The sequence below is a fragment of the Apiospora phragmitis genome (genome assembly GCF_038363925.1).
Source record: "Apiospora phragmitis strain CBS 135458 chromosome Unknown utg000011l:1.0-3236445.0:1.0-3240683.0, whole genome shotgun sequence".
Lineage (NCBI taxonomy): Eukaryota > Fungi > Ascomycota > Sordariomycetes > Amphisphaeriales > Apiosporaceae > Apiospora > Apiospora phragmitis.
The window spans coordinates 1,120,378-1,392,925 of NW_027117411.1; the positions used below are offsets into that span (position 1 = coordinate 1,120,378).

The 272,548-nt window shown below is 52.8% G+C and overlaps 74 protein-coding genes across 74 annotated transcripts; 34 read left to right on the forward strand and 40 right to left on the reverse strand.

Moving 5' to 3' along the window:
- Positions 1-2,404: 2,404 nt before the first annotated feature.
- PG994_013141 (DNA topoisomerase II) lies at positions 2,405-7,737 on the forward strand (the record flags this gene model as incomplete). Its single annotated transcript, XM_066864550.1, has 5 exons — positions 2,405-2,473; positions 2,606-4,283; positions 4,307-5,943; positions 5,997-6,269; positions 6,322-7,737. 5 exons carry the CDS (start codon positions 2,405-2,407, stop codon positions 7,735-7,737), a joined length of 5,073 nt encoding a protein of 1,690 aa, XP_066709511.1.
- A 1,137-nt stretch (positions 7,738-8,874) lies between these two features.
- On the reverse strand, positions 8,875-10,233 carry PG994_013142 (Reticulon-domain-containing protein; the record flags this gene model as incomplete). The annotated part of the gene is made up of 4 exons (XM_066864551.1): positions 8,875-9,297; positions 9,365-9,666; positions 9,737-9,931; positions 10,179-10,233. 4 exons carry the CDS (start codon positions 10,231-10,233, stop codon positions 8,875-8,877), a joined length of 975 nt encoding a protein of 324 aa, XP_066709512.1.
- A 2,147-nt stretch (positions 10,234-12,380) lies between these two features.
- On the reverse strand, positions 12,381-15,709 carry PG994_013143 (uncharacterized protein; the record flags this gene model as incomplete). Its single annotated transcript, XM_066864552.1, has 4 exons — positions 12,381-13,267; positions 13,308-14,260; positions 14,347-14,954; positions 15,065-15,709. The coding sequence occupies 4 exons, from the start codon at positions 15,707-15,709 to the stop codon at positions 12,381-12,383; spliced, it is 3,093 nt and encodes a 1,030-aa protein (XP_066709513.1).
- A 2,052-nt stretch (positions 15,710-17,761) lies between these two features.
- PG994_013144 (uncharacterized protein) lies at positions 17,762-18,637 on the reverse strand (the record flags this gene model as incomplete). Its single annotated transcript, XM_066864553.1, has 1 exon — positions 17,762-18,637. The coding sequence occupies one exon, from the start codon at positions 18,635-18,637 to the stop codon at positions 17,762-17,764; it is 876 nt and encodes a 291-aa protein (XP_066709514.1).
- A 697-nt stretch (positions 18,638-19,334) lies between these two features.
- PG994_013145 (uncharacterized protein) lies at positions 19,335-21,277 on the reverse strand (the record flags this gene model as incomplete). The annotated part of the gene is made up of 3 exons (XM_066864554.1): positions 19,335-19,743; positions 19,797-20,670; positions 20,977-21,277. 3 exons carry the CDS (start codon positions 21,275-21,277, stop codon positions 19,335-19,337), a joined length of 1,584 nt encoding a protein of 527 aa, XP_066709515.1.
- Positions 21,278-22,591: 1,314 nt separating this feature from the next.
- On the forward strand, positions 22,592-23,908 carry PG994_013146 (cystathionine beta-lyase; the record flags this gene model as incomplete). The annotated part of the gene is made up of 1 exon (XM_066864555.1): positions 22,592-23,908. One exon carries the CDS (start codon positions 22,592-22,594, stop codon positions 23,906-23,908), a length of 1,317 nt encoding a protein of 438 aa, XP_066709516.1.
- Positions 23,909-28,847: 4,939 nt separating this feature from the next.
- On the forward strand, positions 28,848-29,900 carry PG994_013147 (uncharacterized protein; the record flags this gene model as incomplete). The annotated part of the gene is made up of 3 exons (XM_066864556.1): positions 28,848-28,964; positions 29,075-29,475; positions 29,585-29,900. 3 exons carry the CDS (start codon positions 28,848-28,850, stop codon positions 29,898-29,900), a joined length of 834 nt encoding a protein of 277 aa, XP_066709517.1.
- A 266-nt stretch (positions 29,901-30,166) lies between these two features.
- Positions 30,167-32,796, reverse strand: PG994_013148 (putative nucleolar protein; the record flags this gene model as incomplete). The annotated part of the gene is made up of 10 exons (XM_066864557.1): positions 30,167-30,712; positions 30,763-30,789; positions 30,848-30,924; positions 31,060-31,127; positions 31,185-31,378; positions 31,446-31,574; positions 31,623-31,696; positions 31,754-31,865; positions 31,924-32,079; positions 32,143-32,796. The coding sequence occupies 10 exons, from the start codon at positions 32,794-32,796 to the stop codon at positions 30,167-30,169; spliced, it is 2,037 nt and encodes a 678-aa protein (XP_066709518.1).
- A 324-nt stretch (positions 32,797-33,120) lies between these two features.
- Positions 33,121-34,459, reverse strand: PG994_013149 (pyruvate formate lyase activating enzyme; the record flags this gene model as incomplete). The annotated part of the gene is made up of 3 exons (XM_066864558.1): positions 33,121-33,646; positions 33,735-34,044; positions 34,168-34,459. 3 exons carry the CDS (start codon positions 34,457-34,459, stop codon positions 33,121-33,123), a joined length of 1,128 nt encoding a protein of 375 aa, XP_066709519.1.
- A 634-nt stretch (positions 34,460-35,093) lies between these two features.
- On the forward strand, positions 35,094-36,080 carry PG994_013150 (uncharacterized protein; the record flags this gene model as incomplete). Its single annotated transcript, XM_066864559.1, has 3 exons — positions 35,094-35,138; positions 35,195-35,290; positions 35,391-36,080. The coding sequence occupies 3 exons, from the start codon at positions 35,094-35,096 to the stop codon at positions 36,078-36,080; spliced, it is 831 nt and encodes a 276-aa protein (XP_066709520.1).
- A 527-nt stretch (positions 36,081-36,607) lies between these two features.
- Positions 36,608-37,100, forward strand: PG994_013151 (uncharacterized protein; the record flags this gene model as incomplete). Its single annotated transcript, XM_066864560.1, has 3 exons — positions 36,608-36,618; positions 36,701-36,784; positions 36,968-37,100. The coding sequence occupies 3 exons, from the start codon at positions 36,608-36,610 to the stop codon at positions 37,098-37,100; spliced, it is 228 nt and encodes a 75-aa protein (XP_066709521.1).
- Positions 37,101-37,727: 627 nt separating this feature from the next.
- PG994_013152 (Arv1-like family protein) lies at positions 37,728-38,777 on the reverse strand (the record flags this gene model as incomplete). Its single annotated transcript, XM_066864561.1, has 2 exons — positions 37,728-38,179; positions 38,300-38,777. The coding sequence occupies 2 exons, from the start codon at positions 38,775-38,777 to the stop codon at positions 37,728-37,730; spliced, it is 930 nt and encodes a 309-aa protein (XP_066709522.1).
- A 731-nt stretch (positions 38,778-39,508) lies between these two features.
- On the reverse strand, positions 39,509-41,410 carry PG994_013153 (uncharacterized protein; the record flags this gene model as incomplete). Its single annotated transcript, XM_066864562.1, has 1 exon — positions 39,509-41,410. One exon carries the CDS (start codon positions 41,408-41,410, stop codon positions 39,509-39,511), a length of 1,902 nt encoding a protein of 633 aa, XP_066709523.1.
- Positions 41,411-42,816: 1,406 nt separating this feature from the next.
- Positions 42,817-45,234, reverse strand: PG994_013154 (cutinase transcription factor 1 alpha; the record flags this gene model as incomplete). Its single annotated transcript, XM_066864563.1, has 2 exons — positions 42,817-42,895; positions 42,962-45,234. 2 exons carry the CDS (start codon positions 45,232-45,234, stop codon positions 42,817-42,819), a joined length of 2,352 nt encoding a protein of 783 aa, XP_066709524.1.
- A 3,641-nt stretch (positions 45,235-48,875) lies between these two features.
- On the reverse strand, positions 48,876-52,139 carry PG994_013155 (phosphatidylinositolglycan class N; the record flags this gene model as incomplete). Its single annotated transcript, XM_066864564.1, is given in 6 exon segments — positions 48,876-49,847; positions 49,907-50,042; positions 50,094-50,284; positions 50,341-50,895; positions 50,909-51,897; positions 51,962-52,139. The coding sequence occupies 6 exon segments, from the start codon at positions 52,137-52,139 to the stop codon at positions 48,876-48,878; spliced, it is 3,021 nt and encodes a 1,006-aa protein (XP_066709525.1).
- A 1,064-nt stretch (positions 52,140-53,203) lies between these two features.
- On the reverse strand, positions 53,204-54,741 carry PG994_013156 (uncharacterized protein; the record flags this gene model as incomplete). Its single annotated transcript, XM_066864565.1, has 3 exons — positions 53,204-53,391; positions 53,448-53,873; positions 53,922-54,741. The coding sequence occupies 3 exons, from the start codon at positions 54,739-54,741 to the stop codon at positions 53,204-53,206; spliced, it is 1,434 nt and encodes a 477-aa protein (XP_066709526.1).
- A 731-nt stretch (positions 54,742-55,472) lies between these two features.
- On the forward strand, positions 55,473-56,928 carry PG994_013157 (Protein MSP1; the record flags this gene model as incomplete). The annotated part of the gene is made up of 5 exons (XM_066864566.1): positions 55,473-55,535; positions 55,615-55,891; positions 55,945-56,171; positions 56,230-56,318; positions 56,379-56,928. 5 exons carry the CDS (start codon positions 55,473-55,475, stop codon positions 56,926-56,928), a joined length of 1,206 nt encoding a protein of 401 aa, XP_066709527.1.
- A 1,677-nt stretch (positions 56,929-58,605) lies between these two features.
- Positions 58,606-59,858, forward strand: PG994_013158 (uncharacterized protein; the record flags this gene model as incomplete). Its single annotated transcript, XM_066864567.1, has 2 exons — positions 58,606-59,017; positions 59,077-59,858. The coding sequence occupies 2 exons, from the start codon at positions 58,606-58,608 to the stop codon at positions 59,856-59,858; spliced, it is 1,194 nt and encodes a 397-aa protein (XP_066709528.1).
- A 421-nt stretch (positions 59,859-60,279) lies between these two features.
- PG994_013159 (uncharacterized protein) lies at positions 60,280-61,857 on the reverse strand (the record flags this gene model as incomplete). Its single annotated transcript, XM_066864568.1, has 1 exon — positions 60,280-61,857. The coding sequence occupies one exon, from the start codon at positions 61,855-61,857 to the stop codon at positions 60,280-60,282; it is 1,578 nt and encodes a 525-aa protein (XP_066709529.1).
- Positions 61,858-65,268: 3,411 nt separating this feature from the next.
- PG994_013160 (C6 finger domain-containing protein) lies at positions 65,269-68,566 on the forward strand (the record flags this gene model as incomplete). Its single annotated transcript, XM_066864569.1, has 6 exons — positions 65,269-65,413; positions 65,495-66,520; positions 66,570-67,260; positions 67,310-67,372; positions 67,433-68,081; positions 68,192-68,566. The coding sequence occupies 6 exons, from the start codon at positions 65,269-65,271 to the stop codon at positions 68,564-68,566; spliced, it is 2,949 nt and encodes a 982-aa protein (XP_066709530.1).
- Positions 68,567-69,024: 458 nt separating this feature from the next.
- PG994_013161 (putative 20S proteasome subunit (alpha5)) lies at positions 69,025-70,002 on the reverse strand (the record flags this gene model as incomplete). Its single annotated transcript, XM_066864570.1, has 4 exons — positions 69,025-69,198; positions 69,275-69,799; positions 69,881-69,897; positions 69,978-70,002. The coding sequence occupies 4 exons, from the start codon at positions 70,000-70,002 to the stop codon at positions 69,025-69,027; spliced, it is 741 nt and encodes a 246-aa protein (XP_066709531.1).
- A 550-nt stretch (positions 70,003-70,552) lies between these two features.
- On the forward strand, positions 70,553-73,458 carry PG994_013162 (Spindle pole body component alp4; the record flags this gene model as incomplete). The annotated part of the gene is made up of 3 exons (XM_066864571.1): positions 70,553-70,961; positions 71,025-72,979; positions 73,048-73,458. 3 exons carry the CDS (start codon positions 70,553-70,555, stop codon positions 73,456-73,458), a joined length of 2,775 nt encoding a protein of 924 aa, XP_066709532.1.
- A 749-nt stretch (positions 73,459-74,207) lies between these two features.
- Positions 74,208-76,054, reverse strand: PG994_013163 (uncharacterized protein; the record flags this gene model as incomplete). The annotated part of the gene is made up of 4 exons (XM_066864572.1): positions 74,208-74,692; positions 74,747-74,880; positions 74,933-75,912; positions 75,971-76,054. 4 exons carry the CDS (start codon positions 76,052-76,054, stop codon positions 74,208-74,210), a joined length of 1,683 nt encoding a protein of 560 aa, XP_066709533.1.
- Positions 76,055-77,436: 1,382 nt separating this feature from the next.
- On the forward strand, positions 77,437-78,996 carry PG994_013164 (uncharacterized protein; the record flags this gene model as incomplete). Its single annotated transcript, XM_066864573.1, has 3 exons — positions 77,437-77,487; positions 77,546-77,625; positions 77,691-78,996. The coding sequence occupies 3 exons, from the start codon at positions 77,437-77,439 to the stop codon at positions 78,994-78,996; spliced, it is 1,437 nt and encodes a 478-aa protein (XP_066709534.1).
- A 405-nt stretch (positions 78,997-79,401) lies between these two features.
- Positions 79,402-80,046, reverse strand: PG994_013165 (uncharacterized protein; the record flags this gene model as incomplete). The annotated part of the gene is made up of 1 exon (XM_066864574.1): positions 79,402-80,046. The coding sequence occupies one exon, from the start codon at positions 80,044-80,046 to the stop codon at positions 79,402-79,404; it is 645 nt and encodes a 214-aa protein (XP_066709535.1).
- A 1,265-nt stretch (positions 80,047-81,311) lies between these two features.
- PG994_013166 (S-adenosyl-L-methionine-dependent methyltransferase) lies at positions 81,312-82,109 on the reverse strand (the record flags this gene model as incomplete). Its single annotated transcript, XM_066864575.1, has 5 exons — positions 81,312-81,342; positions 81,446-81,539; positions 81,590-81,751; positions 81,810-81,991; positions 82,045-82,109. The coding sequence occupies 5 exons, from the start codon at positions 82,107-82,109 to the stop codon at positions 81,312-81,314; spliced, it is 534 nt and encodes a 177-aa protein (XP_066709536.1).
- Positions 82,110-88,544: 6,435 nt separating this feature from the next.
- Positions 88,545-90,952, reverse strand: PG994_013167 (phosphatidylinositol 3; the record flags this gene model as incomplete). The annotated part of the gene is made up of 2 exons (XM_066864576.1): positions 88,545-89,454; positions 89,508-90,952. The coding sequence occupies 2 exons, from the start codon at positions 90,950-90,952 to the stop codon at positions 88,545-88,547; spliced, it is 2,355 nt and encodes a 784-aa protein (XP_066709537.1).
- A 2,130-nt stretch (positions 90,953-93,082) lies between these two features.
- On the forward strand, positions 93,083-93,565 carry PG994_013168 (uncharacterized protein; the record flags this gene model as incomplete). Its single annotated transcript, XM_066864577.1, has 1 exon — positions 93,083-93,565. One exon carries the CDS (start codon positions 93,083-93,085, stop codon positions 93,563-93,565), a length of 483 nt encoding a protein of 160 aa, XP_066709538.1.
- A 2,133-nt stretch (positions 93,566-95,698) lies between these two features.
- On the forward strand, positions 95,699-99,427 carry PG994_013169 (SNF2 family DNA-dependent ATPase; the record flags this gene model as incomplete). The annotated part of the gene is made up of 4 exons (XM_066864578.1): positions 95,699-96,380; positions 96,436-97,302; positions 97,343-98,864; positions 99,376-99,427. 4 exons carry the CDS (start codon positions 95,699-95,701, stop codon positions 99,425-99,427), a joined length of 3,123 nt encoding a protein of 1,040 aa, XP_066709539.1.
- Positions 99,428-100,539: 1,112 nt separating this feature from the next.
- PG994_013170 (acyl-CoA desaturase) lies at positions 100,540-102,016 on the reverse strand (the record flags this gene model as incomplete). Its single annotated transcript, XM_066864579.1, has 2 exons — positions 100,540-101,675; positions 101,743-102,016. 2 exons carry the CDS (start codon positions 102,014-102,016, stop codon positions 100,540-100,542), a joined length of 1,410 nt encoding a protein of 469 aa, XP_066709540.1.
- Positions 102,017-105,528: 3,512 nt separating this feature from the next.
- Positions 105,529-108,449, reverse strand: PG994_013171 (uncharacterized protein; the record flags this gene model as incomplete). Its single annotated transcript, XM_066864580.1, has 3 exons — positions 105,529-106,878; positions 106,977-107,318; positions 107,499-108,449. 3 exons carry the CDS (start codon positions 108,447-108,449, stop codon positions 105,529-105,531), a joined length of 2,643 nt encoding a protein of 880 aa, XP_066709541.1.
- A 4,793-nt stretch (positions 108,450-113,242) lies between these two features.
- Positions 113,243-116,981, reverse strand: PG994_013172 (Lon protease; the record flags this gene model as incomplete). The annotated part of the gene is made up of 4 exons (XM_066864581.1): positions 113,243-113,404; positions 113,478-116,605; positions 116,741-116,756; positions 116,970-116,981. The coding sequence occupies 4 exons, from the start codon at positions 116,979-116,981 to the stop codon at positions 113,243-113,245; spliced, it is 3,318 nt and encodes a 1,105-aa protein (XP_066709542.1).
- Positions 116,982-117,711: 730 nt separating this feature from the next.
- Positions 117,712-118,567, forward strand: PG994_013173 (uncharacterized protein; the record flags this gene model as incomplete). The annotated part of the gene is made up of 2 exons (XM_066864582.1): positions 117,712-117,768; positions 117,791-118,567. The coding sequence occupies 2 exons, from the start codon at positions 117,712-117,714 to the stop codon at positions 118,565-118,567; spliced, it is 834 nt and encodes a 277-aa protein (XP_066709543.1).
- Positions 118,568-118,721: 154 nt separating this feature from the next.
- Positions 118,722-119,771, reverse strand: PG994_013174 (uncharacterized protein; the record flags this gene model as incomplete). Its single annotated transcript, XM_066864583.1, has 1 exon — positions 118,722-119,771. One exon carries the CDS (start codon positions 119,769-119,771, stop codon positions 118,722-118,724), a length of 1,050 nt encoding a protein of 349 aa, XP_066709544.1.
- Positions 119,772-120,642: 871 nt separating this feature from the next.
- Positions 120,643-122,201, reverse strand: PG994_013175 (mannan endo-1-6-alpha-mannosidase DCW1; the record flags this gene model as incomplete). The annotated part of the gene is made up of 5 exons (XM_066864584.1): positions 120,643-121,290; positions 121,338-121,448; positions 121,539-121,925; positions 121,980-122,059; positions 122,120-122,201. The coding sequence occupies 5 exons, from the start codon at positions 122,199-122,201 to the stop codon at positions 120,643-120,645; spliced, it is 1,308 nt and encodes a 435-aa protein (XP_066709545.1).
- Positions 122,202-123,947: 1,746 nt separating this feature from the next.
- PG994_013176 (tafazzin) lies at positions 123,948-124,541 on the reverse strand (the record flags this gene model as incomplete). The annotated part of the gene is made up of 1 exon (XM_066864585.1): positions 123,948-124,541. One exon carries the CDS (start codon positions 124,539-124,541, stop codon positions 123,948-123,950), a length of 594 nt encoding a protein of 197 aa, XP_066709546.1.
- Positions 124,542-125,867: 1,326 nt separating this feature from the next.
- Positions 125,868-131,173, reverse strand: PG994_013177 (uncharacterized protein; the record flags this gene model as incomplete). Its single annotated transcript, XM_066864586.1, has 18 exons — positions 125,868-126,081; positions 126,162-126,542; positions 126,600-127,142; positions 127,193-127,358; positions 127,411-127,475; positions 127,527-127,577; positions 127,640-127,711; positions 127,759-127,882; positions 127,936-128,001; positions 128,054-128,284; positions 128,334-128,508; positions 128,567-128,740; positions 128,803-129,034; positions 129,085-129,583; positions 129,642-129,858; positions 129,914-130,281; positions 130,337-130,874; positions 130,949-131,173. 18 exons carry the CDS (start codon positions 131,171-131,173, stop codon positions 125,868-125,870), a joined length of 4,341 nt encoding a protein of 1,446 aa, XP_066709547.1.
- A 1,325-nt stretch (positions 131,174-132,498) lies between these two features.
- On the forward strand, positions 132,499-133,602 carry PG994_013178 (uncharacterized protein; the record flags this gene model as incomplete). Its single annotated transcript, XM_066864587.1, has 3 exons — positions 132,499-132,645; positions 132,716-133,502; positions 133,568-133,602. 3 exons carry the CDS (start codon positions 132,499-132,501, stop codon positions 133,600-133,602), a joined length of 969 nt encoding a protein of 322 aa, XP_066709548.1.
- An 829-nt stretch (positions 133,603-134,431) lies between these two features.
- PG994_013179 (large conductance mechanosensitive channel protein) lies at positions 134,432-135,417 on the forward strand (the record flags this gene model as incomplete). The annotated part of the gene is made up of 4 exons (XM_066864588.1): positions 134,432-134,562; positions 134,792-134,992; positions 135,141-135,285; positions 135,358-135,417. The coding sequence occupies 4 exons, from the start codon at positions 134,432-134,434 to the stop codon at positions 135,415-135,417; spliced, it is 537 nt and encodes a 178-aa protein (XP_066709549.1).
- Positions 135,418-135,905: 488 nt separating this feature from the next.
- PG994_013180 (uncharacterized protein) lies at positions 135,906-136,795 on the reverse strand (the record flags this gene model as incomplete). The annotated part of the gene is made up of 2 exons (XM_066864589.1): positions 135,906-136,091; positions 136,145-136,795. 2 exons carry the CDS (start codon positions 136,793-136,795, stop codon positions 135,906-135,908), a joined length of 837 nt encoding a protein of 278 aa, XP_066709550.1.
- A 596-nt stretch (positions 136,796-137,391) lies between these two features.
- PG994_013181 (NPD-domain-containing protein) lies at positions 137,392-138,644 on the reverse strand (the record flags this gene model as incomplete). The annotated part of the gene is made up of 3 exons (XM_066864590.1): positions 137,392-138,244; positions 138,304-138,565; positions 138,632-138,644. 3 exons carry the CDS (start codon positions 138,642-138,644, stop codon positions 137,392-137,394), a joined length of 1,128 nt encoding a protein of 375 aa, XP_066709551.1.
- Positions 138,645-139,604: 960 nt separating this feature from the next.
- Positions 139,605-141,223, forward strand: PG994_013182 (Folic acid synthesis protein; the record flags this gene model as incomplete). The annotated part of the gene is made up of 2 exons (XM_066864591.1): positions 139,605-139,984; positions 140,047-141,223. The coding sequence occupies 2 exons, from the start codon at positions 139,605-139,607 to the stop codon at positions 141,221-141,223; spliced, it is 1,557 nt and encodes a 518-aa protein (XP_066709552.1).
- Positions 141,224-141,766: 543 nt separating this feature from the next.
- On the forward strand, positions 141,767-143,235 carry PG994_013183 (uncharacterized protein; the record flags this gene model as incomplete). The annotated part of the gene is made up of 2 exons (XM_066864592.1): positions 141,767-143,092; positions 143,161-143,235. 2 exons carry the CDS (start codon positions 141,767-141,769, stop codon positions 143,233-143,235), a joined length of 1,401 nt encoding a protein of 466 aa, XP_066709553.1.
- A 12,553-nt stretch (positions 143,236-155,788) lies between these two features.
- Positions 155,789-157,050, forward strand: PG994_013184 (uncharacterized protein; the record flags this gene model as incomplete). The annotated part of the gene is made up of 2 exons (XM_066864593.1): positions 155,789-156,174; positions 156,240-157,050. 2 exons carry the CDS (start codon positions 155,789-155,791, stop codon positions 157,048-157,050), a joined length of 1,197 nt encoding a protein of 398 aa, XP_066709554.1.
- A 7,135-nt stretch (positions 157,051-164,185) lies between these two features.
- Positions 164,186-164,651, reverse strand: PG994_013185 (uncharacterized protein; the record flags this gene model as incomplete). The annotated part of the gene is made up of 2 exons (XM_066864594.1): positions 164,186-164,351; positions 164,461-164,651. The coding sequence occupies 2 exons, from the start codon at positions 164,649-164,651 to the stop codon at positions 164,186-164,188; spliced, it is 357 nt and encodes a 118-aa protein (XP_066709555.1).
- A 12-nt stretch (positions 164,652-164,663) lies between these two features.
- On the forward strand, positions 164,664-165,305 carry PG994_013186 (uncharacterized protein; the record flags this gene model as incomplete). The annotated part of the gene is made up of 1 exon (XM_066864595.1): positions 164,664-165,305. One exon carries the CDS (start codon positions 164,664-164,666, stop codon positions 165,303-165,305), a length of 642 nt encoding a protein of 213 aa, XP_066709556.1.
- An 804-nt stretch (positions 165,306-166,109) lies between these two features.
- PG994_013187 (ArfGap-domain-containing protein) lies at positions 166,110-167,679 on the reverse strand (the record flags this gene model as incomplete). The annotated part of the gene is made up of 4 exons (XM_066864596.1): positions 166,110-166,450; positions 166,502-166,962; positions 167,016-167,412; positions 167,472-167,679. 4 exons carry the CDS (start codon positions 167,677-167,679, stop codon positions 166,110-166,112), a joined length of 1,407 nt encoding a protein of 468 aa, XP_066709557.1.
- Positions 167,680-168,221: 542 nt separating this feature from the next.
- PG994_013188 (mitochondrial import inner membrane translocase subunit tim21) lies at positions 168,222-169,095 on the forward strand (the record flags this gene model as incomplete). Its single annotated transcript, XM_066864597.1, has 4 exons — positions 168,222-168,494; positions 168,559-168,743; positions 168,808-168,850; positions 168,907-169,095. 4 exons carry the CDS (start codon positions 168,222-168,224, stop codon positions 169,093-169,095), a joined length of 690 nt encoding a protein of 229 aa, XP_066709558.1.
- Positions 169,096-169,178: 83 nt separating this feature from the next.
- PG994_013189 (uncharacterized protein) lies at positions 169,179-169,655 on the reverse strand (the record flags this gene model as incomplete). Its single annotated transcript, XM_066864598.1, has 1 exon — positions 169,179-169,655. The coding sequence occupies one exon, from the start codon at positions 169,653-169,655 to the stop codon at positions 169,179-169,181; it is 477 nt and encodes a 158-aa protein (XP_066709559.1).
- Positions 169,656-171,153: 1,498 nt separating this feature from the next.
- On the forward strand, positions 171,154-172,525 carry PG994_013190 (uncharacterized protein; the record flags this gene model as incomplete). The annotated part of the gene is made up of 4 exons (XM_066864599.1): positions 171,154-171,197; positions 171,255-171,583; positions 171,688-172,113; positions 172,212-172,525. The coding sequence occupies 4 exons, from the start codon at positions 171,154-171,156 to the stop codon at positions 172,523-172,525; spliced, it is 1,113 nt and encodes a 370-aa protein (XP_066709560.1).
- Positions 172,526-177,840: 5,315 nt separating this feature from the next.
- Positions 177,841-178,122, forward strand: PG994_013191 (uncharacterized protein; the record flags this gene model as incomplete). The annotated part of the gene is made up of 1 exon (XM_066864600.1): positions 177,841-178,122. The coding sequence occupies one exon, from the start codon at positions 177,841-177,843 to the stop codon at positions 178,120-178,122; it is 282 nt and encodes a 93-aa protein (XP_066709561.1).
- Positions 178,123-183,904: 5,782 nt separating this feature from the next.
- PG994_013192 (carbon catabolite repressor protein) lies at positions 183,905-185,192 on the reverse strand (the record flags this gene model as incomplete). The annotated part of the gene is made up of 2 exons (XM_066864601.1): positions 183,905-184,500; positions 184,550-185,192. 2 exons carry the CDS (start codon positions 185,190-185,192, stop codon positions 183,905-183,907), a joined length of 1,239 nt encoding a protein of 412 aa, XP_066709562.1.
- A 7,622-nt stretch (positions 185,193-192,814) lies between these two features.
- Positions 192,815-194,355, forward strand: PG994_013193 (uncharacterized protein; the record flags this gene model as incomplete). The annotated part of the gene is made up of 6 exons (XM_066864602.1): positions 192,815-192,872; positions 192,952-193,156; positions 193,218-193,339; positions 193,360-193,626; positions 193,687-194,009; positions 194,065-194,355. The coding sequence occupies 6 exons, from the start codon at positions 192,815-192,817 to the stop codon at positions 194,353-194,355; spliced, it is 1,266 nt and encodes a 421-aa protein (XP_066709563.1).
- Positions 194,356-198,315: 3,960 nt separating this feature from the next.
- Positions 198,316-204,193, reverse strand: PG994_013194 (uncharacterized protein; the record flags this gene model as incomplete). Its single annotated transcript, XM_066864603.1, has 5 exons — positions 198,316-199,702; positions 199,753-200,009; positions 200,072-202,142; positions 203,593-204,101; positions 204,161-204,193. The coding sequence occupies 5 exons, from the start codon at positions 204,191-204,193 to the stop codon at positions 198,316-198,318; spliced, it is 4,257 nt and encodes a 1,418-aa protein (XP_066709564.1).
- A 1,514-nt stretch (positions 204,194-205,707) lies between these two features.
- PG994_013195 (uncharacterized protein) lies at positions 205,708-205,998 on the forward strand (the record flags this gene model as incomplete). The annotated part of the gene is made up of 1 exon (XM_066864604.1): positions 205,708-205,998. The coding sequence occupies one exon, from the start codon at positions 205,708-205,710 to the stop codon at positions 205,996-205,998; it is 291 nt and encodes a 96-aa protein (XP_066709565.1).
- A 2,438-nt stretch (positions 205,999-208,436) lies between these two features.
- PG994_013196 (ABC transporter ATP-binding protein YheS) lies at positions 208,437-210,709 on the forward strand (the record flags this gene model as incomplete). The annotated part of the gene is made up of 5 exons (XM_066864605.1): positions 208,437-208,600; positions 208,652-208,662; positions 208,793-209,005; positions 209,065-209,422; positions 209,569-210,709. The coding sequence occupies 5 exons, from the start codon at positions 208,437-208,439 to the stop codon at positions 210,707-210,709; spliced, it is 1,887 nt and encodes a 628-aa protein (XP_066709566.1).
- Positions 210,710-214,312: 3,603 nt separating this feature from the next.
- PG994_013197 (uncharacterized protein) lies at positions 214,313-216,177 on the forward strand (the record flags this gene model as incomplete). Its single annotated transcript, XM_066864606.1, is given in 7 exon segments — positions 214,313-214,439; positions 214,522-214,610; positions 214,650-215,045; positions 215,080-215,577; positions 215,592-215,760; positions 215,829-215,924; positions 216,026-216,177. The coding sequence occupies 7 exon segments, from the start codon at positions 214,313-214,315 to the stop codon at positions 216,175-216,177; spliced, it is 1,527 nt and encodes a 508-aa protein (XP_066709567.1).
- An 808-nt stretch (positions 216,178-216,985) lies between these two features.
- Positions 216,986-217,916, reverse strand: PG994_013198 (uncharacterized protein; the record flags this gene model as incomplete). The annotated part of the gene is made up of 2 exons (XM_066864607.1): positions 216,986-217,345; positions 217,428-217,916. 2 exons carry the CDS (start codon positions 217,914-217,916, stop codon positions 216,986-216,988), a joined length of 849 nt encoding a protein of 282 aa, XP_066709568.1.
- A 2,929-nt stretch (positions 217,917-220,845) lies between these two features.
- Positions 220,846-222,385, forward strand: PG994_013199 (uncharacterized protein; the record flags this gene model as incomplete). Its single annotated transcript, XM_066864608.1, has 3 exons — positions 220,846-221,417; positions 221,472-221,544; positions 221,603-222,385. 3 exons carry the CDS (start codon positions 220,846-220,848, stop codon positions 222,383-222,385), a joined length of 1,428 nt encoding a protein of 475 aa, XP_066709569.1.
- Positions 222,386-223,599: 1,214 nt separating this feature from the next.
- On the reverse strand, positions 223,600-225,327 carry PG994_013200 (uncharacterized protein; the record flags this gene model as incomplete). The annotated part of the gene is made up of 1 exon (XM_066864609.1): positions 223,600-225,327. One exon carries the CDS (start codon positions 225,325-225,327, stop codon positions 223,600-223,602), a length of 1,728 nt encoding a protein of 575 aa, XP_066709570.1.
- A 1,142-nt stretch (positions 225,328-226,469) lies between these two features.
- PG994_013201 (uncharacterized protein) lies at positions 226,470-227,252 on the forward strand (the record flags this gene model as incomplete). The annotated part of the gene is made up of 2 exons (XM_066864610.1): positions 226,470-226,901; positions 226,989-227,252. The coding sequence occupies 2 exons, from the start codon at positions 226,470-226,472 to the stop codon at positions 227,250-227,252; spliced, it is 696 nt and encodes a 231-aa protein (XP_066709571.1).
- A 116-nt stretch (positions 227,253-227,368) lies between these two features.
- On the reverse strand, positions 227,369-228,798 carry PG994_013202 (FAD dependent oxidoreductase; the record flags this gene model as incomplete). The annotated part of the gene is made up of 2 exons (XM_066864611.1): positions 227,369-228,514; positions 228,694-228,798. The coding sequence occupies 2 exons, from the start codon at positions 228,796-228,798 to the stop codon at positions 227,369-227,371; spliced, it is 1,251 nt and encodes a 416-aa protein (XP_066709572.1).
- A 505-nt stretch (positions 228,799-229,303) lies between these two features.
- Positions 229,304-231,879, reverse strand: PG994_013203 (uncharacterized protein; the record flags this gene model as incomplete). Its single annotated transcript, XM_066864612.1, is given in 5 exon segments — positions 229,304-229,388; positions 229,451-229,887; positions 229,907-231,545; positions 231,625-231,693; positions 231,790-231,879. The coding sequence occupies 5 exon segments, from the start codon at positions 231,813-231,815 to the stop codon at positions 229,304-229,306; spliced, it is 2,256 nt and encodes a 751-aa protein (XP_066709573.1). The 5' UTR covers positions 231,816-231,879.
- Positions 231,880-233,509: 1,630 nt separating this feature from the next.
- On the forward strand, positions 233,510-235,676 carry PG994_013204 (uncharacterized protein; the record flags this gene model as incomplete). The annotated part of the gene is given in 4 exon segments (XM_066864613.1): positions 233,510-233,539; positions 233,612-233,738; positions 233,804-234,039; positions 234,051-235,676. 4 exon segments carry the CDS (start codon positions 233,510-233,512, stop codon positions 235,674-235,676), a joined length of 2,019 nt encoding a protein of 672 aa, XP_066709574.1.
- A 1,215-nt stretch (positions 235,677-236,891) lies between these two features.
- Positions 236,892-237,204, reverse strand: PG994_013205 (multicopper oxidase; the record flags this gene model as incomplete). Its single annotated transcript, XM_066864614.1, has 2 exons — positions 236,892-237,100; positions 237,201-237,204. The coding sequence occupies 2 exons, from the start codon at positions 237,202-237,204 to the stop codon at positions 236,892-236,894; spliced, it is 213 nt and encodes a 70-aa protein (XP_066709575.1).
- A 751-nt stretch (positions 237,205-237,955) lies between these two features.
- On the reverse strand, positions 237,956-238,177 carry PG994_013206 (uncharacterized protein; the record flags this gene model as incomplete). The annotated part of the gene is made up of 1 exon (XM_066864615.1): positions 237,956-238,177. One exon carries the CDS (start codon positions 238,175-238,177, stop codon positions 237,956-237,958), a length of 222 nt encoding a protein of 73 aa, XP_066709576.1.
- A 398-nt stretch (positions 238,178-238,575) lies between these two features.
- PG994_013207 (uncharacterized protein) lies at positions 238,576-240,555 on the reverse strand (the record flags this gene model as incomplete). Its single annotated transcript, XM_066864616.1, has 4 exons — positions 238,576-239,098; positions 239,157-239,479; positions 239,505-240,294; positions 240,365-240,555. The coding sequence occupies 4 exons, from the start codon at positions 240,553-240,555 to the stop codon at positions 238,576-238,578; spliced, it is 1,827 nt and encodes a 608-aa protein (XP_066709577.1).
- An 828-nt stretch (positions 240,556-241,383) lies between these two features.
- On the forward strand, positions 241,384-244,848 carry PG994_013208 (coxI translation protein CYA5; the record flags this gene model as incomplete). The annotated part of the gene is made up of 1 exon (XM_066864617.1): positions 241,384-244,848. The coding sequence occupies one exon, from the start codon at positions 241,384-241,386 to the stop codon at positions 244,846-244,848; it is 3,465 nt and encodes a 1,154-aa protein (XP_066709578.1).
- An 875-nt stretch (positions 244,849-245,723) lies between these two features.
- On the reverse strand, positions 245,724-246,962 carry PG994_013209 (uncharacterized protein; the record flags this gene model as incomplete). Its single annotated transcript, XM_066864618.1, has 4 exons — positions 245,724-245,899; positions 245,959-246,167; positions 246,188-246,677; positions 246,755-246,962. The coding sequence occupies 4 exons, from the start codon at positions 246,960-246,962 to the stop codon at positions 245,724-245,726; spliced, it is 1,083 nt and encodes a 360-aa protein (XP_066709579.1).
- Positions 246,963-253,203: 6,241 nt separating this feature from the next.
- Positions 253,204-255,845, forward strand: PG994_013210 (peptidase family M20/M25/M40 protein; the record flags this gene model as incomplete). The annotated part of the gene is made up of 2 exons (XM_066864619.1): positions 253,204-253,849; positions 253,981-255,845. The coding sequence occupies 2 exons, from the start codon at positions 253,204-253,206 to the stop codon at positions 255,843-255,845; spliced, it is 2,511 nt and encodes an 836-aa protein (XP_066709580.1).
- Positions 255,846-256,886: 1,041 nt separating this feature from the next.
- PG994_013211 (RNA recognition motif domain protein) lies at positions 256,887-257,957 on the forward strand (the record flags this gene model as incomplete). Its single annotated transcript, XM_066864620.1, has 3 exons — positions 256,887-256,903; positions 256,977-257,625; positions 257,730-257,957. 3 exons carry the CDS (start codon positions 256,887-256,889, stop codon positions 257,955-257,957), a joined length of 894 nt encoding a protein of 297 aa, XP_066709581.1.
- A 1,156-nt stretch (positions 257,958-259,113) lies between these two features.
- On the reverse strand, positions 259,114-259,578 carry PG994_013212 (uncharacterized protein; the record flags this gene model as incomplete). The annotated part of the gene is made up of 1 exon (XM_066864621.1): positions 259,114-259,578. The coding sequence occupies one exon, from the start codon at positions 259,576-259,578 to the stop codon at positions 259,114-259,116; it is 465 nt and encodes a 154-aa protein (XP_066709582.1).
- Positions 259,579-261,122: 1,544 nt separating this feature from the next.
- Positions 261,123-264,179, forward strand: PG994_013213 (phospholipid methyltransferase-domain-containing protein; the record flags this gene model as incomplete). The annotated part of the gene is made up of 4 exons (XM_066864622.1): positions 261,123-261,309; positions 261,355-262,064; positions 262,094-264,028; positions 264,147-264,179. The coding sequence occupies 4 exons, from the start codon at positions 261,123-261,125 to the stop codon at positions 264,177-264,179; spliced, it is 2,865 nt and encodes a 954-aa protein (XP_066709583.1).
- A 1,016-nt stretch (positions 264,180-265,195) lies between these two features.
- On the forward strand, positions 265,196-266,281 carry PG994_013214 (uncharacterized protein; the record flags this gene model as incomplete). Its single annotated transcript, XM_066864623.1, has 1 exon — positions 265,196-266,281. One exon carries the CDS (start codon positions 265,196-265,198, stop codon positions 266,279-266,281), a length of 1,086 nt encoding a protein of 361 aa, XP_066709584.1.
- Between the last annotated feature and the right edge of the window lie 6,267 nt (positions 266,282-272,548).

A 272,548-nucleotide genomic window follows, 5' to 3' on the forward strand; every position in this document is an offset into this window, starting at 1 on the left:
ACGTCCCTAGCAAATCACATCATGGGCAACTAATGCCTACAAACGGAAAGGGCAGGTGGGGAGAGCTCACCTTGGACAGACTGAAGCACAGAGAAAAGAAGGCTACCATGCCTCATGGGAAGTAAAGCATACCTTCAAGCTTATTGCCCGTGTAATTGCTCGTGCTATCTGAGGCTAAGTGTATATGTCTATGTATATTGCTTGCCACGATGATCGCTGTGTTGTGTGAGACGAAGGCCCCACCAGTTCGCATGGCAGAACCATATTTGGAAATTTGGAGGTGAAGCAGACTGATGAGTACCTGAATCATCCTATATTGGATATGGTAAGGGGTACTAGCTAGATCCATAGATCCGATAGTCGGGAGTGGGCAAATGAGAAAAGAAGAAAACCGCAGAAGAAAAAGAGGCCGATGGCAGTTGATGAACAATCGATCGGCTTCTCCCCGCTGGCTCGCCTAGACAACTCCCTCCTGTCATCCTATGCCGTGTCACAACGAGCGATTGTACCCTCATCTGAAACTTTCTGCAGCCAGAAGTAGTCACGAAGAGTTTTGATACAAGTCTTGCCGGAGACTGCCTGCCATATGCTGCGGTTCTGATGAAAGCCGGTGCGACGGTACGACAAGCGCGGCTGTGCGCAGTGACTTCGGGAAATTTCTTGCTCTTTTCATCTTCGGGAGCATTAGTGGCCGTGTAACGGGGGATGAGGGACGATAAACCGACGCCAGTCATTTCCAGGAGCAACCCCAGCATGCCATGTGTTGTGGGCGGACAGGCAAGCATGTATGCATATGGGGTCGACCGTGATCTGTTGAGCACAGCACAGGGGCACTTCACCAGTCGGGGGATTTAGACGAGGTCGAACCTTTCCTCGATACTGGGAGCTTCATGATGTTTCAATTGGCTGAATGGCCGGACCAAGTACGAAAAGACAAGACAATCAGGCCAAGGATGCCTGTCATGTCTGGTACCTGAGAGCCGATATGCTCAGCAATGAACGGGCCGCGTTCAGGAGCGGATATGTCAAATTAGTCGGCCAGACCGAAGATCTTGCACCTTCTGACCCAAGCCAAACGAGATATTGAGGTTGGGCCTTATGATATATCAAACGCCTGTCATCGCTCTTGGGCCCCTTGATGAGTAGAGAAGTGATATAATAGTGCCACTCAAGTCTGTCTATGCGCATATATATACATATGTCTGCGCTAGACCAAAATGAATGACGAAGAAGGGGGAGCAGACTCGGCCTGGAGGCCTTGCCTCAAGATACGACCTGTCTCGCTGTATGATAGGTGGGAATTGCGTCGGCAACATGCTGCGATTCATCGACTACCTACATCACAGTGGAGATCACGTAACACCAAACAACTCGTGGCTGCAGTGGCTTGGGTGGAATACATAAGGAAAGAAGAGAGCAGCACCTTGGGTATCCTGGAAGCCTTCATCAACGAATGGATCAAACCAATGTGGAAGGGAGACGCCGACATCTACTTTCCTGGGCACACTGGTTCTATGAAAACCATTGATATATCCCACTGGAAATCCCCATCTCATATTTCACCCTCTATTTGGCTCAAGATGTACTGAGCATGTGTGGCGAGGGTGATAAGTGAGTCGAGATTGTGATTCATCTCCATTTACCCTAAAGCCCGTACATACAATCAACATCCGTCCAGATTTGGGTGTACAGTACCTGCAAAAGCTGTGAGCAAGAGCCCACCCAATGCTGCTGCTGTCAAACTACAAACCCGATCATATTGTGTTGCTTGAGCCACAGACCCCAAGAGGGCAAAAAGGACGAGGAAAACACTCTTGAGACCCTTGAGTGGTATGTATGCAGTGAAGTGAAGTTCTATTGTACTTCTTGGCCCATGACCTGCATCCCATCAATTAATCTCAGGTCGAGACTAGTTCCAACAAAGCCTAGTGTAGCTCTTGCTTATTGAGGTTGTAGCGTGTGTGCCGGCGTCAGCAGCGGCCATGACTGGCCTATTTTCTTTTTCAATCCCCTAGAACGCGCTTGTTCAGCGCCTGTTCCGTCCTGCCACGACGCGTTTTGACTCCACCGCCACTAGTTGTTTACTCAACTGCCTGGACCCTGGTCGATCAAACCCCAAATAAACAACAACCCACCATCACCACTACAGCCTTGGCCTGATAGTATAGTCGATATCGTGACTGGCTCTCGCCGTACCAGCAGACGGCTGTTTCTGTTCCGCTCTCTACCTTGACGCGCATCCTGCATGCGTGCATCTGTGCTATTGAAGCACATTCGCTCACTTCCACTCCGACCTCTCTCCCTCCGGCCGTTGAGCACCCGGCATCGCATTTTTCACTTTTGCCTTTTCGCACATTCACACATTCACACACTCAGCAGCAGTGCCCTGCTGCCTACAAACACCATGGATTCCGATATCATGGATGACTCCGTCTTCGACGAGAACGAATCAGACGGATTCTCGCCCGAGCCGGTATGTTTGCTAAACCCCCAGATCATTGCCAACATGCAGCCCTTCATTACTGCTACAATCCCAGCCGGCATTCCGCACGCTCAGACCGCACTGCCCGTTGAAAAAACCATAGCTGATTGTTCTGCTGCATAGAAGCCCAAGGCAAAGGCCAAGCCTGCGGTGAAGAAGGCCGCAGCCAAGCCTGCCGCTCCCAAGAAGATGGTCCAGACCACTCTGAAAACAGCAAAGGCTGCGCCCAAGAAGCGCGCAAAGCCCGCGAGCGACGACGAAGATGACGCGCCCGACAACTCTGACTTCTCCAACACGCCGCCCAATGCCAAGAAGCAGAAGAAGGCACCCGCAGCCAAGAAAGCCTCGAACAAACCGCTCGAGGAGATTGAGAACGATAGCATGATGCTCGATGGCTCACCCGATGCCAAACCCGCGAAGAAAAAGACGGCCACTGAAACGTATCAGAAGCTGACACAGCTTGAACACATCATCAAGCGACCCGATACATACATCGGCTCAGTCGAGCGTACTGAGCAACACATGTGGGTTTTTGACAAAGAGACCAAGCAGATGAAATGGGACAAGGTTGGCTTCGTCCCTGGTCTGTACAAAATCTTTGACGAGATCATCGTCAATGCTGCCGACAACAAACAGCGCGACCCCAAAGGAATGACCTACCTCAAGGTGACTATCAACCGGGCAGAAGGTATCATAACTGTTGAGAACAACGGTAAAGGTATCCCGGTCGAGAAGCACGAGAAGGAAAAGGTCTACATCCCTGAGCTGGTGTTTGGTCATCTTTTGGCTGGTTCCAACTTCGATGATGATGAGAAGAAGACTGTTGGTGGTCGAAACGGTTACGGTGCCAAGCTTTGTAATGTCTTCAGTACCGAGTTCACCCTGGAATGTCAGGACTCCAAGAACGCCAAACGGTACAAGCAGACATGGCGCAACAACATGGGCAAGATGGATCCCGCAAAAATCACCAGCAACAAGACTCAAGACTTCGTCCGTGTAACATTCCATCCTGACTTTGCTCGGTTTGGCATGCCTGATGGTATCGATGAAGATCTCGAGGCTCTGCTGTATCGCAGAGTCTACGACATGGCTGGCACTGTCACCGGTATCAAGGTCTATCTCAATGACGAGCACCTGAAGTTAGACTTCAAGAAGTACTGCGCCATGTACGCGAAGTCAATTGCAAGAGAGAACGGTGAGGACGAAGGAACCGAGGCTGCTGCCACTGTCATCATGGAAGACTCCAAGGGTCACCCGAGATGGGAGGTGGCTTTTGCTGTATCAGATGGTTCGTTCCAACAAGTGTCATTTGTCAACTCTATTGCCACGACATCTGGTGGAACGCACGTCAACTACATCGCAGACAAGATTTGCGACTCTCTTCTCAAGAACCTCAACAAGAAGAAGAAAGGCCATGCTCTGAAGAGCAACCATATCCGAAATCATATTTTCGTCTTCGTCAATTGTCTTGTTACGAACCCGGCTTTCACATCTCAAACAAAAGAGCAGCTTACAACCAAGGCTAGCCAGTTTGGCAGCAAGTGTGAACTGTCTGAGAAGTTTTTGAAGGCTGTGGGCAACACAGAAGCCATCAACAACATCCTCCATTTTGCCGAACAAAAGGCAGACAAGTTGCTCGCCAAGAGTGATGGCAACAAGCGTTCTCGAATCAGTAACGCCAAATTGGTCGATGCCAACTTGGCTGGAACTAAACATGGGCATGAGTGCACGCTTATCTTGACGGAAGGTGACTCGGCCAAGAGTTTAGCTGTGGCTGGTCGTGCTATATTGGATCCAGACCGTATTGAGTATTCCCTCTCCGAGGAAAGATGCTGAATGTTCGGGATGCTTCCATCGACCAGATCACCAAGAACTCGGAGATCCAAAACATCAAACAGTTCCTTGGACTGAAGCACAAGCAGACCTATACAGATACCAAAACCCTTCGATACGGCCACCTCATGATCATGGCTGATCAGGATCACGATGGTAGTCATATCAAGGGTCTTCTCATCAACTTTCTACAGGTCCAGTTTCCATCGCTGCTCCTAATACCGGGCTTCTTCCAAGAGTTCATTACCCCTATTGTGAAGATTTGGCAGGGACCCAACCCCAAGAAACCCCTCAAGCTACGCTCCTTCTTCACCCAGCCTCAATATGAGGAATGGAAGGCTTCACATCAAAGCGAAGTCAAACGGTGGCAGTACAAGTACTACAAGGGTTTGGGAACCAGTTCGAATGAGGATGCTCAAGTATACTTCACAAACCTGGACGACCACATGAAGGGCTTCGATACCATGAAGCCAACTGAGGCTCAGCTCTTCGAGCTCGCCTTTTCCAAGAAGAAGGCTGATGCACGAAAGGAATGGCTCGGGAACTTCATACCCGGAACATACCTAGATCATTCTACGAAGTCTATCTCGTACGATGATTTCGTCAACCGAGAGCTGATCCTTTTCAGTATGGCCGATAACATGCGATCTATTCCTTCCATGTTGGATGGCTTCAAGCCCGGTCAGCGCAAGGTGGTGTACGCCTGCCTGAAACGTAATTTGGTCAAGGACAAGAAAGTCATTGAATTGGCTGGTTACGTCTCAGAACAGACGGCTTACCACCACGGTGAAATGTCACTGCAACAGACCATTATCGGTTTGGCCCAGAACTTCGTTGGTTCCAACAACGTCAACGTCTTGGAGCCCAGTGGTAACTTCGGTTCTCGACTAGCAGGTGGATCAGATGCTGCCAGCGCTCGTTATATCCATACTCGTTTGTCTCCCTTTGCCCGCAAGATCTTCTCGCCACTGGATGAGCCGAACCTAGAGCAATGGGTGGAAGATGGCAAGAAGATTGAGCCCAAGGTCTATGCTCCTGTCATTCCCATGGTGCTTGTCAACGGTGCCGATGGTATCGGAACTGGTTGGAGTACCTCAATTCCCAACTACAACCCTGAAGATATTATTAGAAACATCAGGCGACGAATGGGACGTCTGGATGGCCCCGAGGAGAAGCCGTTCGAGCCTATGAGACCTTGGTTCCGAGGCTGGAAGGGCGTGGTGGGTGACTCCGCGGACGCTAATAGATTTGTGTTCAATGGTCTAGCGCAGGCGAACGACCAGACCCGTGAGGTTACCATCAGTGAACTGCCCATCCGCATGTGGACAGATGATTTCAAGGCCAAGCTGGAAGAAGTGATCAAGGGCGAGAAGGCTCCGTCTTTCATCAAAGATTACAAGGAGTTCAACGATCACAACAATGTCCACTTCGAGATCCAGATGGATGAGAAACACTACGACGCCGCTGTTCGAGAAGGTCTCCTTGAGAAGTTTAAGTTGACGAAGCAAATTGCGACCTCGAATTTGGTGGCTTTCGATTCTCGCGGCATGATTCGCAAGTATGAGAAGGTGGAAGAGATCCTCGAGGAATTCTACCAGTTCCGACTGAAAATGTACAAGGAACGCAAGGTAGGCTCCCCAATCTGCACGTGACTATAAAACTAAATGCTAATAATTCTCAGGCTCACTGGCTCGGGGTTTACCATGCCGACTATCGTAAGCTCAAGAACCAGGCTAGGTTTATCAAGGAGATTATGGACGGCGACCTTGTGGTCAGCCGCAAGAAGAAGCAGATTGTCGTCGAAGAGCTTCGTGAACGCAAATACGAGCCATTCCCCAAGACGACCGGCAGCAAGAAGACCAAGGCAGACGAAGACGAAGTTGAGGGCGAGGGCGAATATGAAGGCGAGGCAGAGTCCGACGATGATGCCCGTGACTTCGATTACCTTCTTTCGGTATGATCCTTGTGCTACTTCTACGAAACCAAGACTGACGTTACATATATAGATGCCTATTTGGTCCTTCACACAAGAACGCCTTGACAGGCTCAAGGAGCAGATCGTGAAGAAAAAGGGCGAGCATGACGAGCTCGAAGCTCTCAGTGAGAGAGATCTATGGTGCAGAGATCTTGACGAGTTTGAGATCGAGTGGAAGAACCAACTGGCTCTTGATGCCGAGATCAAGACGAACATCCGCAGGATGGGCCGTCGTGTCTCCAAGAAGATCGGTGCAGGTCGCGGTCGAAAGCCTAAAGCGACTGAAGATGACGATTTTGCTCCTGTTAAGTCCAAGGCTGCAGCGAAGGCTGCCGCTAAACCGAAGGAGGTTGTCGCAAAAACAAAGACAATCCCCCAAGCATCATCGCAACGGTTTGCGGAGAAGTTTGCACCAGCCAAGAAGACGACTGATGAGCAAGGTGACGAGTCGGACGCCTTCTCTGATGATGACTTCGCCGTTCTCAAGAACAACCCTGGCAAGAAGGCTGCCGTTGCTGCCGCCGCCCCCAAAAAGGAGGAGGAAGACTCGAATATGGAAGAGGTTTCGGCACCATTACCCAGCCGCAGCAAACGGGCCGCAGCCGCCAAGGCAAAGTCTTGGGTCATCGATGACGACGAGTCCGAGAGTGAAGACGACGACAACATGTTGGGCGATGTTGGTGCGCTCGTCAAGGGTATTCCGGGGGCGAGTGCTGAGCCCTCTGGAGAAAAGAAGCCTGGTAGGCTTAGTCTGTTTGCCATGTCACGACCAGAGAGCAGCCACGGCAACACCGCAGCCCCGAGATCCAAGACAAAGGCAAACAAGACTTTCGATTTCGACTCTAATGACGACACCAACTACGAGATGCTGGCTAAGCCAAGTCCTCATAAGGTTACACGCAACGACGCCGACTCTTCTCTGAGTGATGAAGATGACTTGCCTGTCGCGAAGCCCGCTTCTAAGCTGAAATCGTCCACGTCCTCGCTGGAGGAGGGCAAGCCCAAAGCATTAGCTCCCGCAGTCAAGAAGCCCCGAGGCCGTGCCGCCGCAGCCGCCAAGGGCAAGGCCAAGGAGGACGCGCCTGCCCCTGCCGCAGCAAAGAAGAAGGCGGCAGCCGCATCCAAGCCTGTCGAGCTATCTCCCGCCGCCAAGCTCTACGCCAAGAAGAAGGGCGTGGAGAAGGCGAAGCCAAAGAATGGTGCCTCCGACTTGTCCGATGATGACGACGAGGAGGACTACATTGCTATGGCGGACCCTGATTCGTCACCACCTCGTCCCGCGGCTCGTGGCCGACCCGGTCGCGCGGCTGCTGTCAAGAGGAAGCCAGTCTACGTCGTCGACGATGATGATGAGGAGGAGGAAGACGATGTCATGGAAATGGACGATGATGACGCGGGTGCGAAAGACGACGAAAGCGATGACTTTGACATGGATGACTCCGAATAAGGGAGTGCGTGTTCTTGGCCCCTATTTTACACCTTGGACTGGAGAAGGGGAAATATCCGGATCAGTCGACTGCTTCTTGCTCAGGAGGGCAATCTTCACTTTTTCCTTGCTTTTTTTTGTTTTTGTTTTTTTGGCTCAAGTCATCACGAGTATCACGAGCGTATCGGTTCATATTTTCTTTTTTGATCCTGCGTTTCTATTTTTTAGTTTCGTCAGGCTTGGGAGGAGAGACGAGAAAAAGGCTCTTCTTTTGTATTTCTAGTGGACTACCCAGAACATTTAAGTGATGAAGATGTCATGCTTTTTCCTAGAACATCACCGTGTTCCTAAGCAAGGCATATCTACCAGTATACCAATGAAACGCCACATTCGTCAGCTAGAGACACCACCTTGATGAATTGGCATGTACGTGTATTTGTGAAATGTAAGAGGCTAGCTGAGGTGTAAGCTCTGCCTGAGGAGTTGCGAGAAATAATCGATTTTCAGTAGGTTGAGATGCCCCAATAGTTATTGGTGCGATGATGGTGGCATCGATAGCAAGTCGGAAAAGGCCTAGGTGAAGCACTAGGAGAGACGACGGTGTTGGTAGGTCCTTGGATCATACCATTAGTCTGGTATTACGTGAACGGTACCCGCTCTCATCACATTCATGGCAATTGTGTGTTGCAAGTGTAGCGCACGTCGACAGAGCCAGCGGATTAAAGAATAACAGTAATAGTTGATTATCACGCCAAGTCACCTATCTCACAAACACCGCATACCAATATAGCAAGGTACCAATCTTATTCCTCGCTCGGCTGATCGTATCAGCTTACAGTCCTTCGCCCCCGAAGTCGGAAACAAACCATTTGTCGTCATCAGGAGTCATATTGTTTGTCATTGCCCCTCACGTCCTGAAAATCGTCCGGCCTTTCCACCATGGCCAATGACAAGTCAAAGAGAGTCGTCCGCCCGCCTTAACGAAGCCTCCATCAAGGGACTCGTAAGTGGACAGTATCTTCATAGAGTCTATGCCGTGACGTCGTGTCGGATAAGTTGTGCGCCAGACCCACGCAAAAGATTGCGGGATGGTCGCACCGTCATTTTATTTGTGTACAGAAGAAAACGCCCTTTGGGGAAAGTTGAGTTGCCGAGCGTTTAGGAGAGAAGAGGCTCCTCCTCGGCCTTGATATCGGCCAGATCTGTCTTGGGGGCCATGGGGAACTCTGGCACGTCCTTGGGAGCCTTGGGGAAGTCACTTTCGGCCGGGGCAGGCTTCTTGGTGGCAGCGGGAGAAGTAGAGCGGCCGCGGATCATCTCCTGAGCCTTGGCAGTGTAGTCGCCCATGTACTGCTTGGTCATCTCGGCAGCCTGAGCAGTCTGCTTGCTGGCAACCTGTCGGATCTGTTCCGTCTGGGAGTTGACGACATCAGAGGCCTGCTTCAGGTAGTGGTCGATAAGCTCCTGGTTGGTAGCGTAGATCAAAGGCACAAAGAAAACCAGGGTAGTGGCAATCAGGGCAAGTCCCCAGTAGGGAACGATCTTGACCAGGTAGTAGGAGAGGAAAGCACCAACGGCGGCCTGTTGTGGGCTTGGGTTAGCACGACGAATCAAAGGCCACCTCTCAGCTTTATCGGGAGGTACTTACGGCACCGGAGGCAAAGACGTTTTCGGCGAAGAAGATGCGCTGGGCCTCAATGACGAAGAAGTTGATGAGCTCGTGGACGTCTCCAATCATGGAATCGAGCGTTTCACGGGGGATCGTGTAGTATTTGCGGGGTCGCAGTTGGGTGGCCAGACCCTGGTGCAGAATAGCCTTTCCGGCAACCTCGGCGAGAACGGTGACGCCCAGAGCCATCCAGGTGAGCTTGAAGCTGTATCGCAGGAGATCGAGGTATCTAGCCACGAAGATGACAGATACGACACTGGCATAGGCGATGGCTGAGGCACCTGTGGACCGATAAGGACAAATTAGCTACTGGCGGAAGCAACACGGACAAATGCGGATAGGATGACGTACGAGGGTTGTTCCACGACAGCAGCTCGGAGAAGAAGGAGTGGTAGTGCGTCAAGGGCTGGCCGGTAGCAGCGGGCTGCGAGGGCATTTGGCGGGCAGCAGCGAGGTTGGAGAGCTCGGAGGTAGTCTTTGCAGACTGGTCCTTAACGTTCTGAGCGACGGGTCCATTTGAGAGCTGATCATAGGCGGCTTGGGCATCTGTAGCGAGGAAACATCTTGGTCAGCCGTCTGTCTGTACCTCTTATCACGACGCTGCGGCGGACTTCGGGCGAGCGTCTGTGTCTGAGGAGGCGGCACTAGTTTTGAAACACTGAATGAAGTGGTTAGCCGACCTATTAGTTCCCAGCCGTTGCAGAATCGGAAGAGGGAAAGAAGCGGGAAAGCAGCAGCAGCAGCAGCAACAGTAGAGATGCTGGATGCGCGGAGAGAAAAAGACATACCTTACTACCCTTGAGGGAATCCATGGTGTTGCCACCGTTGGTGGTCGCAGTGTCGGCCATTGCGATGAATGCAAGACTGTCGGGTGCTGGTGGGTAAGTGCTGTTGTTCTGACGTGAATGAAGCTGGAGAGGCCCGGGTCTCTCTGAATGAGCAAAACAAGGTCAAGTAATCAGAGTAACGTGTTGTTTCGGTTTGTTGGTCTGTCTTCTTTCAGGTTCTGAGAAGAAGCAGCAGCAGCAGAAAGGATGTAAGGAGGTTACAGCTGGGAGGAGGGAAGGTGAGAATGGGGAGAGGGACAGAGAGGGATTGATTGTGGAAGGGTGAGTCTGTCCGTCAGTCTGTGTGTTCGCAAAAGATCTAAGATGCAATTTTAGCGTGATTCAAAACCCAGGCAGGGGGGATGACCTCACGTTTTCGATGTTTTTTTTAATATTGCCTTTTCCCCGTTGCTGTCCACTTCCTTGACTCCCGGTCATTTCTAGTTGCATCCAAGTACCTACAGGCTTCAATACTTCCATTCAATTCGCCTGGAGCCTACATTGATTACAGTAGGTTAGGTACCTTGCTCCTTACTTAGGTGTTGCCCGCCACTCAGGTTCCCTAGCTGCGTCCTCTTACCTACCCCCAAGCCACCCATTCGGGTGCCTGTGCTTCTTATCTATTCCGGCAAAGCTCCCAAGAGCTAATTCCTTCACCTAACTCCCCAGTCAACTCATACCTAGCTGGGGATTGCCTACATCTGGCGTGGCATACAGAGCACACCAACATCAAACCAAATCATGTAGCAAGACAATCCAAAAGCCGTGCAGCAAAGGAAGACTGCTGCTGCAGCTCTTTGGTCCAGCCCCCCGGAAGTGAACTGATTGGGTTTCAACTGCTGCTGCTTCAGGCCGGATCGCGTCAATAGGCCCCGCCCCTAGCTAGCTCTCCCCGTGTGACGACATGACCAACCCGTCCATTTTGCAACAAGTCATCATTCCATACACAGCCATATGCTCATTCACTCACTTCCCAGCTTTCTGTAGCACCTACTACCCGCCCGCATGTCTTGCCTACCTATTCCGTACCTACGCTGACATCGTTGGTACGTAGTGCACACGACTAGCTGCCCAGTTGAGACCACGGCTCATTTTCGCCAATGTTGGAAGTCTCTACGACTAACATCTATCTGCTTGAGGGCTTTGAGAACACGTTGCGGAAGTGGTGGTAGTAGTAGATATGTACATGCTATGTATGCTATTACATGTACCTAATCAATGATGAGCAAACTCATCAATGGAAAGACTGCAAGCGCTCGAGTCAAAAAAAGATAGGTATCATACCGGCCACGTAGCCAGTTCAGTTCAGTTCCCTTCATTTCAGGGGGAACATAACTCCCCCATCGCACGACTTTTATCGCATCCCTCCATCCTACATGGACTGGCAAATCACCTATCTTCAAAGAGGAAAAACCTCCCAGCTAAGTAATAAGAAACCCATGCGGTATGGAGTGAAGCCCCCCTGGCGGCATGATTAGCTCATCTGATCCACCACGCTTTTACATGTGATTGAATCCTTTTTTCTGCAAAAGGCACACGACACCCCCCGAATGCTAGGTACATCTTTTAATAAGCTTGGCCCAGGAATTGACGATGGAAGCTTCAGCAGTAGGTAGTGCCAAACTCATGTGCGCATATAGACAAATCAATCTATACCATCCAGTCTACGATGCTCTGAAACTCGTGCGTGGATTATATCAATTAATTAATCACTGGCAAATGCTACTATCATTATTATGTGGGCTGTTGTGGTCGCGTCACGGGAACGGTTCGAGGCACGGCCAGCGCATGTATCATGTTGGATCCTCTTGCGGGTTTACCCAAGGGTTCTATTCTCTACCAAAGTAACCATCTAAACGCGACCAACTCTACAAAGCATGCTGTATCATGTAGCCATGCCGAGAATTGGATGGGGGCTATGAAACCGAAAATGGGAATAGCAGTAGAGCTATGTATATAGCTGCACTGGGACGACGTGTGTCGTTCGACCAGTACAGATGCAGAATGTCGTAAATGACCAAACCAGTGAGCCAACTAAAGCAAAAGGTCGCTTGCTTTCTGATGCAACAAAAAACCTGCCGCCCCCAACCCAGATTACCGTGCCTCGCCGAGACAATAGAATAACAGATAGACCGATATGAGATGTGGATTAGAAACATGTCCCCTCATCACCTCCTCCAACCCCAGAACCCGCCAGTGTTAGCAGCAGGCTGTGCAGTCGACGGCACGCTCGCCGGTGGAGTGGAAGCGGCGCTCTTGGTGCCGGGACCACTGCCCTCTGCCGAGGCGCCCGTCAGCCGACCAAACATGCCCATAGCCGCCGTGGCCGCCGCGCTCGCTGTCGTGGCCCCAGGCGTCTCGCCAGGCCCGATGCCATACGCCTTCTTGAAGCTCTCGAGCTTTTGCTTATACTCGTCGGCTTCCTGCCTCGCCACTGCCTCCGCTGTCTTGGCCTGCACCAGCTCCAGGAGCAAAGCGTCATCCTGCGTAATCGGCTCCGTCTGGGTGCGAACCAGGGAGGATGACCTATTAGACAAGCTTCCCTGCGAAGTGGGAGTCGATTTGCTACGTCCCAGTTTCAGCTCCCGTAGGCCACCATTAGCCGGAGCGGTGGTGCCAGTAACACCAGCAGCCAGGTTCGCAGCCGATGCGAGCCAGCCCCCGGCGTCTGAGCCTGCAGCTGGCTGCGCATCGGCCGAGGAACGCGTCACACGCATAGTGTGAACTTGCTTCTCGAGTCGCTGCTTATCCTGGTGCAGGCTGCGCGCACGGCTGTGACTATCACGCAGCTGTTCTTTCAGACTCTGCGCCTCTTGGCCTACTTCGTCGATGCGACGGTTCAGATCCTGCGACTTGGCTACTTCGTTCATTAGAAGCTCTTTGGCCCTGGCCAGTTCATCGCGCAGCTGCGACCGTGTCTCGTTCCCCGATGTTTGGTTATTACTTCCTTCGTTCTCGGCCATTCGTTCTTGAACGCCATCAATCAGTTTGGATAAATCAATCGATACATCATCGTCTTCTTTGGGCTCATCGGCTTCGGCGGCGGGCTCGGCTCCTACGCCGCTTCTCTTCAATCCATCAAGTAACGACTTGACCGCCAGTCTCTCCTCTTTCTCTTTGTTCCCTCTCACGCTGCAGCTCGGTCGCAAGCAATGCATGGCTTCTCTGCAAGTCACTGAGTGCAGTGAGGAGATCCTCGATCTGGGTGTGCAGTGCTCGGCTCTCTGTGGCGCGGCTACTGGCGCCAATGTTTTGTTTGGCGGCGACCGGGGTCGATTCGCGAACGGACGTGTCGTCAGCATTAGACGAGTCGCGGGAGATTGTGGTGGCATCGGTCGAGGCGGTACTCAGAACGCTAGCAGAGCTTGCGTCCATAGAATTGAGAGTTGAAGCTAAACTCTGCTTCGATGTGCTTCTTCGCAACATGCTCATAGGTCGGGAGGATGCAATGAGGCTGGGCGACAATGCTCCCAGGGACAGGGCTGATTTAGGGGTTGAAATGGTGGAGGAGGCCCAGAGGCGGCCCAGGAATCGGGAGGCTGCTGTAGTAACGTCCGACGTGCGCGCTGCATTTGCGGTAGCGATCTGCGCTTCGCGGTAGTCTTGCTCTAATTGCGCTAGCTTCTCGCGCGATACTACGTTGGAAAGCGAAACGAAATCCTCAACAAATTCGTCAGCGTTGTAGTGATAACAATCCCACAAGCCGCGCGATAGCAGCAGCTGCATGACATCTTCCAGTTCGGAACACGCCAGAATGCGGCTATCGTTCTTGCGCATTAGCGACAAGGCCACCCGCATGATTGTTTCCGATGCGCCCTCGGCGAAAATGACATCGTAAATCCGAAACAGCATGGGTAATGGGCAAGTCACGGCAAAGAACGAGAGGAACCACTGTGAAACGTAGGCGGGATCGACCTGCAAATCATCCAAGTGGGCTGATAAAGTGGGCAGGTTCTGTCGCAGCAGCTCGCGAAATTGGTAGATGCGAACGTGCAGCCCTGACAGGTCGGGTAAAAAGCAAGAACGGAGATCATATTGATCCATCAATCTGTCAGATCATCCCATCTCCGTGTTAGCCTCGCTTCTCCTTATCATATAAGAGGGACGATCCCAATGTGAGGTGTCGTCACTTACCGTACCAACACGCAGAATGCCTGGTTGTCCGGCATGTGCATAAGGAGAGGCCCGACAAGGAAAGCAAGTCCCTGGCAGTATCCAATCTTCTGGTCGTATAGACTGAAGCATTTCAGCACTCGCCCCAACATCCTTTGACCGTCACCTTCCGGATCGCGGAACATATCCACGCCAGGAAAGCTTCTGCCCAGGTCTTTGCCGATGAGGCCCTCGTAAGGACTCGACTCGCCACCAAGTCTTTCATAATGCTCCAGAAGGCCGGAATCTCGAGCCCCGGCCATGCTTTGCCAAACAACTCCTCGAAGCGGTGGCGGAATTCCCTGTCGGATCTTCTTAGACAACAGAGTAGGCAGTCGAGCTGCTGTTTGCTGATAATCCTTCACCAAGGCCATGTAGAATTCCAATTCAGTCATCGGGGGAGGTGGAAGGACCGAGTATCGTAGAGCCACCGGCGTTGGGCCGTGGACCATATCACGCAGCTGAGCCATCGACGGCGGTCTGGGTCTTCGGGTTGTCGGTTGTTCCACCACTTTAACTTTGATACCTTTCGGATTGGTCGCCAGCTTGTTATTCTCCTCTTCGAGCCGGGCCAGGAGCATGGCGGTTGACTGTGTGGACATCGTGTTAGTGATTTTTCTCAATTATGACCTCTTTCGGCTTTGAACATCTCATAACGTTCTCGGAGGAAGAACCAGTCTGAGATGGGGCCAAAACTCACGTTATCATCCCGATCCTGAGCCTGTTCGTCTTCCTTCTTCTGTAATTCGTCCCAGTTGACCTCTTCATCTGCATCAGATCCTATGGAGTCACGCCTTTCGACTTGCTTGTTTTTTGTTTCGTATGAATCCCCATCTAGAGTCTCTTGGTCTGCATCCTCATCATCTTGGGCCGAGTCGTTGAGCTCTTGAAGCAAATTCTTCGATCCGTCGGCCGTTATCTTGGGGAGAAGTTCTCCGTCGCCATCTCCGCTTCTTTTTTCTTCTTCTCCCTCTTCTTCATCCTCCTCCTCAATGGTGTCGTCTTCTCTGATTTGTAATGATATGGCGCTCGTTGGCGTGGGCGTGTATTCCGGTCCGAACAGACTCCGTCGTGATGGCGTTGTATTCGGTGCTGAAAAGTCGGTAGTGACCGATAAGCTTGGCGGTTCCGACAGCCGAACAGTGACCATGGATTCATGTCCCGGTAAGACAGGTTTCTCCTTCTCGGTAGGTGATTGTATCATGGTAACAGGCCTCGACTCGGTTTTGGTGGATGGCAATGGCGTATATGCTTTATCATCAGGTGAAAGAGGTGTAGGAGGAGTAGGAGGTGTAGGAGGAGACACAGCCTCCATGGTCTGCCGCTTGACGGGGTCCGCGTCCATCTTGAAGCGCAGACCCTCGGAAATACCAGCTGAAGCCGGGGAACGCTTGACAAGTGGCCGGTGAACGCTGGAATGCGGGTGACGGAGGGCAAGAATGCAAGCGGGCTGTGAGCGATAACCGACGAGGACGACTGCTGTCCTCTTAACACAACCTTGGCCTCTCGAGAAGACCTATTTTGACTTTTCGTACGACCAAAAATATTATGTTACATAGGTAACGAACAGTCTTTGCATTGACGACCGCGGTCCAACCGTCGGCTAGCGTCAAGGTCAAATCGGGTAGTCCCAACGAGCGTTGCCTTGTTGGTCTGCTGGGCCAGCGTGGTAGACACGACGAGGTGGTGTCCGAGGGTGTGGGCTGAACTGTGCTTCTCGGTTCTATTGCTTATGCAGAGGCGGGCACAGGCTGGGAGGGGCTTGTCCTTCTTGAGAGCGTTGAAAGTCGTACGGATTTTTCCTTTGCTCGCAAATACTTATTAGAAATATTAAGTCCTCATTGGAGGGCGGCTCTCGAGGTTGCCGCAAGAAACCGTGGGAACAAAGAGGCCCAGAGCCGGCTTCTGGAAGGAAAACAGGGGTATTCCAGACTACAATAGTCAAGTGGGTTCCCGGGCAGGGAGACGGGTCCAGCAGACGGAGACGACGATGGTGGAGGGGGGGGCTCTCTTTCTTTGTCTCAGTTGGACTGGCAGTGCCGAATGAAACACTTTGTGACTTGACACAATGAAGCTCAAAAGGCAGACAATCAGGCAGGAGGTTTGTAAATGTGGGTGAATTTCACATCTGAAGAGAATGAACAGACGGGGCAAAAGGGGGTCACGCGGAGTTGGCTGTCCTTGGAGCTTTGCTACAACGACGAGCGAACGAACGAACGAACGGGCAAACCCTGTGGCTGCTAACTGGGTAATGAGGAGTGACGGAGCGAGCGCCTGGATCATACAAATGCCACGAAATGAGGGTACGACCACTGTAGAGTGGCGGTAATGAGTGACAGCAAGCAATGCAATATCCTGATGATTAAGTTCACCTTGAAGCAGATATGACTGACTTGACAGGTTGGAAAGAGGCAAGATAGGCAAGGAGAGGAGGGGAGGCGTGTGGTGTTGAAAAGGTACATGCAGTACAGTATGTTTCAAGTGTCACATCCAACAGATCCCCCCACATTCGGTCATCCAATTCCATCCTAGGCAGAATCTAAGTCGCATCTTCGAAACGCACTTAGCAAGAGGCTGGACTAGAGAAGACCGCTGGACCGCACCCAGGAACCACCAACGGCTATCCTCCTCCATGACCTACTCGATACTCGATCTTGCCCTCACCGGATTGAGTTTATCGTCCAGCCAGGCAATCGACCCGCCTACCTGATGGCTTGCAGCACAATACACAGTAGACAGGTACACTACTAGGTAGTAGTAGGCAAAGTTTGGTACATATGGAAATTAGAGCCACTTTTTCCCCTGGCCATCGGCTGCGACATATGATTCGCCGGACCAGTTGGTCTTCGTTGGTCTTGCAGCAGGGGCTCAGGGGTAGCATGGCTGGATCCGGTAAAGTGCCCAGTGGGAAGCTCATGCAACAAGCTCAAGCTAGTGGCGCGACTCGCAACGGAACGCGTTGATTGGCTGAGCCTGGCCAGCATGCTAGAAACATCAACTGCATGAACTTCAATCGACAGGGGAGCCCCCCACATGCTTTGTGCGGTGTGCGGTCAGCTGTGGCACGCGCAGACAGTAGAGGTCACAGTAGGTCACAAGAGGTCACAAGAAATAGGCTGCCGAGATGGAGAATGACATATTCGGGGTATCAGAATTGTTCTTGACGGACTATTAATACAGCACTACTGGCTTGCCTGTTTCCGGAAATTCGGATGGCTTTTTCTTCCGAATTTCCCCTCTTTTGTTTATTTTGGCGACCAGCACCCCAACGATAGAAGCAGGGAGTATGTAGGTTATGTGCTAAGGACCCGAAGCGTCTCTTAGACAGACGACCACTGCGCCAATGTCCGTGTCTCACATCAATGGTGGACATACAGAACCTTAGGACATTAGGCGGTCAGCCGCCCAGCGAATACATGCGAACTCGAGACCACAACCTTAGATACTCCTCATACTCCTCCCTTGCCACAACAAATGCCATCCATAATCCATACCGGATCCGATCCCAGAGCCCCGGCTGGACTAACTTATCACCCGGAAAGTATGCTCCATCGGCCTCACTTCCTGCCATCTCGCTAGACCAGCGACGTATCTCATAGTCCGGCCAGTTCAACAGGCGATCGCGGTTCACAGCGCGGTCCCGAAGGAATTCGTACTTGGCAAGGCCGACGACGTCGTCGGCATACAACATCTCCAGCCGCTCGGCCAAGCGCGGGAACAGGCGGGCTTGCCAGTAGGCGTTGGCGTGGGCCTCGGACATCGACATCGGGGAGGGGCCCGGATCGGCGGAGATGCGGAGGAACCTGCGGACCATGAGGCAGTCGGCCTGCCCCAGCATCTCAGTGATTAGGCGGCGAGGGGAGTGCTCCCATACGTCCTTTGGATGCCAGGGCGCCGGTTTAGTACCCGTGGTGATGATATCACGCCCCAGGTTCAGGTACAGTGTGCCCCGGGACTTGGAATATTCCTCAAGTGGGAAATTCATCTTGATCATTCTCCCAAACTGAGCCTCACACCATTCGATATCGGGGTGGCTCAGAGGCACCTCGTAGACGGCGAGTTTGCAAGTGAAGAATCGCCGTGCAACATGACGGCATTCGTAATTAACCGAAAGGAGAGGCGAAACAAGATCGGCGAAAGGATGTATCCGAAATTTCCCTCTGGAAAAAGCTGATAGGACAATGATCCTGTGTTGAGTTTCGTTTCGCAAGGTCTCCTCGATTATCTTGATTCTCAGCTCACAAGGGAGTCGAGAGAAGCTGTCGAAGGCCATTGTTCCTTGTTTGTCCCAATTATATTTGACTTGAGTGGTACTTAGGATGGTAGGTATCCAGAGACTAATGAAGCACACCGTCGCAAATATATGGTAAGATTTTCGCTCATATCTCCGGTCCTTGGGTGCAGCAGCATCTCCGAGTCCCATGGAGTGAAGGAACTCTATATCACTACGGACCATTATACAACTGAAGTCTTGTGATATTAATAGAGTAGGTAAATATACTAAGTTAGGTACGCATTGGTTATGTGGCCGACTTGCACGTTACCAATTTGAATAACGATACATGCAAGCGCTGGTATATATACGCATCTTCTCAAACAAGAGAAAAGGTCAGGTTGTAAGGCATTCAATGCGCCGACCAAATTGAATATCCATCTTATCATTCCCGTAACACCTGCGCTGTTCAATAGTCTCAAACCCTTTTGTTGCCCAAAATCTCAGGCCCAAACAAGCTCCATCGCACTTCTATACAAGTTGTCGTAAAGCCCAAGATAAATAAGTAAGTCCATATCAAACCGTATCGTCCCAGTCCAACGTGCCACTCAATCAATGATAAGGGTATTAGACTATAGCGCTCTTATGATCGATAAAAAGTTCGACATATAAAGCCTATAATATGCCGCGAACGAGCTGGTCGTGAAGTTCGTGGCGTGACGCATGGGATATTATATCAGTGTCAGTTTGTACCGGGCTAACCCATATGAATCTGCATTTGGGGTGGTGCTGGCGCTGCGGCCATGGTAGGTGTCTTCTTGTTACCGGGTACAGGGCTTGCTTGGCTTGGTGTTTGCGCACCAGGTTTGGTGGTGTTTGATCTGTTCGCTGGAACCTGGTAGGCGGGCTCCTTGTTTGGATCGATATCTGGGTATAATCCTTGGAGTTTCGTGTATAAGTCCGTCATATATTTAGCTGTTTCTTCTCGGTCCGATGCCTCTGGCTTCGCTTCGGCGCCATCTGGGTTCTGCATCGGCCTCAACTTGACTTTTGTGTGCAGCGGCGGGGGCTTTAAATACATCGGGCATGGTGGTGCCTGTAAAGCGCCTTTCTTATCGGCTAACGATGCCAGGTACGAGAGATTCGTCTGCAAGCGGCGCATGCACCTAGGAGGTGGGTAAGCAAACCATCTCATGCGACGGCAGATAGCCATACTTACTGCAAATAATCCTGAGCCAGAAGTTCTTCATCTTCTTTGTTATTCTTGTCAACATCGCTAAGGGTGCCATCCATCGGCGACGTATGTTCCTTCTTCAACAATGACTGTGTATGTTGTAGTTGCATAGCTTCCACAAGCAGCTCATTGTTGATCTCCAATATGACCGACACTCGCTCCTTATCCCTCGAGTCTGCGCCTGGGCTGAGGGGTGTGCTGGCTGTGCCATTGGTTGCCGGGGCATGGACATTAGAAGGGAATGTGGGTGTTTGTGGAGTCTGTATAGTAGCCGACGTCGGTTGTTGAGGCTGTTGATGCTGAGCATTGTTTGGCGTTTGGCTCTGAGGAGTCCCCTGGGGATTCGGTGGAGGCGCAAATTGTGGTTGCTGCGCGGACATGCCGTTGTTTGGTGTCGGCGTCCCTTGTTGTCCTGGCCCTTGGCTATGCCCTTGATTTTGACCTGGGTAGGGTCTTTGAGGCGTGGCATTGGGCATACCGGCGGCACTTGGTTGCGACTGTGGTTGCTGCTGCTGCTGTTGATGTTGCTGTTGATGTTGTTGATGTTGCTGATGTTGCTGCTGATGTTGCTGCTGCTGTTGCTGCTGTTGCTGTTGCTGCTGTTGTTGTTGTTGTTGCTGCTGCTGCTGCTGTTGCTGCTGTTGTTGCTGTTGTTGCTGCTGTTGCTGCTGCTGCTGCATACGCTGCATCATCTGTTGCTGTTGTTGCGGATTCATCTGGCCGGGATGCATGGGAAAGCCAGGCATAGGCATGCCGGCGCCCATCGCGTAGTTCGGAGGGGCATTCATCTGAGACGGAACTGAAGTTGGGATACCGGCGCTGTATGGGGAGTTAGGATACGGTGTTGGGTAACTAGGCACTGTTTCGACAAGCCAGGGTTAGTCAGAATGGCATCCAGGGTATAAATGAACAAACGCGCGAATGTTTGCGTTCGTAGCGAAACGACGAGGCCAGGGCCTGCATGGGCATCGCGGGTAGCCGTCTGTTCATGCCTCCTTGCAGCACCAAAGCCGTCGAAAAGAGGAGGGCAGCAAGCGACTGGGCAGGCCAAGGTATGTCGACAAGCCCGTGGGAGGGCGAGGGAAGAGGGCGCCATCGAAGGACAAGGTCGGAAACACAAGCGGGAGGACGCGAAGGGGGAGTAAACAGTGAGAGGCGAGCTTACTCTGACCATTGGCCATGTGCGGCATGCCGGTGTTCTGCATCATGCCAGCGGCAGGGCCGACTCCCGGCATCATGTTGGGAGCGCCAGGAAAGGGAGGGCCTTGAGCAGGGCCCATGGGATACTGTTGTGGATTGTACATCATGTGCGGCGGTTGCTGTTGTTGTTGCGGGTGGTGCTGCTGGGGCGGCTGATTGGGATTCGCAGCTTGACCAGGCTGCATATGAGGGTTCTGTGATGAGTGTGGGGCGCCATTGAAGGTTTGGCCGGTATTGGGGAAGCCATTGTAGTTGGCGGAGTACATGGTGTGTGTCTTGCTGGGAAGGAGAGGGCAGAGAGAGAAAGACAGGAAGCGATCTTTCACTCGCGCGATACAAACGAGCTACGTAGACTGACTTACGGCCTATAGCGATAGGCTGACACACACATAGACATACACCTCTACGCACGCCTATGCACCACAAGTACAGTCTCTACAGGTGCGCGCGTATACACAAACACACGCACGCGTATGGTACTGTACACCTCTGTTGGGATGAGAAGGCTAGCACAAGCTCGGAGAGGGAGGTAAGGTAAGGTAGGTAGGGCTGGGTGACTGGGTGACGTGACGGTTTTGGACGGGCGCGGACGTGGGCGTGGGCGTGGGCGTGGGTGTGAAGACGACAAGTAAAACGAGAAATCGAATCTTACAAGGAGACCAATCCGCAGATTTGCAACTTTTCTTCCATCGCCCCCGTGCTAATCTATGGGTCCTAGTTCATGCTCCCCACCCCGCCCAGGCCCAATCCGTCATGACATGTACGGTAAGAAACGACACCGAACTCAAACGGAGTATATCATTAATATACTCCGTATCTTTCTTACTACAAGTATATATATACTCTCTTCATGCTTATACAGCAGCTATGGTCGGCAGACCCAATCAGTCCGAGAAGGTGAATGAAGTTAAAATCAGTCTCCTTTCCGCGTCGACGCAGAGTGAGCCATCATCTACTAAGCAATTGAGCAGGCCCGACGGCTATCGGGTTAGTGCGCGGCTGTACTCCGTACGTACATGGTATGTGGATATATATGCGGGAGGATGGCTTCTTTCAGAATTCCTACATTCGAGGGTAGCCTGCTCTTTGTGAGTCTTTCGTCTCTGCTGGGCTGACTTGGCATCGAATCGAAGTTAAAGGGGGCAAATATGTAGATAAAGTGCTCTCACACTCTCGGAGTTAAATTGGTACTGCACAACAGCACGGGCTATGGCATAGTCAATCGAGTTGATTACCTATACCTATGTAAATACCATTCGGTCTCGACTACGGAGTACTACAATCATGTAAAACATTGAATGATTTAAACGACACGACGAGTACTTGAACTGGAGCCAGGTGCCAGGTGCCAGGTGCCATACCCTCCAGAGTCCAGAGCCGACTTCCAGTAGGGGTGGGCTAGTCAGATCACGTCATGCAGGCTATCCCATATTAATTTCCAGCTTTCCTTCCCCAGACCGCCGCACGCCGATGCCGCTGGCCCGTTATCACTGTCTCCCGACCTATTTTCCCACCGAAACAATCATCATTTACAATACCCTCTTCATAGTACCCAAGACAGCCGAATCCAATCCCTAGAAATGGCGTCCCCGAGTAACAGCGCTTCCAGTGCGCCCGTCAACAAGGCCTTGGACCTCGATGGTCACAACCTGCCGCCCTCACCTGCCCCGTCAAGCCCAACCAATGGCCGCCGCCGCTATGCTCTTGCGACCGAGCTTGTCTACACAGATTCGAAGGACCAGTACGGCGCTTCCAGCATCCCGATCTATCAGTCCGCAACTTTCAAGCAGACCTCTGCCAGTGGAGGCAACGAGTATGACTACACCCGCTCAGGAAACCCCACCAGGACGCATCTGGAACGTCATATGGCAAAGATCATGAACGCTACGCGCGCCTTGGCTGTTGGTTCCGGTATGGGCGCTCTGGATGTCATTACCCGCCTGCTGCGTCCAGGCGACGAGGTCATCACGGGAGACGACCTGTATGGAGGCACCAATCGGTTGCTTACCTACCTGTCGTCCAATCAAGGCATCGTGGTCCACCACGTCAATACCACTGAAGTCGACCGGGTTCGCGACGTTGTCACGGATAAGACCGCAATGGTTTTGCTCGAGACTCCCACCAACCCATTGATCAAGATTGTCGATATTCCATCGATAGCCCGGGCTGTACATGAGGCCAATCCCAAGGCCCTCGTCATTGTCGACAACACCATGCTGTCGCCAATGCTTTGCAACCCGCTCGAACTGGGTGCAGATATTGTCTACGAGTCTGGAACCAAGTATCTATCAGGCCATCATGACATCATGGCCGGCATCATTGCCTGCAATGACAGTGCGCTTGGTGACAAGATGTACTTCACAATCAACTCGACCGGCTGCGGACTGTCGCCCAACGATTCATTCCTCCTCATGCGAGGCGTCAAAACGCTAGCCATTCGCATGGAAAAGCAGCAGGCCAATGCTCAGGCCATTGCCGAATTCCTCGAGTCTCACGGCTTCAAAGTCAGATATCCTGGTCTCAAGTCGCATCCCCAGTATGACCTTCACTGGTCACTCGCAAGAGGGGCCGGTGCCGTCTTGTCGTTCGAGACAGGCGATGTCACTCTGTCGGAGCGAATTGTTGAGGCTGCCAAACTATACGGCATCAGTGTCAGCTTTGGGTGTGTCAACAGCCTGATCAGCATGCCTTGCCGCATGAGCCACGCCAGCATCGACGCCAAGACTAGGCAAGAACGCCAGATGCCCGAGGATATTATCAGATTGTGCGTTGGCATCGAGGATGTTCACGATCTTATTGATGATCTATCTCGCTCTTTGGCGCAAGCGGGTGCTGTTACTATAACCCTAGACGGCTTCCATGCCAACGCCGAGTCGTCAACGGATCAAGCTGTCTAATTGGGGGTGTGGGAATGGAAATGCGTATATCGGCATGCAACCGCAGCTTGCTAAAATTCGATGTACACTGGAACAATCCTTTCTGACTAGTCTACAATACTGAACTCGTCGAATCACTAGTATACAGATAGCCTCCTCATTATTCAGGTGGGAGCCATGAGGCTGCCTACGCTGAAAAACGCATCAGATCAGATGATCGCGAAGTCTTCAGTGCCCTGGTTCTGCTAACCACTCATATACATCAATGGGCGTTCAAAAGTTGGGGGTCAATTTTCGCGCCTGTGGGTAGCCAAGAGTTAGCCTGGGCCTTCTGTCTACCAGTCTTGGGTACACATACTTGGTGCTCTGCTGTACGAAGAGCTCGGTGATCGGCAGTCTCTCCAGACGAGTTTCTCGAGCCCACCGATCCAACATGGGCGCTGTTCCTGGAGAGGACCACAAGGGCGACCCCTCGCCAACGCCACTGGCTCCAGCTGTAGACTTGGAACACCTGTAACATCTCAGGAACTAGCTCAAAGGGTATGAATTATCAATACAAACTTCTTGGCCACAGCGCCCGAAGATCGTACGCTATGCGGCATGCTGTTGCTGTTGACTGCTTGACGTGATGGAGATGAGGCCCGGTTCAGAGGCTTCGAGGAATGGCTATGCTAATGATGTGTAGATTGAGGGTAGGAAAGAACACACAATGTTGACCTTGGCAATTATAGCAACACCTATTTCTCCATTAGTGCCGGAGGAGGACGCCTTTATATAGCCCGGGATCGGAACCCCCATGGTGGTATACCGGTAGGGCAAGGTAGGCCTCGAGGCGCACTTGCACGATGTGCTCTCCTCAGGAGGCCGATCGCAGTTCTCGTGGAGATAGTGGCTGCGAGTATCGTCGATACGATTGGTCTTCTTGCGCAGGGGGTTCGCCAAGCATTGCCTGCTGAGGCTCTCCTTGGTGATGCGGTGGATGAAGAGACACGGACACACATACACGCTGCGGTCGTGCAAAGTACGCTCTCGCTCGCTACTTTGAGGATAGGTAATCACGCAAAGGAAGGGCGACCAATCTAGGGGCTACTGACGATCCTCTGCATGGGCTGCAACGATTCTGTGATTCGTTCATTTGTCTAGTGTAACTCCGGTGTGTGTACACCTCTCTGATACGTGAGAGATATGTACCTGCTGCCGTCCCATTGTCCGGTATGTGGTCTGGCTCTTGATCTATAGATAGATGGATGGATAGATGGCGACTGAAGCTAGACGAGCAGGCCTGGATAGCCAGCTATCGCTACACACCCTATGATATAGAACATACACTAAGTACTTAAAGCCAGTTATCCCATTGCCAGCCAGCTATCCCGTCCTCGATTATTCCACCTCCAACCCAGCATTGATCGGAATGGGCTCACGTAAACGTAAACGGGCATCTCTTGGGCTTGTTCTACCAGCACTCACTATAGGTGGCTAAGCTTGGCAGTTGCAACCAAGCAGAACCTAATAAATAAACTTGTGAGACCTGGGCGTCAAGCTGTAACCAAAGGGGAAGCAGGGGCTGCTTGTTTAACTGAACCTCTCTCATCGTCCACCCCCTCCACACCCCCTCAGCCCCCTCGATAGAGACCACACCCAGGCAAGAAAGAGCACGAGTCAACTTTGACTAACATGTTCCTCGCATTTTCTGAAACCCCAAAGGTCTTTTCTCCTCTACCACAACAAGATGGACAGGCTCCTCTTTCGTTTGCGTGCCGCAACTCCCTTTCCACAACGCACTTCCTTGCAGTTTCCTTCTCGCTTCCTTTCATGGGGGGGCAGTCACCGATGTGTGCTTCTGTTGGACTGGCCTGAGGCCTGCATGGACCGGTGGGAGGGAGAAATGGAGGAAATGGGAGTTGAAATAAAGACAGTGTCAGGGACGCGACCAAAGAAGCAGATCATGTGCAGCTCCTGGGTTACGTGATCACTTCTTTTGTCAATCTCAAGGCGTGAGGGCGCCGTGGTCGTACAAGGCAGAAGAAACAAGAGCTCGGCCTCATTCTTCCTTGGCTCGCTTCTCCACGTGCGTGCGACTTCCATGCGCCTACCCGGAACGACAGCCACCCAAGCCGCTTCTTATGACCCTTCTTCATTAAAACCCAATGGCACTTTCTTGACGGGTACCGGGAAATTGGATGGTCGAATGGCTGAATATCTATCGCATCCCGCGCGATTGAAACAACGCCCTCAGAGACGTCATCCAAAAAGTATTCGGCACTATTGACAGAGCCGATGGGCATGATTGGCACATTCCCAGAGCTCAGAAGCCGGAACCCGTTGCTGCTTCCTAAAGTCCACTCCGAGGCCTCCCTCTCGCTCTCCCAGCAGCGAAGTTGTCACTCGCAGACATGGCAGACTGCATAGGCGAAGTTGAGGTTGGAACCAAGTCGCCAAATTTCTGACCAGAGAAGGCAATGTCCTCGGGGAGGGACATCGTCCGCCTCATTCTGCCCATGCGAATGTCGACCCCATCGACTTGCGTCATCCAAGCAAACACTCTGGGGAAATCGCGTGGCAAATACAGCGGACGTTACTGCAAGCTTGCGAGCGTCCTTTGTCGGCCATGACTTAGTTAGAGGTATGCCGCTTCCCTTCACTCCACCCCTCAATAGGGCAGGAAAAATGACTAGTCATATGTAGCAAGTCACAAGCCCCTTTCCCTCCGTCCTCGAAAGCATCTCGAGAGGGTCTGGTATGGTTACATATCTCCGAGTTCTCTCGGGGTCTGCCTGTCCATCCACTTCAATTCCGTGGCGGCCACGACATGATATCGGGCAGTGATAGCAAGACTTGAAGCGAGATCAGCATGCAGGGAACAACATGGAGAGTGGCATTGGAGTTTCAGAGAGGCGAGGTTTGCAATAACCTTATCCTTTTCGACACCCCCTAGACTGCGGGTAGTACAGTGTTGTGTGTCGGTCTTCTTTCCATGGGTAGGCGTTTGCGCGCTTCGACTCATCCTGCCAAGCCATAACAATGGCTTCTGTCACGATACCCCTGGTTTGCACACATGCCCTGCGCAATCTGATTACATGCCATCACAAGCTAACAATGTAGGCCTCCGATGCCACCAAGCCAGACTGCCGCATGTTCCGTGGGCAAGACCAATAATGGACCTTGGGTATGGATGGCCTAGATCGTTGGAGAGGCTGCCCAAGGGTTTTCATCAAGCACGATACGTGGCCGGCCATGCTTTCAATCCAAGAGGTTGATCACATTATACCGGCATATTAATTTGCTGAGTTGTGGTACTTCTCCCACTTGTACCTGAACCGAACCTCCTCTGCGGCCTTGTACACCGCTTTGCAAACGGACATTCACCGGTGAGACGAGACTGCGCAATCTCGAGTAACCATTGACTCCAGGAAGATCGGACGACTCCTTCGAGAGATAATGACTTGACGATGCAATCATTGTCACGTCACGGTGCGGGTAGTTGCTGGGAAAGCGAGGTTAATGGTGACGTCCTGTGTCATATTTCGCCAAGGTGATAATCAACATGCCCGCGGTGCAACGGTCCTTTCGCCCCTGAGCAAGGAAAGCGGCCACGGGACTTTCCCATGCGAATTTGTGCTTCATACCCCGACTCTATAGAGCAAGACAGGCTCAGGGTCAGGGTTTTTCTTTCTGGAGCGACTCTTCGTTCACTTTGCTCCTTGGCGAAGTAACCTTTACCGTGGTATTAATCGGTTCCGTGAATGGTCAACAGAGTGAGTACCTTGCTTTCAATATGATGTGCCGCGGGTTTGACGCCGCGAACGAACTGGCATAATGATCAGTCTAGACGGACCCCTGAGCGATACGTACTTCCCACCAGTAAATATTCAACTATGTCAGGGGAGTACATGCTAGTTACCTTGGCGCAAGGAGGATACTGCAATCATGCTGGAGACCGGGCCTGTTGAGCTGCCACGGGCAATTATTCCAGACTCTACATTCGTCGCTATGTGTACATTCACCACCAACTCGGAACCGAACCGAGCTGCATGTCTCACGATACCACTCAGAAAGCTCAAGACACATGGCAGGCCCCCAGGGGGGTTCGAACAAAAGCAACGCAGCAAAGGTTTGGACCGGGATGTTTGCCTCCATGTACATACACGAGCCAGGCTACTGCACGTCGGTTCAGCCGCTTTAGCAGCAGGCGGGCGGTTATACGTGCTGACCACTCACCAACTCTGCATTTCTCCACGATCTATGTCGGGTTATTTAACGGAAGCCGCCATCAGATATATCTCCACCGCTAGGGATCTAGCTCATATTCGCATGGTGAGGATCACACTAGTCGCTACTATGAGGGCCGGCCTCCCGCCCGGCCTGCCGCTCCCTCGTCCCTAGCTTAGTGAGCGGCACAGACGTCTTTCGCGCGGCCCAATCATGCGACTAGGTATGGAAATCAAGCCGAGTTTGACTGGGCACTCATCATCGCCATCACCTGGAGGAGGCGTCTCGACCCCTAAGCTGGGGTATTCCATCAGTTCCAGACATGCTAGAGACCTTGGTGGATCGAACCACTGCTTCGCGTGGGCCTAACCTGCATTAACCGTCTTGGTCTCGAGTCTACCCTGTGCCCTGTGTCTCAACAAGGGTTCCCGAATCCAATAGAAAACGTCAACATCCAGGGTTCACTGTCGTCTCTAAAGTAAGTTCGAAGTAACCGGTGCAACCTGAGATTCGACGGCGTGATGAATCCCTCCATTAGAGCTTTGCCGGGGTTGCAAAGTACGGCCGATATACGAGAACAGACTTGTATATAGAGAGAGGGATCGAAGCCACGCGAACCATCAGTTACTGCCACTTCAAAACACAGTACCGTATTGGAACGGCCACCCTTCTTCGAGCCCAATACTTCGTATTGTGTGCTCAATATTGAATAACTAGACAAACATCAGCAGCCAAGACTGATCTCTTGAAAATGGGCGACCTTCCGGACTATATGACAGACCCCAACGCTGTGCTGGGGATGTCGATGCTGAATGGCGACACGGCCAGCCACCGGACTATTAGAAGACAAGAAAAGTCTTTGAGCAAAGTAAGTGAAGCAGTCAAAATACCCCCAACAACCCGAGTACTCAGTTCCCCATATCGTCAAATTCTCCTACCGCATCCATGCACCCGGCCGACCACAAGGGCTAACGCCAGTGCGTCCCCCGCACAGCCAAGCAGACCTCCCACGAGCCGGGCAGCCTGCCGGACCTGGTACAGAACCTGGTCAAGAACTGGGAGATCGAGGCCTCGTTCAAGACGAACCTGCGCGACTGGCGGACCGTGGACCCGGACGCCTACACCTTCGCCGCCAACGGGGGGCCGCTCCAGCCCGCCGCGCACATGCTCAAGGCGGGCACGTACAACGCCATCATCGGCGCCCCCAACGCCTGGTACAGCCCCCGCCGCTCCGACCTAGCCTCGAGCCACAAGACCTTCAAGCGCATGATGCCCACGTTTGCCTGGGAGGTCCTCGAGGTCTACGGCGAGCCCCCCGTCGTCGCCTTCAAGTGGCGCCATTGGGGCGAGATGAAGGAGGATTATGTTTCTTTGGATGAGTGAGTCTCTTCTCTCTCTCTCTATCCCCCTTTACCTGTTCCCACTGAACTCTCCTTCTCCTTCCTTCTCTGTAATAACCGAGACTAACATGTTTAAAACCCAACGTAGCAACGGCGAAAAGATCACGGCGAAGGCCCACGGCGGGCCCATCGACATCCAAGGCCTCACTGTGGCCCATTTGAACGACAAGTTCCAGGTCACGAAGCTGGAGACCTGGTTCGACCCCGTCGAGATGTTCCGCCAGATCGCCCCGGAAGGATCGGCCTTGTCGCAGCAATCATCCGCTGTCCTGGCGGGGGCGGCCGCGGGGTGTCCTGTTATGGCAGGCGGCCAGGGCGTATCAAGTGGCGAGGCTGTTCAGGGTGCGGGCGGCAGCGACGAGGCCACTGTTGTATTAGAGGCTGCGACAGGACAACAGCCCTAAACTTGAGGGGAAGATACCAACGTGCATCATCAATCTAGCCCCTATTCCTATGACCCTAGCTCAAGCCCATGATATACATATTCTGTTACATTTAAGACATTGATGGCACGTGCCCCTCGCAGTGCCCAATACATTTATCATATTATTATCACGATACTAGAATGGCGGCTTCCGACCTTGGCTACAATCCCTTTATACATCTTCAAGCGCTGGTCCATCGTGACTCCAGTTCTTAGGGTATCTGTCTATATGCGGACGATTCCTCTTCATGCCTTCTTGGATGCTCCCTTCTTGGATGCTCCCTTTTTGGATGCCTCCTTCATGGATGCCTCCTGTTTGGACGCTTCCTTTTTGGACGCTTCTTTCTTGGGTGCCTCCTTGGACTCTCCCTTCTTGGCCTCCACCTTCTTGGCTACTTCGTCCTTGGGCACATCCTCCATGGGCACGTCCTCCTTGGCCGCTTCCTTCTTGGACTCTTCCTTCTTGGCTACTGTCTTGGCACTATCTGCACGAGGGTTGAAACCCCTCCTGCGCATGGCGTTGTGCTTGGCGCGTTCAATGTAGTCCTGATCCTCTTCCTCGTCGAATCCACCGAAATCGTCTTCCTTCTTGGTACCGTTGGCCTCCTCGTCTTCGTCGAGGATAGGCTGGTGCACATCCATATCGTAATCCTTCTCGACCTTCTCCCGGCCGGTATCCTTGGGCGAAGGACCAACCTTCTGGAACTTGGCAACAAAGAAACCGTCCATGTTTACGGTATGCGGGAAAAACCTCTTCGTCAGCTTGAGACTAGCGTCGAAGTTCTTGCCCATCTGTGGCTGGTCAGCAAATATAGTCATGCATCATGAGTAGAGAAACTTACGTAGCTAGTATAACCTTCTCGGCCGAACTGTTTTCAATAGTCAGTACCAAAGCTTACTTAGAGTAGTCAAGTAGGAATAACTTACGGGAATACCTGTGTCAACTAATTTGACATTTGGGCGCTTACGAAGGGCGTATTGAACGACGGACTCATCCTCATCCACTGATACAAACAGTTAGCACTTGCTTCGTAACCATGCTTTTCGAACCAATCCACGTGACCAACGCGGCTGGGGACATCCTAAGACACCCTTTCCTTTCCATTGGTGAAATTGAATGAACAGGGAGGGAAACTTACCGGTCACACTGCATGTACTGTACACAATAACACCACCTGTTTTGCTAGCATGATTCACCGAGTCGATACTAGAGTAATTACAAGTTAGAAATAGAGGTTGAACATATTCTTGGGATGAGACTTACGCTGCCAGCAGAAGCTGTTTCTGGAGATGAGGAAGCGTTATGAAATCCTTTTCTGCACGGCTGGTCTTGACGCTGGGATCCTTGGAGATAACGCCTGTTCCTGAGCAGGGAGCGTCCAGGAGAACCCGATCAAAGCCTCCCATGACGCGGGGGAACTCCTTGGCATCGTAGGTGCAGACAATGGTGTTCCTCACCTATGCTACGTTAGCAAATGCACTCATCGCGTACCTCGTTGCATCGTTTGCATCGTTCCCAACTTACTCCTAGACGATGGATGTTACCAATAAGACCCTTGGCACGCGCCTTGTTGGGATCGTTGGCGAAGACAACACCGGTGTTGTTCATCATCGCGGAACAGTAAGTGGTCTTTCCTCCGGGAGCCGAGGCCATCTAAACAGTGTAAGTCATTTGTAACCAATCCGACTCTGGACAACGTACATCAAGGACTCGCTCGTTCGGCTGTGGCTGCAAAGCCATGACTGGTAGGAAAGAAGAGGCTGCCTGAAGGATATCTAGGAAACCAATTAGTGATCACAATGATCCCAAGTTCGAAATCAGAGTAGACTCACAATGACCTGAGAGGTATTCGGGAGTAGCTCCCAGGGGTACGGTTGTGTCGAACACTTGGAGGCCAACTTTGGACCATTTGCCAACAGGTTCGAGTGTAACTCCACGGTTGATCTGTTCACTTTATGAGCCAATTGTAATCCAATCTGGTCGCGAATGGAATTGAAAATACCAAAGCCTGAGCGAGTTCTCTCCGGTGCGTCTTCAGCGTATTTGTGCGGATAACGACGGGACGCGGCGTCTCGTTGGCTTCGAAGAAGGCAAAGGCCTCTTGCGGCGGGAACAGATTCCACAGCTTCTCGGCCATGAAGGGGCTGTAACCGTAGTACTACCGATCGCATGTTAGCGTTTGGCCGTCAAATGGTTGTGATGAATGGTGGCTGTTGCTTACGGCCGAGATATCCTTCAGAACCTGTGCCGTGTACTCTGCTCGGGAGCGGCCTGGCTCGGCCAGTTTGGAGAAGTCGCCCAGAATTCTTATCACATCGTTGATGCGCGAGCGCAGCAGCTGAAGATCGGGCGCAAGCATCGACAGAGGCTTTCCACCTTCCTCCTCATCGGCAAAGACATCCTCGCCGCCGATGTTGGTTTGTATCGCTGCCTCTTGCAACTCGGCCTCGGCAGCCTGTGCCTCCTCTTCCAACTGCTGGTCGAGTTTTCTCGTGAGGCCCTCGATGTTGGCGGCGGTCAGGCGCTCCTCTCGGTCCGAGTCGTCGTCCTCATCGTCGGAGAAGAGGAACTCCTTCTTCTGTTGTTGCTGCTGCAGCTGTTGCTCCTCTTCATCCGAGTCGAAGACGGAATCCTCGTCGAAGCCCTCGACCTCGAGCTCGGACCCGATTCCGTCTACGTCGAACTCATCCTCGTCATCCTCGTCCAGCGCGGGCTTGGTAGCCTTCTTCTGCTTTTTCGCAGGCGCAGGGTCGGCCTTGGCGGTTGCGGTCTTGCGCTTCTTGGCCGCGGGAGCTCCCTCTTTTCTGGGGTGAGACTTCTGTGTGAGTTCAATATCACCACGCTGCTTTCTCTTCATGCGACGACCGGAACCCATTTTGAAGGTTGTTTGCTGAAACAATTGCTTTGTAGAATCGGCGTGATGGGAGTGGTATTATGCTGCTACTACGGCGCCCTCGCAACTTTTTTGCTGGATAAAAATCCTTATCTCTAATCGTAGTGGAGCACAGGGACCGCCCAACCCCACCAAGCCGATCGCCTATCATTTCTTCCTAAGCTCAGCCCCAGCCATACAATAACCCCCCCCTGTAAGTACCTAGTCAATTGTTCTTACGCAGTCGGGTCGACCATAGTAGGACCCCTTCAGTAGGCATCTAGGTTATCTCAACCTACGGATATGGGCTTGTTTGATACCTGCACCTTAGATAGCGAATCCATCGTGTTTAGGCGGATCGTTGAACCTCCATAGTCCTACCCGCTCCGCTGCCTTTCTCACGCCAGACACTTCTTGTTCTGTGACCGGCCGGTTGATCTCTGCGTATCTGACATCCTGAGTCTCACTATCTGTGACCACCTCGTGTTGCACGCCGCCGGGCTCTGTGACCTGCGGCGGCCGCCGCTGCCGTTCTTTCTTCGGCTTGCCCACGTGGGCTGCGGGGCGGTATTGTTCCATAATGTTGACGAACACGTCCTTGGAGACGTGGTCGGCTAGGAACCCCATGATCTCCTCCGCCTCGGCCTCCTTTCCGGGCATGACGAGGTGACGGACCAGAAGACCCCTTTTCGCGATGCCGTCGCCCGTGAAACAGAGGTCGCCCACCTGTCGGTGCATCTCCCGTATGCTCTCACGGGCGACTGCTGCGTAGTCGTCCGCCTTCAGTAGCCGCCTCGAAGCATTTTTAGACCATACCTTGAAGTCAGGCAAATAGATATCCACTAGTCCATCCCTATTTCCGTTCATGGGGTCAATACTGCGTGGCTCAAGTGCTGTCTTCTATCTCTCAAGGAAGCTGCGAATTTCGAAAATCCACTTACATGAGTTCAAGTGAATCGAGGGAGTCAAAGGCCGAGGTGTTGTAAACGATGGGCAGCGTCAGACCCATATCCCGCGCCGCTAGTATTGAGAGGGCGACTTGAGGGGCCACATGTTCGGGAGTGATCAGGTTGATGTTGTGCACTCCTCCCGTATCTTGCAATTTGATGTACCACTCGGCCAGCTGTTCTGGCGTCAGGTCAAAGCCGTTGCGTTGATGCGTAATGTCGTGGTTCTGACAGAAGGTACAGCGAAGATTGCAGCCAGAAAAGAAGACGGAGCCGCTGCCGTTGTGCCCCTGAATGCAAGGTTCTGTTCATGACTTGTCAGCATAAATCCGCGGAAAGCCAGGATTGTACGATCGGTCTGGTGTAGTGTTTGTGTATCTGTGTCTATAGACCGACCTTCTCCGAAGTGTGGTGCAATCACATTGACTTTGACGTCCGCTCCAATAAAACACGCCTGTCGTCTCATAGCGGTTGACCCCACACAACCGGGGACACAAGTTGCAACTACTAAGGTGGGCATAGGCCCGGGAGCGTTTCTTGGATGCCTCAACACTCGAGAGGAGTTGATATAGCGGGATGTAGTCATCGAGCAGGAAGGGAGGCGCCAAGTGAAGGGACCTTCTCGGCTGTCTCGCTACTACCTGCCGGAAGTATTGCAGCCGTGGCGCTCGCGCCAAAGACTGCTGCGGCCAGCGCATCAGGGCCATACTAGAAAACATGATGAAATATCGAGTCACATGGCTGGACGTGCCTCTATGGGGACAGCTGGCGGCAGGGCAGCCTCTTGTTTCAAGCGAAACGCTGAGGCCGTTGAGGCGATTGATATGTCGTCGCAGTTACGTTATCAAGCCGAACAGCGAATCGCCCGGCAATGACAGCTGGCCGAGCGCGGTATCCGGGTGAGACGGCAAGGCTTTGGGGAACTGTGGAACTGTTGTTAATTGACTCAGCCGGGTGAACCTTTTGCCAATTTGTCAGCGCTAAACAAGATACAAGTATATGATTTCATTATAATTATAATTGTGATGTTTATTAGAACTGCCCTGACGCTGGTGTAAGGGATCCCGATCGTGGATCGGCTAGTCCGCTAGTTGCGGGGTCAGGGTGGGATATCAGTCACTAAAGTGAGGAGCATGTATGTCAAGATAGATGAGAAACTCGCCGAAAAATTTCTAACGAGGTCTATCGATATATAAGTATCCCAGACATCCCCTAAACTGCCTGAGCTTTGTCATCTTCCTCTTTTGATCATAGTTACATATCACGAATTATAGCAGAAATATACACGGACTTTCACCCTGACCAATCCCCACCAATTTATCAAAGCACACGGCATCCTGTTCATCGTACAAGATGGCTTCCCAAGTGTTCTGGATCGGCCTCGGGAACATGGGTCGGGTGAGTACAATTCTCATACCCAGATCACTTCAAACATGACTAACATGAGTTCCTAGGGCATGTCCAAGAATCTGGCAGAGAAAGGGTCGCTCGACAAGCCGTTGCTGGTCTACAACCGGACCAAGAAGCGAGCGGACGACCTGGTCGCGAAGGTAGGCTCGGACAAGGCGGTGGCAACCGACTCAGTCGAGGACGGCGTGAAAGCGTAGCCACATCATCTTCACCTCCCTCAGCAACGACAAGGCCGTCGAGGAACTGTACGCGCCTATACTCAAGTCCGGCGACCTCCAGGGCAAGCTGTTCGTAGAGACCTCCACGATCCATCCCGACACCACCGAGCGCCTCGCCAAGTCGCTCACCGACGCCGGGGCCGAGTTCGTGGCCAGCCCCGTCTTTGGCGCCCCGGCCGCCGCCGACGCTGCGCAGCTGATCTTCGTGCCGGCGGGTCCGAAATCATCCATCCATAAGCTGCGCCCCTTCATCCAGGGCGTCATGGGCCGGGCCGAGATCCCGTTTGACGACAAGCCCTACGGCAGCGCGCTGAAGCTCAAGCTGATCGGCAACACGTTCGTACTCAACATGGTGACGCAGCTCGCCGAGGCCCTGACGTTGGCCGAGAAGTCCGAAGTGGGCATAGCGCCGGTCAAGCAGTTTGTCGACTTGTTCGTTGGCGGCCCTTGGTCCGCATACGGCGAAAGAATGATCCAAGGCGTATACCACAAGATAGACGAGCCCCTTTTCTCGGCCGATAACGCCATCAAGGACGCCTCTCACGCCCTTGATCTCGGACAGAAGGTCGGCGTTGAGCTCAAGAACGCAGAAACCGCCAAGGAATACGCACAGGACGTGGCCAAGCACGCAGGCGGAGAGAAGGGCGACATCGCTGGAATATATGGCGCGGTGCGTCGGAGGGCAGGCCTGAAATACGAGAATGATGCATGAAAAGCAACAGGGGCCACGGTGTATGTTTGTTCTATTTGACCTGATTCTGAGTTCTTTTTCCAACTTCCAAATTCCTGAGTGAAGAAGAGATTGCTACTATACGAGGTAGTTACATGTATTCATAAACAGAAATCGGAAGATTGGTAGGTAGGTATATACAAATTGTTCCATTTAGAGACGAATAGTGAGTGAGTGTAGGTGCTATCTTAGCTGTAGGCTAGCTGTAGGTACTTCAAGCTGTATGTACTTCAAAGTAGCAGGGGTTTGGGCCTATGACTAAGCCGCTCCGGGAGTGCTTGGCGACCGTCGATTGCAACGACCTCCTGCTCCTGCTCCTGCCGCAGCGCAAGGCCGCAGCTCCCAATCCACTAGCAGCCGAATAGCTCTCAAACGACGTCGTCAACAATCCGAGTCGCCTCATCCAAATCCGCCATATCTCTCACTCTTCTCACTCTTCCCTTCTCTCCTTTCATTCCAGGCGCAACCCATACACGTTTTGCATTAGATAAAAAAAGACAACATCTACCATGGCTCAAGGGTAAGTTTCCATCTGCTGTTGCTCCGAGCGAATACCTGCCTAGCTGGTACATATAGCTAACCCAAACGCTGCACAACGACAGGTACAGCGTCTTTATTGGCGCCATCATCGTGGCCGCCTTCTGCGCCGCCGCATGGTTCCTGGCACCTAAGGGCGAGAACCAGACGTGAGTTTCCGCTCCCTCACACTCTCGCATTTGCTTTCCCGATGTTCAATCAATCAATCGCAATTCAACTGCCGTCTGCCTCCATACACCCGAAACAACCATCACCCCTACCGGTGGCCTGCCATGTGCGCGAAATGGAAAACGAACTTGGTCTTTGCTGCTAACCGTACAAACCCCCATTAGAACTTGGCGCTCCTCCCTAATCATCGCCTTCGTCGCCTGCTACTTGATGTGGTTCATCACCTTCATGGCGCAACTCCACCCGCTGATCGAGCCGAGATCGAGCACCGTACGGGCGGGCTACGAACACGAATAGAATGGAGACGAGGGGTTACATATCAGCAATACGAGGATGGGGAAGGCTTGCGAGTATACTAGGACAAGCTTGTAAGAGAGCGAGAGGAAACTGAAAGGGCGCTGGCTTTTTGAAACCTGGGCCTTTCCACGATGTTGGGGAAAAACGGGGACAACAACGGCTTTTGGCCCGCCTTAGATATCGGAAGAAGACGTATGGGGGAAGCAATGTCTGCGGGAAGATACGAAGAAGAAAGGGAGGAGACGAGCGAAGCCGGCGGTATGGACGAAAGGCATTCATCGGAATAGCCTGCCACGCCCTTGTATTACCAGTGTCCTTCTCAGTCATCATCAGCAGCGGTAGTATTGCAGTGCTTCCTCGCTCGCATCTACCGCCCAGCTTGTTTACGTGTGTCATAGTCATCGGCGTTTTGGGAAAGAAGGGAGGGATTTGCGGGCTGTTGCTAGTTCATCTTGAGGAGCAGAAATCATAAAATCCGAACCTGGCCACACAGGCTGGGACTGTACAGTCATATCTAATCGTTTGCTAAAGGCCGCGTCTGTGTACAGCCAGCGTCCCATGTAATCTTTGATGCATGTCGTTATGATGCCTTTCGTTAATTCTCATGTTATATTCATTACAAGACTGTCACCAGGCCAGCCGCCCCGCCCACTCCTTGACCACCTCCATGATAGCCCTCCCATCCGCCGCGACGGCGCTCTCGCTGACACTGTCGACGCCCTCGAGCCCGACGACCCAGAGGATGGCGCGCCCGACGATCCAGCGGGCGACGGCGCCCGCGGCGGCCAGGACGAGGGCGACGGGGTAGCCGCAGTCGAGCAGGATCTTGAGGGCCTCGACGTTGTTCAGGACGACGGCCCAGCCGAGGCTGCGCGCGGCCGCGGGCACGTCGTAGTCCCAGATGACCATCAGGATCGGGAACAGCTTGGTCGAGCTCGACACCAGCAGCGCCGTCGACACCGAGTTGGGCCGCGTGTACGTCCGCAGCAGGCCCAGCTGGTTCAGCGGCGACAGCGGCGACGACGTCAGGAACCGGATCGAGACGTGGAAGGCTAGGGTCGAGCAGGTGCAGAGTATGACTAGAGAGGGTAGTAGGGTTAGTCATTAGATTAGACTCGTGAGGGCGTTCAAGTATATGTGCTGTGATACTGCAGCAACGAGGGGCGCGTAAGAATAAGTATGAGAGGGGTGGCGCATACGGAAGAACATGTACTGAAAGACAATGGGCTGCTGCGCAAGCGAACCAAGGTTGCTCCCGACAATCTGGTGTTGCAGCTCGTCTCCCCCAGCAGAGCCCGCAGCCGTGATAGTCCCCGCCGCAGTGCCCGCCGCCGACGACGGGGCCGAACCCGGCACCGTCTGCTTCTCGATGCGGGCCCAGGTGAGGTAGACGTCGAAGAGCAGCAGCAGGGTGCCGAGGCGGACGATGGAGGGGTCGAACTGGTCGCCCTCGCGCATGAGTGTGTTGTGCAGCAGGTGGCGGTAGACCTGTGGCTTGATGAGGACGAGGTCGATGAAGAGGACGACGAAGTCGTGCTCGACGTACTTGTCGCAGAAGCGGCCGCAGTTCTTGCACACGGTCAGCCGGATGTTATGGCCGCTCGACGGGTCGCCCGCGCCCGAGTACTGCGTCCATAGCGTCTTGACCGGGTGCCGGCACTCGATGCAGATGGGCATGATGTTTGTCGGTGGTTTCTTTTGCGCCGTGGGGTTCGTTCGTTTGTTGCGCCGCGCCTGTCGCGACAAGACTAATCGTGTTTCCTCGTTGATTTATTTGTAAACCCGCTCAGCTCATTCATATAAGCTTCATCGCAGCAATCGTGTGTCGCAAGTTGCCGATGAGGCAGGCAGGTTGATAGCGGCGTATTTGAAGAGTCGCAAGTTGGTTGGAATATGCACTACTCCGTACAACCTAAGTTTAATCAAGTCCAAATCCAGCCGCCTGGACTCCGGGCCATTGACCAGGGCATCCCTCGCTAAAAGTGGACCGCCGATGGCTTCCCCCTCTAGGCCCATGGCCGGAGGGATACGATCTAGGGTAAAGGATGCGGCAGTCATTGATTGGTATACGAAACTGGGTAGGATAGGCGAATACATGGCTTTGGTATTGATGGATCTATATTGAATAACATGTAAAACATTCCTGCTCTCCTAACACCCTCCAACGCCCAGTAAAGACACACTTTGGTATGTTGTTGAACGTTTGACCCGGCTTCTGCTGCTTGCTCTCCTCATCCATGATTCCATGCTCTCTATATACAAAAAGGCCCATCAAAGTCGGTAAATTCGATATGTCGTATCAGCACCAGCAACGCCCGAAATGCAAATAGCCAACGGTCCGAATACTGCTCTCTTTCAGGCCGAGCCCGTTGTGCATCATCGATGGGTAAAGATACAGTAACAGCGCTTCAGTCGTCCTTTTTGTCTTTCACCACTGATGTTGTTGAGCGGCCCCTGATCGTACCTTCGCCGTCATTCCTCGCCGAGGTGCCAACGTAGCCCGAGTTCAACAAGTTTGTCTCTGGCATACGCAGTGGTGTCCTAGGTCTCCCATCATCACTGTTGGTGTCGGTCAACTCAATAAGATCCAGGTCTTCCGCCGGCCTCCTAGTGGAACTCAGCCGGGGCGTGGATGGCCGCTTTGCCCATGCGCCTCGCAACCACGTCTCGACTGTCGCTGCTGCTTGTTCCAGGCCCATGCCCTGCTTTGAAGTCATTGCATTTGTATCGCGGCCGTCCTCAAACGGACTTTCCACGATCCCCGTAGCATCGTCGGTCTTCGTGTTATTGAACCCCCAATGGGCTGATTCCGACCCCATCACCGACATGGAGGGCATAGAGTCGATGTTGAAACCCTTGGGAAGCCTTTTGTTAACCCAGGTGTTGAGAGAGTCTTTGGCCGGCCCGGGAGCTCGTGTACTCCTACCCATTGTACCAACGCCTCCAGGTCTCCGCATCCAGGCCGGCGCCCCGTCACTAGGACCTACTAGGCTGTTTCCCCTGCTCCTGCCGGTAGATGACGAAGCCCCGAAGCTGCCCGCAGGAGGACGCTGCGCGCCACTTATCGAGCTCTGTCTCCGCGAGGACCAGTCGCCAGGGCTATCTATAGCAGGCTCGCTGGAACCTCCTGTAACGCCGCGAGACAGGTCGAGAGACTGGCGTGGCGAAGAGAAGGCGGATACGGTGCGTACGCTCTTCTTCCGCCGCGGAGGGAAGAAACCCACTGCCCGCCTTGGTACTCTTACGATCTCCACGGCGTTGTCAACACCATCAATCTTTACCCATCGTACATGTGTCCAAGGTTGATCCTCTTTGGGGAGCGATTGGCTTTTGGCCTTTTGTGGATTAAAGGAGTCCTCGTGGAGTGAACGCTCATTGGGCCAACTATCCGCCATTCCACTCTGTATGGAGCTCTCTGGCTGCGGTGTTGTTGCCAGATGGTCTACTTTTCGGTTGAAGTAATTGGGGGCTTCGCATGGTCGGCCCTTGACCTCGCAAGCGTCTACGGGTATCATCAAATGTTTGCGGACTTGGATGTTATCCCGGGCCCAGAGGCCGTTCGTTTTCCTGAAAGCGTGATCTTGGCACCTATATCGGAGGATGAGGCCGGCGTATGTGTCGGTTGGCAGCACATGGTGTAGATAGACCAACTGATCCTCCACGGCCTGCTCGCTTTGGGTGCCGGCCAAGTTTTCGTCTGAATTGCGCCTCTTGAATTTGCCAGTCACGTCTAGACCCCCATTCACACCTTCGTAGCTCTCTAGAACGCTCGCGGTCTTCCTGGCTTTGAGGGCCGCCTCTCTCTCCGCGAGGGATCCCGCAGCGATATCTTCGGCCTTTGGTCGCCCCGATTTCGTCGGTGGTGATGGTCCCCAGTTATCGGGCAGGTTGCGACTAGCATTTTTGCTGCCATTGGCGCCGAGCGTTTTCCACGCCGACTTCTGCCGAGATTTGCCAGCACTCCTGCTGTTTGGCTGCGACGACTCGCTATTGTAACCGCTCTCGCCACCGGTAAGAATAGAAGACGCAAGCTCTTGGACAGATGCCCAGCTAGGCGCCCACTGGCCATCGAGTAGACCCTTGCTGAAGGACGAAGTGACAGGACTCGATCGGCCGCTTGCGGTGAGCTTGCTCGTGCTGAGCCGGGTTACCGGAAGGGGGCTGATACCACCACTGGGAGCAGGACTGAGGCGGGGAGAGGAGCGAGAGGCCAGCGGATTCGAGGAGGCATCGTTGGCGCTGGGTCCCCGACGATTGCGTGGCCGTGACTCTCCATCGACGCCGGCAGGCATCAGAGCCGTGGATGACATGGAGCCCGCATTCTGGGGTGGAAGTAGACCGGGCTGGAGGCGGGGCCATGGTCCGTCAGATTGATTCTTAGGGGCAAATCGGTTGCGCCGACGGGGGCTTTTCCAGGCCAGCAAGGCGATTTGCTCGTGTCCGCGCGAAGCGGGTGGAATGTAGATGCAGTAGGTGCATCAAAGCTGTGTCACGTCGATGCCGGATGATAGTGACATTTATTAAGTAGGATTGGAGCCTCGAGCGGCCGGTAAATAGTGGTCAAGCGGATCTAATTGGGAGCCCAAATCGAAGTGGTTCGCATGTGGAGGCTCGAGAGTTGGTAAAACGTGGTTTGAAGCCCGAGGGTTGTGTCTGTGAAAGGACAACGAATTGGTGGTATTACCGTCTGGAGGTTGGCAGTTGGGGGTGCCGAATGTGGCCTTATCGCAACGAACGCCCGTCTTAGTCCAAGCCTGACGCCTGTAAAGATACTTTACCCAGGTAGGTATTTCAGTTTGGACACAAAGGAACAGACAGTTGACAGTAAGCAAGTAGGTATACAGGACAGAATCCGTTCAAATGAATTGCCTGCCAGTTCTGTTTTTCGTTGTCCGTCTGTCTTGCTCAATGGGATTGATGGAAGAGAACAAACATACCACCAGGTCCTGCAGGTAACACCACATTGGAACATTGAACTTGTCCCAGCGCAGTAATGGCAGGGCCGGAGGTAGGTACGTAACACGCTTAGCCGACCACCGACCGACTGGATGGAGTATGCATGCGTGGGCAACTTGGATTCCAGTCTTACGTACCCCCCTTTCACCATTGACCATTGATTTCAGTATGGCCCTTGCAGCTCTTCATCATGGTCCAGGGTCATTCACGGCCGGTTTCACGTCCACCGCCCAATCAACTCTTCAGATGTTCCAGTGCCGCCTCCGCTTGCCAATCATGCTCGACCCCACCACCCACCATTCTGCTCCCTGTCAATCAATCCAGTTACCTAACAAATGTCAGCTGCAAGTTTGGCTATGTACTTGAGCATAATGATATGATGGTTGAGGTTCCCGGAACCCAATCTCCAATCTCCAGACTCCTCCTACTACGTAATTGGCAAGTCTTAATTACTGCAAGATAATCTGTCCGTGATGCTCTCTTTTCTTATGGAAAGCTTGTTGGTATTGTGAAACAACCACCTGGACTTAACAGATCAGATATACCGATGTGGAAGTTGGACGTGAGCGGAAAAACCCATGTGTTCGTTTTGGATATACACACTTGACCATCGGCAGCAATATAACACACATCTCTTCCATTCATGCCATGATGCCTGCTTGAGAACGAGCCTCGTAGGGTTTGTGCAGTGGCCATCAACATGAAGCTATAATGGTACATTTTTCATGTGCATCGTCAATGACCTTTTCCCCTTCTCGACTCACGCTCCAGCATTCCCAAGTCCCAGATCTAGGTTGCCTAAATTCACGTCGTTGCCGTTGATACCGAAGAATTGGAACCTGGAGAAAAAATATTGGTCAGTCGAACCACTCAATGGCCATCAACAAATTACAAAAGGCACTCACCAGTCCTCGACATTCAGCGTAGCTGGTACTGGCTGTCCCGTTGCAGATCCTGTACTCCAGCTGTCGCTTGGACTATGGCCATCCGGTAGGCCACCATCATGCTGCCACATTTGTCCCGGCTGCCCTTGGAATTGTCCCATGTTGGGCTGCAGCATGCCGTCTGCCTGACCTGGGCTTCCACTCATCCCTTTGCCTGCTGCCGAACTGCTGCGCTGCTGATGTGGCGGCTGCTGTTGCGATTGATGGTGGTGCTGTGCCGGTGGCTGTTGTTGCTGTTGATGTTGCTGGTACTGGCCACCTTGGCTCGGCATTTGTGACATTCCCTGGAACTGTGCCATTATGTTGGGATCCAAGCCTTGATTTGCCTGGGGAGGCGAGACTTGGGGAAACTGAGGTATGGTTGTATTTTCCGGGAAAAGTTGATCGGGCTGGAAGTTCTCCCATATCGACTGCGACAGGTTCGGCGAATTTCGAGTCACGAGATACAAATCCGGAGGTGTGGCAGGAACCGAGAAGGAAGGGTTAAACGGCGTAGCCGGTCTGGTGTGTGGTCGACTGTGAGTACCACCCATGAACGTATCTCCTGGTCGTGCATTGGGCGATGCCACGGGCGGCCCCATGTGGCTCTGATGCATATCGCCCTTTTGCGTTTGCGCAGGTGTCTGAGGCCTTGATCTCTCGTACGACTCTTGCTGCGTTGGCGTGCTCACGCTGAAATCGATGGCCATCTCATCGTATTTCCTCTTGGCTGCTTCTGCCGATCTCATCTGCTGCTGTTGCTGCTGCTCCAGCTGATTGAAACTCTGCTGCGCCTTGCGGTGCCGCTTGCCTGCAGCTTTCTGTAGCCTCTCCTCAAGTGACCTATTCCCAAGGATGGACTCGAACAGCGTATAAATCATCTTGCCTACCAGCCACACTTTCGAGACTTCCTTGAGAGCACCCATGCATGTCCGGATCCGGTCATGCGTGACCTGCTGGATTGACGGAACAGGAGACCGCATCTGGTATACATGCATAATGAGCGCCGAGAACAAGCTGTAATTGACGAAAGCTGGGCAATAACGAAGCTCGTCATGAGCCGACAGGTTCTCGATGATGGACGTTATCATACCCGCCGCTTGGAATGCGATGTTCCGGGAAGGATATGACGAATCGTCGGGATATCTGAAGCCGTGATTATTGTTAGGGGGCATGTGCGCCCGGTGTAGCAGGCAGAGGGTGGTGTAATAATTCGAATGGAGCAAAGCGCTCCAGAAATGATGTCTTGGCATCTCCCAGTAGATGATCTTCGGGCAGTTTTGCAACCAGTCGGCCAGCGCCATGTCACTGTGGGTAAGATCGATGGCATTGCGCTGGCGTCCCTTCGAGGCTACCGAGTATTGCTGTGATAGCACCAAGCCCATGATCTCGCAAAGCTTGACATATTGCAAGAAGAATTGGACATGGATGGGATCAGGTGGGAAGCCGCTCGCATGATCAGCTTCGTCCTCGACGAAGTCGTCCTCAGTAAGCATTTCCACATCCGAGTCATCCAAGTTGATATGAACTGGACGTCCAAGGGCCACAGCAACCGATCGATCCCTCGTAAACAATGTCCACCAGATGCGCTTCCAGAGTCGTTTGTCTGCCTTGCTGAGTTGAGAGCTCTCCACACTTCGGTGCATACCGGACCCCTGAGCTACAATGGTCGCGACACGGCTCCAGTAGAACACATTCTTGGTAACATCTTCCGGTCCCTCCCAGTACCAACCCATCAGAATCAGTGACTGGACGATAGTCACGCGATCATCTTCGTAATTGGCGTCATAGAGCGCTTTGGCGCGCTTGTAAAATGTCAGCGCGGCGGGAGTTGTAGAGCCATTTGCGTCCATCAGTTGCGGGTTATTGCAGACTCGTGAACCGGCGAGCAGAACAGCCTGCAAAAGTAGAAGCGATGGGGGGTTCTTTGGATCTCGGTACTGTCTCATGAAGCGGCTATGGTTGATGACTGGGACAATGGGGTGAACCCATCGGAAGTAGGCCTCGATCAGTTCGTCGCATAATGACCTCGGAGGAAGGAGAAATGCGCCGCGCTGGTGTAGAATGTCGATCTCGATGTTGTCCAATTCCGTCAGTCGGGCCCTGGATCCCCTCACATTGTCGGGCAGTGGGTAATGGACAACATCGGAAGAACCTTGGCGGTCGTGGACCAGGAGGGTGAGGTTGGATGACTCTCCGAGGAAGGCAACTCGTCCGGCTTCTGTGATGGGCGCTCTGGTGAACTTCGGCTTCATGACTAGATTTAAAAAAGTATCGTTGTCAACCTCCTCTTTCCTCGCTTGGGCTTCGGTCAAAGTCGTTGCTGGTGTACCTTCCGACGAGTGGTATACTGCTGGTCTGGCTTGGAATGTGGACGAGGAGCCAGCCGCAGCAGCCGGCGAGCGGTCTTCGACATTATCGCCTCGTTCGCTTGTTTAGTCGCGCATTAGCTGTTTATCCCATGCGCAGATTATACCTGGAGAGTTGGACCAGCCTACCTATCCGAGTCCCTACCGGTGGTACTCGTTCCCGCCGTCTTTTTCCTCTTGGGCGCTGGGATCTTGCATTCGATCTGAAAAGCTACGCAGTTCGTGCAAGGGACGCCCACTGTAATTATTGGTGATCAGCGCACGCCTTCCTCACACAAGATATATCAAGTCCGAATAGAGCGATACAATGAATCAAAAGAGTTGAGTAGCCAACGGGTGGGTGCGCAAGAAGACGCGACCTCGCCGCACGATTCGCTTCTATAATTATATAGTGGGAGGGGAGAGCAGGAAGGGACAGCGAGCGACAGAAGGGGATGCGGCTCGGCAGCAAGAACAAAACGAGATAAGACTTACACGAAGCAGCGTCGCATCGAACCTTCCGAGCATGGCATGTCTATCAAGAAACCAAAGTGTTAGGCCGCATTTGCATAGTAACATGGTCGTGGGTGGTGGCTGTTGGCGGGATGCTGATAGGTTGCGCTGGGTACGAAGCCCGAGATGCCTCGGCACGATTTTGATCGAGACCCAGATAAAGGGCAGATAAAGCAACCCGCGTCCTCAACCTAAAAAAAAAGAGGGAGAGACTCGAAAACAAACATACCTCACAGGCTCGAGATGCACGTTGTCTTGAATCGCAGAAGGCAAATGAAATTGTCAGCAACGCCGTTACTGCATACACATATATCCAAAGACTTGGAGGGGGAGGTGGTTGCGAACCTGCGAAAGCTCAAGCTGTTCTGAGCGTTGATCTGTTGCGAGTTGGGAGCTCCTCCTCCCAAAGAACCGCCATTCTGACTAGACTGTTGCGGCGAGTGGGATTTAGGGCCTCCAGAATCTCCCGTCGACATTTCCGAGTCCATTTTCGCGGTCGCCTGTACCTCCAGAGCCATACGACTTCACCATTCGGAAGAGAGTCGTCGTCGCCGTCGCCCGCCCGCCGTTCGCGTGACTCTCGTTGTGGGTGTTGTCGCCTGAGTAGCCCGATGGCCCGATTGAGATCGCAATCGATGGAAGAGAAAAGAAAGCCGGGAAAGAGCCTGGTGAACCGAAGGAGTGTTTGCACTACGCGAACGAGAGATGCGCCAACGTCTTGTTTCCCAATCTCTTGGTCGTCCTGTGCTTGACTTTGCGCCAGGCAAGGTTTCGTGTGCTTGGGGGCCTCTTACAGGTTGGATGGAGCACAAAGTCGGCCAAGATGATTGATTATGTAGGCCTGCACTAGACGTTGAAGTGGTCGATTCGGTGCGGTTGTTATCCACTGCGCAGTGGTGCTGTACATGCGCTGTAGGTACCTACAGCAGGGGTATTGCCATTGCAATGTCCACTTCGCATCAGCATGGCAGCACCGGGGACTTTAGACTTCCCGTGCGCACCACACCTATGTCGGCAGCGCGAACGGTTGGCTACCTCGCCAGTTTCGTTTCGTTTCGTAATGGAAGAAACTTTCTCTTTGCGTATACGAGGTTTCGTCCGATGTTGGGATGTTAGATTCTCGAGGTGATGCTATAGACCGGAATACCATTTGTTGTTATTCAGGTCCGTCCTGGGCCTGGGGGTGTTTTATTTGTTTCATGAACAGACCGACGGACGCCTCGGCCTTTTCGAGTATATACAGGTAGTTGCAAAGGAGGTTCAATAATAAAGGAGCTCCAGTTTATGTGTATCTCGAGCGCGGAATAGCGCCGACCAACTGCCCGTAAATATATCTACCTCTCAAGTTATAGGCTAGGTTAGACCACGTATCAAAACGTCCGGTATGTTTTGGCTTCTTCGAGAAACAGCAACGGTCGAAGGAGGTGAACTGTAAGGAGGTTCCCCAATTCAAATACAGAAAGGCTCACTCCAACTTCTCCATTGATATACTGCATATGGACATAGTACGAAAGAGCATCAATCTGTCTTTGCACTTACACAATAACATGTGAGAGCCATCTGGGATCCTCAAGTCCCTGTCACCCGAAGTCATCTTGTCAGGTGTCCACTTGCCGTCCGAAGCTCTATGGGCAATCGGATGATGGCCAGGGGCAGGTCCCAAATGGTGTGTGCTACCTCACCACCTATCCTCCTCCAGGTTACTGGCTGCTGGTGTGTAGTAGTAATATACTTGTCGTTTTACATACATATCTGTTGCTGGGGTAGTCGACTGCTTGCCAAGTATGGGGGAGGGACGGAAACCTGGTCTGAGGATGCAAGTAAATACAGTACAGTACTAGTATCCGTATGTACACACATATGCAGAGTCAACTCATCCTGGTCTCTCATCTGACTTACCCCATCCTTACCTGAATATGGGGCTGGAAGCATCCCCGAAGTTCTCCGCACTTTTTCTTTAACTGATCTGCCGGGTTGAAGCGGCAGGCATCACGATGTGGGCATCCTGTATGAAGCCTGTCGCCACCAGACGTGCGGCATTCTCCTAGGTTATGTCGCTACAGATCCAGTGGCGGAAGTTGGGTACGACCCATAGTATCATGGATGAGAGTTCCCGTTTCAGCCAGCCAGCCTTACAGTTGCAAATACCGTCAGTCTACCTGACGGTTCGCTCCAAAGGCTTCGAACCCCGGCTTTTATTAGCTGTGGTACTGCTGTTCATGTTCTGGCAGACTTCGACACCAATTACTTAAACGGTCGGCTGATGGAACTAGGTTACACATTGCCCGTATAGACGGCGCCAGCACTGGTTTAGTCGCCAGAGGTCCGTGGCCAGTCCAACGCCTTCTTGTTCGAATAACCTTCTATTAGCGAGATATCCATTGTTATTATTATCATTATTATATCTTTGCACAATGCCTGATTCCGGTCCGCAAGGAAGATGGCTTCTCGCTACATTGTTTGTGTATATTTACCTATACTTACCTAGGTATTTATGCATGCATATACTTGATGTGCAATACCGCACGCACCACACCGCTCCTACCTGCCCCGAGGAATAGGAGGCCTAAGACCTGGGCTGCGAGTTGCTTTCCAAACCGGGAAAGATGATGTACTTGCACCAATGCCCATTAGCCATAGAGTTACGGTTTTGGCAAGAATCGACTGGGAGCATGCCCCGTTCTGCCTGCGGTTACCATCCCCCATCACACGTCTGGGCACACCACCAGACCGGACTATACCCACTTCCGCCCAGGGCGATATAGGCAACTCGACCATTCAAGTAAATAGCCTCACCTCGGCATTATTATATGCTAGAAGCCCAACCCTCTCTAACTGTTCCTCCATCGCGGCGGGCAAAGTCTTAAGTATACCTTTGTATCATGCTTAAATACATATGGACTTCTCAGCCCAAGACGTCGGTGGATCTCGGCCTCATGCAACCCTTTATAGGAAATCAGAGGGACCAAGACCAGGTATTAGGGGTTGCGAACAAATTTCTATAATTTTTGCTATTTAAACTATAAGCCAAGACATTATTGTGTCTCGCCCTCGGTAGAAGAAGTGCCAGTGGTAGGTGCTGAGGCAGGTGCCGGTTCCTTTTCCTGGACATCACCGACCAATATATCGGCAACTAGATCCATGGCCGCACCATTCGATGGGGTCTTTGGGGCCTTGATGCCGTTGTTTACCTCGATGCCCGATATGAACAAAGCACTTACGCCTTCCAGGCCTGCCACGAAGATACAAAGGAGGCTAGCAATGGCGAAATGAGTAATCGTGGACCCGATCTCCAGCCAGGATCCTTCATCCTTGACAACCCAGAAGAAATACAGAGTAAGGATATCGCTAACCGCCATGGCTACCATGAACAGGGCCGAAGGTGCTACACCCAGCCGCTTATTCAGAATGCCAAGGTTGGCGGAGATCAACGCGAATGGAATCATCAGCTTCAAAATTAGTAGCGCGCCCTGCGAGAACGGGTCGAAAACGGGGATTAAGCGATTGACGCTGGCCATACTGAAACCCGAGATTGAAGCAATGTTTCCGGTGCTGAAGAAAGCCGACTGAATGAGTATGAAGAAGAACAGAGCGATCCGTACGTCTGACAGCTTCAATGGCCGAAACTGGGAGGCCACACTGGTGTCTGAACTCTTGGGGGCTGGGCCATTCGTCTCCATCGCCTTTGGGGATGATGATATCGTGAAGATATACCCATAGTGTTCGAGGCGAACCCAAGTGAGTAGGGTAAGAAAGTAGACAAAGTAAAACAAACCCTCGTAAGAGATCGTCAATATCACAAAAGTAGGGGCAAATGTGAGAAAGATCACCATCAAGCGATGAAGGTAGTGGTTGTTTGGTTGTAGGCGATGAGTAAAGGGCATCAAGAAGGAGATGACCATCACAAGCCACCCAACCACTTGATTACCACGAGGTAGGCCGGCCCTTGCTTGGAGCGAGAGCGCACTCGAGCGTGTGACGAACATGGCTAGTAGAACTAGACCGGTCTGGCTCATTGTTAGCATAGGAACGGCTGGCAGACTGTACGTGGTCTCTTGAGGCTTACCTGTAGGCCGATCAATGCTCGCGAAATATGATTACTCTTCGACGGCCCCTTCGACCTTGAGATGTCGGCCATCAGTTTGTCTTCGAAAAGCAGAAAGCAGACACCAGCAGCCACCATCAGCGAGCCCCCCAGCATTCTATGCACTAACGTCAGTTACGCTCAAGAAACACATGGGAAGATAACCCACATAAAAGTCACGTTTTCGGTTTTCATGGCGGGCGGTAACAGAGTGAACACGCTCATGGCTAGACACGAACCAAGCCAAGTGACTGAGAGAACGCTATGCTTCTGGAGAAATGAGATGCCCAGGACAAGTGGATAGAAAGCACCGATGCAGAATAAGACGGTCAATACCTCGCGGTGGAGGTACCCCAATGCCTATCAATGCAGATTAGCCATGCAATGTGTTTGGAACAGATCCATTGGATACTCACAAGCGATTCGATTACTCCAAGATATAAAACGGAGTTTACGACAAGAGATAAGACACGAGGTCCTGACGTGACGTGCCCAAAAAGGGCTCGTCGCCCTTTCGCGAGGCTTTCGCGGCGAGCGAAGACTTCCTCCCAGAACAGTACTGGGAAGAACGCGTAAGCGTAGTAAGTCGCGGGGGACCTCGATACAATAAAGGAGGCGTAAAGTGCCACGAGGACGGATGAAAAGAAGAGCACGCCCCCAAGAGACCTCCGTGGCTGTGTCGACCCTTGCAATACATGAAGGTCAACCACGGTGGTGATCGCATAAGCCATCCAGCCAAAATACCCTATTGTGATGAGGACACGAAGGAAAAGCCAGTCATAAGTCTGCAGGTATCGCAGACCCTCCAACGCAAGTTGAATGAGGGCCGCCGTCTCTTCGATGGCTTCCTCTGATCGCCCACTTTCAATCAGTCCGTGGATAGCATCAAGACGTGCCTCCAGGGTCTGGCCTTCCGCACTCAGTGGCGCATATGGTCGGAACCTAAGCTCTGTGGCTATCTTTGAGTTCGCCTTGACCCGGTACATTTCCAAGATTTCCTGCGCGTTTTATCAGGGACGCCTTTGCTTTCTCCTCGACGCTCGCCGACAGATAAGACAATGGCAACTCGCCCACCGAGTTGGCAGGGAATTCAGTGCCTACGAGATAGGTCATCAATGCCGCAACGTCAGCTTGTGCCACGTCGTGTCTTCTCACGTGGTCGAGATTCCAGTCAGAGGAGTATTCATCGTGGCCTGGCGCAATGGTGCCCGGATGAAGAGATGGCTTAGCAATACCGGAACCCCAGGTAATTAGAGGGGTTCTGGTGTTATCCGGATGGCCATCTCCATGGCTACCCCAGTCACTCATGCCATGATCTGCAGTGAAGACGAAGGCGGTTCTGTCGTCCGCGTAGAATTTGTTGATCAGTTCAGTAATCTCCTTTACCCCCTGATCCACGACCTTGATGTTGTTCAGGTACTCCTTGGAGTGGGGATTGAAGCCGTGGCCAGTCGTGTCAAGTCCCAGCAGGTGCAAGAAGAAGACTATCTTGTCTTGTCTTAAAGCCTGGTTCAGTGTTTTGTTCTTCTCTGCCTCGGCGAACAGCTCCTTGACATGGTCGAATACCCACAGGTCAAGATGAAGGGCATCTTGGGAGAAATCCTCGAATTCGGCGGGGTAACAGTCGGCGTCAATCCTGCCTGGCGTGGCGCCGTGTTCGAACATTGGCAGGATATCGGGACTCCCCCAACTCCATGTGTGCCTGCTTCGGTTGAATACGCTGTCAAAGTTGACCGGATTTAATTTCCAGCCAGTGGCAACAGCCGACACATCTTCATACAGGCCAGCTATCAAGGCCACATGCCCCGGACGCGACTCGGTAGGAACTCGTGTATGCGAAACTCCAAAGGTGCCATGCTCCAGAATGCGCGAGCGCAAAAACGGAGCAAGAGGTCGCGGGGTCAAATCGTCTTCTTGGGAAGGGGTCGGATCCGGGAGGGACTGGAGAGCTTTATCGGCGCGTAGACCGTCGCCTTAATTACAGGTTATCAGCGTTGAAGAACACACAGGCGCGCATGGATTGGAGGCTGTATTCACCAACAAACAGAACCAAGCGATCAGCGGGCGCTTTAGCTGTCTCGGGCCTGTTGACCTGGAACAAGCGCATGCCAGACACTATGGGACTGACAAAATAGATGTCGAATATAGATATAAAGTACAGAATGTGAAAGAGCATGGCAATTGCCAGAAACTTGAAGCGAGTGAAAGAGGCCATGGTGAAGGGCGAAGTGTTGCTCGTCGGTCTCTCTGGCGAATGTTTGTATAGGCGCCGAGACGAAATGTCGTTACAAGCCCAAGCAGTCAAAGTCGCAAGTTATACGTTTGTTCCGCCATATGCAATGGTCCAAGAAAGTCAAAACGAAGGAAGGTGCCTCGGTTGCAATTAATCAGAATTTGGCCATAAGGAGAAGGAAAAGAAAGGGAAGCACGCCTCTACTCCACGAGAGGTACGAACAACCAGAAGTTTGATGTCGAAAGAGGCCAGGAGACACGATTCGGAAATTATGATGAAGATGGATGCGCTTCCTCTGCCTGCCAATCTTTGGTGTGGAGTCCAACACGTTGACGCTGCATAGTTCCGGAGCTTGTCTGCTCGCTGCAGCTCTTCAGTGGTGGCTGGACAGGCGTTCTCCATCTTTTACAGGGGTTCGGTTCGATTCCCTTGGCGCATTCGAACCATTGGGATTTGGGACATCAGGGAGGCCCTGCAGTTAGGGGTCCAAAGAGTATGCCCTCCTTCTCCTTACTCCTCGCAAAGAACGTGTTGACTAGTAACATCACTTCAAACCTTTATACTAAATGCATTGATGTCTCTAGACTATATGATGGGGGTTATTCGTTCTTTTTTTAACCACTACCCCTTTGTTCTTCTCGAGGCCCTTTTCGAAAACAGAGCTTTTAAAACGAGGGAAGGGTTATGTCATGTAAATAGAACACTGTAGCATCGACGCACCTTGATGGCCAGATCAAGACACCATCAAGGTCAACATCAACATAAAAAGATATTCTGAGAGATTGCCTAATTTCATATGCACCACATTGAAATCCGAAGTACATGGCCTTGCGAGTGGTGTTGTTCATCGTCCAAAACTACTTTAGAACACGGTTCATTGCAACATCAGAAAAAAGATCTCTCAATACGACAAGCGCGTCGTCAATTCATCCAATACACTAAAACGCCGGAAACGGAAGGGGTATCACTAAACTTGCAACCTCGCAAATCATCCCATGCTTAACGAACTTTTGAGACCCTTCAATCTAGCCGTTCTGTCAACGACTTCATGACACGCGAGTAAAATTTGGCCGCGTGCGGTCGGGGGAACGAGATCTCTTCCACAAGGAAGTTAGGAGCACCTCGATCAGGGTTCGATCCCGACTCTCATCCAGCTGAGGCATATATATAAACTCTGCGTCATCGATGTTCTCAGACTCTTCATCTGGTCCGACAGAGAGCTTGAAGTGAAGAGCTGCATATTGGAGTCAATATTGGCCACTAAAATATCGCCCAGGGGGGATAACTTACTTCCGTTCCTCCCAGTCTGGATGCAATCGTACACTTCGCCATCCGCCTCGCGTTTCACGCCTGTGATGATTAGACCAGTCATGTCGGCATAGAGATCCTCCTTCAGTTGCGCCACCTGAGCAGCCGCTTCGGCATTAGCAAGCAGCCGGCCGGGCGCGCTGTTGCTCTTGACTGCACTGCTGGGCACTTTAACCTGAGAGGCTTCTGCGGACCGTGCTGCTGCCAGTTTCGTCTTTAGCGTCTTAATTTCCGCCTGGGCTTCAGTCAAAGACTTTGTCGTTTCCTCGCACTTCGTTTGCGCCGCAGCCACTTTGCCCTCGCTCGACTCAAGTTGCTGCTTCACGCGCTGCCCCTCTTTTGCCAATTCGGTTTGAGTGGCAAGCTGTGCCTTAAGGGTGGCAATTAACTGGTCGGCAGCTTTGGTATCTGTTAGCACTGTTCAGGGGGGAAAGGCTTCGGACTCTTGAAACTCACTCTCGGCTCTTTCTTCCCCTTGTTTCTTTAACTTGTCATAGTTTCGCTCTGCCTCCTTGATTCCCAGCTCACGTAAGTCGCGGTACTTGGCCTCTAGGCTATCGTACTTTCGAGTCAAATCACCCAAACGCCGGCGCAGCATGGGGTCGTGGAGTTCGGAGTCCGAAGCCGCCATTGGCCGCCGACTAGTACTGAAGGGAACCCGACTAGCACTAAAGGGTACCATATGATGCTGGGGCCGTTGTGCGGAGGACATAACGGAGCGGCTATATGTAGGTATCGGGAGATCTTCGACTTCATCCTGGTCCAGACTATCGTCGAACATCTGCATCGGCTGCGTCTCCGGGATTTCCGGTTGAAGCGGCTGCGTTTCAGGTATCTCAATGTCCATGGGAGATGTTGCCGTTTGCGCCTTGGGCTTGCGCCCTCTCCTAGCTGGCTGGGAAGCTAGCTCCGGCTCGGAGTCGGCCGCCGGCTGGTCCGTCGCGTCCGACAGTCTCGCAGCTTTGACGCCACGCGGACGACCACGAGCACCTTTGGGCTTGGCATTGCCGTCGATGCTATCTTCGTTTTGCGATGGCTCGTCCGCTATCTCGGAGTCGTCGGGCGCTTGGCGCTTTCGGCCTCTGCCTTGCGTGGGCTTCTGTTTCGAATTGTCCGTGGTAGAGCGCGTCGCATTCTGAGCGGCTTTGGTGGCTTTCGCAGCGGCAGCCGGTCGTCCTCTCTTTGCTGGTGGTGCCATTGTCGAAATCAGCGTGTCCTGTTCCTCTTCATCCGACTCCACAAGACCGAGCAGTGCACTGGACTTGACTTTTGGCATGGATCGAACCCAACTTTACGCGATGCTAAATTGTCGAATTGCACAACCGCGGGGCCGACCCTCTGTTCAATATTTGACTTGTACGGGATATAATAGAACTTCAAGTAGGAAATGTCGAAGTACCAAATCCGTAATTCGTAGTGCTATGTGTTTCGCGTTTTGGCTTCCACGTTTTGCGCCGATTCGACCGCGTTCGAATGGCACAAGTTTGGCTCAATAATGGAGCGAGCATCGAAGAAGGATGTAAAGAAAGCAAAGTATGTATGTAAACAATAAAGACCGTGCTGAGGTTGGGCTCCACCGGAAGAAGCCGCCGCACGTCCAGTACCCAACCTTACCTAGGTTAAGTACAATTCAGTACAATTTAATACCGTGCCTATGCTATCAATGTGCTCTCCACGTTATCAATAGATCGATCTGGGAACATTCCATCGCTAGCCGTCTGGTGGCGTCACCTTTTTCCTTATTAACTGTACAGAGCCTTTTCTACCCTCGGCGCATGTTGGTCGACTCCCCCTCTCCTCGACGGATCATCCTGTGATTGGTCTCTTCTGACGAATCCCATACGGTTTAGGGAAAAGTCCATGTGTTCCAGCTGCATCTCGCGTTGGCCTCGCCCGAGTATCAATCCCGCAGTGTAGTAGAGACACATTTGCTTTTTTCTCTTTCTTTCTCTCTTCGTCGCATTGAGCCAGCAAATGCTTCCCGACTGGTTAACTAAAGCCGTCAGCATGGGCGACCGAAGGCGCGGCGGTTCCGATTACTTCTGGGACGTTACCTTATTGCTAGGCATGGTAAGCAGCACTGTGTCGCATTAGGCTATGCAATTGAAATGCGGTCGTATGCTAACAGAGCATTCTCACTATGCGATAGACCGGGCTTGCCTGGTGGGTTACCAGGAACCTCGTTTCGAGCCTACAGTCGACACTCGCGGACCCGGAGAAAGAGAAGCACGAACAAGCTAGCATCAGAGCCAAGGCAAACCTGCAACGGTTGCAGAGGTCGCGGGAACAAGATGGCACAGACGGGGACGATACGGCCAGCAGTTCCCACAAGGGACCACACATAGAAGACCTTCAACTCAATGAATACGAAAACCTCGTGGCCATGGAGGTGGTGGCGCCGGAAGACATCTCGGTTGGATTCGACGGTTGGTACCCTCAGATTACCACCACCGATATCAGTTTGCTGACCTAATCCTAGACATTGGTGGCTTGGAAGACATCATCGAGGAGGTGAAAGAATCAGTCATATACCCGCTGACTATGCCACATCTGTACTCGCACGCAGCGCCACTGTTATCAGCACCCTCGGGTGTTCTTCTCTATGGACCCCCAGGCTGCGGTAAGACCATGCTGGCCAAAGCCGTCGCCCACGAAAGCGGTGCTTCCTTCATCAACCTACACATCTCTACCTTGACGGAAAAAATGGTATGGAGACTCGAATAAGCTTGTTCGAGCTGTCTTCTCCCTTGCGCGGAAACTGCAGCCGGCCATCATCTTCATTGATGAGATCGATGCGGTCTTGGGTACGCGGAGAAGTGGCGAGCACGAAGCCAGTGGCATGGTGAAAGCCGAGTAGGTTATGCAAACCCCCCTTCCACACCCCTTTCCGAATCGATGTTAATGCTACAGCAGGTTCATGACGCTATGGGATGGCTTGACTTCAGCGAACACACGCGGCGTGCCGGCAAGGATCTGTGTGCTTGGTGCGACAAACCGTATTCACGACATCGATGAAGCTATTCTGCGGAGAATGCCCAAGAAATTCCCGGTGTCTTTGCCAGATAAGAGCCAAAGATTACGGATACTCCAGCTGGTCTTGAAGGATACCAAGACTGATACCAACCAATTCAGCATCGATTACATCGCAAGAGTCACAGCAGGAATGTCTGGCAGTGACATCAAAGAGGCTTGTCGGGATGCTGCCATGGTACCCGTAAGAGAGTTTATCCGCGAACACAAGGCCAGTGGGAATGCTATGTCGAGTATTGATCCCACTCAAGTACGAGGCCTGAGGACAGAGGACTTCTTTGGTCGTAAAGGCGGTGGACAAATCCTCGAACACAACCACACCCAAGCAAAGTCCTCGAGCGATGAGTATGAGGACATCGATGATGACGATGACGAACCAAACGTAGTGGTGCCAAGTGGCAGCAAGAAGGCTGCAACGGAAACCTTTGCATGATTCTTGTCTAGCGGTAGGCTTGCCAAATAGGGGTGGGACAGAATACCCTGTTCATCTCATGATGGCGTGCGCAAACCAACATTTGCATACGATGTTGGATCACACATTAGCTACTTAAAGTACATAATTCCGTTTCGGTGGGATATTTTGGTATACCGTGTGTTACAAGCCATCGGACTACCTTCGCACTGTCTCGCTTGGGAAGGGCCTCGATGTCCAATGAAGGGGTGGCAAACAACAAAAGCTCGGCATAGGTGGGCAGTTACAGTGGCACATGTAAGAGTGAATGTCTGGAAATGTTCGGTTTAGGTTTTGCATTTTCTGCAATCCGGAATGCCATTTGATCCTTTCCGGGCCCAAATGCTGCCTTTAGAAGTAGGTGACACGCCCAGAGATTTCAGCTACTCTGTTGTACCCTTTTTCCAATCCAGGCAGACGACACAAATTCATCAGTCGCTTGCTTGAACGTGCGTAGCTCGCAAGATATGGCTGAGTACCTCCTTAGGTAATAATTGACCAACCTGGGGATTATCCCTCGACAGGGGTCAAAGGTTTCAGGGGCCCAAGTTAGGATGCGATGCTAGGTATGTAGGTATATAGGTTGCCAGGTTGTCAGGTTCAGGGTTAGGTATTTGACCCCTCTACTCCAGCTTGTCGTCACTACTTTGAGCCCCGCCGTTGTATCCAGTGCTTGCTGCTGAGGCTCTTAGGTATTCTTCAGGGAGCCAGCTGTAGTATAGGTAGTCGACTGACAGTATATCGATCAATCGAGTAAGCAGTGATTTTGACAGCTCTTGGCGACCTAAGCTGACCTCTCTCTATACTCGTCCACCTCACATCGACTGTCGCCATTACCAGCTCAACCTCAGCTATTTCAATCAACCCAGATACTCTCCACTTTTTAAGGCTCGGATCGGGGCCAGATAAGCTGGGTGTTGATTGTAGGTCAGTGGCCGGCCCATCCACCAGCTCTGGGGCAACTGAACTGCAAGTGTTGTGCTGAGGATGTGGGCAGGTGGTGGAGGTTCAGTTCAGGCCAGGTCCCTGTTATTCTTACGTCGTTTCGTGCTCCATCTAGCCCAGACCTTCCGCGCTACGTCTTCTGCCTTGGGAGGCCGTAACCGTAATCCTCACTCAGAAGCTTAACAACCTCCAGCCCGACATTGCCCTTCTACCACATTCTATTCTGAGGGGGGGTAAGCAACTTCTTTTGTCAGCCGAATCGCCAGACAATCGGTTTTTTGGGGTGTCACCAAGACTTTGCAAATCCGAGCTTAGTCTGCCGCTCGTTTCTGTTTCGTACCTCATCGTCCATCCTCATTCCGACGTCACAAGACCAGCTTTGGATTTGATTCACACAAAACCAACCTGACACATTCTTGTCACCGCCAAAATGTAAGCGCTACCTGCCGGGGCACCTCCCTTAGGCCCTGCCCTTTAATGACTTTCTTTTCCTCGACAGGCGTATTACGTTAAACGTCAACAACCCCGAAGTCGAAGAGTCCGAGTTGCGCTTGTTGACTCTCGATGTCTTCCCCGACATGACCCTCAGCGCATTGCGCAGCTCTATCGAGGCCGAGGGCATCCCGGCGCCGTCGCAGGCACATCTACCACAACGGCCAGCTGATAACGGACACCTCCAAGACCCTTGAGGAGCTACAGATCTCGGACGGCGACATGCTTGCGCTACACGTTCGTGACATGCGGGGTAATACCGGTGTCGCTCAACCTCCTCCTCAGCAGCAGCCGCAACCGCCGCAGCAGCAGCAACGACAGCAGCAACAGGCCGCCGCACAGCAGGACCCGGAGCTGGTTCGCCTGCAATTCCTTGGCGACCCTCGTCTCACGGCTGAGCTCCGGCGACGAAACCCCCAGATTGCGGATGCTTTAAATGACCCTACGCGGTTCGCTCAACTCATGCGCCAGGGCAACGACAGCCAGGAGGACGAGAGGCGCCAGAGAATGCGTGAAATCGAGCAGCTGAACCGGGATGAGTTCAACCCGGATGCGCAAGCTCGCATCGAGGAGATGATCCGGCAGCAGAACGTTATGGAGAACCTACAGAACGCCATGGAATACAACCCCGAGTGTATATATATGACCCAGCCCCCTTTCTAATGGGAGGTCGACTTGCTAACTTTTGAACAGCTTTCGGTCGCGTGCACCTGCTTTACATCGATGTCAAGGTCAACGGTACCAAGGTTAAGGCTCTGGTCGACTCGGGTGCCCAGGCCACAATCATGTCCCCTTCATGTGCCGAAGCCTGCAATATCATGCATCTTGTCGATCGCCGATTTGCCGGCATCGCTCGTGGTGTAGGCACAGCCAACATCATTGGCCGGGTTCATTACACGATGCTACAACTGGGTTCTCGGTACCTCCCCGCCGCATTTACCGTCATGGAGGGAAAGTCGGTCGATCTCTTGCTGGGCCTGGATATTCTCAAGGGCCACCAGGCGACCATCGACCTGTCGCGCAACAAGCTGATTATCCAGGGCGAGGAAGTAGAATTCTTAGGCGAGTCCGATATTCCGAGAGAGACGGAAGCCGCGTTGAACGAGGAGCCTACAGTCCAAGGCCCGGGAGGTACTACGATAGGCGCTCGCTCCGGTGCAGTCACAGGTCCATCCGGGTCAGCTGCTGGTGCTACGGCTCCACCTGCGGCTCCGAGCACAACATCAGCTCCTTCATCAGCGCCTGCACCTTCCACCGGCCCTCGTGCTCCAGGATCAGCACCCGCATCTGGCTCACAAGTTCCAGGCTCGGCCGTGCCTGTGCCCCCTCCCCAGCGCCAGCCCCGACAGTTCCCCGAGGAGAAAATTGAACAGTTGAAAGCGCTTGGCGTCGACAGACAGGCCGCCATCAACGCTCTCGAGGCCACCGACGGAAACGTCGAGTATGCTGCCGGCCTGCTTTTCCAGAACATGTAAAATATGCATATCACTACGTGGACAGCCCCAAGTGTTACCGCTCGGTAGAGTTTGGCACAGGACTCGGTGGGGACGGACGGACGGACGGGCATCGCATAGCGTTGAGAATTCGGTAACAAACAGGTTAATACATGCATTGGGGCATCGCATAGGGGTGTATCGGAACCCTCGGGGCTCAGTAACGGGGTTATAGATGCGGCCAAGATGAGGGGAGCAAGCAAGCAAACAACACGTGTCCGCACGTTCATTTTGATAAGAACATCTCGAGGAAGACTTGTTTGATTAGAGGTTTTGGGTTTTTGTTTACCGCCTTGGGATATTGCTGATATGTGTATCTATGTGACTATTTGCGAACGCTAGAGGGCACGGAAGAACAGGAAGGGGTAGATATGAAAACAGTAAAATATTAAACCAGCAGGTCCTATCTAAGTTTGTATACGCAGGGCTTGAGGATCTTGTTCTCGTCCACCTGGTCAATGTCTTCCTTCTTGGCAGCCGGCCTTGCTCCGGCCCTCTTGTTGGGCCCGGCCCGGCCCCCTTCCTCCGCGACGACGTTTTTGCCCACCGTCGGCTGCGCGCCCTTGATGAAATGCATCTTGACGAACATTTTGTTGCTCAGGTCGACCGCGTCGCTGCCCTCTCCCTGCAGGACGAAGCCGCGCTTCTGCAGCGCCGCGACGAAGGCCGAGACATCCGTCTCCTGCCTCCGGTCGTCCATGCCGTCGACCTCGACGGCGAGCTCGGCGTTGTGGACCGTCTCCAGCTCGGCGTGGGCCTCGGCCTTGGCCTCCTTGCTGAGCTTGCCCTTGCCCGGCAGCAGCGCCGCCTTCTTGCGGTTGCCGACGCTGTGGGTGACGGGGGCGCCCTTCTTGCCCTTGGCGGGGGGCGCGAAGCGGCTCTTGATCTCGGCGATCCACAGCTCGCCCTTCCAGTGCAGCACGCGGTAGGCCTCGTCGATGAAGTCGAGCCAGTTGGTGCCCATGAGCGCGAGGCAGAAGATGGCCACGTTGACGCTGCCGTTGTGGAGCGGCAAGTTCGCGATGTCGGCGCGCGTCACGTGCGGGCTCGGGCTCTGCAGGTCGTAGCTCAGCACCTCGATGCGCAGCTTCTTCTTGTCGCCCTGCAGCGCCTCGGCGAGCTTCGCGTCGCCGCAGCCCAGGTCGGCAATGGTGCACGTGCCGTTGGTGCGCAGTAGCGGTGGCTCGGCCCTCGCCTTGCCCCGGGTTTGCTGGCCCCTGTTCCTGATGTCGGCGACGTAGCCGTCGACAGGGTTCTCGGGCCAGACGTTGACTTGTCTCCGGAAGCCCTCGTGGTACTCCTGGAACATCTCGGGCGACTCCTCGAATAGGTGGAAGGCCTGTGCAGACGGCTTTGTGTAGAGTGCCTCGTTAAGATGGCGGAACCGCGCCGAGATTAGCTTCTCTCTCATGGATGCTTGCAGAGGCGTGAGCTTAGGGGCGGCTGGCGCTGGGGCCGTGACCTTCTGCTTGGGTGATTTCGTCGAGGCATCCTTGGCTTGCGCACTGGGTTTCCCATCGCCCTCGTCGCCTTCTGTATCCTGTGGCTTTGCGACTTTCTTGGCCTTCTTCTTCTCCTTCCTACTGGGTTTCGATGAAGGTGCTTCCGAGGTTGTTTCACTCTTTTCTCCATCCCTTACTACAGTTGCCTCGGTCCCCTCATCCTTCCCATTGGCGGAAGCGGCAGGCTCCTGCTTGCCCTTCGGGGCCGAGCCAAATCCGGCGGTAGGGCCCTTGGCCTTCTTCTTCTTGGGCTTGCCCTCAATCACCTGCTCATAGAGATCTGCAAGATTGGCCGCGGTGACATTGCCTCCTGGGCCTGACGAGGGTCTCTTCCTCTTTTTGTCAGATTTGTCAGATTTGCCAGACTTGTCGTTGTTGGCCGTTTCCGGCTGCTCCTTGGTTTCCTTGTTGGCAGGGGGAGCTATGGACTCTGCCTTGAGGTTGGCGGCGGACACCGACCAGCCTGGAACGGCAAACATCTTAAGTTTATATCGACTTTTTCCTACGCCTATCCACTAGAGTTCCAGAGTTGGGGAAAACTTGCTGCAAACCAGACACACAGAGAAAGGGGGGAAGGGAAGCCCGTAGAAAATGAATCAATGAGCTGCTTACTCTGGCAGTTGCAAGTGCTAGTCCAATAGAATGGTGATGAAGTTCAACGACCGCAGCAGATATCAATTTTGCTGGGTCGAAAATTTTAGGATTTACTTTTCGGTCGGCAAGTACATCCTAGGGCCCCATAGTGGTGGCGTCGTACAGTGGACAGACAGGGATTGCCTAGGTACGCCGGAGAGTCCGCTACGGTCCAGCCAATCAGCCATTTGGATGGGTTGGTGGGGCAGTCGTATTCTGGGGATTTGTTCTAGACGTATTGTAGCGTAAAGGCCAGTATAACTTAACCTACCTCTTACCTTAATAAGTGCTGGACGAAATATTCGATTAAACCCGTACTACTTTTCCAGTAATTCTCATTTGATAACTCATTAACCGTACCTCGGTCAAACAAGACCCATTGGCGTACCTGATACCTATTCCATGTTATCACCAGTCCTCCATATTGCCGACTCTAGGCCCGACCTCTTCATACATGCATGCCTCCTTGCCGTACATTAACAATTACTCATCTTGTCATTACAGTGGAAGTTTGTCACCTGTCACAATCATTCTCGGAGCTGGCACGACGGCTACCTTCCTTGTACTCGGCCCGAATTTGACATCGTTACCTAGTCTAGTCCAGTCAACTGTGAAAAAGTCCATTATATCAAGTTCGTCTCTGCCGAAGCCATGGTTTGCCTCCTACAAGGGCTGGTTGGATAGTATTGTGATACAGGCACCGTCACCTTCCCATTGACACTATCCCAGCCATCAAACACCGTCACAATCATCCCTGAAAAGGGATCTTCACTCACGCACATGGGGGTAGTCTTCAAGTTTCCAGAGCAAACGCCCGACGGAGCCCAGGGCGTCAAGCATGCAACCGCTGACACGCTAGAAACAGCTCGTCGCTGATAGCAGCATTGATTACGAATCTGCATGTTCTGCATTCTTATTTCCCGAGGTCGTTCCCAGGATACATGCTACATACATCTTCGATTCCAGCCTACGCGTACGAAAGGTTGAAACCGACCAATGGTTAGACGACTGGGCCTTGCCATCGGTGGTGGTCCAGGGGCAAACACTGACCACTCGCAAACTTGGTAGCTCGCTCACATTCTGCTCCCGACAGCAATCAATGTTACCAAGCTTTGCGTGCTATCGCAATTTGCATTCATGCTGGTCTTTCCACCGGCATGTAGATAACCTACTGCATGAACCTCGGATGGTTCCTCCTACCATTGGGGGACATTCACCGCTCGTGTCACCATGGCAAACTGCTCTGGAGATTTTTGTCCCGCTCAATTCCTGTCGGTCGACCTCTTCAGGGGTCTCTCGCGCACTGGTGAGCTTGGGATGACAGATATAAGCACCTAGGTATCAGTACATGATCTATCTCGCGAACCGGCATTCCAAGAATCAACGGGCATAGCAATCTGGCACATGCTACGCAATGAATCAAGGGCTCTCGAAGTAATACAAGGGCCATGTAGCTGGCGCACCGGCTTTTGTCGTTGAGGATTGGGCCAGAGTCTCAGCGACTCGCGCATCTGTCAATGTCATACCTGCGGTGACGTGGGTTTCGTAATCGTGGGCATTGTTCCTGATCACAACCATAGGACAGGCTCGTGGTGGCGGGACGCTCTCGATCGAGAATTCATCTGGCTGTGACAGAAAGCTTAAATGGCCAGTTTGCAGTGAGTTCTGTGTTGGCCTGGCGCACGCTACCATGTGCTGTCAACGGATTCGAGCCCCCAATATTATGGCTGTCTCATTATAGCCCGCCAAGGAAGTTGTACCATACTCAGCTCCACAGATTTGAGTCATTGGCCGCCTTCGACATCTTCCTATGACTAAGTATGTCGATATACACACCATCGCCGGGGGGATCAGGCGGCATTGCGCTGTCCCGGGTTGGGTGTGTGCAAAGACAGGGTTGGGATCTACCCTTGCTCATACCAGCCAGTAGTGTCTGCAGGCCCAGCAGCGATGGGTCACACACAGCATCGCACAGAACTAATAAGTGCACCTTCGCCCGTATTGACGATCAAGTCCACTATACATGCCTTACAGTACACGCATCCAAGAAAGTTATGTACACACTTTAAACCATGGGCTCTATGTTTGCATCGTCGCTACAACCTTGTTGGGCCCATCTGGCAACGAGGCAAGGACGAACAGCACCATCCACCAATCTGATCAGTTCCGTAGCCGCGGAATTCACGCCGCACCTGGCCCAAAGGGATATCCATCAGATTCCGTCTTAGAGATCTACATCCTTCGAGGTTAGGGTAGCAATGATGGTAGTTAGGCACGGGAGATGGGCATCTCATCTGGCATGGCTGACACATGGGCATACACATATTAATTAGTATGGATGGGTAGGGACGGAACTGTCGTCTTGGCGTGGGCAATCACCAGCCTTCACTAAAGAAGAATACCTGCTCTAGACGTCTAGACCCCCCACCCGCCATCACTGCCTAGACTGTCTAGACCTCAAGCGCTGTATTACTTGCCGTGCAGCATACGGCATGTAGAAGTAGCAGGCCGGTTCATTCAGCTAATTTCAGCCACGAATTGAAGCTACTAACGTAGATTCGGCCGTACGTGCGACAATAAAGCTCCAGTCTTCACATACCCTCTTCCACTACATACCCCCTACCTATCTTGGATACGTCTACATCTACATCGACACCCTCACCCTTGCATGTTCCAATACAATGTAAGAGGCACACCCCTCCGTGCTCGCCGACAAGCATATCCTGAGTGCTGCTGCTTGGTTACACCGATTCTGTTTCACTCCTCCACTTTGGCTACCTATCCTATATACAAGCAAAGTGTGTGGCCGTCCGTTCCCTGGTGGTCTGGTCTTCTCCAGCTGGTTTCCATGTCCAAGCTGCTGTTGCTTTCCAACCGCTCAGTAACCTGAGTACTCGCACGTACGACGGCGGAAATTATTGGGTCTTCTTGTCTTGCCTCACACCGTCTCATTGCCCTGTCTCGGCCACGCGCTGGGCAAATATTGACATTGTGCTTGTCGAATCCAAGGTACCGTGCACCGGGTTGCGTTGTCGCAATCAAGGGTCGAGTCGACTTCTGGAGGCGGTGGATGGTCTTCACTTTCACCCGGATTTTCCATCCGCAAAAGAAAGCCACAGCCCGCACGGGGGCCAATGGTCCCGGCAGGGCATGTGGCAGGCTTATGACTTTGACGGCTAGGCGGCAAGACATCTAGGAATTCCTCATTTGCTTGATTCAGGCGCCCGCACTCCCTCTCTCTCCCCCTTCTCCCAAACATGGAATCCGCGGAAGTAGAGCCCCAGGCCAGTACGGCGGCGCGGCCTCGTTCCGGCGACTCTTCTCCCCCCCGAGAACAGGATGATGAGGGTTTGGGGCCGAAGAAGACGGCAGTGAGGAAACGAACGAAGACGGGCTGTCTCAGTATGTCCCAATCGTGGCTGTTGTTTATTGCTACGCCGTGTTCTCAGCAAATGACCATACCGCCGCGCATTTTCTAACCAGGCACACTAGCATGTCGCAAGCGTCGAATCAAATGTGACGAGGGAAGGCCGACTTGCAATAACTGTATCAAATCCAAGAGGCAGTGCGAAGGCTATAACCAGCGTGTTATATTCAAAGATCCTCTCGGGGCATTTTCCCCGTTTGGCCCTCTGGTTTATCCCCAACCTTCGCCCCAGGCACTTGTCCGCGAGCAGCAACTTTCGGCGGCCCAGAAATCCAATACTCAATCACTTCAGATAATCGCCCCGAAGCCGCCCTGGGGGCACCCGGTCATATCTCCCTTCGATCATGTCTATAATGCGCAGCTGAACTCTATGCCCCTACAATCGCCGCCTCTAGGTTATGATCAGAACTTGTGCGGTCTTCAGCAGCCTCCTCCAACCACAGCCCAATATCCTTACCTTACACCTGAATCCGATCATGCATTTCCCCAGGGCCAATGGCGGCAAGGGGCACTCCCAGACCCACGAGTGCCACAAGGTGCACCGCAGCTGGACTTTTCACCATTATCTCCTACCGAATATGGTGCTCAAACCCAGTCCAATGTTTCGTCAACCGCGCCGCGATTTGCCAGTGCTCCTTTGGATGGCCGTATTCCGGTGCAGCTAGAGAGCGAAGCATCACATGATGACCAACTTCCAGTCATCGGAAGCCAAGTCCTTCCTATATCTGACGACGATGCTTTAATGGGTGACTCGGACGACGAAGGTCCTATTGGCAAACACGATTCGACCACAAGGCTCAACCAGTTAGGAATGATAGCTGCGCAGAGAGCCAGTGATCGATTCGATATGTTTGGGACACAACCCAGAACGTTTTCTGGCTATGCTGATGCTGGCGTGCTCGTGTCGTATGAGCCGGATCCGGCGAACTCTCCTCTCAACGACCCGAAGATAGCAGCGGTGTTCTGGCATTTTGTGAACGTGACCGGACCAAGCATCTCAATATATGAGCGCCATTCGTTCGACACCACATTGGCGAGTTTCCAGGGACATAATGTGCAGGCACGCCAGCACATATGGGCTCGTAAGCACCCCACGATTATTGAAGTCAACGTAGACTGACTTATTCGCAGACAGGTTTCCTCTCATGGCTTTCAGCCATCCTGCTCTACTCCAGGCCATGCTTGCTCTTGCCAGCCTCCAGATTGCAAAACTACAATATGTCCCACAAACTGCGTCTTTGAAGCATTACCATCTCTCTCTCCGGCGCGTAGCACGCAACATCGGGCGTCCGGGGAGACGTAACCAGCCCTCAAATCTAGCAGCGACGATGCTCTTGGCCTACTACGAGGTCTGGAATTCTGATCATGAAAAATGGAGCAAACATCTCCTTGGTGCTCGGTGGATTATTAGAGATATTCCCTTCCGACACATGACGAGGTCCGTGATGATAATGAAGCGGAGGAGTCGTCAGCGAGCGGCAGTCCAACAACAAAGATCAGCGAATATGAGCTATGGCGACCCAACAGGTACATTCGGAACCTATGACAGCCCATCCGGTCAACCGCAAGAAGAAGAAGAAGTCGACCCTATGTATCGGGCCTGGGACCAACTCGATGCCCAACTGCTCACCGAGCTCACCGGCAAGCTCACAACGTTTGATGAGCTGGGTATGGGCCCCGAAACACCACCGTTTCACAGACCTGCATATCGGGATAACGTGACTCAGAAGGATATGGACGAATACGAGAAACTGAGTGATCTATACTGGTGGTACTGTAAAATGGATATCTATCAACATATTCTTGGCGGTACAAAGCTATTGTAAGGAATAACTAAGATCGTACGTCGGACCCTACTAACATTGAAATAGCATGGACTACGACCACTGGCTGCAATGCCCTCCAAGAGCACCCATAGGCCGCTTGGATGCAATGTGAGTAATTAGGTATCCATCACAACCCATCAGGGACTCGTGACTGACTTTATCATCAAGTTATGGCACCTATGATCACTTGATGTTAGTTCTTGGGCGTTTAGCAAGCTTCACTTCTGGGGACCTATCCCGGAAACGCAAGGTGTTCAGTCTGAGAGGCACTTTTGGCGGCAGCGGGGCACCGCCGGGCACCTTTCCCGGCATGATGCCCTCTTCCGGACGGGTGCCGATGCCCATGGGGTTCAGCCCACCGACAGAGGAAGCCTCGCCAACTTCCGACACCCTGGAGGATTCCGATCTCGACGAGTTGACCGTTGCAGCGTACCGCGAATGGGCCTCTATCAAGCAAGCCTTTGAGCATATCCAAGAGAAGTTCGGCCACGAGTTTGCGCAGATGGATCCGGACCTAGCGCCCCCGATCCCAAGCCCTTTTGGCCCGGCCGCGCAGTACAGGACATATGGCGTCGCGGGGATATGGCTAAACTACTACATGGGCCTAATCTCACTGTATAGGGCCCACCCTGAGATGCCGCCCGTTGCCATGATGGCGGCGGGTATGAGTGCACATCAGACTATGGGTTATGCCATAGAGATTGGTAGAATTGTTGCTGGCCTTGATGAATCCACGGAGACCAAGTCAGCTGTCAGTACCTTGGTGGGAGCGGCTTTTATTGAGAGTGCATTCCCCATGTTTGTGGCTGCTGTCCAGGTGAGCAACACCCCCTTTTCTTATAATTTCCGGGTTCGTTTGAGGAGGCTGTTCATTTCGCGCCGAAAGTAAGAATGATTGATATTAACAAACCTGGCTTCCTCTTTCAGCTGCAATCGGAAGTCCAACGGCACTGGGTCGTCCGCCGCATGCATGACATCGCGCGGCTGACAGGATGGCAGTCGGCTCGGCAAATTGCGTCCGGCTCCGAGTCGGCCTGGATCAAGGCGGCCCAGATGGGCCATGGTCCTCCCTATGTGCCGCCCGCCAACCTCGACCGGTCGGACCCCAGCGTCGGCGCGCCCTCTATTTGGGGCCAGCCCCGCAGCATCAAAAACCGGATCCAGGAGGTCAGCGCCGACGAGAGCAACAGGCTGGTCTTGGCCAAGAGCGAGCGGGCATTCTATGCCATTGGCCTGCTGGGCGTGCAAGATGAGCTCGAGAAACTGGATCTCGTCGACTCGGAGGACAAGGGAACGAAGTAGATGACGGGGGCCATCATCGTTTTCAGGCTTGGATAGGGTCGGGGAAGGAATTCGAAACAAACAATCTTTAACTTCAGGCAAATGGGGTTGTCTTATAGAAAACATGGGTATCACTTAGGATAATGTGATACGGGGAGTCTGTGTAGAAAGGCTGAGGGAGGCGGGCGCCGTTTGGAATGCGGCAAAAGGCGTGTTATGACATCTGTCCCAGACTGGGCTAGAACGTGGTGTTTTGATAGCTCATTGGTCAGTACACACTATTGGTACATAGATAGTCATGATGAGGCTGGCAGATTTGCCTGCATTGCCGTAGCGCCCGGTGCCAACGGTTGAGCATCCTGGGGTGCCCATCTTCTGAGATTTAATCTTCTTGGTGACAACCGATCTATCTGGCACGACATCTGATAGGCAGAAGCCATCATAGCGGATTTGTGAATTCCAGTAGACCGAGATACCCTTTAGTTAGCGGGAAGCCGTCCGACGACCTCAGCCATCTCCTCGTCCGTGTATATTCTGAAACCACGCTCCTTCGTCACGCTAGCCAGTTGCACGTTCTTGGCATCCAGCTTCTCCTCCATCACCTGCTTCAATGTCTTCAGAACTAATGTCTCGGCGTCGGCAATTGTGAGAGACTATCGTAAAATATTAGAATTGTATATACCGTACGGCGGTGAAACCCCATCGGCCTCACAAGAAGCGGGGTCTTACCTTGTGATATTCGTTCTGCAGCTCGGCCTGCGCGCCCTCGCTTCCGGATCCAATGGCCTTGGCGTCGTAGCGGTAGAAGGTGCCGCTGGGCTCGGCGTGGTAAAGCTGGGGGCCGTCCTCGTCGTAGCCGGCGATGAGCAGGGCGACGCCGAAGGGGCGGGACATGATGCTCTCCTCGCCGTCGGCGCTCTCGCCGAAGCGCAGGGCCAGGTCGCAGATGGCCTGGGTGCAGCTCTCGACGCGCAGGGGCTCGTTGTAGTTGAAGGCGTGGCTCTGCGACTCGACGCGGGCGTGCTCGACCATGCTGCGGGCGTCGGCCTGCAGGCCCGACATGGCGCAGCCAATGTGGCGGTCGATCTCGACAATCTTCTCGACCGACGACGTCTCCAGCAGCGTCGACGTCACCCGCTTCTCCACGCCCAGCACCACGCCCTCCGACGTCGCCACGCCGATGGCGGTGCTGCCCAGCTTGATCGCCTCGAGCGAGTATTCGACCTGGAAGAGGCGGCCTTCGGGGAGAAGGTGCTACAGAGGGGTCGGCGGGGTTAGCGATGGTTATACCCTTGGGTGCACATGCTGTTATCGTGTGAGTAGTGGGTAGGCTACGTACTTGATACCCCGATCTGTTGGTTTTGGTGATGGTAGGTTAGCTTTGGGTTGGAACCCCTCCAAGTGCAGCCGGCCACCGATAGAAGGAACGTACCGTATTCAGATCTTGCCATAAACATCTTTGCGGTTTGTGGGTGTTATTGCGTCGAGGATGTGGGAAGATTCGATGCTGTTTGTTTGTTGGCGCGGACGAAGATGGTTGACGTTGGGAAGGCTGATGAATGGGACGGAGCTGCTGCTGCTGGAGCTCTCAGGTCAAGGCTACTACTCTACTGACGAAGCTCCAGCTTGTGCAGTCAGGTTGCCAGCACAGGTGCTTGCCTTTAGGTACCTTAGGTACGTAGTCGCTTAGCGCGCAGGGCAAGGGCGCTAAGGACAGAGCCTCCCGGATTTGAGATCAGGTACCTCTGCCGAAGTAACAGCGGATCTGCCTGACTGACTCAATCAAGCACAGCTGGCTGGAGCACTCACACTCACTCATTGGAAGAGTTTCTTGCCCGATGCAGCTTAATTGGCTGCCCAAGTCAACTAACTCGTCAACCAGGAAGAAAGTCAACAACTACCGCCAATATATAATCTTCTGTCTTATCGCTGCCTGATGCTTCTGGCACAACGCCCTGGGGTCGCAATTCCAAAACCTCTGGTTCCCAATGTCGCCAAAACACCATCATGTCATCCAGAGTCTCCAATTATGCGGACCGGCGCAGTAATGGCAACCCCAACAACGACAATGCGAACGCGACTTCATCAAGACCCCGCATGACATCGGGGCATAGCTTCAAAGCGGAACACCGTGAATCGCGAAGCGGCCCCTCACCACAGCCTGGCGGTAGCTTCACCGGCACCTCCCATAAACGCTCAGCTTCGGGCAACCCTCGACCGATCAGCAGAAGCGCAGAGGACCGGAGGACGGAGCGTACGACTATCACCACGAGGGAAAAGCTCGTGTCGCGCGCCAAGAGTCCCGAGAGAAGGACCAGAGACAGCGGCCCATCGGAGAGATGGAAACATACGAAGGAGCCGTCCAGGCATCGCGCAACCGAGTCGAAGAGAGAGATACCCATTGAGGCTCCTCCGAGTAGGTCCCATCCAGGTCTTGCACTCTTCGCGATCCTATAGTCTAATACAAGTTCATATTTAGAAATATGGGAGCCTATCGCCTCTTTATCCAAGCCCTCGACTGCGCCATTGGCGCGCCGTATAACCGTACCTCCATTGGCGTCAGATATGCCCATGGCCCTGCAACCGCAAGCTCTACATCAGCTCTCTTTAGAGGCGCAGGAAGCCGCCATCATCGAAGATCTGTTGTTCGTGTTCATGGGATATGAGGGGCAATACATCCGCTTCTCCTATGCCTACAACCCGAGCGAGGAGCGAGACCAGTTGACCGGGCCGACGTATAAAATATCTCCCGGTTTAGATCCGAGCTTGGAGGACCTCACACAGTCCATGCTGAAGATGGCCACGCATTACACGGCCTTGGGGCACTTTGTTGATGTCCAGAGTCGCGAAGAGTTTGGTGCGGTGAACCATGCACTATGCGCGGCTATTAGGAAGTACCTGCATGAATACTTGATCATGGTCGCTCAATTAGAGACTCAGTTCCTCACAAACGACTCTTTCACGTTACACGTTTTGAATATACACACCCTTCCTACCTCCCAGATCATGGCCCAGCTTTACTTCCTGGCACGCGAGTTCCTGAAGAAGAACGGCATGCTTGACGACGAGAGTGAAGAAGAGTCCGACCCTGAGGATATCGATCAGATCCTCGAGAATCTGAAAAAGGGGGGCGATATCATTCCTGGGAATGTGACGGGGCGGAAAGTGTGCAAAGGCGGCGTGGTGCTCGCCATGATCACCAAGAGGCTCGAGACTATGTCAGGCGACCCAGCAGCTCGGTCATTGCTGACATCTTTGCTGCGCGATGCAAGTCGTCCATATATGGCTATGCTCAACGAGTGGTTACACCATGGTGGCATCAACGACCCTCATGGCGAATTCCTGATCAAGGAGCAGAAGAGCATTACTCGAGAGGAACTGGATAAGGATTACACAGACGACTATTGGGAGCGCCGGTACACGCTGCAGCGCGAACAGGATATTCCTCTGCAGCTGGTAGGGGTAAGAGATAAAGTGCTCCTCGCCGGAAAGTACTTGAACGTTGTCCGAGAATGCGGAGGAGTCGACATTAGCAAGGTCGCCCAAGACGTTCCGGTGACGTTTGATGATTCACGGTTTCTGGAGAACGTCAACAACGCATATGCTTACGCCAACGAATCCCTCATGAAGTTGCTCCTGACGACGCATGCACTCCCGGCCCGGTTACGCTCGCTAAAACACTACTTCTTTCTCGATCCGTCAGACTATTTCACCTACTTCCTTGAACTCGGGTCATCCGAGTTGCGAAAACCAGTTAAATCTGTTAACACCGTCAAGCTGCAGTCGCTCCTGGATATCGTCCTGCGTCAGCCCGGAACGATCGTGTCTTTAGATCCCTTCAAAGAGGATGTCCATGTGGACATGAACGAAATCAGCCTCATTAAGATGTTGCAACGCGTTGTCAACATCACAGGCATGGAGCAGGGCGAGGTTTTGCAACCTTCTAGTGCACAGTCCCTGGAAGCAGAAAAGAATGCAAACGGTTTTACTTCTCTGGAACTCAACTATAGCGTCCCCTTTCCGGTCTCTCTGGTTATTAGCCGGAAGACGATATGGCGGTACCAAGCTCTCTTCCGGTACCTTCTGTCCCTGCGCCATCTCGAATCACAGCTATGCACGACATGGCAGTCGCATAATAATGCCATCGTGTGGTGCCACAGGTCGTCGGCCCGCAGGATAGAGATCTGGAAGCGGCGGGTATGGACGTTGCGTGCCCGTATGATCGTCTTCGTACAGCAGCTTTTGTATTTTTGTACTCTGGAGGTGATTGAACCGAACTGGCAAGCTTTGATGTCCAGGCTTAAGATGAAGGACGGCAGTCTCGAAGGAACAGGGAAGCCTGATCGCACAGTAGATGAGCTGATGCAGGATCATGTGGACTTCTTGGATACCTGCTTGAAAGGTTGCATGCTTACCAACAGCAGGCTAATCAGGGTATGCAACCGGACTCTTCCATTTCTAGGCGAATATGCGTGTGCTGACTTGATACTTGCTGCGTTTAGATCCACTCCAAGCTCATGCAGACCTGTACCTTGTTCGCTGCATACTCCAACTGGCTATCCAGGGAGCTCGAAAAGGCAGACCCGGACCTCGTCGGTAACATCAAGCCGCCCAACATGAGCGACGAGCAATGGCGACGTTTCCAGGCGCTAAAGCCGCAAAAGTCGCACAACGACAGCATGGCGTCTAACAAATCCATGCTGGACGAGGAGTCTCGGGTTAACAACCTCTTCGAGATCCTCAAGAAGTACGAGACCAACTTCAGCCGGCATCTGCAGATCCTGCTCGATGCCCTCAACCATTATGCCGCCACGGAGACTGTGGTGCTTCTCAGTCTTTGCGCCAGGCTTGCCACGGCAAACCAGGGCACAGAGTATTCTGGGCTGAGACACGATGAGGATATAGCTGGTTGAGAAGGCTAAGGACCTAGGTATGGCCAAGTAGAGTACTTGGGCGTTTGGGGAGGTGTTGAGAGAGAGGGAGAGACGAGGCTCATGTCCGATGTTTGGGAGAAAAGATACCACATTCAATTCGAACGTTTGTTCCACTTGCCCGCAACCTAGTGAATAAATCATCATATCCGTACAAGGTGTACTGGCAGATTATCGCATAGTCCAAGCACCAATCGCATTAATCGAATGGACATAACGTACACAAGAAACTACTTGCACGTTATCGGTATAGTTGGCCCCTCCCCTTTCCCTATCGCTCCTATATTCGCCCGTTCCTATCCCATCCGGGGACTGGTTATAAGAGGCTCGAAGCGAGGTACCGAACCTGAACGTTTCTCGAGCCCAATTTGCTCGTATGTGGACCCCAAGAATCTCAAGTATAGAGACCAGTTATTTGGCAGTGTAGTGCTAGTTGTCAGCCTCACATATCATATACTTATATAAAATGGGAAAAGGCTAAGCACCACAGACAATTTCAGCTATAGTGGCCTAAGTTGGCTGTTGCCTACTGATTTGGTAGCTGACATTTATTATGAGATTAGGAGGCTCGTCACATGTCAAAAGGCTGTCCATGGAGCTGGGCTGAAGGCTATTATGAATATATTTATGCTGTAAACCGCTTGCTGTACCTGTCTAAATCTATCAAAACGCCCGTAAAGAATCTAAAACCAATCGCTAGGTCTCCTGTAACCAAGCCTATGTAATCATGTCTAGTCCTCGCCACGTGCCAACTTGACATTCTCCTTTTGTCGCTCCTGTCGCTGATGCCAGATCACCCACAGGGTTACCACAATACCCACGGCGCAAGCGCACAAGGTCACCATGTAGGCCGTCCAGTAGCAATTGATGCCATCTTCGCAAGTCCTGCTTCCGTTGGGCTCCACGACCGAGTGCGCATCGAACACGGCGCCGTAGAACAAGTTGAAAATGTTACTACTGACGACTGGCGACAGCGTCATGTAACCCCAGTTCTGGCTGAGGCCGTGGATGCCAAAGGACTCGGCCACGATGGAGGGGAACACGCCGAAGAGGAAGCCATAACCCAGGCCGCTGAAGCCCGAAACAAGGCCAAGCATGTGGGGATTCACAATCTTCAAGGCGCAGATCTGTGCCACCGCAAAAATGCCGCTGGCGACGACGAGACACCATACACGGCTAGCATGGAGCAGTTTGACCAGCAAATCCGAACCCATGCCTATAACATATCAGAAAGATCCACATAGCTATATAGCCGTATATATGTACTTACCACTCAATAACCTTCCCGCGAAACTGCCAATTGAAAGGATGGAAACATGCATCTGCTGACGTAGCACAAGCGTTTTATCGTCGATAGAGTCATCGTAGTGTTTCCATAAGGCTGTCACATCGTTTCCGATGTTGCTGTGGCTGGTCAGCGCTCATTGGGTGCAGGGGTGCTCCCGGTGGTACTTACTTGATGGTCATGAGACCGATGCCAGACAGGATGGCCATGATAATCCACAGTTGCCAGAACTCCAAGTTTTTCAGCAACGCCCAGCCGCGAGTATCTACACGATGAGAACGATCCAAATCAATACTGCGCTGCACATATACTTCACCAGGTAGCGACGACGACGTGGTCGACCGAGACATAAGAGAAGACGTCTCATTTAATTCCTCAGCCTCATCTCGACCCCCTTTGTCCGGGGCGGTCTCCGCCTCGAGATCAACCGCTGGGTTGCTTGGGGATTCATGGTCCGGAGCCGGGTCGTCGTCGTTTGAGGTAGCATTTTCATGTATTGTTGTATTACTAGATGACGTACCAGGTTCAGCAGGTTGGCCGTGGTGGAAAGCAGAGCGCCGCGTCTTCGATTCGTGGGACATGGTGGGGTGCAGAATTTGCGAGTCGGACTGGCCTTCCTCGCCTGACGCGACGGACTGATAATGCGGTGTATGAGGGTAGACCCTCAAGAAGAAGAAGCCCACGAAGGTCATGGCGAAAGTCCCATATGCCAGGAGCATCAAGAACCGACTCGGGTCCCCGGGGAAGAAGATGGAGCCGATCAAAGCGAAGAAGAAGGCGGATAGGCCGAAGGCAGCGAGCGGAAACGCGGTAGCTGTACCTCGGTGGTGAGGCCAGTTCAGCGCCGACGTCTTGACCGCCGCGTTGAAGGCCATACAGCCTCCAAGGCCTGTCAGGTAGGAGAAGAAGCACATAAAAGGCACTGATCCATGACCCTCGCTATATGCCACATGTAGAGGGTAGTATCCGATGCCGAGTAGGAGGGAGCCTAGAACAACTGCCGGTCGCGGTCCTTTGCTATCGATGAGCATCCCAATGGGTACTCCCATGGAGTACATGCCGAGGTTGCCAGCCAGGCCTATTACATTGCTTTCGGTCGCGGATAGCAGAAGACGGTCTGCGAATTGAGGCGCCCATGCTGAGTAGACGTACTGTTGCCGAGTGGGCGCTGTTAGCAAGGAGGCATGCCAGGCTAGGCTTGAAGCTCACATTTGTTCCACAGGCTAGGGATATAATAGTTGCAGACACACTAGACACGATGCGTGCCTGCCGAAGGTCCTTATCTAACGTCATGTTGGTGGAAGTGCGATATCGGGCTTTCCACTCAAGTTAGGGGATAGATAGTGGGCGCGAAAGATGGAATCGGGCCCAGAGCTATACTGCACAGACCAGAGATCAATACTTGGTCATTGGGTAAGAAGAAGAGTGATGTAAAAAGAGTGTGTTGGGGATGAGACAGAGTGAAAAGGACCGAGGGAAAGGTCTACATAGGGTAGATAGGAAAAAGAGCGTTGATGGGCAAGTGCTGATGTGTCGGGCTTGCTATCGTGGAACCCCCCAAGCACCAAGACCAAGACGTATGTACGTATGCTTGCTTATCAGAGGTTATCTCCCCCATAGTTCCAGGGCTTGGTTGTACCATCCCGCGGCATCGGGAGTGCGCCGAGTGGGTGGGCAGCGGGTTTCATGCAGCTCCCCATTGCCCAGCGTGCATCCTAACTTCCATGTACCGGTAGCATGTGTCTTAGTTCCATGGCGGGAGCCGGCTGGGTCACTGTAACACCTATAAACCGCCCTTCTGAGTCGCCATCAATCGGACTTGTTAGTTCTACGAATGAGTCTACAGGTATAGTATCTGTCTTGTTCCTACCGTTGGTGATACTCAGGGCGGAAATTGAAATTGCGCCAATTGTCTCGGTGGCCAGGAGCGGTGGCCAGCGCATTGGCAGTCGGTTTGTATTAGCAATTGGTTCCAATCTAACCTTGGTGAGTGGCGGGCAAAACAGGTAGATACAAGCAGCAAGTCGATTTTGAGATAGCTTGTACGTACCTGAATCCGCTGCTGACGTTATATGACAAAGGATCGTCAAGACTACAAGTATGTGGACTGTCCCATGGGGTTCTCCGCGAGGAAGTTTACATAGTAGATACTTCAACCTCAAATTATCCCCTTGATTGCCACGGCGCTGCTTTTCGTACCGTTACTAGCAACAAAAGATCAACACGGCCGTGCGTGCCGTAACAGGGTTCGCTTAACCAATCAAATAACACACTGAGCAAGACGGACGTCAAAAACGCAACTCTGATCGTACTAAATTTATCCCTGGTCCGTACAATACTGCCAAATGTGGTGGAAAGCAGCGCCGTGGCAATCAAGGGGATAGAGAACTTCAAGTCTCAACTATCTACCCTCTCGAATATAGGAATGTGAATAAATAATTGTGCCAGCCATGAACTTATGTAGAATGCGACTCGTGACTGGCGGCCCACCTTTTGGCAGCCGGTGCAGGTGACGACGTAATTTGTAGTGCACGGTCGGGCCTGCCGCATAATTCAGGCGTGCGACGAGCGCTTCTCAGGTTGACATACATCCAACAATAACAACTATTTTCGGCAAACATCCATTTCATCAACAAACGCCTTCGTTTGGATACGAGACGACCGAATAAGGCACGATGGGTGCTCTCCTATCCATTCCATTGCTGGCTGTACCCAGCATGGGCACAGTAGGCCTTCCCTTGGTTCCCGCGCATTGCTCTCTCTAACGCCATCTTCGCAATATAGCTCGTGTCCTTCGCTGCCAGTTGCTGCGGTGCTGCCACATGCTCCATGGTATGCAGCGCATGCGGCAAGTGTGGCAACAGGTAAGATGCCCCTTTTGTTTATCTTACGGTAGACTTCGCGACAAAGCTAACCCACGATTCAATAGTGTTGCCACTCGTATTGCCTATGCCCTTATGCTTCTGGTAAACTCGACTGTAGCATGGGTTATGCTCACGCCCTGGGCCGTCGAAAAGCTGCAAAACCTGATGCTTGATTATGTCAAGATCAACTGCCCGAACGGAGAATGCTATGGACGGCTGGCTGTCCAACGAATCAACTTCGCCCTTGGCCTCTTTCACCTCATTTTTGCCGGTCTTCTCTTCGGCGTCAACAATACCAAAAACCCGAGGGCTGCCTTGCAGAATGGCTTCTGGGGCCCCAAGGTCATCGCCTGGGTGGCTTTTGTCGTCCTCTCGTTCCTGATCCCCGACGAATTCTACGTTTTCTGGGGCACCTATATCGGCTTCATCGGCGCTATGCTGTTCTTGATCCTCGGCTTGGTTCTCTTGGTTGATCTGGCTCATACATGGGCCGAATATTGCCTCGAGCAGATCGAAAACACGGGTTCAAAGGTCTGGAGTATTGTTCTGATCGGGTCAACTCTGAGCATGTACCTGGGATCTTTGGCCATGACTATCGTTCAGTACATCTTCTTTGCATCCAGCGGATGTTCCATGAACCAGGCTGCCATCACCGTCAACCTGATCATGTGGCTCGGCATATCCTTCATCTCGGTTCATCCTGCAATCCAGGAGCATAACCCGAAGGCTGGGTTGGCACAGGCTGCTATGGTCGCCATCTACTGCACGTACCTCACCATGTCCGCCGTTTCGATGGAGCCTGATGATAAGCTGTGCAACCCCTTGATTCGCGCCCAGGGTGCTCGGACAAGCTCGGTGGTCATCGGTGCAATCGTCACTATGTTGACTGTAGCTTACACCACTACCCGCGCCGCTACCCAAAGCCTCGGACTGGGGAACAACCGCGGTGGCATCAGACTGCCCGACGACGATGAGCATGACCTCGTCACGCAACAGCCTGGTCGACAGGATATGAGACGAGAAGTGCTGCGGCGAGCTGTGGAGGAAGGAAGTTTGCCTGCCGATGCTCTGCTGTCAGACGACGAGGATGAAGAGTCGAGTGGAAAGTCATCGCATGACGACGAGCGCGCAAGTACGCAGTACAACTACTCCGTCTTCCACGTCATTTTCTTCCTGGCAACTTGCTGGGTTGCGACTTTGCTCACTTCGACCTGGGGCGATGAAGAGGTGCAGTCTGGGGACTTTGCGCCTGTGGGACGAACGTACTGGGCTAGCTGGGTCAAGATTGTGTGTGCTTGGATTTGTTATGCTATGTACACCTGGACTTTGGTAGCCCCCATTGTCCTGCCTGAACGCTTCGAGCTCTCTTAGGCTTCAAACAAATATTATAATTTTCGGGTGCGGTGGAGTTCTGAAGGCACTGGTCAATTTGGAAGAATGGGGGAGAGCGTTGTATAAACCTACCGATAGATATCACTAAGTCGTTTCGAAGATTTTGGCATTGGACTTCGCTTTCTTTAGTGTAATGGTCACGATTGATAATGAGTTTATCTGAGGGTGTGATGTCTATGACATGTTGTATGTACATGCATGCGCAACATTGCCAACGTTCTAAAGGAGGGGAGTGCCAAGGTGCTCGTCGGGCCCTTTGAGTGCTGTTACACCGCAGTCCTGGTACGGATATACAGAGCGGAACGCACCCTCTAATGTACATCTCTAGTTTTAATATACAATATGGCGCGCCCACTCTCCAGACGCGAGGTCTGCCGATTTCATTTATCCCACTACTTCCTTGACAATCTTTGCCAACTCGGATTTCTCCACATCCTTGCCCTCCAAGGGTCCACCGGGGGCCAGCAGCTTCTTCATGACATTGCCCATCTGCACCTTGCCTCCGGTCGCCACGCCCCCCTCGCTCGTCATGGCTGTGACGATGCCGGCGACGATGGTCCGCAGCTCGTCGGCGCCGACCTTCTGCACGCCGCTGCCGGCGACGTACTCGTCGAGGATGTCGATCTGGGCCTGCTCCTCCTCGACGAGGTCGTCGCGGCCGGCCAGCAGGAACTCGGCGGCGGCGTCGCGCGAGGCCCACGCGGTCTTGCGCAGGAGGGCCACGAGCTGCGCGTCCGTCGTGATCGGGCTCGCCGTCTTGGAGGCGTTCAGCGTCGCCGCCAGGACCGAGCGCAGCACCGTCAGCCGCGCCGCGTCCTTGGCCCGCATCGCCGTCTTGAGGTCCGCCTTCAGCTTCTGCAGCAGCGGCGGCGGCGGCGGGTCGGTGGAGTACGGGCGGCGGCACAGCGGGGTGGTGTTCGGGATACTGAGCAGTGGTCGGGCGGCGGGCCAGGTGGTGGCGGCGGTGGTGGTGGTGAACCGGGCCCGTGTCAGGCTCAGGGGCAGCCGTTTGGGTGCTTGGAAGGCCATGTTGTGTATGTGGTATGAGAACAGTCGGGTATGTCCTGTGGTTTGTGTACGGCGTTGTGTTCAAAGAACTATTCGGAGGTGGGTTTGTCGTGCTTGAGCTCGGAGCTTGGAGCTCTGAAGCTGCAATAAAATTTTGGGATCTCTGCCAATTGACGTAACACGGGCCTTCATCCACCCCTGTCGTCGATGAGAAGCTCCACCGAACAAGCATGGGTGTCACCCCCATACCTCAAAGTTGGGGCCGCTGCGTAGGGCTTACATAGTGACCACTGACAACCTCTAATGCTAAACTACATGTAGTACTAATGATTCTCGTCTGCAGCTTCGATCGTAGGTATCCCTCTAAGGATTCCTGCTTCTATAACCGTAAGCTCAACCGTCAATATTTTTATTAAAATACTCTGCATAAGTAGGTAATGTAGTTGAGATGTGGAACTGGCAAAGGAGTAAACTGATCCACTTTCGGTGCCGCCGTCACATGCCGGTAGTGAGCGAGACACCCATCCCCCTTGGAAGTTGCGACCACCACCATCCAGCAAGGTTACCTACGTAGTAGTGACTTCCACTTGATCACAGGTATGTTCCCATCTGGCGGTTTCCTTAATACCGTTTCTCGCCTGTTAATATCATCCGTTGTAACCAACTTTAACTCGACTTCATGAACGCTGAGTCACGTTTGCTGATTCTCGTGCTCGTTCATAATTACCATCAACCCTTTCATCATTAACAACCTCATTGAAGTTATCTAAAGTATTTCATCTCTTCATCGTAGAGGAAAACCATGACGTACTCACTCGGTCCCCATCTGAATACACAACATCCTACAGGTCGTAATACACCGAGCCAAATATTCGGGGCAGTCTCTTCGGCAATATGTGCGAAGCTGCATCATACTCTGCGAAGCTGCTCCCTGAATAACGTTTACTTTATGACAAATTCGACGCTTTCTCAACGAAGACGCCGGTCCGGCCACATTCAGCGATGTACCCGCTTGCCACTTCGCCCTTTCCTATGACGGCTGGAAGAGCTCTTGCTAGAGCTGTGCCTGTGCGAGCTAGACATTCCCGGCCCTGAGCGTTTCATGCCAGCAACAACGTATCTAATGGACTATGTCAGTTCAGGACGCAAATGAGAACTCCCCTGGCGAGACGGGGGTATTGTTTAGGAAGTAGGCACTCACGCTTTGAAGTAAGGCTTCATTATTAACGGACTAGTCAGCAAGATCGACTCAAACCTCCGCGCAATTGGTTAGTCAAATCTTACCTTCAACCCCAAACTGACGGCTTCTTGTCGTGCCTGTCCCACAAGTAGGTGGAAATCTTCAATCGTCATACTTCGAGAATCAGTTTTCTGGTTCGATGGAATAGGGGCGAGAACGAGTCCAGTCACTGCGACTTACTCTTGTATGGCCGTACAAGGATACAAAGCAAGAGAGGATAGAAGCCTGCTAACATTCTCCTGATTCGCAACACCGATGCCAAAGTCCCTCTCATCTGTGGTTGTCTCGTAAGTGAAGTCCCAGGACCGAGATACAGATACTTACCGTGCGACCAACCACACATTGGAAGGGTTATCTCTCTCATCTCCATCCTCGTGAAGCCGGCTTCCCTCATCCAGTTCTCTAACTTCAGACCCGCACGGGGGTCTTTTCCTGCTTCCTCCATTGCGCTTAGATAATGTCTGGACCAATGGCTCAGAGCATGGTCTATAGGTGAGTAAGTGTTAGTCTCCCTTCCATGGACTTCCATACGTGAGAGACTGACTATCACTCAAGTGGCCACCATCGGACTGGGCGTTGAAGTATATCTCCACCATTTGAACCCAGCCTCCCGGAACAAGCACTCGATGCAGATCGCGGAGATACGACGGCCATCTTTCGGCATTGATCCCGCCGGCAAGCAACCTGCTGTGTACAAGATCGAAGGTGTTGTCGTGGTATGCCAGACTTTTATATGGTTAGCGCCCATGTTTCTATGACGGGATATCTCGGTAATTTACCCTTCATTAAGGTCTGCCTGTTCCAGATGCAGATTTACCGGATAGTAACCGTACATTGGCATCATCTCGGTGCTAACATCGACGCCGTACACCTGAAAGCCGGGCCAACGTTAGGTAATTGGTTTGAAATCGATACTTCTCCCTTCGGGTGCGAAGCGTGGCCACCACCTACTACAGTGTCGGCGAGTCAAACGGATTGGACTCACACAGCCCCATTGACAGTAGAGGGCTCCGCGGGCGGAGGTGGAGTTGACAATCAAAAGTTATACAACTTTCGACTTAGGCTCACCTCACGAGAATCTAATGAAAGAGTATAACGGGGATTTGACGTACCTGGCACTGAGGCTCTCTCCGCGCAACTTCCACGGCCCAATTCGCAGTTCCTGTTCCACAGTCGAGCACTCTTCTTAGGGGGGTTATCTCTGGGAAGATAAGCCTATCATCGAATACCAGAGAAAACATGTCGTGGGTCATCTGGAGTCGTTCGACTTCGACCTAGAGCCAACTCGTGTCAGCAATTCGTCGTCATATCCAAGCAGTCCAATTTACTACCTCATCTATAGGAGAGAGATACGCATTGCTCGACAGAGATAGCTGATGATACTCTCTACCATTGTACACGATTCGCACGAAATGTTCCTGGGGAGGATAGGAAGGGTGCTTTCTTCTTCCCTTGACCAAAGTCAGCTCCCTTTGCGTGTTGAGAGTTAGGGGTCTAGTCACTCACTCGTCCCACTCCGCCATATTCTCGGCACTGAGCCAAATGACTAACACTTCCCTGGCTAGGGTCCCACCCCTGATGTACGATGGCGACAACGATAGTTCCTGTCAAGAGGCTTCTTTCCCGGCTCTGGACCAGGGGTACTGGGGCGCCGGCGGTTTCTTCTGTGTTGAGGATGTAGGTCAGCCCAGTCGTGACTACTGCGGAGCAAGGAAACTCCAAATACTTACCAAGCCGAAGTTTTGTTGGACTTCGGGGAGGATGTGGATGGAAATGGCCGACCGCTGTCTTATGCGTGTGCCCAATGAACGGCCTTCTCGTTTACCAGGCTGGTTGACAACAAACTCTTGCCTCCTGCACCTACTCGCACGTCCCTTCACGTCAATGCTATTTGTCCGATAGATGCCGCAAATAAGGTGGCATTGGATGTTGCAACATGGATGTGCAAGGTGTACGGCCCCCAGGTATAGCATTTTTCTTACAGGGTCGGGTGGTCTTCGAGTATTCGATATGGCCTTTGCCGAAGACGATGGTCAAACATCAGCATATTCTCATATGCGGCCAAGTGGATAGATGCAGGCCAAAGGCGGAATGTGTTTGGTCCCTCATAGCCCCGATCAGGAAGGCAAATTGAGCAACAAATACACAGACAGAGAAAGGTCTGTTACATTGATCAGGATAATTGAGCTAAAGGGTGAGAAGAGACAGCTACGTGGACCTGTGCATGGGTGTTCGCCCTCCCGCTGCTTCGACACCCGGTCTCAGCTTGACCGGTGGCCCTTCTGCCGTCCCTCTCTCTCCAGTACCAAGCTCCACTGCCTACCTTATTACGAACCCGCGCTGCATGGAGGCCGTAGTTTGTCTGAGAGGACGAGCCAACCAGACATACTTCTAAGCTGAGGGGAAGGGGCCGTGAATGGCCTGTGGCGTCACGCTGCAGTGCGGTGCTCCATACTAAGGTAAAGTGAGAAATGACCTGGGTGGTCGCTTCTTTTGCTTGGCATGGTTGACTTGCAGGACCGAGTAACCTATACATACATGAAAGAGCACATACTACTTGATCCAGTTGGGGGGGCACCCAAAACCCAAATATCTGGGTCTCCCGTTCTGGTACACGTTGTACGGTTCCGGCAGGATGGAAAGTGTCAAGCCACGGCCCAGGAGACTGGAACCTGGGGACTATGCTTAAATGTCCAAGTCTACCCAACACATAGTTTGGCACCCACTCATTCGAGAATCCGGTATTCGTTGCCCCAAGGTAGCCAGCCACACCAACATGTTCCATATCTCGAGGGAATGATAGCATTGTTATGGAATTGTTCCCTAAACCTCCCTTGGTTGAAGAAGACGGCTAGACTGAATCGTAACCTCGGCAATTGCGGGCCATTCTGTTCACAAAAGGCATCTCAGTGTGCCGAATCCCGACAGGGTGAAATGACAAGAGCTGCAGAGTATAGTCAGGGGCGTTCCTGTATCTGCAGCACAAATTGCAAAAGTTTATTGGGGCGATATGATTTGCATACGCGCAACCGGCATCGGCGACCTACACTGAAAAGGGGTTTTTTCCTCCGAGATCTTCGCTGTGGCCGCTACTGTGTACATGGCTCGGCCATGGGGGCAGATGTATCCAGGTATGTAGGCCGTTCTGTGCATCCTATCCCCGGGCAGACTCAGATTAATCAGTCGGGAGAGAGACAGTCAGCTACACTAGCTACATTGGCATCTCCCAGTAGACTGGATCATGGGATTGATCTTCATCCACAGCCGGCCTCCCCGCCAGCCAGCGGTAAAGTGTGTGGCGTATAGGAAAGGTAAGTATTTACATACATACATCCAGGCCAGACAGTGTTAGGCTACAAAGGGTTAGATGGTAGGTCAAGAAGAAGAAGGAGGGGCGCCAGCAATTGCGCAGTGGAACCGACGGAATTGGTGGATCTAACCTATAAGTTGCAATAATACTACTTACTATATGCACCTCCAGAGCCCAGACAGTCTTGCATGGCACAAGGAGTAAGAAGCAGAAGCAAGAAGAACGACATGCACACTGACTCATAATTGTCTTATCTCCAGACTGCATGCAGCCAGGCGTCCCGCGAAATCTTCCCGCTTTGGAATACCAATGACTGCCGCAGGCAGGCTACTGTTCAACTACTGCATACCAGGTAACCTGCATTACATAGAGCCCTGTCCAATGGAAGGATGAGCACATACAGCGCACACAAAAGCACACATAATAGATACGGACGTACTGAAAGGGACGCAGACACTTCCTAACGGAGGTTGCATACACGATTAACCCTGGGTGCTGCTCGAGCGAGGGGAAGAGAGCAGAGAAGAGGAGAAAGAGGGGAGACGGAGAGGGACAGAGAAGGCAAGCGAGAACGAAAAAGACAAGAAGAGGGGCCGACTACATACTACGAAGGGGCAGGTCGCATAACAGGTCGCGATATATAACAAACGACGGACTCTTGACTGCCCAGTATTGTTATATATATTGGGTATACAGAACATCCTTGCCGAGTGTGCGTGCTTTATATGGAGGCAGGCACATCCCCATGCCACACAATGCGATGCAAACAGCACATGACTGTCCAATGTACGTCTAACATATATAGCTCTGCTGCTTCCTGGCTGGTCCTTCTGCTGACTAGACGAGTTCGGTTCATCGATTCTGACCACCAACGCCGCCAAGACAGCGTGGAGCAAACAAAAGCAAGAGAGAAGAAGGAAAGAAAAGAAAAGAAAAGAACAGATGATATTCCCGCCATTCTGGAACCTCGGCTCTGTCTCTGATGGAGATATCCCGGCAGCTTCCCTCAGGTCTTATGCATTAGCGCCGGTTGCGTGCCATTCAATCGGGACGGCCTTTTCAGCCGTACGACGCGGCCAAACAGAAACCGAGATCGCCCGTCTTTTAGCAAATGTTTATCATCTTCAGATGCTGCTGCATGTCTTCTCCCTTTGGGAAAAGGCGAGGGTCGCCAACGCTGGAACAGTCATCACCCTCTTTCTTAGTCATACTTGATGTATTTTGCACACAAACACGCAAACACAAACATCCATCCTTGGTATTATCAGAACCCACCAGACAATTAACGGACTACAGAGAGCAACTCCGTCGATCATCTATTCTTGGCCTGCAGGAGAGAAAGGCATCCAAGCGAAGGAGACGTCGACTATTAATAAACTTGGCAAGACCAATGATCAACTTGACTGGCCCAGGTAGGTAGTTAGTTGGGTTTGCCAACCGTGATATACGATGCCATTTGCATGTCTGTTTGCTACCGATGACTACAGAACGGCTTTTGTTTCTCTCTCTCCCAAGACCATCACGCATCGTCCCACATCAGAGCAACACAAAACCCGTCCATGGCAAAGTCACCTAGGCTGATATGCTAACCTGACTCATTCTTAAACTGGAGAAAGGAAGAGAACAGAAAATATGACGAAGAAGAAGAAAAGACAGTGCATGAACCGTATACCGCCTCCGGGTACTTCTGATCGACGCTACGACGATGCCAGCCAGCCAACTATCTTTGGTTGTCATTATCCTTATTTGGCCCCTGATTATTTTCGTTGCCCCCTGCGAACCCCCAACCTCCAACCTTGTGGCTACCGATGTAAGTACCTTTCTAACCTGCTAGGAATTTCTTATGCAGCCGCGCCTCAATTATGCGCTGCATCCTGCAGTCCACGTTGCACCGCACCATACTGCCCCCTCGTGTCCGCGGCAAAGGATTACTCGGGCTTGGGGAAAATGGCTCAAGGGGGCTGATCGGATCAACAAACCATTCCCTCGGAGGACAAAACCACTCACAAGCCTCGCCGACCTGACCGACGAGCTAGTTGCCGCAATGAGAATTCCTGCGTGGCTAGCCATCTTGCTGATAGGAGGTCCTGCCTAACGAGCCACCATGGTGTCATGCCAGCACATATGCACGCGCACCACACATGCAGCCAGGGCCCCCAAACCTGGCCGCGGCCCAGAGCCGGAGAACACCTCCCGCCGGACGCTCTTTTCTCGCGAGTGCTAAGCTTACTCATCTGCCAGCCGTCTAGTCTTGTTTGCTTTTGCTGTCCAGGTAGGTCTAATCGTACGTGACACAGGCTCCACGAAGCCCAGGACTTAAGGACCACCGCAGCAAGACGGGCGAAAGCCATACGCTCTCTTCTCGGCCAAATCCCGCCCCCAATCCACTGGCCACTAGCATGTGGACATTTCTCTCCTCCCTTCCCCGATTTGGCAAACAAACCGACTGGTAAGAAGTGAGCAGTCACGTAACATTCGACTGGACGTTACAATAGAGAGTCACAGCAGCCAATAACAACCATCAGGAAAGGCTTCAGTATCGAAAATGGCAGGCAGATGGGGGAAGGAGAAACCAAAACAAAACAGAGGCATGGGCGAGAGAGAGCGAATCGTGTCACAATAACATATCACGCCCCCTCCTAGCTGGCTTGCTAGTTCGGTGAGAGATTGGCGTGCGATTCGCCCAAGCGTCGGACCTTGCTCCTTGGGTCTCTTGGGGGGTCGGGTCCTCCTCCATCTGCCTGGCCACCTAACCCACCGGCCATCGCTTTCCGTTTGTGGCGTCGGGGAAGATTGGGGGCCGGCGGAGGTGGGCGGTGTTGCCTTGCTGTGCTATGGCCCCACGTAGGGACTATAATAATATATGTACGCACGAGTTAGTTGCTGGATGCGGCCCCCCTATTACGCAAGAATGGCGTTACTGCATGAGAACCCATACCTTCCTTTTGCCAACCCCGTTTCAAGTTACATAGTACCCGGTGAATGAATCTGTCCCATAGTCAGCTATCTATCCATCCTTTTACCCCCATTACCCGGGTGACACTTCAATGTAGTCGAGGTTCTGATCCCAAGACGGGAGAAATTAAAGGTTGTGGGACAGGGCCAAAGGGCCTACAAGGATCTTTACTTGCCCTAATCTACATACGTAGGGATCTACAGCAGGATGCTACTGTGGGAATCTGGTCGAGAGCCAGATGAACATCTCTTCCTTGGTGAGCGAAGGTAGCAACTACGACTTACTTCCCTGAACGGGGTTGAATCGAAGTTCCCCGGGTAGCTAGGACATGCAACATGCCTACATACTAGCTAGCTGGGCATACAGTCACTCTACAGGGATCCTGTCAACCTATATCGTCAAGTTCTGGTATTGTGTCTATGGGTTACCCGGGAGATATCGACCGATGTGGACGAGGAGCCCTCTCTTCTGGCTTTGGTTTTTTTGGTTTTGTTGTTGCACACGCGTCTGCGTATATGCCGGTTCGGGTTCTTTCCGGATGCATGAATGTGGCACAATCAGAGAGAAAGTAACCTCCCGTCGCCCGTGTAGTGGTAATAATGGCTTCTTATCCCAGAGGGAACTGACTAGTCAGCCCCGGATGTTGCGGCCGCTTTGCTTGCTTTTCCACAACTTTTACCACGTATCATGCGTTTCTTTTCTCGGCTCCAATGAGACCTTTGGGGCACAGGATGCTAGTCTTGCCGTCAAAGATCCGATTCCACGGCTCCGGGTAGGTAGTTCCCGCGTCTTTAAGTAGTGATGTATGTATGCAGCTTCGCCTTCTGGTCCCGCACATACTGTACGCCTATGCCTATGCCTATGCCTTGCCTATGCCTACGCCCCACGCCCAGACCCCTCTGCCTTCCCTATAATCCCGGACCTCATTCTAATTTGCTCCCATCATCGCATATCGTCATTATGGAGTACATACACGGTTTCCTTTTCCCATCCGGTGCCAGTCAACTAGTTCTCTAGCACCACGTGAACACGGGGTTGCGAGCTTTAACTGTCTCAAGCCGCTCCACTATAACCTTGCGCCGGTTACCCTCGGCCCCCTCTGCCGCGGCAAAGCCCAGATCGCCCTCCAGGTCGCCGTCCTCGTCGTCCCGGCTGCCCTGGCTACCGTACATCTGCGTCGCGATCGAGTTGCTGTTCCGCCGCCCCGCCGCCATGGCGAAGCTGAAGCGGCGCTCCCGGCGTGGTGAGTACATGTGGGGTTGAGTGCGGCTCGGGCCGTGGTAGCTCGTGCGCGAGGGGGCCATGCGGGAGAACTTGGGGCGCGAGGCATCGGACGCGCCGTTCAGCTCGTCAAAGGGATCGGAAGCCGCTTTGCCGTTGGGCGGCGAAGCCTCCCCGGCGGGTTCTGGCTCCGGCGACAACGCCCGGGGCGTCGAGAGCTCGAAGCGGCCTGGGTTGGGCAGCGGGCTGGCGAAGCCCAGCAGGTCGTCTGTTTGGTCCGGTGCGGCGGCCGAGGAGTTGGCCGCGCCGATGTCTATCTCCTCCTCGATGGCATCCCTCAGCTCCGGCTCGGTTTTGCGACGCATGTCGGTACTCGCAGCACGCATCGGCACTGCTATGGGGACGTCGACTAAGTCGTCCCACACGCATACCTTGACGCGGCGAGTGAGTTCCAATGGCCCATGGTCAGCTGTCTTTAGGGTCTCGACTACGTTCCAGGCTTGGCCTTTCATGACAGCCATTTGGCGCGAGAACATCTTTTCTTGAAAGTCGGGATCGAGCTGGAACACCTTGCGTAGTGCTAGTTGAGTCTCGCTCCACCATGTCGTGGAAGTTAGCAGCGGTAGGAAGTGATCCTTTGTTTTCTGAGAGAAAGGCCGACCGATGAGATCTACTGGTAGAAAAAGCCACCCAAACGGGAAACTATATCAATGTAAGCGAAAGAAGCATTCAAGCATGGTCTTGGAGAAACTCACCTTCGCCAAGCGTCCGGATGCTTCCAGGGCCACGATAACGAATTATCAATGGCCCCTATAGATATCTGGGGATCCTGATAACTCCGTGGACTGCTAGCCTGCATCGGTTTCTGGGTGTGGTAAGCGTCCATCCCAGGACCTTGAGACTTATTCCTGTCAGCCAAATTAATAGGCCGCGGCGCTGGTTCGTCGTTTTCCTCATCAATCTCCAAATTTAGTTGCGGTGGCTCGGATGCGATCGAAACCGCCTGTGTTTCCCAGTCGACTTTGACCATCCAATTATCAAGACCTCTATCTGTATTCCGCATGATGTAATCCAATATCACAAGTTTCTCAAGCTCCTCTCGGAATGCTTGTTTCAATCCCTCGGTCCATTGAAAATTGTCAGGACCTGGGGGAAGTGGCTGTGGCCTAGCCTCATCGTCGTCACTCTCGTCACCCAGAGCAGGCCTGCTCGAAGGCCGACAGCTATCAGCCCATCTCCTCTGCTTGTTTCGGTGCGTGTCATTCGCTCGGTGGCCTGACCAATACTGATCAGGCCAAGGGTGCTGTTTTAGGAACACATTGGCGTCCTTAAAGCCCTTGAGAAATACTTGAAAACTGCCTGGCTTGGCCGGGAAAGGCTTCTTCTTCCGGTAGAAGTTCCTCCGGTCCCAATAAGGATAGTGAAACGATTTGGAGGAGAGCCAGACCACATCGGTATAAGGGACCATGTGAGTTCGTAGTTGGCAGTCCAGTGTGTATGCGGCTGCCTCGCTAACGTACGAAAGATTCGGAATAAGACACGCTCGGCCGAAACAGCACGGGAACAAGTTTCGATGTATCCATTTGTTCCATTTCGGGTTGCCAGCCGCATACGGCTCCTCGTCCTTGGGCTTGAATACTCCAACAATCTTCCCTTCTGTGTTACGGGCGAAGTAACTTCCAGAGCTTCCTTGGGTGATCATGCTCGGATGCATACCCTGGTCGATTGCTGTCCGAACGCTCTCTACAATGCTCTCGAACTCCTCCTCGGACATAGCAGGCTTATAGGGGTTGGCAGCCAGAGAGCTCGCAGTGAAGGGTCTTGTACCATCCGGAGGGTGGAAGACACTGTAGTGGATCTCCAAAGACTCCTCCTCTTCTCCTTTCCCTTTGCCTTTTGTCCTTTTGAATTTGGCAGCGATTTCTTCTGCCCATCTCTCTAGCCTAGCATTGATGGCCTTGAGGTCCACACCAGAGTTGCTCCTAGCTCTCTGAGGTCGCTGTCTCTGTTTCGACAAAGCCTTCGGGGAAGCCATGCCAGAGTGCGGGCGCGGCTGGGAAATAGGCGCGAATCTCGGCGCCGTTTGAGGCTGGAGCGAAGCGAAGCTCTGACCCAAGGGGTCGTCCTCAGAATCATCGCTCAGGTCTTCAGCCTGTGCCAGACGCTCGTAGCCTGTGGTAGCGGGTCGGTGTCGCGGCATGTTGGGCAGCAATGGTGTCGACTTCGCAGTTGGCGCGCCGTCTTCTGTCGATGGTCGTTCGATGGGAAAAGGTTTGATGGTGGATGTCGGCTTGTTGTCCCTTAGGCTAGGTAGGCCATGGATTTAAATGCCTGATTTGACGAACTCCCTAACTTGGACTAGGCAGCAACTAACGCAAAAACGCTCGAGTATAGAGCATACACCTCCGGTTGGAAATGGTGTGATGAAAGTAGGAGGGGAAAAAGATATTCAATAATAGTACAAATAAAGCTAGAGATATGGTGAGGGCTAATGAGCGCAGCAAGATTCAGGTTGAACCGGTTCGAGGTTTGATTCACGTCACTCACTCTCCCTACCTAGCCAACGGTGGTCGTCGAAGAGAAGGGGTTGAGTTGCATTGCAGGCGAGACGGGCGCTAAACTCTGTACAGACTAGCTTGGAGCTGTGCCTCCAGATCCACCTGGGCAATTCGTAGGCACCCCCTCCGGAAACTGCAGCGTCCGCTCTCCGTGGGGGTGGACCCTCGACATGACATCGGGAATCATGATATCCATATCTTCGCTCTTCTCTATGCGAGCAGATGCAATGAGCTTAAGATGGGCATATTCTTGTAAACATGAGTAAAAACGTAGATCTCTGAATGGCCTATCGTCACTATATTCCTAAAACTGCCGGGCGATATGAGAAGTCCCGGCTGGTGACTCCTTCTATTCTAGAACAAAATTTTTAGTGGGCTCAGGTCAGGGGATGGAGCCGATGGATGCTGCTACTGTAGGTAGATTCCCACTCCGAACAAGACTTGCCATACCACGTATCTCCATTGTAAGATTCCAAAGCAAGAACCGGGTTAAAACATGAAACTTCTGGCCTGGCGGTCTACTGTCAATGGCAGTATGAACCAACTACATACTGTGATCCTCTTCGCCTCGATACGAGTATGTGGCCACTACTACAGTCTACCGCACTAGTAAAGCTACGAGGTATTCTACCCCTAGCCAGCGGCACTGCGCGCTAATGCACTATCTGCCTAGTAGCCATCTGTTCCCCAGACTTATCTAACAACATAGCAACCTTAACGACCTCACGTAGCGTGTGGCGTGGTGCGCTGACATTGAGCAGAGACGTCGTCATTTTGTCAGAGCGACAGGCGATATTGCGATTTACGAGCGAATAGTTTCATTGTCATTACCATCCAACTTTAAACAGTCGTCTATCTACTTGCTCTGCTGTAAGCTGTAATCGATATTCGAACTGTCGATTTCTAGCTAGGTCAGGCTCTATCCCGAGGTCCCAGTCGGAAACAGCCCCAGACTTCTTATCTTTCGACTTGCGTATACTGTACGGCTTCTCGTCTCCGTTTCCAAACACCCCCAGACTGCTCCTAGCGGGCTTAGTACCCCGCCAAAATACCACGTATCAGTAGCAGCGAGGACAAGCCTTGGCGTGGAAGCCTCGGTACGACTGACGGACCACTCATCTACGATGGAGGCGACTGTGATCCGACTGCTCGCATGTTTGTGTTTGGGCGCATTTACACTTCCTTAGGCCTTGGGGCTAAGCCTCCAAAGTTATGGGGACCCAATATAACCTTTACGTCAGGTGCTTCCAATCGTATCATGTTCGTCTATTCAATTGGCACGAGAGCTCTAGTAGACGGCGGGGGATCTCTTCCAGCTGTCGCAACGGCTTTTGGAGCTGATATGGAATGGTTTCGTAGATCTTTCGTCGTGGTAGAACCCCTTTTAGGCTAATAAGGCGTTTGCGCTCCCTGATCCAAGCTTCCAAGTCCCCCTTTTATTGTCCCTTGACAATTATCCCTGAAGCACATCCCTCGACTTTATATTTGAGCTGTTCCGCCCTTCTTTGAAACTCAAGAGCAAGACCTCAAGTCCACCTGTACCATGAATTGTATTATCACAGCCTTTTGGTATTGAGGCTTCTAACTATCTGCTACTTTCCTATTCGTCTTTTCAGAACTACGCACAAGCGCCTGCCGACCTATCCGAGTAAAATCGGTGTACTTACGAAAGCGATACGAGGACGCCTGGCTTGGAGAAACTCGAACGCCAACTGCCTGCCTGTTCCTTCCCACATCCCTTCTCCATTCTACTGCACGGCATATCATTCGCAATGACAACCGAGACAATGACCACCGATATTATGGCAGACATCATGCTGTCTGCCTTTTCTTCGCCTGAGCCGGACAACCAGAGAGGACGAAAGAGACGTCGAAGCCCCCCACCCTATATCAAGATCACCGCCACACACAGCCCGTCGGGAGAATCTGCCACTTTCCGAGGCCGCTCACGTTGCCGCTCTACTTCTCGTCTTGATACTTCGAGGGCTGCGTCGCGGTTACGGAGCGGCTCGCTCTCGCCGACACGGAAAAGGCTGCTGAAGGTGCTGCAGCTGAATCGTCACCGCAGCCAGAGCCCGTCCCGATCTCGCTCGCGCAACAACGAAGAGGCGTCCAGGCGCAGGAGACAGAGAACTCAAAGCAGAAGTCGAGAACACCTGCAACGAACAAAGGGTTCAGACCAACCCTCCCTACTTTGCCAGGAAATCATCATATTGAGCGAGGGCCTCTCGGTGGCCGAAAAGCAGCATGGTTGACGTGTAAACGGTCTGGAGTGTGGGATTCTTGCACGATTGATAGAAGAAATTGCCACTGGTGTCTTGAGAAGCGCTAAAGACGGCAACCCGAAGGCTTCGACCTGTTCATTGCCCCCAGGCCGAGGGTCAACTGAGCCACCATCGGGGTTGTACGATGCGTGTTAGCAGGTGTGTGTGCAGGAGTCGGGGTAGGCCGCGTAGTAGTCCGTGAGAAGAAGTAAAAACGACGTTTTTGTAACACTTTGGGGGCATTTGTCATTATTGATCTATCAGCTGCTCAACGCACGAATAAGGGAGTCACAACAATGTTTTGATATTATTACGGTGTTATTTGTGAGACGGCATCGGAAAGGGGACACAAGGCGGGCCGGAAGCTGCTTGAGCATCCGCCGCTGCAAGTTTCAAGAGTTGCTGCGATGGTAATCGGGGGCCAAACGAAGCAAGAATGTAAAATGAATTCTCCAGAGAAAGGAAGGTTATAAAAAGAAGATTGTGTACACCTATACTGAGGGTATTTATTATATTGATCCCTATACAGCTCATGGGCCTTGCTTTGCGGAGTGTTTGGTTCGATATCAAGTAAGCAGTTGAACCTGAGTTTACTTTATGTACTTACTATGCCTATTATTCAACACCCCGCATATCTACATACTTTTCTTGATACCTGTACAATTGCAAGTGTCTGTCTGAAGGCAAGCAGCGCGGCAACCCCACGCTCTCTATTCCTCCTTGCTGCCACCCACCCCCAGAAAAGATGTAACCTCCTACATGATGTACTGGTATGGATCCCGGGTTGTGTAATGGCCCAGTCAGTAGAGGGGCACGTGGTCACACCGACTAACGATTTTGGCGATAGCCTATCTATAATATGTGGAGTTTGCAGGTCGTCCTAGGTCATGCGACAAATAGATTCTGCATCCGTGGAAACATCGAAAAGAATGCCGATAGGATAGGCAAGGGACAAGAACCGTCAGCCGCACTTATCTGCGACTTACATGCTATGCTGTTGGGTGAGCGCCCACCCCTTGGGAGCTGTCATTATCGCAGTTAGGTACCTACCTACATACTTACTCAACACTACGGCGGGAAATAGTTTCATATTCGTAATATGTAACCAACTGTCACAACCTTGACTTTTAAACCTTAGTATTCAATACACGAAAGGGCAAGAGCACTTTCCTTCACACACATAAATTCAGGTGCCATCAGGACATGTGGCGAGAGCTCTCTCATCCCTCCTCCATGTGTTACAGGGCTGTAGCTTGCGACATACACACAACAACAAACCATCGCAACACATTCAGTCACATTGATCCCCCATCAGCAAGTGAGCGGGTCGCTGGAAGTAGAAGCCGTTCGCCTATCAGTGCGGCAGCCTATCATCAGCGCTCTTCGATCAGTGGGGCTCAGCGCTAGTCCAAGGCACCTCAGCACGCAGACGCAGACTGGCAGACTGGGTTGGGTACGTACTTCAATCACATCCATTATTTGATTGATCTGAACATGGTGCAGATGATCATCTGAAGTGGGAAGCTAGGTTGTTGAAGGCATCAAGCTTGAAATCCAAATATCCCCATCCCCATACCTGAACACCGGCCCTTGTGACAAACCTGCATTCTCCCGTCTGGCCGTCGCCAACACTGCCGCGCTCTCTGCCCCCCCGCTGTGCGAGGCCCAACATTTCTATTCTTTGCACTTCACTCATTCACTTTCGCCATTCTTCTCCATCGCCGGCTTTACCTCTGCACCGAACAAGCCTTTGATCCGACCTGGTTGTGACTGCCCCGCGGTCCTCGAACTTCCATCTCTAATCTTGACTTCGCCTCTCATTCTTCAAGCACAAAGAGGAACGCCCTTCCTTGCTTGCACCCGCTTCGACGCACCAAGCTCCCAGTATACAATCCAAACAATTACATACTTACACCTGCGTTTGCGATCCGGATCGTACACCTACTGACCCGGATTTTCACGCACGCGCGATGAGGACCTCGGACTAGGACCACATATCCTATCGGCGAGTCTGCAGATACCATCTGCGTCACTGATTGCCAAACCCATCTGAACGCTTCGGATCTGATAACATGGCACCTCACGGTTACATCACTGGTAACAGTCAGTCCGACTCTCCCCCTCATGCGCACATCATGCCTCTGCCTTATCGGAAAAAGAGCTCGGAGCGAGGATCTCCTCGTGCTCCCAGAGCTTCAGAAAGACCATGCTCTACAGAAGCCTACTTCATATGATGATACTTACATTTCACTTCACAAAGACACTTCTACCCAAAATGGTCTGTCGAACCCGTCGGGACTGCCAAACAACCATGGCGCATCCACCATGGACATGAACCCTGCCATACTTCTGAACCCGCGGGCGGCATTCACGACGGCCTCACGCACGAATAACGTCAGCGGCCGATCCACACCTGCAAACTACCCCAGCCGATCCAGCGCTCCGACTTCACTTGATTTACAGTTCTCAAGCCCGAACGAGGGTTATGCTTCAAATGCAAGCACGCCACCTTCCTTCTCCTACAATGGGGGCTTTGATATTAGCCATACCCCTTCGCCTGTGAATGGATTTGGTAGCATGATTGAGCGAATGAACCACGTCCAAGACCGAAGCACAGCACCACATCCAAAGCGCCGGAAGGTGGAGACCATAGATATCGACGACAGTGCCGACGAGAAGGCTCCCAGTATGTTTGGCAATGGAGGAAGTGGTGGGATGATGGGGCAATATGTCAAGGAAAAGAAAGAGGAGGCCGCAAATAGCCCATCTCTATCGCGCGCCGATACAGTTGATTTGACTGAGGGTGGTGAGTTAATAGATCTCCTCGATGCTCATAATGATTGAAGCTAACTTTCTTGCAGGTGATGACGAAGCTAACGAGGCGAAGGCAATCGAGGACGCACAAAGACAGGAGATTTGCTACGGCATGATACAAGGCGCCAAGATTAACTGTCACAGCGTCCCCAGCCCCAAGCCTGAGCACAAGTCTCTCCAGCACGGCTGGTGGCCCACTGTCAAGATCGTTCTGAACCGCAAACTGGGCGATGTTACTCACGTCATCAATGCCAAGGACTACACCCGCAATATCGTAGGGATATTAGACCCTCAGACAGCGTTGGGCCTCTCGCCCTTGTTAGATTCCTCTCGGCTACAGCTCAGGACTGACAGCCGGATCCCCACGCGGAAAATGGATGGTGAGCGAGTTGGCGACCCAATCTCCAAGGCCTATAACCTTGACCTGGTGCTGTATGGCCCTCGACGATCCGCCAAAGCCGTTGGCAAACATCTGTCCCAGAAACAGCTATGGCTGCGCAACCCAACACGCTTGGATAGTGGGATAAAATATGAAAACCCGCAAAGTCTTCAAGGCATCCGACCTCAGCCTATCATTCGAGACCGAGAAGGTGCTCCGGCGGCGCCTGTACCTCAGATGGCGCGAACCGTTGAGGAGATTCGTAACGAGGTGATGGGGGTTTTTGATTCGCTTACACGAAGCGAAGACCTCCCACAGATGGAGCCAGACTCCAGAATCGTGACTGAACTTCTGAAACATCAGAAGCAAGGTCTTCATTTCATGATGACGAAAGAACAGCCGCGCAAGCTCTCGAGCATCGGAAAAACACCAAATTCAATTTGGCAGCTTAAAACGAGTGTTGGTGGTCAGCAAAGCTATTATAACGTCATCACCGGTCAAGTACATCAGCAACCACCGCCCGAGACGCTTGGTGGTATCCTTGCAGATATGATGGGCCTGGGAAAGACGCTTAGTATTCTCATTGGTGACGAGCACTCACGATGCAGCTGAAGAATGGTCCAAATCAGAGCCGGTGCAGCCTCGACCGCCTACTCAAAAGAAGGGTCAGGGTCAGTCGCGGTTCAACGTACCCACGCCTGAGCCTCTTGGGTTGACCCGCATCTCCCGCAATTCTCGAGCTACGCTGCTCGTGTGTCCTCTGACCACCATCACAAACTGGGAGGAACAGATCAAGGCACATATCAAGCCCGGGACATTCTCATATTACATTTACCATGGATCAAGTCGTATACGAGATCCTAAGAAGCTCGCCCAGTATGACCTAGTCATCACGACGTACGGATCTGTCTCTACCGAGGTCAACTCTCGTCACAAAGGGCGAGCTGGGCCCCACCCACTTGAGGAGATTGGATGGTTCCGAGTAGTCCTGGACGAAGCGCACATGATACGCGAACAGTCGACTCTACAGTTCAAGGCGATCTGTCGTCTACAGGCAAACCGCCGCTGGGCAGTCACGGGAACGCCTGTACAAAACAAGCTTGATGACTTGGCAGCACTACTCGCATTCATACGACTCAAGCCTTTCGATGACAAGAGTAAGTTTACTCAGTACATTGTAGCGCCTTTCAAGGTCTGTGATCCTGAAGTCGTACCCAAGCTCCGGATTCTCGTGGACAGCATCACCCTCAGGCGCCTCAAAGATAAGATTGACCTGCCTCCTCGCAAGGATCAACTTGTGAAGCTTCAATTCTCACCATCTGAGGAGAAGCTGTACAAATCCTTTGAGCGAAATGCGCAGGACAAGGTTGCCGTTCTTGCCTCTGGCAGAGACAAGATGGTTGGTGGCAAATCCTATATACACATCCTGCAGTCCATCCTGAGACTTCGTCTCATCTCAGCGCATGGGCGCGATCTCCTCTCCGAAGAAGACCTTGCACTCGTCCAGGGGATGACGGAGGATTCGGCTATTGACCTTGACAGTGATGATGACGACAAGCCTGCTATTGGTGAAACTCGAGCTTACGAGGTCCTTGAGCTGATGCAAGAGACCAATGTTGACAAGTGTTTCGTGTGTGACAAGAAGCTAGGCGCACGAGAGGGCAGCACCGATGTAGAGTCGGATAAGGAGGACAACATTCTCGGCTACCTTACGGCTTGCTTTCATTTGATATGTCCATCCTGCAAACCGACGTGGGATGCTGAGACGGGCAATCATGGAACCGGTCGGTGCCCCCTGTGCTCCTCTCATATTCGACTATCCCTCGCCGAGCTTCGGAAGGACAAAGCAGAGGTGGAGCATGATACTCATCATAAGACGGGTAAGAAGTCGAGCTCCCTCGAGAGTTATTCTGGCCCACATACCAAGACACGTGCCCTTGTGGAGGATCTGCTCAGGACCAAGGCCCAAAGTGAGGCCAACCCGGATGAGGCCCCCTTCAAGTCGGTGGTGTTCTCGGCCTGGACTTCTCATCTTGATCTGATTCAGTTGGCGCTGGACAAAAATGGCATCACCTATACCCGTCTTGACGGCAAAATGTCGCGAACTGCGCGTACCGCTGCCATGGACTCGTTCCGAGACGACAATTCTGTGCATGTCATACTGGTCTCCATCATGGCAGGGAGGATTGGGTCTCAACTTGACTGCAGGCAATAGTGTATATGTCATGGAACCCCAGTACAACCCAGCTGCCGAGGCACAAGCAGTCGACCGAGTACACCGACTTGGGCAGAAGCGACCGGTCCGCACGGTCCGCTACATCATGGCCAATAGCATCGAAGAAAAGATGCTCGAGCTTCAGGAGAAGAAGATGAAGTTGGCCAGCCTCAGTATGGACCGCGGCAAAGCCATTGACAAGGCCGAGGCTGCCAAACAAAAGCTCATGGACTTGCGAAGCTTGTTCAAGTGATTCGGTCGTCGGGTTCATTCCACACTCTCGCTTTCACGGTTTATGATACATGTCTTTCACGGTTTCTGCGTTCTCTTGGGCAGAGCATATCAGGCGTTCAGTGGAGCACTCTATCCGAGCTTCCCTTGACTCTTATCTAGAGTTCGGCCCCTCCAGTGGGCCATTGCAGCATACACGGCGTTCTCGAGATGAAGTCGGCATAAATGGGGGGTCTAGAAGGGCAAATGGAGTCTATCCGGAATGCACAAGTCGGTTATGGTTTAATGGCCATCGGGGACTAAAAAAGAAAATGGTTCTTGCTTGTGACATTCGGGCAGAGATTATCTTGCCTGGGGGCGGATATTATAGGGGATGAAGACTTGGCTGGGAAGAAGCCATTACACATCCAAGGCGTTTGAGGGGCCATCCAGCATTTCCCCAGCACATCTACTCTTTCGGGTTTCATTTTTCGCTCCCCTCCTATTTGATACCAGCCGCAGCCAGCTGTGGCAAAGCATGCGTTGAAGCTTTTCTCATCTTTCTTCGTTGCAAGATAGATATGTACTTAGATTCTGAAATGAAATCAGTCAAGACTGACAAACGTCTGGCTCATACGAAGTGCAGAAGCATGTGAATGAATGACCTGACGTGATGAGCAGAAACCACCTAACCTACTGAATAAGACGGAACTGACGACTGACCGATCCCCGCAAGTCTTGGTGTTATCTTTTCTGTATACCTACATACATGTACATACATGAAGATAGCTATGCTTGAGATCACGACCACGAAATGTTGAGTGACGAGTCTTATCGAACTTGGAAGCTCGTGAGGCTTTCTGTTGGACTTTCCGTTGGGCTGGCATGTGAAAGGCCGAATCGGGCGTGATAGCAGTTCTACTACGTAGTTGACCCATGTTGTTGGGAAAACGTTCGATAGCGGCGGGTATGATGTATCAAAACCAGGCACCGTTGCCTGCCAAGCCGCTTGCTTGGTTCGAAGGGGTTCGTCCCGAAGCGGAGCCTCTGAATCAGTTTCGATAGTCCGGGCACAATCACTGGTCGCGTAGGGAAGAGATGATGCATATGACAACTAGGCACGAATAATTAGAACTCCAAGGAAAAAGAATGAATCGCTTGTTAATATTTATCGTTGTGTCAATTTGACAAGAGTACTTCGTAAAAGCAGTTCGCTTATATTTGAAATCAGTCCAACCAAGTAATGATGCGCCAGCCGTGGGTTTTCCTACATACGCCATCTAAAACGCCTCTAATAATGCTATTGACTTTGTCCTGATCATCATGGACACGAGTCCTGTGACTCATCTATGCTGCATCAGCAGCGGCAACCGGTTGGGCAATCCGCGTGACTTGGTCACCGGCCCGCCAGATTCTCTGGCCCGTTGAGTCATTGACAACCGCAACGTCCTTGTTCTCCGACTGAGCTCGCTTCCAGATCTCCACCTCGCATCCTCCTCGTAGGACACCAACTCTCATGGTGGAGAGCAGGTTGTGAGCAGCATTGGAGTGTAGGTAAACACCGCCGTTGAACATGGCCGTAGCGTCCTTGCCAATGGCAGACGAGATAAGGGCCTTGCCACCAGGGTGATCCTTGATGAAATCCGTGACATCGTGAATAACACCAGCAATAGCAACGAGTCCCTTGCCGTTCTTGGACTGGGCAACAAAGTCGTCCCAGTGAACAACAGGAAGCTGCTCAAGGGGAATGCCCCAGTCAAGTCCGGCGCGCTTCTGGTCGAGCTTCTTCTGGAGTTGCTGGACGCGACCCTTCTCGATTTCATTGGAGCGGAACTGCTTCAGGTCGTGGGCGAGGCCAAGCTGCTTCCAGGTCCAGATCATCCACTTGGTAGGGTCGTATTGCCACCACTGGATGGCGTTGCGGTAGTCCGATGGGAACTCGTGGTGGAAGTTGTGGTAGCCCTCGCCCAGGGTGACAAGAGCAGTGATGACGTGATCACGGGGCGAGTTGCGGTCGTCGAAGGGCTGGTCACCGAGCCAATGGGCGAGAGAGTTGACACAGAAAGTGGCCTGCTGGACGAAGAAGATGCGAAGGATACCGGCGTAGATGAAGCCGCCGAGGTAATCACCCCAGCCAAGGCCACAGACAAGAGTAGGGAAGATCAGACCCATGGCCAGAACCGACTTGATGTAGTGAGTGTGCTGCCAAACAACGACGGGATCGTCGTTGAGATCGGTGATGTCGGTACGGCCAATACGCTTGGGGTTCTGCTTCATGACCATCCAGCCTATGTGGGAGTAGAGGAGGCCTTTGCGGACAGAGTAGGGGTCCTTCTCCGTGTCGGTGTATCGATGGTGAGAGCGGTGGCCTCGCGACCACCATCTGATGGAACCCTCGACGGCGCCGGCGCCCATGGCAGCCAGGTAGATCTTGAGCGGGAGGGTTGCCTTGTAGGAAGTGTGAGACCAAAGTCGGTGGTAGCCTGTGGACTCATGTTAGATGGTGGGATTCTTTCTTGGTGCAAATAAAAAGTCGTTCGGAATACGTACCAGCAGTGATGCCGAGACCAGTGTTGAAGTAGTAGAAGACGGCAAACAGAGCCGTGGCCGTGTACAGAGGGGTGAAGTAGGCTCCGACGAGGCCCATGGCTGGAACGCCGAGAATGAAGTAGGTGTTCAGCCAGTTGACATGTTTGTACCAGTTGCCCCAGGTAATGGGGGTTTCGGTGATGTGAGGCTTCTTCAAGTCATAGCCGGCACCTCGCAGAGGCTTGTAGTCGGTGGTCCCGTCAGGGTAGACCTGAGCAACATTTGACTCTGCCATGTTGACGGCAGTAGAGAATGTGATGGATGAGTAAAACAAAGCTGCAAGAGAGAGAGGAAGCAGAAGTGTACTGTGGGATTGGGGGATTATATTTAACGTGGTCGCCTCGGACTCGGGTCGGGTCAGCTCAGCAACTCAAGCTTTGGGGGAATTGGTGGGAAAGATACGCAGCAGCCAAGGCGAGATGGCGGGGAGTGGATGGGGCAGAATAGTGGCTCTGGCTGCAGCGTACTGGGTTCTGGATCTGGGTCTTAGTTCTGGGTCACTCTGGGTCAGCAGCCCCTGGCAAGCCCTGGAAAGCGCTGGTCATACGTTCTCCCCCAAGAAAATCGAGGAAATGACGACTGGCGGCAGCATTTGAGTGAGTCTCTGAGACTCAATCCCTGCCGCCAAAGTGCTTTCTGTCCGGGGCAAGATACATGCCCAATGCAACGCCATGGATTGATAACATACCCCGGCATTGTATCAATGTATCTACCTATCTGCACGGTATCACATCGATAATCGGTAGGCGAATATTACCTACAGCTACCAGGCATAAGGCATTCACGCCATGTCGCAACTGGAGGAGAAAGCATGACGTGTCGGTTAGGGAAGGTACTCACAATTCCATCAATGTAGAAAGAAGTCCCTTCTGATGAGTGCCTCCCGTCTATGAAGTCTCAACATGAAAGTCAAAAGCATCCGAGCAGTAGGTAAGGTAGGTACGGTACATCCAAGCTGCCGAGGCGGTTTGGGGAACCAGCTTGCCAGCTAGCCAGACAGCCAGACCAAACGACAGACTCAGACAGTACGAACACTGAAGGAGGCAAATACTGTAAACGTGGGGAAAGCGTCGTTCTGCATTGCTCTTTTGCTGACACCTTCATTCCTGCCGGTTTCAAAATCCATGTAGGTTGCTTTTTTTTTCGTGGCGGCCGTTTTTGCCTCCTCTGGTTGTTGGGGGGCGAGAGGATTTTTGTTGGGAAGAGGAAGTTGGCGTTGATTGGCTCAAAAAACCAGGGTCCTTCCCGTTTGGGGGTGGCTAGCATTTTTTGGTGTTTGTCCATTGGAGCTCCAGGCAAGGTACCCCCCGATCCATCTTTTGCTGCTTGTGCCACTGTACATATTGATATCCATCAATTGATAAAGCCCGATAAATACCGCCCGCATCCCGCATCGGCATGATGGAAATGTTGAATGACCTCCAATTTCACACTGCGCTTTGGAGTTCATAAGTTTGAGGGGACACCGTATACATAAGGTACATATTGCCCTGTTTGTAGTTGAAGGCGGAGGTCACCATTCAATGAAGGCAGCTCCGAGCGATTGTTGTACTTCAAGTTCTTATTAGTCTTACAGGCAGGGACGCACATACCAGCTGAAACATTTCCTAAGGCTGACGGCAACGGGCGGGGACTTCCTTCTTGAACCCCCAAACCTTGCTTTCCTGCTTGCTCACTCGAGCATCGTTCGACAAACTCGCGAGCAATATCGCGATCGCGGGTTCCCAGATGTATCTGATCTAGATCCTTCACTAACATATGTAGCTTATCGTACTGTATATCTGCTCTTCCACTAGCAATTCTAACCGTTGACGTTGAGGCCAATACACTTTGTTCTAATGCGGCTCTACAGCACAATCTCGACATGTATCGGCTTGCGAGAGCCCAGTTTGGAGCTCAACAGAACGCGACCTAGCTCCGTTACAGTCCGACAAAAAGCGAGCATCCGAGAAGCCGATCTATGTACCCTCCTGGGAGGAGCGCTGCTGGCGATTGACGAATGGGCGGACGGCCAGAGATAGACCCCTGCAGCCCCTCCAAACTTGGCTGCTCTTTTTCTGGAAGCCCCATCTCCTCCCCAAAAACCTTCTAGCCTTTGGATCGACAGCGCTTAGCTTGCTGACCAGGGGGCGAGGACGGAACCGCCACCAGTCCCGCTGTCAACCGAACCCATCCAGCCATCATCATCCCATCAACCTTGGGGACGAATAGTCACAACGTAAAGCAACTCTAATGGGCAGCCAAAACCCCTGAAATGCATTCATGCTTTGTGAGAGGCTTTTGTCATCTCGTTCTGAATGTGTCTAGACAAAGCAGGCTGTCCTCTGCCCCTGACTTAAGCATGGATGGGCTTTTGCTCAAGCATTGTTTACGTTGGTCCATCTGCCATGCTCATTTACCCCTGGTATCTTGACATGACTTAAAGCCCCTAATAGATTGTATTACGACCTGTTCAGGAATCCGTGGCTTGAGAATCACGTCAGGAGTTTTGGTATCTGACATACGCCTGCAATACCCACTGTCCATGCCGCGTCCTCCGCCACAACAGCCGCGGAAACATCCCAGAGTCATTCTTGACTGAATGAGGCGTAGACCAGAGTAGCATGAGGGGAGAATATATATTTATCGTGTTATATCACCTGCTTGGCCTCTTGAGTACTCCAGCGCCGAGACTAGTACTTGCTCTGTCGTAATGCTATTAGCCGACTTTTCTATTTGACAGTAGTTGGCTGACCTGTCTTTCGCCTTTACTCGATTGTGAAATTATTGAGAGCAGCCACGAGCCATACAAAACAAGCTGGTATACGTGGAGAGAGTCTGGCCACGGAAAGACTCGAGGATGCTGAGCAGAGTTCAACTGGACTGAATATATTATCATCACTAGTTTTACCTGGCAGGTGATTCATCGTATTAACAAATATTACCTAAAAAACCTTTTACTGGAACGAGCATGGTAAGTACAGCAGAGACGTCGATTATTAAGGCTGATGTCTTGTAAAGGGCTGACAGTACCTAAGGAATAGGGGCAATGCTGCCTTGGGCATCTCGGACAGCCGAATTCCGCGGCAGTTGATCTTGCATCAGTACTTAGCGATTCCAGCCAGCATTTCCACGCCAAGTTTACATCTTATGCTGTAAAACTCGTTGACACACTCGCACACCAGGTACACCATGAACTTCACGGGAGCGACTCGCAATTTTGTGCTGGCAAATACAAGCGCTTGTAGATATCCCCAGCCATGTATTGCATACACTGAGCCAGCTCACCAAGCAGTTTCCTGGCGATGCAGGACAAATAGGATACCATGCAGATGATAAACGCATATGGGGGTAGATATCTTTCATTAAATTCGTAAATAGTACAGGGGTGTAGTATAGACACAGTAGACTACTGTCGTATCTCAAACCAGACATTCGTTCGATGCTAGAAAGCTAACAAGTTCGCTCGCTTCCGCCCGACGGTGCGCTGATAAAAGGTAAGGTAGTCAGTCATTCATGAAGAAAAAGCAAAAGTCAGCAGATAAGCTGATAGTTCATTCCGGTCGTAAAACTCCGTTGCAGGCCGCGCATGCCATGTGTCTCCTGTTTGCTCCAGTGTACGGTATCATTCAGATGTCGAGGAAATGATGCTGCTGAAGCAAGTGCTTTGGCGTTCAAGGACCGCCCGAGACAAATTCCGAGAGGGAATAAAAGTAAACGACAAGAGAAAATATAGCCTCCCTAGATGCTGTATGTTAATGCGCCCCTTTATGCCTGTGATGTTACGTTCTGTGTTGCCGCTGGGCTTGAAAGACCAAGATCATCGTCTGAACATGTCTTCTGTCGAAATTCGTCGTTGTGGACGATGTGGCCTGAACCAATACCGGTTAACTCACTCGGCATACCAGGCTGTGTTCTGTTTTGTGGGAGAGTGGATTCTCTCAGCCGATCTTCCGTCTGCCCGACTCTGTCGTAGGTATAGCTGGGACTCGAGTCTGACTGTGTCTCGGTGTCTTCGTGTATCTCGTGATCCGATTCCGTCGGCCGAGTCCTATCAAATGAGAACCTTTCTTCACCAGGTACTTTCTTCATGTCCCTGGAGGACTCGCCCAATTCTGTAACGTCCCTTTGGGCGTAAGTAGAGGCTTGCTGAGCTGCATCTGACTCACGATCTTTGGCCTCGGATACTTGTGATTGCGTCGTATCTTTTGTTATTGTGGGCTTGTTGGTTTCGGTCTGCTCATGGGCACTGGTTGCTGTGGCCTGAGAGGGTTGTCCTTCCATTTCCGGGCCCGGCGTCGGTTCCTCCGCACTCGAAGATGTTTCTGCAACGCGAGGTATTGGGGAATCCTCAGCATCGTCCACAACGATCTCGGGCGGAGCAGACGCCCCTTGCATTAGCATACGTGATATCCCATTGCTTCTGTCAGGAGCCGCCTCGTCATCAGGACCCCCATCGCCCCCGCTCATCGCTCGGAGGTCCTCTTCTAATCTGCCCGCAACGGCCAACCCTTCCGCAGCATGTACGTCTCTGGGCGTGGGTGCACGCGGTTCGTCGGAGGATTCGCTTCTTGTTGATAAGACGGCGTTATCCTCATACCACACCGCATTTCGTTCCTTGTATGGAGAGTCGCGTCCGGGATTGCTGGGGAGCGGGCTTGGAGGAGATCGACCACGAGGTGGATAGTAGTATGAATCGTCGGAGAGGCCGGGCGAGTCGGCATACGATTGGTTGCCAGCACCGGAATAGGACCAGTCGTTCCGAGGGGTTACAGTCCTGATCTGCGGCCGGCCGTGCTGGTCGTAGCTATCCACCAAGTATTCTTGTACCGAAAAGCCATCCTCAACACGAATTTGAGGACTGTTCAAGTCATCGTAATGTAGCGACTCCGGAAACATGGTCACAAGTGCACTAGCTTGCAGACGAACTCGTGGATTCTCGCTCAAGCAGTTTTCCACCATGTTTTGGTACCAGTGCGGGACTTCAATATCAGGATCCAGGCGAAGCGGTCTTCGGTGAGCTTCGGGCTCGTCTTCTAGCGTCGCAAGTGCCCATAGCACCATCCCAAGCTGATAAAGATCCGACTTCACTCCGATATCATCGAGATCCGTTGGTTGCTGTCGATTAGCGGGGTTGCCTCCGGCGGTTCCCATCCGACTGGGCAGCCGCGCCTGTTGATGTCTATGATTTTGGCATTCCAATCATCGTCAATTACAATGTTCGAGAGGGTGAAGTCCCCCTGGACGAATCCCGCTTCATGGATATCGGCAAGACCTTGGACAATCTGCCGTGCCCATCGTTCTCGCGTTGCCCAAGGTAGATCTAGGCCGTGCTCTTGTGAGTCGTAGATCAGATCAATAAGGGCGCCTTGTGCGGCGTAGTCGATGAGAAGCCCCTTAACACTCTCGTCATTATCGTCCACGACTACACCGTAGAACTTGATGACACTCGAGGAGAAAGCCAACGCGTTGAGAGCATTCACCTCGTAAAGAAACTCATCAACCGTATCTGGGCCAGGGATCTCCTTCTTGATTAGAATTTTCTCACCAACTCGAACCTTGTATACAAATCCTGACATATGCGAGTCGAAATCAAGGTTGCGTTCCCGGATTCGTTTACACCTCAAGTGCTGTATCATGTGAATGGTAGGGTAGTGGATGATCTCCTGTTTTTGAGCAGGTGAGCCAGTGTTTCTCCTTTAATGAACGAAAACATCCACGGCGATGAGACAACCTACATTTACATCCTCCACTACATGCACATGGAGCCTACCCTCGGTCGTCTGCAGTTTAAGATTGGTGACCGTCTCGTAGAATTGAATGTCATGGAGACTTTCTCGAATTGCTTCGTAAATCTTTGCGCTTTTCTCCCGCTGGAATTTGGTGTCTAAGAGATCCTTCTCAAGGGAATCTTCAGGAGCATTCCTATAGTCCAAAGAAATTGTGACGCGACGCCATAAACAGTCATGTTGGCGAAAGGTGACAAAAAACTTTTCTCGTTTTGACTTGTCTCGGAAATGCATAGAAAGATTCAATATCCATTTTGATTCCAATTCTTCATGGATTTGAGCTTCGTACAACGACGTTGTAGTAGACCGCGCACCCGCCGTAGAGGGATCCCTAGAATGGATCCCGAGCGGCGTTCCAGGGCGGAGAAGCTCTCTGTCCTCGGGATGATCGATATCGACGGTGCTTACGCTCGTGGCGTCCAGGAAATGTTTTTCCCCGACAGGACTGTGCGGTACCGACAACGTCTGCCCAGCTGTTGGTACAGGATATGTTTCATTAAGGAAATCCGGCGCACTTGCGCGAGGCAACTGATGCTGATGGCCTGCATGGGATGGGCTGCGGGGAGGGTTCGCTCTTCGATCGACAGACACTGCCCTCCGCTCGGCTTGGGTGGGCGCGATTGGTTCGAGCTTGTCTCGTCCCTCAGATTGCTGTCTTTTGAAAGTCTTTGCGCGTGGCAATCCTGGGACGACCCTCCTGGAGACCCGGCGCATAAGATCCTTGGTAGGCGAGGCCGGTCGGCTCACTTTCTCGTCTGTCTCGTCAGCCTCTTGAGCCGCGAGTTCAGGCGAAGGAGGCGCACTATGCTTCCACGACATCAGTTTCTTGAAGATGCCCGAAAACCTCTTGCTATCGGCCGGCGGGGACTCGTGCGACGGTAGGTCTGTCTGTGTTGCCATGTTGGCGGAGACTCGGTGAGAGCTGAGGTGGTCGACGAGGGGTCATAGGTCTGTCTTGCTCCAGGAAGTTGCTGCTCCGCAAGAGGCGAGGGTGGGACCGACTATTCGTATACAGCAGACGGAATACAAAAATATGACAGGTCGGTGGGCTGTATTGCTCCACGTTGTTGGGGGGTGGTTGGGCTTGACGTAATATCGACCAGGCGAGTGAGGCTTTCGGGCATGCGAGACGTGTCTCGCAGCGGGCTGTATCAGACGAAGGGTTCCCGAGGAGGAGCAAAGTGATTTGGCGGAAAAGAGGATATCCTGGGGCAGAAGAAGAAACCAGCAAGACAAAAACAGGGTATGTTTGTCGAACGCAAGTCTATGCAAGCAACCGATCTCGATAGGCAATCGACACTAGAAGTTATGTTGGTCGGAAAGTTCGGTCGTCATGAAAGAAGCGCAAGCAGACATATGGCAGCCAAGCATGAACACGAGCAACACCACACATACAACGACAATGACGAAGGTGTCAGCCGACGGGTGCGGCGTGGGAGTCAATTGGGATCGAGTGAGGCGTCCAAGATGTTATTGGTGAAGAGTCACGACCCGTCCGGTCGAGGGTCCGAGGATGGGGTTGGTGTTGTGTTGTCATTTGGGCGCGGCGCCGTGATGTGATGAATGTCTCTCGTTCTGACCTTGCTTGGGCGTAGCTCTAACAAAGTCTAGGTCGGTTAGGTTAGGGCCGCAAAGGTCGTCCATCTCCATCCCACTCCTGAAAATATGCAGGAGAGAGATGAAGCAGCAGCAGAAGCAGCAGCAGAAGTCTATGCAGATGCAGGTAGCGGAGACGTGAGGTAGCAGTACATAGCGATAGTACCCAGCATCTCCAATTTCTCCCTCTAGTAAGGTTACTACCTCGTGCGCGTGAAGATGCATGCGGTGAACGCAGTAAGCAGCATCCCACTACAAGCGTAGGCAGGCACAGGCACAGGTCTAGGCCGCTTGCAGTTAGAATGACGGGCAGCCCATCGGCATAGCTTGGGCCGGAGTTGTTGAATCTTCTGCCAGTACGTAGTAGGTAGTGCTAGCACCCTTCCGGACATGGCTGGCTCCGGCGAGGGGTTCACGGTTCGTGGTCGACAGGGATTGGACAAGCTATTCTTTTACAACATTGAACATGCTTTTCTAAGTAGTCTTGGTCTCTAGTAGTCGGCAGTATGACCGTACTGCCTGTATGCACGTGCTGTGTTAAAGTTGCGATTTGATGCATTCAACCAGAGGAGAACATACCTACTACTACATTTTAGGAGGCAGTCGGTTACCACAGGCGGTGATATATATTTTATCATATCAAATTGATGGTGATGATCGCATATCCCTGACTGCGAATACGTCAATGTCGAGTAGTGGGGGTTGGTTTCTTATTAAACCCGTTGTGTCAATTCAACCCTGTGATTGACCGGATTTACTGATGCGTTGTACAACTGACGAGGGGGGTCATTCTGAATTTTGGTTGGGGTGTTAGGTAGGTATTGTAGGTGCGGGCAAAATGTTCGTTGGCGAGAAAACAGAGAAAAAAAAAAGCATGCATGTCATGCTAACCACCTGCGGATTTGGGCTTCGGTGCATCATTTTCTCTCCAGTCACATCCCATATTCAATATTTGATCGTTCTCTTTCCCGCCTCATTTGGCTGACTGGACACATAGAATCACATTGTTTTCAACCCAGCTAACCCTTATTTTCCCACCAAGTCGCAATTCGGGGTTAGCAGGTTAGCTCCTTGCAGCCGCCGCAGCATGGCACTATCACGCTTTTCCTTTTCTCTTCTCCCTTTCTAGACGTCTGCAGAGTCACACAGCCGCAACAATGCGACGGGAAGAACCGTGGTTACTGCTTTCGGGATGTCGAATGTATACACGTATCCATCTGAGACCTGTAAGTTAGGTTACGGGTTAGTATCATCTCACTACAGACCTAACCTACTACGTCCATCAAAAGTGCAATATTGAAGACGTGAGAAGCCCTCCCCTCTCGAGCTCGGCGAACCCGCGCGCATCGACTACCTACCCACCTACCTACCTGGTGACTGGCTGCTTTCCTTCGCCAGATCTTGCAATTCTGGCTTTGACGAGTCTGCAAGTGCTAGCACCATACAGCAAATAACGGGTAGTACCTACGAGATGCACCGTCATCTTACGAGAGACACGACGACTAGGATCTGTCGGAGAATCTGCCGCTTGAGTGGGGACGATTCTCTTGCAATGTCTCACTCGATCGCGCTGGGGGGAAACGAAAGGCTCAAGGGCGTTACGGTCCGGGGAGCGTTGCTTTTGGGGAGCCAGTCATTTTGCGACCTGCCCTGCCCATGCTCTCTCCCACCTGCACAAGCTGCAGTCTCGTTGACCGCATCTCTGTTATAGCGGGTTGTGGATCTCGGCTACTCTAGCTTGAAACTAACAACTGACACTCCTTCGGACTCGTACTTGAGAGTTGAGCGATCAGTCCTGTCGGTGAAGGTCGGTCAGGGTTGAAGCTTTCACGATATATGTATCATCATCCACCGCGCCTTTGACCGCCCACACACAAAGAGCAACGCCAACACAGACCACCAGACCGATTTGTGTGATTTTCCCCATCTGTGCCGAAAGAGGACGCTGGTGGAACTTTTTAAAGACAGGATGACGTGTGATGGGGCACTGCACCAAGCTATAGACGCACTTTAAGCGAGGAACGAACCAGTGGTCCAGCGCATGGCGGACTACCTAAGCGTGGCTCTTTAGTTAGCGGCCGCTTCTTTAGGCCCCGTTCAGCATGCCACTCAAGATTGAGCCGAAACGTTACAACGGGGATATCTTATGTAGATATGTACATGAAAACCTCCAGGTGAGACCGAAAGAGGCACGCAATGCAGCAAAGCCCGACTTATTACAAGCACACTTGATGTTATAATGCCTGCCTGCCCGGAGCTGAACCGGAACAAACGGGTGCGGCGTCCGTGGACTTGAGCCGCTTGCTCATCTCCAACCCCAATACCACCTAACCTACTCCGTACGTCGTTCTGCGACAGTATATGACCAACCGAATCCTAAAGCCCAGCCGTTACGTAGAATTGAAACCCAACGACAGCAAAAGCTTCCGATCACGCGGCTACCTGATCTGATCTCGACCCGGGCTGATCAAACCCAATAGTCCCCCCCATCCGAACTTTATCAGCCCTATTATCCTATCTAATCACTCTCCGACCAACAAGGGGGAGAGACTTGGGCAGCGATACATATATTCTTCGTCTGTGCATGCTCAGCGCGGCATGGAAAAGCGAGGCTGGTCATCAAATATTGGCCAGAAACGAATGGCCCTCAGGCCTCTTTTGGCGCCTACCTGCATATTTACACACTCCCTCTTCCTCCCCTCGTTCTCTCTGTGTGTATAGTTGGTACCGGTACTTCTGCAAACCCCCAGCAGTCGGTATGCCTTGATGTCATGTCAGTGGTAGAAACGGCGGCTCCTGCTCCTCTTCTTTTTCTTCTTTAGCCGTCTTCCTCGTCTTTTCTCCCGCGCTCACGTGAATGATCTTCAATGTAAGTGCTTACTTCGAGCAACCACGAAGCTTTCTGTAATGCGTGCGTGCGTATTGTCTCCCCTCTTTCAATCTGCCGCAGTCACTTATGGAGTCCCGCCACCCATCTGTGTGCCCCTCCTGCGCCGTTACAAGGCCCATCCATGGCTGGAGCAGCGGCAGATCATGTATGAAATACTCCGTAACATATCGAGATCGAGAGCGTGTGGTGCATACTGCTGGTCATGGCGTGTGGACATGGAATCGCTGTCTACAGTACATATGTAACCCCTAGGTTCTCCATCGGAGGGGCATCCTAGTAGTAGCAATCGGCGCTCGTTCCCGCTGCCCCCACCACGTTTGCTCCCTACATGTATAGCAGCCGGTACTATTATATATATCCAAATTCAATGCGACGCAATCAAAGCAATCAACGCAATACTATATGTATTGCTTACTCCCCGGGACGCACAAATACGACAACGTACTTTCAGGTCTTTTATTCTCAACCCCGTGTGGCCCCCAGTCCAACCAGCCAACCAGAACCCAGCCGGGGTTGTCACTCTTCCTCTTTCCTCTTTCTGATCCTGAGCTGGGGGTAGCAAGCAAAGTTGGGCACTTATTTTTTGGCTGGCGTCATGGACTTGATGAGTTGTACAAATCACTAGTCCGCAAATTTTCCGCCGTTGGGCACGCACACTTCCCAAACGAGCCCTCGTGACGATGGTTGCGTTTTTCTTTTCTTTTCCACGGGAGCATCCGACAGCTTTGGCTTGGTCAAGTGAATATGATGACTACCAATGTTTGGTTAGCAGATAGGCTAAGGAACTGGCTGACCAGACGCCAGCCCTGCGAGGCTTACGGCTGCTTATGTTTACTGCCGCATGCTCCTCCAACTCATCTAGCTTGATGGTATACATTGATAGATTTTCAGGCAAAACATGCATGTGTACAATTAGTAAAGTAAGCCCGAAAACTTGTCGTTACCGTACTCTAGAGGGGTCGGTGCCGGGATAAATAGTAGCGATATGACATTGAACGTTGGTACGATTATGCAATATCCTGCAAGCGGGAGTCGCCCATGTCCAACATTGAGGACTAACTTTTTTTTATACAATGTATCGCTGTTCAGTGAAAGAGTAGAGGAGTTGTTGGGTCGCCTCGAACCATGTCGTCGACTCGTGTAACCCCCCCCCGCGCCGAAACGCCTGGTAATGTGATGCTGCCCTTTATAATACACCGTCTATGCGCTATTCGTCCTTCTTCTCGCTCTCCGATTGGGAACCATGCTCCTTCTTCCACTCGCAGATTTTGCACTTATTGGCAAGCTCTCTATCAACGTCTGGGAAAACGAGCTCGAAGATGTCCTTGTACCAGCTGGCCGGACGGCCCTCGATACCCTCCTTGATGTTCTGTAAATCAAAGTTAGCATAGCACATACTTTTGGGGGCTTCACTCTTCCAGTGGTTCTTGAGGCACACCCACCTCAGGTAATTCTAGCCAGTCAGACATGTTGTCCTCGGGGAAGATGATCATCTTGCATCCTGCTCTGCGCGCAGCTACCGTCTTCTCTCTCAGGCCGCCAATACGGAGGACCTTTCCGGTCAGGGTCAGCTCGCCAGTCATTGCCACTGTGGGGCTGATAGCTTTATCCAGTGCCAATGAAAGCAGCGAGGTCGTCATCGTAACGCCTGCAGACGGGCCATCCTTTTGCACTGCCCCTTCCGGGACGTGCAGATGGATCTTGGCCTTGTCGAAGAAGTGGTTGTCGGGAAATTCCTGGACCATCATTGATTTGGCAAAGGAATACGCAATTGTTGATGACTCCTTCATCACTGATTTCAGATTACCAGTGATCTCGAGACCCGGACGGCTGCTTGGCCTCAGGGTAGACTGCAAGATAGACTCAATGTACATCGCAGAGCCGCCCATCTGAGTCCACGCCAGACCCATGGTGACACCGGGGGGTGTCACATCATACAGCCTGTCCGAAGTGAACACCGGGGGTCCGATGTAGTCCTTCAGATTTTCCTTGTCGATTGTGACGTGAACGGTATCGGGAACCTTGAGAGCAACCCGGGGCTTTTCTGTTGTTTCTTTTTCGGATGCCTCGGATGTGACAGATGAATCCTTGTCTTTCTCCTTCTCCTTCTGTGCTTCTTTCATGGCGGCCTTGCCGTCTTCCGTTAGGGCCTCCTCCTCCGGCAGGGCCTCGTCGCCGAGATCCTGGACGATCTTCAACGCCGACTTTCGATAGATCTTCTCGATTTGCTTCTTAAGATTACGAACACCCGATTCGCGGGCATATGACTTGATCAGCTCATCAATAGCCTCGTCGGATAACGTCACATCGGCACCCTTCAAGCCTGCCAGCTCTTTGGCCGCCGGTGCGAGATAACGGTCTGCGATTGCCTTCTTCTCATCTGACACGTACCCAGAAAGCCTAATGACTTCCATTCGGTCGAGAAGGGGTCTGGGGATGGTGTCCGTCATGTTAGCAGTACACACGAACAGAACCTTTGACAGGTCGACAGGGACGTCCATGTAGTGATCCAGAAACGAGCTATTCTGCTCCGGGTCAAGGAGTTCAAGTAAAGCAGAAGAAGGGTCTCCCTGATACCCCCGCCCAATCTTGTCGATCTCGTCGATAAGAATCAGTGGGTTCTCGGTCTGGCACTTCTTCAATGCCTGTATGACTCGACCTGGCAGAGCACCGACATAAGTGCGTCGGTGTCCTTTGATCTCAGCTACATCCGTGAGACCACCCACACTGAATCTGTAGTATTGACGGTTGAGTGCCCTGGCGATAGACTTGCCGATGCTCGTCTTGCCAACACCCGGAGGACCCACGAAGCAGAGAATCTTACCCTCGACAGTGCCACGTAGTTTGCCAACAGCGATGAATTCTAGGATGCGATCCTTGACGTCTTTGAGACCGTAATGATCCTCATCCAAGACAGTCACTGCGTTCTTGATGCCAAAGTTCTCCGCGCTCCGCTGTCCCCAAGGTATTTGGGTGAGCCAGTCAAGGTAGTTTCGGGTAACGTTGAACTCCGAGGCAGCAGGCTCCAAGTGAGCCAGCTTGTTGATCTCGTCATCAAATACCTTGCGAACAGCCTCGGGCATTGCCAACTTGTTGACCTTCTCCTTGAACTTCTCCACAAGCTTGTCCTTCCCATCAGATTCTATCCCGAGCTCACGTCGGATACCCTTCATCTGTTCCATCAACCAATACTCTCGTTGTCTCCTGGTGATTTTCTGCTCCACGTCCTTAGTGATCTTTGACTGTAATTGAGCATTCATCAACTCCTTTTTCAAGACGACGAGAGCCTTCTGCAATCGCTCCTCCACATCGAGGCTGGCCAAGACTTCTTGAAGCTCGACAGGCTCGCCAGCGGAGACGGCGGCAGCAAAGTCCGCTAGCTTTCCAGGCTCTGCCACGACGTTACCAGTTGACTGGCTCATGGAGAAAGTCGATATTTGGTCTCGGAAAAGGCTGTTCATCGTGGCCACCTCCTTGAAGACATTTACGATTTCATTGGTGATGGCCCGGATGACCTGGCTCTTAGGGTCGAAAGGCTGTTCCATCAGGTTGTCGACATTAACGAGGCTGACTGGGTACTTCCGTAAGAAGGAAGTTGGCTCGTACTTTTCAGTCTGGGTCTCGGTGCTCTTCGGAGCAACTGCACCTTCTTCGAAACTAGCCACTACATCTCCCTTCTTTTCCCGCTGCGCTTCCTCGTCAGTCTTACTGGGGATAGGTTCAGGGACTTCGGGCTCGCCATCGGTTTTCTTGGTCTCGGGTGCTCCAGGCGGAATCAGTGTAGAGAGCTTGATGCGGCGATGGGGATACAAAATGGCTGTGAGGCTGTTCGTTTCGCCATGGACAGGGAAGGCGCTTGTTATTTGTGCGAATACACCAGTGTCGTAGACATCGTCTGCGTTGCGAATGATGTCATCATCGGCATTTTCGTCTTTGAATAAGAAAGCCCCTACGTAAGGCTGGCCACGCTTCATCATTTCCATGATGGCAGCGGAAACGTTTGGATCCTTGATCGTTATGGCCTTGTAGAATCCAGGGAATAGAGGCCGCTTCGCAATGGGAATGGCCATGACCTGGGGGTACACATCGGGCACTGCGGGCTTCTGCAGCGCCTTATCTGCACCTTTTCGTCCCTTACGACCGCCGTCCCCTGGTCCATCGCCACTAGAGCCAGAAGAGGCACCACCGGCTGCGCTGCTGCCCTTGCCGTCTGCCGCCTCGCCCGCAGGGGGCGAGTCAGAAGTGGTACTCTTGGCCTCGCTGAGCTCTGCCTCGGTGACGTCTTCGACCTTCTTTTCCAAGTTGGCCTTTTTCTCCTCTTCCGACAAAGGCTCAAGCTTCTGGTTGAAGAAGTCGTTGTCTTTTCTTTCCGTCGCACGGCTGAGGTGGAAAAGCGAGCTGTTGGTACGAAGCCGGGGTGTGAAGCGGAGGTTGGTCGTGGGCACGCGACCAGTTGTTCGGTACGCGGGCAGAATGCGCTGGCGCCTATTGAATATGATCGGCAGATTGCGGTGGCATGGAGGCGTTGCGCTGGCCTTCGCGACGCTCTCGCCGCGAGCTGCCGCGACAGCTGTTGGCGACACAGCATGGTGATGCGATGACCTGGCAGTTTGAAGTAGATTTCGGTGGCAGACTGGCCGCCGGGAGGATTATATCAGAGGTAATGAAACAAAAGAAAATTAATAGTACAACAAATAGCAATTACCAACCCAACTCGGAATCTATGCAGAATGAAAACCCTGTACAAGTGACGAGTGGCGATGGGGGAACTCTATCGTCGGATGAGATCTACGAAACGGCCTTAATAATCCAAAAAGCTCTAGATGGAAGAAAGCACGGACGTCCCAAAAAAAGGCGACATCATCACCGAGCGCCGAGGAAGGAGCTTTCCGTAGAGGTGGCTATTCGTATGTAGATATTTTTAGCGCACGAACCAACAGCTGCATTATTTATCATACATTCAAATAACACCTGCCTACGGCTTCGATAGGACATTAACGTAGAATGAATGGGCTATTACCTACATGTACTTGCATCTCATAGACGTAGTGGAAAGATCAAGCGGTGATTCAATGTTCTACTTTTGCCAAGACACCCGCATCACTGAGGGAGAATAGGCTAAGGGAGAAGCTCTGTTTTTGCTCATCGGCCCGGGCGGGCCCACCAAAACTGATTCGCGCTGGTACCTAATGTACCTACACTGTATATGTGCTCAATTAATCGGTCGCAATCGATCATACCACTAAGACTTTTTAGGGGTCTGAGGTGGTAGTAGACCATAAGGTTGTATTGAATATAAGGGCATGGCATGAAGCTTTTGATATACTCTTCAGCTTTGGAGGGAATCTGCATCATGAGAGGCCATCTCGGTGCATGGAACGTGATGCACTGGCAAGTAACACTGGGGTTTTTGAAGACCAATCAGAGAGCCCCGTGCCTTCTGTACTAACCTTAGCATCTGGAAATGAGGGGTCGAGGGGTCAATTGGACCCCTATTGCAACGTGAATCTACGTTGCTATTTCCTTCAACTATCTAGCCCAGACTATATGACACTGAAATCCCCAAAAGGCGTTATCTCACTCTTGAACACGCATCCCAACTACTACTAGTCTACAATTTTAAAGTACCAATTGAAGAGCCAAAGGAAAAAGAAAGAACAACACCCCTCACATAAAATGGAAGGCGTTGACCCCATCACCGGCCGCCCGCTGGCCTCTGACGCCATCCAGCGCGTGCTATTCATCGCCCCCCAAGGTGCACGTCTACAACATCCCGCCCATGGTCCCGGGCAAGGGCCACGTCGCCGCCACCTGGACGGCCGACGGCAACAAGCGACAGATCTTCACGGCGCGGCTGCGCGTGCTGGAGACGGCCGAGACCGTGCCCGCCAGCAGTGGAGACGGCGGAGGCGGAAACGGGGAGGAGGAGGCCGAGACCGAGAAGGTCAAGACGGACGTGGTGCTCGAGGACGCCAGCAACGGCCAGCTGTTCGCCGCCGCGCCCTACACGACCGCCGCCGTCGTCGAGCCCGTCTCGGACAGCTCGCGCTTCTTCGCCGTGCGCGTGCAGGACGAGGCCGGGCGCAAGGCCTCGCTCGGCATCGGCTTCGAGGAGCGCAGCGACGCCTTCGACTTCAGCGTCGCCCTGCAGGAGGCCCGCAAGTCCCTCGGCTGGGAGCAGCCCCAGAACAACGCCACCGGCGGCGGGCCCAAGAAGGCCTCGGAGAAGAAGGAGGAGGAGAAGCGCGACTACAGCCTCAAGGAGGGCGAGACCATCACCGTCAACCTGCCCGGCCGCTTCGGCCGCCGGCGGCCCGAGGCCAGCGAAGGCAGCGCGTCGTCGGACGGCGGCGCGCCCCTCGCCTCTTTCTCGTTGCCGCCGCCTCCCTCGTCGGCGTCCTCATCACGGGGACCAGGCATCCTTCCTCCATCACCTAGCGCGCAAAGCGCCAAGGTCTATACACATCAACGTGGGAAGCCCTCAGCAGCAGACTTAGGATTCGATGATGGCCAGAATGGGGAGTTCGCTTGAGATTATGCGGCAGTTTCTATCGAGCCGCGGCTTAGTTTTCTAGGGGTATGATACATTCTAGATGCGTTGCGATAAATACTCAAACTGTCTTTCCTGGCAATCCAGATTCCATCGTCTCCACCAGGGAAGCCGCTAGTTCAGTCATCCATTCTCCTTACTCCTCCGCTATGTAACCCAGGCACTGATGACCACGGCCTCCGCCACTTCCGCCCCCGTCCCAGTTATAGTGCATGGTGGGTAGGCTTCGACGCCGATCTGGTAGACGTGAATCAGGTAGTACGGAGCCGCGTGACGGACCAAGCCGCTCACCACTCTCCGCTGTATAGCCTGCATTTGATAGATAGGCAGGGTTCTCCTCCGCCAATAGCCGCACCTGACCGGCATCCTGGCCTCCCGACGTACTACGATGACGACGCCGGTCCATCCCGGTAGGTGTAGTAGAGTATGGGTACCATTCTGGCGCGTTCGCCCAAGTCCCAGCAGCCATCGAGGAATAATGAGGATTCGCCGACCAGACGTGCTGCTGCTGCTGTGCGTAGCTGCTGACAGTACTAGGCCCAAGGTTATGGCGATGATGGCGCGGACTTGCAGCGGACCCCCTCTGGCATTGCGACCAGTTTGAAAGATCGGTATCGCGACCATCCCAGCCCCAGCCGTACTGCTGATGTCCTCCCTCCTGCCGGAGAAAGGCCCTTTGCTGCTCCACCATGTGCCAGCGCTCGCGGCACTGGATCTCGACGTGAATCTCGCCCAGACGGACCAGAATTCCCTTCTCCCGGTCAATAGTCTCGTCGATGCGGCGCTGGAGCCACGCCCGGTCCTTGCGCGCCTGCCGGTGCTCGTGGACGCTGCCGAAGCTGTAGGCCTCATCGACGGCGGCGATCCTGGAGAAAAGCTCGCACGCCCGTCGGTCCTGTTCGCCCAGCAGGTATTGGAGGTGCTGGCGCTCGCTCTCGATGTGGCCAAACGGGCGCGGATGGTTCGGGGAGAGGTAGGACGGAGGCGAGAACACCTTGCCGGGATTATTAGGGGCTTCGCCATTGCTATTGCTGATGATACTGCTTATGTTGCCGCCGTGGCGACGGATGCCTGAGGATCGCTGCTGCTGCTGCTGCCCGGGGCGCTTGTACCCTCTCTGGCGGAAGTGGGTGATCCAGAATGACTGGTCATGCTCCCGCGGCTGCGTCTGAGTATCGTAAAACATAATGGGATAAACGGTAAGCGGGTATTTGTTGAGGTATGAGTGTTGTAGTCTAGAGAGGAACTCAAACTGACAAGGGTTGTCACTATTTCGGGGTGCTTCACTTCATGGGGGCGGGTTTATTAACTTCGCCCTCAAGCGGTACAGCCAAAGTCAAATGAGTAAAACTACATCAAAGAAGCGAAGCCAAAGGGTGCAAACACAGCTACTCTTCACACACCTTTGTCTGTATGCTCTGGTAGGGGGGAAAGGGGCATGGTCCACTCAAGTTGCAGGTCTCAGCCAGACGGTGAAAGTGGACAAAGAAGCTGCATCTGATTTGGGATCGTAACTCCTGAGTTATTCTAAAGAGTTTCTACCTAGTTCGAATCTGCTGCCATCTTGCCCGTTGGACTACTCGCCTAGTCTCTGGTATTTGAGGAGTGTCTTGAACCTCTCTTATGTAGGGCGGCAAGGCATCAACACATATTGTTTTTCTAGCTAAATGTGCTGTTAGTATGCATATAAGTTTCTGCATTATTACTTAACCGTCGTATACCCCGAAGGAGTAACAAGGCGTCATTTGTTGATGATTGTCACTTGCATTGAAGCCCGTCGTTCTTCACAATGGAGACAGCGAAACAGTTCGGGTATTATGTAGGCTTAATGCTTTGCTAAGAATCCAAAGAGCCCAACTCATAAAGTCGAGTCTGAAGAAAGAACTAATTCACCTGGAATACTTGAATGTTTTAACCTATGACAGCCTGTTGCTCTGATGAAACTCAAGCCCCTCGCTACTTTCTTTCTTCCACAAAAGTCTCGGCGTTCCTCCGGCCAGGGATCAGTCATCATGAGAGTAGCCATTTGAAGAAGCCAGCCAGCAAGCCAATCATCATCAATTGCCACTGAGGAGGAGACACCCCAGTACTACCGTTCGATCTCTTACAAGAGACGGAGCCGGTGGCTCGTGGGGATCAGGAGACGTTGGCTGGTCAGGGTTAGGAGCAGGAGCAGGGGCAGGAATCATACCCTTCACATGCTGAATCTCGCCCGCCCGGAAAGGCGGCGTAGCTTCTTGGACCAACAAGCCCTGGACGACCTCCAATGCGGACATCTGCTGCCCGAGGCCCGTGCTGCCGTCAAACCCGCCGACGTACCACCGCTGGCCGCAGACGGTGCCGTTGGCGCCGCCGGAGCAGGCCTTCCCGGCCGCCGCCGCGGACGGGTTGAGCACGGCCTGGACCTGCGGCCGCGTGGACGGCATCATCTGGGTCGTGGCCCACATGAAGCGGGCCAGGTACGCCTTGAAGCTGAGCATGTCGGTGTTGCACTTGCCGACGGTCTCGCAGGCGTGCTCGAACATAACGCCGGTCGCGTTCGCGAACGGGCCGAAGTAGGACCCCGCGGCCTTGAGCAGGCGGGCCGTGCGGTCGCCCCAGGTCGCGTCGCCGCCGGTGTGGTTGTAGAGCACGGCCGCGCCGTACAGGTAGATGCCCTGGAGTAGCTGAAGGAGACCTGGTTGACCTTCTGGCAGTCGTCTTTGCTGTCGGCCCCGTCGAGGATGTTGAAGTCCTTGTCGATGAAGCCCACAGACTCGGACCAGTTCCAGATTTTCTGCGCCCAGTCCTGATACGTCTGGTTGCCGGTCGCACGGGCAAGCCGCGCAGAGAGCTGGAACAGTCCGCCATTGCTGACGGAGTTCTAATTATATGTGCAAGAAAACGGGTGATCAGTGCTACTATCCCCATGCTTTGGCCAATGATTACCGTGCGTAATTCATCACTAACTTACCTTGTAAGTCATGCCATTCGGGTTGTTTTCGAAGATCTGCCAGGCCAGGCCGCCGCCGCAGGACGTCGTGTTCCAACGGACCACCATTGAATTCCAGATGTTCTCCGCCATAGTGAGCCAGGAGGGAACGCTGTCGTCTGGCTGCGGAAGATTACGCTCCGCTGCCTCCAGGACAGTGAACGACCAGAATGCCTGGTCGTCGTTTCCTTCATCACCTTGGTGGCGGGGGACCATGTAGTCGAAGTTGGGTCCTACTTGGGAGAGCAGTGCCTGAGTGATCACGTCGTGATACGAATCATCTCCAGTGTAGTGTTGGTAATCCAGCATGGATCCCCAGCACGCTCCAGATTCCCACCAGTATACCGGCGCGGGGAATACGGCAAGCGTCTGAAAGAAACTGTCAGGATGGTTCCAAATATGTGCAGCCCATAGATATCTCACCTCGGTGGTATTTGTAATGTTGCCAGTATAATAGGACATAGTCCCGTACGCAAGCGTCGAGGCCACACTGCGAATGGAAGCTGCAATACTCAAGTTAGCCAACCCCTTCCTGGCAGTACGATGAGCCAGCACCGACTTACAGACATCACTGATGTCCAGATCCTTCGGGGCCACAAAGCTACTGGCCAAGGCGGCCGTGCCATGAACTGACTTGACGAACATCTCGCTTTTCCAAGGGTTGTCGAACACTGAGCAATTCTGATGGTTTTGTGACAGAAAGCTGTGTGGGAGACGGAGGAAAGGACAACAATACAACAGACTTGATGGAGTTTTCTTCCAGAATGGAACTGGACTATAAATTATACTGAGTAGAAGACAGTCACCAAATGGTCTCCATGTGTCGTCGTGACGAAGAGCGTACGGCAAAGCGGAAGTAGAAGCCGTGGTGTAATAGAATCAGAGCGGACAATAGGTTCCGCAAGCGATTGTCACCGTCCACATGAGAGTTGTCAAGAAGGTACAAGATGACTGAAACCAACCGACAACAACAACTGTGATGGCATGTCCAACAAGCACAAAAATGGACGGTTGGTGTTGGAAGAAGAAGAACGATATATATTGGCGGCTGTCAGCAAGAATGTGTGTATTCGGTCGCACACAACACCACCGAGGTACCGATCTTACTCGCTAAATACAAACTTGGCAGGGGCCTGGTCCTGCACCTGGTATGCCGGGACAATCATTGGATCGCGGCCTTGGGAACGTAACGAAACAAGCGCCTCCCGTGTATACACGTCGTCTGGTGTCTACGTGGTTCAACGTTTCGTTTGACCAGACGTGCGAGGCGGTTGCTTTGACGTTGATCAACAGGTGCCAGTGAGAATATTTCGTCCCGTCAACTAACGTTAGAGGGAGATGGGCCAATACCAGCTTCAGCTACCATATTAAATCGTACGTTTTCACACAACAATCCCATAAGCAACAAAGGTGAAAGACATGGCACCCCATGGGAAAGTCATGTCGGGTGAGGAGGGCTCTGAGTAAGGGTTTACCAGAATAGGAGATGTACCAGGAACCGATTGGCTATTACCTCCTGATTGCCCCTGGGATCCAAGCTTGGCGTCTGGGGTTAAACATGAAACAACCTTTAAGATTTAGTACAAGCACGTTAAACGTTTCTTTCTTTGACTGCAGCTGGCATCGAAAAGGCCGTCTTCCATGACACTGCCTGTACTGCGTCACCAGACCTTGCTATCGTGTTGCTGCTCGCTTAGACTTGCATATGATATGGATGGTCTGTAGCACGGGCATCGCGATTTGTGTCCATCAGGGGAAGCAGCTGTATCTACCAACCATACGTCCAACTCATGTCCAACAAGAAAACGTTGGCCGATGCCAGAGAGAGACAGCCACAAATCTCCGGATGTGAGTACAAGCGGGTGTGAGGACAAGGGGTAAAGTGAGACATAGTATTGTGTTGCCCCTTGACAACATCGGGCCAAACCCCAGAAGCCTTCTTGGTGGGATAGGTAAGGTGCGTTCAACCCAGCAGACAATGCAGACAATCGGGCACCTGTAATGCTACAATCCGTACCACTACCACTGAGCCAAACAGCCAAACAAAGTCAGAGAACCCCCAATTCGAATCCGCCCCGAGCAGAGCATTTTAGATACGGGAAAGAAAAACAAAAAAAATAAACAACTACAGTCTGTTCCAGTCCTTCGCCACCTTAGTAGCAAGGTCCCAGTACTCCTCTGCGCCGTCCGTTCGGGCTAAGCACACTCGAATGAGTGTGCCACCCGCTTGGGGTGTGCTTTAAGGGTACGGGGGCACGTTGATAGTCTCCAGTCAAAACGGATATGGGAGGGGACCAGACCCCCGAAAGGCGGCACCAACCCAAAGCATCATAAGACCTTTGGCAATGAATTCACTATTATTGTTACTTATGACTACCCCTCTAGGATTGTTCACGCATTGTGAGCCAGACCAGCATTCAACCCCACCGGGCTTTCGGCCAAATCAGGTAGCTTATCCATCTCCACGGTGATGAAGCGCCCCCGTCCTGCTCTCTGCGCCCTGATGTTTTTCTCTACAACAACAGCTTGCCGCTTCCAGTCCCAAAGCCTCGACAAGTGAGCAGATGAGTCGGGATCGGCCGCATAGCCAGAACACAGTCTCAGCACTTCGATCTTGCCCCAATCGCTAGCCCAATACACGGAGCTGGTCGAGCTTTCTCCTTCCGCCTCCTTTCGCAAGGCAGGGAACCAGTCGCCACACCCCGTGAGATCAAGATACACTAGACTGTAGAGAGCTTTGCTCAACTTCCTCAGAATGAGGACTGCCTCGGACCAGTCATCGTCTAAAATATGGCTATAGTGGTTCGTGGCGCCGTAATTTGCGGTCCTTCCAGTGACCGGAGAAAAGACCTTGGCTGCCTTCGCATTGGGTGTCAGCGACGGTGCTGGCCAGCCGGACAAGTTGAGATGCGTCAAAGTTGGCAGCTTGCCGGCAAGCATGAGAAGCTGCCTCCATGAAGCGTTTGGAGTCGAAGTGGGAGACATGGCGAGTGATAGATGTGTGAGGTTGGGCAGAAGCTTGGTTGGCCCGGAGATTAGCTCTGGGGCGTCCCATGAGTCCTGGACTTCGACTTCGCCTTGCCGCGGAGCTACAAATAATAAGTCTGTTAGGCTCTTCAACGACAACCCCTTTCCAATTGACCCGGTGAGATCCAAATGGAAAATGTCTTTATTCAACTTGTTGGGGTCCGGCTTCTCTAGTTCATACTCGGCCAATTCGGATTCTGGAGGGCCAGCTAGCACCAGCCGGATATCTGCGGCAGATATGCCGGATTCGTGCACAGTAGAAACGTAATGCAACAAAGCCGATCGCATACCGCCAGAGAGGGTATACAGATAGAACCTGTTCCAATCTCTCTGCGTTACCCAATTGGTCGCCATGTGGCGCAGGGTAACGTCGACCAAACTGCCATCTTCCGGGTAGTAGGCGCCCGGTAGGGGCCAGTTCTGGATATGGGACGCTGCGGGATGCTGGTGGGCCGATGGCGCATGGCTAGATTGCGACAATGCCAGCCATGATCGCGGCGGCGGCGGTCCGGGGGTATTCTTCTACCGTTGGGGCCTCGTCGCTGCGGTCTCCGCGGGAGGGGGCGCTGGCGTGTCGGGGATCTGGAAGATGTGGCGGATGGTGGGAGGGACGCTGGGAGCGTTTTGCGGGAGCAGACTGGCTTGTGTTGCGCCGGCCGAGTTCAAGTTGCTCCGCCGGAGGTCAGAGAGGATATCGTTGACGGAGCGTGCATGATCTGTTTTTGTCGTTGCTTGTCAGCCAAGAGCACATGTGTGCATTGGTTGCAGTGCCTTGGGTGCCTACCAGGATTCGTCTGTGACGATGTTCCCCTCGAGAGACTGAGGGATGGCGGGGCAGTTGACGGCGGCTTGGAATACTTGGCTTGATGTCTTTTCTTAGGCATAACAGCCCTTCAGCAACAGACACCTGGAGAGTTGGACAGAGATATTTTGGTCCGAAGACGACAGCGCCGGCAATGGGAGAATATAAACGAGGGAAGATAGGTGACGTTTGAGTCATCCTAATCGGTCCCATCGTTCATTCATCCTGGTAACCTAGATGGCCTAGTAAGCATCGCATAGGGCGGGCATGAATATGATCCTATCGATGGTCCGAGCTTCAACTGAGTCACCATCGCCTCCACCAACAATTAACACGATCTGAATACCTACCTACTTTACCTATTTGAAAACTACCTTGCTATATTCGGGGCAGTCGTACAGTTGGCTACAGACATGATTATACATAGAATTTTTCTGCTGCTCCGATCGCACTTTATAAGGGTTTAATTTGCTAAGGTGCTCTCAGTGAGCCATATTCCATAGCTGGTTGAACGGTCCTTGGCTCCGAAGTAGATCATCCGGCTTCCCCTGCTCGACGACATAGCCTTTTTCCAACACCACCACTCGGTCAAAGTCAGCTATCGTCTCTAATCTGTGGGCTATGGCGATAACAGTGTGTTCATGAAACTCCTCCCGGATGAGTTCCTGAACGCGTACTTCAGTGGCTTGATCAACGCTGCACATGGATATATCATTTAGCAAACATACGATCCACCCTGCCGTATTGCATGTCATGCGACATGCGTGCTGACTTACCTGCTAGTGGCCTCATCAAGAAGGACCAACCTGCCGCAATCCTTTCTTAGGATTGCCCTGCCGAAAAAGAACAGCTGCCGCTGCCCGTGACTGAGCATTTCCTCCTCGAAAGCAGCATCAAGGCCGCCCTTCTCTTGGATGGCATCCCAGAGACCCACTTTCGAGAAGACGGCTGTTATAGCTGCGACTGTCGACGACTCATAGGGGTCAATGTTCTGTCGCACGGTGCCAGGCAGGAAGAACTGGTCCTGCGTGATCGTGATGAGTCGGGATCGCACTTCCTCGCGAGACAGGGTAGTTAGGTCCAACCCGTCGATTGTAATAGTCCCAGCTGAGATGTCGAGCATTCTGACCATGGTGAGGAGCAAAGATGACTTGCCGCTATAATTGGCGTTAACAAAGTAACCCAAGTTTTAGTAACAACATATCGGGCCATACCTTCCGGTTCTTCCCACAATGCCGACCTTCTCTCCAGCTTTGACAGAAATGGTCACATCGTCCAAAGCTTTGTTCATCCGGTTCCCCTCACCATACGAGGCAGATATGCTAGAGAATTCTACCGAGCCGTGAGAAGGCCAACCCTCTGGCACCGGCTGATTCTCACCCGGCAGGTTCTCATCCTGCGACTCTTCCGTGAACTGCTTGATCCTCGCGACGGCACCTATCGAAGTCTCGAGTGATGTCCACCATTGAATCAGCATCTTGACGGTCTCGGCAAACGTGATGAGCTGCACCAATGACACACCGGTGAACCCAATGGACACTGTATCACGCAGTCTGACAGCCAGCCCGGCCACGAGCAGAGCCAGGGCGGCCACAATCAGATCGAGAACCAGGACAAGCCACTGCTGCACCATCAAAAGCAGGTAGAACGGCTTTCGGGACCGGTCGACGAGCTCATGGTTTAGTTCGGTTGACGCTCTTTCCCACGAAAAGGCTCGGATGGTCGTGAGGCCTGCCAACGTCTCGATAAATTGCGTGCTAATCGGATCAGCTTGGCCGATAACATTTTAAGCACGGATCTCGCTTACTATATAGGGGCCTTTTCCTCCAGGTCCAAAAGTCGCAACTGGCGAGATGTTCTCAAGAAAACCTTCTGGAGGCAGTAGATGACGCCGATCAAGACAGGAAAACTGATGGCCAGGTACCATGTTGCGGACGCCATGAGAACGGCTTGAGCGATACAAACGAGGAAACCTGTCCGTTAGCGCCTCAAAGTCCAGTGATTTACCGATATAAGATATCTTACTGTTGATGCTCACAAGCATCCCCATTGGCAGGTTATGGTCAAGCTGGCCCAAATCTTGGGAGAACCTGCACGGCGTCAGCCACTGCTATAAGGAACGGGAAACTTCAAAAACTAACTTTGTGGTGATTGATCCAGTATCTTCGGTAGTAAAGAGCGACAAGGGGGTCCTATACATGCATGCGGTCAGGCGTCTCCTCGCTTGGAAAAGGGGGTGGAGAGGTTGGCATACCGTACAACTGCTTGCAGTAACCTACGATGCATTTCCAGGCCTGACTTCTTGATGACCTTGAGGAGCACAAACCTATCCTACATGAGCATGGGCCCGGAGAGGAGAGCTACTAGACCTACCAGGTTATAGCAAAGAACGAGATGACTCCGGCGACCTGGAAAGCTGCGTACACACCAAGATAGAGACCGATCTCACAATTCCCCTCAGCAGCACTAGCATCAGTCCACCATTTGAGCCACACAGCTAAGAACGAGTTAGACTCATATTGGCAACAGAAAAGTGGCAAAGTAGCTCACTGGGGAAAGTTTGGAAGAAGGCAGTGAAAATCTCGAGAGTGAGCAGAATGGCAACGAATGCTACCCCTTAGGGACGAAAAGTAGTAACCATAAGCTGCATGGTCACCAAGCTGCCTACGTTTATCAGTGGGCTTGGTATCTTCAGATGAGTTCTTCGGCGGCGGTCTATCCCCGTCATCTGCGGTGGGCTCCTTGCTAGCCATGTCGTCGTCTGCGGTGTGCTTGTCAGATGTCGAAAATAGCTTAGCGAATCCTGGGCGAGTTGAGACTTCTTGCAGGGTGCCCATCTCCTCGATGGATCCGCCTTGTCCAAGGAGGACAACGACATCAGCCATGGGCAATGCACACGCTGTAGTAAACCATCAGTAAAAAGAAAGCATTGAAGGATGGTGATCTACTTCGCTTACCGGACTGGGTCGCCAAAACAACGGTGGTACCCCAGCTTCGTAGCAGGCCTTCGCCAATGCTGAAAAGCCGCGTACAGACTGAATTAGCTGTGCGGTCATCAAGACCACTGAGTATATCGTCAAACAGGGCAATCTGCGACCTTGAATATACAGCCCTCGCGAGCGCCTAGTGCCCGCTGTTAAACAGGTTTCTTCTAGAGAGAACGTGTGCGAATCCGACTTACAACTCGTTGCTTTTGCCCACCACTCAACGACATGCCTTTGCTTCCCACCAGGGACTCATCCCCGTCGGGTAATTGTGCGAAATCCTTCTGTAAGTCGCAAGCATAAACGACCTGATCGTACAGTTCGGCATTATAGGGGCTAAACCCGACAATGTTCTTCCGTATAGTCCCGTTCTGACAACGCACTGGTAATGAGTAACTGTCCATCCCCAAGCTGCAGCAATGATGTCACTTACCGTGAGCCATGGCGTCTGGTCGCACCACGACATTTTGTGGCGGCTTAACTTAACAGTGCCCGAGGTGACCGGCACTTCACCGAGCAGTCCCTTCAATAGTGTGCTTTTTCCGGAGGCGACGGGTCCAGCCAATAGTACGAACTGGTTCTTCTCCGTGCCGAAACTGACGTTGTTTATGACAAATTTGCTGTCATCCCAACCAAAAGATGAGTTTTGCAGTTGGATGTCGTGGCTATTGTTTGCATGTAGTTGGGGTGACGCAGATCTTGTCGCCATATCCACCAGTTCGAGACCGGCATGGAGTGCAGATTCTGAATTTTGCCCTGATAGTCTATGTCCGCTCGATTCACGGCCTTCTGGCCAACCTGGGGGTGGTGGTGGTGATATGTCCATTCTCCCCCATCTTGGCGATGCTGCTTGTTGAGATATTTCTGAACTCGCTCAAGACACGCGAGGGCCGAGAACGTGTCAAAAACCGCCTCCAGGGTGCCGAACAAGGGCGCGGCCAGCAAAATGACAAATGAGAGGGACGAGAAGACTCCCGTGGCCTCAAACGTCTGCCCTGTGCGGAGGGCTATGATAGCGTAGAAAGCAAAAGTTGCGACAGGGGCCAAGAGAACAGGGATCTGGGCTATGGTGGCAGAGAGTGAACTGATCAGGCGGAACGGCGCAGCAGAGTTGATCTCGTCTGCCCTCATCTGATTAATGGATACCGCGAGACTCTTCGTAAGCCCCGACATCTTAATACCCTTCATGTGGCCCAGCATCTTCGACGTAATGCCTAAGTAATCGAGGATCAGATCAAGTCATCCCAGAATGATATCCTAATTATAACTTACCAACTCGTCGCTGAACCTTCTCGATCCAAGCGCCCATGGCACCCTGAGCTTTGGGGCTCATATAGAAAGTAAGCCCGAGGGAAATCATACACACCATAACGGGAGCTGCCGCCGCTGGCCCAATTTGACTACTCAACAGCCATGTTGCGATGGCCACTTGGACAATGTCAGCCCATATGTCATGGATAAATCTCGCAGCTCTGGCAATTGCTTCGACCTATTGATTTCAGCAGGGACCATCGTTGTCATTCCAGTCTGGTACTAAAACCTACGTCGGTGCTCATGAGCGTAATAGATGCGGATTCATCGGCAGCAACAACACTGATTCCGATCGTTTTTCGGTACACTGCGGAGACTAGCATCCCGCGAAGCATGGTTGCCATTCGGGACGCTCTGTTGTAATAGAGAGCTGAAGAGATTGCCATGCCGGTATAGACGGTCCCGTATGCTGCAATAAGTCCATAGCCAATATTCGCAGGCTCTGATGTGCTCTGCAGATGGGACAGGAAGCGACTCAGTAACAGAGGTTGGCATATGGTGAATGCCAGTAGGACAATCCTAGGTATAACCGTCACAGCAATTGGCCATTGGAGTGTCTTGAAGCAGACCTCCAGTAGCCTATACTTATTCGATTCGGAGGCTTCAATGATTCTTAGTGTTTGTCGCCTAAGGGTGGAACAGCCCAATATACTCACAGCGGTGCCAGGCCTTCCAGAACTTGCCATCCAGCACAGCAGGAGACATGCCCTCTTCCACTGGGAACAGATCGGTAGGCTTGAGCAGCTGGCGAAACCCATTACCGAGAAGCGAGTTCAGCCACAGAAACAGGCCCTGGCTGTAGATTCCGCTCGTCTCCTCAGGGCTACGTCTGTGACCTTTATCGAGGATGTACCTACGCTTCTCGGTTGCTTCGAGCACCAGAATGGCTGCCTTCAGACCGAACGAGGCGGTGGCCACTGCCTGGATCGACACCGGGAGCTGACTTTGCCATATCGTCCGAAGAGTCGCGATATCCAAGATGAGAGAGATCAGCAGATACACGTTCAAGGTAGACGACGGTTTCACGGATCTGGTGTGTTCAGAATACGACAGCACGCAGGCGAACAGGGTGACGATGAACGAAAGACTCGCAGCTGCCGTCGCGGCTGAGCGTATTGGTGAGCCCGTCGGGGACCATGTCGCCCAGACAATACAGTAGGCCAACTGCAGAGCAGCAAGCGACAAAAGGGCGGCCTACGAGGCGAACTTTTAGCAGGTGGACTCATTACAAGGTCCTCATAGCATATCAACATGTGGGAGGACCTCACGAGTTTCAAGTGGCGGAGGAGACTTCCTCCAACAACGGCAGGGAGTTTTCGCAAGTGGAAGAGCCGAAGCGGCGCGGCGATGAGCAAGGCGGACGCTGGAAGGATGGTGAATATATATTGTTCGAAAGACAAGGTGAAGTCAAAATTGCCCCGACATCCTTGCACAGTCGGTCCAAACCGGCCATCGGCAGCCAGCGTACAATTGGCCGTCGACGTCGCATTCATGTTGCTGGAACTACCAAATGAATATGCGATGTAGTTTTATTACGAAGAGGATTTAAGTCGCGGCATTGGAGTCTGAAGACATCTGCGAGTATATATGCAAGGTGTCTGCCTATTTGCGTACCAAACATCAGTGATACATCGCGGCGTGATGGTTACTGCGCAGCTGATAAGCAGATCTAGGAATTATTCCAACCAATGAGATCGGCTATAGTGCATTAGGTACACAGCTGAAGCGAGATGAGCATCTTGGCAGCCCAGAATCCAGATAAAGCTTGAGGCGTGCATTGCAGTCGATGAGTGACGGATTTAGACTACTGATCAATTTGCTGCGTTGCACTCATCAACTGCAGGCATGTACAAGGTTGCGTGCATAAACATCCACGATCAAGACGTTTTCTCATCGAAAATTCTACCTACGGACGGCTATGAGAAACGGCGCGAAAAGTTCGAGCCGCTTAATAGGCATGCCTTCAATAGCTGGAGGTCGGGTACGGGGCCGCGATTCCCACACCAAAGTGAGATCAATGTACGTGCATAGCCGAAATCCGAACCAGGTTCTATGATCGACTCATCGATAATGAGAGCTCATAGGCATTTCCTTTCTTTTTCTCCCCAGTAAACCTGGTGATCTCTCCGCCGGGCTCGTACTCTAGGAAGAGACTTAAATAGCAGCGTCCGGTGAAGGTCCAGATGTAGATGTTTCAAGCGGATGCCAAGCCTTGGTGACGTTTGGCTCTTAATCTCTAGATCAGTGTGGCTGGGTCCGGGGTAGAACCTGTTTGTTGCAGGGGATAGCCAGCATTCTGGCAAATTGGACGCCCACCCCCTGAAGAACCCTTACATATGACGCAGCGCCTGCCCAAGGCCAATCAGATTCCGCACGACTGTGACGAAAGGTCATTTCCGGTCTGTGTTTGCCTATACTGAGCCCACTGAACAAAGCGGCGGTATGCTGGCCTGCCACGATGCAAACTAACTGAGTGGGTTCCCAATGTCTTAAACCAGGGTCTTAAAGGAAAGTAGGTGGTGGGCAAGGTGAACCACCTTCGCGGCATTGCATCATGGCTTGCTTACCTGGATTCCCAACCTGTTGGGTTGGGCTGGACGCACACCTGTTATATAATCTACACCATGTTCCTTTGTTCGTACGTACAGCATTTAATGCGTGACACTGCATTTACCATTTATCTCATCTCTCTCGCTCTTGGTACTCGGCTTATATCAGCTTGACGTGCCGTGTCGTCTGATCTCTTGCGGCACCACTACTAATCTACACATCAACATCTTCTTATCCATCGCTTATTCTTATAACCCAAGTCGCCAAAATGCGCTCTCGGGGGCTCAGCAATTCGACCGGCCGGAACTTCGTGCTATGTCCTTTGATATTCTCGGCGGCGGCGTTCGCTCTCACCTTGGTGGCGGTGTTCGCTGGTTCCAAGCCCGGGCAGATGGAGGACTACCATATCATCTCCGTACGTCAGCAGTTTGATATATTGCTGCTCCGCCCCTGAGGAAGTACTATTGCTGACGATGACTGAGTAGATCAACATGTCCGACTTTGGTCACGACCTGGTTCCAACACCAACCAGTGGAGGTTCAGACCCAACTTCGACCGATCAGGGAGGCATTGGTGGCTTCTTCAGCAGTGTGGTGGCTACCATTGAATCGTCCATCGGGGACGAGTTGAATGGGATTGGCAACGACATCGCGGATAAGCTCTCGGCCGAGATTGGCATCTCGCAATGGTATTCTCTTCACGTCATGAATGCTTGCGAGGGCGACTACGCTCCCAACGCCACTTCGCCCGGCGCATGGTTTAACCAGACCAACTGCACCGCACAGGAAGCCGGCTTCCAGTTCAACTTGTCTTCTGTGCTCGATCGCGAGATCGAAGTGGGACCCCTGGGTCTCAACCCTGCCGATCTCAAGATCCCTGATGGCATCCAGGAAGTGATCAACTACCTAAACGGGTTCCTCCTCGCCATCTTTGTCCTGTACGTGATCGGTATCGGTTTTTCCGGTATCGTATTCCTTCTTTGTATCGGAGCCATCACCATCGGCCCTAGCACTCTATTCTCGGTGGCCAGCGCCATCACCGCCACGTTGGCCGCCTTGGCTCTCGGCATCGCCAGTGCCATCTCGACCGCCATCGCCAAGAAGGGCGCATCGGAGATCAACGACAAAGGCGACGAGGTGGGCATTTCCGCGAAGGCCGGCGGCAAGTTCATGATCATCACCTGGGTGGCGTTCGGAGCCATCGTCATCGCTCTGATCTCTTGGATCGGAATCTGGCTCAAGAACCGACGGAGCGGCGTCTCTAGAAAGCAACGTAGGAGCAATAAAGAGCGTGCGAGCTACGAAACGCATGCATCTCGGGTGTAAACCTCGCTTTAGCAATGGAGAGCAACGAAGAGCAACGAAGATCATGAAGCAGGTCCCTAGGGGGAATCTTGACGAATCTAGATGGCTATCTGATTTGAGACTTGGTGTGACGGTAATTACGAAGTTGGTACGGTATATCACGAGGCGGAAGCTCCTGGTTGGAGCACACATATGGCTCATGACGATCGACGATTTTATCAACACTTCTATACCCTGATCTGATTTTCAAATCTCTTATTTACATCCTCAGTCTATAGAAGAGGCTTATCACTAGAAGATAGTTCACGCGAAATTTATTGTTCACACATAATAGACCACAGCCATACATTTAATCGTGACAGCTGCGCGAGTGCCTTTCCAGGAATGCGTCTGTGTCAGTCAGCTTTGTATAAGTGGCGTGGATCGACGTTGATCATTTTCACAAGCCCAACGCGGGAGCCGACCACAATCCCACACGCGACCCACGTTGGGTACTTACCGCTTGAGGGTTTGGATATTTCGATCAAACAGCGAATCAACATCGGATTCAACGATGAATACTAATCAGGCAACTTATCTATCGTGACCAGCATCCCTTGTCGCGGCAAGCGTCAGTGTCCAAACCACCGGTTTCTGCTAGTCCCTGCACAATTAAGGAGCCCAGAAGTCGCACTTGTCCACTGTTGGGATGAATCGGTCCCACAATGTGCGCCGCCGTCAGTTCCACCACGGAAATCTGCTGGCAGATAAATCGAGGTTGGGCATCACAAGTAAACAGCAAGACGACAATTCTTTGTTCTCGAGTCTTTTCGCTCTCCCAGGCAAACCTGATTTGGTCGAGCTTTGAGAGTCGTTGACTATCCTGAGAAAGTGTTCGATCCGAAACCCCTGCATAGAATGCCTCGTTTGGACGATGATGAGCGCACGCAGCTTCTCGAGCGAGGCGAGCAAGAGGCTCGCCGTCTGTTCCACGATTTCGTAGACTTCGCCTTCAATGGGAACATATTGGAGATAGCAGTTGGCTTGATGTCAGTATCTCTCTGTTTCCCCCTCCCCCGCCCCCTTTCTCCCGAATTTTGACGGCAGCTTCCCCAAGCAACAAATGGGGCATGTTCCCAGTCGTTGCTTTGCTCCTACAGTCGACAAGTGATATGTCAACCGGACCAAGTTATTACCCCCAATACTTATGATCAACAACACCAACAATGGCTTAGGGAGGAGAACTGCTGACAGGTAGACTGGTCGACCATAATATAGCCTCGCATCGGCCTTCACCGAGCTCACCACTTCGTTCATCAGCGACATCTTGCTTCCGCCCATCTCGGTCGCCTTGCCCCTCAACCGCAACATAGACGAGAAGTTCGCCGTGCTGAAGGCCGGCCCCAGCTATAGCGAACTGGACGGCTACACCACGCTAGCCCAAGCACAGCTTGACGGTGCCGTGGTCCTGGCCTATGGGTAAGAGCCGAAGCATTCTCCTCCTCACTCTCATTCTCTCACCTTCCCCCTTGACTGTTCTCCAGGAGCAGAGGGGCTACAAAGAGGAGGGGGAAAGCACCCACTGCCGGCTGTCAACATCGTAGGAATTGACCGTACTTCTTGGCAGCGTCTTCATCAACAAATGCGTCAACTTCCTCGGCATCGGATTGACACTGTACTGTCTGGCACGCTTCTACCAGTGCTTCTCTCCTGAGCCCATCATCAAGCATACGGTCAAATGTCGATACTGCAAGAAACACATCAGCGACAAGGTAGAGTCCTATGTTTATGGTTCCAGCTTTATTATATCGGAGAACACGCACAAAAGACTGACTTATATACAGGCGGTGCGCTGTATTAACTGCACGAGTTGGCTGGATGGCCGTGAGGAGAGGATGCATTGATGTCAGTCACCTCTAACCGATCATGCGTGCCGACCAAGTGACGGCCGGAGAGACGAAGGCCACCCCAACTTATACCACCAGTGGGCATTATAGACTGAGCTATTATTGCATGGGCCCCTGCCGCAACCCCCCTATTATAAATAAAGTATATTGCATTAGTGCTAGTGATTCAGCTGAGATGGGGTAGAATGGCGGGTTGGTCTTTTGAATTCTGTAGAATTACCGGTGAAACAGTCAGATAGAGGCAATTCAGTGGTAGGCAGATTTCTTCTTATTCACTCCATACGTTTATGGTATGTATAAGTCATCACGATAATGACTCACCTTGAGCTTCGTTATACATGCGTAGCTCACGAACTCCTCTCCCCCTTTCGTCCTAAGATGTTTGCCTCCAAACAAACTGTCAAAACGCCAGCCAACGCCTGAACTTGGTTCAATATCATTTTTGGCATCTCATAACTCCGTCTCTCCAAGCTAGCTCCGCTTCTTTAGCGGCCGGCCAATACGTTCAGCACACCGCCGTCGACAGCGATGATTTCGCCGTTGACGTACTGGTTCCGGGCCAGGTAGAGGACCGTCATGCCCATCTCCTCCTCGCGGCCGGCGCGCATGAGCGGGACGTGCTCCTTGTCTGGATCTTCTCGGGCGCCAGGTGGCTCTTCTGGTTCTCGTCGCTGGTCTTGGTCGTCATCTCCGAGGGAAAGTAGCCGGGCGCGATCGAGTTGACGCGGATGCCGGCCTTCTGGAACTCGGCCGACATGAGCTTCGAGAGGTGCACCGTCGCGCCCTTGGCCGCGTTGTAGCTGAAGTGGCCCTGCGCGTGCCGCATGAGGCCCGACATGGAGCTGATGGTGATGACGCTGGGCGCGAAGGGCTCAAGGGGCCCGCCCTGGGCGCGCGTGCCGGCCTGCAGCAGCGGCAGGAACGCGACCGTCGTGAAGTAGACCGACGTCACGTCGACCTCGAACGTCTGGCCCCACTGCTCGACCGACTCCTTCTCCCAGAGCTCCTTCTTGAGGTCCGCGGCGTCCTTGTGCTTGGGCTCCGCCTTAGGGCCCGACACGCCCGCGTTGCACACGAGCAGGTGGATGTACTTCTCCTTCTCCTGCATCTGCGCTACGAGCTTCTCGAGGTCGTCCTTCTTGGTCACGTCGCAGGGACCCACCGGGATGATCTGCCCGACGTGCGACGGGTCGTGGCTCTTGGCCGCCGCCTCCAGGGCCTCCATCCGCCGGCCCGTGATGTACACCTTGGCGCCGTTCTGCGCCAGGGCTTGTGCGGCCATGAGGCCGATGCCGCTGCCTCCTCCTGTCACGACGGCGACGTAGCCCTTGACGCCAAAGAGGCGGGAAACATCGAAGTGGTGTGTCTCGGCCATGTTTACTGTTGTGTTGAAAATGTGAGTGGGTGACTGGGGTGACTTGGGTTGGTGTAGAGATAGTATGCAGATCTGTAGGATTCTTGATTTAGAAACGAACAACTTCAGAGAGATCAATTTTATTGATCCCAATTTTACAAGAGCTGTAGGCGTGATGTGATGTCAACTTATGGGTTTTATGGCTGGATTGTGTTTGTTGGGGCCTCGCTGATGATGACGTAGAGTATATCAGTGGGTCGCACCTGCAAGCGATGTCTAGGAACTTTTGCTCCTGTCATCGACGATGCGTAATACTTTTTAAAAAGGCAAAAAGTAGAAACTATGTACTACCGTAAATGCACATGTTTGGGCGTCATCGAAGATGATGCAATAAATATCCCACTTTGTTCCTTCTTAAAACGCACAGGTGCCATGTAATGCTAGCAATAGATAATAAGTGCCCCTCCAAGACCACTCGATTTTGAGGTGGCGACTTCACAGTTTGGGTGCCGAATCCATCAATCTAATTTAGCACAATCGAATAATTAGAGACAGAATCAGGTATATACAAATATTGAACCTATTTGCTACGCTAAAGTACTCAAGTTCATCTGGCCCTACAATTTGGCCAGCATCTGGGTGCCCTTGCTCATTGCTGCTGTAGCATCGGTGATGAATTCGTCCACAATCGATTTGGCGCTCTTTTGCTCATTGACGAGAGCCGAGCACTTGCCCATCAGGTATGGCCGGAACTGCTCCATCAGGTCATCAACTGCATCGTCGTCGTCGCTGCTCTCTGCTGCGGCTTCCTCGACACCTGGGGGCTTTTCGCCGCTGCCGTTCATGACCTTCTCAAGGTCGGCCTCATAAGGCAAGATTCCCTTTGCTGTCAGCTCCTTGATCTCATCTCTGCGCTCATTCTCCCAGTTTTCGATGTACGGGTTTGTTCGGACCCGCAGCGGACGCCCAGTGAAGATGAGGGTTCGGACCGTATCATCAAAGCTGGCGGTGCGGACTGCCTCCTTGTGGGACTCGGGAGCACCAGCCTCGTCAGCAAGGATGAACCGTGTGCCAACCCAGACAGCACTGGCACCCATCATGAGAGAAGCAGCAAGCATGTTGCCGTTATGAATACCACCTGCCGCAACCACAGTGACTGGCTTCCCCGTCAATGGGCTCTTTGACTTCTTGCAAATCTCTACGCAGGCCGGGATCAGGACAGTGGTGGGGACATCGCCAGTGTGGCCGCCTCCCTCACCGCCTTGGGCGCAGATGATGTCGCACCCGATGTCAAGGCATTTCTGCACATGCTTAGGGTGTCCAACCATGTTCATATAGTAGATTCCAGCTTTGTGTAAACGGTCGACAACGTTCTTGGGCGGCACGCCAACAGCGGAAACGAAGAGCTTTGCGCCGGAGCCGATGATGACGTCGACAAGTTCGTTGAGCTTGCCCTTTGTGTAATCGTAGCTAGAAGATAGAAACGTTAGCATTTCTAGTCTCCTTCGGTAGGCTGTAGATTGGCGCACTTTGTTTTTCTCGCATTACCGCCGACTTGGGGTAGCAGCAGGTCGATGCCGAACGGCGCATTCTTGTCGTTCAGGTAGGACTTGAGCTCGTCGATCTGTTCCTTCAACATTTCGGGGCTGTAACTCATGCCGCCAATGACACCGAGACCACCGGCGTTGGTGACGGCGGCGGCGAGCTTGGGGCCAGCGGCGACGTTCATGCCAGCCAACATGATCGGATGGTTGATCTTGAAGAGATCGGTCACGGTCGTTCGGATCTTCTCTGTATGGTGAATAACGGTTAGCGGTCGTCAAGGTTGCGCGACAGAAAGGGGGAGCCGAGACGTACGAGGAGACGCCATCTTGAATTATGCGAAAGATCTTATGGGAGTGTGTATTTTGTGGAGGGTAGGAGGTTTAGGTGTAGAGGTCGTACGTAGATGGGTCGGGTCGAAGATGAAGCGAAGCGCTGAAGTTGGAAAATGAGGAACGAAGCTCTCCGAAAGGCCACTGGAATGAATAGGGGGCCGGGCTCTATAAGTAAGGGGCTTCGCGGCTTTGGTTCCGGAACCAAAGATGCAGCGGAGACGGACGGCTTTGGAAGGTAGAATCTGGGGAAGGTCGATGGGACCTAGTCGCCTAGGCTTCTGCTGGGCTGTAGGCCGAGGATCATGCATGTGGCGTCACAGGCTAACGTGGTTGCGGTTAGCGATGGCGGCATAGCAGGTCAGAGCCCCCACCCAGCCGTCGAGAATGCCGAGGCCCAGAAGATGGAGTGTGCACTTCAACCCATCTCAGGCCCGAATGCGGAAACCTTCAAGGGAGTAAACTTAAGACCGGTCCATATTTTGAAACATCTCATTCGATAAAGTGATGCGATTACGCGCCTCGGAGATGATGCTCTTGATCTCCAATGGGAATACGCCATGGATACGAGCTTTCGGTGGCTTCAAGACATGGAAGCTGTGGCTGAAAGATGATTAATACCTCGTCGTTATGGCAGATTTCCATCAATATGCGAGAAAGCCGAGACACACAATTGAAGACATACATGTAAGCTGCACCCAACACAATGGGCGGAGCTTTTTATTCACTTCTAGCTAACGATGGGCGCCCCACACTCGGACCGTTCAATGGATGGATGCCAGAATCATCCGTGCCAAAGCCGAAGAGAACCCTACCTAGCCTAGACCTTCGATTTTTTCCGCCTGAGATGCAATTGTGCTTACAATAAGCAAGCGCCCATGAAGAGCACTCCATTGCTTCCGAATCAGTAGATATTCAGGGGTTGGCTCACTGCTTGTTTCATTGTCCACACTCTGATGACTATTCCTGCATTTCCTCGAGCATGGAGCGCCTGTTCGCGCCGCTTTCGACCCCTTCTAACTCCTAGCTTGTTTTCGCGCCCATCTGGTGTGCGACTCACTAAATCCGCAATGGACCAGGGCGGACACAGAAACCATGGATGTTCATCTGGAAGTTGCGCCTGTAGTGCTGCCGCTGCTGCTCTAGCGTCCACCCCAAAGCGCAATGCCTACATAGCCCTAGGTAGTAACCTGGGCGATCGCGTCGCTATGATCGAGCAGGCCTGCAAGGAGCTAGACGCCAGGGGTATCAAGGTGAAAAGAACCAGTAGTCTGTGGGAGACGGAGCCTATGTACGTTCTGGACCAAGATAGATTCGTCAATGGAGCCTGCGAGGTGTGTTCAACGACCTTCTCTGTGCAAGCTTGACAGCCGTGGCTAAAGATAAGTATCCATATAGGTCGAGACTGATCTTGAGCCCCTTCCCCTCCCTGGACCAACTACAAGATATCGAAAAATCGATGGGGCGTAAAAAGCTCATCGATAAGGGCCCGCGGAACATTGACCTGGACGTTCTCCTTTATGAGAATGAGAAGATCGACCACGAGACGTTGAAGATTCCACATATTGGCATCCCTGAGCGTGATTTTGTGCTACGACCCTTGGCCGAACTTATCCCCACGAAAGCCATCTACCCAGACAGGCCCTGGAGGCTGGTTAAGGATTTCCTCAATGACCTCCCGCCGTCGAAAGAACCGCTCTCTACTATGACCCCGATCTGCTCCTCGGTGAAACCATTGAAGGCGCTCAAGGCGACGAGGAAGACCCAGGTGATGGCCATCTTGAACATTACCCCTGACTCATTTTCTGATGGAGGCATTCACACACCGGACTCGCTGAGAGACACCGTTCTTGCTTTCATTCGTGGAGGAGCAACAATGATTGATATCGGTGGCCAATCAAGCTCACCCGGCACGCCTGACATCACCGCAGAAGAAGAGATTGGCCGCGTCCTTCCCGTCATCGAGCTTATTCGCAGTATACCGGAGACTCATGAAGTGGCAATTAGTGTTGATACTTATCGTTCGAGCGTCGCCGAGGCAGCTGTCAAGGCAGGCGCAGACATCGTTAACGACATCTCAGCCGGGCAGCTCGACCCCCGCATGCTTTCTACCATGGCGCAACTGGGGAAGACGGTCTGTCTGATGCATATGCGCGGGAACCCCGGCACCATGAGTAAACTCAACGACTACCCGGATGGAATCGTGCCAACCATTGCCCGAGAGCTCTTGGAGCGGGTCGCGGAGGCCGAGGCAGCAGGAATTCGGAGATGGCGCATCATCCTGGACCCCGGTCTCGGATTTGCCAAGGTGGGCGAGCAGAATCTCCACGTCTTGCGGCATTTCGATGAGCTACGGAGCTGGCCCGGACTTGAAGGGTTCCCGTGGTTACTAGGCTCGAGTCGGAAGAGCTTCATAGGAAAGATCACTGGCGTTCCGCAGCCAATGGACCGCATATTCGGCACGGCAACGACAGTAGCAGCTGCCGTCCAGGGCGGCGCTGATATCGTGAGGGTACATGATGTCACCGAGATGGGACAAGTCGTCAAAATGGCCGATGCCATCTGGAGGTATTGATAATCTACAATGCCTCGGCATGGAAGAGATCTACTGAGGTCTACTGCCTTAAGTTATTGACATGATACTCTATTTGGAAAGGAACAAAAAAACAGGTGATCTACTGGATTTCAGACTCCGGTATTAAAGTAACAACCTTGGGGCTTGCAAAAACTTGTTGGTCATTTCTTGTGGCGTGGACAATAGTTGCCCATTCAACATTGGTATATCCTCCGAAATACCTTGACCCATCTTGACGATACAGCAATTTCTAAATAAATCAAAATATCGTAAGGAATGATACATAAAGGATGTTGTCATCCTGAAGCCAATTGAAAACTTCTTCAAGGTGCTTGATTACTTAGATCTCAGACTAGATCGTAACTATCGTGCGCCTCAGCGAGAGCGATGACGTAAAACCCAGGAGACGTCATTGGCGATCCACCGATTCGATTTCATTTATATTGCTGCAGACAGTCCCCAATCCAACAAAAACACCTAAACTGCCTGGTTCAGGCCAATCCGTGATTCAACAGCAACATAGCCTTTCAATCAGAGACTGCAATGGCTTCAAACGGACTGCACGAGTCCTTCGTCGGGGCCATTCAAGCCAGCCTATCGGTACTGTTCATCATCGCAATTGGTGTCATCGTAGCACGATGGAAGATAATCGATGCCCATAACTCGAAACCGCTGTCCAAGTTATGCGTGCGCATCTTCTTGCCGGCGCTGCTGCTCACCAAGATCGGGTCCGACTTGGAGGCTGGCTCGGTGGGCCGGTACGGTATCGTCCTGCTCTGGGCGCTGGCGTGCCACCTGCTCTCTTTCCTGATCGGCCTGTTCGCGCACCACGTGCTTGACATGCCCGACTGGACCATCATCGCCGTCATGTTCAACAACTCGACGAGCTACCCGCTATTACTGATCGGGGCGCTGGCCGACTCCGGGGTCCTGAGAATGCTGACCTCGGCCGGCGGCGGCGATGAGTCTGTCAGCCAGGCCGTCGAGCGCGCAGAGGCTTACCTGCTTGTATTTTCGACGGTCTCGAACTGCTTGACGTTTGCGGTGGGCCCGCGCCTAATTGACACAGAACACGCCCCGGAAGAACACGAGGACAAGGATATGGATATGGGAGACGATGATCGCAACGAAGGGGACACGCTGCCAGATGAGGAAAGCGCGCTCCTGCACCCAGCCGAAGCGCTTCGCTCCGTGAACCCATTCTCCTCCTCGCCCTCATCGAGCACGTCCATATTCCTTTCCAAGAAGGCGGCCAGGGCCTCGGGATCTAACGCGGTCCTAAGCAGGCCGCCGAGGAGGCGGGTGACTTTGGTCACGCATAAGCAGTGGAAAAATCTCGGCCCACGTGCCCGATGGTGGCTCACCCTCGCCTCCGACTTCTTCAATGCACCGCTTGTCGGCGCCCTCCTGGGCGCCACCATCGGCCTGGTGCCGGCCCTGCACCGCGCCTTCTTCAACGACGCTACCGACGGCGGCATCTTTACCGCTTGGCTGACTTCGCCCCTGAAGAAGATCGGCGGCATATTCGTTCCCTTGCCTGTCGTGATCGCGGGCGTGTCGCTATACTCGTCCCTTGAGGGAGCGGGGGGCGGCAGTAGCAGCAATCGTCAGGGTCAGGGTGCCGCCAAGTCGAAGTTCCCGAGAGCCACGGTCATCTTCATATTGTTTGTGCGCTTCATCCTTTGGACTGGCGTGTCGATAGGGATCATCTACGGTCTCGCGTCCAAGGGTTTGCTGGGCGACGACCCCATGCTACGTTTCGCCATGATGCTCATGCCCGTGGGTCCACCCGCGACCAAGTTGATTGCCATGGTCCAAGTGAGCGGCGCCGAGGAGGGCGAGGAGGATTCTATTGCGAAGCTACTCACAGTAAGTTGGGCATAAAACAGGTTTCTTCCTCTTGCACGGAGCGCTGTTTCTAACGAGCTGGTTCGCAGATCTCATACCTCATATCACCGGTCCTGTCATTTACTGTGGTAGGTGGCCTCATGGCAAGTCGAGCGTCTTTGTAGACCAAATAGACATCGGGACCCCACTGGGAAGTCTGCGCATAGACACTGAGAAAAGTTCATACTTGAATTCACCTCGTCAACCACTATGGTATACAGATAGAAGCAGAGAAGCGCATAATATCTTCTCGGAAGATGATTAAAACTTGATAGAAAGATAAATATAATGCTTGTTCAGATATCTACCGCGACATGCACGCTAGGTAACTTCATCAGACGCAAAGGCAAATCATGAATACAACTGTCTATACAATGTGCGGTGCAGTCCAGCATTGACGGATGTAGATCAGCATACGACAGACCACACATGCTACTGTGGTCTACTCAATTGAGACGGCACTTGTAGCCCTGTCTTTCATCAACAAACCCAGATGATCCAATTCCCCAGTCCAGTCCACTTCAATCAATCTCAGGGAAAAGTTGGGGCCACGCCATTGCCGAATTCCACAGCCCTAGGCCTACTCTCTGCTGCAAGAAGAACGCAAGAGAAGAAATAGGAATAGTGTTGGGCCGCTAAGAGAGACGAATGCTCTGAGTCGACTAATCATTTTGCGTTCTCTAGCTTGACTCCTCTCGCAAACTCCTTCTTCCAGTCTTCATTATTTGTTAGAGAACAAGAGAGCGAGTGAGGCCTTTTCTGTTGCGGCGTCTACCCGTCCACTGAGCGAGAAGACCTTGTCTTTTGTTTGCTATGCTCTAGCTCTCTTTCGGGACCGCGTCATCTTCCCGAGACACACACACTTACACACACACCGTTCGCTTCTGCTTCTACTTCTCTTGTACACGTAGTCTCGATAAAACAGCGGTAGTAGCAGAGAGTAGCGCGCGCCTTGTAGCGCACGCACAGTCCCGTTTGGTCGCGCGCCCTTGGGGGTGCTCGTTGGTTGGGGCAACTAAGGGAGGCATGCTGCTCTCTCTGGGTAGATGTTGTTGTTGTTGGTTTCGGTATCACCGTAGATCAACGAGAGGAGGAAAAGAGGGGCCATTGTCGGTTGGTGAGGAAATGATCAAGACGTCTATATGCCCTCACCACCGTTGTTGCTTTACACCCCTCTTCCCCGGAGTAGCGAGTGAGGTCGTGACACTACTAGTACATGTTCCTGAGTTCGATGATCGTTTCGTGGAATGCGGCGGGTGGGTCGTGGACTGGCCAGGTTTGCGATGTTGGTGGGACAGAGAGAATAGTATCTATCTTCCGTTTGTACCTCGTGCCCTGTATTACGTTTCTATTTAGCCCCATGAGCCCCTTTTTGAGAAAAATATTCCTCACCGTCATGATGGAAGAAGCCGGCCGCTGCGGTCGTAGCGACTGGGGTTGGTTCGTCGCTTACCGGAGAGGAGGATTGGTGGTGTCGGCGACATGGTCAAGGGACTAAGGGGCTCCTATGACAAGGTTTCGGGATGTGATGGCAGCGTTAGACGTTTCTGGTGGTGCTTCTTCGGCAGAATACCCATCGAAGTAATGCACCTAGGACGGACGGGAGTTGGAGAGTTGGGCTTATCGGCAAAAGCTTGGTTATGTTTAGCGACTCCGAAGCAGCTGTCATCATGAGCTATGCGGTAGCTATTTACCGGGTAGACGGGACACACATCTATATTCCATTACTTATCCCTATATGACGCCTCCGCCAACTCGTCGACGTTGGGCAGATCTACGTCCTACATCGTGGTGTTCTCTTGGCAGAAACAAAGATCTGTCTGCCATGCACGCCGTTATGTGTGTGTGTGTGTGTGTGTGTGCGCGTGTGTGCTTGTGTGTCAAGCAAGAGCGAACGACCGGCAGGTTCATATTGGTGTAACCTGGGGTCTTCAACACTTCGGGTGGAATGGCGTGTGCTCGAGCCGGATTTGGATGCGAGATGTCATATCCTGTCTCCTGGAGGGTACGTACTCAACGATAGAGAAGGATCCCAAACAAATACATCAGCTAGGTAGTTTCTGTCCCTCTACTTTGGCGGCAGGTACCCCCTCCCTCCTTCATCGGTCATCGATAGGACTAACTGGATGATTACTGAACATTGGGCGGGGATACCGGTCAGGCTAGACAAAATTGCCTCGTCCAGGGCGTAGGACCGCCTTGCTTGCTTGCAGACCGGACTCCGGGGTCATCCCGTTGGTCTTCAAAATTCCGAGCCTGTTGGCTGGCTGTTGGCTGGCATGTCACTTGCTGGGAGGCCTGCCCCGAGACTCCTGAACCAAGCATTGCCCGGTACGCGATGTAGACTTGTCTTGTAGCGTATAGATGAGCTGAGATCTCTCCTCTCCAGGTTTTGGGGTGACTCCATGACCGACCAGAACAACCAGGTGCTATGAGACATGGCGCTGCCAGCGTATCTGTAAGGAACTTTCCAGGTTCTTGACAGAAACCTACAGCACATGGCGCAGCCTCTCCTTGCATTCTAGGTCGGGTCATCCCGAACAAAAAGGAGACTAACATTTCCCTGCTCTACTGAGAATCCCGAGATTTTACCCGAGATTTTACCAGAGATGGGGCTAGAGATAGGGGAAATGTTCGCGAATGCATTTTTATCATCACCTCCGACCCCTCAAGCGATATCGACTCGACTGGCCATAAGCGAACGCGTCGTTCACGAGCTATTTCTTACCCTTGAGCGTGGTGAGCCCGTTTGCATGAAAAGGGCCTAGTTCACACGGAAACTTGCGTGCCCAGTTGATTACACGCAAGGAAATTGCAGACGGAGGAGAATTTCGTAAGAAAATGGGAGACCTGACGCGTCCGCTCTCGAAGCTGAAAACCGGGACGTAGCGGGCATTGACACTGCGATGATCGCGGCCAGGTGGTCAACGCCATCCTCTTTACCTGAGGGGAGACCCTTTGAAGTGCAGATACAATCGACATCACGCAGTAAACCAGCTCCAAATGTCCTTGTAAGCCATGCTCAGCCGCATATGCTCATTCGCATCGTGGCCCATGGTTTTCAGCACCCACACCTGGTCTATTTGATTGTTTCCTCGCCATATCAATATATCTAGGGCTATTTCTTCGGCGTAATGGTTAAACTTGTAACCAGACCTGACCTCGATAACTAAATCAAGCCCGCCTGATAAATATAGGAGTTACTGAGCGACCTCTCCCTGGTCTTTCAGGTTGGGGCTCGATCACATGTCCATGCAACGTCCTTTACTCTAGAAGTCTAGATGAAGAAAGCATGTTTTAGAGCGAGCGGACGTCAGCCTGAGATGGATCTCTTCAGGATAATCTGTGCTGGAGAGGTTGGTAGAGGATGAGACCCTGCCACATTCGGAAATGGGAAGCGAACAGATGCGGAAAGTGAGGTCTGAAAGAGCGTTAGCCCCTGTGAGTTGAGATCTTGAGAAACAATACTAGGAAATCAACGCTTCAGGTTGAGGAATATGGCCTGATTTCCAGAGACCACATGCCGGCAGATGGGATACAGGACACTTCACTTCTCGTCTCGCATTGTGGTGCAAAGGCTTCTGGCAATCCCATACCAGCTTGCATGCGGGTCTCAAACTCGAACTGTCAGTCCGGGCACTGGCGAGAAACATACTTCCGGTACGTAGAGGGAGAGCAACGATAAGTGAAATCCACGAGGTTCCTTGGCTGGCCGTCGGAGGGAAGGGCAGGTGTTTGTTCCTTTGGACTTGCTGCATGCATGATTCGCGATAGCCGGCTGCCATTGGCCACGGAGGTTAAATTGCAGGGGCCCTCAATCACCTTGACCGCGGCCAGCAGATGCCAATGAGAACACCTCTCCTTGCAGAAATGCTGTACTTCGGGTATGACCCTCAGTATCACTGCAGTAGAGCCGTGCCGGAATTAATAGACCGGCCATCTCTCAAACCTCTGTCTGGCGATGGCCTGGTATGTTGCACTATGCTGTCAGCAAGTCATTGGCTTCTTCTCTTCAGGCTCCATCACCCCATCACTCCAGAGCAAGTCGGGCAAGATTTACAGTTTACTAGCGAGTATTGCCTCCGTCACCTTGCAGCTGGAGTGGACACGTAATCATCGCCTGGCTTGGTTATCACATTCGGGGGTTGATCAGAGGTCAGGGCCAGCTGCTTCCGCGATACTATGTGTATAGCGCCGGTAGATGGTAGGGCCTTTGGAAAAGTAGAGGGCTGGCCTCGTCGCCGTGTAAAGTGGGCGCTCCAAAATATCCGACTGTTCGCATCCACATACCGGAGCAAGTCTCATCTGTCTCATGTAGAGTGATGGTCGCTTGCTGTTTCGTAATTAGCAGTGTTTTGGACTCACCGAGTTCCGTGTGAACAACAGCAAGCCTGGCTCTGTAGTCTGGCCAGGGCTGTTCGGGAAGCTGCAGTATTTGGCGCAGGTGCTGGAGGCTTTGCGTAACCCGAGAAAGCCCTTGGCTGGCTGCATATCGAGTCATTTATCACAAATGACAGTTTTCGCTTGGTCAACTGCTGTGGCAACCGCCCTGTTGAGAGAAGCAGCGCCCAATTGCGCTGTGAGTATTTCTGGACAACAGAACGAGGAAAGTCGATGGGATACTCTGATACTTGGGATCGGTACCCGGCGGAACGACACAGATTGCTGACCATCTACAGTACACTGCACCTCTGGGGGGATATTGAGACCAAGCAGGGCTGAAATGTTAACGTCTCTAAGCCTCCCCCCACTGAACGGGTGCCCCCAACAGCATTCTAGAATGCAGAGCTGCAAGCCAGTCATCGACGGAGCGTGGACGAATAACAGCTAGCCTCCCTCGATGGGCAAGCTTCGGGACGGTATGCGTGTATTCGGTCGAAGGCTGTCGCTCGTTGAAGCCACCCCCTCCCCTCCCGAGCATCACATAGCATAGCACATAGCAGGTAGATGGATGGATGGATGATGGTCTCAGGCAAAGTTGGGCCGCTAGTGAGCCTGAACTCGCAAGAGCATCCGATAAACTCCAGGGCCGTTTCCGAGTGGCACGGTCTTTAACGTCCGGTCCCATTTCCGTCCCTCTTTTGCCAGGCGCTCTGGGCGGGACCAGTGCACCGATGGCGTTAGTCGAAGCCGAAGCTCGTCGCCTCAAAGCTTCGCGTTCCTGGTTTAAGGTTGATGGAAGCGACACCATGTCAACGACTCAACGTCTGAGCCGACGAAGCCATCCCATTCCGGCTCGAGTAAGGCGCGAAGGATTTCAAGTCACACCGGTGGGTGCTTGGGGCGTCCCTGGCTGCAATTGGCTAGTAGTACGGCCAAACGGTGCGTGTGGCTACAAAAGTGAGTAGGTATCTGAAGTATGTAATCAAGGATGTGAGGGGCATCCAACTTTGCCTTGTATCACTAATAAAATATTCAACGAGGTTAATAAGGCTAGATGGGGAATTCACTGAGAGGAATGGGCTCATCTACCTGATTTAGGTACTAAGTAAGTACTTTGGCAAGAAACGACGTTGATCAAGGTTGACTCGCAGTGGCTATTAGAACACCCCTTTTTCCCGCTTACATTTTATTCGTTATTGATTTTACCTATCTCTTTATCTGATTTGATTTGAGTAGTTTCCCCTTTACTGCTAGAAGCTTGGGATGGAGGGACGGACGGAGTTTCTCGGCTTGGCCCCCTTGAGCAGAAGTGAGGGGCTCTCTAACCTTACACGACCTACCTACATTTCTCTACAACACGTCTCTAGCTTCCTTGGGTAACTATGGGCTCACTGTAGAATGAGTACGTCACCCCAAAGCTCATTTCTATTTCTTACTGTACTGTCCCGAACCACACCACTGTGCTTGAAACTTGACAGTTGCCACCGCTACGCTATGTATCTTGATTAGAGGTAATAGGAGAAGGTGGTATTGTCTTCTGACTTCATTCTCCACTTCTCCATTCCATCTGTTCTTGTTCCTATTCCCCTTCGAGATTGGCTCCGGCCCTGGCGAAGTAACCTCGATCGTTTCTCCACACCACAGGCTTCTCCTTGCCGACGATGCCTTTCGACACGTTGGACCCTGGCTCATATTAGACCGTTACCATGTGTGACCCCTGCCGTGGCTTGTGCCCATGCATCTCTGACTTGCTTTCTGCACGCGATACTGTAGGATGGAGATGGGGTGCTATGTGGTGCCATGTAATGGGATTCGACACCTTATCTGCACACGTACACACCCACACACATCTGCTCTCGACTTACTAAAAAGAAAAAAGGGCCAAGCACCCGTTTCTGGCCTATGGCGTGTACTCGAAAGGAGACCTAGGTTCGTCAGAGATCGGTCACATCACACAAGATCTGGGACGTCGGAGTGAACGATCCAGCTTGCTTATGTGAGTAGCAGCAGCACTGCGCAGTTGCGAGTCCAGTCGTGGCGATTAAGCTGTTGCAAGTTTACGTGCTCTGCGCAGTCTCGATTCCATCTGGCAGTAGATCCAGATTAAAACAACACGGCCCGTTCCGACACGAAACTGAACTCGAGAACCGCAGGGGCTTGCAAACCTTCCATGGGGGGGATGGATGGGGCCATCAGAAGATGGAGACCTCGAGCAGAAGAAGAAAGTACATGTGCATACGACTTCACTTACCTAACCTTGACTTGTGTGGTCACAGGGCTTTTTTAACCCACTTTGCCCGAATTATACCTTGATGCAGCTGGAGGGCCATCTGCAATCGCCAAGGCGCAAGTGCCGTTTTCTGATTTGGTCGTCCTCCAACAGTTCCTGCAGCTATTGGACACGACTTTTCAAGCCGTGATCGACTCGGCACCTGCTATGGAACACCGGGCCTCAGCACTGCAGTGGCTCTTCAAACGGTCATGGAACCCGTCATCTGAAACAGCCCAGTCTGGACATGGGAATTCTTCTGCTCCTTTCTTTAGCCGTGGCCGCGAAGATAGGACCGGCCCATACTGTCGAAACCTCAAGTTTGCGACCGACCTAGCGGCAGCCTGCTTAAGCGACTTATTGGATGATGCGGTGCATGACTGTGAGCTAACACTATATTAAGCACGCATTGTACATACAGCTAGAGAACATTTGTCCACTTCTGGGGCCAAGCAAAATCGGTTATTGGTGAATCCGACTATGTCCCATCTGGGATGGCTTCCCCAAGCCAGCCTCAAGCCTCGGGTATCTCTCAACATCATTGGTTGAGCATCCGGACTGAACCCAACTGCATGCTGAGGATGTATGTACCTACCCAAGCTAACTGCGCTCCACAACAGCCGTTGATTGGTCTAACGGAGGAGGGTGCCTCCATCACCAAGTACATCTTCCAGTACATCCAGCAGCCCTACATATGTTTAATGTAAGCTTTGCAATAGAGTTCGGGGCCGACATCGACAGGAGAGACACCGGCCGTCGTATGAACCATCTCTCACTCACTTGGCTTCATTCGCAGCCAAACTGGATCCGTGGCTGGGGCTAAGCTGGTCTTGGTATCAGTTTAGAAAACTTCCAGAGGGCCACACGTGTCAGACGGGATCATCGACAACGTTAATGCCATTGAATGGACTTGGCTTTTCTTTTTCTACTCTACGTCCGTACCTTCCGGGGGCCCCACTCAGCTGGCTCAAGAAGTTACATATTGGCACACCACAGCCGTTAGAGCCAAGCCTTGGTCGCTGTGGTTCGGTCGTTGCCGAGCAGTGTAATGGACGGGTCCCAACCGGCCCTGGACGTATCGTGGTTCGTCAAGGTAGGGCCGAAACCATTCTAGGGACTTTTCCACTTGGGGATATCGGTTTTCTCTATAGCAGCAGACGCCTGGAAGCATCGCCTGAGTCTGACGACTCAGCTGGAACTCGAGCACTGGGGCGAGTTACGAGCTCGGTCTAATATGAATACTGCACTACGGAAGGCAGCGTGTGCCCCTTTAACATGGCCTCCAGCCTTTCCCTCGCCATAGAGACAGAGTTCTCGCCCGAAATGGCAAAGTACAGGTTACCTCTGACTGGAGGGGCCGGTAGTCAAATGCAAGACACACGAAGCCCAGGATCTTCTGATCTGAATGGCAGGCTCCGACTTCACATCGCCCATGACGCTCATATGGGTGTCATGCAGGTAGCCGAGGACTGAATACCAACCTTGGCCAGGTAGATCCCTTCCTAATCACCAGCAGTGTTTGTGGCGTCTCGTAGAGGGATAGGGAGGGTAGCTGCAGATCTTGATGCACGAGGTATGAGTTTTCGCAAGACCTCCAGTATGTAAGCTGTTTCCGCACAATATCCACCCCTCCAGCATCACATATACATCATCCACCACTGCAACTGGCTGTTAACTCACGTACTCGACTTACAAGTTGCTATGCTATACGGCGTAATGCGGCCAGAATACATGAAACAGGCATCTGACTTCGAAAGGTTTGGTGTAATTTCGATGCCAGCGCACATCAGGAGGTCTTCTGCCCCCAAACAAGGCAAGTCATGGTACTGAGGTGATGACCAGAGATTTGTTTGGCCCGTGAGGCTAGATCGACTAGAGCAACGACTTGAGCTATAAGCCTTACACTCATAGCGTGGTTGCTTGCGTTGCCTGTGAGGTATGTGGGATATCGAATACTGCCATACAGCGCTCCAGTCAGCTAGGACCTTCCCACGCTCCTTTGCGCTTTACAGCACTTGGAGGAGAAGATAACTTACACTGCCCACGCGCGTTCGACCGATATATGATCACTAATTACGGACCATGGGTCTGTGGCTGTAGACTTTGGACCTTCTTGGGCCCTTCCATTCAACACTACAATTCAGCTTAGTAGGCTTCGAGCATACAGACTACCTACCCCAATCATCTTCAGGACCGCTTTCGGCCCATGGTGACTGCCCGCCACTTACCTCATGCCCTATACGTAGGTGCTGTCTCGATCTTGCTGTTTAAAAAAAACCATGCCTGACTTCTCCTGAGTTGACAAGATCATACAAGAGTCACACTCTAGCGCCTGACGCCTCCATCCCCACCGACTATCGTCTATGCAGCCACTGCAACAAGTCCATGAGAACAACAAGCTTTGATCCGTGCTCGTCGCCGTGGTACAAGCAGTCTAGCTCCTGGAACTCTCTATCCTTCCTCGCATGGTCCTTGTGTCTTCGGGAGCCACGCCAGGGGCTCGGAGCTAACGCCTAGGTATATAGATTCCCTTTCCTCCTTAACCATGGCATCTCGGTTTCAACTTGGCCTAGCCATACCAACCAAGTTGACAAGAACAGTCAAAGACGCTCCTGTTACATTCCACACCAGTTTGAACCAGCTCACTCATCTTCCTGTTGGGCCAGACTCGAAATCCAAGCATCCTCATAAAAGACACGATTACTTGCCCCGGTTGGTCCGACACCGATGTTCGCCGATACATAACACTGAAAAGCTGAAAGTTCTCGAGTTTTGGTTTCACTATAGAGTAGGTACGCATGCTCTTTCCAAATGCCCCTCAACTTCGCGAATCCTTCTTTCTATCAGTCCAATTATTTCAACGCATATGCATGTGCGCAACGAAGAAGGGGCTCTTGCCGTGTCTGGTCCCGAGGGTTTGGGGCCAGTGGCGCTTTAGCCATTCTTCAGCGGAGACTGGATGGATCAATCATAGGGTCGGAATCAATGGGCATGGCGCTGATCGACTGACAGGAACGTTTTGTAAGTCTTGCATATCAGACAGCCCATACCATCTCTCTCCGATGCTGTCGCATAGCGCCATTCGACTCGGGAAGCCCATGCAGCCACGTCAGAGCGCAAACATGGTATTGATAGGATGGTTCGGAGGCGGCATGACCGGTACATACCTCGGGGGCCAGTCAGAACCACAGAATACGATGAAGACGGCGGCGCCCCTTTGAAACCATGGGGCCAAAAAACGCCATGACGGTTTCGATACTTGGCTGCTTGGGCACCGAACCCGCGGCTACCTGCCAGTACCTACGCTATGGCATTCATGGTTCCTCCGGCGGCCTGACATTCTTCTTCTGTTTTTGTTTGTTGGTCGCGGGACTGTTGACGGAACTGGCAACTGTCGGGAAGCCAAGCTGACGACCAATGGAAAATACAGGTACAGGGCAGAGCAGCCGCGCGATTGGATTACTTGGCGACAGAGGATTATCGCTGGGCTAGACCAGGCCATACCCTTGATTGAGAAGTCGAGCGAGTGAGCAACACCCCTAACACCCTTTCCATCCAGGTCAATGGCCATCTCCGTACCCGTACCCTTATTGCTGTACCCATCCATCTGCGCTAAAAGTGACTTGACCGGGGAGGGGGAGGGGGTCGTATGTGCGGCGCAGACACGCACCCCTACATTACATTATTGTCCCCATGGACAGACTGAACCGAACTTGGAGCGCTGACTTGGGCCCAACATGGATACCTTTAGCCCTGCAGAACCAGACGAAGTACGGAACACGCACCGTTTGTAACTGAGAGCGACGCCGGTTTCGACTGGGAATTTCTGCTTATGAGTACCAATTCTCTCCATAAGGTGAAGCCTGATCCTTTGGTTGTTTGTTATGTTATTGTACATCAGCATCATCGCCATCATTCTTACTCGACCTCTCTCTCTCTCTCCTCCCATTTCTCTTCTCTCCATCCTTCGTGCCTTTTCACCTGAAATGGTTTTTACGGAGCTGGCAGGCGCGATCTGAGCTTGCGCATGCCGGTTCTCTAACCCAAAGTACGTGATTGACCTATCAGCTGCTCCGAAAGGAAAAAACAAAACAGAGAGATATTTGGTCCACGGACGGGGAGTTACACTGTGGTTCATGGTCGCAGGCAAGGCGAAAGCGTGGTTGGTGTGCATCACATCGAACCTCTCCAGGAAACGCTAGTGAGTACTACATGCCTCATATTGATATGTCAAGATGTTCCAACACCTTATACCACGACCTCACTTTCCCACAACCACCACGAATCTGCTTTGGCTCCCCTGCAATCAATTCTAATCCTACCTTGGGGTTGCCCGGCTGCGCAAAAAAGGAAGCGAGCCGGACCCGAGGGAGGCTTGCCTCTTTAAATCCCCATCCTGCGCCTCTCTTCATGTAGGAGACACTTCCTGGAATTCCCTGGGAGGTACAGGAAATGTCACTTTGCCTCCCCATGAACTGCACTTGTACTACCCCAGGAGCAGTCCTCTGTGGCCTAGTGGCACGATAAAAAACAACAACCGTTATCTTAGATGATTAGTCGTCCCCCCAGCCAGCGGATGTTGCTTTCTTGTTCATGCACGCCAGCCAACCGGAAGAGGACGGTGTCTATCATCTTACCATGCTATAGTTAAAGTCAGACATGCAATCGATACACCTCTCACGTCCTTCTCTCTTCCCGTCCTGCCTTCGACTTCCTCCCCCCCCCTCCTCGAAACTGACCACGGTTATGCAGCCTACAGGCAGACCGCTAATAGTCACAGTCACCCGCTGCAGACGGACCCTGCGAATCATGTCCACCCCTGAACTCTCCAATCCTATGAACATGGAATCTTGGGAAAACGGCCTTCTATCTCTCCAGACACCAACAACTAGCTGCCATTCCCAATGAATCAACACCAAAGGCTGACCTGTGTTTCTCGCTGGACAGGACTTCGAGTCTCCGCCGTCCGGGCTGGACTACCTCGATATACCAACTCCGTCTGAGATGAGGTTAGTTACAAGCCTCCCTCCCCTTATCCTACTTCTGGTCCGTTACGGATTCCCCCTTCATCCCAAAAATGCCTATATATCATATCCACTAGAGTATGAAGCTCGCAATTCATTATCATGTCTCGCAGCGTAAGTGCTGTGGCCATTGGCGATGTTCAGGGCTACCAGTCGGGCAGCCCTGGTCGCCTACATACAGTGACTCTTGGCCGACATTTGCATTCTACGGTGCTATAGGTCCGAAATCAAGGAGCATGGTTGTCTGCGCCACCAGAGCGGGAAGTACCACTGGTTGCAGGCAGTGCTTCTCGGTTCACCAGCATGTCCAAGTGGTTCACACTTTCCGATCGGTACCCGCACTTTTTCGTGCCACGTTAAATGTTGGTTGTCATACCCATGTGGCACTTGAGCGCTGTCTCGTATGGGGTTGCAATACAACATTGCCGTGGCAGCCTTGCACACCATTCACGATCTATCTATCTTTCTATCTATCTGCTATAGTACCCTTGCTGATGTGCGCCGACAACAAGATTCACCCAAGACTCCAACAACTCCTCATTAACGACGTTAGAAAGTCACCTACCACCGCCCGTAATCTTTCCAGCAACTGTGCCCCTTCTCAACGCGTCCACGGGGTTTCCTCCGGAGCACAGCACATTTTACCACCCCGCTTCAAGTTACCTGGACGTTAGGCCACGGCTCGGCTCTAGGTACGTCGCATACAATGAATCTCTCCGAGTTTTATTATGTCATGCAATGATCTAACAAAGGGTGGTTTGATTTGCTCACGACAGCTATAGCACGTCCTCGGTGGGCATGGCAAATGCGCCTCGATCCCACCCGCTTCCAAACCTAGGATACAAGACGACCAGAGACATCTACTCATCAGTGACTCCTGGGTACACCAGAGCACTAGAGCACCCGCAGAGATCACCACCATTTTCAGTCCATTCTCGGCGGCACCCACTGTCGCCGACACCAAGTCCTGGACTCGGATTCACAACAAACCCCATCAGGACCATGGATCCGCCATACGGCGCCAAAAGCAACCAGAATATCCCCCCTCTTCAGGGCATGCAACAACATGGACAGCTCGCCTATTCTACGGGGCACAGTCCCATCAAGGTCGAGATCAACGGCACTATTGATAAGGGCTTCTTCCTTTCCGAGAACGAGTGGACTTGCTACAGACGAAACTACTTCTCGTGTATCTGCTCCTACAGCCTGACGCCAAATTACCCTGGCGCTGCCATGCATTACACACCGAATTCGAGCGCGACCCATTACGAGGTGCATGGGTTTGCCATGTCCATCTCAGCTATGGTCCATGAAAGTGACACGCACACCATTGATCTGGTTCAACATACCCCGAAGCGGGATAAGGGTCCCGTTTCTAGGCCCGATAGGTGGAGCTTAATCCCAAACCACCCCAGCAGACACCACACCCATTGGGAACGCTATATCCTGACAGCCACGGCCATAGCCACCGACTGGGAGTTGGTCCAGCATCAGGAGGCCTATACGAAGGCTTCAACCAGCCGCCGAGTGGGCATCCAACTGAGCATACGTTCGAGCGAATCCAGTTCAAACAAGCAACTGCGAACAACGGAAAGCGAAGGGCTGCCCAGCAATATTATCATCTCGTCGTTGAATTGCATGCTCATGTGGGTGAGATTGGCCGGGGCGTAGCGGACCAATGGATGAAGGTGGCACACAGGAAGTCGGCCAAGATGATTGTTCGAGGGCGCTCTCCAGGGCACTACCAGTCAGAAAGGAGAGGCAGTACAAGCAGCGGCCCCGGAGCTGCAGGGGGGTCTCTCAGCGGATATGCGCCTCAAATGCAAGACTATGGCCCAGGGAGTTCTATGCTTGGGTCCTCCTACAACACGGGCAGCTATGAGCATCGCGGCCAATACAGTGGCCGCAATCGTCCTCATGATCTGCCCATGGAGCCTGTCATGTCGGTGGAGGATGTCAAGGCTCTCGAGAGCAGCAAAGATTATCAGTATTATCCGACGCCGATTTACGAAGGAAACGACAACCGACAAGGCATCGAGATGTTCACACACCGGGGTGATCCGGAGCCCGTGGGGACGTCGATGGCTGACAACATGGAGCTCTCGGCCTCGAGGCTCAAGCACGAGCATGACAGCACGCTGCCTAGCCTCTTTTACCCGAACCCGAGCACCGCTTACAACAACATTTCGAGAGGGTGCAATCGCTTCGAGGGCAAACCGACCTCTGCGGGTTACTATCCGCAGATGCTGCCACAATCGACGTAGTCCTCTCCGGAGCCTAAAGTCTGGGTCGCATCATGACGATTCTCCTTGACCGAAGATCTTGGAGGTAAATCTGGACATCAGACGCCTTCCACTGGTCTATTTCTTTTTACAGCTAGACATTGGACGGAGCAAAGGAAAAGCATCATGGGTTTCTTGGGTTTGAACTTTAGGGAGGTCAAAAGGCATGGCGCATGAACAAGGTGGACAAGGCACAAACTAGGGAATTTTACGGGAATATGCATGATGAAGAATGTATGGCATGGATTCCAGCAAAGGTGGCGGAGAGGCTGGAAGTTTCCAGATAACCAGCAACAGGTTGTTCGGTCAGAAACAGAAAGAACACTTGGGAGAACTTTGATTGGTTGATTCCGGGCATTGCCAAAGGGGCTGTACGGTTTGCGGAAAGGATACCCCTTGCTTTTTCCCCCTTTCTATTTCTTCATTACTTTGGTTTGGCGGAATGTGACGGAAGAATCAGGCTGTAGGAGCCCAGGGGCGTTCGCTCTGCACCTTTTCCATCAAGAACGACTATAAAGATATATGGAGATCATGGGGCGGCGTTGGAAGAGACGGGTTACGAAGGGAAGCATAAGCGGGGACTTCATGGGGGAGAGATGCTATTTCCTACGATACGTGGCGTGGGGATCTCTTTTTCGGTTCTTATTCCAAGCCGACCCTCCTGGTGAGATCTGCTTTCAATTCCCACAGTCACCTACCTCTCTCGCTTTGGTATGACGTGGAAAGTGTTATTGGGTGGATCACTGCTTCGGGTTCTCAAGTATCTTGGCTCATGATGATGGTCAACAACACCGCCAAGTGTCCAGCATGGGCCCCTGTTTTCGCTAGCATATGGTGTAGAAATCCCTATGGGCTTGGTCGGGGGTTTTCACACAAAGAGACACGGTTATTCGTTGACACGACTGTTTTGAACCTAAAGAGAAAATATCCCCATCTCTGTTGCTGTTCCCGACGTGTGCCCATGCCCCCCCCCCGCGCGCGCATACTGCTTCCCTTTCTGTGCGACCGTATAGGCAAGCAGTCTGCCAACGACACTTGAGTATATACTGGTCTGGCGGCTTACTTTCCAATGGACCGGGGCATGACTGGCAGGGTCTTCTAGATCTGCTGGATGGGGACTTGACGGAATACCCGTGTCCACCCTCCCGTCTCTCTTCCTCTGAGGGTGGTATTGGGAGGTTTGGGTTCGAGTCCAACCACTGGACCGCTATACGACAAACCAGTAGGTCATAGGAGGGAAGCAGACCAACGCCTGTAAGAAACTAGGTGGCTTTTGTGTTACTTTACTGAGACTGAATCGACTTATGTTTACTTGGCGTACATCAGTTATTGGTGGGGTGGGTTGGCAGCAAGCTCGAGGATCGACCCCCCACTGCGGGCACTAAAACAGATTGCCTACGGCTTACGCCCAGAACGGTTTACGGTGACTGGGCCGGGCCCGTGAAGGACTTCAACCGTTATATGGATGGATGAGATGAGACCAAGAAGTACCTATTGGCTTCTCCTTCGTTTCCATGTACACAAGACAAGGCCTGCGGCCATTCTTCATGTATGGTACTTATCAGCCTGGTGGGGCCTGATGGTGTGCCATCCTTTCCCATTCGAAGTAAGCAAGCAGAATGTATGTAGTCAGCAAGGCAGCAGGGGGGGGGGGGCACAAACGGCGTGAACCAGCAAATGCAAGTTTGAATCACATCCATCGGTTCCGGCATCACTCCGATCAATTCTAGTGTTGCTGCGCCTCGACCTTGCAGGCCCAGTTCTCTCCAGTTCCTGGGCCCTGCCCGATGGTCAATTGTCCGGTTTGATTCTTCTGTAGGTAGGTGACTGGTGACTGGTTTGCCTCCCTTGTTCATGCAAATTGTTTGCATGTCAGGCTCCCCATATCGGGGGAGATATATGGTCTGGGTTAATGAAGAACGAAGAAGACACATGGGACTGAATGGGCCCAATCAGGGATCTGGGACTTATGCCTTGGCCTACAGCGGTTCCCCAGTTTAAACCACCTTTACCCATGCAGTCGTCGTACAGGATTTCCGGGTCCTGACGATCTGCGTACAAGATGAAGACCAGATTGCCAGACGAGTCGCCTTTGCAACGTCGATGCCGCTCGAGCGACGGGTTGAGCTAGAGGCCAGACGACGCAGTCATTCTCCAGAGGCTGTCGAACATTACACCGCAGCGTCCATGAAGCGCCGTGGTTCAAATAAGCTTTTGTGGAGCACATTGGTAGATCCGTCGTGGGGAATTCCAGCTTAAGCAATGATGGGAAGATAATCGAAAATAAAGTCCGTTATGTTGGTACAGTATGTAGTAAAGGCAAATCTGTCCCAGCGATCCTGCTGCTAAATTTACTTCTTCAATCTCCAACCTCGTTTCTTTTTTTTTTCTTGTTCTCCCTTTCCTCCTTCGTCATTTTCTTCTTTTCTACCCTCAAACTTCACACGGCAGGCATTCATGTTTCTCAATTCAATTTCCCGGGCTTTACTCTTACCATGGATGGCTAGTCAGGACGAAGTACAGGGGGGAGGTGAAATGAAAAGGACCAGGCATTAATTGTCCCTCATGACAAGGTGTATAAAGTATGTACCTACTTTAGGTAATCGCTCGTTCTCACGTTACTTAGGTAAGTACATGTCGGTTATGCTGCGGAAGCTTGGAACCACTGACTCACTCACCCGCTCATACATGCCTACCCAACCACCAATGCCGGCTCTCGGGTCGTCGCAGCGCAAAAGAAAAGTGTGGTCAATTACCTCCTCCACAACGCACACCGAGAATGTGATGCGTGCATCGCCTACTTGCTCCTGCTACTTGATGCAAAGGTCTAATACGAGATCCCTTTCCGGTTTCCCTTCTTGTCCAAGATTATGCGCTGCTGACGGTCCCAGGCATCAAACAACATCATAATAAGTGACAAGTGCATACCCACCACCTACTTCAAAGTACTTAGCCAACCAAGCCTCGCAGCATAAGAGGACAGCTGCATCGCAATCCATTGCCATGGAGCGGCCATTTGATGGCAAATCTGACCAGGTCATGCATGGATTGCCGGCAGCCGTCGACCTTCACGCAAACTGGCCCCGACCCGGCAATTGCTGCGAGGGGCCTTCTCCGCTTCATCGTTTGCCAAAGTCCACACCGGTCTTCTTCAGGCTATCACTCATTTCAATCTTTGCATGGTCCCGAAAGCACCTCAATGCTGGACTTTGAGCGGGGTACCACCTCCATCTGAGCCATGTGAAGCCAAGTACCGACACACATCATTATCAAAGCGGGGGGGCCTTCGTCGGGGTGGAGGGACGTCATCTACAAATTTCTGACACGGCTTTGTCTCTGTGGCGTCGGCTCGCAAGACCTGAACGTATTAAGGCCGCGGTGTGTGAGCCACTGCAATCTGATATGTACCTCACTCGCATCTTAGGCACGACTTAGGTGACCCACTGCAATCAGCACGCTGGTTGTGTTGGGGGCCGGCGAGCTGCCATGTTTTTCTTGCTCCCGCTCTAGACGTTTGGTGCAGATGCTGATCACTCCCAGCTTGGCTGACGGGGCCTACCTCATGTTATCCCGCACGCCCTTTAACACGATATGTGGTGCATGTGCCCGCCCACCTTCAAGCTCGCTTTTCGCGGGTATATATCCCTCATTTCCAGGACTCTTTCCGCTCTATAATCCGGATTCCCTCCTATATGTCAGGCCTGCACTTGCATCTCCATCGTTACACTACGTAGGGCCTTCAGCCCTATAGTTCATGCTTGCGAAAACGAGAAGGCGAAGCACAAACGATGACACCCACCTGACTCGGCCTTCCTTCCAGCGTAAAAGAGATCCGGAGAGGCATGATAATCTCTCGAATCATGCTCGCTGTGTGAGCAACCCTCGTAATTATAGGGACTGTTTTCCACATTGCTGTCCGTCTGGCAACGCCCGTTTGCCTGCACGATGCCTGCACACGCGACTGCCGTCCCAAGCTCTATTGATATGGAGACAAGATGGTAAATGTAGCCAAGCTCTCTGTTCTCGTCTAAGTGGAATCCGGCTATCGGCTATTATTAGTCTATGGATTCTGACGGGAAAAGGCCAGTCGGGTTCATCGTCCCATGTTTTCTTCTTCTCAACAAGCGGTAAGCAGAGATGTATTACCGTTCAACGATGATGTGATGCAAGGGCTGGGCCAAGCCAAGTCCAATCTGGTGTAACGCGGGCAGATGCCCGTGCAACTGGTTACTTCGGTCCCGTTGCCTTCCCGAGGTTGCCTCTGCCGTGGTTAGCGTATCTCGATCGATAGCTGTTCGAGGCCTGCGTCTTCGTTACATTCACCAGCCATCAAGTCAACCGGAGGGGCTGAATTCAATATCACAATGCTCTCATTGGAGATTGATGCAACGACAGGCAAGTATGAGGCCGGATGGGGCCGGATGCGTCCGCGCTAAATCCTTTTGCATACAGGTACATCTATATGCGTATCAGGTAAACTGGAAAGATGGGGGTCACCGGATGCAAAACCCCGGGAGCTACCGCTGGGAACTATGACAGCTTCCGCGGAAGATGGATTTTTTTCCATGCTCTCTCTTACCTTGGGCTTGCATTTGAGCGCCACAGTGCAGCAACCAAATTTACACCAGGGTTTGCGTCATGAAACGTAATGGGCGCTGCTTGCTGCTTATATGTACTTGTCGTTAGAGTACCTGCAGGGTTGCAACCTCAAAGAACCAGGTTGTCACCGTTTTAAACGGTAGGAAAGTTCTCAAAGGCCTTGCTTGCCTGCCCGCATAATGCCCCAGAGAAAGGTTGGTCGGGGCGAGATGCAAGTATGTGCCTCGCCCATCCATGTAGGCAATCATTAGCGCCGGCCCCTCGCTTACTCAGAGATTGAAACCATCGCTGGGGGGGAGGAAGAAAGAAACAGGGAGAATGCCCATCGCGATCGAACAAGGCGACGAAGATGCTGACGTTATCGCATTCCTGTTTCGATATAGGGACATGGGAGCCCCTTGTTGCACCACAGATAGCCTATCCAGCCTGTATGCAAGCCTCTGCCGCTGTCAAATCATCTTGGAAGGCGAGTCACTACAACACAACATGAAGCTAGAATACCCACCAACATCCACGACCTAAGTTCGGAGAGGATACGTCTGGCGACTGCTGCGGGCTCACGTCACGGCACATCAGTAGTGAGTAAACAAGCTGTCCACACCAGCCGGGGAAACTCCAAGGGCATCAAAGCCATGCTACGATAAAAACGGCATGGTATGCTAGGGATGGTCGTCTCAGGCGCCGGGATGGAGAAGAATTGTCATCCTGTTATCTCATAAACCTGCGATATCCACCTCATGCAAGGGATGGGCTTGCTGCCCTTGAGGCTCATCATACGCCGGCATTTTGGGCCGCCCGGCCAGCAGAATAACAAGCAAGATTCCCATTGGGAACTGGATCGCTAAAACGCGTGTCGATGGAATGCGTATGGCTATGAATAGCAGCCGCACTGGCTGCGGCGACGCAAGTCGATTCTCACCTCTCAGCCACTACTGGTCAATTTCAACTACACAAGCCCATTCGGGGCTGTTCAGGTACATAGGTCTTGGACACGGTTTGCACCAAGACTGATTACAACTGTCCCAGTCTGGGTACTCTCCCTGATGCATACCCTTCGAGATTGGGGTACAATTTTATACCTCAACTCCTTTTGGGAATCATCTTTCTTCTCTTCAAGCTATTCGCTGCCTGTACTCCGTCGGAGGGAGACCTAGCTCATTGACGCACCTGGGGGTTTTTATTGTCTCTGAAGACATCGGACCCGTGTAGGCCCTGCGATATGCCTTGCCTAGCTCGAGCTGCATTATCTCGATATAGCGCATGGCTTTGCCAGCATTTCATGAGATAGGTTACGGGAGCCTTACATGCTCGCGGGTGCCCCCCTACCCAGCGGAGCTTCTTACTAGTCAAGATTGGCAGTTAACAGTGGTTACCATGGTGGCTATTGATGGCTACACAGCAGCCCCTCCCAAGGGCGGACATTCCATTTTCCTGTCCACGACGCTCGGCCATCCAAGGAGCCTGCAAGATTACTCCCCTGGGTTAAACCCGCGGTCCTCGACCAACCACACCATGGTAGGAGAGAGCCTGACCATTCTGAGAGCCGTAATAGAAGCGCAGATGCCGGTACCACCTCAGAACAGGCTGTTCAAGAAACTTGTAGATCAACGGCGACAGTGCGCGCACAGAGAGCCGAAGTGGTGGTGCCGCGACCAGTTTCCAATTTGGGAAACCACCGACTGCTCTCTACTCAATGGTTTCTCTATACACAGAGTCCTCTTTCATGAGCTTGTCCCACTCAGATTGCAGGCAAGGTTTTCTCGTCTTGCCGGTACCGACCTTGGCCAATCCGACGAGTATCCATATTATTGCACCATCTTCAGCTCTGACTTGCCTGGGTCCTACGTAACACCAGGTGGGAGAAACAGCCTGGGACGAATACTAACACATCTCCAATCCCCTGCCTCGCCAGCCCGCAGAAAGCCCAACTGACTGCGATGATTAGGTGAACTATGCTCGTAGCGCCACCAACCAGGATGAAAGATGTTCCCAGATCGAGGCAAGTTTGTAACAGCTTCAATAGAAGTGACTCTAATTCCTTTACGCCCTTTTGCTCCATTGAATTGGTGCTCCGATGCGACGCTATTATACGCGAATCGCAGCGCACTTGCCACGATGACTCTCCTTTCTTTGGGAAGCGCGAAGTACCTTTCTAAGGCGAAGCTCTGTGGTGATGATCGAAGCAGGGCATTATTCAATGACTTCATAGCCTTCACCCTCCCCACGGGACGGCCTGGAAGTTGCAGCGTCTTGACTCCGTCAATGAAGTGGAATAAGCCCTGAGCATCGCCCTCTCTCACCTGGATCACGTTCTCACAAGCCGCACTATCAACCTCTCGTGTCCAATTCGGCACCCACGACGGCATACCTTCTTCTCTCGCAGTCTCTCCTCCACATGCCACTGCGTCGAGGGTTGTCAGGCTTTTGGTTTCTTGAGCCGGAAATCGGTGCCAGTGTAGCAAAGGATTCCACGGATCCCTGCCGTCCTGGCACGTCCGCGACGACGTCGATGGCATCCTTATAAGACGTGTTCAGGCCGATCGATGGTCCAGTGCTTGGCTTCTGAATCACAAAACATGAACCCGGTCGTGTGCGCGAGCACGAGGGCAGTACAGGTTGCCGGAAACCGCCCGCTCGCGATGACGAAGGGGACGACGCTTTCCTGGAGACATGCATCGACTGCGCTATGATGACACTGGTTGTGAAGTTATCAACGAAACCCACCAAATCCGCCAGCCGGTTCGTCTTCCCAACCTTGGAGCCCCCCTGTAATTAATGCCTAGGATCGCACACAGCTTGTCCCGGTCGTCGCGGTCCGGAGGACTGCCGGAGGAGGATGTGCCAGCGGGCCCCTCATGCCGGTCTTTGAGGTACGAATGGCGGAAGTCCCCCTCGTCGCACTTATCAGGCATCCGCTCGACCCAAACGCCCTCCTTCAAGGCTTTCGTCCTCGCCAGTCGCAGTGGTTCCTCCATGATACGCATGTTTTGCCGACAATGGAGCGCTGGAACTTCACAAGTCCTATTGCCCGCACTGGATCTGGACCTGCCCCCGTGGCGAGGGGCGACCTCTTGCGAGACCCACGGTCGCTCCCACCAGGCCGGCCCTCTGCGCTATCTCGAGGAGACGTGGGCGTGAGTGCCTCCTGGAACCGCTCGTCCTGGGTTCTACGCGAACAACGAGCAGCACAGATACCGCAGTCCGCTCATAGAGTTGATGAACCGAAGGCTCTCGGATATGCCGTTGACGCCGGCAGCCGTGTCGTTGATCCCCTCCTTTCTCTCCGTCCGTCGCCTAGAGGGTCTCAAACTCGGGGAGGATACTGCGGACGTCGTCGTTTCCTCGTCCTCCACGCCGTCGTTTCTTCCTTTTACACAAAAACAAGAATGGACACCACCACCGCCGACTCGCAACTTGTAAGCCAGAAGCCCACGGTTTCGTCCGCCAGCAGCTGGAAGGGCCTTGACCGGGAATCCCACCATTCCGTAACCCCGTTGACCATGGCACACGAAGAACAGGTGGGCGTGCCAATGTTTTCCGTGGGACCCCACAGGCAAGGGACGAAAGGAAGCGCCAGGGCGCCGCCGTACCCCCGGCCACAGGCCAGCACCCGTACGGAGTACAGCAAGACGTCGTAGCAACGTGCCGCTGCCCGCTAAGGGGGCCCTGGCTCGGAAAGGAAGAAAAGAAGATAGGAAAAAAAAGGGGGTAGTGGTACGATTGACGTGAGCATGCATCAGAAAGAATGAAAAGAAAGCTTCTTGTCTTTGTATCCCTCCGTCCCCCCCCCACCTGTCTACGCGCCGCGTCAACATGAGTATTTCCATTTCGACGACGGCGGTGTCGGTGGCAGTGCTTCAGTAATTGAACTATCCCGCAGGTTGAGCCGGTGGGGGGAGGAAGGGTTGGCGGCAGCGGCAGCTGGTATTCTTGGTTCCACGTAGGTATGTCGCAGCAGCCATCGGCCACAGATAGTAGGAAACAATGTAATCCAAACACGTGCGAAATTCCCATACGCATGATAGATATATTTGTTCGTTTGAGTAGAAGTTAGGGGGAACCTCTGGTGCCCCCTTTTACTCCAAGTTCACTTACATAACCGAATTTAGGAGTGATTACTCTAAAGACAACATTGCTTCGTACAGAAGGCCTCGGATTAAACAAATAGCAACATAATTTTGCGATTACAACGCCCCATTTATCTATCTAAACAAAACACGATGCAGGCTAAACCCAGTTGTCTTCACCCACTCCCCTAAGCCTGTGTCATTGCTCATACGGTCCTGTGTCCACCGGTTGTACCGCACATTTTCATTAAAAAAATATCACGAGATCCCTCTTGATGCCCACTCAACAGTGAGAATCTCTGGACCCCACTGCATTCGACTAGTAATTGCAGCAGATAGCCACTCCTAATGTGTCAGCAAGATGGATTTGATGCTCTAGCTGCCAAGGTAGTTGCGGATGGCGCCTTGCAGCCTCGTTGCTCCCTCGCCCAAGGCACTGGTCAGGTTGTCCAAGTCGTCACCAGCGGTGATGCCGAATTTGCGGACGAAATCTTTGGCAGCAGTTTCCAAATCGCCGTAGTCATCGACCTGTTCCTCGTCCTCGGGTCTTCCGAAGTAGGCGTTCGACGAAATGGCCGAAGCGCCCTCGAACCCTTGTAGGCGAGTTTTGGCCTCGGCCTGCGCATTCGGGTCGAAAGATCCCTTGCCAAAGAACTCGTCTGAAGAAATACCCTTCTGAGTGCCGAACTTGTTACGGGCATAGCGTTCGCTGTCATCTGTGAAATTGTTAGCTTCAAGTTCATATGCCAAAAGTTCGGTGCCTTTACCTTCAGCTGCCGCCTTGACGGGTCCGACAGAGCCGAATCCTCCCATGTTCTTCTTGGCTGCAGGGGCTGCTGCCTTGCCGCCACCAACCTGACCGAATCCAAGACGACCAAAGCCCATGCCGAGACGCTCAACCTCGGCTGCCGACTTTTGACGAGAATGTCCAGATCCATACGTGGGCGGGCTTGCAGGAGCGGGAGACGCGACGTTCGATGCTTCAGTCTTGGAAGCAGCAGCAGGCTTCTTGTTTGCGGCCTCTTCAGCCTCGGGGTCATACCCGAGCTTGGCGATTCTCTCGGCTTCTTCCTTGGCCTTCTTCTCTGCTTCATCGAAATCGATAACATCGCCCGTGACCTTCTTGGCGCCTAGCTTGGTGGTCTTCTTGGCGCCCAATACATTGGCCTTGCGAGGGCCAGCGCCACCGGTTGTAGACTTGCGCAGCGCGGCAGAGGTGGTGATGCGACTAGCGGCGGGTTTGGTCTCGCTCGATTCGGTCTTGGACAGGGCGAGGCAGACCGGGAGATGTCCTTGCCGTTAGCATTTGCGTTCAGGAAGGGCGAAGGTGTACGTCCGACAACAGGCGGCGTGGCAGTTCTGGAGATAGGAGGAGTGGGGCGCTTGATTGAAGGCTTGTCCCAGGAAGAGAAGAAGTCGTCATTGGGCTCGCTGGCGGGCGTCGAGGCATCGTCGGCGTCAGTAGCGTCCGTGATGACAACCTCGTCAGGGAATTCGAGAGCGTCTCTAGCGGCGCGCTTCTTGAGCTCCTCCTTGTACTTGGTAGCAGCAGCAGACTGGTACTTGGTCTTGGGGTCCTTGCTGGCGAGAGCAGCGCTGCCGCCGTTTGCGCGGAAATACTTGGTTGCCGACTCGTTACCACCGACCTTCATAACACGGAGCTGATCCCATTGCCATTCTGCGGAAGCGTCAAGTCAGTGGTTGTGATAAGAGACAAGGGGGATGAAAATGACGTACGGTCGAGGTTCGTGGATCGCACGAAAGAGATGTGGACACCGAGGTTGCGATGGTTCGAGGAGCAGTCGAGACACAGATAGATGCCCAAAGGGACGGAAGTCCATGTGGGATTCTTGGCACCGCAGTCGAAGCAGATCTTGTTGGCCTGCTTCGATTTCAACTTCTCGAACAGCTTCTGCGACTGCTGCTTGGACGCCAGCGCACTCATCGTAGCGGGTGATTCCGGTTAGGTAACGGATAATAAATAAGGAATTGTTGTTGGCTGGGAAGTGAAATAGGCGAATGTTCGGCTAGACGAAATTCTCTTGGCTGTCTCTTTCCCCTGGGAAGAAGAAGAAGCAGAAGGAAAAAGAGCAGGTAAGTGATTGTGTCGACGGTTGCGCTGGAGGGGCGACGGAGGCAATTGGAAATAGCAGCAGCACTAGTAAATTAACCTCCTTAGGCTAATTCTTTTACCGACTTGGGCTCAGGAGGCTGCCAAAGCGAAATCTGGCCGAACTCCTGCTTGAAAGAAAGATTGAAGCCCCACCAAGATAATCGCACTACTCTACAAAGGGTCTAGCTCGAATTCCCCATGTCCCGTCACCGTTATCGATTAGCTTATTAGCAATCAATCGATCAATCAGTTGATGGATCTTCGAGCTGTTGCTGTCGTCACCCAACCTTGCAAAAGAGCTCGACCTTCTCGACGCAGAATTCAATTATATCATCGGTCGGCACACAGCTTCCAATGGAACCAGAGCCGCCATAATGAAGCTCACCCCCCGTGCCTTGCCGCCTTTGAATTCCAACAGCTTCGCGCCTCAACTGCGACTACTCCTCGGCCGGAGAAGCTATGCCACCCACCATGGCCTAGGGACCACCACCACCACCACAACGACCGGACCGCGACGCAAGACCGTCACGCCTTTCAACGACGATGGCCAAGTCCCGTGGCACCAGTTATCTGCCGCCGAAAAGACGGCGAGAGCCACACAGCAATCCTTCAACTTGGGTTTGATGTTTGTTGGATTCGTCTTGACTGTAGGAACCCGAACCCATTATAAGTGCATGCGCACTAGTAAGAGCTGCCTCTAACACGTCACAGTGCGGTGTTGGCTATCTCCTCTACACCGAGGTATTCTCTCCCGAAAGCAAGACCGCCTATTTCAACCGAGCTGTCAACCGAATCAAAGCAGACCCCGACTGTGTTGCGCTTCTCGGAGACAGCAAACATATGGAGGCGCACGGAGATGAGACCATGAACAAGTGGCGCCGGGCCCGACCCATTGCGTACGTCGCTTTCTAGAACACATCCAGCCGCTTTGCCACTGACATTTCCAAGCTCTACCCATAGCAAAGATGCCAAGGGCAACGAGCATCTCACGTTGCACTTCTACGTACGTACTAAATCAATAACTCTGGAATACACAGCTACTGACATTGGTTTGCAAAGGTCCACGGCTCCCTCAATAAGGGGGTCGTTAACATTGAACTAGTCAAACGCCACGGCGCTTCCGACTTTGAATACAAGTACTTCTATGTCGATGTGCCTGGTCACAATCGTATCGTACTCGAGGATGCCAATTCAAAGTCAACCGGAGGTTCCAAGAGATACAAGCTCTTCGGTGTGAATTGGAACTAGGGACACCACCTCGTGACACTGCGACCAAACTTCGCAGGCTGGACAGATGGTACGCTGTATTCGCATGGACGTTGTGCTGCCGGTCAGGCCTTGTATCCTGGCGGCGGCTGCTCCGCCCCGATCTGGGAGGCTCTCAGATAACTCAAGACCTCGTAGACGGCCTGTGCAATCTCAAGCCCCCGTTTCCTCAAGTCATTCTCCGACCATAGGCTGCCTTTCAACATGTTGTCGGTTACGACGAGGGCGATGAAACGAACATGATGATTCTGATCGCTCCACCCATTCTTGTCTGGGTGGTACAGGAGATACTTGGGTGTACGCGACCCAATGGCCTCCTTGGCTGGCTGTGCCGTTTTGGCCTTGTCAGGTTCTGGGACTTTGGTGTTGCCAGACAAGAAGTCTTGCTGAAACTCGGTCCACGACCCCCGCACATGCTCACTGGTCAGCCATTCATGAAACTGGTCTTGTTCTTTGAAAGGAAGGAGCTCCAGGATTAGTCGCGCATGTTGGGTCGAAAGAGTGCTGTTGGCTACGATATTGGATACTGAGGACTGAACCATGATGGGGTTTGTGGCAATATCTTGGGGTATATTCTGAATAAGGGGCTGGTACTGGCGGAAAGCCCGCGTCGGAGTTGATGTAGAAGGAGACGGCAATAATGTTGATTCTAGGCGCGACTCACACGAACATATTGGGTTTGGTCCTTGGCCCAGTTGTTTTGTTGTTGCTGAGGTCAACTTGGTTCGAAAGGTGGGTGGTGTGCAGCATCTCGCTGGAGATGCTGTAGCCTCTTATACCACCTTCCAGCTCTCTTACACATGCCGCCTCGTAAAAAGGCTTGGTAAAATCAGGAGTCTAGGTTGCCTCTATCGTAGTTAGCTGAATGTCAGGGTTCGACCAATAGACGTGAAGCGAAGGCTGGCTTGACGCGTAACTCGAGTTCAAATTGGGCTCAAGGCAACCATTTAGTTGCCTACCGAGAGGGTGTTAACGCTTTGCTGGAAACATGATATTTATAAAGATACCTTTACGCTATACAGACGAAAAAATGCACTTAGCGAATAGAACATATAACCAGTACCTTATTAAATGTATAAAATACAAGTTAGCAGATATAGACTGCTGCGTCGGTAAGTCCTGGAGTAGGTTAATAATATAGCAGATATGAGGATATTTCGAGGAAGCTCTGAGCTGCAGGCAGGTGGGCTGTGTGGGCACGAGCCAAGCCCAGCTCCACCTGTCAACCCCACTGGGTAGGTAGGTACCTGGCTTCATGTACAGCTGCAACTATGGAGGGACTCGGTTGATTCAATTTGCCTGCAAACTCGACTACATCTCAAATAATCAACCATTTCAACGCTGGCATTGCCATTCACTGCCACCAGCCATTGCCATCACGGCCTAGTACTGGCATCGGGTCATTGGCGCTGACTAACCCCCGACCTATGAGTTTCCTCTCACAGATTGCCGGATACGCGATACACTACCTACTTGCTGCGTCGCATCAATCGCCGGCGAGGGCTCGCTAGCCTCCTTGAGGTGAAGACAACGGTGAGGGGCAGGCAAGTAGGAATAACCCAAGGTAAGGAGCTCTCTTCTCCCAATCACCAGCTGGACCATGTGATGGCAAGTTGCATCTATTGAATAGTAAATCTTTGTCAAGTTCGTCTCATCATACGTCCTTCGTGCCCCTCTTGCGCCTGCCCTTTGCAATCTTGCAATCTGTATCCATTCACCTTGCTCATAATCATACCGAGTTTCCCATATCAACTCCTCCACCCTCGTTTCTCACTTCATCCATCTATTTTTTCAGCTGCCATCTCCCACCAAGATCCTTCATCAACTGCATCATCCATTTATCTGTTGACTTGGGCGTTTGGTGGTAATCTCACCGGCTTGACCTGATAGTCCATCTCGCCAATCAAGCCTCTCTTCGACATCAGTATTTTGCCCCGTCCTTGCTGTTCATTCCTCGACACAACGCACCCGCCACATCATACTTCAATCTCAGTTCTAACAACGACGCAGCCAGTTGCTACAAATCTCCAGTTCGCTGCGATGGATGCACTTCCACTGTCAAGTGGGTCCGGCTTCTCATGGCTGTAAGTGGCCTTTCGATCTGGCCCTGCACTTCTTTTCGACTGACACATTCTTCGTAGGAAGCCACATGCCCGATTTGTCATGATCTTCGTTGGTCCTGAAGAAGTCCCTTTTGCCATCCAGAAGGATTTTCTTTGTCACAAGTCCTCCTTCTACCGACAGTACTTCGAGGACAAGGCTAGAACCTCGGATCTGGAGTATGTTGTCACCTTGCCCGAGGTCACACCTGAAGTCTTCGGTCTGGTTCAGAACTTCTTATATACGGGCCGACTTCTCACGTCCATTGAATCACTGCCTGGCTACGAATTGCTTATCGCAACCTGGAAGCTTGGCCATCGACTCGGCATCGATGGACTCTGTGATGAGGCCCTCGAGGCCATGGCTGAATGTCGGCGCCTGACCCAATCTATCCCGCAACCCCCTTGCTTGTTCAGGTCTGGAATGATACCCCAGAGGGCTCATCTATTCGCAAGCTCTTACTGAACTGGGCAGCCGAGTACATCCGTTCCTCGGAATCGCGCAGCGAGTTCAGCAAGAGTCTCCCGCAAGAGGTTCTGAGTGAACTTGTGGTCGCCATGAGTCATTTGGACTCAGCCCCCGTCATACAGCTGAATAATGTTCAGTCTCCCAATGGCCACACTCAACGGAAGAACGTCCACTACCTCAACGCCGACGACAGTGAAGATGAGCCCAAGGACAAGGCACCAAAGCATCGGCATTCAGACGTAACAGCCGCCAGAGCTGCCCCGCAAGAGAAACGTCCTGCTGCACGGAAGCCCGCCCGCGCTTCCCTCCCCACCATAAGACCCGTCAAGCATCGGAAAAGCCTTGTTAATATCGGTGCTGACCACCAGTTCACCGATGACCAAAAGCTGAACTTTTGTTCTGACCTTCTATCACGAATGCTCTCCGGACCTGGTACGTGGCCAGCCTCAATCTGGACATTGGGCGTCATTTATTCCCCCCGCCCTTTTCACCTCCGAACTTATGTCTCTTACTAACAATATCCTCCCTAGGTTTCTGGACTCGCTTGGTCGGCCCCTTTCGACAACCTGTTAATCCCGTTGAAGATGGTGTTCCCGACTACCTCGACAAGGTCACCAAGCCCATGGATCTTGGCACCATCAAGGACAAGATGGATCGCGGACAGTACAAAGGCGACCAGGAGTTTGTCAGCGACGTACGACAGATTTTCACCAACTGTTTCACCTACTGGACCGACAAGGATCCAATGTGGGCAACCTGTGAGAAGTTTCAGAAGACCTTCGAGGAGAAGTATTCGGGAATGCATAAGTGGATCTTGAAGATGGATGGTGCCGAAGAGGTCTAGAAACTTGACACCTCCTGATATCCGCTCATCATGGGTAATGGTGCTGACGGCGCTCGGGGGAAAGGAGAGAGGGCACATACATGGCGAGGGCCTCTCAAGGCTGTGCGGGTAATATGCTTTATGTGCGCTATATTGTACTAACATATCCATGGGTCACTACTCAAGATCTGGGTGGCAGGTGCAGCGGGCGATGATCTAGTCCACTGGAGGGCTTCTGCGCCTGTGGCTTTCGCGTCCACTCGACCTCACTACTGGGGCGGCGCCTACTATTTGCGGTTGATTTCGGCGTTGCAAAAGGGAGAGAGCTTCATTCACATTGTACTGTATAGAGTAGCTATTACGAGTTCATTCCTCTATATGAATACTACAGCGTTTCTCATTCGGAATACTTATGGATCGAGCCTCCAGTAAATCTACCTAGGGCGTGTCACAGTTGGCAAACTTTGCCTCGCCTTGTTGTGTTCTGCTTCCGGCATGTGGATGCCGCAAGTATGATGCCATAGCCATGGCATGCAAATCTTACAGCAGCTGAATATCAGTCTATTCCAGGACAGCAGGGTCGTTCTGGAATCGTATTTCCAGCAAAACCAAGATACCCTCAACATGGGCCATCAGATTTGTCCAGAAGATGCTCTCAGAATTACCAGTTGAGTTGGAATATCCAAATGCTTACCATGACTAAGGAAGGAGGTCACTTATCATAGCATGAAACGAATGAAGCGATTAAGGATTTTCTTACAGGGAGGCGATGATGAAAGTCGCCGAGATGGGACGGAGTAGTGAAAAGGGGGGGAAGAAAGGGGATGGCCAAAAGCCCCTTTACAGCCGTGAACCAAACATCTCATTGACCGCCTCATTTCACTCCTGCCCATGACATATGGAAGAGACCTAGTGAGGCAGTGGTAAAACACGCACACAGTCTCTCTCTCTCTCTTCCCTCTCTCTCTGGGAATTCAGTGGAAGGCCCTACCCATTACCGTTTTACGAACCGCTCAGTCGCCACTGGTCCCACCAGACAAGACGTATAGATTGCTTCCGCAGCATACCACCATATCGCTGTACCTTACCCAACTAATGACCTGGACGTGCTCGGCAGCAGGAACCGGCTTCTGCCCCAGTATACGTCTCGGCGACACACCTCGTGTGAAGATCATGGAGGCGATGGCTCTCGTATCGACCTATTCGTTTTTGCAGTGGACTTCCCTTGTGCCGCCCGCTCGTGATTTGAGCACTGCGTGAAACAGCAGGAGCAGCAATCATCACACATTCACGCAGGCCTATTGGATAAGTAGGTAAGTAGGTACGAGGGTAGCTGATCGACGAACACGGCATATTCAATGGCAACGGCAGCGGCAATCGGGGGCTGGCTGGATGGTCATGGAGGAGGCGAAACATCCTTAGGGCAATACAGATGGCATTGTGTTGCTGCTTCTCACCCGTAGCTCCTCGAAGTAGGTTCAACTCAAATTTGGCATCATGCAACGCGGGTCGGCCAAAGGAGTCCCCCAATGAGAGTGACCACGCACGAGCTCAACATGTCCACAAGACCCTCACTAACTTCCGAGCCTTGGAAGCATAGTTCTCGCAGCCCAAAATCAGTAGTTGGCAGACAGCCAACGGCAGGAGTGGGCACTACATCATTAGAAAGCCCAACAGACCAGATTTCCCTCGAACGCGCCAGATCGGCAAATGCCCCTGCTTGTTGTGTCTACTTCACTGTTAGAAATCGGCTTATCAAGTCTGACCACTCCCTTGATGATGACTGAACAGCCCTCCTCCCGCAACCTTGATTCGAGCAGAACCTAGTCCTTTCCGCACGAAACGGTGAAGCATTGCCGTTCAATCCCCCAACCTTTCAGCTGAGACGAGGAGCGCCACTATTTTCGCTTCTGCAGCTCAAAGCATGTAAGACGGGAGCGGTTGAATGAGAGGCACGCCCTGCGAGAGTATTTCTTTTTTTCTTTTTCGCCTCATGCAGCGGCAGATGTCCACGGAAATGACGCAGATTTGGTTGCGGCTAAGATTAGGCTGATTCACAACCCTAAGAAGGTCCTCTCGAGCGGATAGACGGATAGTTTGCAAAGCGCGCGGGCGTGGGGGTCTAGGTTTCCTTGCTCGTTCCTCTGTATCTGCTCCTTTTCATATTGACTTTCATTCGTCTCTTTTTTAGTACGTGCGGCTTGTCCTTGGACGGATGGGCGCGTTGTGACATGTCAGGGGAATCGGGGAGTGCCAGCGTGCCCTATTGATCGGTCCAGATCCAGCCACAATATATAGATGGGCTGTGACACAACCTACAAATGCACACCCGTAGATTGCCTGCATCGATTATAAACTTACTTACATACAGGCAGCTTGCGGAAGTACTGCGACATCCGTATGGTTTTATAGGCAACCCAGGAAAGAGGTCGACGTCCGTTCTGGAAAAGATCACAGCCGGTGTGATGAGCGGCGGCATACGAGACAGAGAGCCATACCGGAACTCAACTGCTCAACATTTGCTTGAGCTTCCGGCTCGCTTCCGTCCTCGAGCTTGTTTTGGACCCGACGGAATCTATACGCGGCAAAAGTCCTGCCATGAAGTCTGAGAGAGACGGACAGACGCGACAGGGCCTAGAGAGGTTCGTATATCACTGTACTGGCAGTGGGCAGGACATAGACAACTTATGCCGCGCCGATTGTGTCTTGCTAAGCGCAGCTCGGTCGTTCCTTGGCCCTCACAGCCTACAAGCATTATCCTCTTTAACCGTGCGAAATTGACGGCCATAGCCCATCCACAAATGCGCTGCCCAACATCTCCTGGTCGAGCAGAACTACTTGGGCCGACACCAACTCGGCAGGCTTAGTAGCCAACCTGATGGATCGTGATGGCGATCCAAAAAGGCACAGCATCCGTTGAATTATCCAGCAGCGGCCAATATGCAGGCTCTTTGACAAGGTGCAGTCACTAGTGTAGATCAACTGCCAGGGGAACTCATTCATTGGGACCCTTTGTTACGTGCATCCGACTTTCCTTACGCCAGCCCGCTGATGCAGCAAATTAGTCCGGGGACTCCCGCAACATTTTCCCGTCCGGGCGGCGGACCGAAGTACCACCTCGAAAAGAATCCATCATCGATCGCAAATTGATCGGAGGCCGGTCAGAGATAGACTCGCGTCGAAGCGACAGCCTTGTAACATGTGAAGTTATCGTGCTTCATCATTGAAGATGTCGTGTGAGGGTGACATTTGAGGGAATACCGAGCGTCGCTAAAAGGTATGTATGTAGGAAGTAGTACGTATCAAAACAACAACAAAAAGGCCCTATGGCGACTTCCCCCCCTGTGATGCTACTACACGATCTGGGAAATTTGCGGGGACAGACCCTTGCTGACCGAGTCCGATATCCCGTCGCGGAAGGGCAGACTTGCATTCCGGCTGCAGCCTACTGCAGCTCCCATGCGTCTGGATGATACACGCTGCAGCATACCGGGGGTGCGGAGAGCGTCGAGGCATAGAAACCCTTCAGGTCGGGGAAAGGAAGCGATATCGAGGGCGGGTGTGTGTGAAAGCGGAAGGGGGAAAAACATAACGCTCGTTTGGATGTTTATCTGCGTGTTCAACTTTGTTGGATTCCAACCCAGTTTCCCGCCCTCGTCAGCCGAGTGTGCTTTAGCGTGAACCTCTGGCGATTGCAACCTGGGCGGTCGAGTTGGTTACACGACGTCCGGGCGATGGCAGCATCCCGGCCGATGAGACCAACGAGAGCTCCTATACTAATAGGCAATATAGGGTATGCTGCAAGAGCGACGCCACAATAACTACCTTATGTAGCTTCCCCTCACGACATCGACATCGATGTCCCACAGTCTCTGATCGCCGCCCCTAGTTTGGCAAACACTCGTAGCGCCGCTGGTACTGCTTGCTTCACGGGCCAAGCTCCGATTTGCTGTTTGGTAAAGACACAGGCAAGCCCAACAGAGGTAGCCGTCGAAACATGTGGAGATGACTCGGCGTGCCAGGACGAAAGTTGCTCACTCCGAAGTTGCCGTCCTTGTTCCTAACGGCTTGGTGCCGTAACGCAGACTAGCATCCGACCCTTGTTCCGGCGGTGGTCGTCCATGGCCTGACTGACTGGCCAGGAAGTTCGTCTATTCAATACAACACCACGTCCGACAATTAACTCCGTCGCTGTCAGGGTTGCGAAGTAGCTCGAATGCCGTACATACTTACAGCCGAGAGCAATCGTATTTGGACTTTGCTCCTGCTCATTGAACAAACATCGGACGATCTCTCCGGACCATGTGCAAGCCAACCCAGGGCTAATAGTTTGGGGCAATCGACAGGTTCCTGTAGTTTATGGCGTAAAATTTGTTGCGATTGGTGCTTCTGGAGCTGATGTCATCAATGCTATTTTGCCGGAACCGCGAAGGATTGCGGCCTTGGAGGCGGAAGGGATCAGCAAGACCGGTGGTCTCCTGAGAGGAAGATTTTACCGGTAAGTGCATAGTGGTATAGCCCATGTCCATCCCGCGCAACTATTCTGAATGGGCGAGCACCTGTACCGTAAGCATACCTGAGAGGCAGTGATAATTATACAGTAATATGAAGCTTGGCAGGCAGGATGGATGATTGTCTCTGCATTACCAGTTGCTTGGATTTTGGCAGGCCTTAGCGTCCGAGACTCGTCCCTGGCTCGACTCCACCCCATCATCTCTTGCGTCGCGGATTGGTGCGCTATCAGGCCAAGCGCTGTGTATCAGTATCAGGCCGACGGATCCTGGCCTGTTCATGGAAGAAGGAGCGGAATGAGGGGGTGGTCAGTAGGGGTGGTCTTGGGTGGTGTCCGACGGTTTCGGTGGACAGCCAATTGAGACCCTTGTCCCCGAGGGCGCTGATAACAGAAGCCAAACGCCCCCACGCTATGCCGAACCGACCGTACCTGATTGGAGTCGACTGTAGATTCCGAAGATAGGATGAAGTCGAGGACGCTACCTTGTCTTTTCCAGTCACACTCTGGCAACCGGCCCCAATGCTCAAAATAGCCCTGCTCCCTGCTGTTGCATTACGAGGCACACCCAATTTTCTGGCGCCTTAACACGGCGATATATGGGGCCCCGCAAACCCCCCAAGCCTCCTCCACTGTACAGGCGGTTGCCCATTTGTGGTTCCGGGTCTGGGGGCGGTATCAGACCAAGGATACCACCCAAATCATTCATATGTTCAGGTAGTCACTGCCACCGTCACCGTTCGCGTATGCTTGGTGTGGATGGGTGACCCTATGAATCCTTTGATACTGGGGAGCTATAAGTGTCATCGGTGCGTGACACTTCACCATGACGCCGTTTGCTCGTCCTGTCCGCATGTCCCCAGGCATCGTAGCCGATTGGAGAATCAACTTCCTTCGGAGTCGCTCGTGGTTATGGACAGCAATGATCATTGCCATCACTAGGCCAGTTCCGAAACTGCCCAAATGGGCGAAACAGTTACCGTGGATCTCGGAACTTGGACTGCTAGAAGTTTCAGAAACTGGTCTCTTCTTCTTTCTTCCGGATATTTCGATAGTCGAGAATGGTCTAGACCAACCAGAAGAGCGCGATGCCGTGTTTCCAGCATAAAGCCCGGACGCCACAAGTGGCAGGCCACTTGCGGTTCGACCGCCCGACATCCCCGTGCGCATCTCCGCTTAGGAAGACTATCTGTCTGGGCACGCCATGGCATGAGAAGAGCGCAGGAATTCTGTTTAGGCGACCTGGTGATCCGATCCAATAGATTGACTTGTATTCATCGCGAGCACGAGAATGGCCCATCATTCGACTAACATTGAACACTCTGGTTCCTTTTGTAGTTGCTAGGGAGGACGCGCGCTTCGCGGTAGCAGTTGCAGGTATATGCAACCCCGTATTCCAAGAGAAACGGAGGCCACCACAGAAACAATGAACCCACTCGATCAGCGGAGGTTATCGTACAATGCAATGCGGGCAGAACTAGCCCGGAGGTTACCTGGATCTTCTGCATGCCCTATGGAGTACCCAAACCTCGCCAGCTTGGTCTTCGGGATGTGACGAACAACAAGCAGGGCGGCTGAGGTTGATTGCTACGTAGCGTCTAACCCCTATTCTGGCACAGCATCCCTCTTACTCCTCCTGACCATATTACCGGCGTAGTGTGGTTAGTTGGTTGCTGTAGTTATATTGTGTTCAGGAACAAATGGTTTGGTGGGGTTGCATTCTTCTCAATGCAACCATACAGGTGCCGAGGATAGGAACAAGCCAGCAAGCAGAAGGAAGGAAACCAGGAGCTGCACCCCATGGGGCTGGCTGTTGCTTGGATCGAATGGAGCGAACGAACGAATGGCATGGGAGAGAGCCAGCGAGGAGGGAGTCGCTTACAATGCTTACGTGGGGGCTTCATCCCTCACAACTCAGCCCAACCAGCCAACCAACAGCCCTAAGAGCAACCCTTGCAGCACATCGGTCTTCCTTCTCGTCACCCAGTTGCTGTCCTTGAGAGGACAGGGTAATTCGAAGAGCAGACCGAGCCAGTCTCCTGCTCGTCAGAATCATGTGAGAAGGACCACGGGACTCCGGCCAATGATTGCCCTGGCGTAAGTCTCAGATGCGAGCCATTGTGGTCCTCCTCGCATCCATACTTGTCGTCCGCTTCAGGCCATTACATCGCGCACAACATATGTTACCTACCCTACATAACCTAGTAACACATTGCATGCCTTGCGTCCCGGCTCATTACAGGCTGCAGCCGGACTGCATGGCGCAAAGCCACTGGCAATCAACACACGTTTTGGTCGTATCGCATGAAGGAAGACATGTTCGTTTTGAAAATGAAAGAGAGAAAAAAAGAGGAGATGGCGCCTTGGATACCTACTTGAAACGAACACTCTGCAGGCGATCTGCGTTCCTCGGGCCCACCCACGCACCCCCGTTTAGATGGACTCCAGATCTTGATCTGTCAGGATAATCGAACGGGTTCGAAGAAAGAGTACTTTGGAAGAAACCATGATCCCATCTGGAGCAAAGCATTTTCATTCCACTGTTTCCTGAATCCTTAGGGGTGGGAACATTCGTAACGACTTGCGCCAAGCCCCTGTGTCGGCAACTTCTTGTGTATTACAGATTACAGGGCATCGATGTAACTCATCGTAGGGCAGGCAGTACGGGGGCTGAAGCTGTCTAACCCCAAGTTTCGCAACCCCACATCTTCACCCGCCCATCCTAGCTGCCTAGCTCCCTAAAAATGTGTCAAGCAGACAGGATGCCGTCACTCTCATGTTTATCGCACGAGCAATTTGAGAATCGTTGAATACTTAATGCAGGCTTTTTGGTTTTTCTCCAATCCGTGGAAATCATTGGGCAGTGATTCGAAGTTGCGGTGAAGAGCCCGCGACCAACGAGCGCATCACAGCAGCGATAACTGGGTTGGATATGAGAGCTGCTGTACTTGTATTTATTTGTAATGGTGGTGGATTTTCGTCTCGCACATTTCCTCAGGATTCCCGCGATTTCCGCAGGCTTCTGATCTTCCCTGAGGACGACGTTACCTGAATAGTGGTCGGTGGGAATGGGCAGATGATGGCGCAATGCTCGGCCGTCGTGGTTCTGTTTTGCTCGTTTCCCGGCGGCCAGGTGCAAGCAAGCAAGCTTTTGCAAAGACCACATGCACACACACGTACAAAGAGATAGTTGCCGCCCCAGCTATCTGCGGCGACTGAGAAAGATAATATAATCGACCGCCTTCATGCGCATCTGACCGCGTGTCTGTAATCGCCCGTGGCAGAACACGCGCTACAACTCGAACACGACATGGGCTGTCACTTTGTTTCTTCGTCAACACACGCACACGCACACACTCACTCACACCCCGACACCAGTGCACATAAAAATAGGCTGTGTGTGTGTGTGTTTGGCATGGCGTGAGCCTGAGTAGTGAGCAACGGGGAAAGAGGGCGGAAACTCCGACAAAGTCGAAATGGTGCTCCGCCAATTGATAATAACCATCGGCCTGGGAAGAGGCAGCAAAGGAAGCGCCAATGCGAAGCATGACTGACATCTCTCCCACCGCTCGTAAATGTAGATATCCAGGCCAAATTCGCGTCGACGCTTCTTCATCCGATCCGTCCAGGGCAAACTCGTAATATCTGCATTCCACATCAGCAGGGAGGCGCTGCAAGCAATGGCTCCCCGGAAGCTTATTGCTATAGCCGCTCGCTGATATCACATTGATTGGCATGACATGACTTCCTTCTTCTTCTTCTTCTTCTTCTTCTCCATCTCCTTCTCCTTGGAACAAGTTTGGTTTATTTTTAATTCCTGTCGTCATCGGAAGGATTTCGTGAGGAAATGTGGGTGTCGAGATAGCTCTCCCCTGGGCCACAGTTTACGTCAACAACATCCTCACCCCCTGTTACATATGTATTCCCCCTTCTCCAGTGGGGGAAAATGGGGGCCCCGCATTGGAAGCCCGCCTGTCCAGCAGTACGTAACCTTACAAGCGTACCTATGTTTCCAATGCTTGTCGCTCCCACACTTATGTTTTGCCCAGGAAACCTTGGATCCAATGAAATTTCCCCGGCACTACGGGAGTACTAGATATTCTAGAAATAAGGCGGGAATGTGTGGAACAGCAGCCGGGTACTCCTACTGTCGGTGCAATAGGTTACTAGCAGAGAAGAAGAAAGAAAAGAAGTAACCTGCCAAAAGCAGTGACGCGTCACCATTGACTGGGGCTACGAATGACGGGCATATGGACAGTCTACTTGCTACATACAGTATGTTCGATCCTATGCGCTGTGTAACGCCCTTTTTTTCTGGGGCAGCGCTGTTTGCGCTGGAGGTCGTATAGTAGTACAGGAATGTGATCACGTCAGCTCTCTCATGTGTGTAGTTGGCAATGCGAAAAGTTTTTCTTCCCGGCTTACACTCACTTCTCGCTAACTAAGACCCCCACCCTATATACTGATGAGTGTGTATGTTTGTTTGTGGATTATTATTACAAGCCACCATGAGCCCTTTCAGATGCATCCTCCCGGGGGCCGCACTGTGCAGTGGACGAGAGGGTGAAAAACGAACAATTATGATGCGAGTGTCATGTCGATGGTGGGGGCTGAAGGAGGATTTTCGGTGGTTGTAAAATGGCTGAGCCCAAAGAGGAACTGAACAGAAAAAGAAGCAAATACCCTTGACAGGGTTCCCCAGATGAGATATAATATACGACACACACACGCACGAAATACATGAATACAGGCAGATAGATAGCCAGAGAAATGGGAGAAAAATACGTGGCCGGCATTGCAAAGAGGCGCCAATATCTTCCCACCGCTCCTTGTGTGTAAGAAGAAAATTTTCATCACCATTACCTACATATGTGCTTTTGGTGGCACACGTGGGCTCGTCGTGTGTACCTACAACAGTGAGGGAGGGCTGTGTCACTGATGCCGGCTGACTACTACCATCTCGGGGACGTCCGGGGGAGAGAAGAAGGTGTGTCTGCTTCCCCCTTATCTCTTTTGCTCAGCCAGCCAGTCCTCTGGTGTTTATTGTCGTTGCCGTCTTCTCTCTCCCGCACTTTGTAACACTGCAGACAGCCAACAGGCGTGACAGAGAAGAGGGAGAGGAAAGACAAGAAGCGAGTTAAGCACATCTGTCCCTCCGATACAAATCACATTGGCGATGTCTTTGGACCGAAAGAGTAGGACCGGGAAGTGATTGGTCGTTTATATAATACACAGCCCGCCAACCGCAGGCGTCAGGTCAGATACGTGTTTAATTGAACGGCGTGACGGGTGAGACGCCCAGCAAGAGTATTGGAAGTGATTGGTACTATTTTCTGAGGAGGGTTTCTTTTTGGGGACACACACTTTCTCCTTTTCTGGCTAGCTACTGTACTTGCTTAGCCTTTTCGTCTTTCTTCCCGTCGCCTGGAATTACCAGATCGGGGCGAACTGCGGGTTGTGGTCCTCCCTTGCTGATTGATGATACATGCTGCCCACTATGCGCGAGTCAGACAAACAGGAGGCGACAAGACATGTCAGGACGGCAGGGCAGAAAATTAGAATAAACCAAAGCGAACACGCCCAAATGTGAGAAAATAGAGCCAAGGAGTGTCAAGGCCATGGAACAAATTAAAATACCAATAGGCGCGCCACCCCCAAGTGGGTAAGTAATGCATCAAACTATGTACTGTGTAGAAGCAGTTCACCGACCCCTTTGCTTACCTGCGTCTTCGACTAACTAAAGGGGCGCACGATGTTAGGCATCAAGATACTCGAGGTGAACCGGACAAGAACAACCTACGCATAATAGCCGATTCTTTGCAGGGTGAAAGGGAGTCTCGAGAAGGGCGACAATAATTCCAGAATTACGTAGCAGTAGTAGGCAGGGCAGGTAGGGTAGTAATAAAGAAGCCCACCTCCATCTTATCAGACACAAATGTAGCAGCAGGCGACAGTTGAGACAGAGCATGGGTCAGTAGCGGTAATGGACAGTTCGTACCTAACCTGTTCGCTCCCACAATGATCAGCAGGGCGGACCGTCGAGGCGCATAGCAACGCATCTAGGTACATCTCTACTTATCTGCGCAGAGGCTTGATTAGCTATACACACGTATGCGGGGTAATACCGACACATCTATCCGCCTGCTTTACCTAAGAAATGTGTACCTCTTCCCCGGGGGGCCACCAAGCCTCTGGGGCTTGGCCGCAGCACATAATAAATGGGTATGGGGGTACATACCCTCTTTAATCTGCTTCCAATCGACTCATTCGCATGAATATCGAGCCATGCCGGTAACCACAATTGCGCCTCTCCTTCCAAGACCTGGTTCGAGACCACACACACGGCCACACTTGAGGCCAGTACATCATTGGTCCTCCCAACTTGTTTGGGCAGAACCGAGCGCCTCGGAGTTTGAAAACATTGTAGTAGTATTATTATATCGACATACTGTCAGAGTGCCCTGCCCTGCTTAATACAACGGCTCCTATACACCAGCCGAAATGGTTCACGTGAAAGATGACAGTGTTCGAGTTTAGTTGAGTTGAGTTGAAATAAGTCAATTGACAGTCTCGCTTTTTTGCCCTTTACATCCTCATCCATATCGGATACGCCAGGGAGACCCGAGAGGTGATAACTCAAATAATGTAGAGGAGATCTAAACCGCCGATGAGGGTGTTACGTCTATGCCATTCCACCATGAAAATCCCAAAACCTGCCATCACGCCTTACCTGAAATGCCGCATTAAAATGGGTGGAGGTAGACGCTCCCTCTCATCATGTTGCTCAAAACGCCGTCTTTCTATATCAAAAACCCCATCTATAATACCATGGCCTAATCATCATTCAAGTCGTAAATCGGAGAATCCAAGCCCACTGTTCCTAGCTTCTCCTACATGCGGTCGCCAAGGTCTCCAGCGAGACTGCCGCTAGCCGAGCTTCGGCCACTGTTGTTGAACCCGTCGTTGGGCGCAAGCAAGTCGTGGACGGCTACTTTGGGAACCTGGGGAACCGGCAGTTTCCTGCTTCCATCGGGCCTGCTGATTATGTCCGTCAACGAGAGGCCATGGCTGCGAGTAGTGTTGGTGGGGGTGCCTTGCGGTTGAGCTTGCTGATATGTGTTGTTGTTGTTGACATCGAAATTTTGGGGCTCCATGGGCGCGAGCGCGGGCGTATGGCCCAGAGTCAAGTTACGCAGACCGGGAAGCTCGATGTTGGCGTAGGGCCGGAGGCGAGGAGAGTGAGCAGGGGTCGCCAAGGGCGTGTGATCAGGCGTAGGTGACAGTGAGTCATGGGAGAAGGTGGGAGAAGAGGGCGCGGTAGAATTAGGCGAATTAGGTCTCGATCTCTTCGCATGCCTAGCAGATTGTGAATAGTGGTCGTCGTGGTGCTCGTCATTTGAATGCGACCTCGACATGTGGTATGCAGACAAAGACGGAAGATGGCCGCGGGACGAATGCTGGCTATGAAGAGTAATGGGGGTGATGCCTGACGCCATGGTGGTGTGGCACGGAGGTATATTCCCGCTCCACTTGACTGGCAGCATTGCTGAGCATGTCCGTGCTGTGGCCATTCAGGGGGCTACCGCCTCCGATGCCCCGGCTGTAGAGATGAATACCGGAGTGAGGAAGGGGCATATGTCGAATATGAGTGAGGGGAGACACATTCGGCGAGACCAAGGTCGAGTTGGGCGCCGACTTGATCGACCTTGGCCCAGCTGGGGGAGGCATCATATGGTCTGAGAGGCCGTTCCCCATTATGTGGTGCGTTGGCTGAGTGTTCTTGTTGCCTCTGCGGGAGTTGGGGTTGTTGTGTATCCTGGAGTGACGAGTAAGCTCATCTGAGCGTGAGAACTTCTTGCTACAGCCGGGGAACTGGCAAGCATGAGGCTTCTCGCCGGTGTGCGTCCGAATGTGCCGTGTTTGATGCTCTAACCGGTGGAATGCCTTATCGCACAAGGGGCACTTGTAAGGCCGAGGCAATTCGCTGTGGTTGTTATCGGTGGGTTGAGCGCCAGCAGCACCGGGCAGGGGCCCATTTGGCCTTATGACAGTGACTGTAGCCATATCCACGTCTCCGTCCTGGTCCAGTTTGTGCTGGTCGTTGTGGTGTACTGCCGACGATGCAGACTCGGGGTTCAGCAGGTTGGAAAAATCCACCGCTGACTGTGAGCGTTGCATGTGATCGCCAGCCAACTGGGCAATAAAGTCCTACAGAATGCACTCTCTAAAAAAAGGCCGGCAGGGACGGGGGATGCGGGGCAACCAAGCAACCCTCGAACGATCGAAAATCCAGTATTGCTCTTTCTTGAACCGGTCCCCTGTAATTTCTAGCTCCGATTCCAAAGACGACCAGGTTTCTGTGTCCGGTCGTGGCTCTGGGCAGAACGAGGCGTTGTCGTGTGTCGTGGGTTATGTGTAAGGTGGTGATAGTGGTTGGTGGTTGTAGTAGGGTCGTGGTAAACTTCCAAGGCAGGCAGTTACTCAACGGGTTGGTTGGTCTTTTTGGTTGTATAGGTCCCAAAGTTCAGTTAGGTATTACTTGGGGTACAACTAGATTCGAAGGAGAATCTTTGGGGGGAAGGGGATTTAAATGACACGGGCGGGCCGGCAGAGCCAGTGTGTGAGCGAGAGGTCCCCAGTTGATTTGATTTGGCAGAAGGGGAAGAGGAAAAAAAAAAATAGGTGCTAGTCCCCATCGTACAGTGGGAAAGTGTAAGTACAGCATGTACCCAAGATTGATTACAGTGAACAGCCTCCCCCGGCCCAAGTACGGAGGTACCTACCCCAAAGCACGCCAGACCCAGAGCCAAGATGTGGGTGACCCCCCTAGGCCCCCCCAAAGATGATACCTAGCAGACCCCCCTCCCCCCTCCTTCACCTTCCACCATCCACCCCCCTTCGCTCCGGATGGTGCCCTTGCTTTGGGACCAGGATCAGGCAGGCATGGGATGTACACAGGGCGTGGGACTGGGCGGGTGCGCGGGTGGGCCCCCAAAGAAAAAAGGCCGGGGAGCCCACTGGACTGGACTGGGGGCATAACTCGCAGTATTCCTGCTACCGCCAACAAAGTACGAGGTGTGCACACTCCAATGTCAACAATCGTGAGAATACTCATCCAGTCTTGGCTTACTGCGTCGCCAGGAAGACGTCGAATAGGAACCACCGATATCGAACCACTACTATTGAGTATGAGTTTCGTGTCCAGAAGATGCTTTTCACTCGTAAACCCATAGTATTGCATTACGTTCGGGGGCCGTGACTATGGCATGGCACCTTTGCTAGGAGGTGCAGTTTAAAATTGTCTCGTAGCGGGAACGGGGCTTCCACGGCCTTCTCGGCATGCTTCATTCCAAGTTACCAGAGCTGACGAGAAGCCATCATATACACTGCTGTTGCCTACCATTGTATCCCTGTTGCTATTCACCTTATGAACGAAATAAAAGACCCCATGAGGTCCACCTCCTCCGGCCCCCAAGCCAGATGACACAACAGTCGAGTACGGGAATGCTCATGCGCCCCAGCGGACCATGAGTTTTGTTATTATTGTAGAATTATCAGCCACTTGGCAAACGATGCAGAAACGCCTGGGGGGATATTCGAGCCAGGCTTGCCAATCTTTGCCCCTACTCGTCCTGGGAGGGAATGCCTTGCATTTGGATGATTTCATTGTACCAGCGGGAAGCGCGCGTGTAAAAGGCCTGTTCGAGTGTGTAGTGCTTGACCATGTGCCGGGCGAAACAGTCCGAGAAGGGAAACATGTAGTAACAAGCATCCGCCCTGTCTTCGGGTTTATTCTTGTGACAGTCAACCGTACATCATTCTCTAATGAAGTTGTCTTTCAGACGCCGCACGCGAATGAACACATGTGCGTTATGTCTTATCTCAGGCCCTTTCACCCCTGCGCTCACTGGCTCGTCATCGAAAGCGTGAAATCCGGGGCAAGGGCTCGGTCAGGGCTTGTTGCGACCAGCAGGCTAGCTGCCCCCCGATCGATGACGGACTGGCCTCCGAATAGGATCAAGTGTACAGCTGGGTTCTGGTTGTCTCGACTCTATTTGAGCCGTTATCCCGCCTAGCTGGCTGCTGAGTTTACTCGCTGGCTGCTGAGTTTACTCGCTGGCTGCTGAGTTTACTCGCTGGCTAGGAAATCTGCCGTTTTACTTCCAACATTCGGCCGAATTACCTGAGGCTCATCAGCCAGAAGCACCAAAAAGCTCTTAATGGATCACCAATAGCCAGCCACACCACTGACTGTGAATGAAAATAGTATAACAGACTTGCATCACTTGATTTTCGATTGTCGCCATCTTCCGGCAGAATCTTCTCCCCTGGATGGGGGATTTCTGCTGGTCTTGGCATCTTTGGCTATCGACCGATTCTGCAAGGCATCATCGCCGAACTTGGCTGACCTCAGTGACACTTTCTCGCCCTGTTCCCACGATACCGCCAAGGTGGGACCGAGATGAAGAGGGCGTGGGCTTAGTAGATAAGAGAGTTGCTGGCTGTCCCAGAGCCGTGCAAATCAGGCCAAGGCTGGCGGTTGGTGTGGAGCGCGCTAGATGGGAAACGGGGGGACGCTGACGGCCTGAGCCTTTCATCACGTTTCCCTCAAGAAGGGGGTGCTCACACACACACACAACCAAGTGAGCCTCTCTTTCCGTTGCTGCGCGAGGGAACTATATTACTAGTTCGATACGTCCACCACAGTTCTGGCGCGAGATAGACAAGGAATGACGCCCGGGATGGGCACCTCCCAGCTAGATCGACGAGATAAGCGCGGGGAATAGGGGGGTAGATGAGGAGCAGAGGAGGGATTTCGAGGCTATCAGCTATCAGAGGCAGGACTTTGTTTGCTTATTGGTTCGCATCATCTCCGCTTACTGTCCGTTTTGTCGTTGAAGCTGGGGTAATTTTAGTTATTTAACATTGCCGTTCGAGGCCGGGCCTATCACCGCTGGCGGTGCCATCCCCCACAGAGCTTGTCTGCCGCGACATAGTTCGGCCTTGATCAGTGTTGTTGGCCCAGCTCCGAGAACCGCTTACAGAAGAAGAACAGCAAGAGTAGGTAATAAGTAAGTGATCTGGTGGATGGAGAATACGGACGGTGTGTGGAACTCGTTCTTCAGGTGAGCCAAGTAGCTGAGCAAACATCTACATGTCCGTATCATGCGTGTACCAACAGCATGGACTGACGCCATTGCCCCCAAGCGTTGTTCATCCGTATAAAGTTGGTTGGTTATGTAATGCTTAGCATTGTCCATATTCATCTATTAGAGAACGACGGCGCCTCTGCCTTGGCTGTCTGTTTTTGGATGAGCCATAAACACCATGGCCCCATTATTCCCCGTTTCAACCAATGCTCATAAAGCCAGTCAGTCCGGGGAACCCGCTACGGCTACGGTATTCCTCCATGATATCATCTGGACAATGCCGGGTTGGTTGCACATTTGGTTTCTAGTGCTTCAAAGTAATATTGACAAACATGTGGTCCAGCGCTTGGGCGACAGGAAACTATTTGTACGGTCCCCATATTATGCTAACTAACTAGTGTGCAGCCACCTGCGCCAACCGTGGGGGAACAGAGATGACTCTTGAGCAACCTCATTTTGCCATGGCCTTGGTGTTGTCGATCCTGAGGACGGTAATCTTTAGCCAGTTAGTATCACATGCTTTCGATTCTCCATACGAAGCTTGGCCGTAGCAGACACCATGTGCCCCCATCCGTCCTATCAGCCACTCTCGTGATGGTATACCTATTGGTGTATAAGTTCAGTTGTTGGGAATGAAACAAGACTGTATCCTCGCCAATGCTACTGTATATAATAGAGCCTAAACACTACATATATGTTACTTTCATGGTGAGCTGTTTTGTTAGTCATAGAAAGGAAGAATCAGCAGTTTGAAGAATCCCATCCTTGCCGGCGCCTTGTCTTGTCTTCGTGGGAATTGCGTGATCTACATCTTCCTGTACTAAGTTTCCCCACACTCCACACTCCACACTCTGCGATACTGTCCGTCTGGTATGGCAATAATTGTACGCGTATGAGATGGGGAACGATAGGCTATCTAGCCATGTGCGGACATTCGGCAGTAGTAGAATGCTTCCTGAAACAACAGAGGCCGCAGTACCCTCAGTCGTTCGAGTCGGTATCGGACTTGTTTTTGGTCATGCAAACTGCTTGGTACGGTAGGAGATCAAACAGCCTGTTCTTTTTTTTCTGGCCAAACCAGTGTCACCATTACATATTACGGTTCTTCGGGAGCTACAGATAATTTCCCGACGAGATTTGAACCATTTGGGTGATCGACATGGCATATTTGTGTCCGACTATTGCATTTGTTTTGTCTTACAAGCGGCTCCAGCGAGTAGGGATTCATGCCGCTGGCTCGTCCGATTCAGACCTACCTGTCGTGTGCAGCCAGCATGAACGACATTTCTCCTCCTCTTTAGGGGGTTGCGTTGGGCTTTCTTTTACTGTGCTTGTACCAGCGAAATAATGGAAGCCGACTGACTTCAATGAAACATTGGCTAACTAGTAAGTAGTACATCCATGGCATACCGTGACGGAAGCATACCTACAAAGGATGATCATGCAAGATCTAGGCCATGCAACAGTGGTTGATAGGCGGAATGCACTTCCGCAATCGCCTGTTATCATACGGGGACGGTGCCTACCCGACATGCCTCAGTGAGTAGATAGCCAAACAATCCTGGACCCTTGGTGCGTCTCAGCCAGCAACAACCTGGGGAAATTTGAATGCGGAGAGCTCGTTATCTTTTCCTCTGCCACTACTTATCGAACCACCGCTATCGCCAACTACACTACTCTTCTACTGATTGTTATCCGCAGCAGCCGCAGCTATCTATTTCATCAAAGCGGTCGAGAACGTACCATATCATATCATCAGTCAAGTGAATACCCCGGCATCGGCGTAGCTGGCTGTGAAGAAAGATGTGTCCTCTTTCCGCCCCCATGAAACAAGAAAGCGCAGGGCTTAGTGGCATGCCTGACTTCGTAATCGGGTTTTCTTCTTTTCTATCTTCTCTCATCCATGAAGTCTATCCAGGCCTCAGGTATTGACTCGTTTCGCATTGATACACGATCCATTGTGTGCTGTGTTGGGCGTTACTGGAACGAGGAGACGCAGCACAGCAATTCTCTTCCAAAGTGGGCCAGCAAAGGGATTATGTCTCCATTTTTCTATCACGGGCGTGCCGTATTCACCCGAGGTGCCTCCTAGCATCGTGGGGTTTTGGCAGGCTATCCATCTCCTAAGGTGCGCTTCTCGCTCGGAGTCGCGAGGGCCGGTGGAGATGACGACGGTGCAGCTTGGAAATTTGCTTGGCTCTCCTTGGGGATTTTCCCATCGTGCCAGCTCCAAGCGATCCTCTTGGCCCTCAAGGTGAATGGGCTACACACCCCGTGACACGTCTATGCCATTTCGCATATACCTATATCCAATAGTTGTACGGAGTGCACTAGAACTCGAGGATCAGCATTGGTGAGGGGTGTATCCTTAAAGGATTGTAAGGCTGACTGACGGCTGACGGGCTCCTTAAGAATGCAGGAAGCGCCAAGGACGTAAGTTAGATTGGGTACGTGTACAGGAAGGGAGCTGCCATCTATCCGGAGGAAAAGTGTTGAACCTGGGCTAATTGCTAAGCCGGTTGGGATGGTATCATCTTGGCCCCCTTGGATCAAAGGAAGAGTTACCCAGGCGGAATTGAAACAAGCCCCCGACACGTCGAGGTACCTGCAGTAACAGCTTTCTGCCAAGCGAACCTCGCCAACATACATACATAGATTAATAACCGTGGGATGATTTACCAAGGCTGGACAGTACCGTGTGTGCAGACTCACATAATACTGACGCAACCAGGGATCAGAGTCGCGGGCGTGGACAGGCGAGGCCAATCAAAGGCTGCGAATGCCACTCCACGTTCTTTGCTGATGTTCCAACCGGGAACTTGGGGTACGTAAAACTAAAACGGACCAGCGGGAAATCAATTGCACGCTCTGACTCAAAACACTCGCTCAGTGCCAACCACGTTGTCACCTTCGGCATTCGGGCTATTGAGCCGCAAACCCCACGCCGTGTATGTACCCCAAAGAGGAAAGTCAGTCATGAAGCGCCTAACTACTCCGGTATACTGTGCTTCGCAAGATTGGCAGTATGCGGTATGCATTGGCTTTCCCTGTCCTTTCTTCCTCCTCTCTATTTTTTCCTTCTCCAGATTGGCTTCCATGATGCGGCTTTTCCCCTGATGGTGGGGCGGGTTCGGCAAGATGGTCGGAGGCTTAGTAGAGGAGGAAATAGACGAGGCGGTTGTTCATCGGCGCAATTAGACCCTTATTGCCTCACGCAGGCTCAATGGCCATCATCTCTGTAAGTGTGGGGTTTACAGGTCAGAGAAGGCCAGAAGGGATCTAGAATCTAGATCGAATCCAGGTACGATGCGGGGCGACAAGTGGCATGGCCAGGCATGGCTGGAGAGAAAGTCCCCAGCTTATCGCCGAGACTAATGACAATGTGTACAAGGGGCTTGCTGAGTGACTGGTGAGGACAATGGATACATAATTCTGATTCTGTGCTCGGCCTTTTTTCCCTGGAAAACGCTACCCTGCTCGTACGGTTCATTCCGTCTGACCGAATGGAGTTGTGAGCGAGTCGGGGTTTCGAACAACTTCGTCATTGTCGCCTATGCATTTCCATCCTCATTCTTGTTTGTCGTCAATGACAAGTCGACTGTCCCCCAGTCTGTTGTTGGCCCTCTTAATCAGAAACGAGTCAGACCAATGTCGTAAATTGTCTTCTGGGTGACGGCTGCCCACGTGGGTTCGGTGCAATACGGCCAGAGCGAAATCGCCCTTAACCATGGCGGCAATCTGAGGAAAGCCGGAGACGGCTGGCATTACGCCTAGCAGGATAGTCATTCCCGCTCCTTGAGGCTGAGGAGTTTTAAGCCAATCAACTACCCTCTCCCTTCACCCCACAGAATGAGCTTGGGGTTTAGTACCACGTTTTACTTGTTTGGTGAGGTACTTGTCCGCTAGGTATGATGCTATGATTAGGTAGCTAAACAGCAAGAATGAGAGCTATAGATACAGCTAATTGAAGCATCGGAATGCTTTCGATGTGCTATTTCTTGCCTCAGTGACAAATCAATGGCTACGGCCAAAATTTACAGGCATGTGCAGAAGATAAAGACGTGGAAGCAACGGTTTTACCGAGGCGGTGATAGCGTACCTGCAGTTTTGTGCCCTGGTATGGTGCATTGATGATTTTCATTAGGTGCACTCAGGTACTAAGGCAGAGAGCTAGCTACCAGCTACCTTCAACACCTTCACCTTCTTCCCTTTACTATGAATATCTTATCCTACATCATAGACAATCAAAGATCGCGGACTTAAGGCGGAAGCTCCTCGTCACCTCGGCTGCCACAGCGTTCAACCTCGGTTGCGTTGTCTCAATTACGATCAAAACGTAAATCCGGCTCTTGCTGCGTCTCTCCTATTGGGGACAAATTTTTCTCCTTGTTTCTTGTCCGCGGCCGTCTTGCAAACCCCACCTTCGGCCCGTCTTCTAGACACCTTCGATTGAGCCTGCCCTCGGGGGTCCCACATGGAGAACCACCGAGAAGGCCGGTGTCATATGATTATGCTGGCGTGGTCGACCGACCGTACTCGTACCTAGTCCTGAGAAGAGACCTATTCAACAACCGGGCCTTGCGATTCTGGGACAACTCGCATGCAGTGACGAAACGAGACTCGAAAGTTCTCTCCGCGGAATTGTGGGACATGGAGTCTCACAGCATTCACGGCCGAGACATCTCGAGCTTTGACCTACCCTCAACCCGTGAGTATTCTTAATTTTATAATACTGTCGCGTAAGACCGTTGCCTTGGGGTGCGCGAACGCTGACTGGGCCTTTCTAGACAGGCTTCCGACTGTATCGGCCGCGGAAGCTCTCGAGGACCTGAGGACTGACCGGTCGCGTTACGTCTCGACCGGACATAGTTCCTTGGACCAGGCACTTGTAGAGTCCACGACTGATGCTGATAGCTCCCTCCCAGGGGGCTTTCAGAAGGGCCAGGTCACCGAGATCTGGGGACCACCGGGATCAGGGAAAACAACTTTCGGGTATGGATTGCGCTTCTCGGCATCCCATGACTGCTGCAATGATCCTAACGGGAGGTAACAGGCTCCAACTTGCCAGCGATGCCTTAAAACAGGGCCAAGGAGTTGTCTGGGTAGGTCAGTCTATGTGCCATCACCCCATTGCTATGCCTGCACCTTCTAGAATGCACGTCATTTACTCTATTCGTATGCTGAAGCTTAAGCAGACGCGTTCCGCGCCCTGAGTGGTCCGAGGTTGGCTGAGGTGACGAGCTGCAAGTCAGAATCGCCGACGACTACACAGGAAGCAACTGAAGTGCAGGACATGGTCCATTTCACATGTTCTAGCCTTGCACATTTCATCGCACTTTTATGCAGGCCTACCGCATCCTGCATACCACAGAAAGCCTCGCTTGTTGTGATCGATTCACTCTCTGCACTTGTGAACCAAACGTATCCGAGAAACCAGGAAGCCCGTAATGGCCCCAAAGGAGGTGAATAATAATGCCTAGCGCGACCCCTCACGAGGGACGACTGAGCTGATTATGCTGCAGTGCCAAATGCTGTCGCTCAGCGCTTACAGGTGCTTCAATTCATAATATCTAGCCTGCAGAAACTCGCAGCAACTCGGGATGTAGCGGTTGTCCTCCTGACCCAGTGCGCAACCAGGATGCAGACAGAACGAGGAGCTACTCTTACTCCGGCCATCAACGCCATGGTTTGGGACCAGGGCATCACGACTCGATTGGTCTTGTTCCGCGACTGGTTATACAAAGACCTAGCTGTGGCAGGCGTATATTTTGCCGGAATACAGAAATTGAATGGTAAGGCTCATCAAGGCGGTCTTGGCGAAATATTTGCATTCGATATCCAAAGGGTAGGTCAACCATCGAAAACTGTCGCTGGGGTGGTGAGCTCATGGAATCTTGTAGAACGGTTTTGTTGCGGTCCCCTACGACGCAGGCCAGCCATCGGTGTACTTGTCGTCACATGCTCGCCCGAAACGGAAATTGGGCGACACGAATTTCGAGGTTGCAGACAGCGAAGAGGAAGACTATGGCTGGGATGCCGAAGATACGGACGCCATTCCGGCTATGCCACCGCAATGGCAGGGAAGCGAGGACATTCTTATCGGCCAGCATGACGAGGACGGAAACCGACTAGACGAGGGTTCCGACGCTGCATCGGATGCGAGTATCGAGCCCAATCAAGTTGATGACTGACTTGGATAATGCAGCGGAGGTCTAGTGAAAGCATACGTTGAAGTTGTACAATGCAAGAAGTGGAGGGCCAGCTCATCATTATGCAATATGAAACCTACAGCACGGTGCTGGCATTATGGCACTTTTATTATGAAGGCACCCGGACTGTCAACAGGGCAAAACACAAGGACTTTTTCCTTGAAATCGGTGCAACGTCGGCAGATCGCATCTCACGATGTCGAACCACTCCACATTTTCGGTCAATTCCGGCTTTACTCCCATCAGGCCGAGGGTTTCTTGCTGTAACGAAGACGCTACAGTCGGGGCTTGAATACCTCCTGCATAACTCGACTGAGCAAGATATTGCAATCTGAGGCAATCGGTGTCATTCTCGTCGGACCTGGGCATCGTTGAAGATTCTTACCGCGGCTGCTAGACTCACCCCCGTGGACCGTGGGGACCCCCAGCCCTCCCCTTCCCCATCATAATGAGCCCGTCTCCAGAAAAAGTACAGCTCAGGAATGCGCTGTATGTACGGATATTAACAGCGGCGAGGCCCGAACGACAGCCGACCATTGTTACAGCATGTTCCTACATGAAGGTGTTAATTAATCTTGAGCTCTTCACGCCGACCCTTGATCAACATGCAGGTACTCATCATACTGGACGGACTTCCCTGATTCTTCTAGCTCTTCTAGCTCTTGATCAGGCGTCTGGAGCGCACCTTACCGATCGATCGTGAGCAGTAGCAGCTACATACGGTACGTTGAAGTACCCCGAATTTCCGCAAAGGGTATTCCCCGGTCCAATTCGGCCGGAAATTGGTGCGTGGAGCGGAAGGAAGAGGAGAGCCACCGAGCGTTACATTGCATTTCCGTCACTTGCGATAAATCTGCACTGCGATCTGTCCGAGTAAAAAAGGCGTGTATATACCCCCTCCTCCTGCTCGACTCCTCCTTGTGTGTGGGCGCGTGTGTGGAGGGGCCCATGGAGTCAATTGCAAAAAGGAATGAGCATGGCTGGCTCTACTTACTGCTGCAATAACGGCCGAACCAGCGAAGCGGGTTGGCCTATTCCGAGGTCTGTCCAGGTACTCGACACACAGTATAGACATGGCCCGGGTCCCCGACGACTCCCTGTTCCCTTTGATATGACGGTATGCCTGTACTGTAGCAGCAGCAGCAAGAAGTGGAAGTGTGCTTAGTGACATGGCGGCGTCTTTCCGACACACACATTCTCGCTCGCTTTCTCTGTTGGGAGCAGGCGGTCCAATTGTTTTCAAAACATTATCTTGGGGAGACATCGCTGATATGCAATGCACGACCGGCGCGGCTTTCCCGCATATATGTAACGATGTAGGTACCTATATGCCCACACAAATATAATGTATCGACGCCCGGATGGTTTTTCCGCTCCTTACCCCGGACGCGACGTGCTACGGTTGAAGATCTCCCGTTCCTTAGCTTAGGGCCAAAGCTTACAACAGGCTTTGGCGGTGTTGGTGGTGTGTTCCAACGTACGATATACTGCTGTTCGGCCTGACCAATACGCAATCCCTGGCTGCGTATGCACCACTACTGCGACTGCTACTGTGATGACATCCTAGTGATCCTGAGATAACTGAGAGCTGTGTGTGTGTGTTTGTTTCATGCCTCGAGTTGCATCCGACCAACTTGGGTTGGCGATGGTGATGGGAAATGAAGCGAAGTGTAGATGGCATTCACGATGGTAAGCCGGAGATCTACAGATTGCAGATGATTAGATATGCGGTTCGAGATCCCCACACGTCCCTTACTACCCCTTCTCCCCTCATTCCAATATAGAGAGGCAGAGAGATCAACTGCGCCGCGCATACGCATCCTCGCCGCATTGGGGTATATCATTCTCGAAGTTCGTCAGCCGGCTGCGCGGTCCGCCCAAAGCCAACGGCAGAATTAGTAGAAACCCGTATCTGTTCTTGTGTCCTTTCACTGACCGGCGAGTGAGTATGAGCCGCCGCCGCTGAAACGCTGATATATCCTCACAAAACGCTGTGCGTTCTATGGACATACACATATATGCACGACGGTGGACGGGGTTGTGTGTGAGAGAGTGTGTGTGAACGCTTCCTACTCCATTCCCGCGCCCTCGGCTTCGGGTTTCGAGATAACCGTCGTCCGGTCCATATCATTTGTTTCGTTTGCCGGAGGGGCGCATCGAGGGGAGAGGGGTAAGCAATGCAAGTCGCCAGGTATTAGTAGATAGATATGTAGATAAATTGCCCTTGGGCATTCCTGTGATTGATCGATCCATGGTGCCCTGTGAGCACGAAACACGATGTATGTACGATATCTGATGGTGCTAGGGTGGTCTGATCTTGGTCCCCTAGCGGAGGGGAGGAGGAGGAGGGGAGCGGGGAGGATAAGGGTCTACCTATGTACTTACGTTTATGGATGCTGCCATGTATGTTATGGAGCTCCGACTCCGCTTGTGGTGTGGTGTCGACGTCGTTGTCCGTCCTTGTATTTGCCTTGTCTTGTCTTGTTGCTTGTCTTGCCTTTGCGTATTGATGTACGTGTGTGTGTGGCTGGTGTTACTTACTACGTGCAGGCAATGAATGCATGTACGTTGCTCCGTGTATGTACATACGGCTCTGCAACGGTAGGAGCAACGGGACGCGTGCATCGTGCGTACATACCCCCCTCCCCCGGATGGGGTATTGCATGGTCTCCGTCGAGAGGCCAGGACGCGCTCCAAGCTGAGATCCGGGATCCGATGTGTTTGTGTATGTGTGTGTGTGTGTGTGTGTGTGTGTGTGTGTGTGTGTGTGTGTGTGTGTGAGAGAGAGAGAGTGTGTCTGTACCGCTAAGGATGTGAAATGTTTCCTGGTATGAGGAAACCAGTTCGCTAAGAAGTTCAACTGGCTGGGTTAGGAAAACAGTGTTTGGCAAAAAACGATTGATCCCCTTGGTCTCGAAGCGCTGATTCTCTCGGGGCAGGTCGTTCGGCTACGGCCCGTTTCCATGAATCACACATCTGGGGGAAGAGGAAGGGGACAGAGAAAAGGAAGACGCAAGCGGGAGCCTTGTCGTTCTTGAACATACCACATCATATAACTTTCGAGGAGTGCATCTACGAAACCATGCCGCAGTAACCGCCCAATTTGAGTGAACTGCTTTACCCCGACTCGACCACTCGGCCAAGGGGAAACAGGCATTATCAATTTAGGTGTTTGAGTTTGCCTCCCTGTCTCGTGACCAGTTGGCTAGCCTGTCTACCACTGTGGCTCCCTTACGGACATAATCCGTGTCAGCCTCGGGATGTCTGCCCAGAGTGTATTTGCATGTCTTGCTGTCTCCGGCTCGGACGGCGCTTCGCTCTGCAGTTTGCTCCGACCAGACCGTTCCCATAAGACTTCTGGTTCAGAGAGGATACGATGCTCCGCCCTCACAGCAGCCCTCATTGTGTACAATGAGGGGAGGCTAGCTTACATGGCAGATGCTGGCTTCTGCTACATAAGTGGTCATCTGTAAAACTCCATTCGTTGATAGATAATGCCACGGGACCAAAACTCCTCAGACTAGGGTTGATATTCATCAGCAGGACAAACTGCAGGTATGCATCCATCAAGCTCTACCGTGTGTGTACAACCAGTTTATATGTCTCATCCCAAGCATGCTCATGGCTAGAAGCTTGTTGTCAATATGATGCACTCCCGCGATTTGGTGCCTTGATAGGATTAAAAGTATTCAATTAAAACATGTATATACGTCTCACATTCAGGTAAGTAATATGGCCCAGGAGGGAATGATGTAGACGCCTTCGCTATGGGGTTTCGACAAGAAGCATGGATAGGGGCAAGAAAGCAGGTCGTACTCTCTCAGGCTCAACAAACGCCCGTCCATCTCTTGACAAGAGGCTGTCAACTTGCTCGTGTCACACCACTACTACAGATACCCTCGTCATACTTTCCGTCGTAATTTAAAACAAGGTCTGGCTTGGCTACCTCAGTAAGCCCACCCTCCCCGTCGAAGATCCTTCCACGGGGCTCATCGGCGGCTCCGACGTAGTAGGGCTAAGGGGGTTTCCGCTCTTGCTGCCTGCCTTCTTAGCCGCCCCACGACCGACGATCTTCTCGGTCCAGTTCCAGACCGGACTACCGGTCCGCTTGATCTCCTTGCCACCCTTCTTGCCGTCCTCCTGTGACTTGGACCGCCGATGCCCGCCATGGCCGTAGGTCAGGAAGTCGTTATCGGCGTCGCTCTCGTCCTGGCTGTCGAGCCAGTCGCGGTCGCTCCACGTCACCGAGTCCATCCTATCGTAACTCGGACGGCGGGGCGACGCTGAGCCGGTGGACGAGGCGCGCCGGTGCCGCTTTGGCGACACATGTCCGAGCGGGGGCAGTTGCGGGGGTCGATCGGAGACCGAGTGACTTGTCTTGCGACTCGGGGGCGAGCCATCGGATGGAAGCTCAGGCACAGCGTCATCCGCTTCACTGGCATCCGCCGGAGTCAGATGAGTGGCTTCCTGCCGATTCTGGTCATTGGGCTGGGCGGACCCCTTTCGCGTCTTGGGCAGGGGCGCCTGGCTCAGTCTGAAGTCCCTGTTCTCAGAAGCACTCGGAACCTGCGCTCGTCGAACTTCGGAGCCCTCCTGGTCTGGCGGTTGATTCAGCGACTTGGCCCGGTCATTATTCGCCTCGTCCTCGTCGCTCATGCGGGCAGCGGCACTGTCGCTGAAGTGGGCATCTACAAGATGCTTTACGACCGGCCAGCCATTGGCGTTGGCGAACATGCGTCGTACGAGGATGTTGTTGTGGGCGTCAGGCTCCAACTTGACAAGTACCTTTCGCCAGCTCATCCCCTTATGGTAAGCACGAGCTATCTTCTCTTCGACCGCCATGCTGGAGCTATCGATGACCTTGTCGGGGTCACGTTCCGGATCGGTTTTGGCCATGTTATCATAGTCTCTTGTAGAGAGGCCCGTGTCCCCATGGTTGATGCTTGGGTAAGGACTTGACGCGTTGCTGTCTCCTGTGGCTTCTTTCTTCAGTGACGGTGACGCCGCAGGTGGACCTTGCGGTTTCTGAGAAGAGGCTTTTCGACGGATCCCAAGACCAGTGGACCTCTTTTTCAATGGTGGAGGCGGAATATCAGATGGGTGATAAATCCGGTCATGGAATATCGTCCTCGGGCGCGTTGAAGGGTCAATGAGGAACTCGACTGTGGGGAGAGCTGGGTTGAGAATGTCGCCAGCCGCCTCAAAGAAAGATGTTCTTGGGGGTGCGGAGGAGCCACCACCCGTGTTTTCGTCGCTCAGCTCTTGGCCAGTGGTCACCTGCGATTGACTAGATCTCTTCGAGCTCGAGTCGTCAAGCTTGATTGTCTGGCTTCGTTTGTATATTTTATCATGCTTTGATGGGGGGACGGCGAGCGCGACCGTCCTTGTCCTTGCGGTAATTGTGGAGACTTGGGAGGTTCCGACGACTTGAAGAAATTCAGAAACCCGGACAAGGGGCCGTCGTTCTGGCCGTCAATACGCGTTTCCTTGTCAGGTTCTTGGTTGGTAGGATGTTGTTGAGATATGTTCCTCGTTAGGGTGAAGCTCCGTCTGTCATCCTCAGCAATAGCATTGCTCGGAGGCTGCGGGCACCTCACGGGATTCTTCGCGGTCTGTGTCCGGCTCCGTCTCCGTTCCTGGTGTCATCACTGTATCAATAGGCGGCAATTTGGGGGCTTCCTCATCTTTTGGTGTCCACGGTATCGTTCGTGGGGGAGGTCACGTTGGCTCCCGTAAGCTCCGCCCAGCCGAACCCAACCACTCTCTCAACCAACCCTGCTTCTCTGCGGGCTTTTTCCACACGCTCCAAGCCTTGCCAGTCCAGAAACAGTAGACAGCTTGTGCGAAGCGGCACAATGCCATCGTTGACAACGTTGGAGTAGACCGTCCTGTTTCGGAATTTCTTCAATGCGGAATGGGCCGGCCCCGTAGGTAGAATCCGGAGAAGGGGTTTCGATTCTGGTTGGACTTCACCCATAACCTTTTTGTGGGCAGTTTCGCCAAGATTGCTCACAATGGCTCCCCAACCACTGCGCAAGAGAGTCGGTGCTTTCCATGTCAGGCCAAGATCTTGGCCCGTTTTGCCAACAAGTCCGAAATCCAATGCAAACTTGACGTATCGAGGGTTCTCGTTGCTCAGGCCCAACATGGGCGAAGCGAGCGTGATGAAGTTGATGGGACGAATCACATCGAAGAATACAGGTGAATGCTTCTGTATATATGCGATCGCATAAGTTTGGACAAGCCCACCCAGAGAATGGCCGATGAAACTGATACTGGTGATCTGGAAAGCTCGCTGTGGTATCGGGTGCTTGGATTGATGTATCGTGCTGTTTTTGTGGGCGGCCTCATCGTGCTCATCGCCTTCATTGTCTCCTGTGATGGCCGTCACAAAGCTCCCGGCCTTGGATTTCACAGAGGGGAGATAAGGCTGGTCCGGATAAGTCATGGAGAGGATGTAACGGGCGAGTCTTTTGCCCAGAAACTTGATTCCCCTCTCAGTTCGGGTAGCATTTCCAGAGAAACCCCGTACGACGACTTCCTCATCCTCATACTCCTCCTCCACCTCTTCCTTCTCTTCTTGGGGCTTCAGCTTCTCGTTGACTTTCTCCTCACTCTCGGGTCCTTCGGACTGGCTCTTTTGACGCTTGGCCTCTCTTTCCGCTTTCTGGCGCGCCCTCCTGGCCTTGGCAACAACTTTGGCCTGCCTCACTGTACTATCGATGCTCTCTTTCATGTAAAGCATGTCCGCCCCCAAGTTACTATGCAAGCCGTGTGTGAGGACTACAAGATGGACCTTCTTCTTGCGCTTCTCGCATTTTTCTTCTTGGGGCTTTTGGTTGGGTTCGGCAGATGCGTTCTCTGGCTTTGGTGGAGTTTTGACGACACTGACCGTTGCAGCATCTTTTCCTGCATCCTTTCCAGACCATAGTGGCTTCCCGCGGTTCTCATCCCACTCGGGCAACTGCGGCGTGTTCCACAGACTTGCCGTGTCATCCACCTTGAGCGTGACGGCTCTAGAGAAGACTCCTTTTAGCTGAGCTGGATGATGGCCGTCCTTTGCGCCGATGCTTTGCTGGAAGTCGCTCACACGCCCCGGCTGCGGTACTTGCGCTTGGTTGCCTGTGATCGGTGTGCTCCCCAGGTTTAAGCTCTTCTCGTCCCTAGCCAGTATGACCTCATACCCGACAGCGGCGGAGTTGGAGAAGATAACCTGACTGGCGATCTCCACGACCCAGCTCGCGCTGTGTTCGTCCTCTTTTCTCTCTCTCCCTTCTATCCTCTCGTCGCCGAATTGCTGTCTCGATGGGCCCAAGCCAGCGCTTTCTCTGATATTGTCCGGAACCAGCAGCTGTATATTCCAGGTTCCGCCAGCCTTGAGCATGGGCTCGAACTCGGGGACGCCATAGCGTCGCGGGTTCTCAAACTTGACGTTGGGGTCGTAGTGAGAAGGCCAGGCAGATGCGTTCAGAGTATAGGGCCCGTGAACAAAGGCGGCGCGAAGGGCGACATTGGAGGTGTTGCGGATGCGCAGGTGCAAGACCTCGGGGGAGGGCAAGATGCGATCGTGGCTCGGGGTGTATATGACGGTGTACCGGACAATCTCGCCGATCTTGACGCTGCCGACCTGGTGGAGCAGGAGCATGTTGGCGGAGCGGTGGTCGGAGATGGTATCCTTGGCGACGGACGGCTGCCGGTCTTGGTAGACGGAACGCTCACGCGAGGCAGATGCGACTTTCCGATAGAAATCTCCCATGGGCTGGGTGCAGCTGAAAGGGGTCGATGTCGGTGTCGAGCGGACTTGGTGGTCAGCAGGCCATGGCGAAAAAGATAGTCGGTCTCGGTTATATGATATGGTTGATAGTGAGGTAGGTTAGTAAGTGGATAGTAAATAGGAGTATGTATAAGTAGGACCGATCATTTGGCGATCGTGTCACGGCTGACGCGGATGGCGGTTTTGTACTCTAGGTAAGTGAGGTAAGAGCCGTTGAGTGAAGTGTAGGACTATGTGCCGTCTGGATGTGTCTATCCGTGGGGTCCGGATACGATCACGAGATTCTTGAGGAGCAAATGCATCCAAAGCAGACCGACGAAGGTAGTACTTTTTGGGGGTTGGCGGTCGGTGATGCATGACAGCTCCAGGGCCTCCCAATCTAATCTCAATAGAGCGGGACTTTTTGGGAAGCAGCCCACTCTTTACTCTTTATCGGCCGGGCCAAGTCAACGATAGAGTTGAACCCCAAGTCGAACCCCCATTTTGATCTACGTCATCCCATCTTTCACTCAATGCCAGCCAGTACTTTCCTCGACATTTCCATGCCCAATATGCTCCCTATTCCAAATCCCCTACAAGCTCAGCTTACTTACCCATGTACATCATCTTCCTGCATTCGGATCATCGAGGTAGCCTTTCACCAAGCAGCACATCACATCACATCACATCACAGCATGCCCACGGCTCGGAGAAGAAGCAAAAGGAAAGGTGTCATGCCATCTCATAAGTATGCTTGGTGAAACTCGTCTCGCACATGCGAAACATTCACGACATAGACACAACTAAACGAGCCACGTCCATGCCCCAGCGCCTCTGCAGCAACAAACGCCACACGTAAACTTCCCATCCAATGTATCCCTTTGATTGCCAACTACGACTTTAAGAGTGGGGCTTAATCGGTACTGTTTGATTGGTCGCACTAATCACTAAATGGAACGTGTTAGCGTACTCACGTGGTGTGCACGCTTATCGATTGGTTAAAATCTCGCCCCACTCTTAAAGTCGTAGTTGGCAATCAAGGGGATAAAGTGTAAGCACCATATGCGAAAGTCATTGCGCCTACCCAACTAACTCATCTTACAACGACCCTGAGGTCCCATGCAAATATCCGTGTAAATCGCCCATAACGATCAAATAAGGAAAGGTGAATAAGGAAACTTCGAGACAGTAATTCGTAAGGCATATCAATCGAAATCATGAAACGTCGACTCGTCGCACATGCAAAGGCCTCGAGCATTACACGAGGACAGCTCACCCGATAATCTAGTGCCAAACGTTACCCGACACTCACACTATCGGGCCCTCCTGGAGGTACGTTAGGCTGCACATATACTCTCCACTCGTCCACTCGGTTTGCACCCCTCCCTAGGCCTGTAAGCCCAGCCAGGGCAGAATCCCTTCTAGGATTTGAGTCCGGCCGCCTCATCCCCCCAAGAGGACCATACGCAGATGCTTCCGAGTCATGGTCGCGCTGTCGAGCGTAGCGCGGTTTCATCCTCTCCGACAGCCGCTGGCTCTGACTCTGCGAACTGTTGAACATATCGTCCTCCATGGTATGGCGTCGCATCATGGGGGCTGTATGAGGGACCGAAGGCGGCGGGGGCGGGCCCATGTTCCTCGGGGATGCGGCGGCGGCGGGCGACATCGGACCAGAAAAGGCTCGAGGAATCGGGCTATTGCTGGGTCGGGATTCCGAAAACCGGTCAGCAAGACGACGGTCCATCGAATCCGCGTACATTCCGCGTGCTCTAGTAACTTCGGATATGTAGTCGCCTGTGTTAATCCTCTCGAAGGGCACGGGATGAATCGGGGGAGGCACAGGAGGTGCCATGTGGGGATGTGCCACCCGTCGGTAGTCTTCATTCATAAAGTGGCCTGCTGAATTGCCGATACCAATGATATCGCCATAACCGCCGTTGTAGTCGTCGTCGGAGTCTTCGTGCGGTTCGCCGCGCTGTTCTGGTCTGCGACGCCTCACGAGTTGCCTCTCGTGATCCCGTGGCCTTGACCGACGGCTATGACTTGATCCATGCGCTGATCGAACATCGCGGGTCGAGCCTCTCGCCCTTTCAGCAGACCTGTCATGACCCGCTCGAATACGAAGTGCCTGGTTATGGCCCGATCGATCTGCTTCATTCCTGTCGTAGTTGAACCAGGGACACTCGCATGTCTTCCACGGGGCTCCGCATATCATACAAAACTCTGATTTGCAGCGGCTACAACTTCGTGTTAAAAGAGGTCGATCTGTCAATAAAGACAATGTGTCAACAACGTACCATTTCATATGATTGCAACCTTCTTCCAATTCAACCAAGAACTTGCAGTTGAAGCATCGTTGCCAACCCTTGTCTTTCGCTTGCTGGAGAATTTCTTTGGTGGCTTCGTCATTAGGACAGTCTTGCGACTTATGCCATTTCCCTTGACAAACGCAGCACACTTCAGTCCTGCAGTTGCCACACTTGGCCTTCCTACGGCCGTCTTTCAGCTTCTCGATACGATGTGGCTTAATCCATTCCGCGCAGGATGGCCGAGGACAGTATATACGGTTATGTGTAGAGAACTCGGCGAATTTCTGGTTCCATAGTTTCTTGAAGCTATTGTCGAATAGGCGATCAACATGCTTCAGCAGTATGTGGTCGTCGGTGCAACATTTGGGCGGCATTTGTTGCGGATCTTCGGTAGAGAGCCGAAACTTGCGTTTCAGGCATGAATGGCACATGCGATGATTACACATAAGCTTTGCTGTTTTCCTGGAAGGGAGGTCGTCGTCGAGACACGCAACACATTCATAACTGACTATAAGTCAATCGTACTGTTCAGATTGGTGGATATGGTGAAGAAGACATACAGTTTTGTGGGTTTGCTAGCCCGCTGTGAAGCAACCGAGGAGCCAAAGAAGCTGCCAAGTATAGTAGATGAGCGCTTAGATGACGCATAGCTCTGAGAGGAGTACGTAGTTGAAGACCTGGTTAATGGCCGTCTAGGTGAGTAGACTGGGCCTGATTCATACACTTTCTTCAGCGCACTGAACCGTATCATCGTCAGTTTACCCAGAAAAAGAAAATGATAACGGGCTTACGTACCGTTTGGATGAGGAAGCTGGTCTTATCTCGCCACCACGCTCTCGATGATGATGATGATGATGACGATGACGATGAGAGCTAGCCTTGGATGATGAGTGGTGTTTATGGCGTCGTTTGTGGACAAGTTTTTCACTATGAGCTGGTCCAGCATCACTTTCGACTTCGTGAATGATCGGCTCTTTGGCTTTGCGCCCCCCTCCATGTCCATGTCGTCGGCTGCTTGATGGTGTTGTTGCTGGCAAAACTTGAATAGCTTCCTTCTCACGCCGGCGTTGTCTGCCCTTCTCCTCTGTGATCCTGGGGGCTGGTGGCGGCGACTCTGAACTGTCACTTGAAGAATCTGGACTCTCGGACGAGCTTTCCGATGAGTGTATCGACCCGGACACCGACCCTTCATGGGCTGATTTCGGCGTAGCAATGCCGCTATCGACAGACTTACTCCTGGTTGTGCTCCCACTCTCCGAACCTGATATTGACATGGACCTTGACCTCGTTCTTGAAACCGACTCTGAGACCGACTCCGAATCCGACTCTGAGCCCGACTCTGAACTTGACCCCGACGTTGACGTAGACCTTGATCGCAAAGGTGAAGTGCGCCTGCGAGGAGGCTCATTCAAGACTTTCCCACCTCGGCGTGACGCAGCGGGCTCGCGGCGGTGCGCCCGCAAAGGCAGGGACTCGCGGGCACGCATTTTCTCGGCAGCTCTGCGCGGACTCAAGACAGCTTGGTCGAAGTGGTATCTGTCGGAGCTCTGTATATCGTCGTGAAACTGGGGTGGATAAGGCAGCGAATAGACAATAGGCTCCTGTTGTCCCTCCCAGATGTCCAATCCGGACAACGAATGATGCTGACGCTGGTACCGCTGGTTGAAGGCTACATGCTGCACGTTTGCCATTCGCCAGAGGGTGGCATGTGGCCGCCCCGACAAGGAAGGATTCGCAGAGAACCACCCGAGAAGGTCGCAACGTACCGATAACCAAGGCGCAGAGCGATGCAAAAGCCGATGGGGATGCGAGCGGAGTCGACAGCTGTAAGAGTCTGAGTGGCCAGCGCATCTGCCACCAATGCGATCCGGTTCAGCTCTGATTGGAGTGAAGCTGGCCCAGTGCAGCTGGGAACCGTTGGGTAGGAAGGTAAGATAGGACGACAGCCGAGGGTAGCGACAACGGAAACCGCAAAAGCTGCTGTTATCAATTGACTTTCTGGATTTTCATAGGATCGGGTGAAGTGTTCATGAATCCTGGAAGAAGGGAAGATAGCCCAACTCTTTTTTGTCTCCGTGACCGCTCTCACCGTTGGTTTGTTCGTAGCCTCTTGATCTCAAGTTCCAGTCCTGTCGTCAAATGGAGAAAGTTCCAGGCCGGTATGCGCTAATGGAAGATGCCCCCCTGTAGACAGCAATTAAGTGGCTCGCAACGACTGCTGATTAGGTCCCGTAGGGCCGTGGGTGGAGAATTATTGAGTGCAAAGGAGGGGTAAGGAAGTACATCTATAGGGATTCTGGAGCTTCCCTCAATGCAAGAGCCCTATCAATCAACGTGAAAGTGCCTACTCAGAAGAGTTAACTAGCAAAATTGAACCCAAGCTAAACACCTGTTAATCCAATTCTGGCTTCTGGTTCGCTACGCAATACGAAAGAAGCCCCTCTGCCTCATCGTTCCACCTCCTCACCACCAAGACTGGATCCGTTACCAACGAAGACGCTGACACGGTTTGAACTTACATAGAGGCACCGAAGACAAAAGTGCCCGCAAAGTAGCATGATCAGCTCGTGTTACACGTAGCGGATTGTCCAGCTTCCTTTCCAGAACGAGTGGCCTGCGTAGGCAGAAAAGGGGGTGGTTGGAAGTTGCATCTTTTGGGCTGACTGACCAGCCCCATTACAAGCCCGATGCCTCTAGATCAAGATCTACTGCTCATAACGCACATGTATCAAACCCAACCGACCGTCTGATACCTCACATCTCACCATGTCCTGAGCTGCAATCGCTATGCAATGAGCCGCGTTGGCTTAAAAAGACGAACAGGGTGCCTGTTGGAAATGTGCCTGATTCTGCTGCTTGATTACGTCAGCTGAAGAAGTGCCAAAATGCATCCGTATCAGCACAGAAACGAGCTTTATGGGACGCAATCCACCAAGCTATACCAGGCGATTCTCGCTACTGGGTCTCGAGAGTGACCTTCGTGGCTCCAGTAAACTTTCGTACATCTTGTGGTTCAAATCGCAACACAACAGACAGCAGCCTGTAAGTTGTTAGTGCTTCCGGTAGGATCTACCATTAGCGGCCTGACAAAGCGGCATTGTCGACTTAGCAGATAGGCAGCCTCAGCAATCGTTCGGGACCTTCTACTGTTCGAACCTGATTTCCGTGGCTCTCATCTTCGTTCCTATTTACATTTGATGCCCAGGGCATAGAGCCACAATGCTTGGCATTCCTATCAATTCAGTCTTCTTCCCAAGCCCAAGTATACCCGAAAGCACGACCTCATCATCCCGCCCTCGCCCTCCGATCTATGCTGTTACAAGCACATAGGTGGAAGGCCTTGCCTATAAGGCTCGACGCATTGAAAACCCGGTGGCTGAGCAGTGCCTCAACGTACGGTAGTGGCTGATATTGAACCTGTTGTGCGACTCTTGCTTCCTTCCTGCAATGCCTACCTATTTCGCTCCGCAATGTGCTTCATGGCATGAGGTTCGGTAGAGCGAAGCTGAGGAGCTGGAATCCTCAACACTCAGCGTATGTATAGGAAACTATCATATCTAATAAACAAGTCATAAACCACAGATTATTCTATTTTACAAGTTGTTAAAATACGCCCTACGTTTTCACCCTCATGAAATTCACCGTGATGAGATTAGAGATTCAACTGCGCGAGTGCACTTCCCGTGTGACTTGAGTTAGTTGCATTACATAATCGCCTCTAGCAAGAATGATTCATTTTGACTCATGCCTCACAATAACTATTGCAACAATTAGAAATACAGCGCCCTAGTCGGTAGGCACAATGGTACATTGAGAGAGCTCGAGATGATATATAAAAAGCAGGCACCAGGATGCGACGGTCTTCTCCTTTGGGCCTCGTGTGTAGGATGGGTAGCTGCCGCAGGTTGTACACCAGTTGACCAATCTGAACAATACGTTTCTGCTTCAATTTGTGTACTCCATCATAGTTTGGCAACAAGAAGATATACCAAGGCTTCAGTATGACGTCAATGGAATCTGAGTTCGTAGCCAGCATACTATGCACCAGCAAGCAGACTCGGTTCAATATTGCCACGCCAAACTACCGAGAGCTGGACATTGAGGGCCTGAGCATCGTCGTCACATTTGGCACCCGCACGACTGCAAAGGGAAAGGAAAATCGAAGGTCAGATCGGAGGGCACAGAAATACTGACCAATGCCAACCTCAAGCTGAAGGCGGGCCAAAGGTACGCCCTTCTCGGGCGGAACGGCACGGGAAAGTCAAGTAAGTTCCCCTTGCAGCATTCTTGTATCTGCCGATGTAGCTACTCCTATACATACGCAGATAGGTGAATTGCGGCTGACTGAGTAGCACAGCACTGCTGAAAGCTATTGCTGAAAAGCTTATCCCTGGAATCCCCGAAGAGACGAGAATTGCTATCTTGCAACAGACGGAAGTCAGCGACGCCAAAGCGGATGGGATACTGCCCAGCACTTCGTCATCACAACTGAATAGGGGAGATCGTCTGGTGATTGAAGAAGTCATTGAGATTGCCACAGCGAGGAGTGAGGTGCAAACAGAGATTGAGAGTCAGTATTATGCCCTTTATCCGGTGTATTATCAGTCGATTTAAGTTGACTCTTCATAGTCCTATCAAGTGCCATTGGAAGCGCTGATCCGTGCGGCTCTCTTCGGGGGCTGCGTCAGCTCCAGTACCGGCGTCTACAGAGAGAACTCTTTCTCAAAGACAAAGATGCCCGACTCAGGAGCGGCACCCGCGGACTACAAGCGCGCAAGGCCTTGATCTCCAAGGGAAAGGAGGTGGCAGCTATGCAACTGCAACGGGATCAACCCAACGACGAGATCTCGCCTGACATCCTCGCCAAGGAGACAAATGAAGCGGCCGACTTGCTCGCCGAGCTGGAGCTGCAAGTCGAACCCACAAAGATCGCAGAGACTGAAAGTCGTGCGAAACGAATCCTAAGCGGTCTTGGCTTCTCGGAAGAGTACATCCGGAAACCTGTATCGAGCCTCTCGGGAGGATGGAAAATGCGTACCGCTTTAGCCGCAGTATTGCTCCAAGATACGGAAATATTGATACTGGATGAACCGACGAATTTCCTAGATCTGCTGGGGTATTATGTGGTTACAGAATCATCTCGCCTCCTTGGCGGGGAGACGATCCCCCGACGCTCATCATAGTATCCCACGACAGAGATTTCATCTCACTGTGTACCGACATCCTCATCATTAAAGACAAGGACCTGACCTACTTCCACGGAGACCTTCCCGTGTACGAGGCGAGCAGAGCTGAGAAGAGGCTCTACATGACCAAGATGAAGGAAGCAAAGGAGAAGCAGAAGGATCACATGGAAAAGACGATCGCACGCAATATGAAGGAAGGCCACGCGAAAGACGACCAGAACAAAATCCGCCAGGCCAAGTCGCGGCAGAAGAAGCTGGACGACCGCTGGGGCCTCGAGGTCAACAGCCAGGGCGGCCGCTTCAAACTCAATCGAGACCTCGTCGGATATCACCTCACCGGCCGGGCCGAGATTGAAGTCGAAGAGGAAGACCGTCCGGTCAGCCTGGTGCTTCCTGATACGACTGACCTACGCTTCCCCGGCCCCTTACTTTCCTTAGAACAAGTCTCATTTCGCTACACGTCAGCATCAAGTAAGAAGGCCAAAACCGCTGCGGCGCCTTCGTCCTTCGCCCTCGGAGGCGTTACACTATCCGTCCACATGGGCGACAGAATCGGCATCGTCGGCCTGAACGGCAGCGGGAAGTCCACGCTCATCAAGCTCCTCCTCGAGGAAACCAAACCCACATCGGGAACCCTCACAACACACCCGCGACTCAAGCTGGGGTACTACTCGCAGCACGCGGTCGACGACCTCCGAAGACTAAGGGAAGGGGACGCCTCTCTCCTCCTCCTCCTCCTCCTCAGCCGCCGAGGCGCCGCTAACCTCACTCTCGCTACTAGCCAAGGAAGTCGCCGGCGCGCTCGACGAGGGCGCCGTGCGCGGCCTCCTCGGCTCGCTGGGCCTGCCGGGCCGCCTCGCGTCGGACGTGCCGCTGTGCAAGCTCTCGGGCGGGCAGCTCGTGCGGCTGCAGCTCGCGCGCCTCCTCTGGGGGCGGCCCCACTGCCTCGTGCTCGACGAGGTCACGACGCACCTCGACTACGAGACGGTGGCTGCGCTGCGGGACGCGCTGCGCGGCTGGGAGGGCGCCGTGGTGCTCGTCAGCCACGACCGGTGGTTCATGCGCGGCGTGGTGGAAGGGCTCGTTGACGACGAGGAAGCCGATATTGGGACCGAGTTGGACGAGGAAGAGGAAGGAGAGCGTCCGCGGCGGCGGATGGTGTATCGGCTGCGGGCGGGCCAGATGATGGAGCTCAAGGGGGGAGTGGGCGAGTTCGAAGAGGGCATTGAGAAAAGGGTGCGGAAGCTGATGTATTCTTGATTTATCGTAGCGTCTAGTACTAAGGTTAAATACAAATAAGACAATGGGTTTGCTCTTAAAAATAGCTCACTAGTGAGATACTTGGAAGTCAAGGCCACCGACGACGGGGTATGAAACCACCTGTCCCTTTTGTGATATCCAAGAGGGGGGAGAAAAGGGGTTTAGGAATAAACTACCAGCCAACCCTGCCCCTTACCTATACCGATAGGTATTCTATCTGTTCGACGTTTTTCAGCCATTCTAGGCTGGCATTTGTATTCGAGTTGCGAAGGTATGCAATGTAAACTACAAACCAAATTTACAAACCAAATAACGTTTAGCACCTGAACCGCGAACAACCCGCCCGATACCATCAGCAAGTGCTAAGACTGGAAATTTATTATGTAAGGGGGAACGAAAATACTGGACTGCAGTGTGCCGCGTGTCTCAGTCTCGGCATGTTGGATCCAGGGTAATACAGAGCAGAGCAGAGCATGCAGGGGTGAAGTAACGTAACTAAAAATGAATACCCGGGTTGTTGGGTTGTCCTATCAACCAGATGAGACTTTGGTCATGAGGTACCGAAGGGCTGGGGCGCTACTGCAGATTGTGTAAAAATCAGAGGCTGCTTGAAATGATATGGTGCGTAACTCGCTATAGCCGTATAGCCAGTCTACCTGGGTAGGGTTCCTTCCGAAATAGAGCGACTTGTTCACTTGGGGAGCGAGCAGGTCACCTGCGTAGTTAGGTAAGTATCTACCAAGGAGAACCAACTACCTCGGTAGCGTCCGATCTATTCAATGTCAGCTCACATCGCATTGACCCTGATATAGTTGTAGACACAGCTGGAGTTTTAATTAGATCATGGTTTAGATCACGGTGCGGAGTGGCGCTAAGCTAAGACTGCGGGTGGCAGCCAAGGCTGAAGGCCTGCAAAGCTTCGCTGTCTGAAAAGCAAAGAATAAGCCCAGGTCAGCGCTCCCTCCTCCCCTTCACCTTCCAATACGGGCTGGCGGCAAGACGGCAAAACCCCGAGTTGTCATCACATGAGCACCGGTCAGAGTTTTCACCGAGGACTTGGCTTCACCTCTGTCCAGCCTCCACAACCCTTTCATAGGTTGGTTCCCGAGGCTCTGGAGATGCTGCAGCTAAGAAGCATGTGCTTGGGTATCAAGGAAGGACAGGTCCCAGATTATAGCGTACTTGCAAGTAAAGGTGCCATGTGCTGTTGGCGTCTCGGCGCCTGCAACGCTTTTGGCAGATGCGGCCGATCCACCGTTAGAGTCGGGGTTGATGCTGGTGCTAGCCATCGAGCGACCATTGATCATGCCAAGGAAGTACTATCTCGTCAGGTGAGCATACCCTTACGTGCGTGCTGTGCGGAGTCCGACGATGGCAGAAAGGATGGGGCCGAAGGAGAGGGCGAGATGAATGAATCTACATATCCCATCGTCTGGGGAAAGAGATTGAGATGGGGAAGTGGAGAAAGAGCCCTGCATAGCACCCGCTCGCTACGGCCTACGAGCGAAGCCTAGACCCGCGAGCGGACTGCTAAAAGCAGACAACTGGCTGCCAGACACATCAGTAAACACGTAGAAAGTAGCGTAGGAGCGTTCTCATGTCGTCTGGCCTTGATCCTGAATTCGGGCCGACCTGGAGATCTGCTCCCATTTCTCCAATGGCTAGCAGCTTGGGGTTCTGGGGAAGGGGGCCGGGGTAGGTACCCTTATGTAGATCCCCTCTTCTACAAGCGCAGCTGAATCTAACGTCCCATCCCGCATCGCCTGAGAATATTAGAGCATACAGCGCCCAGCTATTTCCAGTAGTCGGAGAAGAATTTTAGCACATATTTGTATATCCCAGGAAATGCCATCCGATTCGTTCACGCTAGCAGAAAGCCACCCGAACCGATGGCTGCTGCATGTGACGACTGTGGATGAAAGCAAGGGGTCGCTGGTCTCAGCCATTGCACACATCTGGCCAAAAGAAAGGTTCTGGAGCGAACGACGTTTCTTCTTCGACCGCTTCCTGCGGGTTGTAACGCTTCGAGCCGCCCGTGGGGAGCAGTATAAAATTAAGCCTAAGTGCACTTGCATTGTGCAACTCGACACGCGGGGGATGCGTCCGAAGGAAATGCGCCAATAGTGCGGCAACGTACGGCCGGTCACTGTAACGTCGCCTCTTGGTCGTCGGAAACAGACTGGATATTCCACGAAACCAAGCTCCCCCGAGCCGAGTTGCCGGCTATGAAGATGCACCATTCATTGGTACTTACACGCTTAACCAACTTGCTTCCTTCGAGATGGGGGAGATGGAGACTCACTAACGCCCATGTGTGTGCTGCATTCCTCCCAGCGCCACGGATCCTTTAACTAGTATAGCGCCATACGAGAGTGTCGGGATGCAACAACCCTTTTCTCGAAAGACCAGGGGTTCTTGTGATTGGCCAGGTCCACTCCGAACTCGGGGGTCCCCTGCTCCGACATATGGGATGGTTTGGTGGAAATTACTGCATTCGGCAAGAACGTATTGCCAGACGGGATATTTGAATGGCCAGAGACATATGAAATGCATAGATGTTCGTTCGTTTGTGTAAGTACCAAGACTCGACAGTGAAACATCTCTTTGCTTGGCTCGAAAACAAGAGCATCGAGGACTGGGTCCTTGAGAAACCTTCGATTGTTCATTTGGCCACCGTGCCAGCAGTAGGCCATCGGAATGGGAAGAGTAGGATCCCATGGCAACGAACCCCATCGGTTCTCTAGACCATCTAGGCCTCTCCCGATTTCCCATCTCAAGTCCCACCCCCGTTCCGGTCCTTAGCACCCTGCCTGACTGGGTACAAGTCACCTGCAGCTGTCTGGGCGTCCCGCCACTCTCCGGAATGGAGTATCACTACGGAGTATTTGCACCAAGACCAGCAGAAGGCCCTTTTCTATACCCCCCTACCTGCCTCCTTACCTACCTGTCATGCCCCCCCCCCCCCTTGTTGCGGCCAGAGACGCCCAATCAAGACCCTCTGCCCAGCATGGCGACCCTGTTGATGTGGCGCGGCCCTACAGCGGCCTTCTGAGTCTAGAATGCGCTTCACTAGCTGACACCTACCGACCTCTCCAGAGCTTGGGGGATTTTCTTTCCTGGAAAGTCGAGCTAGAACGAGCTGCAAAGCTGACTGGTCAGGTTGCGCACGAGTGACTTCCCCAGACATTGCAAATTATACCCCATGTAACGTGTATTGTAAGCGAGTGACGCGGTCTGCATATATAATGCCTCGCCTGCCTTTCCCGAGTCCCGTCGTTTCTGAGTCCCTCTCCTGTATGCTCTTTTCCTCCCTTGGATAAGTCCGTTGGGCCCGATCGTCAGCTGGAGACCCCTTTGGCCGTTCAATATACCTACTTGCCTCTCTCTTCTCAACATATAACTTCCCTTCTCAAAGAAGAGACTCAGCAGCAATGGCGGGTGGTGTCGTTGTTACCGGCACGACGGATGTCAATCGTGTCGAGGCCCCCGTAACCTGGAAGGCCTACATGATCTGCGCCTTCGCTGCCTTCAGTGGTATCTTTTTCGGCTACGATACCGGTAAGTCGCCTCTATCTCCAGTCTAGATATGCCCTCCATGATACCTGCAAACTCGAGCTTGGCACTGACGGTATTGTTACAGGTTGGATGTCTGGTGTCATGGCCATGCCTTACTTCATCAACCTCTACACGGGCATGGAATACGATTATGTCAACAAGGTGCCCATTGGCGTGACCAAGGACGAATTCCACCTCTCTTCATCGATGTAGTCCCTCTTCACATCCATCCTGTCTTGCGGTACCTTCTTCGGCGCCCTGATGGGCGGTGACATTGCCGACTTCATTGGCCGACGCCCTACTATCATTATGGGCTGCGCTGTCTTCTGTGTCGGCTGCACCTTGCAGATTGCCAGCACTAACCAGGAGGGCCTGTTCGTTCTCGGCCGTCTGGTTGCTGGTGCCGGCGTCGGTTTCATTTCCGCAGTTGTTATCCTGTATATGTCCGAGATCGCCCCCAAGAAGGTTCGCGGAGCCATGGTCTCCGGCTACCAGTTCTGCATTACCATCGGCATCCTTGTCGCGGCCTGCGTCGTCTACGGCACCCAGGAACGCAGCGACACCAGCTCCTACCGCATCCCCATCGGCATCCAATACCTTTGGGCCATCGTTCTTCGCCGGCGGTCTCCTCTACCTGCCCGAGTCCCCCCGTTACTTCGTGCGCAAGGGAGAGACCGAGAAGGCGGCCAAGGCTCTGGCCTTTTTGCGTGGCCAGCCCATCGAGTCCGCTTTCGTGAAGGACGAGCTTGCCGAAATCGTCGCCAACAACGAGTACGAGATGCAGGTGATTCCCCAGACCAACTACATTGGATCTTGGCTGGCTTGCTTCAAGGGCTCGCTCTCCGCCGGCGACAATCCCCTGCGCCGCACCCTGCTCGGCACCGGCATGCAGATGTTCCAGCAGCTGACGGGTATCAACTTCGTCTTCTACTTCGGAACCCCCTTCTTCACCCAGTTGGGAACCATCGACAACCCATTCTTGATCTCCATGATCACCACACTGGTAAACGTCTTGTCTACCCCAATTTCGTTCTATGCCGTCGAGAAGTTCGGCCGCCGCGCCCTTCTAATTTATGGCGCCTGCTCCATGATCGTTTGTCAATTCATCGTTGCTATCATCGGCGTCACTGCCGGAAAGGATGTGAGCAATAACAGCGCCACATCTGCCTGGACGCCTTCATCTGTTTGAATGTCTCCTCGTTCGCCATCACCTGGGGTCCCGCTGCCTGGGTCATTGTTGGTGAAGCTTTCCCAGTACCTATCCGCTCTCGTGGTGTGGGTGTGTCCACTGCCTCCAACTGGCTCTGGAACACCATCATTGATGGTAAGTATTAAATACTTAATCCCGGCCGTTACATAACCTCCCTTATACTAATATGTAAATTCATCTAGTCATCACCCCTTACCTGGTCGGGAAGGACAAGGCCGACCTGGGAACCAAGGTCTTCTTCCTCTGGGGTGCCCTTTGCTGTGGCAGCTTATTATTTGGTAAGTGCAGTTCCCGCTCCGAACCACACCCCTGGATCAACTTGTCAAGTTGTCTAACCCTTTTCTTGGTACAACTTACTTCCTCGTTCCCGAGCTCCGAGGTATTTCTCTCGAGCAGGCCGATATGTATATGGCCGAGGCCAGCCCGCGCAAGTCGGCCGCCTGGAGACCCAGCCACACCTTCGCCGCCGAGATGGGCGTCGCCGGCGAGAAGCTCGCTGCCAACACGACCGTCAAGGAAGAGACTGTCTAAGAGATGGGTGTTTTAACACACAGTAAGGCATTCTCTCTCACTCTCCCCCCCCTTTTTCTAGCCGAGTGTGCGGAGGAGGAGGTGGTGGTGGTTGTTTGATTGCTGAGTGGTGTTGTCATTTCTTGCGTCCGAAGATACCAATGTCTCTCCTGCGATCACTCCGATTACGTACTCATCAACTACGTAGACATAATTAGCATAATATACAATATCTGTATGGCGCATTTCGGCCTGGGCTGGGCTGGGTGTACATGTTATTGGCCATATCAAGTGAGACATTCATCAGAAGGCAGAAGGCAGCTCTGATCGTGATCTTGGATCGTTACCTGTTTTGCCTGGAGTTATAAGAGATTCCCTGCATCATGCAAGTTCCCGGCGAATGCCGGCTCAGTCTTAACTGGATGGTCGCATTAGGAGAGTCCCAGGCGCCCGGGTTGTTTCTTTAACCGAATCAAGTAATCTCTCATGGTAGTACAGTATGTCGCACGACCACGGACTGGACTGCGCAACACAGATAACCCCTGAAGGTCATAGCCAGGGCGAGGAGCTGTATGAAGAAACATTGATATTTCGTATGTCTTGTAATTCACAATGGCACACCGGAGGGGGGGGGATGAGGACAAATTGGATGTGAAGTTGTGCTGGATAGCAGCGAGGATAATGTAAAGGATCAAAACAACCAATAGACTCCGAACTGATTAATACTGCCCCAGGCCCCAACCTGTCTAAAGAAAAAGAACAAATACGCCTCCGCGCGTATAAGTCAGTAACTCGGGTGAACGCCCCCATACCTCCCTCGCACGTCCAACTACTTTTTGTTGATATTGCACCTCTTCAGACACTGTTCGACGCCGAGCGCGACATTCTTGGAGATGGTGCCACGCAACTTGTCGACGTCGGCCACAGCGGCGTTGCTGCGGGCGCCGAACAGCTCCTGGGCGACCTGGCCCGTGCCGAAGTCCTGGGCGCCGAGGGCGACGACGAGGGTGGCGTTGCCGCAGCCCGGGCTGAACCGGGAGTGGACGGCGCCCTGGTAGAAGACGGTGGCGTCGTACCTGTGGAAGGTGTTGAGGGTCTCGCGCGGCGTCGTCGTCGTGCCGTCGTTGGCGTTGATGTTGACGTTGACGACGCTGTTCTCCGGCACCACCGTGGAGCTCACGACGGTGGCCTCAGGTCACGACACGGCCAGCTCGGCGGCCCGCGGGTGCACACGTGCGGCGTGTTGAAGCCGCAGGGGCACAGGAAGGCACCGCCATGCCCAGGTCCGTCCCCGTCAGCGCCGGGAACGTCTGGCGGTTCGCGGGGACCACCTCTCCGCCCTGGCCGGGGCCGCCCGTCCGCTTGTCTTCAAAGCCGAATTTGAAGTCCTCGTAAGCTGTGGGCTTCGAGGAAGGCCCCGATTGGGTCTCCGAGTACGTCTGGTCGTGGGAGCTGGAAGACTCCGGCTCGGTAGTAACACGGGATGTTTGGGCGTACGTGACAGTTGGCTTGTACACGGGCTTCGAGCTCTTGGTCATCGACTGATGGACAGTGCCGGCAGTTCCACCCGTGCCGATAGGTTGGTAAGTTGGATAGCTGCCGTAACTTCCATCAGTCCCGGTGCCCATAGGAGGCCAGCTACTGGAAGTCGTCGAATAGGTATAAGAGACGATGCCCGTGCCATACTGTTGGGGCACTGCGAGAACAGCAGGGCTAAAAGCCAAGACGACCGTAGCAAGGTTGGGTACTATGGACTGCATATTTTCGTTTGAGTCTTTTATGCATTTTCTTTTTCGTTATAAGATAAGAGCAATAGCGAAACAAATAAGGCGAGAACACCCAAGTAGACCGATGGCGACGACAAGGGAGGTACGAGGAAAGCGAGAAATGGAAAAGCTAGGAAAGTGGATTCGTGAATTGGTAGACTTCATAGTGAGGTTGCAGGATCGAGAGAATTACAAGAATTCCAATACACGAAGACCAAGGCTTATGATACACGATCCATGCAGGCCAATATCATGATGGTAATCTTTCTCACTTACAAATTACCACGGGCCTCGTCGTCGTCAATAAGCAAATCCGACTCCATAGCAACACTTACATTGGCAGGAAGTCTGTAAAGTGGACGTATATATTCCCCTCCGAGAAGGGAAGTTGAAGCCATCACCGCAAAGCCGAAGGACTTAGCAGTGTATCCAGCTCACGCTAATACCGGCGGCGTCGTATATGGATAGCTCTCAAATCCAACATGACTGGTGATGATGCAGGCCGCAGCCGCCGCAGCCCATCAGCGCATTGCTAGTGCCTAAGCAGTGTGTAGAATCTGACTACAACTCTTTACTCGAAATCATCAAGATTCGTCTCGCGACTAACAAGTAGTCAGGCGGCGCAGATGCTTGATCATCAGCAGCCGTTTGGAGCCAGCTTCTCAACGCCAGCTGAGAAACCAAGCAAAGTCCAATTCGCACCACCACCATCATCATGTCAGGGCTCCTGCCTCGTAACTTGGTGCTGTTTTCGGAGAAGATACACCCTAAATTCCACCGGTACGAAGGCTGATTAGGTATGCATCGGTTGACGCTCTGATTAGCTGTTGATTTTGAAGCATCCTAGCACCCTCGCGAACCCATAGCGACGAATGGGCACACCGACTCGATGCACCACCCCCTTCTGACATGAATGCGTGGTAAAGCCCCCGAACTGCGCATGGCCTAGATTCATCGTACTGGTTCAGCACTGTGTGGAATACAAGGACTTGTCGCCCCGCGACGAAAAGCTGGAGAAACTGCGTGGCAGCGCCCGGTAAGGACCCCAGCCGAACGGAGGCAACCACCGGATTGAGCATTGCGCGATGGCCTTGCTGTTGGTTACTCCCTCATTTTCCCTAAGAGGCGGCGTGCGCTTCATCTTGGGAGATCTTGGGAACCGTCTGCCTTTTTCTTGAATGCCAAAGCCAAGGAAATTTGGCATCTTCAATCAGAATGCTGGCGCCGCGCAACTGGATCTATTCCCAGCCACTTATCTCATCAGAAGCCTCAAGACAGCCTGACAGCCGCCTAGGTATGTGCTTATCGATTGTGGCTGCGGGACGCCAACTTATTTTGCAAGCCGTTGCGGATTCCTCATTTTAGCTTCCGGGGGGAAGAATGTAGATTACTCATGCTAAACCAGATCAAGCAGATAGTCATCGCAGAGATAGGCCAAAAACGCCCGACGCAATGCAGATGGCGAGATTTGACAGGCCTACTGTATGAAAGAAACGAGTTCAGTTGCCCGGTGCTCCTTGGAAATACGGGGTATAATACACTGCAAGTATAAGGGGTCGTCCTGGGGGGATCAAGTTGGGGCCGAACCCGCATTTGAAGGCCCGGTTGGAAATGCCTTACATAATGTCGTGCACACCGACTGCATCTGAGTGAGTGGCCGACAAGCCGATCCTCCTCGATTGGAACGATGATTCAGCAAAAATCGAATATCTGTGGGTTGACATGCAATCTTCCGATTTTGACATTCCCCGCTGTTACACGGCTGTCATTTGTGAAACTTGAGGAAGCTCGTGCCCTCCAGGCGCACCATACACCAATACTATGCGCCATCGTGCTAATTAGTCTGCTGCTACCAGCAGAGCAATATCAATTTAGCGGAAACGATTACATCCATCTCCTTTCACGTCCAATTCTGCTAATCCTGCGAACCCGTCAGCCTGTTCAGTGTTGGAGCTCTCAGGATTTGATCCTCCGCCGATCAAATGCCAGGACCGGCAGGTGTCATCCTCCAACGTCGGGAGTGGCCCTCACAAAAAAGAGCAAGGCCGGTCGAATGGTTGAGGAAGAAAAAAAATGAAATTCCATCCACGAAAAGCATCGGCGCTAAGAATAAGGCTAATCCGGTGAATGTGGCCGCGCCGTTCTTCGTCCTACCCTGCGGTCCCTTGTCCGCAGCGGAACCCATGCCATCTCATTTCGATTAACGCTCCATCATTTGCTTCACGTCGTCTCATTGGCCCATCTGCAAGGCACATACTTCTGTCGGTCCAATCCCCGAACGATGGCCCCGTCGCATGCAGGCTTGATGGAAGGGGAAACGGGCCATGGGACGGGGCTAATGGCTGAAGCGGCCAATCGTCAATAACACCACCCGCCATCGCAGCCTCTGGCTCGTGGACCACGGACCGTGGTCCATAATGCAAGCAGGCACTTGGCAGTCAAGCAGACCTCACAGGGCTCAGGGCTATCCATTCCCTCACCCCCCGTCCACTGAGATGGGGGCTACTGGCTCCCTAATTTAATCAAGACTCCCCATGAGACGATCGAGTCCCCTCTTCCACCTCGCTTGCGCGACCGCTTCACGTCTCTTGCTGCCGGGTCCTCACCGTCGCTCTCTACTCTCCTTATTCTTTTATGCAGATATTCTGCAGCCGTTCTTTTATTCCAGTGACACTCGTCGCGCCCACGTTCTTTTTCCTGCTGCCAGGTCCTCGTTCGTTCTCGACTCGGCTTACTCGCGCCATCAGTCCCACGGAGACTAAATCCCGCCTCAAGCTTCATCTCGCGCAAATCTCGACGATCTCGTTGATCACTGGCTTTTTATTTTTGACTCCGGTACTTGAAGCGTCCCAAACTTCACTCGCTTTTGTGGAGAATACACTCTTACGACAGCACGACTGCCTTGTGAATATCAACCAACGACATGAAGCTTTCAACCATACAAGCGACCCTCGGGTCTGCAACACTCCTACTGGTTGAACCGACCTTGGCGCACAAGCACAAGCACCTGGGTAGACGCAATGACCACAGCCACATCCACAGCCGAAGTGCCGTCGCACACCTGGAGGACCGCGGTCTGGCCTGCAAATTCCCGTCTGGTGATGGACTCGTTCCGGTTTCACCGAATGCGATGAACGGTGGCTGGGCTCTGAGCCCTGACCAGGTCTGCACCCCAGGCAAATATTGCCCGTATGCCTGCCCTCCGGGCGAGATGATGGCACAGTGGAAGCCATTCTCGACCTATGCCACTACAGATAGGATGTCTGGTGGCCTGCTTTGCGGTCTGGATGGCAAGATCAAAAAGCCTTTTGACGACAAGCCGCTGTGTGTCAAGGGTACCGGCAACGTCAAGGTTGTGAACAAGTGTGGCAAAGTCACCTCGTTCTGCCAGACTGTGTTGCCCGGCATGGAGGATATGATCATACCCAACGATATTATAGATGAGCAGACCATCGCTGTCCCAGGAACCGACTACTGGGACTCCACTGCTGCGCAGTAAGTTTCACCAAGAAGTTGTGCCGCCTGCGTATTCTAACGGGGTTCCTCTAGCTACTATATCAATGAGCCTGGTGTATCATCGAAAGAAGGCTGCATTTGGGGTGATGATACCAAGCCTATGGGAGTGAGTTGGGAAACACACCGCAAGAAATGACAAGTACATACTAATATTCATGTGATAGAACTGGGCCTTCTATGTTGCCGGCACAAATACCGATCATAGCGGAAGCACATTTGTCAAGCTGGGGATGAACCCCATCTATGAAGCGTCTTCTTTGGCTAGCAAGAAGCCTACTTTTGGCATGGAAATCAAGTGCGACAGCGGCGACTGTACCGGGTTGCCCTGCCGCGTTGACGATACTGGTGTCACTAGTAGCGAGAAGGCGGACGGGGCTGGCGGCTCGGCATTCTGTGTAGCGACCGTGCCGAAGGGAGGTTCAGCTAGCATCCACGTCTTCAACCTCGACGGATCTTCTGGCAACGATGATAAACCGAAAACCACCTCGTCGGCTACACCCACGCCCACGCCCACTCCTACCCCTACGCCAACCCCCAGCTCAACCAAGACAACACCAACAACGACCAGCACAACTCCCACATCAACATCTACCTCCACAACTTCAACAACCTCGAGCACACCTACCACATCCTCCACAACTTCAACAACTTCCTCGACAAGTTCAGCCGTTTCCATGAGGTCTACCATGACCACAAGCAGTTCCAAGCCTAGCATATCTTTGCTTGCTCTCGGTGGTATCTTCCAGGAGAACGGAACGGCCACGGCATCTCATACCTGGGCACCATCGTCCGTGACGATCCCGACTGCTGTTGCAACCAGTGGCGGATCAGCAGCCGGATCGGCAGCTCCTACGGAGTCGGCCAAGAATGAGAGTGCTGGCCCTCAGGGTAGCAGTGCCGTCGTGGGCCTGATTATCGCCGTTTTCGCCGCTGCCTGCATCTTGTAAACGGCGCCGAATACCAGTCAGGGGCCGGTGGCACAATCTTATTCGGCATGTACAAATTTGATTATTTCCAGGCAGCTTACACTGCCTGGTACTTCGATTTACTTTCACCTTCACAGACCTCGCAAGAGGTCGTTATTTCTCCATATATTATTTGCGCTGTGCCGCCGCCGCCCCTTCGGTGCATCCTCCCCAGAGCCGGTGTTTATACCGGAACCCTCCGCCGGGTATTCTTGCTTCCGTATATACAACCTCTTAGGGACTCGTACCCTGCTGCAGTAATTGCTGCACGCAATCTACTATCCATATTGTCTATTGTTTAAATGCTATTTCGATAGCGCCCCGCGATTCGCGCATTCCTTCTTGCATCTGTTCTACCTTTCGCCAATCCTCTATGTGGGCTGCGCGCATATTTTTCTTTCAATTCGGCACTATACCCTTTTTTTGTCTTTCAACGATTGGTGGCTTGGAGCGTTGATAATTGGTTGTCTGGACGGAGCGTTTGCTATGAGGGGTTGGTTGTCCTCGAACCCCTGAGATAGTGAGCCCCTGAGATAGTGAGTTGGTGGGTGGCCAGAGTGGCCTACGAGCCGCGTTCTTGGGAGACCCTGTGGGGACGCGAAGTCTCTTTACTTTCAACAGGGCAACGCAATCTACGTGTTTAGGAAATATGTTTGAAGTAAAGAAGGACCTTGAGGCGATCCGATGATATGATCATTTTATGACTGTTTATGGGGGGAGGCACCACGAGGCCTAAAATGGTGGCGGTGTCTTGAGGCAAAAGGATAATCTTTTAGGATATAGTTTCTAATCACTTAGAGTGTCTAGTGTGCTCAGGGGCGGCTCATCGTCTCCAGCGCTTGACAGGTATAATATATCACTTGATTTGAATGGACAAGAGGTAGCAGATGAACCGTGACATGTCGTTTCATGAAGGGCACTGACTTACAATGATTACTCGATCTATATAGGGAGGGCATGCCCGTTTTGTGGTGTTATTTTATTTCTCTTGGTTTATGTCTCGGTTCTATATACCTATACTTGCAGCATTGAGCAAAGACACATACCCCTATACTCAAGCAACTAACCCGTAAATACAATTGAAAACAGACGCAAAGCTAAAAACAGTTGAAGGCACCGAAGTGTAGCTGACAGACGCGACAGGGGGGGGGGGGATTCCTGGAGGAGATCGATGATCGGTACGTGGTTCATATCGCTCAGGAGGTTGGGACGTCACCTGCAGTGGCGTCCTTGGTGTCGTCAATCTTGTCGTCGTCACCCGTTGGGGCATCATCCTCTTTGGTCTCGTCGGCCTTTTGCGCAGAGGCCCACTCCACCACGACGCTGTGCCAGCTCATCAGCGCATTGGCACTCTTCGCGAGCTGCACATTCCCATGGCGTGGTAACGAGGCGAGCTCGACGAGCCATTGCCACAACCACAGGTCCATGGCGGCCAGCTCCGACGCCCACGCTCGATAGGTCTGCGACGAGACCGCCGGCGGGCCGTCGTCAAGCTCGTCGAGCCGCGGCAGGCGGCCCGCCCAGGCCGCGAGGATGGCGCCGACGCGGGCGTAAACGTCGTCGCGCTCGCGCTCGCTTTCGACCTGAACCAGCGCGACGCCGGGCCCCGGCAGGTCGCGCTTCACCGGGAACGGCACCAGCATGCGTTGGAAGTCGCGGGACTCGATGCGCACGCCCCGGCCGGACGGCAAGGCCTGGAACCAGACCAGGACGGCCTCGGCCTTGCGGGACCACTTGATATCCCGAATGAAGTTTTCCAGCCCCTGCTGCGCGTTGTTGGCGCTCATGCCCTCGCGGACGCCCAGGCGGTCCAGCATGCGGAAGAAACCCGCGTTGACCAGCGGCGCGATGAAGAAGGCCTTGCCGTCGGAGCCGCTGCTGTCATAGCGCGGGATCCAGTCGGGGCGCTGGTCCAGCACGCGCAGCATGCACTCCTCGACGGCGTCCATGTGGGCGTCGAAGTCGGCGTGGGGGCCCGGGGAGCGGCTCTCGAACAGGCGGTCGACGCTCCAGGCGAGGTAGTTGTACATGTCGCAGCACCAGCGGGCGCGCAGGGAGCAGCGCTCGTGGGCGACGTGCTCGGCGCGGCAGGCCGCGGTGAGGGGCTCGCGCCCCAGCAGGTGCTCGAGGTTGCCGAAGCGGAGCCGGTCGGGGCGGGCGCCGAGCCGGAGCAGCGCGTCGACGACGCCGCGCCGGCCGTGGATGACGGCGTACCAGAGCGGCGGCGGGTAGGTCTCGTTGTGCGCTCGCTTGCCCCAGAGGCCGTCGACGGCGCCCTGGTGGACCGCCACGTAGGCCTGCATCATGCGCTCGATCAGCTCGTCGCCGTACGCGGCGTCGGCGATGGCGTGGTAGAGGGGCAGGGACCGGTCGCCGACTTTCTGGGCCTCGGTGCCGCCGCGCTGGAAGGACTGCCCCTCCCGGGCTTCCCAGGTGTGGTCGCCGATCCGCTCGTTGTACACGATGCGCATCGCAACGGTCAGGATCTTGCGCCGGACGCGGTCCGGAACGGCAGTTCCCTCGGGGACGGTCCCGTCGATCACTTGCTGGGGCAGCGGCTCGTCCGCCGAGGTAAACAGGTTCCGGTTCTTCCTCTTCTTGCTGGACCTCTTCTTCTTCTTCTTCGGCTTTCCCTCCTCCTCTTCGCCCGAGGATGGCTCCGCGTGGGGTCGCTTGCTCTTGGGCTGTCCGCTGGCGTTAGCATCTGCGGCGACAACGTCGGCCTTTCGCTTTGCGCCGGTAGCAGGCTCCACCACAATTTTCATCTCCTCCGGCAGCATGAGGTGTATCGGGACCGTCGCGGTAGAAACTTTGGAGGCGGTAGAGGGCTTCTTGGTGTTCTTGGTGAAGCGAACCTTCTTTTGGGGCTGGATCTCCTCAACGGGGGAAGCCGAAGCCTCGATGTCTCGCTTTCCCAGAACCATCGTGAAATAAATGAGTTTGTGGTTTCAATATATGCGTGTACGATGGTAGGCTTGAAAGTCGAGACTGGGAAATACCTAAGTCAGAGGTCCAAATCTGTGATTGTGGTTTGATTTGTGAGAGGGAATAGCTTTGGTTGATAGGGGAGAGGATCAATATATATTCTTAGAGGCTTTTGTCTACACGCATTATCTCGTAGCTTTCTTGTCAGGAAACAATGTCATTATGGGACTGGTGTTATTACGATACGTCTGTGGTTTGATCCTAGCAACTTCTTTATCCAGGGGCTGTGGACAAAGCCACCGCTCATCTGTCGTGTAGCATGATGTCTCTTTGTTCACAGCTCCTTTCAAGCCATGTGATATGCCAGGCAAAGGTGACAAACACACAGCAGAGGGAATTCTTAGCGAGGTATGGGCAATTGCATCGCCAATTGCCTACCGAGTACGCCGCCTACCCGCTCGCCAGTCGCCAGTCATCTCAACCCTAGCTGTTGCATGATCAGTTGGCACTCAATAATCGTTGACTGTTTATATGCGGCCGAGAAACGAGCACTGCACATCGAGAATGAACTTTGTATGAAACGCTATAGAAGGATCGTGTCCGGTCGCTGCTACGGATTCTCATCTTAAAGAGCCGGCTTGCTGTTGATGCTGGTGATTGGGACGCTGTAGGTTAATCTAGTATTGAGAGCTAATACAATCTCTCCGAATTGATCTTTCTGGGGTAATCGTAAGTCACGGAGAACTCCCCGGCCAAAAAATCGGAGACATGCGCATCGGCCCGGGAAAGGCGCGGCGTGCGCCCTACAACTGGCTAATAGGGGCCTACGAAATAATTATATAAGGGTTGAATTGAGGTAATTAAAGCGTAAACTTCTATTAACTAACTTTATAGTTTTTTATATCTCTCGAAGTTTGCTCTGTGCATGTCTCATGACTCTACTGTATTGTAGTAAACATCTATATATTTGCCCATTGCTCAAACCCCCCTCAGCAAGGAATCAGTTTTGCCCTATTCGCATTCACCCGTCACCCCCTTGGCGAGAGACAGTCTTGTTCCTTCCCAAATATCTATCTAGCTATATAAGCGTAGCACTCCCTCCGCAATACGCAACTTCGGCATATCCTCGACCCTCATCACCATGGCGCTACCTTTCAAGCTGCCGGCCTCCTCGTTGGCCCCGCGGTTCACCATCGCGCGATGCACGCCGGCCGACGTGCCGCAGCTGTGGGACGTCTACAGCGCCGCCTTCCTCGGGACCCGCTTCTGCTACTTCTGGCCGCCGTCGCGCGAGGCTATGCGGCAGTGGTCGGACCTGCGGTTCCGCCAGCGGTTCCAGGACCCGACGGACCAGCAGTTCAAGGTCGTAGACGTCGAGACGGGCAAGGTCGCCGGGTTCGCCCGCTGGGTGGTGCCCGAGGCCATGGAGGCGGTCATGCAGGCCGGGTTCCGCACCTACACCGAGGTCGAGAGCGGGCTGCCCGAGGGGATCGAGATGCCGGAGATGGCCGACGGGGCGCCGGCGGAGGCCTGGAGGAGCTTCTTCGGGCCGGTCAAGGCCATGAGCGCTAAAGTGGGATTCCAAGTATAAGCTCGGTCAGTTTAGACCAACTCCACCCAAAACAGCATTGGAGTGAAACGTTGTTTGTGTACTGACTAGAAGGGACTAGATTTGTCTGTGTTATGTGTTCACTCGTCTTACCAGGGATGCGGAGTCTCTACTGCGCTGCTCAAGCCCATGCTGGACCTCGCAGACCAGCAGGGCGTCACGGCGTACCTGGAAGCATTGGAGAACGCCACACCAGTGTACGAAAAGCTGGGCTTCAAGAAGGTGGATGAAATAGTCTACGACGAGAGTAAGACTGGGCATGAAGGAGTACTTCGGATAGATATAATGCTGCGAGAGCTCAAGGCATCAAGCTAGATAGACAAAAGCAACCAAGACAAAAGAAAGAGGTCGCGTAATATGTGGTGTGGTACTGAAAATCCAAGGGCAATACTTTCTATAAGATGATATATATATTTGTTTGTGTCAAATTTTCACTGGCTCTTTCCGTTTCCGTATAGCAAACCCCCAACCATCTCGGCGATGGCCAGGGAACTGGTCAAGCCAGGGCTCTCCATGCCCAGGAGGTTGACCCAGCCCTCGAACCCTTCCTCCTTCTTGATGTAGAAGTCGATGAAGCCCTTGCCCTCACCCACGGCACTCGCCTTGCCCAGCTTGGGCCGGATGCCCGCGTAGTCTGGCACCAGCGCCGACCCGTCGACGCCGGGCAGGTACTCGCGGATCGCGTCGAGGGCCTGGGGTAAGCGGGACGAGTTGACGCCGAGCTGCGATGGGTCGTCCACCCACTCGACGTCGGGGCCGAAGCGCAGGCGGCCCGCCATGTCGAGCGTCAGGTGGGTGCCGAGCCCGCCGGCGCCGGGCATGGTGACGGGATAGATCAGGCGGTTGACCCGGGGCGCGCCGCCGCCGCTGTACGAGAAGTAGTTGCCCTTGGCATAGTACAGCTGCATGCGGCGCTCCGGCGGCGCGATCAGGTTGTGGACGTCGACGGCGCCGAGCCCGGCGCAGTTGACGAGCGTCTCGGTCTCGATAGCGGACTCCTCGCCCGTCGCGGCGTCGCGCACCGTGAGGCGCCATCCGCCCGCGCCGTTGCCGCCGATAGGCTCGACGGCCACGACGGCGCTGTTGAGCGCCGTCTCACCGCCGGCATCCTCGAAGTGGCCCTGCAGCGCGACCATGAGGGCGTGGGAGTCGACGATGCCGCTGGAGGGGCTATCGAGGGCGCCCGCGGCAGCGCGGACCGCGGGCTCGTCGCGGGCGCGCTCGGCGTCGCCGACCCAGCGCGTCGGCACGCCGATGACGTCGCGGCAGAAGGCGTGGGTGCCCTCGAGGAGGGCGCGCTGGGCGGCGTCCTGCGCGACGATCCACTTGCCCGTGCGGCGGTGCGGAACCGCGTGCCGGCTGCAGTAGTCGTACAGCAGCGCCTTGCCGCGCAGGCAGAGGCGCGTCTTGAGCGAACCGGCGCCGTAGTAGATGCCGGCGTGGATCACCTCGGAGTTGCGTGACGACGTCTCGGTGCCGACCTGGGCGTGCCGCTCCAGGAGCAGCGTGCTCGCGTCCGGCCGTGTGGTGGCCAGATGCCGCGCCGTGGCGAGGCCGATTACTCCGCCGCCTACCACCTGCGCAGAAGGTCAGTCATGAAATTACTTGAAAGCGCATGCATAACTATGCAATTAACGGCGGCGTGGATTGTGGTGCTCTCCGATCGTATCATCGTGGCAGTAATTCATTTTGTAGTGGGGCCGGGCTGACGACCGAGCTGATGCATCTCGACAGGCGAAAAGAAGAGGAAACTTACGACATGTGTGAAATCGGTTCGAGCAGCGGCTGTGCTCGAAAACAGACGAGACCGGCTCTTGGTAGAAGCTAAAAGTCCTTGGCGGCCCAGAGCCCTCGCAAACATTGTCAAAATACAGAGGATTCTCGAGGTGAGAAAAAAGTAGTCAAGAGGATCCACGAGTGCCCATCATCGCATAAACTAAATGTGTCGAGAAACAATAATAGTGGAATCGACTACTGGCTCTAAACCACCACCAACACCACCACCACCACTACCTCGAGATATCGTCAATCACTCTGCTGGATAGGTATACAATAATCAGACGGATACTTAGACTACAGAATATGTATGTACATCTAAAATCCGACACTTTGAATCACCAACAACAAAGCAACACGGCTCAACTCAGCTCAAGGCCAGCCCAGCCCAGCATTAATCATCTCGTGTACACTCCAATAGCAGAAAGCCGACTTTTTGCATGTCAAAGTAACAGTGCAGTCAACAATAATCAATGGTATCCCTCTCAGTCAACAGAAAACCTGCCATCTTTGCCACCGGAAATTCATAACCGTAACGCCGGACCAAGATGCTGCATGAACACCCAAACGCCAAATATACGACATTATTCTCAACGAAGACTTATGTGTGGGAAGTACTTGCGCCCCTGGATGTTGACGCGGAATTCATGGACGCCGTCTTCAGCAGCCACCCATCTACAAAGGTTGCATTAGTTAGGGGGTTCTGTGCGTGAACACCACTTGTTGTGGCAACTTACAGAATCTGACCGTCCTCGCTCCAGGCAAGGCCCGCCGTATCATCGGGGTATTGAGGATGATCGCGCGTGTTGAGCCTCCGGTAATTCTGCCGAGACGCGAACCCCGATAGATCGTCGTTCCACACATCGCTGATGACGGGTATCCCTCGCCGCGCTCGATTGAGCGTTTCGGCTCTGGATGTGCTGTCATTTCCAGCATTTCCGTCGCCGCCACTGATGTTGTAGAGCGCCTCGAGGTCCGCCCAGCCCGAGGTAAACATGCCCCATGGCGTAGGTGAGTCCCTCGAGAGGGATACACCGAAGTCGGCACCAGAAGACGCTTGTGGCCTAGATGCGGAAGCTGAGGCGGAGGCGGCTGGCGCCGAGTCGGTGTTCTGGGACAGACTCTGCATGACCGATCCACGTCTTCGCGGCGTAGGCGCACGCCTCTCGCGGTCCTGTTGGTCGTTTATAGACGGAGGGGACGGGCAACCGGGTCTGGTCGCGAGCTTCTCGGGTGCTGCGTTCACGCTCCAGAATGCGGGTAAGCGTCTCTCGCTGTTGTCGCAGCATGTGAGCAATTTCTCTATAAGTTTGCAGGGCTGTCTGTTCGGTGTCTCGGTCCGTCGGACGAAGGTTCGATTGCGGCGGAGTCATTGAACTGGATGGTGATGGTGCACTTACACGCTCGGCCCAGACTGATGACCGCCAGGCCGGACTCCCTCTTTGCACATGCTGTCCCGGTTGATCTCGTGCCTCTCGCGCCTCTCTTGCCTCGCGACGGCGCCGATCATTCTGAACAGCCTCTAAGATTGCCGTCTCCTCTTGGGTGAAGGGGTGGTTTAGCCTGTCAGCCGCGTCTGATGGTTCGGGATTGGGAAGCGGCCTAGGTGAGCCAGTCCGACCTAAGAGATTGGAGAGGTGAGACGAGCTCCCGCCTCCGGTTATTGCGTTGCGGTCACTACGATGGTCAAGAAGGCGGGGATCTATGGTGCTCCTGTCATTGAGAGGCAAGTGCTCCACCCCTTCGAGCGTGTCTACAGCGATAACCTGTCTTTGGGTGAAATTGGTGCGGGCATCTGCAATCCCGACTCGGCCCCGGTGCTCCGTCCAAGCCAACAAGTCAAACGGCCCAGGACAGAAAGCCATATCTCTAACAGCTGCATTATCCTGCGGGAAACGGGCAGAATAGAACCAGGTGATGAGAGGGTCCACTTTGGCCTCCATAATAGCGGCAACATCGAATACCGAGATGGTCCCGTATTGCGTGCCTACCGCGAGATAGCGGCCCGAGGCAGAAAAGCAGACCGCAAAGCTCCCTCGGCAGTCGCTCGGGCTCTGTTTCTTCTGGTCCTTTAGCCGGATTTTCGGTAGCAATTTCCACTCGGGCTCTCCCAGCTTGCCCCTCTTCACAACTTTGCGTATGTGGATGTAGAGGTACGGGTCATCGCTGATGGCAGCTAGTAGAGTTCCGTCGGGAGAAAGAACACCACGGTTGACACAGTCCGGATACTCAAGCTCGTCAAGATATTCACAGTCCTGCAAGCCAACAATAGTGATGGTCTTGTCGTTATTTGCAAGAACCGCCACGGGTGTCGCGTAGTTTTGCAACCGTGCCGGAGGCGGCGTTGCAGTCGGCTTCGGAGGCTGCCATATAGTAATGCAGTTGACACGTTCGGTTCCGAATTTTTTACTTAGGTATGTCCACGACCTTGTAGGGCCATTCAACCGGCGCTCCAACATGTTGAACATATCCCTGCTGAATTGCGTAAGAGAAGGGTCGCCTCCGAGTGGAGATTCGTGCGGATTGAGATGCGACCGGAAATCATTGGCCAATGCCGCCTCCTCTGCGCCGGGACCGCTCGCGCCGCTGGCCTCGAGGCCCTCCTCAGTTTGTCCGATGTCCCGGATGATAGCGAACTCGCCGTTCTCCCCGCCGCAACAGATCCAGCCGTTCTTAGCCACCATACACCTAGGATGGAAGTTGAGAACCTTCACGGTTTCCGTCTCCCGCGTTCGGGTATTAAGGCGCATGATGTGGGTACTCATCATTCCGGTCGGATAATATAGCACATCGTTTCCTTCGGCACTAATGACGGATCGGAGTTGCCAGTGTCTAAAGGATGGCGATTTGTTAGTCGTCCCCGAAGCCTAGGGGAGCAGCCCTTCTTGTCGGTTCTGGCGCGTGTACGTACATGGGTGATATCTGGGTGCGGTAGTGTTTGCGCCCCTTTTTGAGAATCAGATTCTCGGTTGGCCAACAGCTGCAGAGGCCGTCAGTCAGTCGGATCGGACGCAGATATGGCTTCAGCTGGGGATAGGATGGCGATCAGACGGCAGTCGCAGGGGGGAGTACTAACCTGGCCGCTTCGTCCGGGACGAGCATGACGCCGACTGATGGCAGAGATCAATCAGGTACTGAAGCATTTATCAAGAGACCAGATGTTGCCTTCAGCGGGTGAAGTTGTAGTCGGGGCGAAATAAAGGCTTTCCAGGACCGTGCGATGGGAGCGATCTGGACAAAGGACGAGCGGCGCAAGCTTTCGGATTCGATGAGTTAGGAAGGTGGCGTGGTATGCGTGGGTTCGACGTCGTTCAATGCCCTAGGTACACCCAATGCTGAACTTGTACGGTCTGAGCTGAAGGGAACACGGGTAAGCGACCCAGGTCCAACTGAACAGCTCTCGACGACTCGTTCGGGCTGCAGCCTGGCTGTGGGGACAGAGAGCGCCACGGAAATTGGCGGGATATGTAGATGAAAACAATATAGAAGGTGGGCTTTGGACAATTGACAAGTGTAGGTTCAATGAGATAGAATCTGGCGATATGGCGCAGGTTGTCTTGTCTTGTCCTGGTAGTTCGGGTTGGAGCAAAACACGAGGTAGTTGAATGAGTTGAAGCAACATCAAAATGCTAGGACGGTCTCATAGTTATGACGTGCAAAGGTGGTCCACCAAAAAGCACACAGTCCAAGATGTCCCCAGTTCAATAACGACCACTCATTAACACGAAATGAGTGAGTTTATGTACAGAGGGCCCAACTACATAAACATACGCCGATTCTAGCATGTGTATCTGTCCGTTGCGCTGCATCCCCTCCAGAACAAAACAGTCAACCGGAACAAGCGCAGCACATTTGCGATAAGAACGGCAATTGGAGGTCGACTGTTCCCGTTTGGGCTCCCGAGCCTTTTGCGGATGTAACATGCGTGAATCGGACTGGGAGCGAGGCTAATAAACAATAGGTAGGTACTTTTACCAGTCGTCTGGAATGGGGCAATCCCAGTCATGCGCCTAGTTGGCCCATTGGCGATTGGGAGGGATGCCATGCCATGCCTATTCCCTTTCTTTTTCTGTTCTTATTAGTGATATGCACAGTAGATGCCCTCGCCAGGTACAAACTATATGTACATTAGACACTATGTATGAGAGCGAGGCGCCTAGGTACCTATGATATGTTATATACACTTGATGTAATATGCAGGTACCAGGCACCTACTTATTGACCTACCATACCTACAGTAGACTCGAAAGGCATGATTCATGAATAATCACATATCTTCGCAGTTGAGGCAAAGGCGTTCGGGGATATCGGCGAGGTCGGAGGACGTGTTGCCCCCGCTATCACAGACATACAAGGCGTGTGTGTAGTCGCAGTGTCCAGCCGGGGCTAGGCAGTCAGGTGTAAGTCCAACTGCTGGCCTCGCCTGTTAAGCCAACTGAAGTCAACTTTAGAAGCAAAAGATTATGGGGCAAAATGATGCCTTTTACCGACTTGCTCCGTGTCTAAGCCCAGAGGGGAAAGGTGTTCCCAATCTGGCCCCAATTTTATGTCGCTCTGGTGGAAGCGACGCAGAAGGCTGTGGAAAAAAAGCTTCGAGCTCCCCCAGGCGAGCTCAGAATTTTTAAACCCATGAAAAACTTCCTTCCGCCAGAAATTCAGATCCCGTCTCTTCCTCATCTATCTCATCATCCCCAATCTCCCTCCCCCTCCCTTCGCTCTGCCGAGGGTTGTTCTGATTCTTTCTTCTGCGCCATACTTCATCTTTTTGTATTTTAATCACACAGCCAGCCGACAAGATGATGTCCGCCGCGCGCTTCACCCGGGCTGTAAGTATACCCACGTCATAACTTCATTTCCGCCTTACAAATATCTTTGTTCCATACTAACCCATGCCATAGCTGCCCCGAGCAACCACATCAGCTGCCCGATGGGCTGCGCCTATGCGAAAGCCTCTGGGCTCCAGCTTCGCTCGATATGAGTCAACAGAGGGAAAGGTTCAGGGTGCTGTGATCGGTATTGATCTGGGTATGTTGTCAATCTTCCCCTCAACTTGAGCCCAAGAGACGCATGCTAACCCGCTTAACTACTAGGTACCACAAACTCGGCCGTTGCCATCATGGAAGGCAAGGTCCCCAGAATTATCGAGAACGCTGAGGGTGCCCGCACAACACCGTCCGTAGTCGCTTTTGCTCAGGATGGCGAGCGATTGGTCGGTGTTGCTGCTAAGCGACAGGCTGTCGTCAACCCCGAGAACACACTCTTTGCCACCAAGCGATTAATTGGTCGCAAGTTCACCGATGTCGAGGTTCAAAGAGATATCAAGGAGGTGCCTACAAGATTACCCAACACGCCAATGGTGATGCCTGGGTCGAGTCTCGCGGCCAGAAGTACTCACCTTCGCAGATTGGTGGCTTTGTCCTGAACAAGATGAAGGATACTGCCGAGGCCTACCTCAGCAAGCCCGTCAAGAACGCTGTCGTCACTGTTCCCGCCTACTTCAACGACTCTCAACGTCAGGCTACCAAGGATGCCGGTCAAATCGCTGGCCTGAACGTCCTCCGTGTTGTCAACGAGCCTACTGCTGCTGCCCTTGCTTACGGTCTGGAGAAGGAGGACGACCGCGTTGTCGCTGTCTACGATCTCGGTGGTGGTACCTTCGATATCTCGGTTTTGGAGATCCAGAACGGTGTCTTCGAGGTCAAGTCTACCAACGGTGATACTCACTTGGGTGGTGAGGATTTCGATATCCTCCTCGTCCGACACCTGGTTCAGCAGTTCAAGAAGGAGTCTGGCATCGATCTGTCTGGCGACCGTATGGCGATCCAGCGAATCCGTGAGGCTGCTGAGAAGGCCAAGATTGAGCTGTCCTCGTCTCTCCAGACCGACATCAGCTTGCCTTTCATCACTGCTGATGCCTCCGGCCCCAAGCACATCAACAGCAAGATGACCCGTTCTCAGCTCGAGGGCATGATGGACCCCCTCATCACCCGCACCATTGAGCCCGTCCGCAAGGCCCTCAAGGATGCCAGCCTCCAGGCCAAGGACATCCAGGAAGTCATCCTTGTTGGTGGTATGACCCGTATGCCCAAGGTTTCCGAGTCAGTTAAGAGCATCTTCGGCCGCGACCCCGCCAAGTCCGTCAACCCTGATGAGGCTGTCGCCATTGGTGCTGCTATCCAGGGTGCTGTCCTGTCTGGTGAAGTCAAGGATCTGCTTCTTCTCGATGTTACCCCTCTGTCTCTGGGTATCGAGACTCTCGGTGGTGTTTTCACCCGCCTGATCAACCGCAACACCACCATCCCCACCAAGAAGTCCCAGACCTTCTCCACTGCTGCCGACTTCCAGACTGCTGTCGAGATCAAGGTCTACCAGGGTGAGCGTGAGCTCGTCCGGGACAACAAGCTTCTCGGTAACTTCCAGCTGGTTGGCATTCCCCCGGCTCACCGTGGTGTTCCCCAAGTCGAGGTCACCTTCGACATTGACGCCGATTCCATCGTCCACGTCCACGCCAAGGACAAGAGCACCAACAAGGACCAGTCTATCACCATTGCTTCCGGCTCTGGTCTGTCCGACTCTGAGATTGAGCAGATGGTTCAGGACTCCGAGAAGTACGCCGAGGCTGATAAGGAGCGCAAGTCGGCTATCGAGGCCGCCAACCGTGCTGACAGCGTCCTGAACGATACCGAGAAGGCCCTCAACGAGTTCACGGACCGCCTCGACAAGACCGAGGCTGACCAGATCCGCGAGAAGATCAACTCTCTCCGCGAATTCGTCAGCAAGAGCCAGTCTGGCGAGGGTACCGCCACCTCGGCCGAGATCAAGGAGAAGACCGATGAGCTGCAGATGGCCAGCTTGAATCTCTTCGACAAGATGCACAAGGCCCGTGCCGAGAGCGGTGAGCAGTCTGGCAGCTCCGAGGCTGGTTCATCGGAGGCCAAGCCTGAGGATGAGAAGAAGCAGTAAATGCTTGATAACGAATTTTTCTTTACTTGTTTAAATACCACGACCATCTGAGGCGGGGATCATAGAGCCATCTCTTCTTCATACCCCTTGTACATCAAACACTGTACTCATATATTGCCGCTCTCATCGATTCCTCAGTCTCTGCTACGGAGGTCTTGTGTTGATAAACTGCGGGTGGATGGGGCGTTCTGAGAGATTACGAAAAAGCTTTTTGCCTGAAGTCGGAAGAGTTTTTACTTCCACATGGTTTTGACGATTACGCATTGGCAGCATCTGGATTTGGCGGCTCATGGCTGAGCACGTGTATATAGAGCGTACGACGACCCAAAACTAATATGACATCCCCTCTCAAAACCAAATGACCTCGTCGTTATTGCGTCCTGGTATATTTTGACTGATAACCATCCAAAAGGCATTCTAGGCCAGTGCAATCGTCTGGCTTGTATTTCGTCAACAGTAGGGAATATATGCTAGCTATTCCCTTTACTACTATTCATTTCACAGAAATGCATACTCTGGCTCCGCGTCTGCGGGTCCATGTCACGAACCAACGACACGAGGTCGCTTGGCCGTTCTGCTAAAGATACGAACATGCCGTCTGTCGGGACAAATATGTTAGTAAGAAAGGGGTTTTGAAGACGTTTGCGTTCGAAGTAGACGGAGATGGAGGGAATTGATAGGCCAGTGCAACGGATAGTAGGACACTGCTTGTTACACGTACCTTCCATATGCCAGGCGACGTGACAGTGTAGCGCCCACATCCCCGGGTTGTCGGCCAGGAAACGCAGGACGACGTGGCTGTTGGCCGGTACCGTCACGGTATCCCGCCGCATCGGGTTCGCGAGATTCCAGGTCGTGCCGTTGGGCTTGCTGCCGAAGAGGCCTTGGCCCCAGCCGACTATCTGGAAGCTATGGCCGCTGTTGATTGTTGATGGTTAGTTTGATTTCGTGAAGCAGAAGACCACCAGGCCTGTTTCCTGGGCGGAGATATAGAGGGGAGAGAGCGGAGAGATAGCGGAGGAGGAGGAGCGGGGCTCGTACTGTAGATGCCATGGGTGTTCCATGGCGTCGCGGGAGTTGATCACGATTTGGGCCCCTTTGTTCGCATCCGGTACAAGCAGCACCTGCTGGTCCAGCCCGAAGTCCCAGCTGCTGTACCAGTTGGCGTCGGCGGCGCTGAAGCTCTGGTCGAGTGTCTTCCATATGGTGGCGTTGTTACGTAAGGGGGCGTAGGCCGTCTAGCTCGACCACGGTCAGGGCGTGGGCGTCGATGCTGACCCAGTAGGAGAGGAAGCTCGGCGCGTTGATGAGGCGGAGGCGCAGCTTGGCGCCCGGCTTTACCTTGGTCTTGTACAGGCGGCCGCCGGTGCAGGAGGAGTTGCTGCTGTCGTCGGCCTTGTAGGCGTAGGGGTCGTTGTCGGGGTCTGGCGGGTAGGTCGTCGAAACCACGCTGCAGTCATAGACGTGTTGACCGTTGAGCAGAATGTTGTCAGCAAAGGGCTCAACACCGGATTCGAAAGGGACCCATTTCGAGGATGTATTCAGGTAACTGTCGAGGAGCTTTACACCAGGTTAGCGGCAGTGCCTTCCAAACCTTCAAACCTTCAAGCTTTCATTACATGTCCTTCCCTCTTGCTGACTGACACATAGGAAGGACACGGGCTGAAAAGAATGAATCAAGCTCACCACAGATCCATATGTATGATAAACATCACCCACGAACAATATCCTCTCCTCGTCCGTCCGCGGCACCATCTCCCCTGCGGATCGCGAATCACGATGGGCCCGTACGCGCCGTCGGTATACTGGACGCCCAGGTGCGCATGGTACCAAAAGGTGACCCTCTGCCACTCAACCCGGAACTCGTACGTGAAGCTCCCGCCGGGCGGGATGCCGCACTGCGACACGCCCGCGACGCCGTCCATCCAGGTCGAGTTGGCCTGGTTGATGCCGTGCCAGTGGACCGTGGTGCTCCGGTCCGCCACGCGGTTGTGTACGACGACGCGCACCACGTCCCCCGTGGCGGCCTCGACGAGCGGGCGGGGGACTGCCCGTTGACCAGGATCATAGGCTTGCGGAAGCCGTCGGGCGCCGCGAGGGCCTGCGTGATGTCAAAGACGTACTCGCGGACCGTGGGAGGGTGTTGCTGCTCCTGCCGCCGTTTTCCATCACTGGCCGAGAATGTAAGAGGGTTACGCAATTCGAGCTCCGTCGCGTTGATCAGCCGCTCGATAGGCACAATATCGAGCCCCGGCGGGACGCCGTAGAAGCCGCTGTAGTTAAAAGGCGACGGCGACGTCGGGATGGAGGATAAGGCTGCTGCTGTGCGGTAGCGCGCTATGCAGGCCAGTCCTCAGCCCGAGTCCTAGGATGAGCGCACTCACGAAGAAGCAGACAGCGCACACGAGGAGGACCCATAGCGGTATCTGTCTACGTGAAGCGGGTTTCTCGTTTGCGAAGGCTGGCAGGGCTGTGGTGGTCCTCTTCCTCCCCATCCACATGGTGAGGGTTGACGATGACGGGCACGATTCGTGCTCGGGGTTTATTGGACTCTCGTGTATAAGCCGTGATAGGCTACCAGAGGAACGATGGCCTGGCATAACGACTGTAGGAACATGTTCGGCTTCGAATCATCATCTTGACAGTCTAGCAAAGCAAGAGAAGATAGTGATCACTGGTGTCAGGGATGAACGCTTGGCGTGATGACAGTCCATTCATTCCTCTGGCCTGTCTCAGAAACCAACAACATAGGGCAGCCACGGGCATACCTTATATGACTAAAGTAAGACTTACGAAATAGTGTCTACATATTGGCCCTCATAAGGGGTTCATCACAGTGCGCTTCACAGTAATGCCCTGAGGTTGACTTTCTCGGTATTTGTAGATCTAGACATTATCTCTAACCACGACCAAAGCCGAACCATCCCCTCTTTTGCGGCGCAGGAGATTGAGCATCCTTGGTTTCGCCTGCCCCCTTCGTAGTTGTGCCTGTTTGCGTATCTTGGTAGTCGATGTAGTTCCAGGCAACATCCAAGAAAAGCGGCTTCACAGGAATAGAGTTGACCTTCGGCGGGTAGGTCACCAGATTCTCAAGCTCAGCGCCTTCTGCTGGATAATCAAACAACCGTTCAACCAGAGGAACTGTAGATTTCGTTCCAGAGGCACCGGATTTTGCGCGCAGGTTGTCGATTTCGACCAGTGCTCTACAACGCTGCAATTCACCAGAGAGAAGTTTGTGCAGGAATTGCACATCGCTTTTGCGTATTCCGATGTCTTGGGGCGACGCATCATCGGAAGAAGAGGAGCCATTCTCGGCAAAATACTTTGCTGACGTCTCGCACTGCTCATGGGCGTGTTTGGTTAGGGCAAGAGCATTGACGGAGTTCCCAGCTAGAGAGTGAGATCGCGCAACCGATAGACACCTACGAATCCTGTTAGTAACCATGGGTTCTATTTCTGATTTCAAGTTGAATGACTTACTTGAGAGCATAGAAGTATTTGTAGGTTGCATCCAACTGCTCCAAAAGCTCCTCGTCTGCGGCGACACCAGGGAGTTCTTTGATGGAATCCAGACTCTGCAAGGTGGCATCGTAAAGCACCACCTTCTCCTTGAGCCTCGCAATCTTACGGCCAGGCGCTTCGTCCTTGGGTTTCTTGGTGCCCGCCTCTTTCTTGGCCTTCCGCGTCGTGTTGGGAGCCGAGTTAAGCAGTGCTCCGTCATGCTCGCCGCTTAGCACCCGGTTTCGCCCGATTCTCCAGCTGATCATCTTGTAATTGACCGCAGTCCTGGTGATCTGCAGGCTCTGTATCCGGCTGTCGTTTTGCGACACGCCTTCTTTCCTTCAATTCGTCGATGGCTCTCTTCGTTGCATCAGTCGCATCCTGGCTGGCGATCAAGACATCGTCATAAGCCGCGGCCATTTCTTTGGGGAGAGCCAATTCGGCAGAGCTGAGCTTCTCGGCTAGTTTGGATGTTGCGGCATCAGTCGATGCCAGCGCTGTACCAATGGCGGCATCTTCGATCTTGACCTCGCGTCCTCGCCAGCTGATTGTTTGAGGGGCGTTGGGCGCGTCAGCTTGCCCCTTCTCGGCATCGGGACTGCTCTGCTTCAGCACATTGGAGTCCAGTTGGTTGACAGCTTCGACCAGAGAGGGCTCGCTGGGGAATGCTTTCCGTGCAATGGTTGGGATCGTCAGGGTTCGAGGGATCTTGATCTGGTAAGCAGCATATCGTATAGACGGCTCTATTGTCTCAGATAGGAGGTCCTTGTAGGTGTCGGTCTTCTGAGAGCTGGACAATGCGGAGTAGATGATGTGTGCGACGGAGTAGCTTTTCACACAAGGTTCCCAGCTATGGTTCTCGAATTGAGCAGCACCTCGGATCATGGAGGCATAGGCGCGTGCCTCGAGTAAATCGTTCAGGCTTGCGCCGCTAGCTTCCTTCTGGGAAAGAAGCTCGACAGCGGCTTCGGCAGTGCGGGCACCCTTCGTGATTCTCGAGACAATATGCGATCGTGTTCGGCCGGCGAGGCCCTTGGTATCGGTGGAGTGGATGGCCTTCAGCTCCATTCCATGAGCCCATGCTCTCTCGGCCGTGAGAAGCAGTAGGTGGAGGTATCTAGAGCATCGTGAGTTGGCCAAGAGCGCGAGACGCAGGACAGACTGAGCAGTCGGGCTAGGCTACTTACGCATGGTCTTGGGAAATCTGGTCGGCGGTGACATGGCCCTTCTTGGTGAATTTACCCCGGTTTTTGGTGGCAAGGCCTAGCTTCCTGTGGCAGTTTGCCAGCTTCTTGGTGGACTGGCGGTGGTAGGTTGAATAGTCACCGTAGAGAAGAGCGGCATTCCTAGAAGAAACGACGAACTCGGTGATATCCATGGCGACGGAAGGTGGTTAGGTCAATGCGGACCGCTGGTTGGTGCTGTTGTGGTTCAAGAGGTGATTGCGATAGTGGGGTTGGCCATCTTCCCTCTCCAGCTTTGAAAATGTGGGATGTGATTTTGGTGTCTTCATTTTTTGGTAGGCTATTCTTAACGTACAGCTTGGGCACATTGACACAACTCTTCTACTCGGCTTCATTATACTTTCAGCTCAAGAAGGCATTAATTAATGAATACCTAATATACATACATAGCACGATAGGTATCTTCAATTTCAAACCTTTCTCCCGTTTTACACAAGGGCCCAAGACATACGGTACGGCAGGACGCCACAACGTGTCCGCTCCATTGGTCTACCAGCCACAGCACGTAGGGAGTCTCCACTCCAGCTGATCCCGCACTACCGAAATCTGATGACCGGCTCGGTTCACGGTGCTTCGCCGAACGGGTCAAAAAAAGTCAGTCGTTGATGATGTTGACTTAGGGATCCCAATTCCAATCCGACCTCGCACCTATAGTACAGCCACGTTCATGACTCCCTTGCCAATTCTGGATGATTTCAGTGTCTGCGGATGAGGAACCTAGATTATCATCTCGTCACCGACTTTATACCAATTGTCGAGACGGCTGCCATGATATCCTGTCGGTATACCCCTTCCTCTACCGCATTATTTCTAAGAGTTTAGCTTGCTCATGTCTATTGCGTATACAAGGTCGTACGAGAGTTCGCACAATTCCCCTCTCTCTCGCAATCGCCTCACCGAACCCTCCCTCCCCGTAGCATTGCAGTAGCAGAAGCCGCTGGCTCATATAATCGCTTTCTCCAATGCTGGAGAAGACAGCCGCCAGCCTCGAACCATGCGGCCTACAGCGAGTTCTTCCAGGTGCAACAAAGTCTTTTCAAACCAGACGGCAACTCCACACCACTTTCTGGCAGCATGGCGCTGCTGATGTCGAGCTCAGCAATGCATGGCAAGCTCTGATGCACGGCGTCTTCGACTCCGGCAACATAGAGTCTCCCAGGCCTGAAGGGCTCGCATCCGCACCTGCTATACGCGCCTCGGCTTTTCTTCTCGACTTTCTTTACCCGAGTGGCACTGTTGCCTTCTTGCGTCGCTTTTCGCCCGCCTCCATCGACCGATTCGATCCCCACCGACCCCCTCAAACTTTCGCCAAAGTTTCTCCTAGGCTCTACACGTCCTCTGCTTCTTCGCGCCAGGCCAACACAGCCTCTGAAGAGGAAAGCCGGGCGCAGCAAGAAAATGCTGACGCTCTCGCCGAGGCCAAAACCACCGAGTCGTCTGGTGTTGAACTCAATGGGTCGTTGAACTCGAAAGGGGATCATGGAGCAGAGCGAGCATCTGACGGGCTTGAAATTACCGACAACAGCGCAGGTGACGCGAAGAACAGGTCTTACGCTAAGCAATTGGCAACGCTTTTGGCAGGAGACGATCCCGAGGATGCGGATCAAGTATGGCATCACTACAGCGCCCTAGATGCACAGTCTCGGGAAGTCTACCGTGCCCAGACCCTGTTCTTCCTATCAAAGACCCATCGGGTTACCGATTCGTGGAAGATAATCGAGCTCTTCCAGCACCTGGGCCCGGATCGATGGGACAGCCAGTCTTTCCTTGCGGGCCTGACAGCTCAAATGAACCTCGGGAATGAACAGGAGGCCCAGGATATATTCGGCAAAGCCATTAAGCTCCCCCGAGTATCCAAACCAGCCTTGATTGAAGCACTAGACATTCTCTTGGCCTCTGCTCTCAACTCAATGAGCCTAGCGCCTGCAGTACAAGTATGGGGTTTCTACGAACCTCTATCAACACGCCTGGATGTCGAGGGTATCATTAGCCAGTTACCTCGAGTTGCTTCTGTCGCTGGCCTTCCCGAAAAGCTTCCGGGCTTCAAGGCTTACTTCAAGGGCAAAAAAAGGATAAAAAATGTACCCGGGCGAGACGTACTACTGAGGCTCCTTGTTAGGCGGGCGCTTGTGAAATGTGCAGACAGCCAAGTCGAGCCTCTACTCCTCCTAACGAAAGATCCCCTCGCTTTTGAGGAATTTTTGCGCCCTTTCGACCGCGGCAAAAGCAAAAGGCTTCATATTTCTGTGTATAAGATATATCGAGAATTGCCGGGTGCCTCGCCAAGCCGTGCCGTACTTTATGCGACTTACAAGGCCTACAACAGCCTGAGCCGGAGCCAAAACTCTGCCAAGCTCGCCGGCGTTGAACTTCTTTGGGGCGACTGGCATAAATTTCACGAATCGCCCTCGCGCCGCGCTTTCCAGCAGGCTCTAAGTTTCTATGCATCACAAGGCAACAAAGAGCGGGTGTTCAGCCTGTGGAGTGACTATATGAAACGATTTGCCTCCATCGGCGTTTTACAGGGCGACGACGCTTTTGCGCATCTGTTGCAGGTCCACGCAGTCCGCGAAGAGGTGGAGCTTGTACAGCGCGTTTTCAATGACATATCTGAGAAATTTGGCATGAAGCCGAACCGCCATTGCTGGAATATCCTTCTCAACGCCTATGTCAAAGCGGGGGATTACGATAATGCCATTCGCGTTTTCGATGACCTCATAGTAACTGTTGGTCCTGATAGGTATAGTTATGGGACGCTGATGCATATGGCGGCTGTAAGAGGCGATCTAGGCTTCACCATTGACCTTTACAGGAAGGGGCGCCGGCAAAATGTTATAGACAACGATACCGCCACGCTTGGTGCTCTCGTGGAGGCCTATGTTCAAAACGATCATTTCCATGAGGCTGAGGATGTCTGCATTCGATCCGCCAAAAGAGGGCTGAAAGACACGTGGTTGTGGAACAGACTGGTTCATGCGTACGGAACCCGCAGGAATCTCGCGAGTATTAACCGACTACTCAGTGTCATGACTGATTTGGACATTCCGTATGATGACTACACGTATCAAGAACTTCTGCTAGGGTTGGCTCTTTGTCGCCAGCCACAGCATGCACTTGCCTTGATGGCAGTGTCTATCAAAGAGAAGGCCTTTGAGGTGCGAGAGGAACATTTCCACATCCTAATGGGTGCCTTCATCAAGACGGGAGAACCTCATCTGGTCATCCGTGTTTATAAGTTGATGGAACAATGCGGCATCCAAGCCACCTCGTCGTCTATGACCCAGATTATGACGGCCTTGGTACAATGGCAGCAGATGCCTCCGCAGATCCGTCGCAATACATCTTTCACGCAATCGGTCGAGAAGTCAATCCAGGAGTTCTATAAAACGTTTGGACCCTCGACGAATGAAGCCCCACGGCGATGGCCGACACACAACTCTCAGGCACCCACTGAGAGTCACCTATTGCAGTCACATCGTGCCACTTTTCAAATCAGCAGGATGGTCTACCTCTGCACGCAGATGAAGAATATGGCAAAAGTTCAAGAGCTGGTAGACCTTTACCGCCAGGTCGTCTTTGGCAACAAGAACTCCTCCAGACCGCTTCCAATCCAACTGCTTGATTCCATGATATGGGCAGAGTACTCGGAGCAGAATTACGAGGGGGTACAGGCAATATGGGACATGATGTTTGCCAATGCCAAAAAGGGCGGAGTCTCAGCCGACTGGATAGAGGGCTACGACAGATCCCCCAAGGTCTCGCCGCGCCACGCGTACGTGCTGTCCGGCGGCCTCGAGGTCATGCAGCACATGTGCATGGCGACGGAGGACGCCGACAAGCTGCAGAAGCTGATGGAGGAGGTGCGCGCCGAGGGCTTCGAGGTCGACTCCAAGAACTGGAACCTGCACGTGCAGTACCTCGTGCGCCTCAAGGCCTACGAGCAGGCCTTCGACCTCTGCGAGGAGTGGCTCATGCCCAACTGGACCGGCTGGGCCGTCGAGCGCGCCCGGACCAACATGAAGAACGAGCTGCCGCTCGACCTGCGCCGCCGCGGCGCCGCCCGCCGCTATATGCGCATCGTCACCCACACCCTCTACTACCTCGCGCGCGGCTACATGGAGCTCGAGCGCATGAGCCCCTGGTCCGGCGAGGCCGCGCGCCTCGTGCGCCACATCGAGCACGGCACCCCGCGCTGCTACCGCGCCATCATGACCATGACCGCGGTCAACAGCGACGTCGAGCGCCGGATCCTCGAGGGCGCCGAGCCGGGCGATGTCTTGGTGCGGCGTGGCGAGGGAGATGGGGAGGGTGATGGAGATGTGTATACCGGTTACGAGTACCTCGGCGAAGCAGAGGGGGAAGACGGCGAGGAGCCTTATGACGAGCATGCCCATCGCGACGAGACCACGGATGATAATACTCAATAACAGTAGATCGGCGGCTTGAGCGGTTTACGTGCAGCCGGTCATGTATATTTTTGCATAAATTTGGGTGGGAACATGACATAACGTCGAGAGAGAGGGGGAGGGAGGGGGAGAAGGAGAGGGAGAGAGGATGCGGAGACGCTCCTGTATGATGATGGAAGTGTACAATGTGTTACTGAATGTGTATAGAGCGCGGTCAAGAAAATAGATCTTCCTTCTGATGGCATATATCAAATCACGCTGACATGAATACAAAAGCTTTTGGTTTTTTAGATTTGGTTACCTGGCCATTGAATACGTTCTCACTCAATACTCAGCCAGTATAAAACTGGTCTATATCACATTAGTCCTTAGCTTCAGTTCCCTCGAGTTGACTGCATATGTAGTATCATCACTGCTGAGACAGCATAGTAAGTTATCGTTGTTCCCATAGTAAATTATCGTTGTTCCCAAATTACCAGGCAAGTGGCGGCTTGTCAGAAATGAAGGCACTATTGTAGTAGATTTCGCACATTCAAGAGTACTGCCTTTAATCTTGTGTTTTCCAGGAACGCACTACGAGAGCTCGAGGCAACAGTGAAGCCTTCTATTTGCTTATAGGGGCACCGCCATAGGTACATATGTATGTATAATACACTTGCATACTTTTGTCCGATTGAATGTTGATAGAGGAACTGAATGTCACACTCTACTGCCATGGATTGGCTCATCCCGCCGTTGGGCCGACCCTACCCCCGTAACGCCTTTGTCCTTATGGGGGTCTCTGGTGCAAATTCATGACTCTCCTAGAAGAATTGTAAAAAAAAAACCTAACGCCGTCGGATCGAAACCCAGTGTAGACTGTATCGAAGTGCACGAGACGAATGACGGTATCAAAACTAGTCATGCTTCGGTGTACTAGCAGCCGGGGTCGAAGCTTCCGTTACCGCAACGGAACTCGGTCCGCCGCCACCACTAATGTCCTCGGATATTGACGTCGACTGCAGTAAGTGGGAAGGGTGTGTAGGTTCACGCGTAACATATGAATGTGCATGTGGGTCGTTCACTTGTCGTTCTGGAGAGACTGTCAGATATGATGTTCCAAGGAAACTAAACCATAGTTCTCTAACTTACCAAGTTCTCGAATACGATGGCGAAGCATCTGGTTTTCGCGGATCAGGGACTGAGTTTCAGCTTGATAGAAAGCACCCTCGTCACGGCCGCCACCCAGAAGCCAGGGCTCGCCACCTTCGACACTGATAGACGTGGACCTTAGCCGTGGAGACGATGTAGCATGGCTGGATCGACGCGAGGGCCTTTCCGATCTATTGATGTCGAAAGAGCTCCGAGGATGTGAGATGACGGGGGATCGCGGGGTCGAGCTCGATAGTGGGGGAGAGGCGGATATGGAGACAGGGGCGCAGGGGCGGCTTGCTGTTGAGGTAGCGAGCTCGACAGCTCCGAGGTTGGCGTGCCATCTTCGGCAGCCACGGTCGACGGGGGCTGGCCTTGGGAAGCTTGCAGGTGTTGCAACTGGACCTGTTGTTGGCGGATCATCTGAAGCAATCGGTTGACCTGGGCTTCCTGCTCAGCCTCGAGCTCCTGGTGGAGCTCACCCAGGCTCGGAGCTCTGTCGCGGTGATGGGCGTTTCCTCCAGACATCAAGGGCGATCCCATAATGGGCTGGGGGCTGACACTGCTGTGCCCGCCCGCGACGCCGGTGCTCTCGTGAGCCATCTCGCCGGGGGATGGAATGGACGGGTCGTTCAATTGCAGGTTGTGGAGAACGACGGATCTTCGACGACCGGCGGAGGACGACTGTCGGTGGCGGGGAAGGGAGCCGCTAGAGGAGCCTAGGAGGTGAGATGACGATTGTGAGTTGGACAAGTCGTTGCAGATACATTGAGGGCGTTTGAGGGGAGCAACTTACGGCGTGAAGGTTCTCGCTGGAGACCTGCATTCATGGTAGCGGCGGCCTGGAGCGAGATGGAGCCGGAGCGGGACGCATGAGGTGGGGACTCACCGCCCATGGCGATGCTAGCCTCAGCGTGGGAGTTGGATGAGTGCATACTGCGTGAAACTGCGACGGGCAGTGACGGTGGTGATGAAGGAGGAAGGGAGTTCAAATGAGGAGCCATATCCCCGTTGTTCTGCTTCTTCTTTTATGGAATCGAAGTATATGTTGTTGCTGCTGCTGGTGCTGTTGGAAGGCCCACTACTTCTTGATCTCGGCATTCAGGGTGCGTGACGTCGCCTCGTCTGTTATCGCCTGGGCGGAATGATTCAGCGCTTGTCCTCTTCTGCAACCCTCGGACGGAAGCGTGATGAAGGAGAGCTTGGAGAAGCTTCCCAAACAGATGCTGATGAAAACTTGCCCATTCGGTGCTGATGTTCAAACGATAGGTCGGAGGGATGGTGGGTTCTCTTTCTTACTACCAAGAGTCAATTGGCTTATTATTATGTCACGAGGTCGGCCCGTGTATGTGTAATTTAGGTACTGCTACGAGGATGAGATATGTCGAATCAAAGAAAGCCCAGGTGACCGAACTTTGTCGAATGATTGTGGAATGTGGGAGACGGGAACGTGATAGATTGATGGGATTGCTAGAATGGCTGACTCCTTCCTTGTCATCTCGATCTTCAGTCAGGCGGCCGTTGTCTGTTGCTACCGACCCAAAGAAAACAATTGCTTGATCGATCCTCTTTGTGAATGGGTTAATCAATCAACACATCAATGGCAAGGGCCAAGAGGGGGGACTCAAAGCCCCAGCTTGCTGTTCCTTCTTGCAGCAGCTAATCTGCAGCTGGAATGCGGGGTTTTGCTCAGCCTTAACCTGGAATCTATCTTCACTGTTTGAGGAGGAGGGGGAGGAGGAGGGGTCATTAAACAAAACACCAAGACACCATCAATTGGAGACACATGGCTAGAGCGATCCTTGCCCTGCGAGCCAAAAATTAATAGATTGCACCGCGACATCATCGTCGATCGGCCTGTATTGACAAAATAACAGTGACGTATCATTGCTCACTCAACTTCTATCAATTTGTTTACTATATTAAGCTGGTTGCTGCGCAAAATACCATTCGAAAATCCCATCTGGCGCTCTCGCGAAGTTGCCGCAATAAGGTAAGGTTAGGTACGATTGCACCCACACTATGTTTTCCATTCCTACCTAGATAGGGATTTGCACCAGGTTAGACGTTACAGATTCTCACAAGGGCCGCGCCAGGGGTATAGCGCGCTCGGCAGAATCACCAGCAGTCGCTTGAAGCTATATACGAACGGGATGTCATATTGATCAACTACATTGTAGTGATGGGGATGTTGTGGCACTAAGAGAGACGTGATCGCATTAGAGAGGCCGAACTGAAAATAGCCACGTCTGAATTACCATCTCTTCCATGTATGTCCTCGGCCAGGTCGGTGGTTTTGATGGTGAAGAGATCTATTTCCATGCCACACCATAGGCTGGATTGACCCGAGTATAAAACACCCATGAAACAAAGAGTAGCTCTTTATCCATGACTTAGCTGAGTAGCCTCCACGATCGAAACATCAAGAGTCACAATGCCAGGTAGAGATGTTCATCTACAGAGGTAGCAGTTTGACGACTTACGAGTATCATATATACACGCAATACGGCTATAATATACTGTATACATATATATGAATAGGCATGGCACCTTAATGAGAAGCGACGACATATGTACGACCCGGCCATCAAGAGATTGTTAGCCTTAGGGAACAGCTGATAGTTGCATGCCTATACATGGACCTGACTAGGTAATATAGCGTCCGCCACAGCCGGGACTTTTTCTCCGTTGGAACTTCTCGTATTCTGTGATGATGTAATTCATCAAGTACAGGCTTGCAGCTGGAAAAGCAAGCCTAGATGTATCATTCCGTAGGGCTACTGCATATCACGAGAACGCGAGAATGTTGTGCGGCTAGCCGGCCGAGCTCATCTAGCTCAGACTGCATGTACATACGTACGTACATAGTAGGCCGGATTTCCAGCATGCATTGGGAGGCAATGGCCCAGACGTCCACCCCGATGTTAACTTACTAGCAACTTCCAGCTTCGACCTTGAGATAGTCCCGGAAACATTGGCACCGTCAAATAATTAGTAGGGCAATACCTATATCATTCCTCATAGGGGCGACTAGCATGTGACTGCGGCGATTCGCCTTTTGTAGCTTACAGCTGATCGTGGCCGGAAAGGGGCGATGCTCTGAACGAAAGCGCCCGATACTACGGGACGTTGCCCATCATGAACACTCGCACTCACACGAAGCGCAGCTACGTTACCTAGGCTTCGTCAAAGCTTCCTGCTTTGACTCAGAGAAACTCTCGAGTTGTTATGGCGACGAACACCCCACGAGTCACTTGCATTCCAAGGCAGTTGCTACTAGAGGCAAAGGGCTGCGGGCTTGGTACCGATCCTAATAAGTCACCATCCAGTCTGAAAGTGGTAGTCATTGGACCTAGCTCATAAGCTGCGGGTCTCGAAGGCTGACACTTCTTTGTCTCTCATGAAGCCACCGTTCGAAGTCTAGGATGCAAGTTAGCAAGACCTGCCTCCATTTTCACAGGGAAAAGCGGCTAATGCAGGAACACTGAGTCGTCGTCCAGTCGCTGGGCGCAACTAGGCGATTGGTGGGGGTGGATTGGTACAGAGCGCGCAAAGATTGTCTAAGGTTAGGCCTGTACTCAACGGGGAAGAGGGCTGCAGGTGTCTTAAGAAGAGAGAGGTTGCGTGTGCGCATATATTCCTCAGGAGCATTGGATGCGGCATTCATTACGGGCACTTTCTCGAAGAAGGTCTTCGTTGTCTCACTGCGTCTGTAAGTATTGATCCCTTCTTCCGGTGGTCCAAAGAGGCCGGCCCGTTATCGGGGCACGTAGGAAAGGATACCTATGTAAGTCCGTCGATTCAGCTGACGAATCCTTGGACAACGGACGGGTATCGCAACGGAGAAATACGACTTTCGCTGCACGTAATGCTTTCTTCTGCCTGCATGACCACCTGCTGCATCATAGGCAAACCCGATCGATCTCGACAAAGAGCGGATGTCTCGGCCGTGCTTTCTCTTATGGCAGGTCTCACCGACGAGACGCATCCAAAGAAAATGGATCTCGAACATTCTGGGTTACTAATAGATATTGAAGACGTCCACAGTAGGTATATAAGCAAGTTTGTGCTCCGTTACAAGGTCTCTCGTTGTTCAGTAAGATTGAAGTTTGTGGGGTGGCAGAGTCTCCATCACCGCAAGTCGGCAGGAAGTGGAAGCAATCCCGCAGCGGCTCGTAGCCCGGGACCTAGACTTGGCCTTGGGACGAGCCCGCGTAGGACGGTGGAATCATTGTTCGAGATGGTCGACTATAACCAGCTGCGCGTTGCTGTATTGAAAATTGTACCAACATCACATCAAGCGCTCTCCACTGAAAACAGGCAGGGATAGCCCGTCACGCTTTTATTATTGTCTGTCGTACACTCCCAGACTCCATAATAGAAGCACTACGCGGTAGATGTTTGATTAGTTAACTCGATCCATGCAGTCACGCACACATTCTGCACATGCTAGCCTGGCCAAGACGTGTTCATCGAGTGGTGGACCAACCAAGTCGCCTCTGTTCCTGCATGAAGTCTGGCAATCTCCGACATCCCATTTTGTTAGTTGCTGCTGGAATCTTAGATCCCGTTCTTTGGTGTTGGGCGCCGTTATTTTTGCTCGGCCCTTCTGAAATGCCAGATCTGAGATGATGGAGGTATGGGAAGGGTCGGCGATAGGATTTGGGGGCACAAGATTCGCGGTGTACAGTCGCCAGTCCAATCACAGCCGTAGCGAACAACAGAACAGCGGCTTCGTCTGAGACTTATGTAAATATACCGAGCAAGTGCCCGTCAGAGTTGGCCAGATGCCCAAGAGTTTCAAGTCCTCGCAGGGAGGTTAGTGTGCCCTAGCCTCCAGTGAATGACTAAGTTGGCACATGAAGTGCGTAACGGCGACGAAGGCGGACCCCAGGCAGGTTACCTGGTTGAGTAAAAGACCGTATTGTATGTACATGTGTACGACAAGGCGATGCAGCCTACCGAAACCTTGGACACCTCGAAACCATGTGAAGTTTGTCCAGATCAAAGTAAGAAGGCGGCAGAGGAGCTTCGATATTCGAGAACAGCCGAGGCGCTATGCCATGGGATGTTTGTGGGTAAGAACTCAATGTATCGCGTGGTAGTAAGCAAGCTAGAATTAGAAAGCTCCTCATCTAATAATAATTAATGGTGTTGTTATTGTTGTTGTACGAGAAAAGGACTGCAGCCTAGCCAATTACATATAGTTGTACATTATCTATCATGCCTCTCCTTGTAAAGGAATTGGATCGCCGCCTCGCTTTGAGCTCGTAAGTCGTGAGGTGAGGCAAGAGAAGACAGCCACCGAGCAACAGAAGATACCCCTACCCTGTATGCTGCATGGGTGTTTCGGTTGGTGGTTGGCTGGCAAGACTGGAATCATTAATCGTTATTAATAATAAATGTTGCTTGTGCTTGTGCTTTGCTTGCTGGATCGTACATCCAGCCAACACCTGACGATCTGCTGAGCTTCTGCGCTGAGTTCTCTAGGGGCTTTGGCGTGTCACACCTCTCGAGGCCAAAAGTCGGGCGGCGTGTAAAGTATGGTACACACAATTGCTTGTGGGATTCCCTCACCCACTTCAGCGCAACAGAGGCCGAGGCCGCGAGGCGCATCTACCCCCCCCCCCAAAAAAAAGTTTATGTGCGGAAATTGGACGTCAACCCATTTCCATTCCATCCATTGAATACTGACTGCGCCCGCAGAGAGAACCAAGAAAACACTCATGTTCCAAAGTTGTTTCCGCTATGACTGGATGTACTCCCAACCATTGGAACAATCGATCAATGGCGGTGTCGCATGGTCTCCCGCGTGCCGACCTCTGCCACCACGGCAAATACCAGGTAGGTTTGATTTTTCCCGGGCTGTAGCCTGTGGAGGCCCTGGTTCCCCTCCTCACCCAAGCACCCAGCACCCAGAGAATTGCCGCCGTTTCTTGTACCTCCCTGGTATTGGAGGCTTCCTGTTGCTTCAATGTTACATCTTTGTGTACATGCATGTAAGGTGAGTGAGACTCCATCACAGCCGGGCCCAGTAGCTGAGTAGGTGGCTCTGTGGGGTTACCATGCTGACATAGCTGCTGAACAACTTGATTCTATTACACGTACATACAGACAGAATCTAGTATGGCTTTTACACTGCTGGATACTTACTTACGTGTCCTGTGTACTGAAGTTGGCATCTATCGTGGAACCCGGGGACTCCAGTTCTACATGTGGGAAAACAAGACTTGGTCAGGTCCCATTTCGGTGCCACCTCCCGGTACTTGGGCGCCTAGCACCTGGGTAGCCAAAAGTTAAGGCGTCTGGCTGGCTGGCCCAATAGGGGAAGAGAACACAACGGACCCCAACTAGTCGCACCGGCGGCTGAAGTCCATGTCCCGGGACCGGGGGCCTTCCTTTGACAGAGAGAGAGGCATAGAGGGACGAAGAGAACCCCCTGTACGTGTTCCTTAGGCATGTATGTATGTAGATTTATGGGGATCGATCCTCGTCTTGTCACCCTGTCACTACCTTCACATCCCGCATTCTCGTTACTTTTTTCTGCGATTTTCTGCCCATTGTTGGTCGCCTCCCCAGCTAATAAGCCTGTGTGCTAAGCGAGCTTACATACTGCTGATTGCTGGACGCGGATAGGTGCACAGGGACGGCGTGTCTCCCTCAGCTTCTCATCTCTCGCACACCTCGTTCCTCGCTCTCGTCCTGCCTCGCTGGGGATTTTGTCGGATACGTCACGGCGATGAGGTTGCCTCATCCATGTCCAAGTTTTCCATATACTCCCACTACTAAGGCTCAGAAACCAGCTTGGATTCCCATAGAATCACCCATCACCAATCTCCACCCGAAGGTCTAATAAGCTAGTCTGAGCGGTGCTTTTAACCTTCCGCTTACACGGGGGGCAGCAGGGCTCCCAGAGCACGCACCTGAAGCTTAACAGGGTTGCCTTGACCTCGTCTCAGCTTGGGATTGTTTTCTTTGCAGAATAATAAACCGCTTGTTGTGGTGCTCGAGGGTTTGGCCTTCCTGGTTCTTAATACATGCCTTTGCGAGCTTCGTCCATTCCTTTGCTGTGCCGTTGTCGAGCGCGTCATCTCATGTCGGTTGGGACGCCGGATATTTGTCGCTCAAGCATTCACTTTAGACATTTGTCTCATCATACACACTCTCTGCGAGCCTTGGATGTCGTCAACTATAGGAGGATCTTCTCATCTTTGATCGAGCCGATCTAACCTATAGAAGCGCGCCATGGAGCAAGAGCGTACACGCCCTTCTCAACGGTCTCTAAGTGACCTGAAAGCCCAGTCCACCAGCTTGCGACGAGCGCGCCCACCAGACATCCTTACCATGGGGGATGAGAATCGAGCTCCGTTGCGACAGAATACCGTACCAGACAAAATGCACAAGCGCGAGTCTCTGGTCGGACTTCGATCCATCTTCGGTCGGTCCAAGGTCGGGAAGGATGGACAGGAGATAGAGGGCCCCTCTACGCTCCGGGAGACCTCACGATCTTTGGGGATTCGCGCCTCGCTCGCCGAGATCAGTAACTGGCCAAATGCACTCCACAGCCAGAAATCGGACATTTCGTTACCCACGTTTTCGCCTTCATCACCCCGGCCTGTAGTGTCGTCACCACTCAGGGCACAGCCTTCTACGACTCGCTTGAAGCAAACAAGCAGCGGTAAAATCAAAGGTCCAGCGGCATCCTTTACCAGCACACCGCGTACCGGCCGAGGCGGTGCAGTGACGAATTGGGAGTCGCCGCCATTGTTCCAAGTTTACCCGCAGGCTATCAAGCACGCGACTCTACCGGCCACTACTCTTTCAGCCGACTCGCTTCTCCGCTTGAACGGCTCGCGCAGTAGCATTATGGTGCGAGACGATATGTCAACCAGTACAATGAGTCTCGAAACCGACGGGGGAGAGAGAAGAAAGGGGACAAAGCCTGGAAGAAGCACCACCGAAATCTGGGCTCGAAGAATTTCTTGGAATGGACTACCAAAATATACGTACTCGTCACTTCAGGATATCTCCTCCAGTACGCCACTGAGGGATCCTTCGACCGTCTACCGGAGAGGGTACTCCAACTCACAAGAGATTCGGCGGTCTTCGCAAGCGACATGATCCCCGGGAAACACTGGGTTCTCCAAGTCGCCTCCTTAATGGACCCGAGCGGCCTACCTGCCAACGACTCGCGGTCACTACTGGCTAAGCTTCGCGGATCCGAGAGGAGGCATGCCTCGAACTTTTTAATGGTCTTTGAGGCTGCAGAAGAAATGGATAGCTGGCTAGCGCTATTACGGCACGCTATCGAGGCTTTGGGAGGGAAAAAGAAGCTCACAGAGACCGGCAAGCCCAAGGAAAACGAAATCCCGGCTGGTCTGAGGTCTCAGTCCAGCCAAAGGACACTTGTCGTCCGTGATCCCGAGCGATTCACTAATGTGATGAGGCAAGATTTTGCGTGGGCACCTGAGAACAGGCGAAAGAGCCATCAACATGAATCATCAGAAAGGCCGTCATCAGAGTCTTGCGGCGAAATTGCCCTGGACGCTGTGCTTGACGATATATCTACAACTGAGAGCCATTGTTCATCCGACGGCCAGGTACTGGACAATCTGCGAGACAGCAACAACCGTCTCTCCTTCATATCATCTGGGCAGCGAACCTACCTGACATCTGAAGGTTCTTCGCCGGCCTGCTCGCCTACTCGGGCCAGCTTCACAAGCCACGTTGATGAGCATCACCAGCAACACTCTGAGCATTATCTCGAGACTCGATTGCGTCCAAATGCCCAAGCTATCTCGAACCGCAGGCAGTCGATGCAGCCATATATGGCTTCTTTCGATTGCCGGGTCGAGCCCATCTCTCGTCCGCATTCGACCATGTTAAACGTGCCGAATCATAGGGAAGCATCTCCACAGATTTCGGTACGACAGAGCGTCCCAAACTTCAGCGTTCCTAACTCTAGCCACAAACGGTTTTCGAGCGCGTCGGGTTCCGATATTGCCGACCCGGTCCAGTGGACCGAATCTGAGATGCCTAACAAATACGGCAGAAAGCCTCCCCCAACTGCGCTGGCCTTGTCACGCCCTCTGTCCGTTGTGGTTGATCAGCCATCACCGCGCTCTCCAGTCTCGCCTCATGATGTCCTCGCCAGGAAGCTTGACGCCATCTCTGGCCGCAACGTCGCGGAGGATAAGCCACAGTCGCCTGCTGTCTCGGTCTTTTCGACTTGGGTCCTTAATCAGTCGGACCGTTCCTCCGAACAGGAGAGGCTGCCGTCGCGAGGATCGAGCCTCACCAATGAGTCGAGCTCTTCCACCATCACACTCTCTGATAGCAAGAACTCGAAAAGATATCGGAGCATGATTAGTATGTGCCCTAATAAAGAGCTGGCTGCCGAACCTTCTCCAGAAGTAGAGCGGTATATCCTGCCGACTTTCCCACCTTTCAGTCGGGAACTATCCGAACCATCGATTCATTCCCATGATGTAACATCGAGAGCTGTCTCTTCTCTGGGAAGTCATGATGCGGACCGGCGGCGCTCAATGATGGCAAGAAGCCATGATGGCAGCCACAAGAGAGCCAGCTTCACGGTTGAGGAGAGAACGCCGCGCAGGTCCATAATACGTCTTAGCGAGCATGCCTCTGGGGACTCCGAGGCTCCCTCATTACCACCAAAGTCGACCGCACGTATCTCGTCTATATCACCAAATCGAGACAACTCGCCCAGGCCACTGTCATCTGCCGAGCAGAACAAACTTCTTCTGAGCCGCAGAAGCATGCCGCATCTAAGCAATGTGCCACCGCCTGCTCCGCCGCCAACTTGTGCTCTTCCGCCTATACCGAAGAAATACCAAGAACCGGCTCCTCGGAGCCTCAAAACCTAATCCCATTTTCTTGTCTTGATTTTGATCTGTGATCAAGTTTATTGTTTGTGATACCACCTCGGACTGCGGTTCCTTTTACTATGTTGTTTCCCTGTATCATTGCTACTACTATTATTATTAACGTGGCCTATGACGGATGATGATCACGATGGCGTTGTTATGTTTTGGAGCCGGCTGCAAGATACCTACTTGGGCATTTCAGACTAGCATCATCCGGTCTGGGCATAAAAGGGGATGGGGGCGGGCAGGGGCGTCGACTATATCACCTCCAAGAGGTCTGGAGCCTGCCACGAATGCGCTTACCAATCGATCTGGACTACCTGATTGATTAGAAGGCGAGCGGACTTTTTTGTACGCAATCATAGTGAGCTTACGAAGTACACAACCATGTATGCGTCTGGTCGATAGCTGTTATTGCAAAAGTTGTCAACCAATCTGTCCCATGAGTGCCGTCGGTAACAAAATTGAAACGTCGATATCCTCTCTACGCACGTACATTGAGTGAGTAAACGAATAAAACTTCGAGCACCAACTGTGAGAGGTATTTGACTGCATTGCGGGTGTTCTATGGAGTACTACGAGGTGCGTCGCACATAGAATCCCGAAGAATGTATCCGTACGAGCTACCCCTCTTACCTTTGCTTTGGTAATGGCACGAACAAACCTATTAAGGAAAAGAAACAGGATATAGATTATGAGGCATGCAAGGTGTACGTGCTGTCGATTCAAAGCATGTGCCTTTAGGAGATAGGAGAGAAGCTCGGGGATGACTAAGAAAGGCCTGGGTAAAAAAGCGGCTTCCTCTCTCCTCAGCTCAGGCGGGATGGAGGGGCGATACTGAGACTGATCGATTTGCCCCACATTTCAAAACTGCACTTTCTAGTAAAATAAAACTCTCCCACCTCCAAAATCCAACGACGACGAGCTCTGCCGAACCTCAGCGAGACAACAACCATTGAATTCGGACATCCCCAAGCAGTCTTCACAGCTAAACATATAACGAATAATCGTTTCGCTGCTGGGACCAGAATTACCGCCAAGATGTCGAACAAAGCCAGGTGCGCACACACACCCACACAAATTTGCGACCACCACCAAAATTGCTGAAAACTGACCTTCGTTCGATTGCAGAGATTGGGCCGACGACGACGATCTCGATGAGACCACCTCCACCGAGCTGCCCCTTCCCCAGACCATTCAGAACAAGGACGGCACCAAGACGACAATCACATACCGCTTCGATGAGGACGGCAAGAAGGTCAAGACGACGCGACGCATCCGCATGGTGACGCACCGCGAGGTCGTCAACCCCCGCGTCGCCGAGCGCAAGGTCCTGCCCAAATTCGGCCTGTCCGAGAAGGACCCCAAGGGCCCCCAGATGGACACGACGAGCGTGGGCGAGAACATCATCTTCCGCCTCTCGCCCAACTGGAAGCGCGACGCCAAGGACGAGTCCAAGGACGCCAACGCCAACGCCATGAAGGAGAAGCTCAAGGACAAGACCGTCAAGTGTCGTATCTGTAACGGCGAGCATTTCACCGCCCGCTGTCCCTACAAGGACACCATGGCCCCCGTCGGCGCCGAGGGCTCCGCCGACCCCGCCGCCGGCATGGCCGACGAAGAGGCCGCTGCCGCCGCTGGCGGTGCCGGTGCTGGCAAGAAGGGAAGCTACGTCCCGCCTGCGCTCCGAGGAGGACCGGGTGGCGCGGCTGCGGGCGAGCGCATGGGCGGAAGCAAGTACGGCGAGAGAGACGACTTGGCTACGCTGCGTGTCACAAACGTAAGTTCTTCTTCTTCTTCTTCTTCTTCTTCTTCTTCTTCTTCTTTCTTCCCCAAAACACTACTTGCAAGCATTGGCACTCATGCTGACTTCCTCCATTACAGGTTTCCGAGATGGCAGAAGAAGCCGAGCTTCGCGACATGTTCGAGCGGTTCGGTCGCGTCACCCGTGTGTTCTTGGCCAAAGACCGCGATACCGGCATGGCCAAGGGCTTCGCTTTCATCAGTTTTGCGGACAGGACGGATGCTGTCAAGGCGTGCAACAAAATGGATGGTTACGGTTTCAAGCATTTGATTCTGCGCGTGGAGTTCGCCAAGAAGGCGGCCACGTAGAGGATCAGCTGCGGCGGATGGGCATACTTCTTGAGATTTACGGCAGTAACGATTCGATACGAATTTGGTGTTGCAGGATGGTTCATGGGACAACCAGGGTAGACTGCACACTGCTGTGTAATGGCTTACGATTTCATACAGTATATACGTCGTTTAAGAAATTGCCGTCCAGTAATGCAAACTCGGGTTTTGTGTATTAAAACACCACTACCGGCCTCTTGTGGGATCAGATACATGCAGGTTGTTTTGGTCGCCTCGTTGAAACCTTGTAGCAGGTCAAGATGAAGGGTCTCGAGGTTCATGTATTACGTCTCGCAGCGGTCTCTCCAACTGAGGTCTCCCCTCTGAGCGACATTATCACTGGGGTTTCAACAAAGGCCTGATATACAGAGCACGGAAAATAATGTCGAGTGAGATATCGAACTGCAATATGCAGTTAGAAGTGATATTGGTATTGTTTGCCCGATGACAAATCTAGTCTTTACCGGGTGCCTCCTCCCTTCCAAGTCACCGAGCGAGCGGTACTTCCTCCCTCCCCCTGATACGTTGGAAATAAGAACAAGTGTAGTAGATGCTAAAATGAGAAGACAAGATCAGTTTCCCGGGAAAACTCATGAACATGAAGGTCCCTTCCCCACCTCTCCCCAAGTCTTGCTAAGTGTATATGTAGGATAACTATATATGGTAATAAAATTCTTCCATAACCACCGCCTCGGATGACTGAAAGAGGTCCGGAATTGCGCTTCGCTGCTTTTCCGTTCCCTCCCGTCCTGACTCATCCAGAAGAGAGGTATCAAAAAGAAAACTAAGATTATAGTTTTGTTGGGTATTGGTGGAATATTGGTGTTCATGCCGTGGTTTTCATTATGAAACGTTTGTCTCGTCATATCGTTAAAAAATGAGAAAAACTGAAGAAAAGTGAGAGTAAGAAAAAGGAAATTGATGGGTATTTGAAAGTTGGTCGATGTGTATCTCGCCGTGTAAGTTGGGGGTTTGTTGTATTGGTTTTTGAAACGATTGTGTGCGATGCCCCTGGTTTGGGCCGCGTAGCGACTGTGGTGGTTTGTCGATCTTCGAAGAGAGCAAGTGGTAGGTTGGTTATATGCCACTAACAACAAGTGCAGTGGGCATATGAAGGTGAACGAGTGCGTTTCGATCAGGACATATCGGACCGATCGTCGTCGTCGACGGTGTTCTGGCGGGCGAGGGCCTCCTCGAGCTTCTTCTTGCGCTCGAGGTCGCGCTGGCGCCGGGCCTGGTCGCGGGCGCGGCGCCGGGCCTCCTGCTTCTCGCTGACGAGGTAGGGCACGGCGCGGACGACGGTGAAGATGCCCTTGCAGCCCCTGGCGAAGTGGGCGCGGGCCTCCTTGAAGTGGGCCTTGGTCTCGTTGTAGTTGGCGCGCGCCGCCGTGGCGTGCTTCTTGGCTCGGTACGCCTTCTCGGCGCGCGCGGCCTTCTGGAACTGCTCCGACGCCTGCCGCCGGTTCGTGATCAGCACGTTCTCGGTGCCCGAGGTGCCGGGCCGCGGCGTCGGGAGCGGCTTCTCCGAGACTTCGGCCTCGGCCTCCTTGCCCTTGCCCTTGCCCTTGCGGTCCTTCTTGGATGTCGAGTCCTTGGCCATCTTGAACAGAGGCATAACCTAGGTGGTGGATGGGATTGTGTGGTGGTGTTTGGTGTGTGTTTGGTGAGTGAATGGCTGACTGGATGAGCTGAAGAAGGCTTCAGAATCTCAAGGTCGTATAGTAATACTATATATAGTCGGTGTAAACGAGTGACTGATGGGACAAAACCGCACGAGGAGTGAACACCAAAGTATGAGTCACTAGCGATCTTAACTATCAGTTATATATGTTGCCCTCGCGGAGAAAAAAAAAACCACTAGAAGGCGATATCGCATAAACCGTTCCAAATTTGTCATTCCCCTTTCAGGGGTCCATCTACGGACTTGCCTTATGGCTGCTCGTGGATTCATGCAGACCGTGCTCTCATCTGTCCAATCTGTCCAATCTCTTCGGCCAGGGGTGGTGAAGCGGAGAGGATTGACACTTCACACGTTGGTGGGTGCGGATGGTGCTAAGGTTGACGGGCAGAAAACAATTCGTTGTTTGTGGGCGATGTTTCGCTGGGTGGGTGCATAAGAATCCAATCAAACGCGTGCCTTGAAGATGGACGCGAACAGCATGGAACGCCCGCCACAATCCCTGTCGCCACGGCCATCTCCAGACCTGATCCCCGTCAAGGATGCGGGTCAGTTATAAATGGCATAGAAGCCTTGGACCGGGCGATACATATATCGTCGCATTGCAATTTGGTAGTGCATTGAGGCCTTGATGATGGTATAAGTGCCTGGGTGCGTTCCCATCTCCATGAAATGCATCTATGCTGTGGAATCCATGGAAGAAGTCGGCGTGAAACGGACAAGGCCCGGTTCGGTTCGTTCGCCGGGCTCCAACCCACTGCCAGCAGCCAACAGCTGAGCTGGTTGCTGCTAGGGATGCAGCATGCATGCATATATGCAGATTAGCCATGGAAACGGCGCCTAGATACATAAGTGTTGGTAAACATACGAAAACACAAATCGAATCACATGTCTTTCTTTGGTGGGAGTGGCTTCTGCCCTGTCCAGCCCTGCCGTGCCACCTCGCTCGCTTAGCTACGGCAAGGCAATCCAATCCAATCCAGCCCCTCTGGATTCCAAGGGACCTCAAAAGGCGTTCCTGTCAGTCAATCAATCAAGCACATGTCGGAGAAAAAAAGGAAGCAATCTAACGGACGCCCATCTTCGATCTCGCATCTATCATCAAATGCAAAGGAGACTATACTTTCCCACAAGTTCCCGTCTTTTGATCCCCCACGTTTTATGTCATAAAGTGACGTAGGTTCCACGGCCTTCTGGCCAAGCTGGGCAACCGGCAATTCGCCCGTCAATCTCCACAACCACTGCGCCATTTGGAAGCAGCACTTAGCCGATGCGGAGGGAATTACGGGGTAGTCCAAGCTTGGAAGCCCATGGTCACTTTGGACAAAGGCGTCTGTGACGACAGAGGGTATTTGGGCCCCAGCCAGTGGCGGTCTTGATTTAATCCCTTTGTTTTCCCGTTCTTTCTCTTCTTCTCTTCTTGCTTCACTCTACAGCTACGATATTCTGGCCAGGCCATCCTCACCATGTCTTCTCCAGCAAATCCCTCAACGGATGTTGGCGAACTGCGCCAGAGACACGCCGCACCCCCTTCAACAGCCAATGACTCGCTAGACTCCCCGCGCCCGGACAATGCTTCCTCCAACAGCGGCCCGGACACGGACCCGGAACCGAAAGCCCCGAAGACCTTTGGCCGCACTCCGGACGGAACAAGTCAGTAAGGAAAATTGACCAACGCTAGATGTGATACTAACCTAGGGCTCGTGTACATAGTATTTACCGTACCAACCACTCATGACATGGTCTCTCAGCTGCTAGACCCTAGACAGCCCAAAAACCTGTCAGATGCCATTGTGCTGGCCATACTCGCTGCTCATATAGCCTTGCTCTACTTCCTTCCTGCATCTGTGAAGCAGTATGTCTTCGGTGTCGTGTTTCTCTTGTGGCGTGCGTCCTACAACTTGGGCATTGGTCTGCTGCTTAGAGCGCAATCGAACGATAACAAGCTCGTCGTCTGGGCGCAGAAGTGGAAGCTCTTTGTGAACCCTGCTACTGGTGAGAACCCGCGGCCTTGGCTCTACGGGCTTCTGAAGAAGGAGCTAGAAGCCAAGATCCCCGAGGACTACCAGTTTGAGAAAGCCCCTCTCGAGTACAACACCTGGCTCGTTTTCCGCAGACTCGTCGATCTTATTCTCATGTGTGACTTTGTGTCGTACTGCTTGTTTGCGATTGCCTGCTCCCACACGCCCGAGGGTGAGTCTGCCCTCACCGGCATCGGCCGCTGGGTATTGGGCTTGATGCTTGTCGGCTTCAATCTATGGGTGAAACTTGACGCTCATCGAGTCGTGAAAGACTATGCATGGTACTGGGGCGACTTCTTCTACCTGATAGACCAGGAGTTGACGTTCGATGGCGTCTTTGAGATGGCCCCCCACCCATGTACTCGATTGGCTATGCCGGCTACTATGGTATTTCCATCATGGCGGCCAGCTACCAGGTCCTGTTCATTTCCATGCTTGCCCATGCGGCGCAGTTCGTCTTCCTCGTCTATGTGGAGAACCCTCACATTGACAAGACTTACAACCCCCCACCACCTCGCAGACGTGGAGATCCCCAGACGGCAGTGGATACTTCAGAAGCAGAACAGACTTATTCTGCGGAGCCCAGAGATGCACCGCCGAGTGACTATCCGTCGGGACCCTCTTCTCAAACCTCTCCCGCTCCGATTCATAATCTGCTTGGGCTCAACAATGTCGATCTCTTCCGCACTACCGACTTTTCCTCGTTGCTCATCGTTTGCTACCTCATAGTTGTGGCAGTTGTGACGCCGGACACGCATTTGTTTCAGCTGCTCTTTGCCTTTCACGCAACGGCCTGGAGACTGTGGTACTCTGTTGGCCTCGGTGCCATTCTGTCCCAACAGTCTGCGAACAAGACTTGGACGCGCCACTTCCTTAAGTTTGGCGAAAATGTCGACGAAGCATGGAGACAATGGAAGGGGATGTACCATATCTCTCAAGTCATGACGTACACGTCCTTCATTGCTGCGTGCTGGAAGATGTACTCGTTCCCGGGCGACTGGGAAAATGGCCCCGCATTGTTGAAGCACGTTCTCGGCGCTGCCCTCATTGCTCTCCATATATGGACGGCCGTCAGCATCCACGAGTCGCTTGGAGAATTCGGCTGGTTCTTTGGCGATTTCTTCCTTGACCAGGGCGCGAGACTGACATACAAGTCCATCTACCGCTTCTTAAACAACCCCGAAAGGTTTCTTGGCACGGCTGGCCTATGGGGAGCGGCATTGATCACCTGGAATAAGACGGTATTCCTTCTGGCCTTGACAGGACACCTGTGTACCTTTGGTTTCCTACAATTTGTCGAAAAGCCGCACATGCGGAAAATCTACGGCCGGGAGATTCGCAAAGAAGCTGGTCTCACCAAATTCTTGCGCTCCTCGCTTCCACCGCCGGTCAAGAACTACTATTCAAGCGTCAACCGAGTCGTGGATGGCACTTCGAACTTCGTGGAGGACTTTCTGGAGTCCGCTCGCCCAAAGCTGGCTGCTGGTGTATCCACTATCGTCCGAGATACTACTGCCCTATTCAATAATGTCCCGGCTCGCCTAACGCTGACCAAACTGTCTCCCGACTTGGCAGGGTTTGACCCGAAGGACTATTCCTTGGAAGTGCGGGGTGAGTCGGCTGTGTATTCGACTCTGACGGAACGGTCGACCGGCAAGGAGGCGACTAGGGCTCGCTTCCCAGGCGAGCTCAAGACGATGATTCTGGAATATGGCGCCCCTATCAAGGTTAAGTGGACCGCACCAGCCAACCATAGCAAGAAGGACTGGATCGGACTGTACATGGTTGCGGACAATCGATCTCGAGACGCCACCGAGGTCTCTTCTCTTGGACGTTGGGTGCCAACGACGCCTGGCCAATTCGACTCTCCCAGCGCTGACAAGGGCATCCTAATCCACGACCAGCCCGTCACTGGCACCGATGTCGACTTGGTCCGAGGGGAGGTCGTATTCGAGGGCGACAAGTTATGGTGGACCCGCGGTGTCTTCGAGTTCCGCTACCACCACGACGGCAACCACAACGTCATGTCCATCTCGCAGCCCTTCGAAATCCAGATCGGTCGGTTCGACGAGGACGACGTCGAGGTGGACACCAAGGGCATGTACGAGACGGCCGTGCAGGACTCGCTCCTGCCGCTGGTGAAGAACTGCTTCGACCGCGACCCGGACATTGCGCCCAACACGCCCGACGAGCCCTTCGGGAGCCACGTGGAGCGGGACGGCAAATACGCAAAGCGCGTGGTTTATGCGATCCAGCAGATGTTCGGTATTGAGTTCGCCCCCGCCGTGGTCCCCGTCGACGGAAACGTCCGGAAGCTGGCCTGGAGAATCTGCAATGCTAAGAAGGCTCTTGTAAGTGACCGCTCTTCTATGATTTAAATTTTGGAGAGCTCGCTCCATTGATCCGTGATCCGTGCAACAGCTAACGTTACTTGTCTGGTAGGCCCCATATAGTATGTCGCACTCCAAGGGTTCAGCGACGCCCGCAGCCGAGAAGGAGTGATTGAAGTGGAAGAGAGTAGCACATGAGGAGGCCCTGTACTACACACGATTTCCTCCGAATAAAAGCTCCCCCATGTTGGGTCGACTTGCAGGCATTATCGCTTTAGACCAGAAAATAATGAGCGGACAGCGGTGCCTCTATTGTTTTGGTGGGGTTTATCACAGCGTCATTCTGTATATGAATCCGTATAGTTATTGAAATACCAATTAAGGAGATGTTCCTGCTATCTACTCGTCAGTTTCACCCTGGCACGAACAACGTGGACGGTGGGCTTCAGTGTCAGCGTACTGTGTCAAGTGAATGCATGACACCCTTCTCTGCCCCTTCCAACACCCGTGCTTCCCCGCAATCTCAGTCTCGGGATGCGCGTTCCTAAACCCCAAGATTGTGTTGAAAGGAGACTTAACTGCTCGTTGTGTCTTTCGGCAGGAGGAAGGGGTCTTGTGGCCATAGTGACAAATGTGTTGTATGACTGAATAGGTGTGTAGGTAAGTAGGCAACGAATAGGCTGTTTATTATACGTAAGTCGAGGTCGTCTCTGCGGTCCGCAGTGCAGATATCGTCTGCGACTGGCTGCTCTGTCCTATTGGGGCAATTTGATGCGGCCCAGGTCGTGATTTCCCCGCATCTCGTCCCGGAGACGAGTAGCTTGGTAGAGAGCTCGGGGAGGCCCATTATTTGTCTGGTAAAAGCATTTCCCCCCTTTGTGCTCCCCATCTCGGTTTTCTCCAACTATTTTGAACAAACCTCACAGTAAATCCATCAGGTGCTACACTGCGGAGATTTGTTGAGAATCGGACGTTGCTGGGTCTGTACACAAGTGTATAGAAAGTTTGTGCTCCAGAACCGAGCTATCATCTGTACATTTCATATATTGTACCCGCAGGACATCAACAATGAAAGTCACACAGGCATGTTACCAGATATTAATCCAGAACATGTTGTTATCAAAGAAGAGTAAATTACTGATCAGACAACACTAGATTTATGCATATCCTATCAAGGCGCTGCGGCCTATGCCGTTAAAGACCGCCCGGTTAAACAAGCAAGGTCTTGAGTACGACCGCCGGTTTATGCTCCTCAAGGTGCGTGAGGATGGAAGTCTGCAGAACGTACAGGTACTCTACTTTCCAGAATGTACTCGCCTGTTTCAAGCCATCGACGGAGACGACATTGTGGTGACGCATCGGCCGCCCGAGACCGGGGACAACGGAGTCAAAGCGTCGGAGCAGCCCCGCGATGATACCGAACTCCGCGTGCCTCTGGAACCGAACACGGCGGGCCTTGAGCCAATCGATATACAACTTTACGGCGCCGATGCTCGTGCATACCGGATGGGCGCAGAACCGTATGACCGATGGTTCTCGGCGTGCCTAGGATACGACGTTCTACTAGTGTACATTGGCGACGGCCGACGTCGAATACTTGCGCATTCGCCCCGACAAGAGGCTGAGGCGGAGAAGACGAACATGACACCAATCACGGCAACATCATCGTCCTCCTGGATTTCGTCAATTACTTCGTACATTATAGGTACACCTCATCGAAGTGGAGGGGAGGGGTCGGGCGATGATACCGAGGAAGACGATGACTGGCTCACCTTCAACGAGGCGGCGCCTTACCTGATCGCATCACAAGCGTCGCTGCGCAATGTGAGCTCCCGCCTACCTCCAGGTGAAACTGCCGACATGATGCGATTTCGGCCCAACATCGTCGTAGACGGCGATGAGGTCACATGTTGGGATGAAGATTATTGGGGCGAGCTCGTGGTCAGCCCCAGCTCGTGCGATGGCAGTGGTGGCGCTGGTGACGAAAGAAGCAAACAAGCGAATGACGACATCGGCGACAGGAACAGAAAATGCAGGCTGGTGCTCACGGCCAACTGCGGACGCTGCATATCTGTCAATATCGACTACGAGACAGGGCGAATGGCAGAGGGCGAGGCGGGCATGGTACTGAAGAAGCTGATGTGCGATCGTCGCGTGGATGCTGGCCACAAGTGGTCCCCCATTTTGGGCGGTATGCACACCTCCTGCCGACTCCAAGAGGAGATGCCGTCATCACTGCCGCAGGCCATCGAGATGCCTCGTCAGTGGCAGTGATATCCGTTGGCGACGAGGTGAAGGTGACAAAACGCAATGCCGAGCTGACTGTTTGGCGGTGGCCCAAAACGTAACAGATAATAGGAGGGCGAGCAGCAACACATCGGCCATAACAGCCAGATATCATGGCGTCTGTGAAAGTGTGTGGTGCCAACGCAGCGATCTCGGCGGTGGACACGGATAGGAAGAAAAGTCGAATAACGCACTTTTCCTCCTCACATCGGACGGACGGAGGACTTGAGGTTGCTTGTCGTGTTGTATGTATAGGTATGCGTATGAAGTTGGGGTGGGCGTGGGTGAAGCAAGCACGCGAGCAATCAAGCAATCATAGACGTAGCAATAGAAGTAGCTGATGGGTCTTCTAGATGTTGTAGGTTGTGTGTTCCTAGGCGTCGGCGGCGGCGCATGGGGGCCCAAAGATGTCAGCAATCATGAAACCCAACCGGTTGTGTGCGCGCGTGGCTCATCCCATTGCTGTTCCGTCCATGGCGCTCCCGTCCAGGTACCATCCACGTGTTTGGGCTGTTCCTGGTTTCCCCATTGAGCAGCGGACTTTGAAACGACAGATAAGGAAGCGCATGTGAGAAATGATGAGGAAAGGGCCAGATGTGACAAGACGAGACGAGGCGGGTATGTATAACGCCAACACGGGTAAACGTCCGGGGCTTCTTTCTTATTTTGCCCAAAACCCCAGGAGACAAGTCATTCGGGCCATAATCGGATGTCACGTCACGTTGACGTTGGCGTTGGTGTTGGTGTTGGAATGGCCGGCGTAGGCGTCGTTGCAGGTGCAGGTGCGATTTCAAATCAAGCAAAATCAAGCTTCAAATTGATGTTGTGCTTGTGGGTGTTGAGAGTGTCAAACCCCGTTGGGCTGATTTATTATTACCTTAGGTGCATGGCTTGGGATTGGGATGCCTTCAATTGATTCCCTTCAATTTCATGCTTGATGGATCGGAGAAGGAAGGTACGTATTTAACCTAGTCCGTACATGTATCAATTCAAAGTTGTAGCTGACCGGGAAGCGACAGGTCGCTCAACTGACTTGCATTTGGATCAATGGGACTTCGCATCATCTTAGGCACATTGACAGGTTACACAACGTCAAGCCTTTATTCCGGGGACGAGAGCCCCTCTATGCCTGCGCATACACCTACCTCACCTGATGGAGTCCTAGAAGCCTGATCCTTCCAACCATCCATATCATTGACAAGCCGTTGTGTGCAGAGTGATATTATGTCTACCCTGAGCTTATGTGGATACAAATGTACATGGCTGGGATCAGCATCTTGTCCGAGATCAGGATGACATATCATGTGTCTGCTGTCGAAGCCTCAACCATACAGCGCGGGAAGAGATGAACTGCAGTGCTGATATGTAAAGGAGCTAGCAATTGCAGTAGTCAATATTCAAGTGAAAAGGCGAAAGTCCAGGTGGCACTGCCTGCCTTCCATTGACATCACTTTGTTTCCTTAAGCGTACATGACAAGGCTGCAAAAACGCCATTGTGAATCCCCCATTTTTTGACTCCTGTAAACCCCAAGGTCGGTTCCGTAAGACCGCAACTTTTCTTTTCCCCTAGAGTATGCGCCAACAACCAAGTCTAATGAGTGAGAGTGGGAAAGAAAGGAAGGAAGAAAGAACCGTGTCCGTACGCCAGTCCATAACCGTGCCAGTCTGTAGAGGCATCCATCTATGTCTGCAGTCCTGCAGAAAGCCAAGTGCACCAAACACCAGAGAAAGGAGACTAGAGTACAGTAAAGTGTTGCTGGCCATGTAGGCTTTGTCGCTAGGTCGAAACGCTTCAAGAGAATAAATACCGAGACGTCTTGGATTGTGGGATCCGTACCACCTTCGCTGCCGACGGCTCGCTGCAGTTGCTGGTACACCAAGAATTTGCGCGTAGCTAAGAGAAGCTTTCCAGAAGGCCTCTTCCGCAACTTTGCATTGGTATCAGAGAGCCACCAGGGGGTAGGCCTGCACCGACGAGCAGTGAGACATGGCCGCCGTACTACTATGATCATGTCAGTATTCACTTGTAAACACAAGGACTATAGTAGGTCGGCCGGTAGGGCCACGGATATCCCCTAAGGACATGGCCAAATTGGAGTGAATATGGGTGTTTCCCTCCCGATCTCGTTCCCACTCACCTTAAAACCCAAGACTCTCAACCTTCGCTCGGAGCACCTAACGAGCTGTTGCCAAGTGCTGGCATCAGATGTTATGGACGCAAGCTCGACATGCGTGTACCTTGCAGTAGCGACACTCGAATATCCACCAAGACGGTCCAGAATGGCATAGGTTGCAAGTCCACTGAATGAGTGTGCTGTCTGATTTAATCATCTTGAATGAATGGGCGCAGTTGTTGGCAACAGCCATGGTGATGGAGCTGTGAAGTGGTGTCTGTCGAGTGACCGTTCTTTTACGAGGGTGTGTGGTAGGTTATGAGGACAAGCCCGTGCTAGTTTCTGTGGATGGGTCAGGATGGGTTCTCAACGATGCTCTGCACTCAGAGATTGTCCTTACCTTGCCGAGGGGTAGATGTTCTGGAGAGGATGCTTCTTGGACGTAAGGAAAGTGGTCTGCAGAGTGGAATAGACAGTCGGTAACATGTAACGAGGACATAGGGCCTTTTATGTTCCTCACATCGGCCCCAGAAACACTGTCAATGCTTCCTGAAGCTCCACCAGTCGTGTTTGCGGCGGTTGGACACCAACGCGGCAAAGTGAGGATGTGTGTTTGTAGGGCTGGCAATGAAAGATGGGGCGGCGGGTGGACGGAGATCAGAAACTTGTGACGATAGGGAGATGGACAGAACAGATTTGGGTAGTCGAGGCGAGGTGGTGAAGTGTCAGGTGTATCTCGATGTATTGTTCATGGGGGCCTCGATAGAGAAAAGGCGTGGAGATGCGTAGCACGGTACTCAAGAGGAAGAAGGAGGCTCAAGCTGGGAGAGTGATGTCGTACAGGTCAAGGCTTGTCTCAGTATATCAAGCTCCATGGCCGTACCTAAGTAGCTATATACATGTCATGTAGTTGGCAGACGGAAAGCCTCCCGGAGGGACCAACTCCATCTTCCGGCAAGGCAAGGGGTCCAGGGAAAGGCATCAATTGGGCTACCGGGCGAGGTTGATTGACATGACAGGAGGCCATGGTGGAACAAATCCTAATTTTGACGACATGGGGAGCAGATATGTGGGTTCGTCGAAGTCTATGTCAGTCGCTCGACTGGACTTGAGGAGGGACAGGGATCAGGGGAGTATGCTAGAGCAGTCAGGCATGGAATGGAGTCTGTCGATTTAGCAGCACGGTAGTAGTGATAGCAGGTCGCGACGTCAAAGCAAGTCACAAGCCGTTTACTTGTATTTCTTGATTTATCGGCGAAGTCATTTCGAAAGGGACCATGTCCCTGTTCTTCCCCTAAGTTACAGGTACACCCAATGCCACTCGCATCTGATTGGCCAAGGCAGATATACCCTATGTACCTACGTTGACGGGGCAGGGCATGTACGTATAGACGGATGTACATACATCGGGAGATGAAGATGAGGATATGACGTGACGTGACTGGCCCCCCGATGAGAATTGCCCAGGGCCGGTCAAGGAAAAGGCCTAGACGGATTGCTTTGCTCTGCGGCGCCAGGGCGTGGCATGGTCAATTCGAGTGCAATAGTTCGCGGGTATGCTGCCTGCAAGGACTTCCTGAAAGGACAGGGCGGCGCGGGATGGTGTGTAGACGGATTCTTTACCGGTCGATGTAGGTCAACCCTACAACTTGAAGGAATCATGCCGGGAGGGACGAATTGGAAGAGGGCATTGATAGGCACATCTCAGAAGTACCTAAATCACGCATTCATGGGCCGAGAAAGAGACATATCAAACAAACCAAGTCTGGTCACCCATATAGTCAAAAAATAAATAACCAAGGCCAGAGATTGCGAGAGGGCACGGGGGAAAGGAATAGAGAAGGAAAATGTAAAAAACAGAGAGGCCCAAAAAGAAACAAAACACAGCGGGCTCGACTATAACAGTCTAAAAGTAAGTTTGTAACCCAGGGTTGTAACTTGGGAGGTGAGAGAGTGAGAGAAGGTTCAATAAGGTGGATTAGCGTTGTTTCCATTTTGAGGTCCTACGCTAGCCAAGTAGTACAGGTACCAAGCCAGTCGGATTACTGGGCATTACGGGGGGGCCCTTCCAACAGAAGCCCAGCAAATCCAGAATGCTTCCTGATCAGATTGTTTGTTATACTACATACTTCGCTATCTTTTGGGGTTTGGGATTTCCCAGGCTAGGTCAAAGCCTAATCTGGCACCCTTGGCATTTGGCATTCCTGTATGTAATGTGTGGTAAGCAAATGCCTGCTACCTTGAGGCCTGCCCCTGTGATCCCTAGAATAGGTAGGTAGGTAGGTAAATACCAAGTACCTTGCCTTGGGTACATATCTTGCTTGTGCAAACGCTCGACTTGTCGATGGGTTGCAAGGTCAGGGCACAATAAACGAGAGACAGGGGACATATGACAGGGGCAGGGACAGGGGAGCCAGACCGGCACGGCAATCCACGGCACGAATACGGAAGCAGAGCCATGTGTGCGTGTGCGCGCGCGCGCGCGCGTGTGTGTGTGTGTGTGTGTGTGTGTGTGTGTGTATCCTCATTGCCATGCTGGATCGACAGAAAGCATGACTGGAATCTACAGCTATCGAGACCGTATCTGCCAGCCACGGGCAGATCGGATGGCCGCCCATTCATGCACGCATCGGTATGCGTGCATACATATCCATACCCTACACCTACACTACATACTACATATATGCATGTCGCTTGACGTGTTTAGACAAGACAAGATGGATCGCGGTTGGTTCCGAGTCCTCTGAGACATGCCACTTTTCCTTCCTCATCTGCCAAAAATCTAGCCATATTGAACGGTTTGTTTTGGAAATAGCCGGCCACATCGACAAACAATCCGGTGTGAGATTTTTGCTGCGAGATATATAGGTGTCCAAGACACGTCACCTTGGGACTCCAGTTATTTACCACCACCACCCTCTCCGTGTTACAAGCGTATTGTTATCATTGGGTGCTGTCAAATCCGTAGTCGTCCGTATCACTCACATCCTGCCCCGCATCCCACCAAGCTCAATCAAATCTATTAGATAGAATTTAGCAATCCCCGTTGACCGTTGACCGATAGATACCTCAAATACTTCACATACATACATACTTACACGCGTAGTCGGGTCCATTTGATCCAGCCCTTCCTCGGGCAGTGATGACAGCTGCAGTTGGAAGAATAAGTCAATCTTGAGGAAAAGGGCCAAAGGACGGAGTAATCGCATCGCATCTCCCACCACCTCCACTGAGACAAACGCGGAATGCATCTCCACAATCCACAACCATACCCAGTTCCATATACCCAAGCGACCGCGGATCCGCTATCATAATACTATTTGGTCGCGTAGGCCGTTTTTGAGCCCGTCAGCATCTTTATTGTTACTATTAGCATGGGCGCCGTAGCGACAGGCGCGGCATAAAATGGCATGGGATGGATGAGATGGATCAAATCGGAAAGGATAGGGTCAAACAGGCGAGTTCGCTTTCCTCCCTACAACACATGTGCCGACTACTGTATATTTTGCAATCTCCCTCAGCAAACAGAACAGGAATCGTGCCTGGGAGTAGCCATTTGCTGGACAAGGCGAGCCATAAGCGAACTTTTTTGCTCCGCCAAGCTCCGACGGTTGCGTTGCCTGTCATCTCCAAGGATTTATTACAGGAGGGGCATGCCCTGCTGCTGAGACGGCATAAGAGTCCAAGCTCATCGATCGCCGCCATTGCTGTCGTTGACCCCTCCTCTCCTCGACCTACCAACATTGGCTCGCGTGACTACCATCCGTTGATAGACACGGATTTCATCACCGTAATAGAACAGACGTGCCCGGGGCTCCAAATTACAATTTCCCTGCTGAGCTTCCCCAGTTCTGGTCTAGCCTCGCGTTGCCGATCAACAACAAAGCAAACAGCCTTCTGGAATACTACCTGCAAGCAAACCGATCTATCTCTATAGAGGTGCCAGGACCGACGTTAAGGGAACAAACACGATGTGACCAATCCCTCTCTTGGGCAGCACGGCCATCGTGTTTGCGACCAATACCTTATTGTACAGGCACCGGATGTACCCAAGTATCATCGAATCTGGCCAATCTGACCAGCACTAGGGACTCGGTTGATCTCGAATCTGATGCTGACTACTGATGCCGCTACCACGAAC